The 230,179-nt window shown below is 33.5% G+C and overlaps 9 protein-coding genes across 13 annotated transcripts; 3 read left to right on the plus strand and 6 right to left on the minus strand.

Moving 5' to 3' along the window:
- Positions 1-8,498: 8,498 nt before the first annotated feature.
- LOC133205294 (large ribosomal subunit protein mL44-like) lies at positions 8,499-14,408 on the minus strand. Its single transcript, XM_061341069.1, has 10 exons — positions 14,308-14,408; positions 13,309-13,426; positions 13,038-13,124; positions 12,736-12,830; positions 11,481-11,556; positions 10,929-11,013; positions 10,178-10,249; positions 9,578-9,726; positions 9,105-9,187; positions 8,499-8,734 (listed from the first exon to the last, which is right to left on the minus strand). Exons 1-10 carry the CDS (start codon positions 14,402-14,404, stop codon positions 8,538-8,540), a joined length of 1,059 nt encoding a protein of 352 aa, XP_061197053.1. The 5' UTR covers positions 14,405-14,408; the 3' UTR covers positions 8,499-8,537.
- Positions 14,409-14,655: 247 nt separating this feature from the next.
- On the plus strand, positions 14,656-16,968 carry LOC133206005 (large ribosomal subunit protein mL63-like). The gene is made up of 3 exons (XM_061341910.1): positions 14,656-14,723; positions 16,125-16,236; positions 16,733-16,968. Exons 1-3 carry the CDS (start codon positions 14,656-14,658, stop codon positions 16,880-16,882), a joined length of 330 nt encoding a protein of 109 aa, XP_061197894.1. The 3' UTR covers positions 16,883-16,968.
- A 7,166-nt stretch (positions 16,969-24,134) lies between these two features.
- LOC133205137 (DNA repair protein RAD51 homolog 4-like) lies at positions 24,135-29,970 on the plus strand. Its single transcript, XM_061340880.1, has 9 exons — positions 24,135-24,293; positions 24,491-24,609; positions 25,503-25,584; positions 27,786-27,911; positions 28,113-28,214; positions 28,342-28,432; positions 29,108-29,178; positions 29,565-29,708; positions 29,846-29,970. The coding sequence occupies exons 1-9, from the start codon at positions 24,150-24,152 to the stop codon at positions 29,903-29,905; spliced, it is 939 nt and encodes a 312-aa protein (XP_061196864.1). The 5' UTR covers positions 24,135-24,149; the 3' UTR covers positions 29,906-29,970.
- A 6,422-nt stretch (positions 29,971-36,392) lies between these two features.
- Positions 36,393-38,551, minus strand: LOC133204600 (uncharacterized). The gene is made up of 2 exons (XM_061340353.1): positions 36,695-38,551; positions 36,393-36,574 (listed from the first exon to the last, which is right to left on the minus strand). The coding sequence occupies exons 1-2, from the start codon at positions 38,496-38,498 to the stop codon at positions 36,393-36,395; spliced, it is 1,986 nt and encodes a 661-aa protein (XP_061196337.1). The 5' UTR covers positions 38,499-38,551.
- A 5,845-nt stretch (positions 38,552-44,396) lies between these two features.
- On the minus strand, positions 44,397-47,279 carry LOC133204601 (uncharacterized). The gene is made up of 3 exons (XM_061340354.1): positions 47,247-47,279; positions 45,203-47,036; positions 44,397-45,043 (listed from the first exon to the last, which is right to left on the minus strand). Exons 1-3 carry the CDS (start codon positions 47,277-47,279, stop codon positions 44,934-44,936), a joined length of 1,977 nt encoding a protein of 658 aa, XP_061196338.1. The 3' UTR covers positions 44,397-44,933.
- A 4,525-nt stretch (positions 47,280-51,804) lies between these two features.
- On the minus strand, positions 51,805-86,015 carry LOC133171703 (retinoblastoma-like protein 1). 2 transcript variants are annotated; one of them, XM_061306491.1, is made up of 24 exons: positions 85,789-86,015; positions 85,258-85,391; positions 84,826-85,029; positions 83,359-83,423; positions 82,463-82,588; positions 82,183-82,343; positions 74,130-74,194; positions 68,130-68,177; positions 67,716-67,893; positions 65,254-65,420; positions 60,950-61,031; positions 60,151-60,297; positions 59,957-60,039; positions 59,543-59,663; positions 59,006-59,198; positions 57,451-57,668; positions 56,996-57,106; positions 56,707-56,886; positions 55,592-55,663; positions 55,360-55,477; positions 54,175-54,329; positions 54,026-54,085; positions 53,356-53,520; positions 51,805-53,245 (listed from the first exon to the last, which is right to left on the minus strand). In XM_061306491.1, exons 1-24 carry the CDS (start codon positions 85,924-85,926, stop codon positions 53,042-53,044), a joined length of 3,195 nt encoding a protein of 1,064 aa, XP_061162475.1. In that variant the 5' UTR covers positions 85,927-86,015; the 3' UTR covers positions 51,805-53,041. The 2 variants fall into 2 exon arrangements, with proteins under 2 accessions (XP_061162475.1, XP_061162476.1); XM_061306492.1 differs by lacking the exon at positions 68,130-68,177 and having other exon boundaries at positions 85,789-86,014.
- Positions 86,016-95,056: 9,041 nt separating this feature from the next.
- LOC133171709 (chromodomain-helicase-DNA-binding protein 8-like) lies at positions 95,057-118,883 on the minus strand. The gene is made up of 42 exons (XM_061306500.1): positions 116,727-118,883; positions 115,997-116,619; positions 115,779-115,896; positions 115,251-115,379; positions 115,074-115,148; positions 114,382-114,461; positions 114,156-114,276; positions 113,792-114,013; positions 113,283-113,599; positions 112,870-113,101; positions 112,249-112,410; positions 112,055-112,135; positions 111,542-111,701; positions 111,146-111,353; positions 110,698-110,893; positions 110,379-110,540; positions 109,690-109,869; positions 109,459-109,569; positions 109,045-109,313; positions 108,819-108,906; positions 108,607-108,709; positions 108,231-108,402; positions 108,016-108,108; positions 107,769-107,869; positions 107,501-107,609; positions 106,898-107,153; positions 106,520-106,629; positions 105,026-105,043; positions 104,271-104,482; positions 103,671-103,884; positions 103,314-103,429; positions 102,316-103,088; positions 102,014-102,118; positions 101,622-101,819; positions 101,096-101,159; positions 100,848-100,981; positions 99,800-99,865; positions 99,485-99,623; positions 99,238-99,395; positions 98,851-98,964; positions 97,769-97,873; positions 95,057-97,639 (listed from the first exon to the last, which is right to left on the minus strand). Exons 1-42 carry the CDS (start codon positions 118,785-118,787, stop codon positions 96,500-96,502), a joined length of 10,095 nt encoding a protein of 3,364 aa, XP_061162484.1. The 5' UTR covers positions 118,788-118,883; the 3' UTR covers positions 95,057-96,499.
- On the plus strand, positions 103,513-220,915 carry LOC133171704 (GTP-binding protein Rit2-like). 3 transcript variants are annotated; one of them, XM_061306494.1, is made up of 5 exons: positions 103,513-103,524; positions 218,716-219,174; positions 219,291-219,376; positions 220,030-220,213; positions 220,328-220,915. In XM_061306494.1, the coding sequence occupies exons 2-5, from the start codon at positions 218,733-218,735 to the stop codon at positions 220,582-220,584; spliced, it is 969 nt and encodes a 322-aa protein (XP_061162478.1). In that variant the 5' UTR covers positions 103,513-103,524; positions 218,716-218,732; the 3' UTR covers positions 220,585-220,915. The 3 variants fall into 3 exon arrangements, with proteins under 3 accessions (XP_061162478.1, XP_061162479.1, XP_061162477.1); XM_061306495.1 differs by lacking the exon at positions 103,513-103,524 and adding an exon at positions 188,269-188,274; XM_061306493.1 differs by lacking the exon at positions 103,513-103,524 and having other exon boundaries at positions 218,669-219,174.
- Positions 126,475-166,974, minus strand: LOC133172003 (pleckstrin homology domain-containing family G member 4B-like). Of its 2 annotated transcripts, XM_061306802.1 has the most exons (24): positions 166,836-166,974; positions 162,032-162,214; positions 153,184-153,634; positions 146,840-147,022; positions 141,368-141,491; positions 140,992-141,091; positions 140,698-140,802; positions 140,494-140,610; positions 140,080-140,330; positions 139,490-139,628; positions 135,906-136,028; positions 132,997-133,191; positions 131,844-132,727; positions 129,908-130,066; positions 129,455-129,704; positions 129,204-129,293; positions 128,843-128,986; positions 128,568-128,645; positions 128,198-128,371; positions 127,794-127,968; positions 127,564-127,683; positions 127,079-127,255; positions 126,704-126,843; positions 126,475-126,599 (listed from the first exon to the last, which is right to left on the minus strand). In XM_061306802.1, exons 1-24 carry the CDS (start codon positions 166,971-166,973, stop codon positions 126,594-126,596), a joined length of 4,506 nt encoding a protein of 1,501 aa, XP_061162786.1. In that variant the 5' UTR covers position 166,974; the 3' UTR covers positions 126,475-126,593. The 2 variants fall into 2 exon arrangements, with proteins under 2 accessions (XP_061162786.1, XP_061162785.1); XM_061306801.1 differs by lacking the exons at positions 153,184-153,634; positions 162,032-162,214; positions 166,836-166,974 and adding an exon at positions 148,434-150,304.
- Positions 220,916-230,179: the final 9,264 nt, after the last annotated feature.

Below are 230,179 nucleotides of genomic sequence, written 5' to 3' on the forward strand. Positions count from 1 at the left end.
GATTACGGGGGCATAAATATGCATTAATGTTTAATAAAATAGTGTTTAATATTTATACAAAATATTTGTAAAGCAATAAACACTAAAGGGTTTTGAACTATATAAAACATATATGTATGGCTAAAATGTGTTTCAAGTTTAAAGGGAAAAGAAAAAATTCTCGAACGGGTGACTTAATGTAAAAAGGTCTATGGGCATCAACAGTCACATTTACTTCCTGGGGCATTTCTGAAGGGTTTTTTTTACGAGGTCAAAAGCTAAAGATCAAGGTCATTGATTTCTATTGCATAAAATGATTTCTGGATGATAAATTATTCTCTTTGAGCTATTGAAATGAAACCTCGTTTGAAGATTCTTTCTAATTTAAGAATGACCATATGAATTTTTGTAGGTCAAAAGGACAAAAGTCAAAGTCACAAATCCATGCATAGCTTAGTACTTAACCTATTGTGTAAATTGTAATGAGGCAATTTGAAGGGTTTTAGCTTATCACAAAACCACAATCACTTGTTTCTGTAATATTTTTTTTACCTCATAGTATGATAATAACACAAGGTATCAAACTCCGAATTACAAAGAGTACCCCCTCCCCTGAATCGCAGTCATTTACACTTCAGAGAAAAATGCACTAGCAAACTGTTTATTACCATCCTCTTCTATACGATAATGTATCTATAAAACCATATACGGCATGCTTGGCTTTATTTTCTTTTATCTCCGTAAAAAAATGCACGCGCGAATCTAAAGGGGAGGGGGGCGGACCCCCTGGAATTTGCAGAGTTATTAAAAATGTATACTGAAGCAAATAAAAAATGACATTAGCCCCCCCCCCCCCCTCCCCCACCATGAAAAACGTGGCCCCACCACCACCACCACGAATTAGGTTTTTTTTACGTTTGGGAAATGGATTTTACATTTTTGTTTCTTTCTTTTTCTTCTTTTTTTTGTTTTGTTTGTTTTTTTTCTTGTCAAGAAATTTCTGGGTTAGAAATTTTTTGACTGGGGTGGACCCCCCCCCCCTTCACCCCCTGGCAAAAAAATTCTGGATCCGCGCCTGAATTGGTCTCAATCCACGAAATGCAATGTATTCATCTCTGGTGGAATATTTTCTTGGATTTTGACTCACTTAAAGACTGTTTTTAAAATTACATCAGAAAAATATTGTAATTTTTCATGAAAAATAAAAAGTTAAAAAAAAAAAGATATTCACTGCAATATTTAAACAGTGGATTTGAATTTTTAAACAAATGATTTTTAAAATTTACTTTCTGCCCAATTAGTACATATAGCACTTAATGATGTGAGACGAATTTTTCAGTGGGCGAGCAGAGTTTGGAGAAAATAAAGACAAGCGTGCCATCAGGGACCTATATACATATACTATATAGCATATTGAGTATATTTGTTAAATTTTTACTAATTTTGGTGATGTGGTTCAAAATCTCGGTATATCCATGATATAAACTATTGTACAAAATATTCTGTTGGCATTTCCTTCTTCAAAAGAACACTGGTGTAATATTCTTTTAAATTATCAACTTTTAATTATTTTTGTTTAATTAAAAATGATAGTATCAAAGTCTGAGCACGGCCGTTATCCCAAATAAAAGAAACCCCCAATTAAAATCTCGTAATTTTTTTTTACCACATTATGAGGAGAAAAATTGTCGACAGACTGTTCAATGTATGATCCATCTGTGTAAGCATGCTTGATATAATTCACATGGAAAGGTTGTATAAGTATTAAAAATGTCGCCGAAAGACCAGAATTACGGTGTATATTTGTAAAAATTGGTCTGAAATGATGTGGATGTCTGAAATTATGTTTAATGTGTATAAACAGACTGCTACACGGGGGTTAAGTTATCGATCGATTCTAGTGACAGGTGTGTAATATTATGTGGTATTACATAATCAGGTACACGACAATCAATGAAAACACGAGGCACTTGCACTATACAAACTCCGAGATGGAATCATGGATATACCGAGATTTTGAACCACATCACCAAAATTAGTAAAAATTTAACAAATATACTCAATAAATGACTTTTTTATATGGATGGATGGGTTGAATACACGTGCATGATTTTTTTTTAAACAATTGGTACACCGATTTACAGGAGATAAGCTATAAGATCTACAGGACCACATCTTTCTAAAATAAATATTTCTAAACTTATGAATAAATGACATTCTTAAAATTTTTCTGCGGGTTATAAATTCTAATTACTGCAGAAATACACATAAGTGTCCAAGTCTATTATATTCTATTCGTACAGCATAGTAGCTCTTTGTGATGAACCTGCTTACAAGCACTTTTAAATTAAAATTTAAAAAAAACCAACAAAATAACAAATTATGGTCCGGGTATAGGTACATGTACGTATGAATACGGAAAGAATTTCAGTAGGTTTTATAATAACTTCATATACTGCTAGTTTAAAATATTTGGGGCGTTCGTTTTTACGTAAAATTTGGTGCCTTCATCAGTTCATGATATATATATAATTTGGGGCGCTCGTGAATTGTTCATATCAATATTTTTGTAACATCGAAATGTAATTTTAAAAATTGCAATAAAAGCAATAATTTATTTCTTTACTAGTTAATAAGCCTTGGGGCGCTCGAAGTGCTAATTTGGGGCGCTCGTGAAATAAGATCGGGGCGCTCGTGATTTAGATTTGGGGCGCTCATATTTCTACTTGGGCGCCGGTGAAAAACTTTGGGGCGCTCGTGCATGGGGCGTTCTGGTTTTGGGGCGCAGTGACTAGCACCCCCACGGGTGGAGGAAACTATATTTAATACAGTGCCTAATTTGTAAAAGACTTAGCCCCATTCAAAAACATGCCCTAACATCCATACTTTCTTTCTGTAAGAAATCTATTTATATTTGTAAATTCAAGAAAATAAGTCCAAAATTATCACAAATCATGAAATGAAAGCAATAAATGAACGTTGATTGCTTTATGTCATTGACAATAAACACGAAGCGAAGAAGAAAAAGCTGCAAGACAGAACTCATCTGAAAAAACTTTCTTAGAGTGCTGTAGTATTAGGTCTGTTAAAAATCTTCGAATCTGAGACAGGGCTAAATAGTTTTCTTATATATGATGATATGTAGGTTCATACAAATCAGCATACAAGTTTTATTATTTTTTATAGATGGGAGAAGGGCGATTGAGTGGAACCAAATAAAGCTAGGGTATGGCACGCCGATTGCTTCAAAATTATTTTCTACACAACGATCTCGATTTTATACACGAGCTTGATGAAAAATATACACGAGTAAAATAAAAATGCACGTATCGGTAAAAATTGCACATAGTTTGAAAGATTTTAACACAAACATAACGAAAAATACACGAATCCGAAATTTTTTTACACGATTAATGGGTATAAAATGCACAAACGTAAAATCAAAAACTGCACGAGCAGAGGAAACTAAAAGTTACACAAACAATTTTACTGCGCATACAGCTGCGCATATCATTATTCAGTTATTATGCACATAGAATATTCATTGTGTTCTTGGTTTTCTGTACTCTTTATCTCTTCTTGAATGTTGGATGTAATCGAGAGAAAATGGCGTTGACGATGATATGCATGTTTGTTTGCTTCTTTATTTCTTTGCTAAAACTCGATCCGATTTCTAGCTAATGCCAATCAAACGAATGAAGTGTTTTCTTGTTGAACTGTGTAAAAAAAATTAAAAAGTTGTTCGGAGATATTATATTTTTCTTATATTGACCGAGATCCTGGCCAAAATATGGAGGTATAATATGATGCCGGACATAAATTGTGACAAGAAAGAAATCGCGTGTTTGTGTTATAATGCGGGGGAAAAAGTACCATTGCATATGATGCACTCGACTCTGAACTAAAAGTAATACACAGCAAACTCTGAATTCCTAACGATAAACAGATCTTGCTTTAAAAAATGATAGAATTATTAATTTATTATTTTAAATATACGCTCTCTGGCCTTTTAAAATTATCTAACTTCTAGATACAACTTTAACGGAAATTATTTGTATAAAATAAAAATTAACACATGCATAATAAAACGATTAATAAAGTGGATTCTTCATGAAAATGATGGCAGAATTATTGCCGATTATAATCATTAAATTGTAGAATTTATTTCGGTACTCCTCATTTGTACTAATTATGATTTCATTTGAGCAGATTTTTTTTTCATTTTGGAGTTAGCTGGATATATTTTTTTTATTTTTAAAAAGATTAAAAAGTGGGGATTACCTCACCTTAGATATACACAGTATGTTTTTAAAGCCAAACATAAAAAAAATATTTCTAATTATACATGTATCTTTACTTATAAAATATGAGGATATCAATTTTGGTTGGATATCTGTAGCCTACACTGTTATGAATTCCTTCCATGATATCGCATATTTTCAGTCAAAAACTACTCAATAAACAACAAGATATTCCTAAGGGAAAGCGTTACCCTCATTCGTAATGGCGATTACTTAATAAATGTTTTCAATTTTAATAAAAAGGACCAGATAAAGGAAAAATATATACTCTATGTGCTTTATATACATGCGGTTTTGTGTTTTGTTACTTAAAATATGTCCAAATGAAATAACAAAACTCTATTCAAATGATCCTGACACCGGTTAAACTAATGACATTAGTGGCGGATCTGGTTCGTGGATTGATTGAGTCGCAACATCTGAATCTATGTATTTATTAAAGTTTCAAATCGTTGGTCGATAATGACACGTCAGAATTTTTAAATCATGGTGAATTACTAAATACATCTACGTACAATGTTACAAATAAGAAAATGGGAATGGATATTATAATAAATAGAAAGAACATAGAACGTGTTTTATCGCTCTTGAAAAATGCAAATAACTCATGTTCTTTATGGAGCTCGAGGTTTGACAAAGATTTTCCAAGATAACAAATTTTCTTTACATTTCGAATTTGTATGCTTAAAATTTTAATTATTATCCGAACACTTGTTTTTTTGTAATAACACTTTTTTACCCAAAGATATAGTCATTATAAAAAGAACATGACTGTATAATTATAAAATGAAAATAATCTTCAATAACATTCAAGGAACATATTTGATACAAACTCCACTTCTTAAAAGATTATTCATGGGCATATCTAACATTTTTGAAAATTCAGATTATGAGTTAAATAGCCTAATCTATGCAATATGAATTTTGTATGTATATATGTACAAGTAATTAAAAGGTTTGCTTCATAGCAATATTGAACATGTGTATCGATGGCATCAACCAGGTCTTGTTTTTACTTCGAGCATGACGACGAATAAATATAAGAAAACATATGATGAATATAAACTTCAAGAAATTTTTGTTTTATTACCGTGTTCAAATTTATTATTGTCAAAATCTGCATTAAAAATAAATATGCATGTGTAGCCAAGTCCCAGCTAATTAAGTTCATCTTGTACATCTTCTTGAATTTGGTCTTACAATATCGTTACAAATCAGTTAAATTGCAATCCTGATTTCGATAGACTATTATATTAAATTCTTAGAAAATATTTCAGGCACATAGCATCAGTAGGGGCCTGCTCCCTTTTTTTCCAAACATAACCTACTTCTATTGTAAATGTCCACTGAAAAGCTGGTTGCCCCCCCCCCCCCCCTTGTTGTAGGATAGTTTAAATCAAAGTAATTTGGTATTATAATGTTTCGAAAACAAAGTGGAAGGTCCCCCCTCCCCCACGAAATAGGATTTTCGAGTTTGGACACTACCTTTTTTGTTGCTTGTCAAGGTTTTTTTCAGGTAGGTTGTCAAAAAAAAAAAAATCTGGCTGACCCCCCCCCCCCCCCCCATACTACGTGCCTGTATTTTGTAATTTTAAATTTTCTTCACTCCTTTATATGCATTTTAACTATTCAAAATAGACTACCGCCGGTACATCAAAAACAACATAAAATTAAGCTTTAATTCACATAAATAAAACGACTGTGTAATTTTTCTACAGTTTCATGGAGTTTTATGAAATCACCACACGTTGGTCAAAAGTTAAGACTACATGTACTACTCTGTTACATACATATATCAAAAAGTGAGATACGCGTTTCATTATTAAAATTTCAGTTGCGCAATTATTTGCTCGATTTTCTTTACTGTTGACTTCCAAAAAGTTTTCGGTCAAATTCCACAACCCAGATGATCGCAACATTGCTTCAAAATCTTTGTATGAATTGCCAGTAATCTTTAATCAAAAGGTATTATTGGTGTGTGAAATAGCTATAAATCGATTAGCGTACAGGTGTCTTTCGTTCCAGAATCAGCAGGGAGGGATCTCTGTATGAAAAGGTCACGCATGCACATCCCTGATTATTACCAAAAGTGAGTGGTGGAGGAGAAGAGTTTGATTTGTTGTTAACTCTCCTGTATTATATCACATGTTGTTATTATTTATTTTAATTTAGGCCTATATGTCATTGTTTTAAACTTTCAAAAGAAATTGCTATATAGAGGAATGACCTACTAAAAAAATCCAACAATTAAACACACAACTGTAATATGCACCCACCCTTTTTTTACGTTATCTATACAGTCATGTATTCTTTGCAGAATGTTTTTTATTCGGGAGTATTCATACATGTATACTACAAGTTTAAGATTGTGTGCCTGTCAATTTATCTACATGTATAATATATGTTGTACATATTCTTGAGAGTCTAGCGGAATTTTAAAAGAATCTTTTTTAAAAAGATTACTAACACGTTACTCCTCCTTTTGTATTTATAGTGTGTTTCAAGCATCCAAGCCACATTGACCTGTTTTCTACTGAATATTAATGAAATGTGCGCAATGAGGATGCGTTGCGTATTATGTCGATGTTGTATTCTCACTCGTGCAGTTTTCGTTTTTATGTTTGTGTAATTTTCTCACTATATCGTGTAAATATTTTGTTGATTGTGCAGTTTTTCAATAGTTTGTGTAAATTTCAATAACTTCGTGTATATTTTCCTCACTTTGTGTAAGTTTTTACTTACTCGTGTAATTTTTGTTTAAGGTCGTGCAGAAAATAATTTTGAAGCAATCGGCGTGCCATACTAGGGAATCCTTTTTTATTTAGCGATATACGGGAGAAGTATAGATCTCTATAATCAAGAAATCCATTATTGTTTCTTGTATTCATGTATTCGACTTGTATATCATTATATTGTTCATAATTCCCAGTTACTTTACTTATTTTTAATTCCCATAGAAACAATTATTATTCCCAATATCAATTGATACCAGTTTGCAGACATCTAAACCCAATCTTAACCCTACCAAAAATTCCTCATCGAAGATGCTGTTGTAAAAGAATTAAAATAAAATTTACATTATTTCATTACCAACTGCATTATCTTACTTTGAAGGCACTTAACCGTTTGTGATTTTCAGGATTATAGATATGCATGGGTGTCGAACCAACAGAGCTTCGCAGTGTTGCTTGATATACTATTGTACATAATTTCCAAAAAAAACTAATTTATAATATCCGCGTCGCATTTTTTGGTTAGTATCACCTTAACATTAAACTGTTTCTGGTGGCTGTACACTTACATACACATGTAGTTCTTCGACTGAAAACTGTCTCCCTTGCAGATATACATTTGTCGATTTTCTTGGAATTGGGGGGGGGGGGGGGGGGGAGTCGCTAAAATATTTGAAAGGAACAAAGGGAGATAAACGCTAAAATATTTTTATCCGATAGTGAACAAACTTTCAAGGTAAACGCTATTAGCTTATGTATAGAGTTAAGAATGCAGTGACTTACTTTTAAACCTTCCTCCCACTAAAACAAATTTACAGGTATTATTTTTATCATAGTTTGGTCATAATTCATTAATTATTATCGTTAGGCATTTTCAAACATATTAATTTAAGTTTAAAATGCCTAATTCAACAACTCAACCTTCTTCCTTTCTCAAAACATACGCATATAACTAAATGTCCCCCTAATGTTCTGCATTTGATTTTCAAAGAATCGACTTCATATCCATGTCTGAAAGTTTGAAACTTACTGTAGCCTAACCCTAGGGAACAATTTATGTTTCCCTTTACCCATACATGCTATGTACTAATTTCTACCTCATCTGGGCCTAAGGCACAAGGTTTGTTTGTTTGTTTAACACCCCTTTGAGAATTTTTCACTCATATTGAGACGCCACCACTTGTCGTTGGAGGACTGCAAATTTTAGACCTGTACTCAGCAGTACGACCTTTGAGCAGTGAGGGATCTTTTTCCTGCCAGAACCTATGTAACATGGGACCTCGGTTTATACGGTCTCATCCTTAAGGACCTGTAAGCGTCAATTCATTATAAGCGTGTTTCCTGTAAGTGTGTTTTACTGTATTTACTATTTTGTAATTATCTCTCCTTGAAAGGGACAAGCAGCTTTCATTTGAAAGGTTAGTCTTTATCATTGCTTGAGATACTGTGCAATTATTTCATTCATAACAAATAATTATTTCTTCTGTAATAAACATTTAATTACTAGTACACATTGCTTTGGCGCCTATGAACTAGCATCTGATTGTGAGTAGAGTTTCAGTAAGAGTTCTGCACTAGGATTTTTCTTTTCCAGGTCTAAGGATCCTAGGGGTACTTTTGAGCTTGGTAACAGTGGTGGCCGAGCATCATCTGTTTTCATGAAGTTTTTGAGGGCCTCTCTTGCAGCTTGTTCCTCTGCTATAGTAAGGGTCTCTCCAGGGGCTGAAATTATCAAAATTTGTGACTGTTTCAAGAACTTACTCCCAAAGAACCATGACCTTATAAAAATCTGTCCACAAGTACTGAAAAATCCAAAATTTGCACAGAATGTTCATATACTCAAAATCAATAACTTTATATTTAAATGTTTCTTAGATATAGACAAGTAACACATCAAAGACATAAGCACAGTTTTAGTGGTGTAATCTGCCAAGGGTTTGTGGGGAGTAAAGACTAAAGCAGACACTGAAAACCCTTGGCTTGTGAAGATGCATTTCATAACATGACCCATTGAAAAACATGAAAAGCATAAAAATTTTAGAAATCTGTTCAATGCTTTACACCAAATACTCAGTATAATAAATGTACTTACATCTTCCTATGAGTTCTTTATTTGAGTAGATTCCCACATGGTAGACAGACATAATAGATGAACAGCCTGTCTGCCACAATAACCTAGAAATAAGAACATAGTCAGGTGGAGAATTCTATTACAAGAGTTCTGTGAATTCGAATACACAAGTTTCTTGGGAGTGTATTTTCTTTCTACACCAGCTCTTCTACCCTTAAAAAGGATTCATATACATGTATATACAGTGCATGTGCAAAAAATTAAGATTTGATATTCTGATTGAGTTGATATGTACATAAACGTTTCTTTAACAAGCTGAAGAATTTAATTTTCTTTCCTTTCAAATTAAATCCAATTCCTTAATATCAAAGAAAAATTTTACTTCTTTCAGTGTCATACATTCAGGAACAAAATATATATCCAGCCACAAGACATTCTTTACACAATACATGTTTCAACTGTATGTTAAATTAATGACAGAAGTTCATATATACCTAGACTCTGGGGTTGCCATTCCCCTGGATTGAAGAACAGCACTCAGTAATCCCATAGGGTTATCTAATTTCCACATTTCATTGATGTCTTTCCCTACCAGACGAGGTATGATGAAGTCCACCACTAAAACACCAGCTCTCTCCTCATTCTAACATTGAAAAAAAAATCCATGTCAAACAACAAAATATAAAAGACTCAACAGGTGAAAAAATAGTGCACCTTTAAATATATTATACATGTATGTGTTTTTACTGATGAAAAAAAGCCTTGTCTAAGATATTCAAATTGGTATAAAGTCATTTATCAGATTTAAAAAATTAGAAAAAAGTTAAAATAATTCTTGATATACAGCTAGGATAAAGCATTTGTATCGGGTCATTAAAAATAAGCAAGTTTTCAAATTAAAATAACTACATGTACTTCTAATTATCTACAATAAGACAATTTAACACTTAATAATAGAAAGAAAACATTGACAAGAATGATTAGCCTCTTTCCATTAAAGAGAACAACTGTGTTCAATGTATAAAATCAAGGATGATACAACAAACTGAATTTTATAGCTTAAATTAAACATTGAATCACTATACAAACACTACCTGACTTCTTCCTAGTGCTGCAACAATAGCCAGGAATGTGGTACACATCTCTTCTTCTGTTGGGGGATAGTACTGAAAAATAATTCAAATACTGTTGATCACTTTTTATTTGTGAGAACTTTATCTTTTTTTTGTAATTACATGGGATGGTCTGCTTGCCAAAAAATTTATTCTTGGGTATTTTTTTTATTAGTACAGATTTAAACAATAACAAGAATTCGAGAAAAATTTGTCTCACTTATAAAAACCAAATACCTATCTCGTGAAAATTTGATCATCTACAGTATTCAGACTGTAAAAAAAGCTAAAATGGCTGGTATACAGCACTACATACATGTACTATAATATAATTCTACAGTATTACATACTGTAAAATAATCTACAGTATTACATACTGTAAAATAATCTACAGTATTACATACTGTAATATAATCTACACAATTATATTCTGTAATATAATCTACACTATTACATTCTGTAATAGATATATAATCTACACCACCACATGTATGATACATAGCAGTGGCAAGAGTGGAATGATTCAAAATTTTACAAGTTCAGCTTCATCCCCATGTGTAAAGTAGAACGTTTACAGTTTCACTCACTATTACAGTAATTACCTTATCTTTCCCTTGTATTTAGTTTTCATTCACATCTTTGATACTTTATTATGCTGAATTGTACATATTACTCTATTCTGAATTTGTCATTTTTGTATGAAAGTTAAATCATACCTGAAACACATAATTACCTTGGACTGAATTAAGTCTGTTATTCCTATTAACTTTCCAACATGGGCCAGCAGCTCTTGATTCATTAAGTAATCACAGATGCCACTAGAAATAAAATAAAACTCAATGGTTCAACATCCTATCACATTATCCAGATTATCCACTACCAACATGTAATTTTATATATTTGCAGCTATTTTATTCATTCGAGTAGTTATAAAGCTTTTTTTTTAACAATCCTATACTGTATCAAATTTTATTTTGTGATACTTAACATCAAAGGTAATATATCAAATTCAATTTGATCTCTGACTTCTAAGTATTACCTTGACCCTGAAATGACATGAAGCCTTGAACTTCACAACATACATATACAATATTGAATTTTCTATCATATAATATTGAGGGTCCAATAGTAATCTAAGCACTAATTGTATAATCTGAACAAGATTAGTTCAAAGTTTATACCATTGCAGAGAGCCAATTTTGACACATCATGACAACGTGTACTTTTATAATAATTTTTCTTTATCACCCCTCCTAAAATTCAAAAAATAATTGGACAAACATACCTTATACCTTCCTCAAACATGTATGGAAAATTACACCTCAGGTATGCCTTTAAATATTTCTCAACAATTTTCTTTCCTACAAAATACAGTTATTTAATTACATATACATGCACTTAAGTAAATTGAATTATTCTGATTAAGAAAGAAATCAGCTCTGTTCTCTATTAATTTAAACTAAAATAAATGAAAAATATTAATTTACAGCAAAAAAGACAACCATAATATACTTGTATACATGTAATACAATGTAACTATACACTGCCTAATTTTATTGTTCTGTCAATTTGATGATGTCCTTTAATTGCAATCCATATTTATCTTTAAGAATTTTCCTAAATTAACTGCACATTGCAAAAACATGTTCCGAGGGTGTCCAGTCAACTTGTATACAACCCGACTTGTACACAAACTGACTCATACACAAGGAGTCAACTCGTATACAAAACTGCAGTCAACTCATACACAAGGGTTTCCTGTGTATAAAATGAGGATTTTCAAACATAAGGTTTTCAAAATATTCAAACAATTGAAAGACATTGTAAAATTTTAATTGTATATATGTATTATTGTATAAAATTTCCATAAAACTTTTCAAATTAAGAAAGTAAACTTTAATTTAAAAAAACCTTTACAGTTCTGCTACAGAAAATACAAGACCCTCGCACCATGGTGAACTTTTAAAAAAGAAGAAATTTGGAGGTGTTTTCCAGGCATGGATTACCTCATAATTAGTGGGTACCATGCTTGTGTTGCTTTAACAACAATTGTTTGAATTCCTCAGAAGGAAAGTTAAAATGTTTAACTATAAGTTTATTTATTAACAATAAATATTTCTGTTCTTCAAAATCTGAGTGTCCTTAATTTTTTTCAAAATTCTACATTTACACAACCTTATAAGAGTCTTGTGTATGTGTACGAATTTGTAACATGTTCAAACTACACCTTGTGTACGAGTTGAGTTCAGTTCAGTTTGTACGAGTCCGTTTGTGTACCAGTTGGGTTGTGTACAAGTTGACTGTAAATACCGGGTATACTACACCAAGATATAATGAATGAAAGTATTAAGCATGGGGTAGTGTACAGTATAGCTTCCTGCTAGAATGAAACTACTAGTTAAATCATTCAACTCAATCCACAGAGTATTGGACTATCATCCAAGAGGTCCCTAGTTCAATCCCATGCAAAAGTTTTTACTTATTGTGCCCCTGTTGGGACCTAGGGGCTATGTGGTGGCTGAAAATGATTTAGACTGTACCTTCACTTGACAGCTCCTCATTACATCTGGCTCCCAAAACTTCTGTTGCTACTCCAACTTTTTCTCTCTCCTCTATTTCCTTCTCAATGGATGATCTGTAACATAATCATAATATCAATCAAATAACATGTATCTACATGTATATCGACACATAATATAATTAATTTTTCAAGTACTTCAGTACTTTTTGTACTAATAAACTCATATGGGAAACTCATTTTTTTTGGGGGGGGGGGGGGAGGGGTTACTTCTAATTTTTACCAAAAATTTTTGTCAAAAATGAAGGTTCTGCTTGAACTTACTTGACGGTGAAAGCTTCCTCCAGTATTTCACTATCAAACTCCTCCCCAATCCTTTTGCCAAATGCAAAAAGCTCAGCATCATAATTCCTAAAATCAGAGTTTCTGTATTTATAAATCAATTATGCTAAGGATTATCTTTATTGTGTGATTTTAAGTATATGACCATTCTTTAATTTGTGACAAAACCCTTCAAGTTTTAAGAAAATGAGAATAAAGCAAAAACTGTGAAAGTAAACATGAAAGAAAAATGGTTTATTTCCTGTTCCCTTACCAACAGCCATATTCTGATGGATGTCTGATAGGTTCTGGACCAATTCCCTCTCTTCTTTTGACTTGTTCTTTTAGAAAAGGAGGTAAACTCTTAGAATTCCTCAAGTAACGGCAAGGAGCTTAAGTAAAAAAACAACAAGAAAAGAAAATATGAATATCTTCTAGAATGCTTACTGTGAAATGCAAATGGCAGTATAGCAGGGCTTTAGTGTTTGAAGATTTACTCTACTGCAAGAAATGTAACCATTCCAGTCCTGGTATTTTTTAAGTGCAAGTGCTCTTATAGCAAGCGACGCAAAGCGCCACTTGCGTAACGAGCTCTATAGACAACTTGTATGAACAGAGGAAATTCGAGTTGAAATCTGCACATTGTTCAAAGAAATTTTTATCGGTCCACGTGAAAAATTTTAAATTCCCAATAATCCTTTGCAGTGCATAGCAACATGGTGGCTTAGACATAGCAACAAGAATTTAGTGCATTTTCCATGCAACAAAAGTATCGTTTGCATCCTGGCTTGTAGTTGTATGGGTCTAGGCGTAGAAAAGATTGTGCTGAATTATTACCAATCAATTATCTTGTTGACCAAAATTGACCTTTATAATTTCATTCAAAAGTAACTGTGTGGTCACAAATCAATTGCTTTATATACCCCAACACTTTTAGAACTTTGAGTACAAAGTCTCTAAAGGAGACGTAATTTGATGAGCAATTTTTACATGCATTGTTTTCAGAAGAGTTCAAGGTTGAATACTACCACTGCACCAAAGTGCTACTTTTTGTGCATGCTGAAAAAATAACACATTTTTTAAAAAAAAGTGTGGTAAAATAGCTAAATCAAGCTATTCTGAATAGCTTCATAAAGCTATATAGTTAAATCAAGAGATTGTGCCAGACCTGGTGATGTACAGTATGTGTAAAAATCAAACTGAGGAGCCGTGACACGTGAAAATTGTGTGTGATGTACTTTGGAAAAAATGTGGAAAACATTTTTATACACACCATCATTGTTAATTTTAAGAGATACCGCCAAAAAGGCATTTCTTGTAATGATATTCGGTCGTAAACTAGAAAACCACCGCAGCAAGGGCGCAGCCATCTTGTTTATGAACAAAGAAATTATTAACTCGTGCCATAATTAAAATTTTACTTTTATGTAAAATACATCTAATACATGATGAATTCGTTGTTAAAGTTACAGTTAAATTTAAATTTTACCTATTTGATCTAGCGATATTGCATAAGTAATCCTACGACATTCTATCATGGTCATAACACGGAGATTACGAATATACATAGAATGAGCTACTAAACTGTTTATACTTTCACTTTCAAAAACAAACTTGGAAAATGCACTTGACACGAGTGCTTCAGTATTTTAAAAAGAGACCCAAGTGGCCAGGATTAGTCAGAGCAGGGTAAAACAACTTATTTTTTAGATTACTATTACGATAAACCACTGATACAGGTAATCTGAATGCATGAAAGGGGTCGGGATGCCATACATGTGACAGAACTGAAAAATCACAACTGGAGAATGGAGATTTGAAATTTTTCAGCTGGAGTTTGGGTCTCAAAGCTGGAGATTTTTTATTTTTTCAAATCGAGAAAGACCATCCAACCCCCAAAATTCAGGAAAAATACCTTCTCCCAGTTTATTACTTTACAAATTTCATTTTATAAAGTTGTTGTCTAGTTTTAAGAAAAATAAGATAAAGTTTTTATTCAAATGAAGTGAAATTGAGTATTCAAAATAAAATCAATTCATTTCCTAGTAAATTAATTAAGAGTTAACAGCATCATTAAAACATTGGATAAAATTTTATTTTTGATTTAGTATTGATATATCAACTAGTAAGTGAAGTAAAACATAGCTAGGTTTTGTGTAACAAATTCTATGTCAGTAATTTGTTTTTCAATAGAAAATGTACAGATGAAAAAATTACCCTCTAAAAAAATAAACAAATTAGAGTCAGGTATATTTTAGCAACACCCTGTAGTGTGATCTATTTTTAACTAGAGTGTGACCTACATTATAACTGTATCTTTTAATGACCAAAGCAGCATTAGAAGATGGCTACTGGGTATTTTAGCAACTTTAATTACAATGTTTTGCATTCAGTAATAAACATCAATGGTCTTTTATCAAGTTGTAATTTTTACAACATAATTATACAACCTCATGTTGATTCCTACGAAGCCTACCGCTGTGAAAATTTATTGCATTGGCGTTGTTATCTCAATTTCTTTTCATTCTAAGCAATTATATGAAACATGATAAAAACAATTTTGCAAATAATATTTAATTTGAAGAATTTTAAAACACAGAAGATTTAAAAATTGATTGGGAGGGACGGAAGGGGGTGAAATATCGGGAGAGACGGAGACTTTGTCTCCCGCCAGAAGAATCACATGTATGGGATGCTTTTTGAACACTTTTAAGCAAAGATGTATTTCCATTGTTTAGGCCTAACTGTATACCACATTATGTGTGGTAAGGCATGGATAAGTACATGTATGATTACTTTACATTGTTCTGAATTCTTACCAATCGATTATCATGTTAACCAGAACTGGTCTTCTTTGTTATTTCATTCAAGAAGTAACTGTTTGGTCCCAAATAAAATGTTGTATGTAGCCCCATGTAAAACTTTTAGAACTTTGATTGCAACTGCACTGAAGTGAAAGAGACACATCTTCAAGATGTTCATAAATTGCTCTCAGATCAGTACATTGAATACTTGGTTCCATTTCATATCACACTTGATACTTATCTTATGAAACACATGAATTAAGCAGTGTGTAATATTTTCTTCCAGCAAAAAAAGACTTTTACCAGTAGTATCCCCAACACAGAAAGCTAATGCTATCAGAGCCTTCATTAGAGAAGAAACTAATGTAAAAATTCTACAGAATCCTTATTTAACAATGGTAAGTATTACTCAGAAAAAAATTATAGTCTCTGTTCTGTTGTTATTAATGATGACAGATAATCCAAATTGAATGAAGCTTGTCATTATTTTTCAGCACAAATCTAACATGATTCACTTCTCTTAAATTCTAAAGAATTAAATGAATATAACATAAATATTTTAAAGACATTTGATACATTAAATTTTTCCCATGTCCTCCTTTTTTGGGTGGGGGGAGGGGGATATTGCAGTTCTTACATTTTCTAGTCAACTGAGTTCATGGAAGCAACACATATTTCACAGTAATTTTTTTTTTTAAAGAAATTGATATATGAATTCAAAATTCATCTTCATTAGGTATAACATATTCATAGAATGATATAATTTTTCAAAAATTAGAGAAAATGGGATGTATACTGTATTTTAAAAACCAAGTTATATATCACTCTCTACCTTGATTTTTTTTTTTTTTTTTTTTTTTGAGAATTTATGATGTATTCATTTATAAATTGCAGGAGGAGGAACATGGTTACATGAAAGAATTAGGAAAACCCCATGAGAAGTTTCAAAAAATGATGGAGGAAAAGAAACAAAAGAAATGGCCAAAGGATGTTTCAATGAAAGACTATTTAGAACATTTAAATGTGACAAAGAGCTGGGAGTGATAATCTTTTATATTGTATTTAGTGTGTACAGTATTTGATTTTTATGAATACTGTATAAATTTGTAAATTAAAGATGTAACTGTAAATGTCCTTGTCTGTTTTTATTTGAAATTTTAACTTTTTTGTATGGGTACACATTCAATTTAAGCTGTTTATAATCATGTGCATCTTTGAAATACAAGTATTTTAAACTTCTTCATAGAGCTAATAAAAAAAAGTAATTGCTAGAGAAGAAGTTGTATTGTGACCTACCATGCATTTAATTGATCAAAAATTCGACAGATGAAATTGGTTTGGGGGAATTCAATGATAACTCGCAGACTCTTATAGACCTTTATAAGTATTTGATTTATCTGAGATGCCTATTTGTTTATGGTTTAAGACATGTAGACGAGAATATTTAATGCAAAATGCCTGGATCTTCAATTATTGTCTGTACTTCTTGTGTTACAGTAAATTATTTTGCAGTGAATGGATATAATTAAAAAAAATGATAAAATTTATATTAAATATTTGCTCTTAATTAATACAAGATGTATAAATTTATTTAAAATCAGCAATTAGTAATTTTTGTAAGCATAGCATCTCCACACAGAAAAATGATTTTGCTTCTGTATTGTATTTAACCTGTACATAATGCATGTTCTAAGTTATATTATGCGTGAACAATTTAATGTATGTATGTTTAAGTGGTAGAATACATTTCTACAGGGACAGACCCATGAATTTCAGTGGAAGGAGACGGATGCAAATTTTTTTAGAGACAGAGGGGCTGGGGTTGGATCCAAGTAGGTCCAGGGAAAATCCCCTGGCGGGGTTCAGGGGTGAAGCCCCCCGATGCTCCTGAATTAAAGAAATTTTAAGAATAAAATGAAACCTATATAAATATCCTCCGTAGTCATTGTTATAGAGGGCAGATGCTACTTTGAATTCCCTGATGTGTCTAGGAGGCGAAGCCCCCAGAAACTCCTAAATTGTAGAGAATTTAACTGTAAATGTAACCTAATAATTGGCCTCTACAGGCGAAAATGTAGACACAATGGGGCAGGTGCCCCCTTCCCCTTTTAAACATTTTAATATAAATATGAAGCTAAGCAAATTTTGTCATCAGAAATTTTTTAAGGGCCTTGTTAAGCACATTTTCTTGTAATTGGGCTATGATTTGACCCCCCCCCTTTTCCCATTCCTCACATCATGATTGCTTGGAAGGACACCTTTAACATTAATATCTGACATCTGGACCATTTAGTCAAGTGTTCTGGTCCTGGTCAGGGCTTTATTAATTTGTATTCTATGGAGCAAAATTATTCCCTTTTGTGATTAATCACCTTTGATAATTAATGACTGTAAGTAATAAAAACAATGTTGTTACCTGCTTTGTCAGTTGGGACCAGTACATGAACGTAATTTGCTTTCACATACACTATTGTGTCTTCTATTTCAAGCTGTCTTCTTGTTTTTATAAAAATCAGTTGCATACATATACATTTGTATTTTAAGGAAATTTTAGCTTAAAAAACAACAAACAAAAACAATGTACACCCTAAAAGATTTTAAGTCAAAAAGACTTTGCTGTGCAAATGATGAGGTATATATGAAAAAATAATTCAGTCATAATTCATTTTCAGTATTGAGCCGTGATTTGAAACACCCCCCCCCCCCCCATTTCCCGTTCCTCTCATCATGAATTCTTGGAAGGATGTCTTTAACATCAATATCTTATTCCTTTTTCTGTAAAAATCAGTAGATTTGTATATATTTTGAGGAAATTTTAGCCCAAAAAGAATTAATAAATGAATAACAATAAACAAGCAAACGAACAAAAACAGAAAATGAACAGGCAAAAAGATTTTAAGAGTCAAAAAGACTTTGCTGTGCAAATGATGTATGAAAAAATAATTCAGTCATAAATCATTTTCAGTACATGTATCTTTAAATCTCATAAAACTATGTGAAACTGTCGTCAAAAAAAGTTTAATTATATATATATAACGTGTCTCACTAGTATGAATAACATAATACAGGTTATAATAAAAACCTTTAACATGGCAGTTTCATATAAATATGAATTTTAAATATACTAAAAATAATTTATGAACTTACTGATTTATTTCTGTGGAGCAAATAATGACAACATCATTACTTAAATGTCTTGAAAATTTTTGGTACAGAATACTAATTTGATTGCCCATTTTAGAATATTAGAGAACTTTTTCAGAAGAGCCAGGGACTTACATACTTAGTACTATATACCTATATACTCAGTACTAGTATATAAACAAGCTGGTGGAAAGATGAAAATAAATATTAAATGTAGCACACTACATTTATAAATGTTCTCAAAGAACTATATATGGTTTCCTTCATATTTTGCCCCCGTTATTGTTAAAATTTAAACGCCAATGAACCTAAATGAAATTGATATTGTTTGAAAGAATAGAATTTATATTTTTCTTTTATCGTTATATTGATATATTAACTCAAGTAATATGCAGGGAATTATAGGTTCAAAGTACCTTAGTTTACAAGAAAACGTCAAAAAGTGGCATTTTTGACACCGTTAGTGGCGATTTTATATATGTGCGACGCCTTGAACAAGCAAGATATTTGCACATGTAAAAGATATTTTCAAAGAATGTCTATATGCAAAAAATTAATCTTGTTCAAAAAGTCGCACATACTCAACCAGTTAAAAAACCTTGATTTAAAATTTGCATTTCTGACTAGATATCGTATGACGTCACAACCATGCACGGATCGAAAGACGATGTTGGCATAATTTTTTATTCGAAGTAGCGTCGTCTATAATTGCTTCATCCATGTATACCAACATAAATATCCTGAACATTAATAACTATCTGTTCTTGAAAAATTTTTGTGAGGAAGAATATTTTTTTTTATCGCGATCTTTATTTCAAGATACATGTACAAAGATCTGTTGATGTGTATACGGGTGCGGATCACAAGGATCACGAGGATAGAGTCTGATCTTCGAATCGCTTAACCCTTTGGTCTGCTGTATAAGAATATACTTCAAAGGAGAGGTATGTACAGTATACATTTTAAAATTATTATATCATTTACAAATACGATCATTGTGTATGTTAGAATGTTGTCATTTTTTTTTTATTTACAAGCAACAAATGTACGGCCAAACATACGTGTAAAAATGTCCTATTTTTTCCTAAAAATTAAATATTAATCAAGGAAGTTGGGGGTATTATTAATTAAAAAATCACTAAAGTAATATTTCTTTAAATCTTGAATACAAATAGGCAACAAAAATAATATAAATATTTCAATAATTTAATTTTAATGCATAAATTCTTTTTTTTTTCTTTTTTTACAAAAAATAAAATATAATCATTATGTTCTTAGTCAAAATTTTATTTTATTATGTGCTACAAAACAATAAACATACATCACATTTGAAAGTTCCAATTATTCATTAATTTCTTTTTCTTTCCTTGTTAATTTATTTATTAACTAACTTATAACACATACAGGTCAGGCAAGTAGTATCAGGAAGGACCTGCCTCCCCTTTTCTCCAAACACAATTTTTATTTTTATTTTAACATGTAAATCTCAGGTCTTTCTGGAAGCGCTCAATAGAACACATCTAATGATTTACCTCACCCATTGTTAGTTTTTTTTTTTTTTTGTTTTTTGTTTTGTTTTGTTTTGTTTTTTTTTTTTTTTAGTCCATTTAAAAAAAAATCATTTATTTATTTATTTTTTATATAGTCGTATATACTGTTTATTAAAGAATAGTTGGATAGACAGAGATGATCGTTCCTTTTCCAGACTCTACTGATAGGAAGTCTCCCTACATTTATTTGAGTGTTAATGAAAAAGGGTGTGTGTCATGGACACCTTCGTAACACAGTCAAGATTGTTTCACCGCTTGCTGGAAAAGCCCGAAAAGTTGCGATTAGAAATCTTCATTGACCATCACCCCCCACCCCGCTCCCCCAATTATTTTGTCGCAGTTAAGTCAAATTTTTCCATGGTTACACATTCTAATTTTTATCAAAGAAGCCGGAACCTAGGAAGTTATTTTTTTTTTTGACTGTGTCGGCTTGGTACAGTGGTTAGAGCATTTGCTCTGAAGTCGCAGAGTAAAGGGATCTTTACGTCGCGGGTTCGAATCTTACTGCGGAATTGGAAACGGATGAGACCACAGAAACCGAGGACCCGTTTCGCAGTAGGTGCTTGCACAAAATAGAACCATCACTGCTAAAAGGCCGTAAGTGCCGAGTACTAAATTTTTAGCCCTCCAACGACAAGTAGTGGCATCGCAATATTCATGAATGAAAAATTATCGAAAGCGACAATAAACATACATTTATTGAATTTGTATATCTCTTATCTCTTTTTACAAAATATTGTACGAAATACTTACACGATCACCCGATACCTGGTGCAATCACACATTCAAAATTTCCTATAAAAATGGGTAGTTCAACAAAAGAAAGGCAAAATTATTATCTTTTATACCAGTTTTGTTGTATCAGATTCTTTATTATGTCTTCTTTTTTTCCAGATGGCAAAAAGGAGTTATGAGCTTATGCCATCGGCGATGCAAGCTGAACTCGAGGTACAATACGCCAGGCAAACATGTTGAACAAGAGATTGTTCAGGCACCGAAATATATTACATCTCCAGCACAACACGATTGGTCAACCATAGACAAAGTTTGGTTTTCTCGACCATTTAACTAGGATAACATTCAGTAGCCCAAAGTCTATTTCTCTGAAAAATCGTCCACTCCTACTGGTGCTCAAGAAGTGTCACACATGCCTGAGGGACACGCCAGTTGTTGATATCCAGCTCTGTTAGCCTCTGAGAACCAATTCACACTTACTGATATAACCAAAGAACAATTTAAAGATATTATGAATTCTTTGCTACCCTTCATTCGAAAGTGAGATCCGTAAGAACTCTACATGAAAATGCGCACAAGCCTTTAAAAAGTGTTCTATGTATTACTTAAAATAGAAGAGGTGAAATACATATTACAACAAATATATGTATTTTAAATGACTTTTGACTTCTTATTTCTGCACCTCAAATATGACCATACTATGCACAATATTAATGATGTTTGTATTGCAATATAATGCTGATTGATAGTCTTATTGAATTCCTCTTTTTAATGATAACGTAGAGAAACCAATAAATTGCATTTCTCATTTTTTTTTCTGCCAGTGACTTGAATTTTTTAGATGACCATGGGTTATGTTCAAGAGCCACCTTCACCTTTATTGAAGCATGGGAGTCCATCCAATTTTTTTATTAAAAAATTATGAATTCAACACAAATTAGTCAATGTTTTTGCCAGTGACATTGAATTTGACCTTGAATCAAAGTTAGAGCTTAATTCAGGTCATAAATCCTATGTATATATACATGTAGAATATAAGCTTCTAATGTTTCTAAGTTACACATGTACAAAGATATTGTCGGAAATGACTGCATTGACGGACAGACTAATGGCCAGACGGACAAGTTGATTGCTGTATTGAACCCCCTCCCCCCCTCAAAAAATAGTTTTCGTTAAAATATTTAAATAAGTTTTTCATTTTACTAAAAAAAATGTAAAGTTTAATAAAAAATCGAAACGAAGAGAATAGAGACTGTATCAAAATTAATGATTGTTTTTACGACAGTAAAAGTTTGGTTAATGACAATAATAGCTAGATATTCAATTCTGAAGGTAACGTTTTTAAAGATGGTTTCCATGGCAACGGAATGTATGATCAGTTTAAAATAATTATATTTTCTCAAAAGTACACTTACGTTAACATATCCCAAGGTATAAATATAGACATTTACTGAAGAAATTATAGATGCAACCACAATTAATTAAAGGTTTATTAAATGACAATAGAAGCTAGATTTTCGGGTCTGAAGGTATACGTTTTTAAAGATGATGTCTTTGGCAACGGAATGTCTTTTCAATCTAAGATATATTTCCTGAGTAATACAGTCACCTTAGCATATCCCAGAGTATAAATATAGACATTCACTGATATTATACATGCTACCAAAATTAAAGTTTTGTTAAATGTCAATAAAAGCCATATTTTAAGGTATGAAGAGATACGTTTTTGAAGATGGTTACCATGGCAACGGAATGCCTGATCAATTTAAAATATATTTTCTTGGTAAAACAGTCACTTTGACATATCCCAAAGTATAAATATAGACATTTACTGAAGACATTATGCTTGGTATCAAAATTAAAGATTGGTTAAATGACAATAGATGCCAGATTCTTAGGTCTGAAGGTATGTGTTTTTCACGACGGTTTCCATGGTAACGAAATGCCTGAACAAATTAAAATATATTTTTTAAGCAACACACTTGCCTTATCACTCCCCATAGTAAATATAAACATTTTCTGAATGGGGGCCTAAAATGGCCCAAACCATATATAGTTCTTTCCTAACATAGCCTATCGAAGTCTTCTTATAATACCAACTTACCAAGAAAATTTCAAGACAGTGATGTTATCACTTTACTCAGAGATGAAATCAATGATGTTTCACTTTACTTTCATCAGAGATGAGCAGTTCTGTCATATTGTAATTTTTGAATTTACCGGGTGGCAGTCGAGCCTATACAAATATTACAATATGACAGTTCCTCCACGGTTCATCATGCACTGAACAATCACTTATTCTCGCCTACATCCACGAAAGCCTGTCCACTTCTCTAACAGTCTAAAGAGAATAAACAATCGCTATTCAAATCAGGGACCTATATACTATTAGTATATAGGTCCCTGTTAATAATTCAAATTAAAAGAATTCAGTTATGCGTCAGGTATAAAGGGAAAACATTCAGTATAATGACTGAAGAGTATTTTGATATTGATCACTGAAGTAACCGATGGGTGATTTATGTTGACGTGAAAAAGGACGATTAAGGAACCTATTTCTCCCTCTCCCTCGATGCTGTGTATGTGGTGGTGGGTTCCACGTTTTCGGGGGGTGAGGATGGGTCCAATTATATACTGTACAGTACATTTGAAATACAGTGTAATTGCAAATTCCAGGGGAGGGGGGTGGACTCCCCGACCCCTCTAGATCCGCGCATGCGATCTTCTTTTTATTTAATATTAACCCTCTCTCTCTCTCTTTTTCCGTGCATGGGGCTCCAAAAAGGTCTTGGAGTGCGGTGACTATTCATCGCATACCGGAATTCTCTATTCCGACCGAATGTGACAAACTAATTTGGCGCCAAAAAACAAAAACAACAATCATGTCTGCCATTCGTAAGAATTTATGCTCACACATAACAGAAGACGTTGCCAGTAAACTTAAATCAGCCGGTATTAAAACAGTTGTGGATTATGTAAGAATGGACATGGAACATCTTGCTCAGGAGACTACAATTCCATACAAGGCATGTACCTCTCAGTCAGTATCAAAACCTACAATCTCAGATTTTCAGATATATTTAACTCTTCTGTCAAAACAGTGGATCAAATTGAGAACTTGTTTTTCACCTGACTGTCAAGTAGTATAACATTGATTTATACATTTTGTAGCTGTTGGCTTACTTTAAGTTGGTGCTTTTTCTTGTATTTTGTTTACGTACAGGATCTTGTACTTATAAGAAGACTTTTACTGGCCCAGTTTTCTACATTCCCAGTGAATTGTGCTGACTTCTACCAGACAACCATTGCCACATCATCCATCCTACCAACACCAGTTAATAAGTAAAGTGGTCATCAAACTATGACATATTGTATCAACATATGAAAAATAATAACACACTGGCGCATGTTAAAAGTGTTTGCGATAAGTTTTTAACAAGTTATATATAATTTCGTGGGAGTGGATCAAAGTCTCAAATTCTCCATAGCAAATGCCTGTTCAAGACAAATCTTATAGTATAAAGAATTTTAAAAAGTTAGTGTGCAGAAATAACATATTTTCTGTGTTGTGAAATTATTTAAATTATGCGCACAATAATAAAAGGATACATGCTATTTTGCAGTGCATGTATATCATTTTTCAAGTCAATTATGGTTTCATTTATAAAAATAAGAGAATGGAAAAAAAAAATATTGCCATTTCGGAAAATTGTCTGCACGTCAGCAGCGTCAGGTTTCCTGCAATATCTAAGGACATCTTTACCGCCAAATGTACAATTTGTCGTAAATTCAGCAAAATTCAAGACTTAAGATTTGCGACTTTTTGTAAAACACAGCCCTGCATTAGATTTAATGGAATCTTTGAGTGGCAGTCCTGTGCAATAAAGATTCTAGTTAAAAATATGGGATTTAATCATAAAGGTCATAACATATTTAAGAGCTCCAACAGCTTTGAAAAGCTAGATGTACAATGTCTCCAAGGGTTTAGGTAGATTTCTGACAGAGTAAAATTCTTTTTAATAAAATATTTTAAATTCTTGATTGAAATATGTGTAGACCTATTAATACTTTAGCAATGATAGGGATGTACTTAAAACCTGATAGTGATATATAGGTATTCAGATTGCTACTAAGAAAATTTTCTTTATACAGTTGAATTTCTTTGTATCTCTAGAAATTATATGGTCTAATAAAACATTTTTGATTTTGATTACTAATTGTCGATTTCATTTTAGGTTAAATGAATTGCTGGATGGTGGATTGTACTCATCAGAAGTTACAGAGGTAGCTGGAGAAATATCCTCAGGTAAAACACAGGTAAATATTATAGAGGGCACTGTAAACTGTATAATACACAAACTGGATTTTGTACCATGAAACCTCTACATTACCATACATATGTATATTTATTATCATTCACATGGACATTTTAAAAGAATAAAACATATTATTATACCTCATTATTATAATTCTATACAACGTGTTATCTGATTGGTTCTAGATTATTACGTGACAGGGCCATAAAACTTCATATTTCCCTGTCGTATTCATGCTTTTCATCATATTCAGCCCCTTTGGAGACCTAGTGTATTTTCCCACAATATATATCATTTGTTGAACGAAAACTCCTGAGAATAATAGTCACAATAGCCTAGTTCACGTCACAGAAATGCTGAAGTGTTTTCAGTAACTTTACGTTAAAATTGAAAGTGAATTTGAGAGCGATGCCAAATTTGAAAGTTTATGTTTATTTTTAAAGTTTTTGCTTGTTTTGGTATAATAAACAATTAATTGCATGAATGTATAATAATTTAAAAACCTGATATATATGGGTATTCAGCGTACCATTTATGCATGATACAGTTAACAGAACAATAAACATTCACATCAAAAAGTTATTAAATTTACATTAGAAAGAAGATGGGCGAACAAAGTGAGTGCCATGCCTATAGTGCAACAAACATGAAGGTGAAAAATTAAATCTCAATTACAACAAATTTTCTTTGATATTTCACCTAAAATTAAAGTATACTTTATGTAAATTCTTCACATTTTGCAAAAATCTCACAAAGATTGAAATTATTTGCCTATAAAATAGCATACGCACACTAAAGAGGACAAAAAGGATCATTTTCTCATACTAACACACAATTTTTCGATATGAGTGTGTCTTCTCTCCATATTTTTGAAAGTTTATCCTCAAAGTTTGCTTAAAAATACACAGTTTTTGGTTAACAAAAACATAAAGAAAGACCCACTATATCTTAGAAATATACTATGTCACTTTTATGACACAACATTCCCATCTTTCCGAGAATTACTTGAAGTCCTTTTAGTCAAGGGTCATATCACAAACATGATCTAAATGCCACCATTCATTAGGAGCTGTGTAGCATAGTGGTTAGAGTGTTAGTCTCATAGGAAAGGATATTCAGGATTTTTATTGCTAGGGTTCGAATAGTCCAAAATATCTGACGTTTTCCAGGCTTTATTTCACGATTTTGATATTTTACATGCCAGGAAAACGTCAGAATCGGCGCCATTACAAAAACTGGAAATTTCACCGTCTCCAACCGGAGCTGATTTTCGATACTTTTCGATACTTGCAAACTGAATTAAATGCCGAACTTACTATTTATCAGTACCACAATGCTAGTACTCACCAATATCAATGAAAAGAAAATATCACTCCACATTTAGATTTGGTCTTGCAAGATTTTAAAATGCACGAAATGAAAAGAAAACTCGACCGTCTGGTAAAATGTTTTCACCAGATTGTATATTTCATAAACAAACCCATATAAACGATGTTGGTGAGTACTAAAGGCATTGTACTATAAATAAGTTGTGAATTCAGCATTTAATTCGGTTTGCAAGTATCGAAAATCAACCCGAGAATGCCGCCTCCAGTTGGAGGCGGCGAATTTCCAGTTTTTATAATGGCGCCGGTTCTGACGTTTTCGTGGCACGTAAAATATCAAAATCGTGAAAAAAGCCTGGAAAACGTCAGATACTTCGGACTAGGGTTCGAACCCCATGAATACCACATTATTTTTTTAATACATGTAACAGAATAATTTTTTCCGAGAAAATTTTCCTCAGAAAAGTTTTGCTTATCACAATTTTATAAATTTCAATAATGAGAATTTTACTCTAAATACTTAATTCACAAATTGATCATGATTTTTATACATCTGAAGCTATAGGCATTCTGTGCACCTTGTTCACCCATCTCCTTAAAACTATATATTATAAACAATTAATTACGGATGAAAAGCTCAAATTATGGAGAGGAATCATTTAAATTATTGAAAACTGCAGAGCAGGGTAAACAGCTCTGATTTCCATATCACACTGGAAACAGTCAAGCCAAAATATGATTATAAAGATTATATTTTTTCCAATCTTCTATTCATGAATCAGAAAATCAAAATAATAAATTTGTGATCAACTGCACAGGTATCATAAGGATACCTTGTACATGTATGTTTATTTATAAAGACAAATTTGTCTCATAGTTTTGCCTAAGTTGCTGTGTTTCCGTGGTTAGTTCAGCAAAGCAGAACATTGTGTACATTGACACGTGTGGCGGGTTTTCTGCAGACAGACTGGCTGGTATCGCTGAATCTCAGTTAGCAGAGGAAGTAGGATAATTACCTTTTTAAAAAAATCACCAGCTTATATCATTGTTATCTGTTCTTAACTTTATTGAAAGTTATGCTTTAACACATTGAATGATTGTTCATGTGTAAGAAATATTCTGTTTACTAGTTCCCTCCATTGTACTTTAATGTATTGATTTAGGTTCATTTTCAGCTTGTAATATGATTTTTATGTTTCTGAAGCATTTAGAGCATATCCTGCAGTCAGTTAAAGTTGTGGCAGCGCATGATATATTCCAACTTATGTCAGCACTGGAAACAGTCAAGGAAAATATGATTAAAAAGGTTGGGTTTTTTTACCAATTTCCTATTCATGAACCAGAAAACCAAAATAATAAATTTTTGATCAATTGTAAAAGCTACTGTCAATTTAATAAATATTAAATAAATATTGCTATACTTTACTACACAGGAAGAGCCATTTTATGATCTGGTGAAGCTGGTCATTGTGGACAGTGTTACAGCAGTTATCTACCCCTCACTGGGTGGACAGCAGATGGATGGTAAGATGATTAACTAACACAAACTTATGTGTATGATTTCATGTACATATGTATTTTTACATACCTTTACATGTATATCTTTTAACCTGATAATTATACAAATGTGCTACTCAATGCACTTAATGACTTAAATATTAAAGGTAAATTTTTTCTATCAGCTTTTAGTCAATAGTGTCATGTGTATGAAATTTTACAAGTATAATTGACGGTCAAAATTTTCATCATGTTTCTTTCACTTAAGAACCCTTTCTACACTGCACACTAAAGAGTTTTAATTCTGTGGTATTTTTCTGCAGTTTTAGTGATCTGCCCTTAGATTTAAATTCAGATAAATTGAAACACTTTATTTGCATGTATTTTCTCCACTGAAGTGAGCAACAATGATTTCTATTCATTGATATTTTATTGTCTTTGAACATTTATCCTGGGGTAAATGCCACATACCATACATGTATATTGAAAATTAAAGAGAAAAGCCCAGTATTTACACCTTTATACAACACAATATTCTCAATGTCCAAAAAACATTTTGCACTGGTGTATAGAGGGCCGTTAAAAAAATCTTGGAGACAAAATTGACCGATTCATTTGTTTTTCCTTCAGCATTCTTCTTTTCTGATGTATGTACACTTCAAACACTAGTCCCAGTAAAAATTTTCTGATAATTCTTTTCAGGACATGGTCTCATGGTTCAGCTTTCTCTGAAAATCAAACGTCTGGCTGCAGACTTCAGTTTAGCTGTACTGGTATGCTTTTTTTTTCCAACAACAACAAAAAAAACCCCTGTTAAGTGACATTACCATGTTGGCATGCAGTCAACAAATCAAATGACAGACAACAGAATGAATTACATGTATAACATAATGGCATGTACAGGCATATACAGCATACAAGACAAAATTCACACAATTCTTTATATTATTAATATTATCAATCATTCTTTTATACTAGTACAACTTCAACATGCTTTTTGGGTGGGGTTGTTACATGCAAATTTGTAAAAGCAAAACAGATCCTTAAGATAGATTTTTATCACAGTTTAAGCTGATTGTCTTTCCATTCTTTTTGGACATGTATTTAATCATTATAAGATTAATGAAATCAATATTCTTTTTCCTGTTTATGGATGCAGATAATCAACAATGTCACAGGGGATGGAAATGTCAGTCTCGGTAAAACCTGGTCACATGTACCACACAACCGTCTGCTTATCTCACATGCCAGGGACCAGAAACCAAATGTTAGAGAGGTTGTGCTGGTGAAAAGTTCAAAGTCGGTAAGATACCTACTACGCATTGGTAAGCCGTTGATAAAGTTAGAAATATTTCACTGTTATATCATTTATTCACTTTTAAATGTTTTAAGCATGCATCTTGTACATGTATTTAACTGATTCTGAAAATTTGTTGACAGGCAGTGGGTAGTAAGATCATGTTAGAAATTACAGAAAAAGGGACTGAAGATATCAAATGAACCTCTTTTTTAACATGCTGCACCACTATGTACATCCAGCATGATAGTATGAGAAGCCAGGCTGCAAGAGAAGCCACTGTAAAATGGAGATTTCTACTAGAGGAGCAGAGGATAGGGAGACTCCCTAGCCTCCTTACATGGAGTGTACTGAATTAGTTACTTTGTGGAAAAATTTCCCTGGTTTACTTACATTTCAGTCGACTGCACTCTTCTGAATGAAAGTGCTTCATTAATCGACCAAGTCACTTTATGCTGTATTTACATTTACATTTACTTACTTTCTATGTTTTGGCATTCAAGATAATGTGCATTTTCTTCTAAATAATTGTTAGATCTTATTGACTTAATTTAAGTGCAGATATTTCTGCCATAGTAATGTCACAATGAATTTCATTTATAGGAATAAATCTTTCTCAAAAGCTAGAATAATACACTTGTTGAAACTATAATGAGCAAGGATTGCATTTCAAATGTGCGGAGTTTTTTAAGTGTACATGAGGCAAAGTGATAAAAAAAAATGGGTGTTAAAATGCAATACAGTCAAACCTCGTTATCTCGAACTCCATGGGACCTAGAAAAAACCTTGAGATATCCGGGGTAAAACACTTAAAGAATAAGGGGTTGGGACTTCAAAATCACTTCGACATATCCATGGTATTCGAGATATCCGTGTTCGAGATACCAAAGTTCAATTGTATATAGATATATCTCATTGTATACTAGTACCACTGTTTGCCCTGCAGTTTTGGATTGATTTTTAATAAAACTTGCACAAAAGTATGCCAAACCAAGGCTGTAATTCTTCTAATCTAATCGACAGACATGCAGCATTGTTCAAGTTGGGGAAGTGGGGGGGGGGGGGGGGGGGGGGGGGGTAGGAAAAAAATTTACAAGATGCACGAAATGTTTTGACAAGCCATAAATAAATATTAAAAAAGAGAGAAAAAATAACCCTAACTCGAATAACATAACTTGTAGAGATTACTCTTGGGGGAAAAAACGAGGCTCCTAACCACCTGCTACTCAGTACTTTAAAGAATATGTAAACTTTGAAAATATTTCAAAATGCTACTTTCCTTACAGTTCTGATTTGATTTCCACATAACTTAGTTTTGAAAACACCAGGGTACATAATTTTATAAAGTAAAATTTTTAGGTCACCTGAGTCACTCAGGTAATCTATTGCTATCTGTTTTTGTCCATCAACATGCTGGTGTGTGTAGAGCATCGTGTAAACTTTTCACATTTTATATTTATGATTTCTCAAGAACCACTGGGCTAATTTCAATCAAACTTGCCACAAAGTAACTTTGGGTAAAGGGGATTCAAGTTTGTTCAAAGGAAGGACAGTACCTCCTTCCAAAGGGAGATAATTAAGAAAAGGCATAAAAAGGTGGGGTCATTTAAATATCTTCTCAAGAACCACTGATCCAGAATAGTTGAAACTAAGATAGCTTCCTGACATAGTGTAGATTCAAGTTTTTGTTCAAATCATAGCCCCAGGAGGTAGGGAGGGACCACAGAAGCAGATCAAATTTTACATTGAAACATATAGGAAAAGCTCTTAAAATCTTCTCAAGAACAGCAGGGGCATAATTGGTCATATTAATATGGAAATATCCTCAGGTAGTGCTGATTCAAGTTTGTTCAAGTCATGGGCCTGGGGATAGGGTGGAGCCACCATACTGGATAAAAGTTTAGAATGGGAATATAGGAAAAATAAATCTTTAAGAGGGCTGGGTGGTTGTGGCCATTTTCAGACTATATTGATCTCCTTTAGAAGAAGAGCTCCATATAAAGATATACAAAAATGATCAAATTTTAAAACTTGAATGTATGAAATTTTTCTTTGCCAAATGATAGTTGATAGCTTAAGATATCTTATCTAAAAAATTAAGTTATATCTGATGGTTAATTTGTTGACCCCCCAGCCTCCTTAAAAATCTTTTCAAGAGCAGCATAACCATTATTAGTCATATTAATATATGCAAGCATGCTCAGGTAATGCAGAGTGGGGCTACAATTTAGGATCTCAGTTTTATACAGGAATATATAGGGGAAAAAATCTGTAGAAATTTTCCTCTGAAGAATAGCAGGGCCATGATAAGTCACTTTGATATGCAAGCATCTTCCGACAGCAGATTCATGTTTGTTCAAATCATGGTACGCAGGGGTTGGGTGGGGCCAGAACAGAGGGTCAGATTTTTATGTGCAAATAAATAGAAACTAGAGTGTTCCAAGGAATGTCGCCTGCTTTATAACATTAAAAGTGTGAAATAAATCTGAGAAAAGTATTTGTTACTGAACTATAGTTCATGCATTTGCCTGCAAAAAAAAAAAAAAAAAAACAAAACTTGTGCAGATAGTAGGGATGACAATCATATGAAAATAAGATTCCCTAACCATCAGAGCTGAAAGGAGTAATGAAATCGCTTGATAATTCATGCATTTGCACCCCCCCCCCCCCAAAAAAAAATACACAGTATGACTGATATAGATTCCGACAATCAAAGAAACATGATTCTCCAAGTCTCGAAGCTGAAATGAATGATAAAAAATACATGAAGGGCCACACTGTATACTAGGGTGGGGCCACTTTGGGGAATCGAAGTTTTACAAAGGAATACTTAGGAAAAATCTTTTAAAATTCTAAAGAAGAGCAAAGTCATGATTAGCCATATTTACGAGGAAGCATCCTCTGGAAGTGTAGATTCAATTTTGTCCAAATCATGACCGCTAAGGGTAGGGTGGGGACACTATGGACAATAAAGTTTTAAAGAGGAATACATAGATAAAAATCTTTAAAATTCTTTTCAAGAACAACAATGTCATGATTAGTCAAATTTACATGGAAACATCCTCAGATAGTGTAGATTCAGGTTTGTCCAAATCATGACCCGCAAAGGTAAGGTGAGGCCACTATGGGCAATCAAAGTTTTAAATAGGAATACATAGAAAAAATCTTTAAAATTTTTCTTCTCAAGAACAGCAATGTCATGATTAGTCAAATTCATATGGAAGCATCCTCAGGTAATGTAGATTCAGGTTTGTTCAAATCATGACCCCTTGGGGTAATGTGTGGCCACTATGGGCAATCAAAGTTTTACATAGGAAAACATATAAAAAAAAATCTTTAAAATTCTTCTTCTCAAGAAAAGCAAGGGTATGATTAGTCATATCCTCAAGGAGTGTAGATTCAAGTTTGTCCAAATCATGACCCCCAAGGTAATAATAATACATAAAAAATCTTTAAATTTTTCTTCTCAAGAAAGTGAAGTATTTGTTAGTTATATATATACTGAAGCATCTTCAGGCTGTGTAGATTCTAATTTGTTCAAATCATGTCCTCCAGGGGTAGGATTGGGCCAATGGCCAATGTAAGTTTTGCATAAGAATATATAGGAAAAATCTTTTAAAGTCTTCTTCAGAACAGCAACTGTGAAAATGAAAGCCCTAGCACCAACCATTTAAAAGTTATGAGAAAAGTTAAAGTTTTTGCGGACAAACAGACAGGCAGACAGACCAAAAACTATATGCCCCCGAATCTTCGATTACTAGGGGAGCATAAAAATATTTATCTTAAGGACACCTAGTGGGAAAACTGAATTTATGCAGGCCCGTAGGAAGCAATTTCAGATGGGGGGCATACATTTTTAGTTGGGGAGGGGGGGGCACTATCAACTACTAAAAATTCCTTGACAAGCAAAAAAAGGTCATCAGACGTTATTATGAGGGGGCACAAGCATTTAGTAGCTATGTTTTCTGTAGTATTCTATATATCGACGAGATTATTAGGGGGGCACCCTCCCCTCTGTTCCTACGGCCATATTATGATTACTGTGACTGCATTATAACCCTTTACCAAATTTGGAAAATTCATGTCCCCTGGGACCATCATTCTGGCTCCAGAGTGGGGCTAAGTTGGTCATTTATTGAAAAAGCATTAAAAAACAGAAAATCTGTGTGTTCACTCATGGACGTCTAGCAGACAAACTGTTTATAGGATTGTCTATATAAATTATTTTGTTCATTTAATCTAAAACAAAAACGAATCAAACACTTTTACCTCACCTGAGCCAAAGGCTTAAGTGAGCTTTTCTGATCAAAGAGTGTTCGACGTCCGTCATCTGTACACTTTTCACATTTTTGATTTCTTTTCCAGAACCACTGGGCCAATTTCAATCAAACTTGCCACAAAGCATCCTAGGGTGAAGGGGATTTAAGTTTGTTCACATGAATTGCCAGGCTCTCTTTCAAGGGGAGATAATTAAGAATGCATGAAAATTTGGTGGCATCTTTTAAAAATCTTCTCAAGAACCACTGGCAAGAAAAGATGAAACATATGTGAAAGCTTCATTGCATACTCTAGATTCAAGTTTGTTCCTATCATACCCCCAGGGGTAGGGCCGGGCCACAAGATGGGGTCAAAATTTACATAGAAATATATAGGAAATGTCTTTAAAAATCTTCTACTCAAAAACAGCAAAGCCATGATTAGTCATATTATTATAGAAGTATCTTCAGGTAGTGTAGATTCAAGTTTGTTCCAATTATGACCCCCTGGGGGTAGGGCAGGGTCTCAACAGGGGATCAAAGTTTCATCATTTTTTAGATTCATTCAAATTAATTTATAGATTCACTGCTTATAATTCAGTTTTTTTTTCAAATACGTACTCTATATTTAACAAACTAGATAAATTGTGCACGGAATTGACATGCCGACAGCTGCGTAGAAATATATCGATTGGAAATGTACACGATTTCTCGACAAGTATATAGTACACTACGCGGGTATAATTCTCTAAAAAAAAGTTTAAAAATAAGGAATCTCCATTTTAATATTGTCTCATTAATATCAATTGCGTAAGTTATGAAAATCTGCATGTGCTATTTTCAAAGCGATAGCAGAAAGACATTGCCAGTAACACGTCAAGAGGAGTGCCCAGGAAAATTAGAAAGAGATGTCTTCAGTTCAATTCAAATTCTTGAAGTAAAGTTACTTGATGGTACATATTAGTACATGTACGACTTGATTGTCAATAACCACCCCTCCCCTTTAAAGAAAAATAATATGAAATGATAGTTTTGCTATGAAAATATACGAAATTGTGGTTTTTTTGTTATTTGTGAGCTCATTACGCAAAAACACCTGTTTCTTTACAGAGTTATCCCCCCTTGAATTCCCGGAATTGTCCAAGGATGACAATTATACCACTTAACAATTTGCTTGATTATTTTTCTTTTTTTCAATGAAACTAGATTTATATTAAATTGTATTTCTTATATTAAGAGAATATGAATAAAATATTTCTTTAAAATTATACAAGGGAGGAAAAGAAACGATTTATAGAGACTTGATTTAAATCAGTCATGAGAAGAACTGAATCATTATTTCTGGGAGAGTGTTGGTATATATAATTATGTCTTTCTCTATATCATATTATATTTACATTTCTTTGTCCGAGATAAAACTTAAAATAATAAAAATACTTCATCTCTACATAAAGCTACTGGTTCATCGATAGGCGTGGTTAAAAAAATAACGTGTGGGGCGGGACAGAGACAGAAGTAGGTGGGGCTTGGAGCACGTACATTGTAAATTTACGGAATCAAGAGCATGTAAATATAAGGAATAACTATAAGATTTTTTTTTTGTTTTATGACGATGATCAAGCAATTGGCTCGTTTGCTTTTTTTTTTTTTTTTTTTGCTTGTCAGATTTTTTTGGGGGAAGTCCCCCCCCCCCCTTTTGAAATCGTTGCTACGGGCCTGCCCTAAAAGAATAGCCGAAAACACCGAAGTAACTGCAGACCTACAAATGTGGCTGTGAAAAGAAATTTGAAAATGTCTAATGTGAGCTGGAGAAGATCAAAAGTTTTTAGAAACCAATAAAAACATATGTGGTGTCATAAACAATATTTTTCTAAGTTTATCATTTATGTCGAAATCAAATTCTTTCTATTCATTGTCACATAGTTCACGTGTATAGCAACTTTCCAATTCTAATTCAACACCTTCGGTAATTGAATCGTTTATATTCTGGTCTTTCTCAAGTTGTTCAATTTAAAAAAAACCTTGGTCTTCGACTGAAAGGTGAAATCATTATCTTTAATCTATAAAATTGTTACTAGCTTGCACAATAGTGTGCACACCGAATCCCCTAAACCAGTATTATATTGAGTATAAATGCGTCATTTCAGATTATTACAGAGTTCGTCCGTCCGTCTATTTCGGTACGCCGGTATCTTGAAAGAAACTCTATAGCAAATAATTATAATGTCTTTATAAGAATATACACAATATTGAAAACAAACAACGTAATGATGCTGTAATAATCATTGTACATGTAGATTAACTACTAATAAATAAAATATAGAACACACTTGTCAGAATTGAAACAGTTTAACAAAATATGTGTCAAATAGTTCATATGCTTTCCACATAGGAATTGCTGCAAGATTTGTATATGCGTTATGGTCTTTTATAATTATATAAATGTTTCAGATTCCTTGGTTTCTTTAGATTTTTTCCCAAGTGACTCTCGATACTTGTCTTCTAATAGTTTCCGATTTATTTTACGTGTTTTCAAAAGAAACATACAGGTCAGAATGAGCGCCACAGAGAGGAATCCTATTATAATTCCCAAAACAGCTAAAGCAGCACCATCACCTAAAACACAAATCAAATGCACATTGTTTATAGCAGTTTTGATTCAAGCATCTCCATTACTAACTACTTCAAAAGATACTAGTATATGGATTGAAGAAATTCTTCAATGAAAACACTTACTATTTGATGGTACTGAAGGGATCCTGGCAGCTGTTTGTTGTGACACTTTGAAAGGACTATCATTACTGAAACTATGGCAGGTCGGTAGTCCGTTGGGTAAATTTTTTATATTTTCAAATGATTCATTCAGCATTAGAGCCATTCCTTTGATCATGTGCGGATCGATGTGACAATGCATAAACCAGACACCTGGGTTGGTGGCTCTTATTCGGATGACGGTGTATCCTCCTTGAGGAGTTATAACGGTGTCTTTGCGAACGGGGTCTAAATTGTTGATCCCTGGGATCGTTTTATAGTTATTCCAGGACGGATCTCTCCATCTAGCGTTATTACATTGACTCTCGTTGTTAGGTTTACTCTCACTACATTGGATATCTTCATTGGGAATCATATCCTTGCCATCCAAGGAAAAAGAAGGAAATCCCATTTTCAAAACCTCAAATGTATGACCATGCATAGGCACCGGATGTGTTCTGGACATTCCTGTACCAAAATTAGATAGAATCATGATGTTCTCGGATCCTGATTTGAGATTTAGTGAATGTGAGCATTCACAAGATGACTCATCATCACATCCCGAGCATGTTGTGTCCAGCTCAGAAGGCTGTGAAAGAGCGGAAACAGTGGGCCAAATAAATTTTCGACCATTAATAGATGATTGTTCAGGAAAACCAAAGTTCAAGAAATGAGTGTAAACTTCGTCTGTTCTTTCCACTAGAAGTGAATCAAATTCAAATCCGGAATTAGGATTCCTTGATTGAAGTTTAGAGACTGGAAGACAAAGAAAATCTGGGTGATGGGGATATTCTTTGAAAGGGCAGTTGAGAATTATTTCATATTGTCTATTTAATGTGTAATTTCGTAAGGACTGGCTATTACTTACGTTGATATAACCGAGACCCACAGGCGTATCGAGGATTTGGAGTGCCCTCCCCTGAAGGAGGTGCACTGTTATGTTGTAAGTTCCCTCACTTGCATACCGCAGATCTAGCTGGAAATCATATCTTTCTGCAGGGTATATGATAATTCTGTCGACTGTTGTTTCTACAATTTGATAGCCATCCGTCTCTTTCACAATAAGGCGTAAGCCAGGTACAGAAAAAAGAAGTGTTTCTTCTGATCCTACTCCTATCAGTCGGAATACATGATTGTCTCCCTTATCAACGCGAAAACTTTCGAGTGGTGCCATGTTGCTGCCGAACTCACTTCTTCCATTTATTAAAATTGAAATGCTATCTTTTTTCCTCCCCTTTGTGTTTGCCAAAAGCAATGTTATTGGGTCATACAAATGATTCCATTCCATTAGCTGAATAATGTGTTGCTGTTGAATCGGTATATTATTTTCCCTCTTTAAAACAATGAAGGCCCCATACAAACCCATATCTCTTTGGTTGCCCATGTGGGAATGATACCAATAAGTACCAGTAAAACGAGGCTGAAACGTGTAGTTAAAAGACTGTCCCGGTAAAATAGGACATTGGGTCACAAAAGCTACTCCATCCATGGCAGCCCAGCCAAGCTGGTCTATCCCATGCCAGTGAATGGTGACGCCTTCGTTTATCAAGTTGTTCTTTACTATGATGGTAATCGTCTGATTCTGGTAGAGAAAGATTGGGGGTCCTGGCATAGTTCCGTTCACAGTAATGAGCGGTCTTGTTGTATTCCAACCATCAGCAGTTATTACTTTTATTAGATCAACAGCCTTCTCTCCGTCTACTGGATACAATGATCTATTTTTGGCATAGACCAGTCCCTCAGACGGATCAATCATTGTAAAGGCGTTTTCAACTATTAGAGACGTCATACAGTAAGCGTTTTTATCACAGACGAATCCTTCTGTGGGAATAGGTATTACCAGAATGATGAATAGTGGATGTGGATTCTGTAAAGGAAAAAAAAAACATGATAGGGATAAATTGTAACTATATCATATTTGGACCAAGCAACGAATGAGATTCAGAGAAAGGAAAATAATGTATATTTTTAAAAACATATTTAAAATCTTGTCAGATTTCTTATGTAAATTTGGTATGAAACTGAACCAAGAAAAGAGAATGGACAAAAAATAAGAAAATTCGTTGGGCAAGGAATTAAAATGTACATTTAATCTTTGTTAAAAATCATTGCAAACCTTGCATTGTCAATGAGATGTGAGTAATATTGGAGGAAGACAAAGAACACTAGGACATTGCAAAGCAACGTGGCAAACCACGGTTTTGAGTCCACAAGCTCCCTCTGTGATAGAGAGAATTGATGTGAATCACCCGTGGATTACCGACGATGATTGCAAAGAGAAAACCCGGTTTCTAGAATGTTCCTTTATTGATTAAATTGATTAAGATTGTACCAGATTTCGTACGTATTTGGTGAGTGAAAATAGACATTAGTATCTAATTGATAGATATTTGATTTTTATGCCCCCGTATCGAAGATTCGGGGGTATATAGTTTTTGCCCTGTCCCTCCGTCTAGTTGTCTGTCTGTTTATCTGTTTGTCTGTTTGTCCGCAAAAACTTTAACATTGCTCATAACTTTTGGTTGGTTAGAGCTATGGCTTTCATATTTCTTGTGTATTCCTTGTGACAAGTCCTCTCTTTGGGTACCATCATATTTGAACTTTTGACCTTGACCTTGGAGTTTGACCCAGTTTTGCAAAATTTTACTTTAACCTTTGCCATAACTTTTGAACAGTTAGGGCTAGGGCTTTCATACTTCATATATGTAATCCTTGTGACAAGGCCTTCCTTTGGATACCAACAATTATAGCCCTTTGACCTTGACCTTGGTGTTTGACCTACTTTTGGAAAACTTTAACCTTGGCCATATCTTTTGAACGGTTTGTTTGTTTGTATGTTGTTTAACGTCCCTCTCGAGAATTTTTCACTCATATGGAGACGCCACCACTTGCCGGTGGAGAGCTGCAAATTTTGTCCTATACTCGGCACTAACGGCCATTGAGCAGTGATCTTTTTCGTGCCAGCACCTACTGCGACACGGGACCTCGGTTTATACGGTCTCATCCGTAGGACCGGTCTCCACGTCCCACAGTGGGATTCGAACCCGCGACGTAAGGATCAACTCCTTACGCCGCGACTCTAGAGCAGACGATCTAACCACTGCGCCACGCGGGCGACCCTTGAACGGTTTGTGTTAGGGCTTTCATATTTTACATGTGTATTTCTTGTGAGAAGGCCTTTCTTTGGTCACCATTAATTTTGACCATTTGACCTTGACCTTGATGTTTGACTTTCTTTTGAAAAACTTTAACATTTTTCATATCTTTTCAATGGTTCCTGCTAGGGCTTTCATATTTCACAGGTATATTCCTCGGGACAAGACCTTACTTTGGGTACCAACATATTTGATTTGCAATTGAGAAAGTTTAACCTTCGCTTTAAGTTGCCATACGAGGGCATCAGTGTTTCACAAACACATCTTATTCTAAGTGACTTTAGGTTAGGCTGTGATCTATTCTTCTAAGAAACGTATATATATATATATACACACACACACACATATTCCAAATGTGATCCAGAAATAGGGTTATAGTATCTGTGAGGTAAATATATAAGAAATTTGACTTTTTTATGTATGAAAATTGTGGTTATAACGTTATACACACCTAATACTAGACATGTAATTCTTCCTTTAATAATTCAAAACTCTTAGGTGTTGGGGAAACTTTTTTTCGAAAAAAAATAAATAAATACACGTACGTTTAATGCTTTTCAGACAAAGAGGGTGTTGCAGAAACTCGTGATTATTCCCTAAATCGAGAAGGACATTTAAATACCCACGACGCATGAAGAATTATCTCTAAATATAGATAATGCGTAGATGACTATTTATACGACGGGTATGTCCAGCTTGTTATAACAAAACATTTCACATTTTTACGTTTATTTCATGCATAGTTTTTTTTTAAACATAGACTAGCGATCTGTAAGTAAACTTTTTTCACATCTATAGTCACTGACAAGTGCATCTCGCACATTTTGAAAGATGTACTGTAGACAGCGTGCGTTAATATTTTTCTGTTTGTTTTTTTTTTTTTTCAATATATAAAAATGTGTCCAATAATCACGCTGTTGATGCAATATCCAAGAAATTCCATTACATGAGTCATTTCAATTTAGTTGCTTCAAGTCAAATCTGAGTCACTAATTAACAAAAAAATATTGGAACGAAATGCATATGAAAAAATCAAATTATTTAAAATGATAGTACTTTATTTTTTAAGACATCGCCACTAAATAATAACATTAAATATATGTCTTATTAGTTTTAGATCACAATATCAAGGAAAACAATTTAATTCTGCATGCATTTAAAATATTACCCATTAACTTTCTGACATTCTCTCCCTCTCTCTCTCAAGAGAGATGTTACATTGTACTTCCATTTTATAAGAAAAAAAATATGTATATATTAATACCAGCCATTCCAGGATTCGAACCCATTCTCAGGTAAAAGAATCTTTGCATAGAGTCCACACGCTTTACCTCTAGACAAGCTCCGACGATGAAGCATCATGTTCTATTTTATGTGCACATTTTGCATTTCGGATGGATAATTTTTCTTCGATTTTTGTGATTTTCAAAAATATGCGTCTTTGAAACAAAAATCGGAAATAGCAGTTTTGAAGAAAAATCCGGTCTCTTTATGCTTATATCAAATTCATTCTGTTTCAAGGAGGCAGTTTTTCAGAGCAATGGGGATTCCCTATTTGAAAAACAGAAAACTTGACTTATTTTGCTATGTGACTAATTACACTTCATCTAATGGCAAATTGGAAGTCGATATGCAGTTTCTAAATATTGTTCTACATTGTGCTGTATATACCGTTGTATCTGAAAAAAATTTAAGACCGTTTTCTGTTACTTAATTTTTTTTCTTTTAAACTGCTACAACTTTAGGGAAAATAACAAAAGAACTGCAACACCCTCTTTTATTTGAAGTGTTAAAAAATTGACATGTATGATTAAAAAGTTATTTAATGACACATACCATGCTCAGGAAAATTATCCGAAACAAAAGAGTTACAAACTTTTTTATGCGCACTGGTCACGTAACAAGATTTAATTTAAATGAATGTGACTGAAGTTCAAATAATCATTATTTTATATATCCTAGTTTCTTGGAAAATAAAAGTAAAATACTAATACCCGCCACATTCCGCCCCATCACTCATGAACTCCATTACTAGATAATGATCAATATTCCAAGAAAATATTTCAGATTAACACGTGTTTCTCTTCTGCATTACAATTCCATATTTAAAAGAAATTCCGGTTGCAGATAGTGCATTTCAATACCCGAAGTTTAAACATGTACGTTGAGCAAGAATTTTTTTGTATATTTTTATGAACAGATTCTCATAAAACATGGGAGTTTTTATTCAATAAAGAAGGTATTAGCATACTTACCGGACATAGAAAGTAGGGGGGGGGGGGTCTTCAAGTCCCAAATATTCAATATCTGCTATTATTGAAAAAAAAGATCTAGGAGAAATGCAATATATTCATGTGAAATTATATTCAATAGCACAAAATACAGACTTAACACTTAACTTAATTTCTCCTTTTATTTATTTATTTATTTATTTTTTGTAGGGAAAATGCGTTAAAAATGATAGATTGTAATAACACCCTGCACTCTACGATGTTTAATTTGGAGTTGCATACAATAAAATCATATTTCCCGGTAAGGCAAATATTGCACCAACAATTTTATTGCAGATACACAAAAGAAAATTAAAAAGGTGATTCATCTAATGATTTTTTTTTGTTATCTTTAATATATTCTGATTAATCTTAATTTGAAAATTAATATGCAAAATAAGAAATATAATACTATTCACATATCATATACTATTCACATTTTTAAAAGTCATTTGTTTCGTGTATTTGTGAAAGAGTTGTATTGCCTTTATGGCATTATTGATGATAAACATTAATCCACAAATACATGAATATCCTGTTCAAAACCAGGTCACATCGACAAGTTATCTGTTAATCAACAAGTTAGATCCTTCTTCACACAAAACGCACCAATGATTACAATTATATATATTAAGGTAGACTTTACAGAAATGACAGCATTTGCATTATCATTTTTATGACCACTTTTTAACGTGCGTCTGAACCTAGTTAAAAATTGCATTAATCCTAGAATTCAACAAATTTTAGAATGAATGGTGCATAAATTGGAGGAATCTGTCAAATCTAAATTTTTAGGTCTTTTTTGAAAAAAAAAAAAAAAAAACAGAAATGAAGGGCCCAAGAACTGAGAGCCTGGCCTATATGTATTTATGGCATTGCCTCACGGTTATTGCAGAAGATTTTTTTCTGTATTATTGCCTAAAGACGTTTTAATTGGATTTTTTTTAGTTTCATAGAGGGAAAAATCCCACAGAAGTAAAATCATGTTTTTTTATTCATAATAATGTTTATCTACGTAAACATTCATTTTAAACATAATCTAGGATATGCTGTTTATGTCCCCAACTGATTCGGTACAAAAACATTCTGAGAACGATGTGTTTAAACCGAGGCAGGCTGCTAACAAAACAGTTAACGTTACAGGGCTTTAATAGTCTCGTTTAAACTCAGCAGCTCGCAAATTCTAAGGTCGTTATAATGACCTTGTTTGCAAATACATGTACTACCCATTGCTGGGTCGAATTTAGACTGAAATGTTCTTACCAATTGTTTGGCCAATATTTTCACGCGAAGCTTTACTATAGATTACTCAGTTTACCTGATCAGTATTGAGGGTTCACGATTGTGTGACCGGTCGATAGGGCATGCTTACTCCTCCAAGGCACTTCATCCGCCTCTCGATTTACTAGAGGTCCGTGTTCTTGCCCTATTCACAATTTGTATTGTTTTCTTCACCTTTTTCACTCCAACCAATTACTTTTATCCAACTAGTAAATTGACCTGACCAAGATGCTTCGATAACGGACAAATAAATAAACTCTGACAGCCAAAAACAAGAAACAAAGTATGCCTTGGAATTTGGATATCATTTCACTTTTATTATCATGATCTACGGCTAAAATACTTATGTTTAATCATAAAACGCTCCAAGCTACGGCATTCAGTTTGTCTAGTCATTTCAGTATGGATAACACATGAAGAAAAGCAAATATGCAATCGTATGGCAAAGAGAGTAATGACATATTTGATGGAGAACCTTACCTGTTTTTCCGGTATGACTTCGAATTATGCTTCTTTAAAAGTTCGAAGAATTATTCAAATGGTGGCATGATAAAGCCTCCATATCGTAGAAAGTACTACTAACGTATTAGGTCAATTTATCTTGAGACTGAACACCTTTGGTAATTGCTAATTGGGCACTATCTGGCTTGTGCAGTTTACATGTAGTTTGCATATCTTCATGTTTGCTTTGTTGACACAATATATGATAGTGTCTTTTGAGGATAACTTTGATAAGTGGTTAGATCTTGAAATTCTTTAATTTTTTATTGCCATCTACTGCCACAAATATTAAAATGAACGTGTTTAAAGCAAATCCAAATTAGATACAAAATGTGACTACTGTGTACAGTAAAGCTATTGGACATTTTATTTTTGAATTCTTGATAAGTGTTACACAATTTGCACACTCGAATGAACAATATATATATATATATATTGCTGTACAGCATATCTGAACTACATGTTATCATTGAAAACGCAAATATGATCTGCAGGTGTTAAAACGTTCACTTATAGTTTATGGAACACAAATAATGAACAACATAAGACTACATAAAAATATAAATTGAAAATTAGAAATTAAAGGACTTTATTCTGTTAAGACCAATATCTGCCCCCAAAATCAAACTTTGATGGAGAAATCTATATTTCTAAACCAGGGGGAAACATGCTTGCACTCAGCAAATTCTACACTCAAAATTGAACGAATTCTGTCCATTCCGTCGTCTTTGTTGAAAATAACGGAAAATCCAAATAGTTTGTGACGTCACAAAAACAGGAATTACCGATAGTCTAGTTCCAAACTATAATATTTTTTGTCAATTAAGATTTTCCATACAATATAAACAATTGTACACATTTCTAGAGGTTTTCAAAATTTGTGTTTTTTTATGGGGGCAAAATTATGCTTTTACCGTATATAGTTCTTTAAAATAAATGTTTGTAATGTAGCGATTCCTTGCATTTTTACCATATGAAGTAGCTCTTGGTACAATTTGTCTTAACTTATGAAAAACTTCAAAGAAAAGGTTCCAATTCATGAATCTTTTTTCTTGGACAGGTCGTACTTATCGCACAAAACAGAACTCCCATGATTGCACCCAACAAAAGAATCGTGATGATGTCATCTAAAACATTTTAAAAACATTCTTAGTTCATACAAGATAATATTATTGCGAAATTCTGTTTTTATTTCTTGTTCTCTTTGTTATAATCTATATTTCGAGCAGATAAGGTACTTTACCATTTACTGGTGCAAAAGGATACATGTGTGCAGGAATACCTACCTGGTAAAAGTGATCCTTTAGGGGCGTCTTTACTGATGAAGCTATGGCAAGTCGTCAGTCTCCCTGGCAGACCTTTTCTGAGATATTTAAAGGATTCATTCAGTATCAGTACCACTTCCTTCATCATGTGCGGATCCATGTAAAAGTGCATAAACCAGACACCTGGGTTTGTAGCTCGTATTCGAATGATGGTGTATCCTCCTTCAGGGGCTATAATGGTGTCTTTGCGGATGGGATGAAACCAGTTGATCCCTGGGATCGATTTATAGTTATTCCAGGATGGGTCTCTCCATCTAACTCTATCACACTGACTTTCGTTGTTAGACTTACTCTCACTACATTGGATATCTTTATTTGGAATCAAATCCTTGCCATCCAAGGAAAAAGTAGGAAATCCTATTTTCAAAACCTCAAATGCATGACCATGCATATGCACCGTATGTGTTCTGGACAATCCTGTTCCCAAATTAAATAGAATCATGATGTTCACGGATCCGGGTCTGAGATTAAATGAAAGTGAACATTCACAAGATGTCTCTTCATTACATCCTGAGCATGTTGTGTCCAGCCCAGAGAGCTGTGAATTCGCGGTAGGCAAAATAAATTTTCGACCATTGATAGTTGAATACTCAGGGAACCCAAAGAAATGAGTGTATAGCTCACCAGTTCTTCCCATTAGAGAGGAATCAAATTCATATCCGGTGCCAGGGTTCCTTGATTTTAGTTCAGAGACTGGAAGACAAATAAAATCTGGATGAAGGGGATATGCCTTGAAAGGGCAGTTGAGAATTACTTCATATTGTTTATTTAAAGTGTAATTTGGTAAAGAGTGCCTATTGCTTACGTGGATGTAACCGAGACCCACAGGCGTATCGAGAATTTGGGGTGCTTTTCCCTGAAGGAGATGCACTGTTATGTTGTAAGTTCCCTCACTTGCATTCCGCAGATCTAGCTGGAAATCATATCTTTCTGCAGGATATATGATAATTCTGTCGACTGTTGTTTCTACAATTTGATAACCATCCGTCTCTTTCACAATAAGGCGTAAGCCAGGTACAGAAAAAAGAAATGTTTCATCAGACCCTATTCCTATCAATCGGAATACATGATTATCTCCCTTATCAACGCTGAAATTTTCATATTGTGTCATGTTATTGATGAATTCACCTTTTCCATTTATTAAAATTGAAATGCTTTCTTTGTCTCTCTCCTTTGTGTTTGCCTGGAGCATTGTACTTGGATCATACAAGTGATTCCATTTCATTAACTGAATAATGTGTTGCTGTTCAATCGGTATATTATTGTCCCTCTTTAAAACAATCAAGACACCATACAAAGCCATATCTCTTTGATTGCCCATGTAAGAATGATACCAATAAGTCCCACTAAAACGAGGCTGAAACGTGTAGTTAAAAAACTGTCCCGGTAAAATAGGACATTGGGTCACAAAAGCTACTCCATCCATGGCAGCCCAGCCAAGCTGGTCTATCCCGTGCCAGTGAATGGTGACGCCTTCGTTTATCAAGTTGTTCTTTACTATGATGGTAATCGTCTGATTCTGGTAGAGAAAGATTGTAGGTCCTGGCATAGTTCCGTTTACAGTAATGAGGCGTCTTGTATTCCATCCTTCAGCAGATGTTACTTTTGTTAGATTAACAGTTTTTAAATGTTCTGGGAACAATGTTCTATCTTTGGAAAATACTAGTCGTTCAGACAGAGCGTCTCTTGTTGTGTTCTCAACGATTAGAGTGGTAATGCAATAGGCGTTATTCTCACAGACGAATCCTTCTATAGGGATAGGTATCACCAGAATGATAAATAATGGATGTGGATACTGCAAAGAAAGTAAGGAATAAATTCTAGTTTATGCCAAGCATCATAATATGCCTATCAGGGAACAACGATAAAAAAATCTTATATTTAAAATCTTATCATTGATCACTCCCTATTTGATTTCAACGGTAATTTCTTCTTAACAAATTGGATAGTTTAGGAAAATGCAGTAAGCATTGGACAGTGAATTGGCACAAAGATGCGCACTGACTTTATTTGAGCTAGAATTCTTGTTATATGTCATCGCAAATCTTTGAATCAGATTTTTCAATGAAGTATGAGTAATATTAGATTAAAGAAAACAACATATGAACAAGAGCGGAAACCGTCGCAAAATGACTTCATTAAGATTCAATCAGATTCTAGAATGTTCTTTTTAAAAATGGATTAAGATTGTACACCGAGATTTTCAGATCTTTTTTGTGATCGAGTGCATAAAAAATAGTAATAGCTAGATAAATATGTAAAAGGTGAAGATAACAAATTGTGATCAATCTTACTAATGCTAGCTGTAAACAATAAATATTATAAACAGGGCAAAATCACAGACCACATAGAAATATACCAGGGGTGGGATCAGGTGCCTAGGAGGAGTAAGCATCCCCTATCGATCGGTCACACCCGCTGTGAACACTTGGCATGTATTGATTAGTTTAACAGAGTAATCTGTAGCCAAAATTAGTATGAAAACATGGCCTAACAAAAAGTAGGAAACATATCAGTCAGTCAACATTCGACCCAACGATAGGTTGTGTTTGCAAATAATGTCATTATTACGACCAAATAATTTATTAAATGCTGACCTAAAACAAGACTTAAAGCCCTTAAATATCAACTTGTCTGTCAGTAGCCACTCTCGGTTTAAAAATTAAGTATACTCCTATCAAATGAATCAAACGAATCAAATGGGAGATAGAAACACCTTATAATTGTAATGGAATATTACTTCATAAATAGGGGACAGAAAAGATGAAGGTAGCTTAGTTGTTAGTTTGTCATTAACTTCCATATTCAGTAAGTAGTATGCAGTTATACCCAAAATTTGTTATTAATTCCAATCTATGAAATGATGAGGACACTTTTCCAAAAAGGAATAATATACTCTTATATATTAAATGCTTTACAAACAAAATAAAAGTAAACAGATTAAAGTATTTCGATGATGATATTATTTCAAAAAAGAATTAAATTTACATACCATGCTTATGATTATCCAAAATAAAAAGAACAACCAAAGTTTCCAATAAGAACTGGTAACTTAGCAATATTTAATTTCATTGATTTGGCGCTGAAACTCAAATCTTACATCCTATTTATTTGGAAAATAAATAGGAAAATACCAACCAATTCCCAACCCATTTAACATGTACTTTATCAATCATGACTAAAATTCCAAGAAATGATTTCAGATTTACACATATTCCTCATCCGTATCACAATGACATATTCAAGAGAAATTCAGGTTAAGTATAAATATTTTTTTTACGGGTGAAACATCTTAAAGTATAAATTCTTAGCAGAGACTACGGATATTCTACCTCATTATCTATATATGTATATGTCTAGTCAGACTTATCAGGTCAGTTATCTCTTGATCAACGAGATCCTTCTTCACACAAAATGCACCAATGATTGCAATTACACGCATATTACGCGCATATTAAGACAGACTTTAGACAGAATTCTTCCAATTGTGTATTTATATTTAATCCAGGAGAGCGCATCTGAATCCAGTAAAATTTGCATTTATTCAAAATTCAACAAATTTTGGAATCAATGGTACATAAAAATTGAGAAAAATATCTAAAATTTTAATGTCCAGGTGTTGTAGAAAAATAATTACAGAAATAGGGTTGAGAGAGAGAGAGAGAGAGAGAACCCATGACACTGCCTCCCGGTAATTCCAACTGAAATGTTTCCGTATTATTACCTTAAGACTTTTGGGACATAAAAAGTATACATTTTTTCTTCATAAAGAGAATTCAAGAACACATAAGGTGAAGCATGCTATTTTGTTAGTGAAATTGTTTATATTTGACCAAAAATATCATTTAACCTCAAACGGCATAAATGTTGAATCTTTTCTCTGTACAGCTTAAATATTAAAGAAATCTCTCATCCGAAGAGTTTATTGTCTGGAGAAAAGTGTGATGAACATATAGGAAGACATGACTTCCTCTGCAATAAAAATTTCTTTGCAGAAATTGTCCATCCTCACAACATCACGGGTCCTGAGTCAACAAGTTGCCGTTGGACCCAGACAAATTCCATTCGTTTTATTTGGGCTTGCTTCTCTCATTGAGAAGCACCAATGAAATTGATTGATTATTTTTGTTTTACGCCGAGTCGGCAATATTTCAGCCATATTTCGGCGGTCCAATGAAATTGAAGTAGGCAGATAATGTAAACAGAATGCACGTGCTATATGCACTATTTATCTCCGAACGGCTTAATGTGATTGGTTGATAAGAAAAACAATCAAGACGTTGCTACACTCAGCCCGCAAGATATCGAATGAAATTTGTCAGGGGTCCAATGGAAACGTGTTGACTCAGGATCCCAATCTCCTATGCAGAGTTGTCGTTCGTTCCTCTCTCAGACACGTGAATGTATGAGCCGATGGTAGAGAGTGTCAGGATCCCTGATGTTGTGAGGATGAAAATTGTCATGATGCTTCGACAATAAATAAACAAGAACAAATAACTCTGATAGGAAGAAACGAGATAAAAATTTGCCCTAAGACCACTTTCTTGCGCCACAAGAAACTTGTGTTTAGTATTTCTAGAATCCATCACACTGGCAAAAATACGGTAAAAATTCGTTAAATTTTAAATTTTCGACTCTAGAATTCAACATTCCTCTGACTACATTGAGCTTGTTTTTTGCCATATAAAGCATAATATAAGGAAAAACACGGGGAGACTCAGGTTCAATGAAAGTTTATTGCTTAAAGTTGTCCGAAGCAAGGTATGTGTCCGATGCATGGTTAACTCACCCTAATAATAATAAATACTGGGAGACAATATGACATTACAATTCTTGAGAACATTTATTAATTAATTAATTATTAAGATTAAAAAAAAGAATCCTAGTATGTGACTATAAAATATTGCATTATATATATATATATATATATATATATATATATATATATATATATATATATATATATATATATATATATATATATATATATATATATATAAATTGGCAAAATAGATGGCCTACAAAATATGGCCAAAAGTATCCAATATTTTAGACGTAAGAATACATGAAATGCCAGCCAAAAAAAATTTTATTATTATTATTATCATTATTACGTCACCACAAATGAACCCAATCGAATCTTAAAAGCTGAACAAGACTCGTAAACAGGCATACGCCATATTACATTTCCTATCCCCGATATCAGCACTGGGGTATACCCTTCCCATTCGTTACACCTGACTGCTTTATTGTCAAGGGTACCGGCGTGGAATGGACGACACGTGTTCGTGCTGGTTATCTTGCATTACCTTTGTTTACATTTTATTGCAGTTTACGTGTAGTTGTGTTTGTATACTACACTGACCTACGCAACTGTTTTAAGTTTCTTCGATATCTTTCTCTCTTGCCGTGGAAGAAGTACAGAGTTATTTTTGTCGCTACCTACTAGTGTTTTACAAATGCTATGTAGCATACCTCCGTCTACACAGGTGACAACTGATTACACTGAACAGTGACTAAGTGAACGGCTTATATAGTGGTCCTCAGATATAGCGACTGAATAAAGAATATGACGGACAAATTCTTTTACGAATCGTGTTCAGCTTTAACGAAACGTTATAATAATCACTAAGTGTGTAGCTGTTTCTACACCATTCAAAAGGGTCGGCGTTGCCATGGAAACAACGAAAGGTAAGATGGAGGTGACATACACTAGAACTTGCAATAACACAGATTCTAGTTTTAATTTTCATTCGTGAACACCATATTTTATTTTTCTTGAAATATCCAATCCTTCTCTACTCGTACATATACCAAAATGCATTTTTTACACGACTGATTTATGGATTGGCTCTCTGTCTGCAAGTAGAAAGGAAACTTGAACTGACCAAAAACGTGACAGGCACGTAGCATCGGGGGGAGTCTTTTCAAATGTAGTAGTGTTGTAGAGGTTGGAACCTAACTCCCCCCCCCCCCCCCCTTCCGACGAAATGGGATTTTCGAGTTTGGACCATTTTCTTTCTTCTTCTTTTTTTTCCTTCCAGGTAAGTCTCTGGCTGCACCCCCCCCCCCTCTTTTCAAAAACGTTGCTACATCCCTGCCTGATGGACGAAATATTTTCTTCGGTATAACCCTTTTTCATTAAAAATAATGTAATTTTGCTATACATGCATGTAATTTGGAACTTAGACCCTTTGTTGTTGCAATAGCCGAGTTTCCACCCAGGATTGTATCTCTACCAAGATATTTATCATTCAGAAACTGTGTGTCAAGTTACTTTCAAACTGGTTCAGCAAGTGTATGCATAACGTTACTACATTCACTGGACACACTTCAATTAAATATTTAAAAGTGATTTATAACAATGCTGGTTGAAATACTGAGAATCTAAGAGTATTGCATAATCAATCCTAGTCCCCTGCCTGTATGGACACATACCAAAAATTGGCTCAATATAGAAGAAAGCTTCGGAAAAACTGACAAACCAGTAGTAGAATTAAATAACAAATCACTGAAGACAACAAATCTTTGTATATTTTAATTACTATGACATTTTCAATACTGTGATTCCATTCATAACAAATTATTTCACATAGTTAAAGAAAAGATCGCACTTCATTTAACAATTTATTGACCATAAATTAATATGCAAAGACTTACTTTTAAAAATTTTATGCAATATTAATCTGACAATATATTCAACAAAGAGCACCATATAAATATTATATCAAAACAAGATGTGTTGACAAAACACAATTCCCCAGCTACCTATCTAGATTTTGATTCCCATAGATTTTGCTGAAGTTTTATCACCTATAAAATTAATACAAACAGAAAGATGGGAGACAATTCAGTGGTTATATATTCTCAGTATATAAAGATAGGGTACAGAAATTTTACTCCTTTTAAACCATTTTTTTTTATTCCCAGAAAACAAAAAAAAAAAATCTGTAACTGCATCATAGAAAAAAAATCATAGTTTTTCATAAGATTCATATTTGAATTCACACAACTAGCACCCTACAATGAAATGAATGACAAAAAAAGATGTATGAAAAATAATCCAATACAGGAGATTCATCACCTAACTTATGACATACCACACAAGTACATGTCCTGTCTGTTAACAAAGACATGAATCAAGCCATCCTTAAAAAACAAAGTATATCAGTAAGAATCACAAAACCATTATCTGACAAAGTTGTTTCACAAATTCTCAAAATTAAAATGACATTTATGCATTTTATAAAATGCTAAAAATTGGATAAATATGAAGTTTACAAATAAAATACTTCCAAAGGAATTTCATTATTACATTATTTATTTAAAAAATCCCTGACTATACAAATGGATACTGTACATATATTTACATACTGTACAAAAATACAGCAAAAAATGATTTGCATTATTCCAAACAGAATTCCATTCCTATGTAAACTGTTCTTAGATGTACTATACATATCTGTGCATTGTGCAATGTGATTTACAATTCATTGTAAACATATGGACAATTGATCAAAGAAACATACAGTAAAGATGAGTTAACAATCTAAATGATTTTTAAGTGAAGATTGCACACTGATAATTACCAAACAAGGACTAAATTTACATTTTGTATGCATATTCCTGGGACTACCATTTGTAGGATATTGCATTTAAAATTAAAAATAATACATGAGTCTTCCTTGTTTTTCTATTGATTTATTTTTCTAAAATGTACAAAATAATTTCTTGAGATCAGTAAGACAGACATATACGTGTATATTGCAATGAACAGAAGAGAGGAGATATGGAGGTTATTTAGTCCAGTTTCAGGACGCTGGCTTCCTGTCTGTCACTGCTAACATTCTGTAGCCGTTTTAGGAAGGAGAAGCCTGTACACAGCTGTTTAGTCTGTGGACCATCCTCCTCTTCCATGTGGACATCCAGCTGACGTTTACCCAGAATCTTCTTACCCTCCCTAAAGTCTTTCATTTTAATCATGTTGTTTATCGCCCTCAAATCCTATCAAAACAGGAATTGAATGGGTTATGTACTTTAAACATGTTTCTCAGTTTCCATACTTTTTCCTCTTATATACAGTATTTGAATCAAAAACTAAATCTATAATTTACCTTTGCAGGACTCTTTTGAAATGAGTATGACAATCCAGTTGCCATGGGTGTTGCATGTAAGGTTGGTTTGTGTGGAGATAAATAGATAGGGTGTTTACTAGACACTCTTCTAGGGGAGGCTGATTGACTCTTGACCACTGGTAAAGGAGACAAAGGTGGACAATCCTATAAAAAAAGACAAATATTTATTGCAGCTGTACAGCTTTCAAAATACATGAAACCTTTAATGTGAACATAATTTAAAGCAACTTCTCTTGATATTCTAGCAGTGTTTAACCTAGCCCTTATTTTATGATTGCAACAAGAACATTTTTCTGTATCTTCTACTTCCTTTAGCATATTATCCCTTTTCATGATCATTTGCATTATATGACAGAAATGATTATTTATTTGTTCTTCCTACTCAAGCTCCTAAGTGCATCATAATCAATGATTACTGAATTTACAAAATCTTTAAATAATTTGATACATTTTCAATTATTTTACTTTGTTTTAATTTGGCACTCCATAAATACCACCTTTACAGGAATGTCAAAATACACTACATGTATTTTCTGTTCGAAATTTTGTTCCTAAATCATAGCCCGTCCTTGCCCCATGGACATTGTTTCTACATAGTACCATAGCGAACTTTCTATTCTTTAATTAGTAAGTTCCAAATATTACTTACCTTAGAATTCTTTTGAGCAGAAAACTTTTGTGCAAACTTTTTAACTTTCTCTACAAAAACCTACAATAAATAATGTAATGCAAAATAATTCAAAACACCTGCTTCAAACATTTTCTCAAAATGATTGACTTGCTTGACAAATTAGTTACCCTATTGTAGAACATGATGAGATCACCCCTCTCCTCTCCTTCTTCACCACCACTAGCAGACTGAATCAGTATAGTTGGGGTAGGAGGGTGGCTCCCAGGGTGAGGTGTAGGGAGAGTACTTGATGATCTCATAGTTGACAGTTTTTCTGACCTCTCTGAGGAAAGAAAGTGAATATATGACCTCTGCAATTTACGGTGCAATAAAACATGCCACACGTTTAATCATCCATGCTATTTAACATAAGTTTATGTGAAGACTGTAGCTCTACTGGCATCAGGGACATATATAGGCTAGCTGCTCTAGGGTCTAATCCAGACTTTGGGGATATGAATTTCACAATTTTGGTAAAATGATAACAGTTAACCTGCAAGAAGTCCATGAGTAAGATTTTGTAAGATATGATGCGATTTTCTCATCTCTACTCTAAAATATGAACCATAAATGTAAGGGCCATAAATTTCACAATTTAGGTAAAGGGCTTTGGCTATTATTATCACAACAACAGTATCACTGCTTGATATCCAGGAGTAAAAAGGATTTTTCAAGATTGCATTAGTTTTAAATAGTTTCAATAGTTTTGGCTTAACCCCTCGGGACCTTTTTGTCCCCTTTGCCCTTATATGCTATATCATTAAATTGGTTTAGTCTTTTTCAGAGAGTTCAGATCTTATTGGGCAACAGATGTTGCACAATGACAAATAAAAGCAGATAGGTAAATGTCATCTTTGTGACTCGTATGGCCTAAAAATTCCATGAAGACAGACAAACAACTAACATTTTACCAATGCATTAGCTCTTTTGGTCATGACCCGTGAACTAAAAAAATCAAAGTTCAAAAATAGCTCAAAAATACAAATGTGAATGTAACCTAATAAGACAAAATCTTAAATCAACGGCATCTCAAGGAAAAGAAGGAGAACTATGCTAAGCAGACCTAAATATACTATAGATCACTTATTTTTAACGATACCTTATTTTCCCAAGATTGTTGTTGGTATTTATTGGCAAATCAAAAATTTCACGAATTTTGGTTACTGCGCTATATAATCTTTAATAGTTAACTTTAAGACCAGAATAAAAATTATTGTGAGCAGATGCTCTTGCATAATTATGCAAAAATAAAGTTCTCACAAATAAAACGTGATTATCTAATATATGCAGTTTCTGGACATCCTAAGCCTTACTTTTATCTGTATTCTCTACATTGACTGGAGAAGACTGCCCACTTGTGCCATTCTTACTGCTGTCACTCTCTCCTGATTTTCGTCTAGAGCGACACTTAAGTAGTACACTTCTGTAAACCTGCAAAAATGTGGACCAGAAGAATGAAATCAACTTGGTATCAAGAACATACAGAGTAAAAATTTCCCATTCCTCAATTTTCATATAAGGAATACTGCCTTCGATAAAACTTACATGACTCTCAGCTTGTGGCTGTAGTCTGTAACATCGCATGATGTCTGTGAAAGACTGTGGATGGTCTGATACCTACAAAAGTTAAACATTCATTAATAACAATGTAAATTTGACTTCTTCAGTCAGTTTTTAAAAAATATTCTCTGCTGTGTTTAACAAATTACAGAATTTAAAACTAAAACCAAATGTCATCTTCTTTCAAGCCAGTTACAATCAATTCTTGATAAACCGCCACATTTTGTAATTTTGAGATCATGGCAGTAAGTTGCCCTGCATTTTCGGGGAAATGCAACATTTTCTTCACATTATAAAAACATAAAAGAAAAGTTTTGAAGTATTTCAAATGGATTTTGTTGAAAATTTATAATCATTTTGATTTTAAAATATAATACCCAATCAGGAAATAAGTCCATGTAAATGCAAGTAAAACAAACAACTACATGTATTATTTCAATAAAAATAACATAGTTGATCAGCTGCTGTGATCTACATGGGGTAGTATTTAAAATGAATTTCTGTATACATGTATATACAACATTTGTCTATCACATCCTTGTTGCCAATACTTTCACAATAATTCATCACTATTTCTAAAGCAGACTTTGCATTGTTTGAAGGAAACAAAAACAACTACTTCTGTGATGAAAACATGACTATACCAAAATAATTTTAATTTAATAGAAACATCTTGTTTATTCAATTTTTAAATTACTTTCCCTGACTTTACAATATTGCTAGATAATAACCATTTACCTTCTTCACTGACATAGATCTATGACTGATTAACATGATTGACACTTTGGAATGGATGTTTGTTATGAAAACAGGTGGCAGATGGTGGAATATCAATTTGGCGTTAGAGAATTTTATGTACATGTAGCAGGAAAAATGTTCCTGAAGAAATATGATGATATTACAAGGATGGCAATGAATCAAATGGTGAAATTCAAAAAATTGACTGTACATATACATGGAATCACAAAAAATTCAACTTAAAAAATTCTAGCACCACTGTCTAAGATTACATTGTAAAAAAGTTATATTATACAGTAGTGCTCATCCTTTGATTTACTCTTGCATTTATATACTCCGCTCACATGTAACTGATTCCTTACCTTGGCCATAACATAAATTGCACACATAATAATTTGGTCGATGTGTCTGTCCATCATCAACTCCACATGATTAACAAGGACATACTCAAAACAAGTCCACATTTTCCTCCTAAGATCAATGTCATCAATGTATAATTGTTCACACAAATCTCGTAATCTCACACTTGCAAGATGGTAGAGCTGAAAAGGATATACATCAAATTTATAAACAAGCACAAGAATCAAAGTAATACCCACATTCTATATTTTTAACTGTTAGTACTTCAAATGTATTCATTCAATACAAAACCTTTCTGAAGAAGAGAGCCAATGAGCCTGTTTTCTTGGGTCTGTTTTTAGCAGGGTCTTTCTTGTCATCCTTTGTCCCTGAATGAATTATGGTATGGACTGGAATGAGAATCTGCAAAAAAATGTCAGAATAAATTTTCACATTGACTTAAATTGCTCCTTAATTCACTGGACTTCTCTCTGAACATTCTGAAAGTAAGGCTCATTTTGCAATACACTTTAAATACTATGAGTATTGAACAATACGAAAAAAGCAAGGTAGGTTTCAGGTGGTATTAAAATATTTTGATGATGAAGTAAGTATTGAACAATACGAAAAAAGCAAGGTAGGTTTCAGGTGGTATTAAAATATATTGATGATGAAGTACATATATTTTTACGATGAAATGAGATTTTTCAAAGCTGTAAAGTAAATTTCTTTGGGAGTACCAGTGGAATGTGACTTTTCCCCCCTACCTGTCTGCCATCATTTGTCTGAGCCTGCTGGAAGGCTATAATCTGTGTGGTCTTGGCCACTGAAGTAGTACTATTTTCTGTAGGAGTATTCTCTGAGGACACTGGTGTTTCAGGTGGCTGAGTTAGGACACTGAAGAGTCGTCTTTTGGCACTTCCTGGTGACGGAGAGCTGAAGCGGTCAGCCGCTGAGACACCTGCTGGTGGAGACATCAACGGATCTGTAAATATTCCAAATAAAAAAATGTAGATTACAGTATAGGTAAGGGTTGGTAAACATTCAAATGATAAGTACTATTACAATGGGAAAGTATTTCTAGTAGATTAATTCGAGATTGGCATAACAAGAAGTCTGTGAGCCAATGCTCACTAATAATACCCCCGCTCTGATGTGAATACACAAGTTCAGTTATAGACAAACACAGTGATAATCAGGAAATTGACATTGGATTAGTAAAAAATGAATCCCAACATATGGCATGCCTAAACAAACATTGTGTTAAAATTTCAAGCATCTGCAATGAGTAGTTGCTGAGAAAACTACGACCAAAATTTGTTATGTATGGTACGGACAGACGCACGGATAAACAGAAAGTTGACATCGAATTCGTACAAAAATGAATCCACCATATGGCATGCCTAAACAGAGATTGTGCTAAAATTTCAAGCATCTGTGATGAGTAGTTGCTGAGAAAACTACGACCAAAATTTGTTATGTATGGTACGGACAGACGCACGGATAAACAGGAAGTTGACATCGAATTCGTACAAAAATGAATCCACCATATGGCATGCCTAAACAAAGATTGTGCTAAAATTTCAAGCATTTGCGATGAGTAGTTGCTGAGAAAACTACGACCAAAATTTGTTATGTATGGTATGGACAGACGCACGGATAAACAGGAAGTTGACATCGAATTCGTACAAAAATGAATCCCACCATATGGCATGCCTAAACAAAGATTGTGCTAAAATTTCAAGCATTTGCGATGAGTAGTTGCTGAGAAAACTACGACCAAAATTTGTTATGTATGGTACGGACAGACGCACGGATAAACAGGAAGTTGACATCGAATTCGTACAAAAATGAATCCACCATATGGCATGCCTAAACAAAGACTGTGCTAAAATTTCAAGCATTTGCGATCAGTAGTTGCTGAGAAACCTACGACCAAAATTTGATATGTATGGTACGGACAGACGCACGGATAAACAGGAAGTTGACATCGAATCCGTACAAAAATGAATCCCACCATATGGCATGCCTAAACAAAGATTGTGCTAAAATTTCAAGCTTCTGCAATGAGTAGTTGCTGAGAAAACTGCGACCAAAATTTGTTACGGACAGACAGACAGACAGACAGACACACAAGGGTAAAACAGTATACCCCCCTCTCCTTCGGAGCGGGGGTATAATAACCACAAATTACAGCATAAAACAATCTGTACCCCAGAGAAAGCACTGACAATAATTTGAATACTATGTACATGTAATATGTTGTAAAAAAAAACAAGAATTTTTCTCACAAAGAAAAGGTTTCACTTGTGACAATGTTACCTTTCCTTGGTTGCTGTGGCTGTGTTTCCGTTACCCTGATGACCGCCGGATGTTTGACGGGTGAGGTTTTCATCCCATCATGGTCGTTGGGCAGCACAACATCCTCACAACCCGGAACACTGCTTTCCTTGATGGCATCCCACAATGGAGAACCACTCCGCCAAGCCAGGCTCTCTAGTATACTTTCTTCAATCTAAATGAACACAACAAGCATTATACATTGGGACCTATTGTGAATATTAGGTAGCTTTATTGTTCTTAGTCATAAAACTAAATTGAGTAAAACAATGCAGAAGGGTTTTAAAGTTTACTTGCTTTAATGATATTCAATAAACTTTGATTTTTCAATGAACAGAATATACAAATTTGCAACCAAATGTTTCACTTGGGTCTTGCAGAATACAAATATCCAGATGAAATAACTAGTTTGAAATCATATTTGACAATGATAATCACTGCAGTACGGAGTCATAATGTATCTGCTCAAACTATTCTCTTTACTTCCACTCTGTTCAAGATCTATCTCAAGAGACTTACATGGTTGAGATGTTTGACAACATCTCGAGATAACCCTTCTTCTGTCCTGATAATTATCTCTATCACTTTGTAAAAATGGTAGGGACTAAGGTTGAAGATTTCCACTATCCAAGGAAATGACCTTAAAAAAAAACATTATTTTCCATTTATATGCCCTTAGAACTTTTATAGTATTTCATACAATAATCACTGCATTTTGGCAACTTGGGACATTTTCATAACCTCACTGCAAAACTTAATGTGTTTGACATAAATTCAAATATTTTAATAAAACAATATAATTTATCACTGTATGCACATTTACAATACAATACAACTTGATAAGACATATGTTCAACTGTACAATTAAATCCGACACAGCATTTTGAGATTTTTGAAACATATATTTGGAGATTTTCAATCCATGTAACTCACCTTTGAGAGTTGTAGGAAAAGATAACAATTTCTAAACAGCAAGCAAACAATGTTCTATGGAATATATCTTGTTCCATCAGCGTCTAGAAATCAAATACAAAGTCATTATCAGCATAGCATAACCCATTTGATACCCCAATCATCTAAAAAATCTTGAGACAAAGTCAAGTGTAATCTGAATAGTAATATCTTACCGCTAGGGCTGCCTTGCCTTCTTTGTTATCCATTCGCTTCCTCTCATTAAATAATATACTTTCTACCATTTTGTAGTACAGACATTCACCTAACTGTAGCCGTTTCTGGGCAAATTCAATTTGTGACCCTGCATGGTCCTCAGTTTCCTTAAATGTACAATTAATATTCACTCATATTAATTTAGTTGGGTTTTTCAAAATGACATATTTTTTCAAAAATGTTTTTTTTTAAATTTTTTTTTTGGCTGTTTTAAGCCTTAAAGGTTTCTTTATTGGACTTAAGGGGTAAATATACCCTCTTGAACTCAACATAACTTTGTCAATTTTGATTTTCAAAAAGTAACCATAATTTCTGTATTCAACAGTAATAGTTTCAGAATCAATTTGACTGTTTTTTACTTTCCAGTAAAAGTTAACAGAAAATTCAAACTTTTGTGACTTTCCAGGTAAGAAAATTATAGAAAACTAAACAGAATTCTGAGGATAAACTTTGCAATTATACCATGGTCCAAAAATGATTGACAATTCGTATTACATGTATATGCGTTTGAATTTGATTTTTTTTTTTTTTTTTTTTTGCATTGATGTTTTACTGGAAAGATTTCCTTTAAAGAAATTTTCCTTTATACATTGTAAATATGTAAAAACAATGAAACTAATTGCCCTATTTACCCCTTGAATAAATTTGAATCTCTGGTATAGGTCACCAAAAAACTTTTGTTTGTAGGAAATGTTTTTAATTCATAAGGAATGGATGTCAGGCCTATCTGAATCTGTTAGACCTTCATTTATAACTTACCTGTACATAATGGTTGCAGAAAATTTCACCCATTTCATCAACTCTTTCCATTATTCTTGTCTTTGGATCAGTGCCAATTTCACTACAACAGTAATTTACACATTGGTCAAATTAAGCACATTGAATATAAATATAAATTTACTTTAATAATAAAACACTAGGTGCATTCAACTTCTATCAATTTAGGCTGATGTGACACTATCTAAACTATAAATATGTCCATAAGAAACTGATCTAAATATAAATTGAGGAATAATGAGGTCAAGGTCATAAAGTAAGTCAAGGTCAGAAAATTTTGATACAATTAAATAATTTTTAGCAATTTATGTCATTGTATGAGCTTCGATAAAAATTTCTTCAATAGTTTTTTTGAAACTGGTGAAGAAAAGTATAGTCAAGTTCACAGGAAAGGTCAAGGTAAAAAAAAAATTGATACAGTTGGATAGCACACACCAACATGTATCAGTGTAGAGAGTTTGAAAAAAATATCTTGAACAGTTTCTCTGACAATGAGGCTAAACTCAAAGTGTAACAGACAAACAGCTGGAAGATGAACATGACAAACATTATATCTCTAGGTAACAAACCCCGTATTAATTCTCGTCACTAAATTTTCTGCTTTGCATCTGCAATTAAATACAGCATTTTTATTACCAAGAGTCCAACCTAGCAAATATTACCAAGATGTTGGGCCAAATTACACTTATTCATTTCATATGATTCTTTGCCAATATTTTATTGAAAAAATTATTGAAGTTCCCCCACAGTTTATGTGTTCTGTAGCATCGGCACAAGGAAAATAAATGCAGAACTTTGGTACACAAATATACTGCATTTACTTGACGATCTTGTTTCAGATCCATCAGAAAATTACACAACAAAGAGAATTATTCTCAAATAAATCTAATATTCATGCCAAGGTCACGGTCTGTCAATACTGGTTGTAAGTACAGTTACACAAAAATGAATAAAAAAAAATCATATGTATCTTTTAAACAGTTAATTCTGTTTTAATCAGTTTTTGGAGATCAAACATAGAGAAAGCCAATTTAAACAAACCAATTCAATTTCACTGAATAAAAAATTGGCCTTATTATTTCTTTTTATTTAGAGTTGAGATGAGGAGGTGTACAGTGGACTGAGAGATCATTTAAAAATTCCTGTTCTTCTTATGTTCATTTAACTGATACTTGAATTGTGTGCACTAAATTTCCTGTGTCAAATTTATTTCTAAAGAAGAAGCATGTCAGGTTTAATACCTCCACACTTCATTGGAAATTTCAAGTGTTTACTCAAATAATTACAATCAATTTAACAATTTCTTTTTTCTCAATTTATCTCAAAACTTCAAAGAATGAACTATGCTTTCATACAAATCACTATACTCTATCAAATTCTGTATTTATTAGCAATTAAAAGTGCTTCTTTTTTAATTGAGTTTTAGCATTATTCAAATGAATGAACAAGTTTTTATCATCATGGGTGAGTCATAATTGCCATTCTAACCTGCCCAAATAACTTACAGAAATTGGACAGTGACCAGAAACATATTGAATTTCCTTATTTTCATTTTCACCCTAGTGTTCGCGTTCTTAAAAAAAAACTTTTTGTCTCTAAAAGGCATACTATAGAAAGTGACTACTGATCAAAAACTGCAAATCAGCAAGTTCTTTTAGATTTAAATCTATGTAAAACTCAATTGTTTCTTAAATGTTTCCTTAGAAAACAAAAGACTACATCAAAATTTAAAAAAAAAAAAAAAAAGCTTTAGAGAAAAAAAATCTTCCCCGTTGTGACAAACTCAATTTTTTTCCAGATTCTTTGGCTGCACAAACAATAAACACATCTGCATGTTACCTCTGTTTTTTTTTTTATTATTGAAAAAGATTTCCTTTTTTTCCCTTACTTACAGAATTTTGACTGATTTAAGAAAAGTTGCACTTGGCACTACTTGGGAGTAGGGGTGGTGGTGTTACAGCACCATTAAGCCATTCCAAATTTTTTCTAAGCTTATTGTCTGTGTGCACCTTGGATTTTGACACCCAATATCAGAAAAAAACAAACAAAATCAGGAGTCCTGAAATTGATTATTCTGGTTGAAATCTTTAATTCTGTCAATTTCTCTATATATCTGTCTTCAATATGTCATATTAGATATATTTTGAGCATTTGAAACCTTGATTTTGAATAGATCTTTCTACAAGAAAACTAGATCGATGACTGTAAAGTCTGTTGTTTAGTTTTACGCTTGTGAGTGTTTTTTTTTTTTTTGGAATAGGTAGGTAGTTTTTGAAAGACGGGTGGATGCTAAATATTCAGTATAAAAGGAAATCAAAGGCTTTTATATTTTTCCCTTCAAATTCATTTTTACAGAATAAAGTACCTTAATATTCTCTAGGCTTTGTAAACACCAACTAGAATTGTAGGAATTGCATTTTGAAACTTCATCAAGAAGATTACTTTATTTCAGTAGCCATGGCAACAATATTCATTGAAAACATCGAAAAACAAGAGGTTCATAGGTCACAATGTTTATCTGATTCACCTTGATTTTCTTGTTCTTCATCAAAAGATTTTTTTGTTTATTCCTATGGAAAATTTTGACCCCATACTCTGGCCCCAAGATAGTGAAGATACTAGTAGCCCAAAGGGGTTATGATTTTAATGTTCACAAAAAGGGATGGTTCAACATCAATATGACAAACATGGTCTTACTTTTTGGGAGAATATCTTTTATAATTTTATACACATTTTTCCTGTATACTTGCAATATTAAACTTTGATCCCAAATATTAACCAAACCATAGCTCAAAGGCCCATGTCTTAAAAAAAAACAAACTAAAACTATAATTTTAAGTGGCCCTGCTATTTCCCACATAATCCTAAATAATCCATATCTATATCTTTCAATGTGCCCATGCTACCCTTTTTTTTTTGATAATAAATTTCCAATGTATTCCTAAATAAGACTCTGGACCCCTATTGTGGCCCCACCCTACACTTGGGGACTATGCATTGAACAAACTTGAATATGCACTACCTGGGGATACTTGCCTATAAATATGACTTAATATGGCCCTGCTGTCCTTGAGCCAAGTTTATTAAGATTTTTTCCTTATATATCCCAATGTAAAACTATGATCTCCTACTGTCGTCTCAACCTACCCCCGATGAAAAAACATGAATCTGGACTATCTGGGACCACTTGCATGTGTGGCTAATAATGGACTCACTGTTTGTTTGTTTGTTTTTTTTTTCTTTTTCTTGAAAGGAGGATTTTCCTGTACACTATCATTTAAAATTTTGATTGTCTTTTGTGGCCCCATCATAACACCTGGATCAATGATTTGAACAAACTTGAATCTACATTATGTCAGAAAGCTTTCAAACAAGTTTCATCTTTTCTGGCCCAATGGTTCTTGAGAAGATTTTTTTAAAGAAATTCACTCTATGTTTAGCCTTTATTTTTAGCCTTTTCTTGATCATCTCCCCTTTCAGAGGTCATGGTATGTTATTGAACAAATCTGAATCCCCTTCACTCAAAAAGTTGCTTTGTACTATAGGTGATCAGACCTTTGGTTTAGATGAGCTAAAAATAAATTTAGGATCTAGCATCTTCATATAGTCAAATTGTGTTCCAAGTTTCACTGAAATCATACATGAACTGTAAAATGAATGGGAACTTAAAACAGATTTTCTATATATTTAATAAACACAGCAACATTGTTTATAACCTCAATATCCAATCAAAGATTTATCTTCAATGTTATCTACTTTTATAATAACCAACTTTTATTGGAAATCAGATCATTGTAGGAGGAGCAGCTTTTAAGTAAGTTAACAGAGAAATGGCTGGATGACAGACAAATAACTAACACATAAGCTGTCCTGGTCTTCTACCAGCAGGACTAATGTAACCATTCTGTATGTATAACTAGTAGATAATTTATGTACACTGTAAATTTGAGCTCTCTTAAAAGAATCGTAAGTTTATTATACCTTATAACTTTTTAAAAGCTCCATCAGGGATAAGTAAAGAATAACATGTACTTTATCACCTACAACTCTCTTACAAGATAGTCTAACAAGTAACAATCACCTACAACGCTCTTACATGATAGACTATAACAAGTTACAATCTCCAAAATGCCTTTTAGTTACTCAGCAAAATATACTTTATTTGTCCACAGTATCAATCTGATAGCTCTTGAAAACACTAAATCAAACTGTATGGACAACGACATAGGTATTAGTATACCTTAAATACTGACCACTATGAATTTAAAATTTAACATTATACCTACCTAAATATATCCAGCAGGTCATCACTAGGTAGTGCTTTGCGTCCCACTAACAGACTCTGTAGTTTGCCGACACTCTGTGTGGCGGTGGAGACTGGTGTGGTACTCACATCCTTCTCCTTCAGGTACCGCCGGCCCGTCAGAGGTGTGGAGGGGGCTAACGACCTTGTCTGTTCAAATGAAAGAGAGTAACAAGGACTATCAGTAAATGGCCAGACACTGTGATTCAGACAAACACAGCGGACAGCTTTTTTGTGCCTGGATGTATTTTTCCTGCACTGATTTTGAAAACGCAGCTGTGGTCTCACAAAGTTGTAGCCCCCTGGGTTCTGTCCTTCATAGATGACCATCATATTAGATTTATTTCCTGCATATTCAAGAGAACATTCACTGCATAGTCTGTTTCATAAAGATAGCAATGATACAGTTCAGTGTCAGCTCATAAGGAAACTGATCATTCTACACTAACAAAGCCTATATAAGTTTTATTGCTGCTGGAAGTTGTCCAAATTTATCCATGAAATTTTTTTTTTTGGTTTTGTTTTCTCTGTGCTAAAAACACATGATCCTATCTTTCAATCACAGGGTCTCCATCATTGTTTGTAATTTAAACATCTGCTAATTTCTTTATAATCACTTTGTTTTGAAACCAATGAGTTTTAAATCCTGCTTTTCACAATTTGATGGGTGATCCACAACTGTCAAATGAACTTTTGAGGACTAAATGACTAATTAACAGTGGGTGATAGTCCTTCCTTTAGGAAATAAATCCTGTCTGATCAGCACAATCAGCTGATTTCCTTTGTTAGCACAGCGAGAGGGAAAACCTGCCTAAACCTGTTGTCTACCTGTAGATGTTGCAGGAATCAATAGTCATTTAATAATAATATTTGTATCACCAAGCTCTCCAAATTACTCAGTCTCTAGTATTCTAATCAGATTCATTAGTTATTATGATGATTATAAAGTTTAAATATTAAAATGCAATCAAACTTTCATACATTTTTTTCTCAATCTAATGAAAGTTAAACAATACAATTATTAATGGTTTTCTCCCTAGATAAGATTACTTTTTTCCCTAGAATTCAAAAGATACTAGATTTTTTTTTTTTTTGGAAATGTCTCTTCTATAAAATCTATTTCAATTATTTTGGATACATTTCCTTTTAACATGTTTAAGATTCAAATTGATTCTCTCTTTTGTTAAATGTAATAACCAAAGCATATAATAATAATAATAATCAATGCATCCCACTAAATATTTTCTTTGATTTGCTAAATGTCAACATAATTTTTCATTCACACCAGCAAACCAACTAAATCGATTTTACCAAGGGATAATTGATGAAGCCCAAAGTTCTTGGAAAATGCTGTATATTCCTGATTTTTGTAGCCTTTATAATACTTTGACACACAGAAGGTGAAACTACATTGAAACTTGATAAAAAGCATTAGATCCCATGTAACATGGCTTCACTGAGAATAGTAATTACCAGTAAAGTGTGCCTGTTTTAAAGACATAAATATAAGGTAACAATAGGGAGTTATCAATCCCGGACCACATTAAAGTTTGTGTCCTGCAGAGTCCCACCACTTTTAAATGCTGGGACACCAAATCCAGGCATAACACTGCCCAACTGGACAGCGGCCAATGCTTTTTGCCTCTTCTTCCAGTACTAGCTAAAACCTGCCTCAATCGAGCATTTCACACACACAAAGGAAACGTGAACAAAGCTGACTGATTTTTGTTTTAAACAACCTTTGCAGAAAACTAGCAGTGTTCAGAAATATTTCATGCTTTTGTTGTAATGATTAGGCAGAAGAAAGTGAATCTAATATGTACTAATATCTTATACCTGTGACCCCCTTGTGTACTTTGTTAGGTATACAATTATAGAATTTAGACAAGGACAGCTGATCAAATGTAAATGGTTTTACGATGGGTTAGTGATATCTCAGCCAAAGTTCAACAGAACATCCATATCCATCTCCAAGTATACAATAAGTTAAGAACCAAAGTACATATTACATCATTTATATCAACCACATATTAATCACATTGTTTCTCTGAGGAACAGATGTGGTTTTATTTTCAGAAATTTGAACAAATGCAGTATGTGTATCAGACGACAGAAATTGAATAAAGATCATCAGATCAATACACATAAGTTTATTTCTGACAAGTCAATGGGTCAGCAAGATCTTTTAAGTTAAAAAAAAAAAACAACTTTAGTTTGACTTGCTCTTGCTAGTGCATTTTTTTAGTTTCTTACATATCAATCAAGGTCATAAAACATTGGATAGCAAACCAAAGTTTCATCTTTTTCTGTAACTTGACAATTCTAATGCTATCAAGAGTTTCTTATAATAATTTATTTATATGTAAATTTACTTCAACTAACTTTAAATAGCATATTTATGACAAACAGAATTAATTGGAACTTATGTAATGACCCTATACTGACCTCATCAAAATGTTGCTGTAGATTGGCCTGAAGTCTTTCTGCCAGTTCCCCTGTGCCTTCCTCTCTATATTTAGTGGGGGTTCCTATTTCCTCATCAGCTTCGCTGCCCAAAAACACTCTTTCATCAAAATCACCAACACTTAACACATAGGCTTCGTATTCATTATTAATGCATTTGCTGAAATAAAAGGAGAGAAAAAAATCAGGATTTAAAAAAAAAAAATTTAAGATTTTTCTTTTTTCCGGAAATGAGAAAGAAATCTCTAAATTCTGGAAAAGGAATATATTGTACCATAGATTTTTTTCTTCAAATTCAGTACTAGTCAGGTACCCCCACTACTTTCATATTGTAATCACATATAAATCAGAAAGACATATTCGCATCTATATATTTTGTTTGTCAAATCAACTAACCTGCTATAATTTAAGGGGTATTCTTCATATGCTTCACTTATAGATTTTCTGAAAATTATTCAAAATATACTATTACTGTAGTTGCATTTTTCCAGATTTCAAGTTAGTTAAAACAGTGCTCGACAAGTTAATTTTTTTTTTTAGGGAGAAAAAATGTATGCCAATTTATACCAATTTCACAGACCTATTTCAATCAGTCAAGAGCATGGAATTTGTTTCAAGTTAATGCTTTAAATTTTAAATCAATTTCAATTACCAACAATCTAAAAAGGTCTGCATGAAAAAAAAACTAAACCATAATAGAAAAAATTTGCCACAGTAATCAAACAAATTCCTTTCAATGTCACCATGATGAAGCAAATGTGTGATTAATATATCTAAAACAGCAAGGCTTAGGGGTAAACAGATGCATAAAATGTGTTAAAAGGGGTTAGTAGCAGTGAGGAGATATAATTACCAGTACAAATCAATGTCTAGCTAAATGTTCCTAAAAAGCATATATGTAAAATTAAAATCAAGTATCAATAATTCAGATATATATTTTTAAAAAATATTCTTTTCCTCTTTTTTATAATTGAATGTTGAAACCCATCCACCCACCCTTTCCAAATAAAAATGGAAATTTAAAATAATGTGTAGTACATGTTTTAACTATGTTATTAAGTCACTTATTCTAGAAGAGGTGGAGAGGCTGGAATCACTTAAATATCAATGCATGAAACTTTCTCATCTTGAAAATTTGGAATCCACTTCAATTATTTTACAGATAAGGGGTCTCTTGTGAAATTAGAAGTATTGCATACATGTACCGGTATCTTTATTGCAGTGTTTGGCATGCATATATAAGTTAACAATCATTTGGAAATTCTCTGAAATCTTAAAAAGTTATTGTAATTGTTTCTTCATGAAAGAAAATAAACATGAATTTGCTTACAGAGCAGTTAAATAAAGCTATAAACCATCACACGGACAAAAGAGGGACCTGAATTAAAGGGACAGATAAGTATCTTCTGGAACAGAGCAGAAATTAAACAGCGACTGTTTTATAGTTTTCAATCACAAAGCCTGGCTTTTAAAGAGGGTTTTATTCTTTGTAGATTATTCAATCACTTTATGATTTTAGTCTCTCTCTCTCTCTCTGATACTAATCTAAAACCTCACCATCTAAAGCCTCACATTTTGTTGTTAATTATTCCTGCAGGTCAAGATAGAAATTCCTGAGTGTTATTGAACTGAAATTCTGTATTTCAAATTCCATTTGAATTCAAGCAATTCATGTTTTATCAAATATATTAAGTTACTGGGAAAATCTTTTATAAAAAAGGAGAATTGTTAAAGCATAAAAAGATTACATCATGTCCAAATAACAATCTAATTAAAATTAGACTTGTAATTTTCACTCCTCTACGATACGCTTTGAAGCGTATCGTAGAGGAGCGAAAATTACAAGTCTAATTTTAATTAGATTGGTCCAAATAACATTTTGACAGGTTTAATTTCTCTTTTTATTTCTTAAAGTAAAGAACTCTCTCATTTTAGTACGACTGTATTTTCTTCAGTGTAAGAACAATTTTTATCAGTTGACCATATTATCTCAGTAGTTATCACGACAAAAAAAAAATGTAATCCTATGTGAAATTTTTTTTGTACCTAAAGCAATTGGATGAGAAATATTTCTTTATTTTGTACCCTTACACCAGTGTGTCAATCTAAGATATATCAAAGCTCAAAATTGTATCAAACATGAAATTAAACACACTATACAGGTTAATGTTATAGAGAAAATATTCCTTGCATGTTGTATAAATGGGTACAATATATATATATATATATATATATATATATATATATATATATATATATATATATATATATAGATAGATAGATAGATAGATAGATAGATAGATATACAGTCAAGTTTGGACTCAATTTACAGCTGTGAACTTTTTTTTCTCCTTAGAGCCCTACTAATACTTGCTGCTGCTTGAAAAACAATTTTTGGCTTCTTTTGTTGATAATGATTTTGAAATTGGACATTTCTGGCAAACAACGAGATATACATAATGTTAATATTTTGTATGAAGTTGTATTTCTTAAATACCCTCAAATGGATAAAAAGAAACTTGTGTCTGTAGTTTACACATAAGTTTGATCTGTTAGAGTCAAGGAACTACAACAAATGTAAACATAGTTAATGACCTTTCTTGGTAAATTGTCGACCAGCCAAAAAGCATGCAACAATGAAGGTATTTTTCCCTCTTTCAGATCCTACATGAACACACTAGTTCTGGTTTTAAATTTGGCTTAAAAGTTTTGCTCTATTAAAGTTATCATGCTATCATTGTGACAATTTTAAAAACTTAATGACAATGAAAGAGAGAGATAATTTAGTACAAGCACATCAAGAGAGAGATCAGTTTGAGTCAAGAAATGAAGGGTTTTTCAAAAGAATAAACTATGGTTATACATAGTTTAAACACCTTTTACTTTGGTAAATAACATCATTGCTCCTTCATGATAATGTCATCACCTTAAAATTTCAACTTATGTATAAAACATCTTGGCCCCAGGGGCAATGGTTTGAAGAACTCAAGGAGCTTTCTCATAGGTGTCAATTTTGATTCAATGGGTCTTGAAAATATTTTGAAATTACCGATCCTATTGTCATTATTTCTTAAATACCCCCTCTTTGGAATGAGCAACGTCCTTTTTTGGGAAAAAAAATGAGCTCACTAAACTAAAAGTTATTGTCTGAAAATAGCTTTTTGCAACACATGCATTTCTGATCTTCGCCTTTGCCCTCAAGATCAATAAAGGTCATCTTTAGGTCAATGGGAGTCATGATATAAATTTTACAGCAAAAGCTCAAAGAGGAACTAGTTAACATCTGGAAACCATTTTATGCAAAACATAAATTTCTGACCTTGACCTTTGACCTTCAGATCTCAAATTACTAGTACCAGGTAATCTCTAAGTTACAGGGAGTTAAAAAACAATCATTGCAAAAGCTAAATGAATTTTTGAGATATCGTCTGGAGACCAAAGTGCAACACACCAAATGACAGCTTTTAGCAAATGAGGGAGACAAAACTGAATATTTTGGTGAGTTCAGAATTACAATACATCTTCAGTCAGATGCATTATTATAGTAGGCTGAAGATGTATTTGTGAACTTGAAAGCTTTTCTGTTTTTCTAAAATTTAAAAACCACACAGTCAAAATGAACAGCCTAGCAAACAAATTCAAAGAATTGTGGTCCCCCGATTTCAGTGCCTCAGTGGTTGGGATGCAGTTATTATGGCACATTGTAACTGTCTTGTTTGTGTGTCCTTCAAACTTCTAGACCAAGGTCATGAAGTCAAAAATGATAATCTTTGATTTTCATAAACACCTCTCCCCTCTCTTCATGTCTTTTATGAATGTTTGGGATGCTAAACGTATGGCTTTTCAATTTCCCCCCAATTACAAGTTACCCTGCCATTTTCCTTCAACAACATTATTTTGCACGCTTGTTCAATATTAGGCCAAGATATATAAATAGTGTGTTTCCTATTCCAACCTGAGAAAAAATAGGGTAGGTAGGTAGGGAAAACATTTTATTTTATTTTAATATTTTATTGGCAAGCAAGCTACCATTTTCCCTGGGGAAATCGCTGTCAAAACATTTCTGATTAATGTGTATAGGATATGCATTTTCTGAAACACGGAAGTGAGCAAGATTAGGATTTCTAATAGTGAAACTGGAATAGTTTACTCCTGAAAAGATATCTGCAGATAATTTTTATAGGGTCGGCCCATATATTTTAGGGTCGGTCGGGGGACCGGAAACACACAATTTATTTATCTAGACCTTAGTTATTACTACAATTTTCCCCAGAATTACATTTATTTCAGAGTTGTCGAAATTTTTAAATCACTGTCAGACATTCTGACAAAGTCAAATGTATCTGACGAAGTTTTGTCAGACTAGTTACATAATTATACCTTATTTTGTACACTGAGAAAGGAAAATAAACAACTGCACCAAAATGCCCTTTATCATTTTCAACAGCCTTCGATTTAACAAGTTTCTTTTCTAAAGTCCTAAATCAAAGACACAATAACGATTGATGTCTCTGCTTTTTTTTTTTTTTTTCTTTTTTTTTTTGAGTTTGATCTACCATTGTCACCATGCTTTAACTGGCATTGCAAACAGGACTGATGGTTTTTGCCAACTCTGTTATTCACATTTAACTTATGAAAATCTACAGCAGTGTCCCATTTACTATTTTCTGGCCATACAATTTACACACAATTGTTGACAGATAATTTTTAAATGACGTATATTAAACAATTGCTTTTACATCATATTTTACCAAAATATATCATTTTGCCCTGCAAAAGAGCAGTACCTCAGATATCGTGAAACAGTCTATTGTGACCCCACTCTCCCAAGGGAAGCATGATTGGAACATATTTTAATCTGCATTATTTGATGATGCTTGCATATATTTATATGACTAATCATGGCCCTGCGAAGATTTTTAAAGAATTTTCTTTTATATTCCATATAAAACTTTTGATCCCTTATTGTGGCCCCACCCTATCCCCAGGGGCCATGATATGAACAAACTTGAATCTGCACAAGCTGAGGATGTTTCCATATTAATGACCAATCGTGGCCCTGCTGTTCTTAAGATTATAAAAAAATTGTTCTTAGTTATATATTAACATGAAAATTTTATCCTCTTCTTTGGCTCAACCCTATCCCAGGGGGTCATGATTTGAGCAAACTTGAACCTACACTACTCTAGAATGCATCCATATAAATATGACTAATCATGGCTTTGCTGTTCTTGAGAAGAACATTTTAAAAGATTTTTCTTACATATTCCTATGTAAATCTTTGATAGCTCATTGTGGCCTCAACCTACCCCTGGGTGTCATGATTTGAACAAACTTAAATCTGCACTACCTGAGGATGCCTCCATATTAATATGACCAATCAGGCAATGCTGATTTTTGAAAAGAAGACTTTAAAAGATTTCTTCCTATATATTTACATGTAAACTTTGATTCTCTTTTGTGGCCCCACCCTATCTCTGGGAGCATGATTTGAATAAACTTGAATCGACACGACATCAGGAAGCTTTCATATATTAGTTTCACACGAGTAACTAAGACCCAAGAATTACTTTCGTTCAATGTCATGACACACGCAAGTCATAAGTAATCTTTGTGTGATGTATTAACTTCCAATTTTTTTAATTTAGAATGTTATGAGCCGGATATTTCACTTTTTCTGCCAGTGACCTTACCCAATTGACCTTAGGTCAAGATTTTGACAGTGACCTTGAACTTACCCGAATAACTTTAGGTCAGGGTCTACACACATCCTTAGGTTATTAGCAAATTTGTCTAAAGTGTTATCTTCAGATGTTTTTCCATTAAAAAATTCAGACCCAGATACGCTCATACAGACATGACAGAGATGGACAAGCTGATTCCTATATACCCCACAAAGATTGTTTATTTGTTAAGGGTGGGGATGTTGTAAAATCGTATTTTGAGCATGACTACCTCGAACTAAACAATGTCATCTTTTTTAACATCATTTTTTGCTCTTTGAAAATCTAATGTCACTTTTTCCAAAGCCTGACTTTGTATTGAGTGTCACTTAGCAGACAGTAATTTGACATTTTCCTTCGTAAGTACACTCCTTCCTTAAAATTCAACCCTCTGCTTGGCTGATATATGAAGTTTCTTACTTTAGGTCACACAATACATGGAACAATTTGTTTACCCTACACCTAAGTCCTCTCTATACATAAAGCACTATGTCAATATCATGCAATACTTACATGAACAGTCAAGAATTAAGCAGCAAATACATGTAGAAATCTTTGAAATTGGTTTAGGCTTTGGTTATATATTAGACTATCTACAAAGCAACTACCATCTAAGATTTGACAGCACAATCAAAACAACTACACCACACACAAAATACATGTATCTACTCACTTGTTGGCATCAAAGTTGCCAACTTCCAAGACTGCTGACAGTGTCTCTGGCTTTCCTTTTAATATCTGTGCAAGAAAATAAATTATATACTTTATAGAACAACAGAGTCCATTATGACATTTACATTCTAAAATTTCCTTGAATTCAATCAAACTGTTTTTCTTGCTTACAGAAGTTTTCTGTAAAACAGAATACAGAGGAAATATAGCTACAAACTTGTTATATATTTTTGACCCTTACTTCTGGCAAAGAAAATCTAAGTTGATCTGCTCACATATCTAACTATGGGTTTCTTATCTAAGCAGTTTGCTTGCTCAATGGTATGCCAAAATTTTGGCGAAACTTTTTTTTTGCAGACACAGAGTTCAATGAAGTTGCAAACCAGTACCAAAATTTTGCACCACTTAAAGGCAGAGATTTTAAGCACCGCCTTCAAAAATACCTGATCTGCGTATCCCTGTCAATCAAGTGCATTAAGGTACATCATTGGATGCTAGAACTTGACATTTACTTACTAGTCCCTGTGTATACCTTGTACACCTTGTCTGGCACTCGTGGTGACATTCAAATTAACTTTTGATCCTTTGATATTTACCACACATGGTATAAACAATAGAGAAGCTCTATTACTATGGAATTTTTAGCTTGATAATATATATACATACATACACACCTTTAGTATTTGAAATAATTATGACATTCTTTATGATAATATATATTTAAAATTTGGTATAACTTTTTTTCAAAGTTCAACAAATATGTTGACTATAATAGTATTTTTTTAATGGGTGAGGATGCTTTGACACACATTCAATTACAAAATAATAAAAAGATTATTGAGATTAAACTTTATTTACAACTTTTTACTTGTAATTTAAAATCATCTCAAAATCCCAACACAGGTAAAGTTTGACTTCTTGGGTACTGTACTGTGTATTAAATCACTTCCTGTGTATAGGGATTAGGAGATAAACAACCACTGCTAGCCCTCAAGGCATTCACCCCTGTACAAAATAAGCCCCTCCCTCACCTGGAATTTACCACCCGGTAAAAAATCTCTGCCTTTAAAGACCCAATTTTTTTAAGATACGGTTACCTGAGGAGGGGGAATGGTCTTGTTAGTACTGGTGTTATTTACCTGGAGAGCCCCAATACTCAAGATGTCAAAAATCCCTATACACGCTGCATTACATTTTGGTAATCAGGGTCAACATAACATTACGCGTTTTGTGCATAATTTTGAGTGAAAAAATGTACTGAAATAAAAAATTTTTGAAGAAAAAAAGTAAAAAAAAAAAAAAAAAAAGACGTATCTTTTTTAAAAATCTTTAAATTAAAAAAAAAAAGGTGAAAACTACAAAGCAATCATATCAATATTTTAATCGCCAATAAAAGAAATTATTATAAAATATAAAGTGTAAATATTGAAATAAAAACATTTCACTTATTGTGTGGACATTTACCGCGATCGGAATATTTTTTACTTTTCTGGCGAACAATGGTGTCCAAATATACACTATTTCGGAGGGTCCGTGTTCTTAAGCCCTGTTTACAGATTTGGATATAAAAAGAATCTTTAGTAATTCATGGCGTTAGATACAACATACTTTATTTATATTAGTATAAATATCATTTCCTATTTAATCCATTGCATTTTTTATTATAATTTTCAAATGGTGGGGGAGGGGGTCGATTGTTTCCAATTACGGTGAATTGAGTTTCTATGTACCCAAGTGCAACATCGACAAGGGCATGACGTACATTCTTAAAATCAAGGCACAGGTTGAATAAGGGGCTCGGAAGAATTATCAGTCTGTGCTGCTACAGAAACTTCTTCTCTCTCCGGATCTCAGTTATTGAAGGAAGAGAGGGTTTGAATATCCGCCAATTTTTCTTTGAAAAGTTCTACAGTTATCAAGGACATCATATCGCTAACAAGTATAAAACAGCAGTGGAGATTGAAAAATAAAATCACAAAGTCACTGTTTAATTATCTACTCTCAGTTATTTTTTAAAAATAAAATTATCAACCAATATAACAGCGACATGATTTTTTTTTAACCAGAGTGTATACAAAGCGACCATTCACGCGGTACATGAAAGCGTTTGATGTGTGACCAAGTAATTGTTTTCAAAACATCCAAACTCGGATTATCAGGTAGCCCAAGTAGCTGGCCCGTCAATCAAATCAGAAGCTATTGTTTTTTTAATGATTGACATATATATTATTGATCTTGAATTAGGTAGATTATGGGGGCGTTATATAAAATTGGGTGTTTAATGGAAACTTTCTTCATGTCAAGTAACACAAGGAACAAATTTTTTTTAATATCAAATAAAGTGCCCCGCCACAGCATGATATGCCCGTCAAATATTGTTCAATTATCACGAACAGTTTAGAGTGCAAGAAAATCAAGTCAACCTTGATACAAGGATTTCCAAGATTTTTCCATTTCTTATAATTTTTGTTTATACATTTCATGTGGTGTAGGCATTATAACAAATATTACATTATAGATCCTCAACTGGTAGTGTTAGAGCTTGACAAATGCCCATCTGCAGCCCCCCCCCCCCCCCCCCCCCCCCCCCCCCGGTAATCTCCTTCATCTAATACAATTAGCAGTACTATACCACTTATTTATTCCTAAAAATGATGGTCTTTTTTCTTAATCCGAATTTCCTCAATACCTCTGTTCATATGAAATACATGAAGATATGCAATTACATTATTTTCATTTACTCAATTAACTAAAGAGTAAGTGTTATATGAGTTATTTCAGATACAAAAATATATTTACACTTGCATTTAAAATATTTAATATAAAAAGAAAATGAAAACAAGAGGCCCAAGGGCCTTAACGGTCACCTGAGTATGATAAAACAATTTCAAGGATGCATAGAGTATAAAATGAACTGAAAGGTGAAGCTTTGTTGCCCAAAAGCAAGAAAAATAGGGTGATCATGATCAACAAAATAATTGGTCTTAATATTCATTAACAGTTCATAAATTAGGTTCTAATCTGTTCCCCATTTATCACTATCACTATACAGTATATTAACAAATTATCAATGCTTCTGTACTATTTTAATCCTTTGTTGAAATCTCTTACATTGGCATCTCTTGGTCTTTGATGAATATTTAATAAGACAAGTTATTTTTGTCTCATTTTTATTTATCTACTACTTACAAGTCTATCTGATCATTAAAACTATGAAAGTACTTTTGTATTATACAATAAAAGTTTTTGCATAATTCTCTATTTACCTTTCAAGTACATTATTTACAGTGATAAATTATCAAAAGTAAATGGCAAAGGGGAATAACTCTTCTCAGTAGAATACAAGCTAATAGATCCCTGGGCAGGACCAGAACACTTGACCAAATGGTCCAGATGTTCAAAAATCTGGTAAAAATTCCCTTCCTTATAAAAATATTTACTCTGTTTGCCTCAGATATGCCCAGGTGCGGAGAAGATTTTTAAATAAATAATGCATTTTTACTACAGATTCACTATATTATCAATAGAGCCCCCCCCCCAACCCCCCAACCCCCCAAAACACCAGAGCTTCTGACCCTGGGACCATATGTTTGCTCATCATCACTTTGTTTATCTGCTTAACACTAAGGAGCAAACAGGATTATTTAATAGAATTAATGCATTTTCACTAAATTATCAAGAGCCCCACCCTCACACCAGCACATCTGACCCAGGGGTCATGAAATTCACTACTCTGGAAGAAGCACACTTGCTCATCATAACTATACACTTAGCTTCTTTGCTTTTTTAACCAGAAGAAGAAAAGAATATTTTCAAAGAAATTTTGCTTTTTCACTTTATAATCAATAGAACCCCCCCCCCCCTCCCCTCACCAGAACCCTTAAACCTGGGGTCATAAAATTCACAATTTTGGAAGAGGCATCCTTGTGTATCATAACAATGTACTTTAGCCTGTTTAAGCAATACCCAGGGGCAGAGAAGAAGATTTTCAAAGAAATAATTCACCTTCACTATAGGATCTATATAGCCCCGCCCTAGCACCAGAACTCCTGTCTCCGGGGCCATGAATTTCACAATTTTGGAAGAGGCATCCTTGCTTATCATAACAATGTACTTAGTTTGTTTAAATAATACCCAGGTGCAGAGAAAAACATTTTTAAAGAATTAAAACATTTTCACTTTATAATCAATAGAGCCCCGCCCTAACACCAGAACCCCTGATCCAGGGGCCACGAATTTCACAATTTTGAAAGAGGCATCCTTGATTATCATAACAATGTATTTAATGTGTTTCAATAATACCCAGGAGTAGAGAAGAAGATTTTCAAAGGATTAATGCATTTTCACTATATAATCAATAGAGCCCCACCCTAACACCAGAACCAGGGGCCATGAATTTCACAATTTTGGAAGAGGCACTCTTGCTCATCCTAACTATGTACTTAGTTAGTTTATTTAATACCCAGGAGCAGAGAAGAAGATTTTCAATGAATTAATGCATTTTCACTATATAATCAATAGAGCCCCGCCCTAACACCTGCCCCTGGGGCCATGAATTTCACAATTTTGAAAGAGGCACTCTTACTCGTTATAACTATATACTTAGTTAGTTTATTTAATACCCAGGAGCAGAGAAGAAGATTTCCGAAGAACTAATGCATTTTCACTATATAATCAATAGAGCCCCGCCCTAACACCAGAACCCCTGCCCCTGGGGCCATGAATTTCACAATTTTGGAAGAGTCACTCTTACTCATCATAACTATATACTTAGTTAGTTTATTTAATACCCAGGAGCAGAGAAAAAGATTTTCAAAGAAATAATGCACTTTCACTATATGATCTATATAGCCCCGCCCTAGCACCAGAACCCCTGACCCTGGGGCCATGAATTTCACAATTTTGGTAGAGGACTCAATGCTTATCCCAATGATGCCAACAGTTTGACTGCTTGATGTCCAGGAGTAAAGAAGAAGATTTTTAAAGATTGCATTAATTTTGGTGGTTTTAGCCCAACCCCTCAGGCCCCAGGGGGGCAGGGACCATGAAATTCACAATTTTTGTTCCCCTTCACCCATAGATGCTATATGCCAAATTTAGTTGAAATTGGTTGAGCGGTTTCAGAGAAGAAGCTAAAAATGTTCAAATGTTAACGCACATCGCACGACGACGGACAAAAACGGATAGCAATAGGTCACCTGAGTGACTCAGGTGACCTAAAAAACAAACAAACAAGAAAGTGTGTCACTCCACTTCGGACTCAGTCAGAGGAGCTAGACTCCAGCAGATTTCTTTTCATAAAACAGCACTTTAAATGGAAGATAATGATTGAACTACATGTATTTGAGGGGGCCTTCTTATTTCTCCGGGGGCCTGTATATTTTTCATTGAATGACAGGTCCTACAGGCCCACGACAGAAATAAAGACTGCTTTAGATTGAGAACTAGTTTAATTTGTTTCTGTCTCCAAAGCGTTTGAAACTTTAACTTATGCTTTCATTTTGCTTAAAAAATTTGTCGGGCTAGTTAAATTGATGTTTGGGCTAGTAATTTTTTTACTGATCAGTAGCCCCTGGGCTAGTGGGTTTTCCAGGAAAATTTCAACCCCTGGAGAGAGGGGAAGTTCATCTTCCAGATGTAATATCAAAAGAAAGATACAATGCTTAGACAGATCGTAGTTACCTTTCTTGTGTACAGTACTTACATATGCAATGGTGCAAATTTAGCAATTAAAATTTTAATGGTGTACTTTCAAACCATTTAAAATGAGCCAAATTTAGCATCCCACTAAATAATCTTGCTATACAGATTTCAGCTCACTGAATCGTTTATAATGCAGATCGATGTCACCTACAGAAGTGGGTCAAATGTTGAGGAAATATTCATTCCCTATTTGCCTATGAATTTAAGATAGAAATGTCACAATAACAGTTTTACAGAGCAATATAAAGAAAATTGAGATCACACACACACTTCTCTATCTATAAAGGTAATTTCAACAACATTGTCTTATTTATTCACAGATTCAGGAATTCCTATTCTGCAATTTCATTACTAAAATACCATAAGCAAGACTTTGATTGGTCATATTATATAGATCATTCAATGTGAATCCGCTGATGCATCGGTTGACAAGGTTTTCCTTGGGGTGTCAATTTCAACTGTTACCCTCAAAAACATGCACTATTTATATAGTTTGATGCCTGAGATTGAAATATGCTTATTTTACTGTTAAAGTGAAGACAGGTGCATGGATAGATGGACACAGTGATGACCTAAGTGCAACTCCATAAATGACCTTAACTAGCTTAACAAGAGGCCCATGGGCCACAGCGCTCACCTGAGTAACTTTGGCCTTGCTGTTTTTCACCTGATTTCTCTCCCCCCCCCCCTTTCATAGTACTTATTGTGCCCCCCCTACCCCCGAGGGTCATGATTTGAACAATTTAGAATCTACACTACCCAAGAATGTTTCCACATTAGTTTCAGCTTTTCTGGCCTAGTGGTTCTTGAGAAGAAGATTTTTACTACATATTTCAATGTAAAACTTGGATTCCCTATTGTGGCTCCACCCTACCCCCGGGGGTCATGATTTGAACAATTTAGAATCTACACTACCCCAGGATGCTTCCACATAAGTTTCAGCTTTTCTGGCCCAGTGGTTCTTGAGAAGAAGATTTTTAAAGATTTTTACTATATATTTCAATGTAAAACTTGGATTCCTTATTGTGGCCCCACCCTACCCCCGGGGATCATGACTTGAACAATTTAGAATCTACACTACCCAAGGATGCTTCCAAATAAGTTTCAGTGAAGAAGATTTTTACTACGTATTTCAATGTAAAACTTGGATTCCCTATTGTGGCTCCACCCTACCCCCGGGGGTCACGATTTGAACAATTTAAAATCTACACTACCCCAGGATGCTTCCACATAAGTTTCAGCTTCTCTGGCCCAGTGGTTCTTGAGAAGAAGATTTTTTTAATATTTTTACTATATATTTCAATGTAAAACTTGGATTCCTTATTGTGGCCCCACCCTACCCCCGGGGGTCAAGATTTGAACAATTAAGATTCTACACTACCCAAGAATGCTTCCAAATAAGTTTCAGCCTTTCTGGCCTAGTTGTTCTTGAGAAGAAGATTTTTACTACATATTTCTATGTAAAACTTGGATTCCCTATTGTGGCTCCACCCTACTCCCGGGGGTCATGATTTGAACAATTTAGAATCTACACTACCTCAGGATGCTTCCACATAAGTTTCAGCTTCTCTGGCCCAGTGGTTCTTGAGAAGAAGATTTTTAAAGATTTTTACTATATATTTCAATGTAAAACTTGGATTCCTTATTGTGGCCCCACCCTACCCCCGGGGGTCATGATTTGAACAATTTAGAATCTACACTACCCAAGAATGCTTCCACATAAGTTTCAGCTTCTCTGGCCCAGTGGTTCTTGAGAAGAAGATTTTTAAAGATTTTTACTACATTTTTCTATGTAAAACTTGGATTCCCTATTGTGGCCCCGCCCTACCCCCGGGGCTCATGATTTGAACAATTTAGAATCTACACTACCCCAGGATGCTTCCACATAAGTTTCAGCTTTTTTGGCCCAGTGGTTCTTGAGAAGAAGATTTTTTAATGACCCCACCCTATTTTTGTATTTTCTTGATTATCTCCCCTTTGAACGGGACTTGGCCCTTCATTTTAACAATTTAAACTCCCTATACCCAAGGATGCTTTGTACCAAGTTTGGTTAAAATTGGCCCAGTGGTTCTTGAGAAGAAGTCGAAAATGTGAAAAGTTTACAGACGGACGGACAGCTAGACGGACGGACGACGGACAACGGGTGATCAGAAAAGCTCACTTGAGCTTTCAGCTCAGGTGAGCTAAAAATATTAAGATTTATTTTTAAAATTCAGAAAACAGCTTAATAGCTTCTACAAAATTATACTGCCTTCATTTAATACTAATTCTTCAACTGTGCTGATGTTAACCACTCTCGGTAAGAAAATAACTCGGCATGCTCTATAAAATGCAACATATCAACACCATACCTTCTTGTCAAAGAGTTTCTTGATGTGTGGTTTCCACCAGTGTTCCTTTATTACTCTGGCTTCTATTTCTAGTCCTTCATGCTTATCACACAAAAGTTTGATGATGCATGGACATTCAAATGGTGGTTTCCAATCTTTATTTGCAAAGTCTTCTGGCAACCCTAAATTAAATAACTACTTAAGCACAAAGTACATATAAAAATCAAAAACAGAATTTCCATTTATGATGCATTTTTTAATTTTGGTTTCATTTTTTTTAAGAAGAAGATAGAAAACTTACCTTCAAAAGAAGGATTTAATAGGTCTTTTCTACCGCCCATTAATGCATTTGCATAGAACCAGTCTAGGCAGCATAGTAAAAGGTGGTACGAATTGACAAGATCATCGCTAATGGCAGGAAAATGTCCTGATAAGAAAATCTGATAATTAATAATAATACACATTATACTGCAAAACATACTCAAAGATAATTAAGAAAGCAGTAAAAGTAAATGGTAGAACATTTTCATTACTTGCTTTATGTATGGGCATGTTGATTTTGTAAGAAGTGCCAGCCATAAAACTCAAGGAATTTGAGGATTATGATAACAAAATTAATCTTATATTCATTAAGGAAGAAATTTAATAGCTACCCAAGTTATACTGTAAAACCTTGGTTGAGGTAGTTTACGCTTTATAAACCGTGAAGCAGTTTTTAAAAAAATTGTAAAATGTTCCAACCCAGGTTATACTGTATAATTTGGGTTGCTATTAAATTCACTCCTTATAATTTAATTTTCTATTATTAAGTGTAGAAAATAAGACAATTTTTCCTTCAAAAATACCTTCGACTTGTACATATTTTAAATGTAATGTCAAGCAGATTGATACTTTTTGACGGAAGTCATTGTGAAGTAGGCAGCACAGGTTAAACGACATAAGCTAATGTTTTATCCAATCAAATGATGTGTTACAACCAAAATTAAATTATTATTAACTGTTGCCAAGAACAAAATCTAAAAAATTTTGGTTCCCTTATTACAAAACTCCGACAAAGACTTCAAGGAATCTGAACCTTAAACTTAATTTTTCTTTATGTCTTTAATTTTTTATGTACTTAGTAAAACACATTACTGTATTACACCAGAAGACACAGTTTGGAAACTTAATTCTACAAGTGCACAGTTTTTTTTATACCTTTAACTTGAACATACATGGTCCAGCAGAAATTGAATACTTCATTTGAGGTGCAGGGCATTCTCCTACAACAACAAAAAAAAAAAACAATGCAAAATTTAAGCTGCCTTTTGTTGAGACACATATTGTATTTGTAATCCTTGGACAGTTCTAATACACCCCCTTCCCTACACACATAAACAAATGCACACACTTTTTCTATCCACTACTGAAATTTTCAGTAAATTCATTGGTAGCTTGCAGCAATCAATGATATTTGAAAATATCCTTTTTGCATTTCCTTTCTATTAAAGCTTATATTTATTGTAATTCCTTTCACAATTTACATTGATAACCATTTATATGCAAAGTAGGTTGGTTAGGGTCAAACTGGCTCCCCAGCCTGGTTTTATGCTAAAAAAAAAATCATCCGTGCTAAAATTAATTGATAATTAATTTTTTGCAAATTTGCACAGACAATAAAAATACTGTTCAAGTTTGTCAACTACATAGCAGTGTGATGAATTTCACAGGAGTCAATGGAACATTACTAATCTTATCAGTTAGCTGCAGGTAATTCATATAATCATGCTTTAAAGTGTTTACCTGCAAGCATTACTTAGGTTATCTTTAGCCTCTAAGATTTGTGTAAAGAGTGTGAAAAACTTGCAGGTTGTGAATTATGGCTATGTAGCATTAGTTTGGAGTTGCTAACACTGGTGAATGTACCACTCTTTACAAGAACTATTATCAAGACTGTGTAAAACACCATAACTTGGGAACAAATAACTTCTTCAATGATTTACATCACATCAAATTTCCACACCTATTAGTATCATCAGTGATTGACGAATGAAATTAATCTTTCTTAGCAAAACTTTTACCATTGTGCTGGAACTTCACCTCCAGTATTTATCTGACCAATCCTGATTCTTAAATTTTATGTTTTTAATTAAAAGACCACAGTCATATCTCTTTTGATTTCATCACTGAGCTTGTCATTTGAAAATATGGGTGTGTCCTGGTTAATTTTGGTTTCACCAACATAGATAATTAAATGTGAGATATACAGTAAAACCTTGTTATCTCAAACTCAATGGGACTGAGAAAAAAGTTTGAGATATCTGAGGATTCGAGATATCAAGGGTAAAATACATATAGAATAAGTGTTTTGGACTTCCAAATCACTTCAACATATCCATGGTATTCTAGATATCAGTGTTTGATATACCAAAGTTCAACTGTATGTATATATTCCATTTTTAAAAGTAAATACCAAGGGAAATTAATTTTCACCTTTGAGTCATGATAACACCATTAACAGTTTGGAAGTTACCACACAAGAGATGAAACCTTCATTAAATCTTGCGCTGTTTATAATTCAATTACTTTCATGGCAGGTGACAAAAATAACTTAAACGTCAAACATTATTAATACAGTTAGCAACTTGCATACGAACAATACTTAAAAAATGATGCTGATTATACCTTTGTTTTTTGTTTCGATTTTGTTTGTTGTGCTGACTCTCTACCGGGTGTTGAAATATGTCTCGAAATATTGGTTCAAACTTCTTAAAAATTACTGTGGATACTGCAAAATTCCTTTCCAGTTTGTTGACTTTGTCAATGAATTCCTGAGGAAGGCCAGCCATGTCAGACCATTTCTTCATTTTGTTGAAAAACTGAATGAGGCTGTAAGTACATAAGGAATTGTACCACAAACTTGTACTAAATGTCAATGATCACAATAGAGAATTTCTATATATTCCATACAGCATAAACCAAACTCCCAGAAGTAGAACATACACTTGTGCTAGTAACATAAAATGTATATCTTTCTTCTGTGAAAATACCATGAAGTTGCCATCATTAGCTTTAAAATCACTCTTTAAATGGTACTCATTTTTCACAGTCTATTACCTGAATTTTGCTGAACGTAGAAGTCTAGTCAGTGACACTCCATTCCCCTCCATTGTACCTCTACCAACTGTAGGAGTTACACTTCTTCTGCAGGCTTCATACAATGCACAAGCAAGCCAGTGCATTTGATCTCCCTGTAGAGGAATGAATGGGATGGAAAAGATATAGAGAAAAACCTTTGAAATTTTAATGGCTTCATTCATCTAACTTGCATTTATCCATTACAGTTTCAAATGATCAACCGGACTCAACAATGACAACTTATGAAACTGAATTATCATAGTCCAGAATCTTTTTAAGGTGTTACTTTCATACATCTGCACACAGAATAAAACCTTTCGAGGTATAGAGGAATTTCGGATGATACATAACCAGTCCGTAAACTTTAATTTATTCATTCCTCCATCCTCATAAGATCCCTTAACACACACAACAAACAAACAAAAAATTTCACTCGTTTACAGACTTTATACTTTACTTTCATCAAGTAAAACTGCAATCAAAACAAACACACATACACACAAAACATACCTCTAATGTATACTTTGTTTTTATATTCTGGTAGTTTTCCCACGACTCTTCCTTTGTTCTTTTGTCCATGTTTAAGTCCAAACACAGTTCATTATATTTTCTTTCCACGGCATCTTCAGTATCTTCCGTGGGCTCCATTTTCTCCTTATTTACAACTGGTTCCGGAAATCAACAACAAATACCCATTACAAAAAATATCATGCGCTCTGTGGCGGGAAAATTGGGACAAGTTAGAACCACAGATGCCTTATGCATCCGCATAAAATAGTTCTCTGCGTTTACAGTATAACAACCAGTAAAATCTTGTTTTCCTTTATTCCACGACTTGCAAGAAGTAAAATTATGTGTTAGCTTTTGACCACTACTGTATGTTTTATTACTTTACCCTTTTATAACGATTTTCACGATTTGGATCGTGTCCAATAGCGTGGCGGATCTATCCATTATAAGGTGGAATCATCAATGCATCTCATGAGTTTTCAGGGACCTATTGTAACTTAGCATATACGTCTCTGGTGTTATACACTTCAAAGGCGGATCATATAATAAATAAATATTTTTATCCCATATTGATAGTATAATTATTTAGTCTATATGGGTTGACTAATTCATTACAGGAACAACTGATTAAGCTGTTAATATAATCAAGAGCCTGTGAGCCACCCTACCCCAATTAAGGAACTCCTTAAAAATTATGTTAAAAAATTAAATTCATATTAACTACAAGTATTGTAAGTTTCTATCCTCATTATTTAACTTTTCTAGCAATTTGTTTAGTTTTTTTTTTCTTTCTTGTCTTCTTGTGTGTGCCGGTGTGTGTGTAGGGGGGGGGGGGGGGGGTTGCCAGCGTGTTTAACTCCATTTGAAGTTTTTTTTTGTCATATATTAAATTTCTGTTCTTTCGCGTATTTCGTTATACGAACAAATGTTCTTAACTGCAGTTATGGTGTAAATCTTATTAAGGAAGCCGCCCTGATTTCATGCTAATTTTATGCAGTTAGAGTGGTCTGCCCTTTGATGTAAAAAGGAATAAACGGAACTTTATGGTAAATGAAAATTTCTGTGGTGGCATATTTCTGCCCCCTACATGCAAGATAAATTATGCTAGCATGCAAGAAAAGTAAGTCAACATGCAAGAAAAGTATGTCAACATGCAAGATAGTTATGTCAACATGCAAAATAATTATGTTGACATGCAAGTTACTAATTTTTTTGAGAATCTAATTTTAATGCTGGTAAAATTACCTACGAACGCCAGTATACGACATCATACAAGCAAGCTGCGACAGATTTATGTTGACATGCGACTTATTTATGTTAACATGCAAGGTAATAATGTTAACATGCCAGATATTTATGTCACCATGCGACTTATTTATGTTAACATGCAAGATAATAATGTTAACATGCAACTTATTTATGTTAAAATGCGACTTATTTATGTCAACATGAAACTTCTTTATGTCAACATGCGACTTATTTAATATGTCAACATGCGAGTTATATTTTAACATGCAAGGTATTTATTTAAACATGCAAGAGAATAAGTTACATGTTAGCATACAGATCTCGCATGTTGACATAATTAACTCGCATGTTAACATTATTATTTTGCATTTTGACATAAATAAGTTGAATGTCTAAATAATTATCTAGCATGTTAGCATAAATAAGTCGCATGTCAACATAATCCTGTTGTATCGTGCTTGTATGATGTCATATAATGGCGTTAGTAAGTAAGTTTACCAATATTAAAATTAGATTCTCTAAAGATATTGGTAACTTGCATGTCAACATCATTTTTTTGCATGTCAGGCGCGTAGCTGCCTATACGCAAATACGCAAGTGCGTACACATCATTTTCAGAAAAAAAGAAAAGAACAAAAGAATTATTCGGAGAACAAAAAAAAACTCAGTACCTTCCAACAAATTATCCTTTGTCATGCTGTGTCGATTAAAATTTTAAATTATCATGGCTGTATGATAAATTTGAAATCTTTTATTTAATAACTGCCAAATCCAAATAAATCATTCATTATTTTGTCATTGTTCTATTATACATAGATATTTTTTTTTTTTAAAGATCTTTGAAAAATTAAATTTCAGCCAAATCGTTGCAATAAATGCTATGATCTGCTAGTCTGATTTACAATACGATATTTTTTGTTCATAATTAAAATTTTGTGTACGTGTTTTGACGTTAAGAGTGATTATATGATACCAATTAATATATCGGTTAAATTTTTAGCCTCAATTTTATGTACAATAAGTTTCCATGGAATATTAATTTTCGTTAAAACAATAAATATTACTATGTATTTTATTTCCTAAACAAAAACTAAATGGCATAATTTTTATATTTCAAGAAAATGAATGAAAAATTTAGTAGAACTCCGGAGCTTCTGGGCCCTCGCCAGCTGGCACGTAGTATCAGGGGAGCCTCCCCCTACTTATTCCCAAAACCTAACCTTTTACTATATTGAAAATGTACATTGAAAGGTTGGGCCCCAACTGTTTGTTACACCATTGTTAAATTGTTTAATCATATTAATTTGGTAATGTATTAATAAAAATTTGGTTTGTGAAAGATGGACACCCCCTCCCCCCCTCAACAAACAAACACACGCACACACACACAAGAAATAGGACTTCGAATTTTGACAATCTTCGTTTTTCGTCCTTGCTTGACAAAATTTTTAAAGTTGTAATTTTTTTTCTGGCTGGCAAAAACTATATTACGTGCTTGACCAGAGCCCTTAAACACCTGGGGGGGGGGGGCTCAAGACCCCCCACCCACCCACCCACCCTGCCGTTCTCTGCGTACACATCATTTCTATTCTGGCTACGCGCCTGCATGTTGACATAAATAAGTCGCATGTCTAAATAATTATATTGCATGTTAACATAATTTATCTTGCATGTAGGGGGCAGACATATGCCACCATAAATTTCAGATAAATTTTCCTGTATTTTCCCAATGTAAGTTAACAACAGTAATTAATTTCTGTTCACTCATACTTCATTGTCTTTGAACATTTAAATGTGGCAATCTGGAACCTGGAACCCCTGCGCTAATAATGGACTTCACAGATGATATAGTTTTCTCTGAGTCCAAAAAATACTTTTTATTAGTATTTAGAACTTTAAAATAATAGTGCTAGAGGAGTTTACAAAAATATTTTGAGACAAAACATACATGTGACAGAAAGGCGTGGTACGTCGTCCAGTAACTTTTTTCTTATTCGTCAAAACGGTGTCTTAATTTACATTGTCGACATCGTTTTTCGGCAGTGATATGTATCCACGAATTTTTTTAAATCCATTACTAAATTGTAAACATTAGATAGTGATACTCCTATGTAAATTTCCAAGAGAAGTCTACAAAATTGTTTGATCGTTATTTCTTTATATATTTTTTATAGCATTGACTGCGACTCAATCCGAATTGACGGCTATGAAAGTGTATCTTTTCTTTTAATCCCTCCAATTTATGACGAAATCAATTCATGGATCAATTTATGCATTCAAAAACTCTTTCCTTAATTAACAGAATACATAGTTGCATGCATATAATGGTGGTAAGTTAATGTCAACTTTATGGTTTTGCACCCACTCTACCCCTTCCTCACATGCAATGTCATTACTGATATAATTTCTAGACCGGGGTTGCAGCTACAATGTATATCAAAATATTGATATTGGCCAATGAAATAAATACGGATCACTCCTCCTCCCTCTTTTACTGTGCAACCTTTTTTTTTTTTTTAATCGGCGAGTTTTCTTCGTTGTTAACGCAGCAACGCTCTTCTGGACAAAAGGTGTTACTTCGATCAAACGAAGGCCTGAAGAGTTGTCGTTCTTTAAATTACTATAAGGTTCGTTGACCTTCTGATAAGAGAGATAACTCTCACTGGGATAACTTTTATAAAATTTTCAATTTAAATTTTGCCCCGCAAGGTATGCTGAAAGTTTGTTGCAATTTAGTCATAAATTAGCATTAAAGTAAAGTTTTACATGGGCCATCAGAGAGGCAATGTACATTAAGGTAACTTAGTCTATTCTCAGGTTCTGAGAAACCAGCAGTCAAGTAATTGAAAATGCTCGCAAAAAATGTCATTGAATTATCAAAATATACCAAAACTATTTCTTCAAAATTCATCGTTATAGTTAATCTTATTACATGTATATATAGACAAGATGTGTTTGTGAAACACTGATGCCCCCGTATGGCAACTTATAAGCAAAGGTTAAACTTTCTCAAATGCAAATCAAATATGTTGGTATCCAAAGTAGGGTCTAGTCTCGAGGAATAAACTTGTCAAATATGAAAGCCCTAGCAGCAATAATTGAATAGATATGGAAAAGGTTAAAGTTTTTTCAAAAGTATGTCAAACATCAAGGTCAAGGTCAAATGGTCAATATTAATGGTGCCCAAGGAAAGGCCTTCTCCCAAGAAATACACAGGTGAAATATGAAAGCCGAAGCACCAATCTTTCAAAAGTTCTGACCAAGGTTAAAGTTTTCCAAAAGTAGGCCAAACTCCAAGGTCAAGGTCAAAGGGTCAAAGTTGTTGGTATCCAAAGGAAGATCTTGTCACAGTGATTACACATGTGAAATATGAAAGCCCTAGAACCAATTGTTCAAAAGTTATGGCCAAGGTTAAAGTTTTTCAAAAGTAGGTCAAACTCCTAGGTCAAGGTCAAAAGGTCAAATATGGTGGTACCCAAAGAAAGGTCTTGTCACAAGGAATACACTTGTGAAATATGAAAGCCATAGCTAGGGCTTTCATACTCCACATGTGTAATTCTTGTGACAAGACCTTCCCTTGGATACCAACAACTTTGACCCTTTGACCTTGACCTTGGAGTTCGACCTACTTTTGAAAAACTTTAACCTTGGCCATAACTTTTGAACGGTTGGTGCTAGTGCTTTCATCCTTCACAATCGTAATCCTTGTGACAAGATCTTCCTTTGATACCAACAACTTTGACCCTTTGACCTTGGCCTTGAGTTTGACCTATTTTTGAAAAACTTTAACCTTGGCCATAACTTTTACACCATTGGTGCTAGGGCTCTCATACTTCACATATATAATCCTTGTGACAAGACCTTCCTTTGGATACCAATGACTTTGACCCTTTGACCTTGACCTTGGGGTTTGACCTACTTTTGAAAAACTTTAACATTGGCCATAACTTTTGAACCATTGGTGCTAGGGCTCTCATACTTCACATATGTAATCCTTGTGACAAGACATTCCTTTGGATACCAACAACTTTGACCTTGACCTTGGAGTGTGACCTACTTTTGGAAAACTTTGAAGTTGGACAGAACTTTTGAACAGTTGGTGCTAGGGCTTTCATATTTAACCTATTTCTTGTGACAAGTCCTTCTTTTGGATACCAACAATTATAATCCATTGACATTGACCTTGGAGTTTGACCTATTTTTGAAAAACTTTAACCTTGGTCATAACTTTTAAACGATTGGTGCTTCGGCCTTCATATTTCACCTGTGTATTTCTTGGGAGAAGGCCTTTCCTTGGGCACCATTAATTTTGACCATTTGACCTTGACCTTGATGTTTGACATACTTTTGAAAAAACTTTTTCCGTATCTACTCAATGGTTGCTGCTAGGGCTTTCATATTTCACAGGTATATTCCTCGAGACAAGACCTTACTTTGGGTACCAACATATTTAATTTGCATTTGAGAAAGTTTAACCTTTGCTATAAGTTGCCATACGGGGGGATCAGTGTTTCACAAACACTTCTTGTTTTGTTTAAGTACAAATGATGTATTCTAGTTCTTGCATTAGCTTCAATTGCTTTATAATACATATTGTAAAAGCATTGTAGGACTTAAATCATTTGTCAAACTGGCGTACGTCGATTGTACCGCTTTGCCTTTGGTACACAGGCACTTGAGACGAATTTTCCCGTTTGCGAGCAGAGTTTTGACGCTAGCTGTTTATGGAGATAAAAGAAAATAAAGACGAGCATGTCATATATGGTTGTGTAGATAAATTATCATAGAAGACAATGGTAATAAACAGTTTGCCAATGCATAAAAATTCTCTGAAAGTGTATATGACTGCGATTATGGGGAGGGGGTACTCCATTTAATTCGGAGCTGAATACCTGTGCTTTGGTAACACGGGTTGTTACTTCATTTGACCGCTACAGGTTCGCTGGTTTAAAAAGACCGGCGAATAATTTGCCGGTTTAGAGATAAGGCGGGAAGATATAAAGAGTTGTTAAAATGCAGATACTTTTTAACAAATCGGCATGTTCTTTGATTGTTTGCATGTATTAAACAAATGTTCATTCATACTTTAAAATATATACTTATTTGAAAAAAATCTTCCAGGGGTCCACGATTTCTTTTTTTAACATCGAATTCCGAATAATCCAGTCAACTTTTTTTCCCCGCTAAGACGCAATGCAAAAAGTGATAGCTCTGCATTAATTATTATTGAGAATAATTAATTTTTGTTTTTCGCCCTTTTTACTTCATTTGTCGTGTAAATAAGCCTTTAACAATTTTACACTGGTCATATGACCGGTGTACGACAGATCTCGGACAAAGGAGTCGGCTCAAAGTGAGATAATTGCAAGACATCACGGATCACTTCAATTTCATTGCATGCTGATAATCAATGGTATTTTATGAGAAATTAAAAAGGAAATTAAATTTCTATAAAAATGTAATATTTTGTACTTTTATGGGGATGGAAATGTCTACTTTTTACAAGCCCATTTCCAAGACTCCCAATTTTTCACTATTTCTTTATTATCCTCGATCGTTTAGAAGAGGATGCGGCCCTTCATTTGAAAAAAAAAAAAGATCCCTTTCACCCAAATATATTCTGTGCCAAGTTTGGTTGAAATTGGCCCAGTGGTTCAGGAGAAGACGAAAATGTGAAAAGTTTACGACGACGACAACGGACAAATTTTAAACAGAAAAGCTCCCGTGAGCCTTCGGCTCAGGTGAGCTACACAAAAAATTTCAAGTTTCATTTTGAGATTTATTAAATAATTGAAGTTATTGTTCTTGAATGAGGAACAGATATCCCTATATTTAGTACATAAAAGCATCTCAGAACCTGTACTTTCTACAGATTATTTTTCAGGTAATACAATATTCAGTATTGTTAATTACCGCTGCTGGTAAGACTGCATTTTCGTATATGGGTCAATCAGGCATCTAGTATCGGGGGGGGGGGGGTGTCCGCAAAAAAGAAGCTCATGGGGAACAATGCTCACCTGAGTAACTACGGCCCTACTGTTCTTTATCAGCAGATTTTTCCCCCCAGTATATATTTTTATTACAATAATATATATAGTTTATGTTTATTCACCAATCAAGGGCCCTCAGGGGGCATATACAATTATTTCAGAATGATTACTCATAAATAATATTAAAGTATATTGAAATATGAAAGAATATAAATCATATCTATCATGAAGGTACAAATGAAAGATGTACAATACCACAAGTAAGATACTCATGGAAGTGCCAGATTTGCAACATAATCACAATAGTCTGAAACTGGATCAAAAATAATATATGATTAATCATTGCTTTGCTTTTCTGAAGAAGACTTTAAAAGATTTTGTATATATTGTTATGTAAAACTTTGGTCATTGTGGCCCCATACTACCCCAAGGGGTCATGCTTTGAGCAAATTTGAATCTACACTGCCTGAGGATGCTTCCAACATGACTAATGATGACTTTGTTGTTCTTGAGAAGTAGAATTTCAAAGATTTCCCCTATGTATTCCTATGTAAAACTTTGATCGCCCAGTGGCCCCTAGGAGTCTTGATTTGGACAAAATTCAATCTACACTACCTGTTGATGCTTCCATATAAACATGACTAATTATAACACTGCTGTTCTCGAGAAGAATTTTAAAGATTTTTCCTATGTATTACTATGTAAAGTTTTGATCACCCATTGTATCCCCACTCTACCAATGGGGGTCATGATTTTGACAAACTTGAATCGACACTACCTGAGGATGCTTCCATATAAATATGACTAATCATGACTTTGCTGTTCTTCTTCAGAATTTTGAAGATTTTTCTTATTGTTCCTATATGTATTCTATGTACAACTTTGATCGCCCCTAGTGGCCCCTCCTACCCCGGGGTCATGATTTGAACAAACTTGAATCTACACAACCTAAGAAAGCTTTCACATAAGTTTCAACTTTTCTGGTCCAGTGGTTTTTGACAAGATTTTTAAATTACCCCACCAAAATTTCAATACTTCTTAATTATCTCCTCTTGAAAGAGGGTGTGGCCCTTCATTTGAACAAATTTGAATCCCCTCTACCCAAGGACACTCTGTACCAAGTTTGATGGAAATTGGCCCATTGGTTCTGGAGATGAAAATGTGAAAAATTTACGACGACAACGCCGACTGAAGACGGACAAATTTCGATCAGAAAAGCTCACTTGGAGCCTTCGGCTCAGCTGAGCTAAAAATACCTTTTCATTAAAGCTGTATGGTCCACAAGTTTTGAGTATTTTAAACAAAGAATACTAGAGTCTAGCTGTTTACCACTTGCGACAGAAAAATTCTTTTCCTTGTATCGTGAATACTTTTTGAGAATGCCACTCAGTGAATAGTTAGAATACGAGTTTGTTTACTAGATACAATTTCATACCTTAAAAATCATGCCGTTTTAGCATTTTGATTGTACCAAAGTACATGTACACTGTTGGACGAATACTCTTCTCATCTTGTGCCCTGACTGTCAATGTCACCAGCTTGTCAATTTTTCAAATTAACTCGCGAAAGATCTTTTAATATTATTGTAGAACCACAATAATGTATACTTTTTAGCCTTCTAATTTCCCCCTCAGCGGAACTGAGGTGATTTTATGAAAGTGATGAACTTCTATATTGTAAATGCACCATGGGGATAATACAAAAATGTCTGCATTTTTACCAATTCCAATGCATGTGCATATGTTTCACTCTCGAATACATGAACCTAATGCTAATGTCAAATAACTTTGTCTACCCCAGGAATACCAGTATTTACATCATACAATGTCATAATATACCAAGTATCCACATGGGAGTAGTATACTTTTGATTGGGTATCTCCCACTCTGCATTACAGGTATTTTCATCAAAGTTCAAAGTAAAGTTTGCTAGATGTGTGTAAAAAACTAAAAACACAAAATTAGTCCATTGCTATCAGAGGACCTTTTTCGTCATCACAAGATATATTTAAAAGATAACCAAAACTGCAATTACTGAATTCATGTTTAATAAAAATAGTTTACATACAAAATTTCCTCAACAAATAAATACATACAATTCGTTATTTCACTAAACATCCACCCAACAAAATTATTCCGGGCAAGAAATCACCTGCAATTTCTTCTCTCTAGAGAAAATGCCCCTACATTAAAGTGTAAAGAGCAATCTTAATATTGGTGTAGACACCATCTGCACCTAAATACTTGCCTGCCTTGCAGGAAAACTATTGATATGATAGAATAAATGACCTTCTATCAATGTCATGGACAAAGAAAAATCATCTAATTTCATTATTTTATCACCTCCAATTTTGATGAGATGAATTTTGCACTACTAATACATAAATTATTTCAAATGGAGGCAATATTAATATAACAGAACAAAGTGAACATAAATTCAGATGAAAACCTTTGAGGAATGTGCACTTTTTTCCCCACCCAGTTTAACATAATTTTTGTTAGATGAAGACAATGTACATGTAGATAAGAACTTTGACAAAATCTCACCTTACAGACCAATGGACCTGAGATACATGTAAAGACATAGTAAAGCAGTATTTTCATCACAAATCACGAAAGGTCATAATCAATGAACCAAAGCATAGGAAAGACAATATTCTGGTGCGTTTTGGAAACAGTCAATACTGTCAGAAAGTCATTATTGCAGGTAAGTTATTTGATCTAACCTGGCTTTTTTTTCCTTTTTCTTTGAAAATGTGACTCTTAAATTAAATTGCATATACACAACAGCAATGATAGCCTATGAAACTAATATCATGTGTAAAAATGACAAGGAAATTCAAATCTACCATCCAATGTACAATTCTATCACAACCGTACTTGTCTCAACAAAGTTTAGCTTTGCTTGTTTGTGGCCTTATCACACATAAAAAAAAGTTATGTATTTCAGTGGTTTAGCCTGGTACATTTGAACTTCCGACAATGAATAAATTATATACAACATGAGCGAGATGAATTGATTGTTACTATGCAAAAAAAAAAAATTGTTCCAACACATGTAATACTTGTTTTTAACATTATTGCCCTGAGAACGAAAATGATGAGGTGTCTGCAGTGACTGTGCCCACCCCTCAACATCCTCAGCAATCTGCCAAGGGGTGAGCAAACGGGGGAGATCTTTGTGAAACCATGGAAACCACACTTATCACTATTTGGCAGACAAACATGACCTGGAATCTGTCAACACATGTACAGTATACATATCATGAAGGCTATCCACTCACTCACAATGAATAAATTAAATCCACTAGTAACAAACAAGTCACATTTTTTCTGGAACACATTCAACACAGTATTCCACTGTACAGTTTTAAGTGGCCCTTCCAAATATGGACAGATGACCCTTGATATGGTTTCACTCACTCATGCACAGCAAGTCTTGAAATGAACAGTGGTCACTCCAAAATCTGATTATCATGACTGGTCCTCACTTTCTTTTGTCAACATTTCAGTTTCCTCTGACGACATCTCTCCTTCTTTCTTTCCCGTTAATAGATCTGACCCTTCTGAACACTTGGTGTGGGATGTGTCTGAAACTGCCATAGAGTTCAATGTATTCACATCCACATCTTTCTCTTTGGCTATTTTCATTAAAATGCTATTTAGTTTTGACTCTTTGTCTTTATCCTTTTCCTTTTTAACAGGTTTGTCTTCCATTTTGTTCACTTTGTCCTTAAGAGTGTCCAAAATTTTATCCAATTTAAATGAACCCTGTATTTTGTTTTTGGTTTTTGAACTATCTTTTGGTGATTCTGAAGTAGAATGTGATCTACTCGACATATCACTGGCTTTTGGTGAATCTTTTGGTTTTGATTTGATAGACAAGTCTAAACATGCTGCTTGGTCTTGATCGTCCCTAACACTTGCTGCTTCAGCAGGTCGAGACACTTCGTAACTTTTCCGTTTCCTATGGTGAGAATGGGCCTCTTTACGTCTCACTGACAGATCTTGAGCCATTTCCTGTTCACGGTGTTCTGCCTGGCTGTATCGTTTGATTTCTCCTTCCTCCAGATCAGAATCACCCTGTCCATTAACAAGACCTGATTGGGCCAGGGAGGCGAAAGACGAGGGCAGTGATGTGGGCAGCGAGAAGTTCAAGCCCTGAGCAGCCTGGGCTGCTAGGAGGGGATTGAATAGAAGTGGATTATACAACATGGGGAATGAAGGGTGTGGAGTCTGAGAGCTGCTTGGGGATTTGGATTTGCTTGACTCCTTGCTACTGCTGGGTGATTTTTCTTTTCTGGTCTCACTTTCCATCGACTTTGCCATTGTAGATGGTGAAAGTCCAGGCATCAAGCCAGCAAAACCTGCCAGCATGGGATTTGTCAGTCCTAAATTAGGCAATGTTCCAAAGGGCATTCCCAGAGGCATTTTGCCAAAGCCTGACATGAGACCAAGGCCTGGAAATGCAGACATACTGGCAGCTAGAGACGCAGCACTGTAGGGATTGTCTGATAGCAAAGACGCTGACAGATCCCTTTCCCTTGGTCTGCCACGTCGACGTTCCGATGATGGTGTGCTCACACGTGACAACAGATTCTTTGGTAAATTGGCCTGCAAATAATAACATTTACGTGAGATCTCAAAAAAAGTTGATGAAGACTAAATATGTGTAACAATAGATCACAAAGTACACTGTGTTACTCTGTAACTTGTGTCACCCAAAAAAGAGTAAAGTCCTACCTTGGATTTAACAATATCAATCCATTTGGGGTCTACATCATAGAGAGGATTCTGTTCTAACCATTCACCTAGATACCTCATAGGGGGAGCTTTAGCACCAGTTATCTGTAAAGGCAATTATATACAAATATTCCACTTTTAAAGGTGCTTAGACACAGATTTGAAGTTAATATTTCCTCAAATTTTCAGTATAATTTCATGACTTATATGTTGCTATAGCAATTCATACGAAAATTTGATAAAAATCTTATTTTATCTGGAAGTTATTGAAACTTCGAATTTCTGGACGTGTTTGATAGACACATCCTTGCACTTTCACAAATTTTAACTTTATCCTTATTACTTTAGAAAAGTAGCAATTTTGTTGTTTATTAATGAAAAATATTAAAACTATAATGCAGAAATTTCAGAGTAGAAATATAGAAAGCAGAATCCTCTCACCAGTATTGTCAGTCCGTGCTCAATGGTGTGTGCAGAATTTAACAATTGAACACACCCGGTGAAACGTAAAGAGCTCGTGCCCTGTTTACAAAAACAGTTTACGTTTCACAGGTGTATTCAATTGGTTAAACTCTGTACACAACTACACAACACTGAGCACGGGCTGACAATACTTAAGTGAGTGGGTTTTGCTTTCGCACATTTTTACTCTAAATTTTCTGGATTATAGATGTAATATTATTCATTAATACACAACAAAATTGCTACTTTTCTTAAGTATTAAGGATAAAGTTAAAAATTGTGAAAGTGCAAGGATGTGTTAATCAAACGTCTCCCGAAATTCGCAGTTTCAATAATTTCCAGATTAAATAAGTTTTTAATTTTATTTTCGTGTGAAATGCTACAGCAACATACAAGTTGTGATATTATACAGAAAATTTGAGAAAATATAAACTTCAAATCTGTGTCTATGCACCTTTAATTCATGTTGAAACAGTATTAAATGCAAAACTTGATTTAACAATATCAATCCATTTGGGGTCTACATCATAGAGAGGATTCTGTTTGTTACCAAGACAATTACACACAGTATGTTTACTACTCTGCTTGATAGAGAGATTGACAAGTGATCATGATCTTACCCTTTTGCCAGTGATTCTATTGACCACGGCTACATTTTCCTCTCCTGTCAGTTTCATGGGGTCTAACATAGCTGGGTCTACCTTGGGCCTTCTTCCTCTTCTTCTATCACCATGCTGACATATAGAAATTAACTTTATATAAACATACAATAGAACACACTAAAAATTTCAATTAAATTATTCAATCTGCAATGATCAATATACATCTTTTTCATCCTCTACTTTCTTCTTTGTAGAATACATTTATGCTGTAAATTGACCCTAAAAAAAGCTTAAAGGAATGTCAGGTATTTCCAAAAAAAAAAAAAAAAAAAAAAAAAAAAAGAACCTTTTCTTTTCAGCCTAGAGTCATTTTTGAATAGTATGCAATCATAACACATTTTATACCTCTAGCATATCTTCTTCCTCCATATACATTTCTGGAGGTCTGTCTACCATGTAACCTGGATGCTCATCCAACCATTTGTCAAGGTCACGCTTCAGTGGAGCTTCATCACCTGACAGACGACTACCATCCTCCAAGTTAACGACAGGAACACGGGACTCTGCAAATGTTTTAGAAATTATTCTTATGACCTTCCAAACTCACATAATCTTACATTAAAAAAAACTCCATGAAAAACCCACTACATACCTGGTTCAAAGCTGGCAGCTGCTCTAGCTGTGTTTCTCTTGGATAGCGCTTCAGCCATTGCAATTTCTGCCATTTTTTCTGCTTTCCTTTTGCGACCTCTTCTGCCCCTTCGGTCTCCAAAATAGAGCGCATGCTCCATCTACATTACATATAAAAACATTTGTCAAAAATTCTCTCATTACACTAAACAATGCTTCATTAGTCAAACGAAATCATATAGATTATTACTGTTCATGATGTCTTCTTGAGACCAGAGAAACATTACACTGTATTAAGAAGATTTCAAGTTCAAATGATGAACTGCTTGTTATTTACCATGCTTCTCCTTAGGAGCTCTGGATCTAATTCTGGGCCAGCGCCATTCAGCAACTCGGCAGGAGTCTGAAATATTGCAGTTATGTTATTACTGGGTGTAAAAGGATATTTAGTTCAACTGCAGGAAGCTGTTCCAATTCAAACAATTTTTTAGTAGTTAAAGTTACAAATACATGTAGATGTATATGTTTACTAGGGAAAAAAAATTCTGCAAGTAGCTACACAGAAGGCTTTTTATTTGTTGATAGATATATTGACAAATATTCCCCTATTTCCTCCACAATATTTTATTAAACTGATATGATTTATTTCTATTCCTATTAAATATATAATACTGTACTTTCATCCTTAAAACCTGAACCCTTTTTAAAACATACTGAAAGAAATTATATACGGTAGTTCATGCACACTCACACATGGAGTAGGTTTTGGTTAATAAATGTATCAACAACCTTTAACCTTTTAACATCAGAAATTACCATAAAATCACGCAAGCAGAGAACCCATTACCATTAAAAAGCAATTTGCAAAGGTCAAAATAATGTTATCACAGTTAAATTCATGCTTAGAGAATCATTCAGGGGCTTGAATTCATGTTACAATGGAGAGATAGTATTTTACTTTAGAACAAGTTAGATAATTGATTCTCCACCCATGAAATAAGTCATTGCCAATGGTACCTACACAACTAGGCTACAACAGCAAGATTTTCAAAAAGTTTAATCAAATATCAAATAGTTGATATGTCCAAACAGTGAGATTGATAAGGAATATGAAATTTTGAACAAACATGTACAACAAAATACAGTATGTGTACAAAATTTTGAAATGTGTTTTTTTAAGAAGACGTTTTTACAACAAACACATACAAAATATAAATATACAGTATAGTTTTCAGTTCTTCAAAACAATAGTTTTCAGTTTTTCAACACCTCTGAATTATATTTTAAATCTAACTTTATATTTTTATATTAATTTTCTCTTGCTTTAGGGAGGGGAGGTGGGGGTGATGGAGGTGTAGGTGCCATGGCATGTGGGGGCCACAAACCTGTGAGAAGAGGTAGTGATGAGGGGAGTGTCTAGGAGACAGGTGACCAGGTACCTGAGATCGGGGGGTTTCAGACAGACTCTCATTGTCACTGGAGGCTGCACTGCGGTTCATCAGCTGCTGCATGCGACTGCCTGGAGAAGCCAATGCGACATTGATAACAGCTTTCTGCTTGATCACTAACTTATATTTTTACAAGTGATCACAAAATTTTAATGTACAATTATTTCTTGTGGCAGTTAACAAACCTTCAAATTCATATTTACGACCTTGTCCTCTTCTCTTGTGGAAGGTCATCTTCAATCCATCACCCTGGAAAAAAAAGATGGTTTTGTTTACAACTTGCACAATGGGAAAATGTCTAATAAGTCCTAAAAAAAATCTCACAGGACAGGATTCCACTGAACACTACACTCCAAATGCTATATCCCAGACAATATGTAATTCACAAACAACTCTTCAATACAGAACACTTCATTGCATTTGTTGCTTACCACCACCATCACCCTATAGGAAAGTGAAAAACTTATGAATCTCCTCTATTTATCAAGCGCAATCTCTCAATGAAAACTTGAAAAAAAAAAAAACCCTCTCCCTGACATTTTACCACATTGTAAAACAAAACCCTTGCCATCACTATTCAAACTGTTTGTCTGGAAATGACCAAATTCTTCACCAAGCAATCAGCAGAAAACACAACAGCCCATTACAAATCAATGGGTGTCCTACCTCAGATATCATAACTTCAAAGTCCTTATCTAAATCTGACATCACCTTGACACCATCATAAACCGAATCCCCGGCATCTGATTGGCTGAGATCGGGGTCGTCCTTAGGAGTCATGGATCCTACTGGTGTTCCACTCCGCGAGTCATAGTTCATGGGGATGTAGGACATTCTTTTCGGGAATGGCCATTCGTTGTGTTCTACACAGTAGCAAATATGCTCCAGTCGATGAAATAATACTCGGTCCTAAAATATAAGCATGTGGCATAATATAAATACCTTTTTATAAATCAAATCGATATAAAAACAAATTATTCTATTCAAAGGAATTACTTTCAAATTGAATATGCAATAAAATTAATTATATCAAAGCAGAAACAAACAGTTAAATCATTCATTTTTTAGTTCAGTGTAATTCCTTTTGTTCTGATGCACTATACCTTTGGCCAGCTGATGGCAGCACTTAGTTGACTTTCAGGTAAGTAATCTGCTACCATCCCCTCTGCCTCCATCTCTTCTCTTCTTGCCAAAAATTTCTGCAGCTCCTGCAAAAACCAAACTCTTTAGCATTTAAACAATTATGACTTATACATGTCATAAGAAGAAAAACAAACCTTTAGAAATGAAGTAAAAATTATTGAAGTACAATTTTCTCAGAAATTCAATTTTTTGAAAATATTTTTTTCCATTCTATTCCTTACTTTCATTAATGATATTGAACATAAATTTGAAATAATCATACCTCCTCCTCATATGAACATTTGGTATCTTTTTCCCTCCGTCTTTCTAACTTGGCCATTTCCTCTGTTGTCTGTCTTTTGATGTCCTTCACAATATCCCTAACCTTCTGTTCTGTTTCGTCCACATTTTTGATTCTTTCTTCTTCTTTCACCACTTTATCACATTTTTCACCTTTGACCTTTTCTTTTATAGAGGTCAAGTCTTGGGGAACATCTTCCTTCACTAACTCAGATAACTCCTTCTTCACAATAGCTTCCTCCTCTTCCTTCTTCACCTGTTCACCATCCTTCCTTTCAGATGAATCCTCCACCTCCTTCTTGACCGGTGAGTCAGGAGTTTCTTTCTTTACTGAGAAATCTTCCACTTCCATTTTAATAGCTGTCTCTCCATCCTCTGTCTTTACAGGTGATTTATCACTTGTTTTACTTGGTGACATTTCACTAGATTTACTTGGGGATTTTTCACTAGACTTATTTGGTGAATGTTCAGATGTTACAATGGAAACATCCATCTCAGTCTCCCCATTTACTTCTTTAATTCTCTCACTTGATTTTTCTTCCTCATTTCCCAGAGACTTGTCTCCCTCTGTTGTTAGGTCTTTATCCTCACTCAAAGTAACATTTTCTTTCTTTGGTGACTGTTCAGATTTAATTATGTCATTCTCAGATTTTGAAGCACCTGTTTCTTCCTTGATTTCTTCTTTTACTTTCTCTTTTACTTCCTTTTCTTTCTTAACAGATTTCTCTTCTCCATCTTCATGTTTAACATCTTTATCTAAAAGATACAAGTCATCAATTGTTTTACAAATTAATATGAAAATATTTTTTAAAGTTTATTTTTGCTTTAAAGTACATAAATATATAACATGTCATTCTGCAATGCAAGTTTTAAACTTTCATGTACCGAGAACCAATTAAGACATCTATACTGTATGAAAATTAAATCCAACAATCGTTACACATTTTCCAAAATCCTTCAGCAAGGGGACATCACTCTTACCTTTGGTTGGCAAGGGAGAGCTGGAATGACTAGCTGTTTGTTTATTCTTAAGGACATCAATAAACGACAAAGTTGGATCAAACAAGATATGATAGTCTGTCCTAACAACACCATGTCTGAAAGGAAGTGCAAAACATTTACTCTACATTGTAAAATGTAACACATAATTCATATACCATTAAGAGACGTTTCTCAAGCTGTTTTTTTTAAAGTTGCTTAAAGAAAAGGGGTTTCATACATAAAATTTACGTTACTTTGCAATTGCAGAAATCCTACTCCTCCCTCTTCTGAATATATTATTCCTTCTTTAATAATACCACAGAATCTGATACAGAATATGTATAATACAATGTATACCTTGCTGCTCCAATTAGGAGATCTTTGTCATGCTGACCACAAATCCACCAGGGTGGCAAGTCATATGATGGCTGACAAAGTTTCACTCTCTCATCCAACTTTGGATGGTTCAAAGTCTCTGTGCGGATTTTGTTCAGCATGTCGATCCGAGCCAAACAGCGACTGGCTCTTTCTTCAGTGATGGGATCAACGTAGATATTATTTGGTGGAAGAGCTGAAATACAGTTCAAGAATTATGCCGGGTACAATACAGGTATCTATTTTAGCACAATTATATAACAATTGAATGGACTACTGGTATTTGGTATAATTAGCAATTAACATTACTCAGGACTCATGTATTACATGTATATCAATATATTTTCTTTCACATATCTGTGCCAAAATTGTAAATCAAAACCAGTTTTTAAATGTCAAGTGAGGCTGAAAAAATATGCATTTCCAATTCATCTACAGAACTTTTAAACTACTCAAATAAACTATATTAGCAATCTTTTTAGTACAAATTTTTATCAGCTTTTGTTTACACGAGTTTCTCTCCATATCAATTTCCAAGAAAAAAATCAATTAACTTCCAAAATTGTTTATCTTCCTACTTACCATCGTCATCATTTTTAAACTTCTTGCACACCCTCATACACATGTGGTAAAATGCTTGGAAATACTCTGTTAGAGTGTCATCAAACTTCTTTTCTAGGTGTGCCAGCTGTCGGAATCGATCCCATTTATAGCGTCCAGTAACAAGGTCAAACTCCACGCCAAAGCTGGAAATGACCCTGTAGAAATCCTGTTCCTCGCGTCTGGACCAGCGGCTGTATATTCAGAGAGAAAAAAGTTTCATTAGCATGCAAAAGCAACTGCACCCAAAGCAGATTCCCTTCAAGTTAATACAGCCTTTTCCAATCCAAACAAATTCAAAGCAGATAAAAATTCTGAGACAGATGAATCAAATGCAAGAAAGTTTTATATCTTAGTGTAGAGAAAGAAATACAGTATACAGTGAATTTTGTTTTAGTGCTTATATTTTACTTTTCTCTCTAAAGCAATCTATTAAATCATTTATCTTCTAATAACACAGAGTTGAAACAAGACATCACACTTGTAAACAAGCTTCATGCCATCCTATTACTGAAAGATAGGCAGAAGATGTAAAAAAAAAAAAAAAAAGTCTGACATTTAGCAGAAAAAATAAAATTACAAAAAAAAGGAAATCATTCACCCTCTACAGCAAGCCCACTAACATGCACAAGCTAGATGTTGTCATCATCACCAATGCTGAGACATTCAGCGCAGCAAAATTTCACATTTACATGTGTTTATTTAAGAAAAGAATTTTTTTTTGTAGAAAATCTTACCTTGTACTCTCTGACAAGCTAAACAACAGACAGGTTTACACTTGAACAGCAATTCAATACACAACAATAGGCCCAAGGGCCACAACGCTCTCCTGACAATTAATTAAACTCTGAAAATGTGCATAAAGTCCATGGTCTAAAAAATTTCAAGGTACAGAATATTTAAACACTTCATATCAAATTTACAAATTAAAAACATTTGATATTTTGATGTATTTATATCTGATTGTAGGCACACCCTGTATGAAAATACTAATTTTAATGCTTGCTTTTTCAAGGAAAAAAAAATTCTACAGGTGGTACCCCCTGATATTTTCTGGATTCCTTGGGAAAGGTAGATTGGCTTCAACAGTTTGTATAACCCTGATCATTAAGTTTTGTTGGTCAGGTCAACTCTTTAACCACTAAGCTATGCAACTCATGAGAAATTGCATTCACTTTTGTTTTTGATATGACGCTCCAATAACTGGTCGTGAAATACTTCATGAAAGATACAAAAATCTTTTCATAAAATTGTATTTTTAAAGTATTGTGTGTCCCCTCTATGATTTAGTTAACAAAAAATTTTTAATTTTAATTCATATTTAGAATGAAGTAGAATGAAATGGAGAGGACCCACTCATATAGAAAAATTGTGTAAAATTATATCAAAATAGTCCATAGTTAGAACTCTCACAATGGAACCTTATGACCTTGTCTAAATAACCTTGTCCAAAGAGTCAAGACATACCCAATAATCATAATAAACCCCACTGTTCTTGAGAATTTAAATGACTCTATCAAATTTCATCACTTTCTCCTTATCTACTTTTCCAGTTAGAAGAAAGCATGGTATCTGACCTTCACCTAAGGTTGCCTTCTATCAAATTTGAAATTGGCTCAAAAAATAAGTTGAAAATGTTAAGTGTACAGACAACACACAACAGAGGCCAAACAGCCACTCTTTGATCATAAGGGCTCACCTGAGTTGTGTCTTTCAATCAGATAAGCTAAATATCCATTCAAACTGATGTACATGTATAATATTCATGCAATTACTGACACTATAATGAAAGCAATATCAATATTCTGATTAAATTAAGCAGGTCTAGATCTATAAAAATTACCAGGTACATTGTATATACATGTAAATGTATGACAACAAATACGCAAACCTTCACCATGCCTAGGTTTATATATTTATGCATGCAATCTCCTCTGGTTTACATGTAAATTGAATACAAATATTTCATCCTTCTACAAATGAGAGGTTGAATTCTCACATATATTTAATAGGTATCATAGCCTGCATATTCAATGTTAGTTGCTCATGATCTGAACTTTCCCCCCACATAAACCCCAAACCCTGATAGACTTCAGTATTCAATCTGCACATCATTCATCAGATGCATTGACAGTAGCACAAGACTTTCTAATACATGTGCATCACTACAGGGAGGGGATGACAACACAGGCAACACATGAAGCTGTAGCCTAGTGAAATAATGGGCTTACTGTTGGAGGGATAGACCATAGGGGTCTGGTACAGACCATTGTTGATACTGCATTCTCTGGCTCTCACGCTCCTTAAGCACTGCTTCAAACCTTTCACGGCGCTCCATTCTCTGAAAAGACACAGAAAGACAAGTTATTCAACTGCATCCGAATTTAAGCACAATGGAAAGTTGCATAGGTATTAAAATGTGTTGTACACATGTAGACTATGCTACAAAATAAAATGGAACACTTTTTACCGATTCTTAAAATCATCAACAATCATCAATTATACTGTACAATAAAACATTCTTTTATTTCAGCTGACACAAGTCAAAAAGTACACTTAGTGTTATAAGTAATTCCTCTTAAATATTTTACACCACTGCTTATGATTACCTTGACTTTCTGGGCATTTTTAATCAGCATCCTCTTGTGGTTGCGTTGGAATCCAGTGATGATTCTTCGTAGTCTTGTGTTAAGATCTGAGGATGATGGGAAGGGCAGCTTGTCTTCCTCCATACCCTCTCCACCTTCCAACTTTTCAGTGGGTGGGGCATTAGTTGGAGTAGCTTTTTTGCTGGACTCGGGTATCGAGCTCATTGACACATCTTCATCATCATCCTGCTTGATTTTGGACTCATCTAAATCGTCACTGTAAAACAAGTCAAACTTCCTCTACAGTTTAACTTCTTTCTACTAAAACCACTCCAGAACACAATGGAGACCTGATTTTTATACAAGAACTCTGTCAGTTTGTGCTATTTTCCACTCACAGCAACATACAACCAGCACATCTGGTCAATGTATGCCCTCTGTATTAGCATGGCAAGTCATCATCAGTTCAACTTCAGATTCATCATCAAATAGTAAAACTCATTCAATAATACATTGTACATGTACATATGTAGTAATTTATTACAATTTCAATAGGAAATAATATACACGTACATGTAGTACAATTCATCAGTTCTTGACACAACCTAAGAACAAATCACTTACTCGTCATCATCATTTTGTTCAGCTGCTAATGCGGCTCCATCTGGTGGTCCACATTTGCCCAAGAATATCAATGCAGGATCCTGTCTCATCATGTTGTATTTCTCATAGCCTGAAAGTTATACATAAAACTGTATAATCAAATGGTATGCTAATCTAAAAAGTATCAAAATTTTGGTTTCAGTTTCAGGAGGAAAGCTAGCAATGCTTAAAGGACTAATACATCATCAAGTCTTTATGTCTGCATTAAATTTCTGAAGCTTATCCTTACCATGTTTATAAACTCCTATAAGGAGGGACTTGTCTGCCTCCTCATCCCACCAGGCAGTGGGAGGGTCTCCATCAGGCTCGGCCTGGGGAATTTCAATATCACTGAAACAAACATGCGCCATAGTATAAACATTGAGTAAGCATGTGCATCTGCATTGTAATTTTCATGTAATTTACTTAAAATTATTATTTTTAAAAGCATTAACTTCTGAATTCTTTCACTACTTTTCAACTACACTGCACATTACCTTGCATTTAATCCCTGAGTAACTTTTTCAGCTGCTTCAGGTCCAATGATTTCTTCTTTCAGATAGTACAATAACCTAACCCTTAGTAGCACTCTGAAAAGAAGAGAGTAAAATTGAATTGTTTGTAGTGTGAAATCTTACTTGTTAGCATGTCTGTGTATATGTTTATGGTATGAAATCTTGCCTGTGTAGATGTCTGTGGTGTGAAATCTTACTTGTTAGCATGTCTGTGTAGATGCTTGCGGTAGCCTGGGTCTCGTAGCACTATTTCTGGATCACAGTTTTTCATTTTGTTGTACTTGAAAAGTTCACTACCACCACTCTCTACTTTCCCCTCTTTCTTTTTGTTTTTGCCTTTCCTTCCTCGGGGAACAGGAGCAGACAAGCCTGTCATTAACAAGAAATACCATTAATAGCTGAAATCATAATCCTTTGTGCATACTTCTTAAACCCATATCAAAGTTTGTCAAAGTCCACTAGTATCTGCCATTACCATATCTACAGTCAAAATACCACAGAATGTTTTATTCAAGATGTATGTAACATGATTATATGTTAAGATATCTTCAGCAAGTCCACCAGGGAACTCACCTGAGTGGTTTTTCAGGGATCCATCACTTGAAGGTGAGATCAGGTCCCATATAAATTCCTTAATCTTCTCATCTCCCTTGTACTGTTGCAGGGAATAAATAAGCTGCAAAAGGAATAATTTTTCAATTATTGATCTCTTTCTAAACAATTAAAACTCACTTTTTTTAACTATCAGTGTAAGCAGATTTCCATTTCTTTTTAATCCTTTTTACCAGTGCTCTAGAAATATTCTCCACATCCTTCTCCACCAACATTTTCTTAAACTTTCCATGGGACAGGATGTCCTTCCATCTACCCCACCTTTAAACAGAAAATTCTTCCATGTTAACCAAGAGCCATTGATTGATTCAGAGTCATATGAGAATAATGCCTGTGATAACTTTTAAGAACACTTCACTCATCACTATATTTCTTTTTTGATAACTTAACATGGCTCACCCATAGACAAGAAGGTTTTTCTCCACTTTGAAGCAATCAGACCTCCCATAGCCCTCAGCATCATCAGCATCATAATCATCATCGGAGCCCCGTCTTTTTCTGCCTGGTCGTCCTCGCTTCTTCATCCCACTTCTGGTTTTTCTTGACTCATCGTCATCATCATCACTGTTACTAGACGAGTCTAGGTCAGACATTTCCATCATATTGTCGTCATTCCCATATCTAGTTGTTTGCTTTCTCTGTCTTGGCTCTTGTATAATCAACTCATTCTGCAGAAAAGATTTTCATTTATATTGTATATTAGAAATTTCATATATCTCCATTTTCGTTATAACACATTTTGTTTTGTCTGCAATAAAGTGACAAGTGACAATTGTATAGGAGTACATGTAAACGAGTGAAACATCTACGTACCTTATGTTTCATTCCCTCCACATCTACATCTGCTTTTTTGGCCCACTTCTGCCAGAAATTTGGATCATTGATGTCAATATCCGTTCTGGTGCCAGACATTGAGAAACTTGCCTGTATGATAAAAAGATATTCAACTGCATTGATGCCCTGCCAAACTATGTAAATGTGTTTCATGAAATTTTCATGAATATAAGCATAGTTATCCATGATTCATTATTCTGAAATGAATACCTTGGCAAAAGTTGATCCCTTTCCTTCAGATTCGATCTGGATAACCTGAGTACGACGCTGGAGGATTTGGTCAATGTCCTCTTCGCAGAATTCATCCCCAGCCTTATCATCATCCATCAGAGCTCCATAAGCTCCTTTACGTAACAGCTCCTCAATTTCCTTCTTAGACATCTGAGCTTGCTATAAAATAGGACAAGATGTGTTCATGAAACTTTTCAGCTCATACTCCAACTAATCTTACTTAACGCCCTTTGGGTACCTAATTGATTTGAATCTCCATTATCCATGAATGGTATCTATAAAGTGTAGTATTGTTAATTATATTTGACTATCAAATTTAATAATTCTAATGAATTTTGAAATTTCAAATAAATCTGTATCCAGAATTAGTTTTAAAGAATCGGCATCAATAGGTTAAATTAATTTGATACAAGAAACTCAAGTATTAAGAAATCAACTGAAATAAAAGGCTTTTATTTTATCAAAATCCAAATACTTGTACATGTACTTTAGAGCCTAAGTACATGAATTCAACTTTAAAATAAGGGATTTTAAAAGCATGTTTGCCATCAGTTTCACCAAAGTCAACACCCATTTAGCTTTTGAGCTAATGTCTGAGTTGGCTTGAGATTTCATCATTTGTTTGAAAATTTCCATCTCCCCCCAACTTCCTTTGTCCCCCAACTTACAGGTGCTGCTTTATCTGAACCCATGGACTGCAAGACAGCTTTGTCCAGACCCAGCTTCAGAGAAGCCTTGTCAAACATTTCTCGCTCATATGAGTTTCTTGTCACAAGACGGTAAACTTTGACCTCTTTTGTTTGTCCTATTCTGTGACAACGGGCTTGAGCCTATGAAAAACAATATGTAAATCAATAAAATCATTTACATAATCTAAATGCTGAAGGTTTCAGATTTACAAGAATTGCAAGTCCTGAACCACAGGTACATGTACATCTTCATATATTATTTTGTAAGGTTTGTGACTTTGGACATTCCAAAGCTTACCTGGAGATCATTCTGAGGATTCCAGTCCGAGTCGTATATAATGACTGTGTCAGCAGCTGTAAGATTTATTCCCAAACCACCAGCTCTGGTACACAATAGGAAGACAAACCGATCCGACTCAGGCTTAGAGAACCTGTCTATGGCCTCTTGTCGCAGCTTTCCACAAATCCTTCCATCAAGACGCTCAAACAAGTACCTGATGACAAGCAAATACACAATCAACATTCTGCTATTTTATTTTGATAGAGAAATCCTTCATACAAGTATACCAGTAGACTTACATGAAGCATAGGTAACAAATGTTACTAAAGACATAAATTGTAGAATCTGCATCAGTTTCACCATGATCATCAAACATGCAACAAATTCAATGCATGTATGAGTTGGCTTGAAATTGTCATCATCTACAGAGATATTCAATTAAGTAAAGCTGGAAGAAAAGACATACTGCTTATGTATGAGATAATCCTCCAAGATGTCTAAAACTCGAATCATCTGAGAGAAGATCAAGACTTTGTGTCCTCCCTGCTTCAGTTTGGGGAGAAGTTTGTCAAGTAGCACCATTTTACCACATGACTGCACCATGGTATGGAACACAGATTCAGCATCATTTCCTTTGGTTTCTTTGCTCTCACTCAAAATCTTGTCTTCAGCACCTAGTCAATAAGGAAAAAAAAAACCCATAACAATGTTTAATCTATGTCATGTAAGTGCACATTTACTTGGAGATGAACTACAAGCATCCAAACTTATACACACCCTTGTACATATACACATATGTACTTATAAAATCTAACTGTCATATCGATATCCTCTGACAATAAATCACACTGCCTTTGCTTACCTTTGATAAGATAGGGGTGATTGCAACATTTTCGCAACTCCATCATGGTATTAAGCAGATTTGGTACATTAGCCGATGAACCTGTGCCTTTAGACAAAAATGTGAAGTTGCGTTCCAAAATGGCTCGATAATATTTCTTCTGAATGTTCGTCAATTCAACCTATATAAATCAAACAGCTTTCATTATAATTTATGTACATTATATATTTCTTTCAAAGAAAAAACTTTTTCCGAAACACAATGCCCACCTGACCTCTAAACTTTTTATCTGACTTGACCTAAATAATGTCTGTATCTTTTATACCTTAACACTTTAAAAGCTAACAGACAGGGAGGAACAATAAAATCCATCACAGAGTGAGAAGTGTCTTTCATACTTTAAACCATAAGTTGTTTACTCTAAATCTGTCATACATGTATTTGTCATGAATCAGAAAAATTTTAATTTTCAGCAAAGATGTATTTGAAATGAAAAGAAAATGTCTACTTTTACTGTATGAATGAATTCTTTACCTCCACTATGGTTTCTTCTTTGGCAGCTAGATTCTTTTCCACATCTTCTTTCAATCTTCTCAACATCATTGGCTTTAAGATCTGTAAATTTCCCCATATTTATTTTCTAAAACTTTTAATATTTACATGTACATAATTGGTATGATATAAAGATTACAATATTTATGATACAGTATTTTGTTGGATAGACTTACAGCTTTTAACTTCTCCACTTGAGCATCTGTCTTAAGATCCCCAAATTCTGCCATGAAGGCTTGGGTTGACTTGAATCTCTCTGGTTCCAGAAAGCTGAGTAAACTGTGCAGCTCCTCAGTGTTATTCTGTAAAGGTGTTCCTGACAGAAGGACATGGTGTTCCTGCAATCAATAAAGAGGATAATTAACAAGAAGATAATGCTGAAGATACCTATAATAGACAAGTACTTGTACTTCAGGATAGCCTGTGTGAGAATAATACACTGTGATTAGTCATTAGTAACAATAGGGCGACATCTAGCAAAATCAGCAGTACCATCTACTGTACTAATCTAGAACATCTCTCAAAGGTATCATCGAATAAATATTCAGCAAGTAGGAATTTACTGCAGTACACACATTCAAAATATTGGGAACATGACTTTCATTGTGAATTCATATTTTCTTCCTTAAAAAGACATGGAACAAACAGGGCCTGAGAAGAATAGTAGCCAATGAATGATATCTCATTTTTTAAAAAAAACTGTCCTCTCAAAAAATTTATTTAATGCAAAAAAGAGAGAAAAGAAACATTGACTCATTACAGAGTTACAGTATTTTGAAACGAATGACAGTACTTACACAATCAAACATTTTTAATCCCTCCATTAGTTTACATTTGGCATTTTTCAATCTATGAGCTTCATCAATAATGAGGACTCTCCATTCAATGTCACTCAGCAACTCACAATCAGAAATAATCACTTCGTAAGTAGTAATCAGAGCATGGAATTTAAAAATGTTCGGAATTCGTTGTCCTTTCTCATCTTTGTAAAACATTTCATAGGCCTGTAGCATGTTTCGACTTGTAGAACTGCACAAAAGATATTGAAGAGTGTGTAAAAGAAAATATACTCAATCTGACTTACAATATATGTAGTATTGTTCCCAAATCTTTTCAGCTCAAAAATAATAGAAGTCTGATTTTCAAAGAAGTTTTCCTTTGTACAATGACTTTATACATCAACATAAAATTCAAAGTCATTACCACATACCTTCCATGATACACAATGGCATTAATATCTGTCCAGGTTTCAAACTCTCTTTCCCAGTTTCCAAGGGTGGAAAGAGGGACAACCACAAGGAATGGCCCCTTAATTCCATACAACATGATTTCATTGAGGAAGGTGATACTCTGAATGGTTTTCCCCAGACCCATTTCATCAGCAAGAATACAATTCTGGTGGTTGTGCCAACTGAACATCAGCCAATTCACTCCTTCTAACTGGTAGTCTCTCAACGAGTTCCCATTTTTATACTCTCTTGAGGCTTCCAGTTTCACCCATTCCTCCGGTGTTCCACGGGGTTTTACCTACGAATTAATCATAAAATGTTGATAGTATATATGCAGTAAAAGCATGGGTTACATTCATCATAATGATGAAAAACTAATTCAAACAATGCGTTCACTCTTCATACTCCAACGTTTCATATATTTCATCTTTCAATATCATTCTCAATCATGTTTTACATTTACTGATGTATAAACCAATTTGATCACAACCTCATCATCTTCTGGTGGTTCCCTGAACTTGTAGAACTGCTCCACTTTAAGAGGGTCAACATCCTGTTGTAATTCCCATGTTGCATCTTCATATGGCAGTCCCCGCCATTTGACCAGGAAGTGAGTAATGTCGTCCCCACCATTGGGATCACTTATGGTGGACACATCCAAGACTCGGTGTACCTCAGTATAGTCAGGATTAAAGAGTTCATCCTCATCCAACTAAAACAGAGAAGATTAATATATTTCATTGTATTCATCAGAATCTTGACTACAAGACAGTACCTTGTGAATCTTGTCTGATATAGACTAAATTATTGCAAATTTTATTTTTATGCTCTGGCAAGATAAGTTGTGACATTACCTCTGAGAACATATTCTGGTTCTGAGATTTCTTCATAAAGAAACGCTTGATTTTCTGATGGATGCGTTTATCTCCCTTCTCTAATTCCTCTGCAGTTTTCCACTCACAATGCAAATAAGAGCTGGAAAACATTTTTTTGCTTGGTAAGCACAAATTCATCAGCATGCACATGACAAAAAATGCAGTGTTAAGCATATTCAACAAATGATTGTTAGCTTCAACTTACAAGTTTTTGTATTTAACGAAGAACTCCTCCACCTCCTCCTCACTTGTAGCAGCTTGGTCGTTTTCCCCGTCCACGTCAATCTGGAAAGCAATATTAACATGCAGTCAGAGTTAAATAATGATTTCAACAGTGGAATGAGATACTTAGGTCAATATAACCATCGTCCTATTTAGTAAGTTATGTTACAGTAGCATTAAGGTCAAGATCTAGTAAATGAAAGGTGCCTTCATATTTCTCAAATATGAGAAATAAATTCCTTTAATGATGCTTTATAACTTTAGCTTGGTCAAATAAGGTGTTTCAGGGTATAATTTGTAGCTAAACAAGACAAAAAGTCATATTTTAAACTGTCATTTTCAATGAAAAATTAAGAAAACCAGTCATGAAAATGGGAGTTTTTTTCCATATCAGACAAAGAAAATATATCCAGATTGCCTACAGTCTCTCAGAAAATGGTAATTTGTATGTTCTTGGCCTCTACTTTAAGATAATATGAAATTGAGTACAGGTATCGGGATTATTTTTCACATGATTTCAAACTGAATTCCATGAAAATACTTTATTTTCTACATAATTCTATCAGAGCCGCAAAGTACGGGAAAAAGAAAGTTGAAATTGATTTTGACGTCATAATGGAGATAACACCAAAAAGTTGGTCTAAAGTCATTTACTAGATCTTGACCTTAACTTACATCTTTGTCCATTTTCCTTGTTCTACTTCCCAAGATTTTGTCCACAATTAGGCTGTTATCCTCCTCAACATTGTCCTAAAACAAAAATATCTCAAATGCTTAACAGTATTCCACAAAAATATATTAATGTATTTCACAGATTCTACAATATAACTTTCACCAATATGCATAACCTACAATTTTGACTGCTGCTGGTGTGTCAGCTAATGCTTCAGGTTCCACATCTCGAGTATCATCATCTGACAGATTCAAATCCACATCATCCAAGTACTTCTTTCTTTTTGTATTACGAGCAGAGCGACGTTTCTGGAAAATTAAAAAAAAATACAATTCTGATATGTCAAATGAAAGTTGATGTTAGGACGTTTTCAACAGAAAGTTTTATTTATTAGGTTACACCAGCAAGACTGTTTAACTGGTAATTTCTGCAGTTTTTCACTTGTTGAAGTTCTTTGACATTAAAAGTAAATATCATAGATAAAAATCTGATAATATTCCATCTCTTTGGCATTAGAATTCAAAAGGAATTCCAAAAATTGCAATTATGAAAATTTGATTTGATGAAATCATATCAATAGAAAATCTTCCATCACAGATACTACTAAGAATGCAACATATTTCTGTTATTCATAAAAAAAAACAACATTCGCATGTACCTTACCTCAAAATAAATACTGTAGACAAAAGACTGAAACAATTACTTACCTGAATAAGGTCATCATCTATTTCCTCTGTTTCTGCCACAGCATGCTTCAATTCAGAATCTGATTCAGATGACTCATGACGTTTCCTCTTCTTCTTTTTCAAAAATGTAGCAGGTGGTCTTAAATAAGGAAATAACATTAATTAATTCAGTTCCACTGTCCACAGAAAATTTTCTTTTTACGAAACTTTCAAAATTAATTTCCTCATGTGACACTTACTTTTTCTTCTTTTTAACAGGAGGTTTTGCTTTTGGTTTCTTTTTCTTCTCAACCTTTTCACCATCCATGGTGGATTCTCCTTGACTTTCCAACTCTTGAGTCATTTCACCACTACTTAAATCTCCCTCTTTCTTCTCTTTTTTGGGAGTCTTTGGTTTTCGAACACGTTTTTTCTTTTTCTTAGAATCTTCCTCATCCGCGTTTTGGACATCGTTAACAGTTGCCGGAATATCTCCAGACATCAGCTTGGGTACCTCCCTACCCTCTGCCTGAGCTCGAGCCACAGCTTCTGCTACAATCTTGTCTGCTTTTTCTTGTTGTTTTTTGGCTTTCTTGGCCTTCTTTGGTTTTTCAGTACTTCCAATCTTATTTTCACTACCAAAGTCTTGTAATGGAGGAAAAGTTGTGCCTGGTGGTGGTTGGATAAGCTGGGGTGCAGGCTGAGTAACACCACCCATCTGAAGTTGCACAACACTTGATGGAATGTTTCCCTGCTGTGCCCCTACAGCTGGCATAGGGGCCATGACTTGAGCCACGTTGGAAGGTATAGCATGAGGTAGATTGTTCACTGACTGAGGCACTTGAGGACTGATCATCTGAGGAGCAGCCTGGTTTCCCTGTGGCTAAAAGAGGAAAAATAATCAAATAAGTGCTCTTTCATTTGTTTCAATAAATTTTTTTTTTCTAATTTAAAAAAAAATATTTTAAGAAACTTCAAACTTAAACAAACCTGTAGAATGACTTGAATCTTCTGTGGGGAATTCATCACAGCATTTGGCATCTGTTGCTGCATCTGTGGTTGCAACAACCGCTGTTGATTTGAAGTCACTAAAAGGACATTTTGTGGGGGTTGAGGCTGATTGACATACATTGGCTGTCCCATCTGAAACACTTGTTGGGGGTTTGAGGAAGGTTGCTGACTAGCAGGTTGCTGCTGCTGAACATTGGGCTGTGGTTGTTGCATGACAGGCTGTGTCTGTTGGATTTGGGGTTGTTGCTGTTGCAATGTGGGCTGTTGCATTGAAGCTTGGGGCTGCATTGTGGGTTGTGGTTGCACTGACGTTTGTGCTTGTTGGATGGTTTGCTGTTGTTGCACAGAAACCTGAGGTTTTGCCTGCATGCCATCATGGCTACCTGAAGCAACACTGGTTGGGATTTGAGATGGTTGCTGTCTCTGTGGTTGAATTGGCCCATTTGTTGAATACCCACTCTGCTGACTCGTATGGGCTTTCTGTCTCTGTATTTCTTGAGAAGCACGGAGAGAACGGATTTTTTCCTGCACTTCTAGCATTTTCTGTTGAGTTTGCTGTGTCTGTCCAGCTGCTTGCAGCTGACTTAGCTGCTGCTGTAGGTATTGTATCTCTCGTTCAGTATTAGTCATGGTCACTCTAACATTCCCTGCATTCTTGACATTTGGACTAATGGGCCCTATGCCATTGGAATTTGGGTGAGAAGTTGCTACTTGAATATCATTTGAGGGTTGGAAGTTTGGCCCATTATTTCCTACAGGTGGTTGATGGAATGGACTAGACACTGGTGTGGAGGCATTTGAACGTGGTCCAGGTGGAGATACAAGTTGCTCCATCTGCTGAATAGGAGCTGGTGTCCTGGGGTTGACTTGAGGGGTGGAAGGATGCTCAGGGGTAGTTGGAGGATGGGGTGAGGGGGTTGTTGCCCTTTGTGAAGGCATGCCTGGGTAAGGGCGATAGTTCTGGTTGGGACTAGTATTGAACTGTGCTCCTGTTTCTCCCTGTTTATTGGGTGTATTGCTTGGCATCTGAGCATATGTAAACCTTTGATAACTACTTGTTGGAACATTATTCATAGATTGTTGTTGTTGTGGAAAACTGCCCTGATATGGTATACCATGTTGCTGAGGTACTGATTGAGAAGGGTTATTAAATCTTTGCATTCCCATGTTCTGCATTTGGAATGTTGGTTGATTTTGCATGGGTAGCTGTGACTGCTGAGGACCCATGGACTGCATGGTACTCTGCATGTGTCCCATGGTGTTATTAGGGCTTGATATTGGCACGGAGGGCATTTGATTTCTTTGTCCCACATTCTGAATGTACACGTTTTGCTGATTAGAAGATGAGTTACCTTGAAACTGTTGAAAAGGAGTTGAAGTAACAGGGCTGCTCTGAAAGAAATCTGAAGCATTGGAGGATGGCATTTGTGGAAAGTCACGATGAGAGAGATACTTAGTCTGCATGCTTTGTGATGTGGGCATCATTTGGGACTGCATCATATTTTGAGACTGGGGTATGTAATGAGGGCGACTAGGACTAGACTGACCAGGATTCCACTGGGGCATATTCTGTTGAACTGGCATGTGCTGCTGAGGGTTTGGTAAACGAGGTCCAGCTTGCTGTGCCCCATAACTCCCATACCCACCCATGTTTGGACCTGGTCGGCCCATGTTGGGTTGAGTAGGTCTGAACTGCTGTTGTCTATATGGGCTCATCATCGGCTGAGAAGAAGGCATGCCACTGTGAGATGTGTTCATATTCATTTGCTGTAACTTCTGACTGGCATTAAATTGGTTGAAGCTGTCATTTGTATACTGTTCAGGAGCAGGACTGGCCTGTTGGTAAGGATTGAACTGATTCCCTGACATGTCGGACATCTGAACACCATACCCCTGTGATTGTTGAAGCATTTGGTCACCTGTCATTCCTTGTCCCATGAAATTACTGTCCATACTCTGTCCTCCTCCAGGACCAGTCAGGTCATCCAGAAAGCTCCCACCATCTGTGTCAAACAAACTCAGCATGGGGTCATCGGCCATGGCCTGTCTTTTTTATGTTAAACTTTGGTACAAACTACCTTATGGAGAGGCATGCGGTCCATTTTTGATTCATCTAATGGATGTCATTTTCGTAAGCATGATGAATGTCTACAAAATAAAAACATGTTTAAATTAAATGTTTTATAGCATACCCATGGTTACGGCAGGTGCATAACGTGATGTTGATGTCTGTAACAGTGATGCTTTGAACATTATATACTGTCATGAAAAATCCACAAATATGGTAACCAGAAATGTTAATCACATTAACACTAATAAGGGTGTAATAATGATATTATTAATAATAATCAGTCCACCAAAGTCTGTGTATTACTTACATAACAATGCTAATGCATGCTGATACAAAGATCTTGTGGAAAGATATAAAAAAATATCCTTATTTTCTGTAAGTTCAGTCAATTAACCTGAATGTAAAATTTACATGAAAGGAAAATGCATAATAATCTACCCTAACAAACCACAACTTGATTTATTCACTGTTTTTGTCAATTTGTAGACTCTCCTGAACCTGAAAATTAATACCGATTTTCACTGCATGCTTCTCACATTGGATTATTTAAGGAATCATTGTCTTGTTTATTGGGTATGCTGGGGCATTAACAACAGTTCGAAACATAGGATATGTATGCAAAGCCCATTACGCATAAATTATCCCACTTTACCAACTGTCGATAATGTCCTTGGCATACCCAACAAATTAGATGATTCCTTATGTTCACATTTATATGTGAAATAAAAATGTAAATATAAATAAAAAGAAATACACAAAGCCTTGCATGTTAATTTCAAAAGTGCCTGCCCACTGACGTTCAGACACAATGACATCCAGGAAAATTGACATGCATATTAGGCACTTGATCCTTCACTTGGTGAAGTTACATTCAGTTGTAAATATCTAGAAATTAACACACTTAACTTTCAAAGAGTTATCAAAGAAAAAAACAGATGGAAATGTACATAAATCAGAGGTTGAAATATATGGTAGCCAGACACCCAGGGCTAGTCATTTTAAGACTCGGGCTAGCTAATTTTAATGTAATGATAGTCCGTCGGACTAGCAGTACAGAAAAAAAAGTTCTCATAACTTTACTTTCGCTTTTCTATGTAGACTGGTTTCTTTTGAATGAGAACTACATTGTAGTTAAATTTGTTTCTGTCATCACAGCGTTTGAAACTTTCATTTAAATTGTTATGTTTTCATTTTACATGAAAAAAATTTGGGCAAGTTATTCTGAGGTTTGAGCAACTAATTTTTTACTGATCAGTAGCCCCTGGGCTCGTGGGTTTTCCAGGAAAGTTTCAACCCCTGATACATTTATCTAACAACTGAATATTTCACTCAAGACATGGAGAACTCCCACTCCAAAAGAACATATATCTGCTCCTTATGTATAATATTGATAATCATAAAATACAACTAAATGAAAACTTTTATTTAAATAAATTTCTAGAAATTATGTAAGTATAAGTATTTCAAGGTTTACATACTTCATTTCTCCAGAATTTGAAGACAGCATTGTTATATTTTGTCAGTTGAATTAATAAATCACAGTGTTTGCTGCCAAAAATATATTTGATTCTGTGTAAAATTTACATCACCGTGAAGATGTTAAACTCAAAGGTAGAATCAATATTTGCTGGCATTAATGTATCATGTAACATAAAAATAATCAATATGTCATGGTTTATACATATATAATTAAAAATTTTCAATCTGAAGTTCTCTACACAATAACATTTTGAAAATAGGCTGTACAGGTTAATGAAGTTGTAAGTCAAGTAAACATTATAATCACATTGAATGTACAAATCACATCCAGCACAAAAATATTGTCAGTTTAGTGGGAAACAATATAGAAGGAATAACATTCAATTCGACGACAAAATATTGAAATTGTGCTTTTTCTCAAAAAAAATTCCAAATCTACTGGGGATTTCTATTTTTGTCAGAAGGGTTTTTCCTCGTTCAAGTATTTTACAATTTCCTTTCCCCGTTGGTGCCCCTTGCATAAATCACTCAGGCATGAAATATATCTCAAAAATGACAAAAATATCAACCTCTGTGATGCTTTTCAACAACATACTCTTAAAAGTCTATAAACAAGTATAATCATTCAAGCTCCTCTTCCATCGAAAAGAATGTTTGATTAGTATGTTTCGGTCATGTACAAAGCATAAGGGCCCAAGGGAGGGGAATTCGAGAGGCAGAAATTTTTGTGATGGCACGTGCAACTCTTTTCTAGATAAAAACAAACGTACATTGGGCTTTAATGTTACTTACCATTGTCATATTTTAACATAGCAAACACATATCAAAGGCACTATAAGTCCAAAATTACAAACTTGTCATGGAAAGTTTTGTTTGAACGCCATTTCTGTTCGTAGTTTTTGTGAAATGAACTGCCGAAGTAATAACAGTGGACGAGATCAGTCACTTGGGACAAATACAAAAAAATATACTCAAAATAATACACAAGTGACTGAGGAAACAAAATAACATAAAATTAATTAATATATAAGGCACATTACCTGTCTTTTTTTGAAAAAATTCAACAAAAAATCTTGCGGATAGTTTTGTTCAGTTAGACCGCTTATAACCTCAACATCATGCATCGTATGAATAGCGTTGTGGTTTTTCAAAGCGTGAATTTGATTGGCTAATCGTATCAAGGTGTATTAGAAAGAATTCAACTTTAGACACAAATTACTGAATATGTTTTAATCCAGAAAACGCCATAAAGTAAAACAAAACACATCGCAGCTAATCTTTCTATTTAGAAACACAAAATGTGTGTGTTTATGTGATTGTGTTTCGTTCTTTCGCTATCCACCTTGAAAGATTTCTGACCAATGAAAATAGCCCTATCTTTGTTCTTTGGAACAATAGATTATAACCTCGAAATTGAGAAGCCAATCAAATCCATTTCTCATGCACCAACTGCCCGGATGTCTGGATCAATCTCTATTGATTAATAATTAGGTTTTGAGTTGCAACGCATTGGGGGTGGGGGGGGGGGGGGCTGAGGAAAAATAAATAAATGGATAATATGATTTTGGGGGGTAAAAAAAAGTCGATGATATGAGGCACATAGAGTCGGAGAGAGAGAGAATTTTTGTATGAATGACCAGTGGAACATACAACTTTTAATTTTGTTAGATTTACTCTCTAATGCAACAATTTGTATATTAATAGAAATATCAAAACCCTGAATTCAGTTGAAAATCAAATCTAATTTCTTTGCCTGGGTATTTGTTTAATTTAACAAAATAGTCATTTAAATAGACAAAAAATGGAGGAGCTCTAAAAACTTTCACTGTACAGGAATAAAATAAGATTTTGGTGTGCTGACCGTCATTTTATTTACACATAGTTTATAACCCCCAACCCCCGCCCGTTTTGCAACTGATTGGCGTTGCTCTGTTGTGTTCGGTTTGTCTGGAAAATTTTGCTTATTTGAAATACAGATAAACATCTATTTTATTTCAACGAACGAAAATTAAACGTGAGGATGCAACAAAGAAATTCACCGAACCATCATATTTCAGTTGGATGTATTGAATAAATAATAGCGGATTTAGAGATCGACCCCCTGTTTCGTGACCAAAAATATTATCTGACAATATTATCATGTTGTGAATTTTGAATTTACTAGGTGGAGGTAAATGCAAAATAACTAGTTTTTCATGTTGTAAATTTTGCATTTACTTCCACCTAGTAAATTCAAAATTTACAACATTATAATTTACGTAAATGTTTACATAAAAAAATGAATAAATCAGTTTTTGTTTTTGTTGTAAAATATTGCTTTTATCATACAAGAAAAGCAAATTTGCTTTAGATCTATGCTTTTATTAAACATATTAGTACTGCTAAAATAACTCATAGAATGGAGGAACCCCCCCCCCCCCTCTGAATTGATAGCCTATTTTACCTGTATCAATAGCGTTCGATGTATCAATTGCGCCCGTTTTAACGTACCCTATGCTAAACGCTTGAAACAATTAGTAATCTTCTAATCATTAATGGTTTGAGCAATATTTGTGCTTTCCATTAAGAGAGAGAGAGAGAGAGAGAGATTCGAAGTGTTTCTGACTGCTTCAGAAAAGGAGACGGAGGGGGTGTTCAGGACATTTAAATCAAAACACGAAGCTGCAGAAAATAACACGCAAATATAAGGAAAGGATATTTTAAATTATGTAGAACAGATGCTGCTAATCAAAGCCATTAGTGGGAAGAAGGGGGGAGGGGGGGGGACTTTCAAAAAAGGACGTATCAGTGAACTAGTAAGTATTTCTCGAGTTACGTCTCTTTTCAAACAAAAAGTGGCGATTCTCTAGCTGCAGCGGTACTTTTAGAAAAGAGTACATAATTCGTAAGCAATGTATACTATACAGGGGACATGGATCGTTGAGCCATTTTTACAAAAAATATTGAACTCCGTGGCATATTTAAATTTCTTCCAAAATTTTTTGTGATTCTCCAATAATTTTACATCTTCAGCAGCAGATCCAGCGGAGGCTCCGAAACCCAGGGAATACGGACCCTTCGTAAGTTCGTACCCAACATAGAAAAGCGTGGAGGTTCAGATACCTGGCGAAAAGAAGTGGCGGATCCAGAAGTTCATGGGGGAGAGAGGTTGAGACCCAAAAGGCCTAGGGGTGAGGGAATGAGAGGGGGTGTCCCCCTCCCATAGGAAAATCTGCTATTTAGGCCCTTTCCACCATGACACAAAAACATCGATCCTTGACCCCAAAATCAATGGTTTTTCTGCAAGAGAACCTTTCCAAATATTTTTTTTTTTAAAAATCTAGGCTGATAATACTTGGCACCTGGGAAAGGTGTTCCCAATGAATCTAATAATTTAAGAGCAAAGTGGGCAACCTAACAAAAGTTCTATTCTTGACAAAGGGACAAAACAAAAGACCTTAATTGTTTTTTTTTTGTTTTTTTTTGGGGGGGGGGGGGGCAATCATTACAGTTATTTTCTTATGTATAGATAAACTGGCAAATATAGTGGGCATACCTATAAATTAACATTATTTTTTTTAATAGAAAAATATAAACTAGATATCCAGGAAATTGATTTTTAAATGCGTAATATATTTTCAACGTTAAACCAACGTAGTCCTTCTCTGATGCCAGAAGCCTCTACCAAGGGTCATAGATTTCACAAATTTGGTTGAAGGCTATTAGCTTATTATACCCATGCAAATAGTTTGCCTGTTTTTTTTTTTCCAAGTGGAGAGAAAACATTTTCAAGGCTAATTGCTCATTACACCCATGCTAATAGTTTGTCTGCTTCTTCCAAGAGGAAAGAAATAGATTTTCAAATTTGAAATTTGAATTTTTGATACACGACCAGCAAAGCCCCAAGCTGCATGTGCTTGAATCCTGGATTTTCACAAGTACGAGTACAAGTATAGAGTGTTGACTTTTTTAAAACTCATGCAAACAGTTGTCTGCGATGTGCAAGAGTAAAGAAAGTATTTTTAAATATTGCAAGAATATAGATGACTTTGATTCAATCATTCATATAATTACGGCTTTCCATTTTTCGCTATAACACCTTTTCAAACAGGCCGGTAGTACGAGGGGGGGGGTCCAATTCTCCCCCCTTTTTTTGGGGGGGGAGAATAGTCTTGCTGTAGTTTAAATATAAAAAAATCATTTATTGGCTGCTTGGTCAGTGCACATTTTGTTGCAGTATGGTCGAACTCTGGAAAATTATTGCATTAACTAGAAATATGTCCATAGGACATGAATGCCCCGCCGAGTGCATATTAGTAATGCAACATGAAAATTTGTATTAGTGTATGAAGTTTGATGAGAATATCTTGAAAAGTTTCTTTGGAGCTGAAATTGAAATTTTAAAAAAATGGATATAGATGATAAATTCTCACCAAATTATGTATATGTGCATAAGCTTTCATAAAAATATCTTAAACGGTTTATTTAAAACTAAACAAAATGCAAATGAAAATTGGACAAGGTCACAGGAAAGTGTAAGGTCAAAAGTTCGTGATATAATTGAATGGTTCTCACTAATTATGTATCAGCATATTAAGTTTGATAAAAATATCTTGAATTGTATATTTAAAACTGAGCTAAACACTAATTTAAGAAAAGTGAGGTCAAAGTCAAAGGAAAGGTAAAAAAAAATGTTGATGCAGTTGAATAGCTTACATCAGTATCTATCTGTATTTTTCAGCATAGGAAGTTTGAATAGTTTCTTTAAAACTAAGCTTTGAACTGAGCTAAGCGCAGGGGGAATGAAGGACAGACGGAAGGTGGACATGACAAACTCTACATGCCCCAGCCATTTTCATGACGGGGCATAAAAAAGTTTACTGAAAAGTTATAAAAAGCCCCCCCCCCCCTTCACAAAATAGGATTATCGAGTTTAGGCATTTTTTGGTCAATTTTTCAAAAACATGGGCCTGTCAAAAGGCTTAATAACGGCTATTATAATAATAATTATGCCTTTTGATAAGGCATAATAACGCCGTTTGGAAAAGCGTAACAACGCCTTTTTGAAAAGGCACAATAACGCTTTTTTGAAAAGGCGTAATAAATAATTTTTGTAAAGGTGCAATAACGCCTTTTGGAAAGGCATATATACGCCTTTATTGGCGTTAAAACGCCTTTTCACTTCGCATTACGCCTTTTTTTCACGTTAGTACCCCTTTTCAAAAGGCGTTATTGCACCTTTCAATTTTTTTCTTACACCCATAGATTGATCCTATTAGGCTTTCGTACAAACCAAGTGTAAGTGTATTTAATTAACTGTACTTACCGTCTGAATTATTTTATTTCTGGTCAGTATTAACACATTTGATAGCAGAACATAAGCCATCCAACCATCAATGTGAAATAAAGTTATAACTACATTGTACAAGTTTTTACATATTTATTTGATATAATTTGTACAATTATTATTTTGGCAAATGCATAACTATTGATTAAATATTCTTAATCTTGAAATATAAAATATTACAATTATAATAAATAACAACAACACTGTACAACTGCCACAATAAAGTAATACATAAACAAGCAGTCATTATGGCAATACAAAATAAATGACAAAAAATTGATTCCTTCATTGTTTGTAAGTTCTGTCTATAAAATGAATGAGGTAGAAAAATATGAGTGAAATTCTTTTGAACTTGGAGTGAAATTTGTTCAAACAAGCAAATAAAACACTAAAACAGATCTGTTATTCTTTTTTTTTTTTAAATAATACAACCTAACCATATAACAAAGATGACAAAAACAATGACATTTAGCACCATGTCCAGCAGTATCACTGTTCTTTTGTAGAGAATGGACTCGATTGAGTTATAAATCTCTGTATTTTCTAATGCTTTCATGCAAGCTCCGAGGAAATGTACCCCTAGCTTATAGAAGCCACCAATGACTTATGATTCTATGCATGTTCATATTTGGATCACCTTTAGCCACCATGAAAATTCGAAACTGACAAAGGAAAAACCTTTCTGGTCATGCGTCAAGTCCAAAAACTGCAGCAGTTCAAACTGATAATAGCCACAACTGTATCAGTTTATACTAGTAAAAGCCTCAACTGTATCAGTTCATACTAGAACCAATAATAGCCACAACAGTATCACTTAGTGATAATTAAAGCTATGAACTGTATCTATTGGCACTGGTTTACATGCAATTATCCATGGCTCTGTTTTTTTTTGAATTGCACAATATATGCAATTAGGATTAAAAAAAATCTTCTTTCCTTTTGACAAAAACTAGGAAATAGCCAGATTTCCTCATACCTGAAATGATAATGTTGAGAGCAAGTTTTAAATTAATTAAATCTACATTTTTGATTTTCAAGTTGTTACTTTTCACAATTGATGCTTTAAAAGTAAATTCTTACATCTGTGCTAATTGTGTCACTAAATAGCTCTGACTTATTGATCATTGGTTCTCTTGTATGCATTGTGCCTCTATCTGATTGGTCGTAATATCTAGCTCCATGGTCCTCTCCTGAAGAAATATCTGTTCCTATTCCACTCTCTGAAATTAAAAAATTAGATAAAAATCAATCTTGAAACATATATATATACATATATACACTTATACAAAAAAATCATATTAGTATGAGCTTAAATATTAAATCCACAATAAAACATCCATTTTTATCACCAGTAAAGTGTATTACAAGAATATTACATCTATAAGCATGTCATAAACATCCATGATTATCTCCCTTATCATGAGAATTTTTTGTTAAAAATTCATCTGTGTTTACCATTAGAGAGATAGTTGGTTCTGGAGCTGTCCTGGGTGAGGTGTTGGGGGTAGAAGGCCCCCGAGTGACTACTACTAGAAGAGGAGGTACTGCTGACAGAGATGATGGAGTGAGGACGTTTGTTGTTCTGATACATATGATCAAATGAGGAAACGGCTATGGAGTTCCTTGTACGTGCTGTAATATGTAAGTACAAAATGACTATATCTGTGGATAGGGTACCACATCAGATGTATTCGATGAGATATGCCACATTCATAAATACAATGTATATTTATGCATATATTTCACATTCAGGATTATTGAATCATTTAATATACACTTTATATGTACATGTAAGTGATGGCAAAAATTACATTGTATATCTCTCTTCATAACTTTAGAAACAGATGATCAGACATGCTTTATACAGAAAAAAAATATATTCAAATATATATAATAATTGAATGATAATGGTACATGTATATGTTATGTAAGAAACTTACACTGGAAGTTGCCAGATGCCACATTGATAAATCGATCATTAATCTGGTTTGCACTCGGTTTGATTTCTAAACACGGTTTATTTCCTATTCCCATTGTAGCCATCTCAGACATGTGCTTTTCTGCAAAAAAAAAAAAAAAAAAAAGTATTTTTAACCATTTTCAAAAGTGTTTGAATTTAATATTTCTCTGTAACTTAAATTCAAAACTCCATTGATCCAGAGCTACCCACCCCTGTTTTTGATGGCTTGATTCCAAAGTACTCGGGAGATTTCTTTCACCCAGTGATGCCTGATGTCCGAGCTCTGGGCCTGTAGGATGTAGCTTCCCCTCGATCTCTTACGGAACCAGATCTCAAACTTGTATCCTGTGTCCCCGTAATTCTCTGTGAGGCCCACTTCTGCCATCTGTTGAACAAAAACAAAAAAATATCACCTTTAATCAGTCAACATATATGTTATAAGTACTACCATTAATAAAAGACTTCAAAAAAAAAGCCACCAAGTTGCAATAGCTTTCAAAAATTGGTAAGTGTTTTTGCTTTTCATAAATGCAGTATATTTACATGTACTATATTAGTTCACAAGTACTGATCATTACATTGCATAAAACATAGATATACAAACAGTTCTCTACCTTTAAGGAAAATTTGTACAGATAACTGTCTGGTCCCCCATTTCTACCCCTCCTTGTTTTACTGAACAGAATAAGATCTTCAAACAGGAAAACATGACGTAGGGATTTCTTCCTGCCCTGCCATACAATAAACTCATCTTGTCGTAGTAATCTCCCTTGCTCTTGCAGATTTACCTAACGATTCAATAAGATACACACATTAATTTAAATGACACGTTAACTTTTCAATATTATCTTAACGTTAAATCTAAGAATTTGATGAGCCTCTAGTCCTTATATCATTCTTTAAAATGACTGAAGAAAAAGAATGAAAAAAGAAAAAAAACTGTATTTTAAAAGAAAAAAAAAACTGTATTCAAAAAGTTCTTACATCGCAATCTCTCAGGGAGTCCATTGCAAGGAGATCGTTTCCATGGCGTAATTGAAACTTGACCATTTGTTCAGCTGCCTGTAATACAAATAGATAAGGTCTTCAATTTTGATTCATTAAATCTTATTGTATACGATGTTCATAGAGAAACTTAGGCAGTATTTGCTTTCAAAATATGTTATTCAATTGATATAGAAAAAAAAGATATTTCTGTTCATGTTATTTAACAAAAGAAATGTTTAGTTCTTCTAGTAAATGCTTTAGTGAAAACTGACCCTGAGATCCTGGAATTCTTGGTCTGATGGGGGGCATTCCTTCATGATCTGTTTCAAAAGGAGAGCATACTTTCCCATCCTCTGTACTGGCTTCAGCAGATAACTTCCTAGGTCCATTCTGTCCCCCAGCTTTGCTTGTTTATCCTGTAGTTAGAAACCACAGATCTATGTACCACAAGCACATAAACATTAGTAATAAACTAATTTACATAAGTAAAAAAGATTCAATGACTAGAACTTTTACAAGAGCTACACATAACTGTACTCAGTGGTACTTAAATTTTCAATCTTTCATGAATGAATTTATCTACAGGGATTTTTTTTTCGTAAAGTCCCTTATAGAAAGACAAGAATATCCTACCTTAAAGAAGTGTTTCCCATACTCTGCCATCAACATATCAGACTTTGGTTTGTTTTTGTTGTATAGAGCATAAAGGTAAAACTGTGCCTCCTATACAGATAAAAAAAAACTTTTATGTAAATCAAACAAGGATATATACAGGTATTTCAAAATCATTAGATTATTCAATTTTGAGGTTTGAAATGTACTGAAAAGAAACATACAATGAAAAAAAATCCTCCTTGAATGAAACACTTTATATTCTTACTCACATGCATGAGGAAGTAATGTGAAATTTGGAATGGGTTTCTCTCGCATCGCTCCACCTCCCGCAAGAAGTACTGACGGTGGAACTGATAAATCTTCTCAATGTTCCCAAAGATGATGCTGCCCTTCCCCCTCAAAGCCTGTGGTACATCAGGCCGCTGAAGTTCAGGGATGTAGTTTTCAATGACATACTGCAGGGAAAGAACGTAATCTCTCTCGGTTTGTACCATCTCTCTCATGATGTGGCACAAAGTCCTGTGTGAACAAAAAAAATTTTGCACTTCTGGAATTGAAATGATATTTTGAGTGTACAGCCTTCTTCCATAATTCTTCTACATCTGTAGTCAGATCAAGAAAACTAAATTGCAACATGCAATACCAACATGTTTGTGAACATACCAGAAAAAAAATAAATTTGACAATTTACTTATATTCTAGGGATGTTCATTTTTCCATACCTTTTACTTTTCTCTGTACCGGACAGTTTAAGTTCTGAAACAGCTGGCATGGATGTTAGATGTGTATTGACGGGGACTGGGGCCCAGTGCTGAGGAAGAGGGGGGACAGGGGGTGGGTTGTCTCCATCAGGGGCTTGGTTCTCTTCCTCTTCAGGGAGGCTAAAAATAGACATGTAACAGCCTTGAAGAAAAAATCATACAGAAATGTTTCTATCAACAAAAAAAGGCTTTTAAAAATTCCATTGATGTGCAGAACAGACAAATTGTTTTTTGCTGCTTTTCCATCAAAAACCTTGTATCAGGCAATAAAACGAAACCATCGACGACTCTGGAGAAAATTGAACACTAATCACTGAATGAAGAGAATGTTCTTCCCATTGGTTAGCCCAATTCAAGATAACATACACTTCCTCAAAATATTTGGCTTTGGTATACAGATTAATAGAGTAAGAAAGAAAATGCCTCTACTCCAATATTGATGGGGTTGTTGTTATTATTTTACAGAGGAGCAGCTCTGCAAGTATGCTATTGGATTTCAGTTAGATTTTAGCTGTTATGATTTCCTGTGATATTATCAGATGATTGGCTATAGTTTATAAAAATGTCAATAGATAAACCTGTTCGTTGATTTCATAACATTTAATGTTTTTCTTTTTATTATCTTTTAATTACATAATGTTTACTGAACACGGTCACAACACTATAATCATGATCAATTTATGCTTCCACATCACAAGACTACCTCTTGCCAAGAACTAATGTGTTATAAGCAGGTACTTTCCCAAAGATGCAAGTTTCCTCAAAAAAGAAATTCAGTGAGTCAAGAAATATAGAAAAATAAAACATTGTTCCATCATAAGAATTCTCATCTTCCTTACCCAAGGGTTTTTGATTTGCTACTCTTCTCACAAACCCTTGGCCTATCGTGCTACCAAAGTTGGGATTGTTTACATCACGTGATCTCAAATTGTATCTTATAAGCACAGCTTGTATCATAGACAGAAATAAGGAGTATTTTTAAATTTGAAATATTAAAAAAATATTAACAATATTAGCAATATACATTCCAGATAACATTATTTATAGAATGGCATGTTAACTTACGAATCATTGTTTACCTGTGTTTTTCATTCCTGAGACTCACTGAATGGTCAAACAATATCAACAAACTCTAATCATAACCCGAGAAAAAAAATCCCAACTTTTGATAGCATGATAGGCCAAGTATTTGTGAGGAGAGTAACTGGATCAGAAACCTTTGGCTAGCGAAGATGAAGACAACACAGTATATTGCCATGATACAGTAGGAATCCACGATTTCATCGATATATTGTGATTTTTTTAATTGCATGATACCTATCGTGATATTGAGACTAAAATACAGGTATTTAGTACATGATTTAAAATATCAGAAATAATTCATTTATTTGTTCAAACTTTTGAATTACAATTACATGTACTAGAAGTGTAAGCAATGTTGTAAAATAAAAAACAACAGCATTCTAACATCCAAACATGCTTTAATATATTTAAATTAAGCTGAAAAAAATGAAGCTATGTTTACACAATATTTGTTTAAAAAATTATGGAGATTTATTTAAAATCATAGGTAAAATTGCATGTAAACATATCATGATATCATTGTGATATTTTGGGGAAAATTGTGATATATTTCGATTCAAAATTTTTGGCAAAACCCATCCCTATGATATAGCAAAACATTTTTCACCAACATATCATGAAGTAATACAGATGACAAATTTCACAGGAAGTTAGTTTGGAAAAAGAACCATAACAAAATAAAATGGCTAGAGTGCTCAGCTAGTCGTTCAGTGAATGTATTCAAATTGTTCAATAAAATTTGCAACAGTTTAATTATAGCAGAATTGTTAATAAAACATGCCCTACTGGTGGGATTAACTTTTAGACTTCTCACCTTGATAAGCTGTCAGAACTGGCAGTGATCATACTGATGGGGCGTGGATCCTGGCTTTTACTCCACAAGGGATGATTGCGGTCCATTATGAGGTCTTCCTCCTCCATGATAACATTGCCAGGTAAGGGAACGGTCGGGGCGCGTTTGATGATCTTCTTCTGAGGTCTATTATGTAAAGGCAGAGATGAGGTAGAATTTGCTAAGATGGGAGACAATGAATGAATGGGGGATGATTTGTAGATATGACTTGGGGAGGCATTAGCCATGTCACTCCCAGACTCACTGAGATCTTCCCTGGAGGATCCCAAGCGAGAATCAATCAGGGACTTTGGTAAGGCTGTCACAATACGGTCTGACATGTCCTGTGTGTAAAAATCTTCCCGGGGTAACTGAGACCTGAGGAATCGATCGGACACACTTTTGCGTAGTTCAGGATGGGGTTTCACTACTCTAACTGGGGTACTAGAGGACTGAGGTTCCCACACTGACTCCTGGGGTACAGGAAATTTCCCAGAATTCACAGCACTAGCTGCAGGAGATTGTTCCCTCACTAAGGGTTTCCTGCTTTCAGAGGGAGTGTTCTCCCTTTCTTCCATTACAAGTTTCTCTCTTGCACGTTTTAATGTACACTGTCTTAATGTTAATAATTTTTGTGTTTCATCACAGCGCTCCTTGGCCACACGACACTGTTCCAGCATTTTTTCACTTTGTAGTTTCTCTGCTAGATCAAACATAAATGTGAATGTTTCTGGTTTCATAACAGGATGATCCCTAAGATACAAATCCAAGCTCCGTAATAACTTATCTAGTCCGCTTAATGTTTCACAGTGTTCCATTTTCATACTTGCTACATACTTCATAGCATCTAAAGCCCACTCATATGTCTGAAAAATCAAACATGATAATAAAATTAACACTTTGGAACATCAATCACAGTCAATATCTGAGATTTATTAACATTATGAAAAAGCCTGCATTTGTCAATTTTATTATTCTCCTTCTTTCTTTCCCAATAATTACTACGTTAAAATAAGAAGGGCATATCAGTGATGAACCTTTCCCTTCTTTTTCACCCTCCCCATCATGACCCGCCTTTTCATCTTTCCTACAGCAATCTATGAATTGCAGCTTCATATGTTTTGACTTGACTTACCCTATCTAATAGTTGGTAACATTTAGAAGTACGCTCAATCTGTTCCCTAGTGTCCTCCAGCCTTGACGTAAAGGACTGAAGATGTTTTTTGAGAGTGCGGGCTAGCTCCTTATAACCTGTGGCTTCATCGAAGTTTCCCGACTGAGCCAGCATGCTGGCCTCGTCCAGAAGATCGTTGCCCTTTTCTATGTGGGTCTGAAATCAATAAAAAAGCTCCTCAGAATCTTGCAAAGACTGTCCACAAATGGATAAGAACTGTACATTTTGTTTAGGCTAAACTGAACAAAGGAACACAACAGATTAAAATCTCTAATTTTTTGGCAAATGAAGGCATACATGTATGTATATGTAAAGGGTATTTAAGTTCATTAATACAATAAGCTAATAATAATATCATCATTACAAAATATTTTTAGACTGGTATTTTGAAGGGTTGAAATTTTGACAACTTCAGTATTTGAAATATGTTTTCTAGAGTTGAAATATTAATGGTTCACCAGCTCTTTAACAAGAATGAGAACATTAACTAGTGGAAACTTTGAGCATGTTGATGATTATTAATCATTTGTCAATTTCATCAAAGTTCCCACAGTCTCAGTTTCCACTATTTTTCTGACAAGAACATTTTTTTCTTATAACTGAGAAATATTGGAGCATTGTTAATTTAAGTGTGGTTCACCCCTGTTAGCAAGAAAATGGATACACTGGATTATAAAAATGTATTTTCAATTAGCTGATGACCTTATTACAAAAAGATGAATTTCTCAATATTTTTTGGATTTTATGATAATTAACAAGAAAATATACAGTTTTAAAACAATACAATAAGTTTGTGGTACTATTGTCTGAACATCCCTTTATTCATTTCCTTATTTATGCTGGTATCAACATGCCTATTGAACATTGCTCTTTTTTATGCTTATAAAAACAGTCCTTTAAAGTTATAAATGATTCTCTTTTTAATTCTCATTAAAAAGAGAGAGAAAAAAATCAAAAAAAAATTCAAAACATTGATACTAAAAAAAAATTATAATTTGAAAAGCAGTATCGGAAATCATATCAGACATAACATTCTGTTTGAGGATAGAATTAGATTTTTTTTACTCAACAAAAAATATCTTACCATCCCCAGGAATAAAATCCTAACTTTACATAATAAAAGAGGGAAAAAAGAAAAAGACTTTTTAAACTTCTTTGTTATCCAATGTACAGGAAATTTTCCCATGACTCTTTAATTAAATTTCCACAAGAACCGAATATTTCACAACAGAGAAACAATGAAATCCAATGTAATGACACAACACCAAACACTTTAAAGAAGAAAGCTCATCAACTCTAATCCAAAGTGAGTTTCTCCAGCAATGCACCTCTCACTGCAAGCTTCCCGGTGACTAATGCTAAACATGCCCACAGCTCAGCGTATTAAAAAAAACTTATGAAAGTCTTCAGAACTCCTGTGTTTATCTGAGAGATAATCAAGAACAGATGGAATCAAGATCAAACATTAAACATCAGATGTCCCCACCCAAAGAAATTAGTAAAACAACAAAAATCATATTCCAACACCAGAGGGCAGTTTTGTCAGGGGGAGGGACGTGATGCCAGCATCATAAGGCAACCTCATGCTGAGGATCTAAAAACCTAAGTAGCTCAGGAGATAAGTCCAATAAAAACAGAGGTTCAAGATGTGGCAGCTTCTTTACAAGATTAGTTTTCACTCACTGATTTGTGCCATAACTGTTTATTTTTCTCATGTAAACTCAACTTAATTTCTGATGCAACAGCGCACAGATAATTCAGATGCTTTCGGTCTTTGTGTTAATGCGAGATGCAGAGCAAGACAAGAGATTGTAAACAAACAAAATGGTTCTTAATTTTTGTTAATTGCATGACCCTCATAAAGGAATTGTGTTTGTAGCACAATTTTCTTCTTAAAAAAAAAAAATCAAAAATGCCCCCTACTGTGAATAATTTACATGCACATTAATTACACAACAGGGAATATAGTGAGAATAAAAACCAGTATTTATTGTATTTTTAGATAATCATCAATGTAATTACAATAGCTTGTTGTTTCCTGTAATGAGTTATGTTGGACCCCACACTGTTATGATACTGCAAGCTGTTTTCTTTGATCAGCAGAATTTGATAGACAAAATAGGAAACCTCTAATCTTTGTATAAATCAAAATAAAAAGAAACACAGAAAACATATGTTTCTAAATGTTTTATGATTATAAAGCTGTAGAGTCTTGCAAATAACATCTGCTAGGTAAATCAAAGAAATAAATGTATTTAAAACATATGATTCATTGCAACTTTCAATCTTGTGTGAGGATGATGAAATGATTAAAAAAAAAGAGAGAGAAAAATGGGATGCTCTGTTGTCAGCAAAAACCAAAAGTTTGCAGTAAAGAATAAAGATAACACAGATCAAAAATTTGTAAAAATCTTGCCAAAATTAATTTCAATTTACCTACAGAGGGTACAAAAAGTAACACAAATCAGATTTCAATATGCATGTTGCCCCGATTGTATAATACAGTACATAGAGCCAGTGTAACCATAAAAAAACAAAAAACAAAAACAAAACACCTATACTGGTGCCACAGAAAACAAAATAAAAGTAAAATACAGGTATTGTGAAAAGGAGGTTGAACAAAAAAGTGATTATTATAAAGTTTTCATATTCGATCCATTTTAGAATATGGTGCAAAGAAACATAAAGCAGTTCTTTGTGATCGAGATCAAGCCAAGCTGAACAAATGAGGAATAATGAGCTTAAAGCAAAAGATTGTCATTTTTAATATTTTTCACTGGATTTCTTTGATATGACAAGTTTATAGAAAGAGTCATCCATTTTAGTTCAAGCATGAAATGAGATCATTGACAACATATAGGGGGTCTTACCATTGCAGAGAAGTAGAATTTCTCGAACTCTTTCTGCTGACTGCGGATGGCCTTGAGGTTGTCCCCTAGCTGGGCGTGTCTTTGGAGGCACTCCTCACCTGTCCTCTCCGTCCATGTTATAATCTAAAAATAGAAATGAGCCACCCTGATAAACCTCATTCTCATCAACAAGCAGTAAATAAACCATGCTACTAACAAAATGGAAAGCAATTAACTTTGTTCTGCCTGCTATTCGGAGTATTTATAACATTTGTTTCTTATGAGAATATATAATACAGAGTTACATATTATCCATATCTTACAGAAAGATCTGAGCTGCTTGAATTCCTATCCAAAGTATTAAATATTTCTTACCAAGCTCAACACAAGCAATAAAATACCTAACCAACATTAATAGCAATACACAGGTGGTTGTGTTCTTGGCCATTAGCTATAAACATACTGAGAGGTTTCATGGGGTTTTCAACATCCTCTTTAGAACACCACTGGTACGAAGAAAAGTGCAAGGTTTCATAATCCACAACCTATCTGCTACACAGAAATGAGCAGATTTCTCATTTTCTTCACCCTTCTAGACGGTTCACCCTCTGGACCCCTGATAATACATTTTCACAGCTAGCCAATAATTCTACATACCCATAATAAACTTCAATGTCCCTCTTCATGAGTAAACACATTTCTACGTCTCTTTTCCCATCAAAACACAGAAAAGTGTCTCCCTTCTTGCATCATAACCAGACCTCATAACATATATACCTTCTCACACATAAATTCACGAGCACTCTTTCTTCTGTCCACATTTCTGAGTGACACCTGTACCTGATGGATACATGATACAGGTGTTTCACTTCAAAGAAAATGGTTTCTGTTAACACACAGACTGGTACATATTGGAGAATATAAGCTGTAAGTGGCCAGCAAGATGTGTAACCTTTTTGTTTTATTATTTTGACCTTTGACCAAACAGATAGTTTAGACTAATACACCCATTATTTTCTACATCAAAAAAATATTTCATCAGCATCAAGACAAGTTTATGTAAACATTGTTTGAAATCTTAACATGCTCTCATAATTGTCAATCAGACTGGTAATTATTAATAGCAACTCAACAAAATTTGGACATGCCAATGTACAAGCTTCTGCAATTCTTTCCGCCACATAAAAAAAATTCTGTTTGAGAAATCTTTAAAGGTCTCTCATCCTTCACCCATGTTATCAATAAATCGCAGATGGATTCTCTCAGACAGGTACATGCAGTATGTGCATGTGAAATTAACTATCTGTTACAGACCATCAGAACATTTCTTGGCTTTTCATCAGAATGATTGGCTGTATCAATGGCCATGTGTCCGAGCATCCTCATTGTGTGATAAATCACCAGGTTCATTAACGCATTCCTCAGCTTCTTACCTCAGATAAGATTAACCTAATGAGGTCAGATAACTACTTAACCTCTCTCATCTAATTCACATCATATTTTAAAAATTTAAATTTTCACATGGCATTAAAGAGGTCACAGAAAGAGCAAATGGTACATTTACTGATTGTCTGCATGTACCTATACTGTAATTTTAATTTTTTTTTGGTAATGCATGTAACGGTACTTATTCATATAAATCATTCACTGTGTTTTAATTAGTAATGCTTAAAATGTAATTCAAATTTTTATCTTCTTTTATAATCACTCTTGGGAATTTCAAAAAAAAAAAAAAATCCATTGAAAAATAACATATAAAAAGATGTGTAATTCCCATCCCATAAAAATACACTGAACTTTGATACACTTCCATCCAGAAGAAAAAATGTTCAGCTCAATACTGATGTGACCTATATTTAATGAATGAAGTCTATCAATTCATTCATAAAACCTTAAAAATAATGAAAATAAAAGTAAGACATTAATTACCGCCTATAGGGATAGATTAATTCTACATTGAAATTTACTGGACAAATTAAGAAAATGCTCCTGGAGAGTCTGTTCAAAACACTCCTTTTTCATGCTTTTTTTAAGAATGTAAATTTTATTTTGTTTACTGAAATGGACCCACTCAAGATATGCAAATGCACAGGTCATGTTCCTTCATCAAAATTTTTAATGTTTAAGTTTCTATCTGGGACTAAAACATTGCTAAAGTGAAATGGGAACATGCGTTCTGTACTTTAATCAAATTTACGCACAATTATCTAAGGAAAAACCACAAAGATTGATTAAATGGAAATATAATTTAACCTTGCTTTTTTTAGGCAAGGTGATAATGAGGATAAATTTATTAAAGCATTAAATATTTTTATAGATATATAAATTTAATATTGATAACAAATTACACAGCAATATGAAAATAAGTTTGTTTTAGAAAAACATCATCTAAAAAGAATGCAACATGAAATATCCAAAATTTAAGAAATTTTTCCCTCTTATCTACTACAATGAAAAAGTTTTACCGTAATTATTGTTTTATCAACAAAGAATTAATAATTGCTACCTTTAATTAACCTACTTCCAAATTCACCTAACTCACAATCTGAAATTCCACTTTGGAAAAATAGGAATTAACTTTCTACCTAGATTTTTTTCAGGTAAGTAAACTGTTTAAACATCCCTTTGAGCTATCAATTTCCATTTCTTTTGAACTCCAAATGTTCATAATCACTGTGAAATAATAAACAACAATTATCACTTGGTGGGATATCTATCTATTGTTTGAGGTATCACATCATTGTTTACAACTCCATGCTGCAGGTGCTTTTAACAGGTGCTTGTTACACCTATACCCCATTATTTTCATCACAATCTGCCTCCTTCTTCACTTCCCAACAATGAGCCTGTATAAAATTCATTAACTCCTTTCCAACAGCCTACAGGTATTGGTAAAATTCGCAACTTGTCCCATGATGTGCTTCCTTTTATACAGAACCTTAGTTTTTAGCAACAATCAATATTTCTCATTTTTCTGCTTTGTCACTTGATTAGCTAAATTTCCCCTGCACAGTCAACAAGGGCAGTTATTTCTTTGTGCAGAATCTTCAGAGTGACCTTATTTGTTTGATTGAAAATGACAAAATAATGCAATCCTAAAAATATAATGATAATTTCATTTGTCAAATTTAATTTTCTATCATCATTGACCCTACTCTGTCCCCCTAATTCAAACTGGCAAAAATATAAATTTTTCAAAAGGCCTTCAAAGCTAGGAATAATATCAAACTTTCCTTTTTACGAGTTCAGTGTATTAAAAGAGTGGAGCATCTTAGTACACTAATCTTCATCAAAGTCAGACAGGTAGTTTGTTATAAGGCAAGAGAATCATTTAATTCAGGCTACCTTTGTAATCTATTAATAAGCATACAAAATGCTTTATTTCTGCTGCTTTGAACTGTGGAAGAAGGAAATCATTTCTTCTCAGCCCACAAATTACATTAATACTGCATATAGAAGATATTTAACAAACATAAACTTGAGTCATCATTAAAGTACACTAAATCAAATGCACTCTGTATATACGTGTATATAACAGTTTTTTTTTCTAAGGTAGAGTGTTGCACATCAAATATCCATGTTTAACCTCAATAATATGTACTAACCTTTGTGCACTCTTCCTCAAACTCTCTGAGCTGCTGGCATTGTTCAAGCTTGGAGAGCCGGTTATCAGCAATGTGAACCAGCTTAACCATGGTGCTGTTCAGGTTATCATATAACCTGTTCACAGACTCCATCAGATCTCTGAAAGAGGAAGGCATAGTCCTGATTTCTGACATACAGGTAACAGTGACCTAACCTGCAGCTGGGTTAATTAATTAGCTGTAGATTTTTAGTGTGTCCCCAATACCCTATAATTAATTAATCCTTAGAGGCATGATTTTATCATGTTCATACAAGTTCTATAAAAGGTTGAAATAAGTGTTAAATATTCCTTATTGATAAAATAAGAACACATTAAATCATGTTTCTCCCAGTTAATACTACAACTCTAACACAAATTAGACAATAGTCACATATAAATTTTTGTTTTCAATGGGTAGTATGAATAAATTTATTAATTTGATTCAGATCAGACAAGGTGTAAATAAGTGCTTCTGAGTGTCATTACAATGCTATAGAATTCTGCTATAAATAAAAAAGTCTCTGCTATTTTGCTCATGGTTGAAAAATGTGTTTCTGATATTAAGCTCACCTGTAGTCTTCAGAATGTCCCATGTGAGCATCCATCCTCCTGAGGCAGTTGATGACAGACTCTCCCTCATTCTGGAGGGAAATCAGTCGTGGATCATTGAACGCTGTCCTCATGGTCTGCTCATGGTGCTCGATGAGTTGCCGAGCTTCCTGCATTGAGACTGGCATGACCTGAGGCTCACTGAGTTCTTGCATGGTGACCATGAGATATTTAGCTACATTTCTTATTTTGCTCATAAATGGATCCAATTCCTGTATAAATAGTTTTGAGCTTTGTTTTTACTTTGTAATATTTTTGACATGCTGATAAAATAATGATCCAATTTGTTGCACCCTGTTTGTAAAATTTTCCCTCATTTACAAATATGAAAACATGACATACATGTATCTTTTTCTATATCATGAGACATCATACCACATGAAATCGGATCCACTCCTCATGATTATACATGTAAAGACCATCTAAATCTAATGGAAGTTGGTCCAAGGGAATGAACTCTCGTAATAACTCTGGGGCTAGAAGAACATCCAGCTTAAAGAAACAAAATATTATTGAATCACAAAAAAATTTCACACAATGCTTACATGAATTATCTTTCTTGATAAAGTTAAGCCTTACCTTAAATGGTGTCTGGGAGTCAAATACTGGTGACATTTGAAGTAACGGCTGGGTGTAGGTATCGGCTAGGAAATGTAGCACAGCTATACCACCGGGACAGTTCCCCTGCAATATTCAACAAAATACAAACTATCACATTACATAACAATTGTTAACTTTCTTTGGAAGGAATAAGGTAGGAAATGTAAAAAAGAAATTCAAAACTATCTTAATACATAATTAATCCAGTTTCAAAGTAAACAGAATAACATAAGTTCTTTTAGCTTTTGATCCACATTTTTATTAATATATTACCTCAAATAGGTATAGACTCTCCAGTAAAGTATTGATAATAGATGTAGTAGCACCCTGTATCACTGCTACAATTGTTACCCCTCTAATACGAACTTCCTCCCTGTAAACACAAACAATAATTTCGTAAACAAAAGTAATTCTTAACTTTCAATAGCATTTCTCCTCACTGATGTAGAATTGTATCATGAAATAATCTTACTATGGAAAATTTTGTTACAAAAATGATTTAAATTTTCAAAATTTATTTTAGATAAACATTCAAACTTGTTTTGCTTCCTATTATTTTCAAACGTTACTATTTTATTAGACTTTCACACTGGTTTTGCTCCCTATTTAGATACATTGACCTGACAGAGCTAACTATTTCTTGACCTACCTGGGTACACTCCTGTAATACATGAGAAGCCTGGCTAGCTCTGTACTAGGTACCTGCTGGTTCTGCCACAAAGAACTATTGGTAAAGATGAACACTACTGGACGTTCCTCCGAATCTCGACTCCCTGAACAAATAAAAACCCAACTTAAAAACTAACTAAATCATAATACAAGCATTTTAATTTATACATTTACAATAAATATTAATATTTTCATTCTCACTGGTCAGATGTAGATAGAATACAGGGCTTCACAAAACAAATGTTAGTTTTAATGGCTAGTGAATAGTCTTGAAATACCATAAGAAAGAGTCTTTGCAGTAAACCCAAAATATTCTCTTTATTTATTTATTAATACCTGAATTACAATTATGATATATCATATGCAAATGATATGACAAATGTTTACTCATTTAAAATACATGTATAGTTTTCACAAAACAAACCCAGGTGAAGTGCTATCCATTCTAGGTTAGCTTTCCTGACAAAATCATGCTTTACTGTATATAGTCTGACAGTAAAACATCAAATTGTTGACATGATTCATAGAACTATTATCAAATTGCTATCATTCACTGAGACTAAACTTCCTAAATTTGGACTGACTCATAAACTATCATGAACACAAGCATTAGCAATGTAAAATCTTGCTCACTGGATCAAAACAAAATGTATCAATGGAAAAAAAAACCCCAAAACATTCTTTCCTGTGAAAGGGACTGCAAAATTTCTCTCTCTCTCTCTCTTTCTCTTTATTATGGTCCTATGTAAGGTTGTTAAATAGCCCTTCTAGGTCACTAGTAATAAAAATCAACAGGACTGTTTTAAATAAAATACACTTAGTTGTTTATCTTATCTTGTGTACACAACTCAAAAGACAACTTATTCTAAATATCAACAAAGAACAAGATCAAAGGACAATAATTCGGTAAATATCTGTTCTCGCTGTCCAAGGGACAACTAGTTATGTTAAGCTTTAACTACATTGACCCCTTCATGGACAAGTCCTTATATATTGCTATCAGTATGTGTTGCTGTTTTTATCCCCTCTCTTTTGAAAGCGAGCAAAAGCACAAGACATTCTGGCATTATGTGAGACATGTTGACTAAAGGGTTTCTGATCCCAAAATGTCTTAACGTTGCCAAAAATTTTAATCTAAATAAATCAATTAAATTGATATCGATGGATTACTTGATTTGAAAAGATAATCTTAAGCATAGACTTTATGGCTGATAGCAGTGAAACAATGCATACAGGTTTCTAAAGATAGAAGCCTGTACTATACAAGGTCAATTCATTGACAAGGAGATGCAGTGCATTTGTAGGACATTACGTAACTGGGGATCCACTTACAAATGTTTTCTTGACTAAACCCAGGCAATCCACTCTGTAATCTTGAATATTAAGCCAAAATTTAATTCAAGAAAAAATTGTGAAATTCTAAATATACAAGATCTGACATTATGCTCTTTCTTGATTTAACGTTTTTCCTGCATATCTATAATAATTTGAAAATTTTTTATAGGTTAATGTCCAAGTATTTTTACATAGCAATTCTGAATCCCAGCATTTTTGGACATCGTAATAAACGTTCCTACTTTGTATAGATCTGTGAGGAAATGGTTTTGTGCTTTGGATTTACAATGCAATGTGTTCTATCTTATAACCGTAATAATGAGACCCCATATATGGTATAGCAAATAGAGTGTTATGATGTCAGGGCCCTCAAATGTCTATGATTGGGGCCATTGAAAGGCCCAATTCCCAATTCAAAAAAGGTACCTTTCTTTTTTCTCAAGTGAATGCATTAATTTTCTCAATAATCATTTCCCCCAATATTTAAGAACAAATAGTTAAACTTTAAATACTTAAATTTGCATTCATATTTATCTATATTGCAAAACACAAATTTAAATTATAACACACATCAGAAATCCAATATGTAAAGATTTTTTAATGTATAATGATTTTCCAAAAATTACAATTTTACAGGCCCTGGCCCCAGTCCCAAAAAATGGTGCAAGAGCCCTGGAAGTTTATTAAATGACATGGGTTTTGGTTAATGTGAAGAGTACTAGATTTATATGGTCGATGGTGCCTGGTTTGATTCCCAGCTTTGCCACACCTTTTGTAATTTTTTCTATATCATAACAAGCTTACACCAAGAGGTATGGAGAGAGAATTTCTACATAATATTAAAATTGTGTTCCCCATATGATTTGAAATTCTCCATTCCTGACAATGGAGCACTCCAGCAAAAGAATGATGTCACCAGTGGATTTTCATTGTTTTTATCTATTTTTCCATTGATATGACTTGGTTTAATGTTTTCTTTCCAAAGAGGAAGAAACATGCCTGCTGTGAACTACAGCAAGCAATTTAGTTGTTACAACTTTCCATTAATAGGAAGAATTCTCTGACACAGCTCCTATAATCTTGTCAATGTCTGCCAGACTTCCCTTAAAATTAATCAAAACCTAGTGCTTCATCCAGGGAAAAAGGAGACACAATTTTCTGCCTCATCTGCCTCAATCAGCTGGAGAGAGAGAAACCTCAGTGTGACCCCCCCTGTATCCTCGAATGACCCTCAGCAATCATGTGACCTATGGGGGAGTCAAGCAGACCTCTGGCTTTATCCCAGACCACCTTGTGCTATGACACAGCTGACATGCCCTGATTTCTGAGTGCACACAACCTGTTGCTGCTGATAACCTTGGCTTATTGTATAACAGAGTTTACACTAATGGGTGTGTATTTAGAGTCCTGCTGTGTTATTAACTCCACCTTCATTCTATTAAATGATGAACAGGCTGTAACTAATTTTGATACACTGCATAATATGAGTTCGACCATGAATTGATTTTTGTATTCTTCTTGTATTTGAAAAAGAAGAAAAAAACTATTACCCCCCCCCCCCCCCCCCCCACCACCATCCCAACACACACACACACAAAATAAAGACAATCATGAATTCATTAGGAGCATACACTCCAGTAAAATTACCAATAAAGAAAAATCTTTGTATGTAACTTTTAACTAAAATAATGACAAAACAGACTCTAACAGGGAAAATAAAGATTTCAGAAACGATATATTTATAGGCATATGATCTAAATAAAGTATTCAATTTAAACAGAAACAGAACCACAATCATCAAATGAAGTGTCATAAATCCCCCTCAATTCCCTAATAATTTTGTCCAATTTAGAGTTCTCCAATAGTTTACACCTAGAGTTGGATAATATTTGACATCTGGATAATACAAAGTGCCAATATCAGCAGGTCAAAAGCTCTACTGTCAATACCCAGGCCGCAAGAGCCAACAGGGCTTTGTTTACTCTCTACATTGTTCTGATCATTGTAACAAATATTTGTGATACTGAGAAATTCTTTACAATTATTAGCTATCATTACTAGGATAATTTTATGGAGTACATCATATTTATACAACTTGTGGCAAAGTATTTATCTTCTCAAATTTACTTCTCTCTTTAAGTAGCCTGAAATCATTTTGTTGTCAATATATATTTACTTTTTTCAAGAAATGAACATTGCCTCAACACTTCTTAAATTCTTTTAGTACATATTCTATTCTAATATTTTTGACCAAAGAGTGAACTCTGAACCAATGAACCTTAGCCATGAAGTTCACCAAACAGCCAACAAAGTCAAGTCACATTTTTATGTAAAATTCTGTCATTTGTGTAGCTTGGAACAAATTGAAAATCCTTTTGATAGAATGCTTTAGAAATTCAAATTGAGTAGACTATGAAATCACTGTTTAATGTTTGCAAAGTTGTCCTCAAGGGAATTAACTTAAATTCAATTATTCTGCTTAGTAAAGCCAATGTTAACAAATGACACCAAAGCAGTCTACAATGGAATTGCCCGTTAGATAAATAATGTCAGGCAGAAGTTTGGGTGGAGTATGGAGTGTTTTTAAGGGTACATTTTTTCACATGAATCTGAAGTCTATGAAAAGAATAACCATAATGTACTACTGGAACCCAAACAGTTAATGACTTTAGATCCCCATCACTGGAATCCCAAACAGTTAATTACTTATAGATCCATATCACTACTTATTGATCCCCATCACTGGAATCCCAAACAGTTAATTACTTATATATCCCCATCACTGGAATCCCAAACAGTAAATTATTTGTGGATCCCATCACTAGAATCCCAAACACTTAACTATTACTGGAATCCCACTTCTTAAAGAGTCCCATTACTGAAACCTGTACAATTTATTGCTTTAGATCCCAACCATTGTATCCAAAACAGTTAATTAATTATAGATCCCCATTACTGGAATCAAAACAGTTAATTACTTAATAGATCCCTATCACTGGAATCCCAAACAGTTGATTGCATTGGAATCCCACACTTTGTCTTTTCGGGAATGCAGGAACTTCATCAAAAGTGGGTTTCTAGAAATGCTACCACACCCTTATATCTTGAAGGAAATTAATAACAATGTATCTCTGTTGTGAGAGAAAATGAAAAAAATTTATCTTTGCAAATAAAATAATTTTCTAGGATCAGAATAAGTGTCAACAGTGTCTTACACCAGTCTCAATTAATTGACAGCCAATACTGCCACAGCTAAATGAATTGAGATTTGGCCAAAAATTATACATCTGTATCTTCAATCAATCAAATCTGTCAATAAAATGATCAACACATTATTTTTCTCACACCTCTCATTCATATAACCAGCAGTTTTATCCTTCTAATTCATAACCAGCCATCTGTTTTGCTATATTGGCTCTGATTTGAACAACTATAATCTTTTTTTTTCTTTGCATCTGGACCAATGATAGGGTTAATACCAGAAGCCATAACAAAACACAACATAACAAAATCAGAACATGTATTGTTTAGTAACACAAGTATCAAATGAAAAATTGTTTATGAACTTTCATAATTTACATTTTAATGATTTCTATATTTAAGTAAATTAGCATTTCCCTCTTCAAAATTACAAAAGGATTTAACGAATAACCACAGACTTAATTCCCATGGACATTTGTCCTTATATAGTGTGTTTATACATGTATCAATGGGTTGTAAAAGTGCAGCATCCTGATTAGTAGAGTAATGACGCATTGTCAAAGTCCTGAATATATTCTAAAGATGGTTGTGCATGTATATGAAAGTGTTGATTAAGGAATGTGTCATGAAATATTAAGGAAAAGGTTCATTTGGTGTAATGCAAGAAAGACTCCAGAAATGTATACAGCTTGTCATATCAAATCATCCACAGGCTTACTAGATTGTGAATATAAGCTTAAAAATGTGGACACAGCATTTCCCAATGTCATTTACAAAACATTAAAAAGGTTAACTACAGAATCACTTAATTTTAATTAATTGTACAACTGACACCGGAATAACACTCAGATGTCAAAATTAATAATATCATCATCAACATTATACCACTTCCGTAAACATTAGTCTTTTACTTTACCTGGAAGAACTGCTATTCCTGAATTAAGAAGTTTATAATCAACATCCATTATAGTTTTGGGGGCATCCAAATTTCGATGTTTGTAGAATCCTGGACTCCTAGGACTATTGGGCCTTTGCCCTCCACCTGGCCCTGGGCCTGATGTGGCCCCACCACCATTCGAATTCATTGCTGATAAGCCCTCTGAAATAACATGGAAAACTTGATGAAAAAGGAACATTGCAAAAAAGCATATGTTTCATATGTACAACCTCTCTTTGGCTAAGAAAAGATCAAGTTAGATTCAGTAACAAGGTGGTATGTGAAAAAAATGCCTAAATGACAACAGCATGAGATGTTTGGAGATGTATGTGAATGTTTTCCACGTTTGATACATTGGAAAGGCTCCACACAATTGTAAATTGTCGGGGTTCCTCAATATAAAACACCAGTTTGAAATACCTGACACCTATAATCAAATGCCTCCATCAAGACAGCTTCTCAGGATAAAATTTTTAAGAAAAAGAAGAAAATTAGGATAATATATCAAATCTATAGATTAGACTGACCATTGGAGGAAATAGAATTTGTTACCTGTAAATTATGTGTACAATTATGATACACATATCTTACTAGGTAGAAAACATACCTGTTGTGTCAATTTATCCTATATGTCCAATGACACAAGCTTACAACCACACAGTGAAAACCATCTTATCTAATCAATCTATCCTGTTCAACTGCACACTACATGCATCAGTGTTGTCATTCACAAACCTTGTTCAATGTTTGGTATATTATGTGTCTACATAAGCAAAGTTTTTCACCAATGTCACATAGCTCAAAGACCGGGATGTAATATGTAAATTCAAGTCCCTTGTGTATAAACACTGATATCGCACTGCTCTGCCAAACTGCAGGTATATTGTGACCAAAGTTTAAGTCTTTAGTTAAATAAAGACGTGACTCATCATAACAAAGAATACCGCCAAATTTCGATTTTTTCCCACCTTACCTGTGAAACCAGCTAAGAAAATGTTCCCATTTAGTCACCCCAAGTCTCATTCAATAATTCTAATCTATACTATAGATTTATTGTATAGGTCGTACTTTAAAAGGTTAAAATGTTTAACATGAGTAAATTGTTTTAAATCTTTGTTAACATTCATCGATTTCTTTCCAATATAAATTCTCTTAAGAAAATCTTTTTCCTTGGTCTCTTCTCCCTCTGTCTATAAAACCACATTAGGAACATGTACATTTTCATTATTTTATGAAGTGTGTTTGCAGGTAAATGTTAGATGAATTATTTTCTAACCTCTCTCACCTTTATTTGGCCAGGGGTAAAAAAAGAAAACATTCTCCTGTTGTCAAGGTTATTCACACCTTAGTTTTTGTAGGATAGACATATTTTTTCTGAATGAAAGATGACATTCAAGGAAAGAAAAGCACTTTATTTGCACAGAATTGCTTGCCATTCATGATATTCTAAAAACATATTAATACATACTACGAAATTGTAACTATTTACTAATAGATTGTTGAATTAGATATAGAAACCACAACTGATCTTCGTATCTATTCAACATTAGCTAACTTTTTACTAATTGCTTACCATTGAGGGCATCTGTCTCTTGGTGATGAATTTCTAAAGCATTAAACAAATCCAATTTTAAACTACAGAACTGTTCATATTTTGTTAGTATATCCACAAATCTGAGATGGTTTTTAATGATATCCTGAACTATTGATGGGTATTCATCTATGTTCCCTTTGTTCACAATAGCATTAGAGAGCAGCTCATTCTTACTGGTTGGAGAATTTTGAATAGGTTCCATTAAACCTTCTTTCTCCAATTCTTGGTCACTTTGCGCACTGACTAACTTTCCCTGGTCCACATTTTTATCCTGTCCTAATTTGCTAAATACAGACGATTCTGACCTTTCAGATTCGTAGTCATTTTCTGGATAAATGTCATTGTTAATGTCTCCAAGTTCAGAATTAGATTCATCTTTATTTAAGTTCCCTTTGTCACATTGTGATTCAATCACAGAAGTTCTGGAGGGTAATGATCCTGTATTTTCATATAAAGGGGACCCCTTTTCCTCCATGATCACATTCCTGTCCCTCTGTGTGTCACCGCCACTGGAACAGTCACGAGACAACACATCCTCAGTACTTGCTCTGACACCCATTGACTGTGCCTCAGTGCTGCTAAAGTTGTCATCAGCAACTCTACAATTAGCAGTCACAGCTGTACCCTCTATCTTGTTAGTACTACTTCCCTGGCTTTGATCAGTCAGAGCATTGTTCTCATTACCACTCTCATTTCTTCTCTGTGATTTTTCTGCTGACTCGCAATAACCGCCACATGCATCTTTCAGAGTGGAGTTACCTCCCATGATGAACTCTTCGGCAGGTTTTGCCCCTGATACTAATACTGAGGGTGAGTCCTGTTTATTTGGAGTATTGTCTGCATCTGAGACACTCTGGCTAGAAATATTTTCTATCGTAGGATCTGAGTCAGAACTAGCAGATGTTTTTGCATGCCCTTGTGTTTTATTCTCAGCAGATGTAATGTCAAAGTCAAAATCACTGTCAAAATCACTGACCTCTGACCCTGTGTTTGAAAGGTCATCAGGGTTCAAGTAATCATACATGTCCTCATGATAAACTTGACAATTCTCAAGAACCTCCCCACTTGTCTCAGATCCAGTACTGAACAGGTTTGCATTTTTTTCGGCAGACTTATCCTCTACACCATGTGACATCACTAGTTCCTCTGACTCAATGTCGCTCACATCCGAGTCGGTGAAAGGAAAATGCTCAGAATTTCTAGCGCTGTGATATTCAGTTGGAGATGACAAGTTAGATTCTATATAATCCTTGGTGTCCACATAATTTTCCAGCGAGGAGCTCGGACTCACCCTTCTTGTTGCCTTGTCTATATCAGTTCCTTTGATAGCTGTTAGTTCACTTTCAACCTGTTGTATATCCCTTTCTTCAACCTCGTTGATTTCAAAGTCAGCTATGATATTTCCCATGCTGAATTTATATCTATTTTGCAGAAAATTGCCAAATGATGAATGGTATATAACTATAATTGAGACATAAGTCAATACTCTGGTAATTTATTTTTTGCACAAATAACAGCTTCTCCTATTTCCTGCACAACAAATACATAGGCATGATTTTTTCATATGGCACAGGATCAAAATATACTGAGAACCATACACATTATCTGTTACAACAAAAGATGATGTTCATACAGGACAGAAAGTATTTCTGTCATAACCCAGCAAGCAATAATATATCTCTCCTCTTTTGACATCAAGGCACTACAAGTTGCTGAATAATTCAGTGTGATATAATCCCTTTCCAATTGTAAGATGGCAATTGCATGCACAATTAAGAAACAATCTAATTGACTTTTTCTTGGAACAAGTGCAGTACCTCTGCCTCACAATGATGTAACACATGGGAAATATGAAACACAGGAGCCATATTCTTTATTCCATCACGCTATATCATGTAGAGTTATTACATGTAAAGTCCTTTCCTTTAGTATTCGCCTGTGTTTTTACATGCACACAACTGTCAAGTCAGAGTATCATATTCTCAGCCCCTGTTTACACTGTCTCCCCTGAGCTGAAATCTACGACCACAACCCCTACACGTGAAATGTCAGCCAGGTAGTTTTTTTCCCCTGTCCATTACTCTCAATTCAGTGGTCAGATGACATCCCATTTGACCTGAGTTAAAAATCTTCTGTCTCTATTAAAAATGAGATTGTATACTCCTGATGTGGGAATGATAGGCAAGCTAGGGTAATGACCAACCTTCACAGCACCTCTCCTAAATAAACACTCTATCTATCATACATAATGGTGTAGCTAGTCCTCTTATGTAATACGAAATTGATGTCATTTAGAAATGATTCAGAACAATAGAATCATCATAACGGCAGGGGAATATTCCACCATTAAAAGCTGTCCTCAGGGAAAAATGGCCACATGAACAAAACTACTACACATATTTTCTATGTTTCCCTTTTTTTAAATGAGTTTTCTGGCATTAAAATCAAAGCTGCTGCAAATTGCAGAAATCTGCACAATTATTGGATCTGCAAATGATTCCTCAGCAGTTCTCTGCTCTTCTGAATGCATTAATTAATATTGCATGAAATCCATTATGGTCACTCACAGGGATGTATTATATTCCTGATTAAGATAATCCCTGATTAACTACTGGGCATCTCTCTTGTCTGTATGGACAGTTGAAGGGAACACCCCTTGATTTTCTCCTTACAAAGTCTATATATAACCTATAGGAGACAGGCAGGAATCAATATGAGACTGCAGAATCAATAGTCACATTGTGTTGCTTCAGGGGTGGTAACTCAATGCAGTACACCAGCATTGACGGAAACCATGCTCTAAATAATCTCTGTGACCAGGATAAGGGGATAAAATACTAATGGGATTATCTTGTGTGTTAATTGGCAATGTCCTGATGTTATATGGAACAGTACCAGTATTTCTTCTCGTTTTGGTTTAAAGTTTATAAATACATTAAAAAAGAACAATGAAATTTTTGTAACTAAAGCTGTAATTTAATCTGACCTTAAGGGCAATTGAGGTGCCACTAATTCACATTTTTCTAATAGTTTAAATAATTACATTTCAAGTGCATAGATTTAGAGTAAAACTTTCAAGGGCTAGATGTCAAAAAAACTATATACCTCATGCTGATTTTCTTTTAAAATAGCTTGCAATAGAGGCATCCATCAAGGATTATACATACAAGTAATCCCTTCAGAAATGCAGACTTGGTGCATATGTAAACTTTAATTCCATACCTGCCAACAAATTTTTCACAAGGTACATTTTTTGTTGAACAGACAATATTTGACAGAGCAATCCTCAAACCATTTGACAAGCTAAGTCCAGTGCATTGTCCAAAGACAGGAACAACGTTCTTGTCCTGACAGTATGAAACAATTTGTAATTCTGATACTTCAGGGGACAATGCTTTTGCTTAATCCAAGATTTGCCATCTTGATAAGACTAGATAATGGCCTGATGGTATAACAAAGGAAAAACCTTTGTTGGGATATTAAAACAGTTTTGGTAACAGTGAATCAACTTGAATTTCACAAGAGCAGTCTTTATTTTCTTTTATCTCTCTACCTGATCAAAATATGGCATTGCGATTGAAAAGACAGATTATAAATGAAATACCTGTGTTTCCTGAAGGATAATTAATTTCATAACAAACTATTTGACTTCCTCCAGTCTCAATTTCAACATGCTGTTTCTTCAATGAATATATCTTTGAAGAATAAGAAACCCAATTTTTTAAATAAAAAATTGTTCATTTTAGACTAAACTGAGACTCATAAAAGCACCTGTTCTTAAAATCTATAGGGATGATCAATTTTTAGCTGTGGTCAACAACCCACACTAGCATTAAATCCCAATGATTTTAATTACAGTCCATCCCTTCCTGGTGCAGACAATATAACTGTCTCTTCTTGACATAGCAGACATAAACCAACAGTGTGACCTTTAACCTTTCACATTCTACACAGGGGGTGTCCAATCAAACAGAACTATGACCATAAGCCATTGTCATCATGTACCTCTAATTGAAAGTTGATGAGATTCTTATTGATTTTATACAGATATTTTATGTACCTGAAGATTGACACCATTGGGTCAAAAAGTAAACACACCTGTTGACCTACTCTTCCTGTACCATGTGTAAATTGCAATTAATACTGGTATTTATATAGATGATGCAGTAGTTATATGTCAAAAACTGGAGTCAGCCAGACAAAGCAACAAAAAGAAGGTGATAATACTATTTTTTATGAATACAATGGATACTCTTCGCTTTGGCAGGTCTATCATTCCTCAGTCTCCTGCTGTGGTCACTGCAAAAAATTGTCCTCAACAGACTCATATGATGTAATGTACACAATCAGCTGGTGTGTCTGGGTGTTTTAACACTAAAATCAACAACTACCACACAGAGGTACCTAGATACTGGGTCAGAAGGTCCTATAGAAACTGACAGTTTCACAAGGCAGGGGGTAACGTTTTCCAAAGTAAAGACAGCACTTACCACCTACTATCACATACCAACCACAAAACTGCAATTGTTAAGAAATATTTCTCCCCTAGTCATACATATGCTTTCTTCCAATTATTGACAGTTAAGACATGCTTTTAACCTCTTCATAATCCTAAAGTAACTGAACATTTTGTATATCTTATTCTTTTATTATTCAGATTACTGACATTCAACTTACCTAATTCTCAAGCTGCAAATGATAAAAAGAAATCCTAGAATTATATACATACCTGTGAGACAGAGGTAATTTGGGCGGCTACCATTCCATATCCCTGCCTGGTTTTTCAGTAAGTCCTCAATCATGCGATTTCTCTTACAGTCTTGGCAACCTTGAGTTGTCTCATCCCACTTCAGGTGTTGCACACTGCCTTCAAACAGTACTAAACACCTTTGCAACATATGCCCCAGTTCTTCATCTGAACATGAACTAGTTCTACTTAAAATTTCCATTGCAAAAAATCTGTCAATATCCTTGTTACAGATTACTTGTTCTTTAATTCCCGATGGTGTGCTGTAACAAACGTTGAGGCAAGGCTCATTCGAATTCAACACAGAAACATACACGTAGAAATCACCTACATTTAGAGAGTGTTCGGATAGCTTTCTTAGATGGATCACAATGTTTTCATTAAAACAAACTGGCCATAAGTCATGACTTCCACAATTACACCATTCTTCATCCTGAAAAATTAAATTGGTATCTCAATATTAAAATGTCATTGTAATCTTTGATATAACAAGTTTTACTTCAAAGCTATACATCACTGATATGAAAACATGACATTATCAATGCACAAAGCTTTTGACTTAAACCACCCAATAATTTTAGAAAGTACAAAATCCATTTCTGCTTAAGTCAACATTTGTACTCAATTTTCCACTGTTTATCCTAGACTTACTGAAATTCAAAAGATCTGAGAAAATATTACGGAACACTTAAATGAATGCTGCAACAGCCAAGAGCATACTTAGGGCCAGATATCCTTTTAAATTCCTGATGAATGAGTTTTGTATCATAATGTCAACAGCAAGGAAAATTGATGCATCTGTTATAGCACCAGATAACATTCTGACAACTTGAGGTAAACAATTAGCTTTGCTGGACAGGTGAAACATTGGAATGGAGAAGTAATCTTTTAGGTATACATATCAATATCAGGAATGCATCATAAAATTCCAAACCCATCCATATAGTCCAACAAAATTGTATCGAACCTCTGGAAAGAACTAAATATTTTGCTAAGTACTTGCATTATGCTACATGTATATCCCATTGAAATCACACCATTTTCATTAAAAACAAAATATGACTGTTATAGGCAGATATGCACTATAAGTGAATCTGATATATAAACATGCTTTACTCTATTTTCAAAAATATTCATCAGGTTTAAATTTTTTACTGCTTTAAAGTACATAAAAACAGCAAATCGCTTTACAAGGAAAGCAATCTAAAAAGTATGTTAGTTCTTGAAGATTATCATCAAAAGAACAGTGATATAACAATAATCCAAAAGTTTACAAATGATTATGTTAAAATAAAGTTACTACTTATATCTAGATTTAGGCTTCCATATACCACAAATTCTCATGCGAAAACAAGTTTTTCTTCAATACACTTGGTCAATAATCAAATCTCCTTTAAGGATAACTACAATCAAGGTACTTAATTATGATTAAACCAGGATAATCTAAGATCCAATTTGTGAAAAGCTGCAAAATGTTTATGTCATCTAATATGAATAATAAAAAAAACACCGTATAACATACATGTGTTTAAATACAATTTTTTATCTATCAAAATTCTTGAACACTAGCCATGAAAAAGATCACAATATATTAATTCCAAAATCATTAAGCATATCCATTCTTTATCCATCAATTTCAAAAGATACCTTTTCACTAGGAGCTCCATAAAGAACTTATTTCAATAAAGATGTGCTTTATTATGCTGTCTACCTACCAAATGTACATATCTATTCACTGAGTAAATTCAAAAGGACTCTGACAAAAACTATACATTGCAAGTCCATCTGAAGAATATCAAAAAATGTTCACAAAACCACCCAGTCAATAGAGGCACTCCTATTAATAATCCCTCTGACCTTGTCCAGAATGTACTGGGAATAGAAATTTCAAACTTCTTACCTAATCTTACAAGTTAACCCACTGGTCCAAACAACACACACATGGTTTTTCTTCTTTTTCTTTACTTATATGTTCTAATCTTAACCTTGCAAACACCGAGTAAGAAAATCTTCTTTCTTGGACCACCTATGTGTACAAATTTCCTAATCCTATGAAAGATCTTTACACAAGAGAGAAAGTAAACCGTTCGGTCACCAAACACGTACATAAGAGCAAGCTAATTATGTGTGACGGGTTAAAAACAAAGAGATGAGATGTCAATGATAGATGGGTGTGGCCAATTGTTCTCAGGGTCTTTTGTGTGTCCAAATATTGCTTGTAATCAGAAAGTAAAAGTTGGGTGTTTCTGAAAAAGGACTTTACTCTAGATATGATGATAACATACACTAATCATTAAAGCCTAAAAAAAAATTGCAAAGCAATAACAAAAACCAGACTGTGACATGCAACACTATCTGCTTCAATGCCATATCCCATTTTTTTTGTTTAATTTGAGGTTAAACATTATTCATAGGCATACCCGGTATTTAAGTTTCCTTTTTCTTATGCAGATAAAAGATGAGTAAAGGTCTCTAACCTTTAAGTTAAAATATAAGCAAATAGACAATATGTGCCAAATTTATTTCAAAATTAGGTTTTTTTTTTGCTTTAGTTAATTTCTGAGGAAAACAACTTACTTAACATTCCGCGAATTCTGTGAAAAACTATATTAGAAACAAAACATGTCAAATGGATAACTGTGTTACTCTGCTGGTTAATTTTAAGCCACATTTATCATGATACCTGTTGAACCAGATAAAAAGTCATTTCCAAATGTTTATGTACACTACATACGGGTCATAACCTTTACCCAAAATTAAACAATTTCTTTTACTTCAGATAATTGTTACAATTCAGGACGATTAGAATGCACAAAGGTTTTTAAAAGCTCCAAAACTTACTTACAAAGTTAGAATGCAGTTACAAGTGCTAATAATATTGCCAAAGAACAAGAAAGATCCATTCAAGCTATTGACAAAAGCAGTTTTTCTGTAATGGTGTAATGGGGTGACCCTATTAAAACCTGAGAAAAGAGGTTTGCCCTCGAAAATACCTTTGAAGTCATATATAAACTTGGCGTACCTGTGCAGGTATGACAGACCCCTTTCATATCTCTAACAACATTTACAGAGGTAGCCTGAGTAAAACAAGACAGGGAAAGTGAACATTTATAGACATTCCCATATACAATATTCCCAAGGCAGAAAGTGAAATAAACCATGCAGTTATACCAGTATATACCCAGTAATGATAATATTAAATTGTATTGGTCTCCATCATGCTCATATATAAGCAAGATGTTTTTAATTATTCTTTACAGCACCTTAGTAAAGCCTATTAATTAGAGAGTCGTACATGATCAATTTGTAGAACTAGTAATTAATACAGCACCTTGTAACAGTAATGTAAGGAGATAGATTGATAATGTCAATCTTAATGTATGCCTGCAGCTACTAGACAAGTTCACAGGACATGCTTTTTAACCCCCCCCCCCCCAAGTGCAAAATCTGAGGGAAAAAACATCAAAACATCAAAAAGAAAATATTTTTTAGTGAAATTCAAATAAGGAAAGGTAAAAAATATATTGGAGAAAAAAAGCTGCTTAGTTAAGAAATCACTAGAGTGTATAACATAAACAACTCGCAAACTCTAGGCCCAATCAATTCAAACAAATTCATTTAACAAAATAGGTTTTTTAAAATAATTATACAGAAAGGTAAACATATAATTACCCTTGCATAAAAAGCACAAGAAAAATCTACTCCAAAATATCAATGAATGCCTTATGGTATACTTGTCTGCTCTGTTCAATACCCTGGGTAACTGCGACGAATTAAATCTCCAAGACGGAGAGTTCAGTCTTAGAATGAACACACCTGTCGTTGTCACTGACCACCCTCCAATAGTCATTCACTAATTCCACCTAGATCATTTACAGGAGTCCCCCGTTTTTACTCACTGAACAATTTCAGCAGTGACTGTTTTTGGGGGTCCATACACTACCAAGTTTACAACAGATCCATTCAATGGAAATGGGTCACACTGTCAAAAACCTGTTCAAGCAGACAGCTTGACAAAGCAGGTCTGTCAATCATGTATCAATGGCTGTATCTTATCATTAGGAGCAGAGGAGAATACCTGCCTTTATATTTCTTTCAAGAAACCATTCTACAAACTATTCAGGTTTATGACCTATGTGCAAGAAAGCTTGCACAAAATGCTATGTATATACATTAAAATGAACTCAACCATCACTCAGTAATATATAGTTTTGTGTGTATGAACAAATTTTAAGAAAGGTAGTAAAAATTCTCCTACATAATTATAAAAAATATTCAATTCAGCTATTCTTAAAAGCCTGTTTTGTATGTACAGCAAACTTACTTAAATTTGGATGTTTTGCATTCCAGCAAGAAATTTTTATTATGGTCCCCAAATATTTCTGTGTTCTCCGATTTGGATGTTGTCTATTTCGGGGAAATACAGTAATACGGAACCAATGATGGAAGGTTAGGAAGGTTTTACTGAATAAATCCCTCATTAATTAGTAACTCACTGAACTCTTATCTTTGCCCTCTTATGCAAATGTAAGATAGTTTTATGGAATGCCAAGTAGTTTACCTGTTGTATAGAATACATGTAAATAAATGCTATACAGTAAATTCTGAGTACAGCTGCATACCCAACAGACAATCACTATAAGAGCATAATAAGTCAATGAAAAATGTAAGCTTGAACCTTAATTGCATCAAATTTAAAAAAGAAAAAAAAATCAAGCCATAAGAAAATTTCAAAGTTGAATGCATATTTTTTAAAAAAAAATATATGAATTTTGTGTTAGCCATCAAGAAATTTTCAAACAAGAAAAAAGTTTGAAAGGTAAAACAAATAAACTTCAAAGCAAAAAAAAAAAACAAAACAAAACAAAACAAAAAACCCCACAAAATATACCAAAATTAGCCTTAAAATCAAAGTGGACTCTGGATCCGAAATCTTTCTCCAGACGGGCACCATATAACATGCGCAGTTCCAAAATCAGCTGCCAAAATGACATCATGACAAAAGTATGTCTCTGGTGTAACAATAACAATGGTAAATATTTGACAACATTAGAACATAATCACTTTGAATTCCTGTGTCAACATGCCTCTTTGACCTTCCTATAATAGATTAACTGAAAGAGACAGTGTATTCCAACGAACAAGGAAAGAGTGAAAGCATGTTTTCAGAATTACATAACACCTTGAAAAGAAAACTAACATGACAATTAAACCATTTCCGAAATCGTTTATCCAAGACTGCATGTTTAAGCCTCTTTGTAGCTGGTCAATATAAGCTTATCAAAGGAATTTTGTCGTTTGACACCTTTAAATAAAACAATCCATATTGCATAGATCTCCTTATTCAACATTTCAATAAACACAATTACACAAGTAAAATATCAAAATACACACATACATATATAGAGGTAATTTCCGAGTTGAAACTTATCAAAAACAGAATGTACAACAGGTACAAAGAAATTAATGAATTACTCTTAATTAATGACTTAATTACTTTGATGTGTCACTTACTTACATATCTCAACTTTCAATTGTCAGTAGGCCACTAAATTTTAAATTTTGACAAAAACAAGACACGTATCTTTATCAAAGGTGAGGATCAAACCTGTCAACAGACATATCAACATGATAATGAAAATTAAAAACCTATAAAACTGTCACGAGAAATTAACCCTCCCCAAAAGAACCAAGCAATACACATTACCTATAGCCTACACCAGGAAACATCTCCATGTAACATCTACAAAAAATAAACCATTTAAATTTTTTACCGTTTCATTAACGTCTCAGCTTGGAAAGTGGAATGAGTATCTTGTTTACTGGTCATCTTGGTAAACGACCACAACTGTTTACCTGTATATAGAGTAACAATAGGAGTTCCTGAGTGGACAAGGTGCCGGCTCTTTGTTACCTTAGAGTGTGTACCTAGTAGTGAAGAGATACAGACCAGGGACAATCCAACCAACCCCAATCTTATCAGAGATACCTAGCCAACCACTTCTGTTTATCAACACCTATAAATGTCCCTACTTATAACTTTATCTGTCTGAAGAATGGGGTGGGGGAGGGGGTGGTGAATTAGCTTTCTAATTATATCGTGGGGAAAGGATGAGAGGACCAAGCATGGATCAATGCTGTAAATGAAGGGAAATTTTTTAAAATTTAAAATCAAATGAAATTCTTTTATTTTTTGTTACTTTAAATAGAAATTATTTGATACTGTAATTCATTTCAATTTTCGCCCCTTTCGCCCTACTTACAGATGGGCGAATTTAAAACTGGCCAAAATTGTTTGCAATTGTGAAAGGGCGAAAATAACACGGGGCGAAAATAACCCTGTATACAGTATATATGTGTATACATCTTGTGTTTCAGAAAATTATTAAAAAATCTCTTACATTATTCCTTTCATCTTCTCTAAGGTTTCAGCAATCCATGTTGCATGCCCATGTTGCTAATGCAAATGGCAACAATCTCTTTTGCAATTCGTCAGATTTTACCTTTAGCTACATACAGTAAATCATTGTAAAAGCTGAAAATGCTTCATTATACCTGTAATTACTTATATCCAGTTATTATTCATTATTTTCTTGTATTGGCTGAAAAATATGAATTTGTTGGTTTTACTGTACACTATAAATCTATATATATCTACACAATAATGTACATGTGTAGATGAAAAGGCTCAGTTGATACTAGTCTACATAATTAAATTGTCAGAAAAATTACTAGATTTACTGAGAATTGATATTGGTGCTAGTCTTTAAGCTCAAACACCACTCCCTCATAGATATCTAGAAGATTTAATAATGATAAAAGGCTGAGTTCTAATTGCTAAACACAAAACGGGTCACAAAAGAATACTCTCTTAATTGATAGTGTCTTTCCTCATCGATAAAAAATCTCAGTATCTCTATAGATGTACATAGTTTATCTAACATACTGATGAGAGAATTGTCTTGAATTGACGGGGTATAAAGAAATTTAGAAGGGGTTATTTTTATTCAATGGAATTAATGATTATCCACTGGGATCTTTTCTTAGCCTATAGAGAAGGAAATTTCATTTGTTCTGAGATGAATTTCCTGATGTAGGATAATAACGTATATGTGTGAAGAGAAAAAAATATTGTACAGCAAAACCTAATACATATATAAGGAACAAAAGAAGCAGGGTTTATCAATACATGTATATAGTATATAAAATTTTAAAATTAAAAATTATAAATTTTAGTGGAAAATGTATTAAATATCAATTAGACCCACACAACTACTTACATGTATCAATTAAAAATAAATAAATTTGTTTTTCGTGCAAATATCCATAAAATAAAAATAATGAATGTCTATTTTATGAATTTTAAATTTCTTGTACATTAGCTTTCCCATGATTTGAATAGAGCACAACCTCCAATACAAAGATTACAAATATTTACTAGTTAGAACATAGAATAAAGTATATTATACATTATGTTCTTTTTTGGATCATGCAAAGATTATTTTCATGTTTATTCAAATAAGTTCTCCAATATATAGATTCTCATAGAGAACTTTTTTCATACGAGTAAGGAAACCTTAAGACTAGTTTGTATTATTGTGTAAAACTGAACATTGGACAATGATGATAGGGCCATTTTAAGCATAAAGTGAACCTAGCTCTTTGGGTTTTGATATGAGACTGGCATAGCTTATAATCAAATTGTTGAATCCTTTTTTTAATTTCATTTTCACAAACTGAGTACTTAATATGGAGAAATGAGTTGATAACTGCTTGTAAAACATGATCCAATGCTCTTATTGCTCAAAGAAAGTCATAAAACAGAATCCGTTTGCTCAAAATCTCGCAAGTTTACTTTTTATAGAAAAAAAGATAAAGTCATCTACAAACTAAGCTAATTTTATATCTCACTCCAAACATCAAACATGTCTTATCGAATGCAGTAAAACTTCCCTCAATTATAATAGCTATTTACTCACTTTCAATTTATTACCCGAACACATACTTCTTGCCTGTTACATGACAAGTGAAAACTCTAGCCCACAAAAAAAGACTTCAGTCAGTTAAGATATCTGTATTGAAGATGTTATCATTCGAGCTAAGAATGCAAAAGGTGAATCCTTGTGCAATATGAAACCAAACAATACGACCCAAAATTATATTTTTAGCTGACAAGAATGATTCAAAATACAATGCTACTGAATAGAGCAGTGACACAGTCACGGAAAGGGATATCTAATACATACCTACTTAAAGAAACAAAGTTCTTCCATGTAAATGCCCGCATATCAATGTCAGCTGAAACTTATTTCACTGGGTCAAATATTTCTGTTTGCTCCATTTAATGCACCTTTCATATATTAATGTTGGAGATGTGATATACAATATGGGGTGCCATGACAAAGCTGAAGTGTGTCGGAGATATATGGACAGAAGAGTTATCTTTCTTTGCACTATGATGTTAAAACATTGCAAAGTTTAAGTCCAATTTATGAAAATTAATACAATATCTCTAAAAATTCCTTAAATTATTGTTTTCTCCTCTTTAAATTTACTTTAGTAGTTCGTGCTATGAAACTAGTTCAAATCTGTAAAAAATTTTAATCAAATTTAAAATGAAATTGAAAATCTGCTATCATTCTTCTGATAATACCAAAGCATAGAAACTCTTTTTATGCCTTTAAAACCTGATACTACTAAACCATTCAATCAGTCTCCTCACTTGATACTATTTTGGGGGGGTTGGGGTGGCAGTGGGGGGTTAATAATTCCTTTTATAACTATAGTTCAAGATTTTACTTTAATTGATTTTCCACAAATTACTTTATACCTTTTTAAGTGTTTGAAACATATTGCACACTGGTGATATAAATGAAGATAGAAACTGTGTGTTGTTGTCATGGTATTCTTCTTTACACACTGTTTTAGCTTCATTGATGGCTGCTGCAGTGCAGGTTTGATAAAAGACCTCCAGATGTCCTTGCAGAATATTGTCAAGGTCAACCACTTCATCCTACAAAAAAAAAAACACAAATACATCAGATAACAGGGGAATTACTTTAAGATAAGATCATAAGATAAATTTCTTCTCTTTTCATTAGCATTAAAAAAAACATGTTTGCATAAAAAAGACAGGTCAATACATACAAGCATTAGAAAAAAAATCAAATACATTTTCTTTTTTTTTCTTTAAAAAAGACTGATCTAAATATTAATCTTTTTTCACTTTTCTTATGTTCTCTCTTATGAGCCTGTTGATACTATCAATAGCCGCTAGATTGAAAACTTTCAGAACTTGAAACATGAAAATCTTGTTTTCAAAACAACAATGTTGTTTACCTGACATAATGGTCTTTATTCAGCTTTAGCTGACATTATCATACATCATCATTAACAAAGTTTACACTGTGTGCATGCAACCATGTTAAATTCCATTAGTGTTAAAGCCACCAGCATTACAGAAATATCTAATGTTTAAAATCCGTTCAGTTGATTCATTTCAATTAAACCTACATATTAATTTTCACTTCACTTACAACATTATTTTATGATTAACATGAACAATCTTACAGCTTACAAAAAGTATAAATCTTTTATTGGTAGATTAGGAAAATGATTTATATTGTACTGCAAAATTGTATTATTCCTAAAACATTTAAATAACTGCATCCTGTTAAATGTACCCGGTACTTCATTTTGCACTGATCATGTTTTAGCACCTTTTTGCATGCTATGACTGGAACAAGTGAACAACCAAGCTTGGCTCTAAATGCACTAATTCTTATTGTGCTAAATTTTGAGCATCAATTTATGTATACATGTTTATAGTATAAAACATACATAGCTTCTTCATGATATCCTGATAATCATATTCATATTGTCTGACATAGAAATTGTCTCAATAATTTGAATTTGAAGAATTTGAAGTTGTAAATATCCTAGCTTGGAAGATAATGATTAGGATGGTTTTGCAATGCTCTAGCATGCAAGGGATGTAAATAGATATTGTGACAGCTTTCATCCTGAGGACTTCTTAGTACTCAAGTCAAATATTTCAAGACATCTTTGCTCAGAGAACTTGAAATCAGATAAAAGCAAACTTGTAATCAAAACATAAGGGTTTTTGTTATATATTCTGAATTACAATCAATATATCAATCTTATTGAATCTCTGCATTTTCATTTGTTTCTAAATGGATAAACTGTATTAATTTCTTTCTTTTTATACCCCCCCCCCCCCACCACCACTTGAAAAGCAGGGATTATAAACTGATGGAAGTGTCAGTCCATATGTCCATCCATTACACTTTGGACACCCATCTCTCATCTACAACTCCTCCTGCAACACTGAATAAAATTTAATGAGACTTTCATAGGATCTTTTTAATGGATCTTAATAATAATGCCAATGTGCTCCTTCTATTTTACGTTCTGATTGTACAGATATTTGTGGTTTCCCATTACAAAACATGGATTTTGCCAATATACTCATATGAGAGCATGCAGGGGTATCATTTTGTGAGCTCTGCAGTGCTAACAGTACCTTTCTTTTTTTTTTTAAATTTGTTCACAATTACATTAATATTATAGGATATTGTCTTAGTAAGAGAGGGGGGGGGGGGGGGGATTTGGAAGAAATGTATGTGGAATAAAATGTTCCACATTCATTCATTTCTTTACTTCCATGTTAATTAATGTATCATTTCAGCCATTAGTAAATAATATAGTTGATATAGAAACTACTATCCAATTTCAGAAACAGCAAAATATAATACATGTATTGTATACAATGAACAGGTCAGGCATAATCTCTTGATTTAAATGTATATAGCCTAATTAGCTATACAGCTTTATTAAGCTATTCAAAATAGCTCGATAAAGCTCTTTTGATTTAGTTTTTCACAAATATTTTTGATATAAGAAAAAGACAAATAAATTGCAAGTATGTGACTACTTATATTTGTTAATGTAATATGGACTATTCAAAAAGCGATACAAATCAAACATCATTTAAACATTGCTGCTTTTCAAACACTTTTATGCAAAAGATGTACAGTTGAACTTTAGTATCTCGAACACCAATTATCTCAAATACCACTGACAAGTTAAAGTGATTTGGAAGTCCCAACCACTTATTCTTTAAGTAGTTTACCCTCGATATTTCGAATCCTCAGATATCTCCAGGTTTTTTCTTGGTCCCATCAAGTTCAAGATAATGACGTTCGACTGTATTTCCATTGTTAGGGTAAGGCCTAACTGTATACCTCCTTGTGTGGAGTGACAAATGGGTAAGTAAGATTACTTTGATTGTGCTGAATATATTACCAAACAATTACTATCAATAAGCTATCTTCTTGACTATAATTTACTTCCTTTATAAATTCATTCAAGAAGTAGCTGTGCAATCACAACTCAATAGCCACAAAACTTTAAGAACATTGAGTACAAATTAAGTCTCTCAAGAAGATGCAATTTGATAAGTGATTTTTTTCATGCATTGTTTTCAGAGTTCAAAGTTAAAAACTTTCACTGCACTAAAGTATGGCTTTTGTACATGCTGAGAAAATTAGACATTTACGAAAGAAAAGTATGACAAAATTGCTAAATCAAACTACATGTATTTTGAATAGCTAAATAAACATGATAAAAGTTATATTATACATGATATAGGCTAACCAAATCAAGACATTTTGCCTGTCCTGATGAAAAGCTGGAGTGTGAAAAAAAAAATCATGAAAAAAAAAACCACTTTGAATCAGAAATTTATATTAAGCTGCGACAAAGTGCAATATTTACAACAATCATTTTCAACCCCTTCCACCAGTGGTAATATGCAACCGACAGTGACCAGCAACTGGTAAAAACTGATGTGCGACTTCGGGTTCATGCAGTTGACATCGGTCCGCTGGTAGCTTTACAATTGTTTGGTACAGACTTATTGAGTACATTTTGGATGCTTTAACTCTACTACATACTTGAGGTGTACTTTCAATCCTACCAACCCACTTTGTTTCATTTTTCCATTTTCGAACTTCGCAGACTTGCATCCATAAACAAGCGTATCCCGAGCCCGATAATTATTTTCATGCAGGAAGAACTGTATGAAGATAGTCATACACACGTTTAATATTTTTATTTCATGTACAAAAAATACTTTTTCATTTCCGTATTATATCAAGAAGTCGACAGCCCAAGAAATGCGTGATCAATGTCTATCAATACTCCCAAACAATTTTGTTCGTCATTTTTTTAATACCGTGCTGTGTTACTTGTTTCCACGATTGAAAATTTACCTTGGATTCCAATTTAATGAAAAACATCGGCGATGCTTTTGTCATTGAGAGGGCGAGGTATCCTAACCTTTCTTGGTAAACGTGTAAATATGAGGGTTAATCTGCATCAACACAAAAGCTAATTTGCATCAGCACAATTTGTCAATTTAAAATTGAATACCTTTAACACATTCTATGCGATGCCACGCTATAATGGCTATAGCCTTGTGATATTACTTACAGACAACAAAACCGAGAATAACTTTATGTGAACAGAGAGTTTATACATTTGTCTCTTAAAATTGAAGTGGTCAATACCAATCAGTCTGAATGAAATTATTTACGAAAGTATATGACAATCCCAGCATTACATGGCATAATGACTATTTATTCAGTTATTGGTTGTGTATTTCGACCATAAGTTACTAGTATTTAAACTCATATCATTTTCATTATACATTGGTGTATAATTTGTAAAGTTTTGAAACTATATAGTGATTATTAGGAGCAAACTAGGCAAATTAAAAGATGGTTGAGAGTTGGAGAAATCTCGGCGATAGCTATATAGCCAACCACGAGCCATCAGTTTCTATTTCAGATGTATTAAATAAAGAAACTTGCGTTATTTATCATGTTTATGTCTCTGGTATCAAACATCCGATTTGTTCGTCCTTTATTGTCAAATGCATCAAATGTAATATTTTGCAAGATATTAAATTTGTAATTGTTTGAAGAACCAGAAAGCGCTTACGGTTAACTGGTTAAAGATGTATTCGAGTCTTGTAAATCTATCATGTGTGTGTGTGCGCGCGCGTGTATATATATATATATATATATATAGAGAGAGAGAGAGAGAGAGAGAGTCTCAATTAGTTATGTGGCTTTTAAAATGTCATATCTAGAACGTCACGACTTAGAAATATCAATCATGTTCAAGTTCACATTTCCTAAAAATAAATTTTATAAGATTGATAAATAGGTAAGTAGGGGGTCGGTTGGACAAACTCATATTTATTATCTGAGAACTTTTTTTTCCTAGCAAAGACAGCGGAGGTGGGGGTTTACCATTAATGTCAATACCCTCGGTAAACCAGCTCAAATTTTATATCATTATCAGGAAGGCTAATATCAAGAATCTATGCACATGAAATAAAAATGACAAACATTGGAGGGAAACCCATTGGAAGAGGGGTTGAACCCTTCTCTCTTCCTACGATCATACATGATTAACAGGACGGCATGTAAAACCCTCATATCACTACATTTTTCTATATTTTTTCTAAAATTTCACAAAATTATAGGTCCCTGGTAAATCAGAATCACCAAGCACCTAAAAAATCAACCAGATATTTTCTAAATTACCTGCAGCTGTTGTGGAATAGGTCTCCCGAAAAGACGATTAACAGTGTTTGATACTCCATTTGAAAAATTTTGAATAATTCCATTGGAACCGAAAATTTTCGATCGCATTGTTGCCATTGTTTTTCGACCCCCAGGCATCTCAGATCAACTTTTCCGTCTTACTCCCTTCTTTCTCCCACACCTTCAAATGTTTTTATTGCATCCCCATGTTATGTCGGTTACGAGAACATCCTTTGATCAAGCACAGTCGAGTTGTTGCAACGCATTTTAATTTCCCCTTTTCCGGTCTGCGAAGTTTAAGGTGACAGGGTAATGGTCCCAGATAATAATACTGTACACTCAGAAACGAGTTCATATATATCATGCAATTTTAAAGAGCCTCACCGTCTCTCTCACCTGTCGAATCTGTGTTACCTTGATGCAACCTTAACATTTGTTAATATCGTTCAGGATAAAGTTGTTAGAAAAAAAGATAAATTTTTCACTTGCTTAGTTCTTATATGGAATTCAAACCACGAATTCCAGATAAGAAGTCATTGTGAAATAATTCAATGAATGGTCAGACGGATTATGTCCCTAAATTGCTTGAAATAACTCATTAAAAACGCATAGCATGAAAGAACGAAAAAAAGGAATATACTTGTGTTGAATACCTGCCCCCAGGCTTATATATGTATTGCCACACCATTTACAAAAATCTTAATCTACTATAGTTTAAAAAAGAGGATGTACGTTAGGAACACGGGAAGAAAATAGTCGTATGGAAAATTATGTACTTTAGTAAGAAATATAAATTTCTCACGGTACTCCTGTCTGTTCATCCAAAACTTCGTATAGAATTTCATTGCTAACTCTGCATGTAGCGTGTCAAATTCATCTCAGTTAGGAATTGCTCGATGACAAACGAGGATATGTTTTCCCCCATATAATTATACAATGATTACAATCTTTAAAAAGACTTAAATTACTCTAAACACCATATAAGATATATGATTTTCATGCATTTTTATAAATTTATTTGTCCAAAAATGCAGATGTCGGCATCAACCACTACTTTACGCTGTGATGAATGTTATTCACGAAAGAATGAAACAGCTGATCAGTCAATGGAAGAATGGAGAGTGTCAAATTAATCTATCTTTAGAATGTTTACGTACATTTTCTTATTTATAAGCTAAAATTAATAAGACATAGAATAATAAATGTTGAGTGTCTACTAACTGAAATATGTACACCATTTCTCAAGATATGGACATTGTCCACTTTGTGGAAAAAAAAAACAACTTAAGGATATCCGTTCCTCAGCTAGGAAGAATAACTCTTAAATTTATTATTTTATTTAAAAAGTCTCAAAATGAAGCTTGAAATTGAGATCTTTTCGTGCATAAAACAATAACCAAAAAAAAAAAAAAAAAAAAAAAAAAAAAAAAAAAATCATTTTCAGAGAAATCGAATTTCCTGTAGTCTAGCATTAGATACCACAGCTTATTAGCATGATATGAAATTGGATGTGATATGTGATGCCTAGCAATTATAGCACAAGCTTTTTACACTATGTATTATATGACAATTTAAGTAAAAAGAAGAACTAAAATACTGTATAAGCATAAAAAAGATGCAATTGTCTCCAATTGCCTGGATACCTATATATTTTTTATCCTAAATTATATTTGTTGATCAATTTTCAATAAGAAAATGCATAGCTGGTGTTTTTATTCGCAGTTCCTGAAAATATATTTGAGATATGATAATTTTCTTTATATAATATGATTAACTATAATGATGAACTTTGAAGAAATTTCATGGGTAAATTCACGTTACTATGTGAAATCAGAGACATTTTTGTGAGCATCTTCAAATACTTAAAAGCTGATTTTCAGAACCTGAGGATCGGGGTACCTTAAATTCTTCAAGAATATCCTGTGGCCTCACTAAAAGGCAAAATCTTTTTTCATCCTTAGCGATTTGATTTCTGCTACAAAGTCTCTGTGTCTGTTGGGTGTTTAATCAAGAAGACCTTTCAGAAGCATTAAGAGACTAATTATTGTGCTAAAATTTTCGTGCTTTATGTACTCACCCCTGAATCCTGCAAAGGAAATATCTCCGCAAAGGGAGGGTGGGAGGGAGGGGACATTATTTTATTTTGCCTAAATTGTACACGTAGTCAACCAGTTGGATGATAATTGATGTACAATTTGAATACGTCGGACTGTAAACAATGTTCAGCAATTTTCATTATAGAAAGAAGATTCGCACATGTACAAAAACGAGCTTATTTTAAATAACTGAAAAATGGTGAAATAAAACTCAGATTAAAAATTCAATAAAGAAAAATAGTAAAATATTTTAACCCAGATTTTTACAAGAAAATAGACGCGTACGAATTGTTTCTTATATGTTTTAATATTAATACATGTCAATCTTTGTTCAAAATGTTTTAATTCTACCACATTATCCGTTATTTTTAAGCTCATTTTTTTCAAATTTTAAGGGCGAAGGACGAAGAGGCGCCGTCTGATGATCTTTTAAATATACCAATTTAAGAAAGTTTAATTCGCACTGTTGCAGTGAAATGATTTTAAAAAATGTTAAAGGATTAATCCCAAAGTACTGAGAGAGAGAGAGAGATAGAGAGAGAGAGAATGTTTTCGCATCACTGTACAGGTGTGACCAATAACCTTTTCTTTACAAAAAAACCTTACCATTAAATCCTGCGTTGTTACGATTAAACCTCTGTAACAATGGCAACTATAGTGGACTCCCTTCCTCAGTACAAATAACTGACAGAGACCGGAAGATAGCCCACATATCACGCATTCAATGGTTGTCCAGCGGAGGTGTTTCAGATTTTTCTGAACCCATCAAGTTAATAACAACAATTTGGACTGAAATTCTTTCAGATTTACAAAGGCTTGAGAAAGCTCATCTTCATTACTCGGACAGTTTGGAGTATTTAAAACATTATCCCCAAGGCAACGTTGGGCATCTTTTCTTTTAAGTTTACAACAAATACTAAGTCATATCTCTGAAGAAAAACATTAAAAGTACATTTTAAGAAAACTTTATTGCTATTCACAAATTAACAATACTTTTGTTATTGTAATAAAAAATCATGAATTGGTGAATACCAGCCACTGTACCCAAAAGCAATTACTTACAACCAAACTTCATTCCTAATAAACCCTCGAAATATCAACGCATTTAAAATTTTCAAGTATTATCAAAATATAATTTCCCGTTTGGGAGTCGAGCACTATAATAGAATTCTTATGCAATGTTCAGGATTGGGACAGCGTGCCTACCCTATTTGGAAAAAAGAAATCTACAACATTCAGTTGTCCTCTACCGAATTCACCTTTTTATTCAATTTATTTAATTTGTATATGACAATTCAAATTTAAAAAAAAATAATCAAAATTTGGTATAGAGGACACTATCTTTATCAGTGTATCAATGCTATTAATGACTAAATAATGTTGTTGTAACTGAAATCGTTGTGAGATCCCCTTGTGTATTGTCAACAGATTATTGTTTAGACAATATCCTGTATGTTTATCTATGTTATGATGAGAAGGAAGCAAACATTGACATTTGATACATATTTACCATAAAAGAACCAATCCTTTAAGTAGATTATTATATAACACATAACACAACGGCCGCTTTTAAATCATTGACTTTTCTTAAAATATGATCTTGGTCTGACACAAAGTGTACTCACTTATACTGTCTTGGAAAGCCCACCTGCTTCGGGGGATTTTATAAGCAAAACCTGAGCACCCACATCACCTGATACATGAGGCATTGTATATACATAATTCTATAATTCTGTAAACGTTAATTTTTGACCGATGATAATCACGCACCTTGTTTATGAATGGAATTCTGAAAATAGTTCATTAATATCTATGTTGACATTTGTGGTCTGTTTATATAAACTGTATAAATCCGTGTTTCTGATAGACTGTATGATGTTTATCAATTTATAATGACCGAACCATTCATAAATATTGCGTCTACTGTGTCTCATCTTATCACAGTGAATAACCTTTAAGTACTGACCTTAACAATGGGCAGGATTGAAAAATTACTGACGCTTAAGGTGAATCGACCCTTTCCAAGTAGGGATAACTCTGAAATTGATAATTTGAAAAGTCTATGTTTCCTATATAAAAATTTCCTCTTTAATGATTTGTCTCAAATTTTATCTTGTATGATACACTTAAGTTAAACATTTTAAAATCTCTTTCATGTTGGAAAATTGACAACTTTACTGAAAAAAATCTGTTGAAGTAAGCGAAGGGCATTCAGTATTTGTTCTTCCTTAAACATCATTATCATGCAAAATTTTTTAACTTTCATTTGCAAAGCAAATTTAGTTATTCAGAAAAAAAATATTTTGGTGAAAGGATGATTGCTGAGCACATTTTGGGCGTACTATCATGATGTAAATTTTGAATTTACTAGGAGGAGGTAAATGCAAAATTTACAACATTGTAAATTTTGCATTTACCTCCCCCTAGTAAATTCAAAATTTACAACATGATAGTACTGTCAAAAGGTTCACCTTTGCGCAAGAAGGCCATGGAATTTTTCTGCTATAAAATCGTACACAGCTACCAAACTAATCTTTACTTCCAGTCTGTATCCATAAACGACTGAACATAGGTTTTTTTAGTGTTTGGCGAAAAAGATTATGATAAGGTACAAATTAGACAACATTTAATTAAGATTTCTCACTCTCCCGAGTGTTACCAAACCATTTTGATAGTCTATAACTAGTTGAAAAAGCAAACTTTAAGGTTGGTATTCCAACTTTAAAGTTGGAAAAGCCAAGATTAAAGTACATGTATAAATAAAATTTATACTCCACTTAGGTCACTTTTTTTTTTTTCGATGAATGCTTACTTTTAAAGAATTAAATTAAATCAAATAATGTGTTGAATTCTTTCAAAACGCTACTGCTCCTATATTTTGTTTGTCTGATTTTAATACTGGTAAAACCTGGTACATTAGTAGACTAAACCAGGAATCATTATTCTTTTTGTTGGTGTTGCTATAGCTACTAAATAAGGAATATGTGAAAATCATTCAAAATGCTGCTCGTCTTACAGTTTTCTACTCGTCTTACAGATTTCAACAAAACCTGTTACTAATTTAGAAAACTCGGAAACTTTTTTTTCCTGAATTAAAAAAAAGTCCAGGTGCTACATTTCTCTTCCTTTTATTAAATATAAGTAGAAACCAGTAGAGATAGCCTAATGAGATAGTTCTGGGTTTTTTTGTTTTGTTTTTCTAATAAAGTGGAGCGATATTCTTGCAATTTAAGAAAAGTATGTATTAGCGTAACAAGATGCAGATTGGGAGGCAAACATAATTTATGCCAAAAGGAGTTACCTTTCCTTGTTAACAAATACATGACTGCCTACAAATGGAACTCAAACCCAATATAATTTCATTTAATGATCACGGGGAAATAATAAGAAAAAAAATGTCATAACGTTGTTTTGTCAAGTGTTAAAATTAATGTAGGTCAACAAAATGCCATGTTTATGATGTAAACCTCGTTCAACTAATTGTTCATAAGATATTAAATATTAGACTCTCAGTATTTTCTGAGTCCCCAGATGTTTAATTGCATAAACACAAGGAATAAATATGTTTATACACATTTGAAAGTCTATTGACCGGTAGATTTTGTTTCGAAAAGTTTGTGAAGAAAGCAGAACTGATGTACCAGTATCTATGTTTTTATTGCTCGAGAGATCTTTCACTTCTTAAATCGGATTATTAATATATATATATATATATATATATATATATATATATATATATATATATATATATATATATATATATATATATATATATATATATATATATATATATATAAATATATAAATATATATAAATATATAAAATAGAAAGCACAAAGAAATTCACTTTTATAAGGATACCCACTTCCGCCCCGGCCCAACCCGTGGTTGAACTCTCGACCTATGGAATCTGTCTCCTAGCAGTACAGGAACAGCTTGCTAGACCGCTCGGTCATTTAGACAAGTCAAAAAACTTGAATTCGATGCCGATGGAATTCTCGCGGCGCTGTCCTACTCTATACACGGTCATTGAGAATGAAAGTGAGATAAAGTTATTTGGACATTAATTTATTTTTATTAGAGGATTGTTACTGATACACGTTGTAATGAATTAATTTTATTTAGAAAGCACATTTTACAACAACTCTTAAACTAACATAACTGTCCTGATAGTGGGTATCCTTATAAAATTGAATTTCTTTGTGCTTTCTATATTAAATTATTTCTTCACTTATAGGACAGTTATGTTAGTTTAAGAGTTGTTGTAAAATGTGCTTTATAAAAAAAAGGGTTACTGCCTTTGTCGTGATTAGCATTATTTGTGCCAGCTAAAGCTGGTGACGTCTCTACATGAGTGAAAAAGAAATCTCGAATGGGAATAAACAAAATAAAAACGTCCCAAAGATATGACCCAGGCACAGTTTCATAATTTCTTATTCAGTGAACTTGATCTTTAAGATAATCTTGAATCCAATTTATGACAAATCTTTCTGTCATCAACAACAGCATACCGACGTTAATATTTCAACAAGGGTTCCAAACTTATGGACTTTGTACAAAGACCCTGATTATGGAGACATAACCACTGATCTAAGATCATGACATACCTAATGGTCACTGACAACAACAAAGTATTACTCTTTAAATCCAACACAAAGCCAAATTCAAGATCCACACATAAAATTATCAGTAAGACAGACTGCTAGGTAAAACAGGGCAGAAACCCATGTCTAAACCAAAAAGATAGATAAAACAGGACAGAATACCCATGTCTAAACCAAAAAGATTGGTAAAACAGAGCAGATATCCATGTCTAAACCGAAAAGGTAAAACAGGGCAGACACCCAACCAAAATGATAGCTAGGTAAAACACGGTAGACACCCATGCCTTAACCAAATGTTTTCCCTCTTGTTTTGGATGATATTAAAAATACAGAAAAAAAATATACTGAAATTGTAATTGTAATTAAAATTTTAGGCTAATCTTCAGTTACACTGGCCGTTCCGAAAGCTCAGTCGGTAGAGCGCTCGCTCCGTGATCGGAGGTCGTGTGTTCGAATAACGGCTGCGACTGACCTAAGTCGATAAAAAATAGGTAGCAACTGTTCCTTCGCCAAGCTCTCGGCACTTTGAAGTGAAAGTTGCGGTCCTTCGGATGAGACCTTAAAAACCGAGGCCCCGTGTCACGGTGAGCGTTGGCACGATAAAGAACCCTCACTGCTCAGAGGCCCTGAGTGCCGAGTAAAGTTCTAGATTTGAAGCCCTTCGCCGGTATATGGTGACGTCTCTATATGAGTGAAAAATTCTCGAACGGGACATGAAACAACATACAATCAATCAAGTTACACTGAGCATTATGATATCACGATTTGATCACTATGAGGGAGCAGAGGGCATTATTGTCTTTAAGAAGTGTTCGTCTCTGCTGAACTTAATATCTTCCATGTAATGCCTTGTAAACCAACTTTTTGAAAACCAGTAGACAAATGAGACATGATTCTCACATCGAGAAATGAATCTCAAATGGAAGTCCTACCTAATGTTTAAGGTTCATAAACCCTCTGCTCACTCAAATATATTAAAATATTGCATTAACTCTTATGATTTTCCAAAAGAAATGTATTTTACAAGTAAAAAAAAACAAACAATTGTATCATGGCTCCGGGGCAAAATTGGACAAAAAGATATTTCAACTTGACAAATTTATAAAGGAATAATATCATTCAGAGTTATCTCTCTTATCAGAGTTTCAATGAACCTTAATACAATAAAATTAGAAATTAATTCTTTTGTGTAGGCCAAGCTGATAAAGTTGATTTATATCACAACAATGACAGTGATAAAAAACTTTTAATTTACTGAATGAAAGAATGTATGATGTTTAATAAAAAAACTTTACAGGTAATGTCTTATTACTGACAAGTATTTCACAATATTAGAAATTTCTAAATTGTAGGGCCGTTTGAGGGATAATGCATGCCACATGTACTTATGAAAGCCTACTGATAAAAGAATATGTACTTTCCAAAGAAAAAAGGAAATATTTGTAATTATTTTCTGATATAATATTGATTAACATGTTTACTTAAGACAGTAAATTACTATTTTGGATCTGTTAATGTATCAGAATTATGCTTTTAAATAAAATGTTATTGTATTTTGCCGAGAACCACAGCTGTATTCCAATAAAGAATATTGAAGAAGTTCATATGTACTGTCCGAAGAATGAAAATAAGTAATTGGTTTCTAATTATGTTCTCGTATAATATTAATAAACATGTTTACTTATAAGAGTACTTGAACATTTGCTCGTACCAGATTTCTTGAACATTTTCAAGACTACTTAAACTTTAACGTGCACCTTTACACTTGAGTTTTTACTTGAACAAGAATACTCAGTGCTTGAGCTTTTACTTTTGCTAGATTACTTAAACTTGTCTTAGTCTTCTTGGACCTTGACTTGTGCTAGACTGCTGGAGATCTGTACTAGCATTACTGAACTTTTTACTGTAGAAGATTAGTTGAAGGTTTCTTGTGGTGGACTTCTTTGAAATTTTACTAATTCTAAACTTTTTTTATTTTAAACAATCCCTTTCCTCAATATTTCTTAATTGCATAGGATTAAACGAGGTTGTGGTGTATCATTTGAATCTCCATTCTCAGATTTTGCTTTCAGCTTCTTTTCCTTTTTTTTTTTTTTTTTTTTTTTCGAAATTCTTATAGTACTTGAATATATAGTAATTAGAAAAGCCTCAAACACAGCACGAAGTATTTTGAGTTCAAACGAATCCCTAGGAAATAGAAACCGAAAAAAACGAGATGCGTTCAATAAATAATGCAACATACGGTTTATAATAATAAATGTAGACGAAGTTAATTTTATTTTTTCACATTAGAAAGTTCTATGAAATATATGGAGATAACGAATAGTATTCAAGTTCAAAAGTCCATTAAACAATACAAATTTTGGAGCAGAGAAAACACAGACCTCTAAAACATCAGAGGGGGATCAGGTGCCATGGAGGAATGAGCATCCCCTGCCGACCGGTCACACCCTCCATGTGTTCTTTGTCATGATCGGGAAATAACGGAAAAATCTGTCGACAATTCAGTTTGTAAATAATGGTCTAACAATAAGTATGAAAAACGTCAGTCATCATTTGAACAAATAATAAATTGTTTTTGCTGACAAGGTCATTGTATCGACCATAGTAGTTAAGAAATGACGACTTTAATCGAAATTGCTGATATTCTTGTTTCATCAACTTGTTTGTCAATAACTTACTTCGTTTTAGAAATTGTTCATACGTAGAGCATACTCTTGCGTATCAAATCAACTGAGAGATATAAATCCCGTATGCAGGTGATGAAGGTATATTGCCACATAAGTAAGGGAAGTTGACGATTGAAAAGTTAAAGTCATCACGTTTAAGACCTCATTATAACCTCATCACGTTTAAGACCTCCTTATAACCGAAAACTACATTTTTTTCCTATTGTCTTCGCAAAGAAATTCACTTTTAAAATACTTAAAATCAATTAACTGAGCTTAAAACTGTTTTAAAAAGGTCTCTGCCAGGAAGATGAAATTGAGGGTTTATGTGAAATCTACGATTTATTACAAAATCGCTGAAGACCTCCCCCCCCCCCCCAAAAAAAAGGGTTGTGATATCTGGAAAGACTAGTCTTTCACACAGTCCTGTGTTTAGGTGGATTAGAAACTTCATAAGTGGAAAGAGGGACTTTAAAGTTCGCAGCCGTACTGGTCGATCGAGATTTGTAGGGACACAAAAATATCGATGCTGTGAGCAACATGATATCTGAATATGACAGATTAATTGTGAGAAACGTTGCTAAGACACTTAACACTTCATCGTCACAACGGTAGATTAAGTTCTGATGAGGGAAATGAATTTTTAAAAACATTCCTGTCAAATGAGTGCATTTTTCTTTACAGATGCCTACAAGAAAAGACGCGTCAAATATGCCAATGATCTATTAAAATATAAATATTTTAAGAAAAGAGGGTATGATAAACCTGCATGATCGGTGACGAGACATGGGTGCAATGCTTTTGGCCAAAATGGAAGGTCAATAATAAAATGTGGAAACAGAGAGGAAGCTGTCGTCCTATTGTTGCAAAGAGAAGCCATAGCTCCAAACAGGTCTTATACTGGTTTTCCTTTAATTCAGGAGATCCAGTAATAAATATACCTACACCCAAAGGAAGGACCATAAATGATAGCTTTTATGTTAAAATTGTATTGAGGAAAGATAAGCAGATTTTTTGTAAGAGAAGTTCAAATACCTGTACCCACGGTGATTTTCTTGTCGGTGACAACGCTGCTGTGATTAGGCACAGTGATGTAAAGGAAATTTTGAAGAAAGGAACGTTTACAGAGCTTAGACATCCTCCGTATTTGCTAGATTCCTTAGGTACGTGTAATATATAGTGCGAAGCATTGTAAGAGGTGTTATATCAACGGGTTAAATGTTTTACAATTTCTTAATCTAGAAATTTAGCGAATGGAAAGAATAAAATTCTTCAGGTATTTGATTTTCCTCTTTTACGATGATAAGGAACTTGACAAGTATAAACATTTTAAGTCATCCGTCAATTTTGTCAATGTTTTCCCATCGTTAACCTTTCCATGTTTACAGTTAACTGGTATATGATATGGAAAACAAAAAGAATCTTGATACATTTCTCAAAATATTCTTAATTATTAATCAACTGTTTAATACGGGATGTGGGAAATCATACTCAAAGTGCGAGTGACATGGAGTAAAGTATTTTTAATAGTATAATTGAATAATTTTCGGAGCGATAATTGTGACCATTTATTTAAGAGAAACATCTCTTAATTTATCGCATTTGAATTACCATACCTGTACTTGATTCCTAAACTTCATAAAAATCCCTACAAACAAAGATATATAGCGGGTTACCAAGCATCTCTCTTTACTCCTCACTAAAATATTAACAGAAGTGAAGAAGGAACTTCAGGAGTACAGTACAACAGTATATTCATGAAAGGGTGTAAATCAGATGTGGATGCTCAAAAATTCCAAGGAGATTTTAGAAAATTTAATCACAAAATTTTACCAAAATCAATAACATCAATAACACTTTGTACAACCAATTCCAACGATAAATTAAAGTCCAGGCTTTTGACATCTTTGACATCTGCTTTTTCAATAAGAATGAACACTTACCTTGTCTTTGGTCATTTGCAAAATTATTGTGTTGTAAAAAAGCACTCTGATTGTTCACACAAGTTGATATTAAAATATGCTTGGGTTTCTGATTGACAACATCTATGTAGTTTTTGGAGAACAGGTCTTCCAACAATCTATTGGAATTCCCATGAGTTCCAAATGCACCCGTTATTAGCAGACCTATTTTTGTATTCATATGAAGCAGAATTTATTCAAAATCTTATACATGAGAAGAAGAAAACACTTGCCGTGGCCTTCAACTCGGCATTTAGATACTTCGACGACGTATTATCAATTAACAATGGTTTTCTTCCATTTATATGTCGACTCGATATATCCCAGTGAGCTTGAAATAAAAGATACCACAGAGTCTGATACATCTGTTTCATATTTGGATATTTTTACTAGAAGAAGACTTAAATAGTAACCTAACAATAAAGCTTTATGATAAACGTGATGACTTCAACTTTCAATCGTTAACATCCCTTACTTATGTAGCAATATACCCTGATCACCTGCATATAGAGTTTTTGTCTCTCAGTTGATTCGATACGCAAGAGCATGTTCTAAATGTGGTAAGCTATTTATTGACAAACAATTTAATGAAACAAGAATATCAAGAGTCTCGTTCAAATTCATCATTTTGCAAGTTCTATGGTAGATACAATGTTAAGGACCCTCTATACATCAGTGCAAAATGTATTTTGGACATTTAGAAAATTATATTGTATATAGGTGTAAATTTTGAGCTTATCTATGTAATTTTCAATATATGGTACGTGGCATTTACCCCCAGGAAAAATGTTCAAAGACAACAAAATATCAATGAACAGAAATCACTGTTGTTTACTTCAGTGGATAAAATATATGCAAATGAAGTGTTCAGTTAATTTATCTTGGCCTTCTAAAATGTTAAGAATGCTTGAATTGATTACAAATTGAGAAATACACTGTAGATTTCAATTTATTTGAATTTAGATCTAAGGGCAGATCACTCTAACTGCAGAAAAATACCACAGAATCAGAACTGTTTATTGTGCAGTGTAGAGAGGGTTCTTAACAAAAACCATCTAGCATTACGTCAAGTGCTGCATGAGTGATGTTTTTCATATCAATTTTTAGACCATTTTTTACACACTAAATTGTTGTTGAGATGTGGGTTATACACCTTTAGAACCCGAATAAATCAAGGAAACCAGAAACTGAAATTTTAACAAAATTTAATAAACAAAACAAAAAATAACTTTTTACAACAAAATAATTAAAAATAATAGAAATGAAATGTCTATCTGCAGACCGTCCTAGGAAGTGTCCTGGAAAGTAGAGTTAACTAATCACAGCACCTCTGCTTAACATTTTCAGAATTTTGGTGTTGAATTTCCTCACACGTAATTTTCACAAATGAAACATTGAATATAAATTCACAAATAACACATAAATCACTGTTTCCTAAACTTTCATAATGCTGTGTGGATTTTCTTTTGGTTTAATCAATATAAGTTTCAAAGAGTGGAATTCTTTTGAACACATAACTTTATAAATGCTGGTCCCGAGTTGTCCGTCAGGGCTGCCGTATCCGACTCTCTCTCACATGTGCTGTTGTAAATGTATAACCAAGACTCTCCCTCTCGCCCTGGACTGGCTATTGTATCAATGGAATTTAAGTACCCCGCCCAAGACCTGTGTCATTTTAGAAACGGGACGAAAGCCCAAGGAAATAGGACCCTGGGGAAAAATATTAAAAAAAAACAACCATACTTAATGTATAGATTCTAACTATATAAACATATTTTACAAATTACATTTTCAATCCCGTAAATACCTGATGTACTTTTGAGCACCCGCCCCGGCTACTTCAGAACAAGCCAAACAGGTCTAATTCTGGCTGTAACTTCCCGGGTACTACCCGAACACGAGCTCTCAGGTAGTAAAAATGCTAACCGAGGGGCTCCCAGCAGGATAAAGACCAATATCTATTATCACACGATAGGGGTATCTTAAGGGCAAAATTTAGTTTGTTACAATTGTATACGGATTTGTGACCGATCGACCGGGTATACCCATTCCTCCATGGCACATGATCCCACCTCTGATGTTTTAGAGGTAAGTGTTTGCTCTTCTCCTGATTTGTATTGTTTGAATGGATTAATGATCTTGAATAGTGATTGTTTTCTTCATATTTCATTCAATTCAATTCTTTATTGCCCTGGGTTGTACAACTCATCGAGATATGAAAATATTGTTACAAAAGGTTTCTTACATGACGTAGGTAAAACAAAGATACAGCGAATTTGCTTTTGAGAGAATGTATTAAAATAATTAAGAAATGTAACTGAGGGAAAAAGAAAACTACTAGGATCACCAAGATGTACTAGTAATAATATGTTCTAGTAATAAAAAAAGATGGAGCGAAAATGCCTATGGTTCGACAATAAAAAAAACTGACAAATCAAATCTTAATTTAAAAAATCTTCGATATATCTATTCTGTATGTAAAATCTCAACATTTTGAATAGTTTGAACAATCTCAGAAATATTGAATTTATTCTCATCTCTGAAGAAGCATGAGTACACCAAAATGGCAGACATTATTTCTTTATACTATGACACAATTTTCAGTATAAGTGGGTCTTTGCCTTTTTTTAACGTGCATCTTCAAAGTATGCATAAAATGTACAGATTTAGGACTCACTTTATTCATTTGTATCTTTCCGAGAAATATTTAGGCCCAGTTATTCAAGGGTCGTATCACAAACTAGATTTAAATGCCCGTATATGTTATGAGGTTAAAAAACATAATTTTACTCTAGAGAATTTTCCACAGAGAAGTTCTGTTTATCATAATTTCCTACCTTTCAATAAAAAGAACTTTGATTTTAATACCATTAATTATAGTTCACAAATTGATTTTGATTTCAATATATATTTGAAGCAATAGGCATTCCCCAAGCTTAAATCGCCCATTGTTCTTTTCCATTTGTCAGATTTATTGATTGATTGTTTGTTGTTTTACGTCTCGTTCGAGAATTTTTCACTCATATAGAGACGTAACCTTATACCGGTGAAGAGCTTCAAATTTAGACCTTTACTCGGCACTCAGGGCCACTGAGCAGTGTGAGTTCTTTATCGTGCCAACGCCTACCGTGACACGGGTCCTCGGTTTTTAAGGTTTCATCCGAAGGACCCGCAGCTTTCACTTCAAGGTGCCGAGCGCTTGGCGAAGGAACAGTTGCTACCTTTTTTTTTATCGACTTAGGTCAGTCGTGGCCATGATTCGAACACACGACCTTCCGATCACGGAGCGAGCGCTCTACCGACTGAGCTACCGTGACAGTCCCCATTTGTCAGATAATCATCACACATACAAATAAAAAAGAATACTGAACTGTGTATTAATTCCAACAAAGGGCGTCAAACTTTTGTCCTGAGAACCACTGCACTAATAATCCAAGCCACTGACTTAAGGTTATGACATACTTGTAGCTCATGGGCACAATGCATCACTTTTAGTTCAACACAAAGAGAATTCGAGAGGTATGGCACAAAAAACAAGATTCCCAGAGACAGACACCGAGAAAATTAACTGAACAGACAGACATTCAGCTAGACAGACAGACACCTTTGTCTAAACAAATGTCTCGAAGATATTTCATTAAAAATGCAGAAAAAAATGTTGTCTCTGCAGACAAATATTCAATTTACATTGAGCTGGAAGGATGTCTGGATTTGGTCACTAGGAGGGAACAAAGAAGGTGAAATGGTTGAAGTATATTGTCTTTAAGGAGCCTAATCCACAGTTGAACTTAACATCGGCAACAAATGCAAGGCATTCATAAACCTGATTTAAAACAGGAGATACATGAGGCACACCCCTCACATCATGAATTGAATTTCAAATGAAACTAAGTATAATTTGAGAATATCATAGAGAAAATGAATTCTGTAGTTTACATTTAGGGTGGCAGAGGACAGTTTTTTAATGCCAAACATATGCCGAGGGGTAGGCATATATATGAGGTCAATAATAAAAGATATTTTAGGACAGTTTTGGGGGTTGATTAACTGCACTTCATATGTCCATAGCTAAAAATGTATGTCAACATAAAGCATGTAATCTACATATTACAGTGCATGTGTACCGAAAATGCACTTTGGAGCATTCCCAGATTTTGGCTTGTTTTTCCAAGATTTGGGCCTCATCTGCACCCATACAGCTCATCCCAGTCCCAAGCGAGGGAGGTGAAATCCAGCATTATGTAGATCAATGCATACCCTAATGAAAATTCAACAATTGATTTGGGCCCATTTACCTTCCCTCTGAGATACAGACCTTTTTCTTAGCCCTACTCACTCCAGCTGAATTTTCTTGGCAACTGGCAGCATGTCTAAGTTTCGATTTACAGCTCTGAATAATTATGCTAAGTATCATAGTGACACGTGTATGTTCCATATTATTCTGCATCATTGCACATATATACCATAATTATTCTATTCATTTTTCTACATAAAATATCACATCAAACATGGAATATCTCATCTTTTTAGATTGTAAGTACTATATATACTTCTGAAAACGTATCTATAATATATTTGTACGTTTTTTAAAAAGAGAAATAAGCAATTGGGTTTGGATGAAATTCTTCAAAACCACACTTCAGTCTTTATCACTTTTAACAATCCAGTCAACCAAGGTGAGTTCGATCTACCCCACCTACACTGGATCACTAAACTTAATAAAAATCCTTAAAAGAAAAAGCAAAGAAACGTTGCCGGGTCCAGAAATGCTCTACCAAGCCCCTATACTTACTCCGAACAAACATACTAACTTCTGTAAAGGAGAAACGCCAGGAGTCGTGTGTAACAGTATAATCTAGAAGTGGTGTAAATCAGATGTGGATTTTCAAAAACTCCCAAAAAACTTTTCAAAAAAATTTGAAATCATTGAATTTTTCAAAAGTCAGTAACAGCAAAAAGAATGATTTTTCTACACTTTATACAATCATTCCTCACTATAAATTAAAAACTAGGCTATTTGATATCATAGAAAATTGCTTCTTCAATAAAAATGGAACTCGGAAATTTTCATATCTTGTGATTGGTCATCAACTAAATTACTTAGTTGAAAAGGATGCTGGAGTTCATCATTGACAACATGTTTTTAGTCCCATGTTGAAATTACGATGGGCATTAATTGTGCTCCTATATTAGCCGACTTGTTTTTATATTCCTATGAAAGCAGAATTTCTCCAAAAACTTCTACATGAGAAGAAAAAACTTGTGGCCTTCATCTCGACATTCAGGTATATCGACGACGTTTTATCAATGAACAGTAGTTACTTCCATTCATATGTCGACTTGATATATCGCAGTAAACTCGAAATAACAGACACTAAAGAATCTACCACATCTGTTTCATATTTGGATGTTTTACTGAATAAAAGACGATTAGGGCCAACTAACAACTTAATTGTACGACAAACGAGATGACTCCAAATTTTCGACCGTCAACTTTCCTCATTGAAAAAATAGTATTCCGTTATCGGCTGCATATGGTGCTTACGTCTCCCAACTTATTCGATACTCAAGAGCATGCTGTGCGTACGATAAGCAATTTTCAAACTGAGGCAGGCTACTGAGAAATAAGTTGATGCTACAGGGATTTCAATAACCTCGTTTAAAGGCAACATTTCGTAGACTCTATGATCGTTAGAATGACGTTTGTTAGCAAATATAACATATCATTGGGTTCATGGTGGGTGTGACCGATCGACAGGGGATGCTTATTCCTCCTAGGCACCTGGTCCCACCTCTGGCATTTCTGGGGATCCGTGTTTATGTCTATTCACGGATTTGTAATGTTTGTAGATTTTTTTTTTAGATCGATCACTGTTCGTTATCTTCAGCTTTTTTTTCATTTATCTGCATGATATTAACAAACATATTTACTTCGGAGAGTTAACTACTCCTAATGCATCAGTACCATGTAATTTAGGTATGTTTTTGTTTTTGTTTAATAAAGAAGCAAAGGCGTATATTCATACAAAAGTGCAGAATATATGTACATGTACTTTTTAAAGAAAGAAGTAAATAGTAATGCTCTTATGTTTTTGTATAATACTAATTTACATGTTTACTTATGAGAGTATTTGAACTTTTATTTGTAGAAAACTATCTGAACTTTAACAAGATTACATGAACTTTCAAGGACAATATGATGTATTAATTAAGAAAAACCCATTGCAGACATCTTTATAACTGAAAATAATAAATTTCCAAAACTTTGAATGAAACCGGTCGGATAAGTCGAGCCATATGCCTACATAACGACATATTAAAAACCAATAGATTTGTTTTTCACAAATTCCACTTTCTGTTACATTAAGGTAATGTTTTTTTAACATATGCATACAAAATTGACGATATATTAATACAGTAAATACGTACATTTGCACAAAAACTGACAAAAATCGGATGTTTAACTACATTTTTTTAATAGAGTGGGTAATTAGTCCATTTTTGAAACCGAATAACGAAAGGCAATGGAAAGATATGTTTCTTTTTACACTTGCAAAAATTTGGTACGAAGACCCATTCCATATAAAAAAGGATTAGTTTACTTAACTTAATTTTTCAGTGTGATATGAAATAGTTCCAAGTCCAGATATGCTTGCTAAATTCGGAAAAGAACTAATTGCTATTTAAATTGCAAAAAAAAATGTGAATGTAGTGGTCAGCGAGGAGCTGTTTAAACGGACATTTATTGAGGAAAGTGTTCGAAACATACTCTGATGTTTTGATATTTTTATATTCTGATGGTTTTACTTTACATTTAGTTGAAATGTTGCTATAGAATTAAAAAAGAAATTCAAAATAAATATTAAATAAATGTATGTTATAACGAACCCATTTACAGTAAATTAATAAATATATATTGAAATAGGTGTCTTCCCGATTTAGTTTATTTTTTTTACTCGCCACTAACATTAGATACAAGTATACATAATAATATCGACACAATGCATGTTAACACACAGAATACACTCGGAAAGGAAGTCACTACCCGTGTTGGACATTCTGTGGCAGAAAATGCAAGGTCAAGTGTTTAGCTTCTTAAGAACCTAGATAATTATCATTTGGACAGTACTGTACATTTTAAATGCCTGGGTTAATTCGTACAACTGAGATATTTCCGATATACGTACTTGCATAGCGGCAAAAAAGGCATGGACATTTGGCTTTGCTAATTCCCCAAGATTCTTTCTAAAAATCCAATAATTAAAGCCCCTGGTCTTGAAAACTTTCAAAGAAAGATATAAGCAAGTGGTTTGTAATTTAATAAATATTTTTATTTACGAGTAAAATTCTAATATTTTGATCTACAGATGCATTAGGACTATGCTATTTACTATGTTATGTTGATTGTTTTTTGTTTTTTTTTAATTTAGAAGCAAATGTATATATTGCTATTTATTCAGAATATTTAATATGATTATGTACTTTTTAAAGAAATAATATTTGTGAATGATTCTGTTTTCACATGCTTGTTCTATATAATATTCATAAACATGTTTACTTAATAAGAGTACTTTAACTTTTATTTTACACGACTACTTCAAGTTTTACCAGACTGCTTGAACTTGTAGGAGACTACCTTAACTGTATCAAGACTACCCGAACATTTGCTTATACCAAACAAAATAAAGGACAAGATAGGCTAAGACTCCTTTTTGGCCCCTGGTTTGGGGTGTCTTTTAGAATGCTGCAACAGCTAATCAATAAAAACCTGTTTTCACCCCTGCCAAAAAAATAGTATTGGTTCTAAGTTATGGGATACACAGAGGTCAAAGGAACGTCAGAAAATATGTCATTTTCCGAGTTTTCACATTTTTATGCAAATTTTCATCGATTTTACAGCACATTTTGTTTCAGATAACATAGAGCACAAGCTTCCCTATCTACCAAATTTATATATTTTATACACTAGCATCAGATGCATCTTGTGTATGAAAATCTTAGATAGGCAAGCGTGTGCTATATTGTTTTCCGAAGTGAAAAGTATCTCAAATTTGATGAAATTCCACCAGAATCGAGGAAATTCGGGAAAATGTCCCACCTCTGCACCCATTTGTGGCCTCTGTGTAACTTTGAATCAAAATTAGTGTTTGTTTTAAAACAAGCATCATTTTAAGTTCTATACTACAAACTATCACGGTTTTACCTGTGTTTTGATTTTTACATTAAATAAGGGGCCAGATTCGGCCATTACCATACTTGTCCTTTCTACTTTGCTTATATTAGACAACTTTAAATTATAGTTTATGACTTGAATCTTTATTTGTACAAGACAACTACTTTAGCTTACAGTTTTTTTTTAAATTATAGGCGAACCCTCTCCTCCTAAATAATTCTTCATAATAAAAGATTCAAAGAGAATGCTGTTCATCATTTAAACAAACCTTAACATCCAAATCAAATTCTTTTGCCATCTTCGTTTGAATTTGTTACTATTCAAAGAAACCTCAAAGAAAAATCAGTAGATATTCGAACTTGAATGACGCATTAAATTGATACTATTAAAATTAGAATCTTAAACTTTGACTTGTAGTACACTATTGAGTATGTAATTAATCCTTATTTGTACTTAACAACTACTTTACCTTTATCATATAGCAGACTTAAAAAATATTTCTATACATGTATATATAAATATTTCTGAAGTCGCTGAATATTCAGAGATTCATAATACAGCAATCTACTCCCAAATTTCGCAAATAATACATAATGGAACGCATTGCAACAGTGGTTATTTTGTCGAGTTGAATATTTGATGATTTTCTAAATTTAGGAAGCAATCGAAGGGAAACGATGATGGTCTTCCAGCTTAAATTAATACCACGCGGAAAAAATACTTCTACATTATTTGAATAATTTACAGACCGATATTACTATAGCCATTTATCTAAGAAAAATATCTTATTCATCGTATTTCAATTCAATTCTGTATTGCCTTGAGTTGTACAATTGATCGAGATATCAAAAATAAGGGGGGAGGGTGCAACAGGTTTATTATATGATGTAGGTATAATATAAAGGTACAATGAACTTGTTTTTGTGAGTATGTATCATAAAATATTTTCAAAAAATGTAACCGAGAGGAAAAAATTACAAAGACCATCAAGGTACATATGTTCTACTAATAAGAAAGATTGATTGAATGATTGTACGTTTTTTAGCATCCCAATCCAGAATTTTTCGCTCATATAGAAACGTCAACGTATGCCGGTAAAGGACATCAACTTTCGACCTGTCCTCGGTACTCAGGGTCAGTGAGGAGTGAGGGTTCTTTATCGTGTCAATGCTTGCCATGACACGGGACCTCGGTTTTTATGGTATCCGACCAATATTAGAACCTATTTTTCTAACCTTAAAAATCCAACATGCATAAAATACCCTGATATAATTTCAAGGCATTTTACAGTAGAACAGAATTTACCAAGAGAAATTTTCAAAAAGCAATTACGTAAGTAGTAATTAATCAATGAAGTTTGCTTTAAGGTCTATGGTGACAAGCAAATTTTTGAAAATAAAAATTTAAATACTAAGAATATCAATAAATGCTTTGATGGAAAGATGTTTATTTATTAGAAATTGAAAAACGATTGAATTTTTTTTAACCAGAAAGAATTTTTAGAATTGATTATTTAGGGCCACGTTCCACTCTTCCATACAAAAACATGAAAATTATATCTAAATATACTAATTATTCAGCCCATACATATCTGTTATGCATTCAATTTCATTGAATCTGAGGCTATTATGGGTCGGATACCTTAAGGTCTCATCCAAAAGGCCAGTTACTTTTATTTCTAATACCGGACGCTTGGCGAAGGAACAGCCTCTACCTATGTTTACGTCTGAGGTTTGACGCGGCGCGGCGAACGAGAATTGAGCCCGGGCCTCCCGATCAAGAAGTTTAACCATTAAGCTGACGGGTTAGAAATACATTGAAGTTATTCGTCTCTGGAGTAGCATGAACCTACCAAAATGGTAGAAATGATCATTTCTTTATTCAATAACATAATTTTTTTTAGTATGAGTGGGTCTTTACTTCATTTTTTTTAAAAGTATATCTTTAAAGTATTCGTAAAAATATACATTTTTGGCTAACAAAAACATACAGCTACGACCCACCGTTCTTTAAAAATACACATTTATGTCCAAATATTTGTATCTTTCCGAGAAATATAATTTTAGTTATTCAAGGGTTGTATCACAAACTAGATTTAAACGCCACTAGTGTGGTGTAGTGATCGACGTATATGTTTCTACGAACCCCCCCCCCCCCCCCCCGATACATTAGATTTTTATTGTTTGGATTCAAACTGCAGGAAAATCGCATTTTTCTCAGGGCCATAGAATAATTTTTGCCTAGAGAATTTTCCGCACAGTTTTAGTTGTCATTATTTCATATCTTTCAATAAAAGAACTTTATTTTAAATAGTTAGTTCAGAAATTGATTTTGATTTTGATGTATACTTGAAGCTATACATGTAGGTATTCCCCATGCCTAAATTGCCCATGGTTCTTTTTTCATTTGTCAGATAATCATCAAATTAAAATATAATGAACTTTGTATTAATTCAAATAAAGGGATTCGAACTCTTGTGCTGAGTACCACTGCACTAAGGATCCTGACCTTCGAGACAGACCGTTGACTTAAGGAAGTCATGACATACCTAAAGGTCATTGACAACAAATTTGTATACCACTTTTAATTCAATACAAGAGAATTCGAGTGGTATGGTTGAAAAACAAAATGCAAGAGACATACTGCCAGGACAAAAAGGGTAACAGACAGACAGCTAGACGGAAAGATAAACAGGCAGACAGACAGACAGACACCTATGTTAAAACAAATATGTCTCAAAGATATTAATACAGAAAAATGTTCATTCTGCAGGCTAATTTCTAATTTACAGTGAACAGTAAGCGATCTCAGGATTTGGTCACTAGGATGGAACAAGGAAGGTAGGTGGTTGTCGTATATTGTGTTCAATTGTCTTTAAGTAGCCTACTCCAATGTTGAACTTAACATCAGCAACAAATGAAAGGCATACATAAACCCAACTTAGAAACAAGAGACACATGAGTCACACCCCTCACATCACGAAATGAATCTCAGATGAAACTCCTACGTATAATTTGACAAGAACATGATAATGAATTCTATAGTCTAGTTGAAGCTGTTTATATCACACAACACAGTCATAAAAGTAGGAGCAAAATTTTTAATTTAATTTATTGAGAAATGGAATGATTAATGTAATAAAAAAATACAGGTATATGCTCATATTTGAAAGCTATAATTTCCTAATATTTTGAAATTTCTAAAAATTTAGGGCCATGGCGAAGGTGTATTAAAGTGTATTAAGGAGGCTGGGTGGTCAACAAATTAACCATCAGATATAACTTAATTTTTTAGATATGATATCTTAAGCTGTGAACTATCATTTGGCAAAGAAAAATTTCATAGATTTTCGTTTTAAAATTTGATCATTTTTGTATATCTTCATATGGAGCTCTTCTTCTAAAGGAGATCAATATAGTCTGAAAATGGCCACAACCACCCAGCCCTCTTAAGTACTACATATACTTATGAAAACATATATATCAACAGCAATTGATATAAAAAAATCAACAAACAATACAAATCCACGTGCTGAGTTGAACGAGGTCGCTGAAATCCCTGCAACATCAGCATATATCTCAGTAGCCTGCCTATTCAGAGCATGCTCTTGAGTATCGAATAAGTTGGGAGGAGGCTTAGAGGCAGAGATTTTAAGCACCGCCTTCAAAAATACCTGGTCTATGTACCCCTGTCAATCAAGTGCATTAAGGTACATCATTGGATGCTAGAACTTGATTGCCATTTACTTACTAGTCCCTGTGTATACCCTGTACACCTTGTTTGGCACTTGTGGTGACCTTCAAATTAACCTTTTGATCCTTTGATATTTACCACACATGGTATACTGAGTATACCATAGAGAAGCTGTAATACTATGGAATTTTTAGCTTGATAATATATATACATACACACCTTTAGTATTTAAAATGATTCTGATATTCTTTATGATACTAGTAATATATATCAAAATTTGGTATAACTTTTTTTAAAGCTCAACAAATATTTTGAATAATATTTTTTTAGTTGGTGGGGATGTTTTGACACACATTCAACCACAAATTAATGAAAATTATTGAGATTAAAGTTTATTTACAACTTTTTATTTCTAACTTCATCTCAAAATCCCAACACAGGTAAAGTTTGACTTCTTGGATACTCTACTGTGTATTAAATCACTTCCTGTGTATAGGGATTAGGAGACAAATGACCACAGATAGACTGCTAGCCCTCAATACATTCACACCTGTACAAAATAAGCCCCTGTCTCACCTGGAATTTTCCACCCAGTAAAAAATCTCTGCCTTTAAGAACCATATGCAGGTGATAGGGGAATACTACTAGATCAGTAAAGAAAGTTGACGATTGAAAAGTTGAAGTCATCTCGTTTGTCATACAATTTAGTTGTTAGTTGGCCCTTATCGTCTGTAGTAAGAAAAACATCCAGTTATGAAACAGATGTGGCAGACTCTGTGGTGTCTTTTATTTCGAGTTTACCGAGATATATCGAGTCGACATATGAACGGAAGTAACTACTGTCAACCGATAAGACGTCGTCGATATATCCGAGTGCCGAGTTGAAGTGTTTTCTTCTTCTCATGTAGAAGTTTTTGAATAAATTATGCTTCTTAGGAATATAAAAACAGTCGGCTAATAAAAGAGCGAAATAAGTGCCCATTGGAATTCCTACGGTTTGCTGGAAGACCTGGTCTCCAAAGACTACATAGTTGTGTCAATGAGGGCCTCCAGCATCCTTTTAATATCAACTTCAGGGTACTTGTGTGTAGAATCAGAGTTATTTTTAACACACTTTGTTGATGACAAATTAAAAGATACGAAAATTTCCGAGTTGCAATTTTATTGAAGAAGCAGTTGTGTATGATATTAAAAAGCCTCGTTTTTATTGTGAGGAATGGTCGTATAAAGTGTAAAAAAAAAAAGTCGTACGTTTTGATGTTATTGACTTTTGAAAACATTGATGATTTTAAATTTTCTTGTAGTTCTTTGGAGTTTTTGAGAATCCACATCTGAAAGAAGCAAATGGTTTTTGATTATTTTCTTGTATAATATTAACAAACAAATGCTCTTTTGAGAGTGAACTACATGTACTTCTAATGTGCAGTACCATCTTCTTTAGGTATTTTGTTTTTTGTTTTTGTTTTTTAGGTGTTTGATAAAAGAGGTTTGAATAAAGAAAAAAAAATAAGTGAATAGCTTTGCTATTATGTTCTTGTATAATACTAATTTAAACGTTTTCTTACAAGAGTACTTGAACTTTTATTTTTACAAAACTATTTCAACTTTCACAAGATTATGTGGACTTTTAAGGAATGTATGATGATAATTATAAAAAAAACATGGGAACATCATTCAAAACTGAAAATAATAATTATCAAATTTAAGGCCAAAGACTTGAAGACTTTCTTAGAAAGAAATAAGCAAATGGAATGAATTTCAATACACATGTTTATAAATGAGAGTAAAGTTCTTGTATTTTGATCTGCAGATGCATTAGGACTATGTTATATAGGGCTGTTTTTGTGTTTAATTTAAATTGAGAAGCAAAGGTGAATATTGCTATTGCTAAAGAATATTGAAAGTGTTTATGTACTTTTTAAGCAAAAGATTAATTAAATGAATCTTTTATTAAGTTCTTGTATAATATTAATAAACATGTTTTCTTATTACTTTCCCTTTTATTTGTATAAGACTTCTTCAACTTTTGTAAGATGTGTGAACTTTGATTTATATATAAAAATCACTTGAACTTTGACATGATTTATAGAACTTTTGCTTATACAAGACAACTTAAAGTTTAGTTACGACTTGAACCTTTATTTGTATCCTAGACAATTACTTGAATTTTATTTGACAGATTTTTTTTAAAATCATAGGCGAACCTTCTCAGATAATTCTTCATGATAAAAGATTCAAAGAAAATGTCGTTCATCATTTAAACAAACTTGAACATCCATATCAAATTCCTTTCCATCTTCGTTTAAATTTGATGCTATATAAACCACAAAGAAAAAAGCGGTAAATATTGGAACTTAAATAACGCATTAAAGACTCTCTTTACACTAACCGAAAATGTTTTTTGGACATTGAGAAAATTATATTGTATAAAGGTGTAAATATTGAGCTTATTTATATCATTTTCAAAATAGGGTGCCTGGCTTTTTACACCCAGGAAAAATGTTTAAAGTCAACAAAATTTGATGAACAGAAATCACTGTTGTTTACCTAAGTGAGGAATAAGCATGCAGATGAGGTGTTTAATTAATTGATCTTGGCCTATCAAAATGTAAATAATGTTTGAATTGATTAGAAATTGATTGATAAACTGTAGATTTCAATTTATTTAAGTTTAGATCTAAGGGCAGATTACTCTAACTACATAAAAATACCACAAAATCAGAACTCTTTAGTGTGGAGTGTATAGAGGGTTCTTAAATCGAAATTTAATGAAAAATTTTAAACTTTAACTAGTAGTACTGTAGACTATGTACTTGAATCCTTACTTGTACTAGACTTCTACTTAAACTTCATCGTATAGTAGATTTAAAAATTGTATATACCTATATAAAAAGTATTTATGAAGTCTCTGAACCTTACAAAGATTCATAATACAGCAATCTATTCCAAAATTTCGCTTATTTTTTTGGAGAGTATTGTAAGAGTAGTTGCTTGACGGGTGGCATTTTTGATGAGTAACATATTTGATGACTTTCTAAATTTAGAGGCTGGCGAAAACAATGACGGTCTTCCAGTATTTGATACTCTTGTTTAACGATGATTAGAAACTTAATGAATTGATATATTGACGATTTTAAGTCAAATGTCAATTTTGTCAAAGTTTCCAAGTTTACAGTATGTATGAAGAGGAAAACAAATGAAAGTTTTTAGGGTTTTAGGGTTTACCAATCGTTTGATACAGTATGATCTATGTATGCATTACAATAACTAAGTATCTTTTACACATTGTATTAAAAAAAAGTCCCTATATTCATGGTATTGCAAAAAAGTGTTATACGGCTTAACTATATAAGTTTTATCTTACAGTAAACTTGTCTGTGAGAGTTTACTTTCTGTTTATGTAATGATATGTGAAGATAACGAAGAGTAATCATACTCAAAATACAATTAAACAAGATGTGTTTGTGAAACACTGATGCCCCCGTATGGCACCTTATGACGAAGGTTAAATTTTCTCAAATGCAAGTCAAACTCCAAGGTCAAGGTCGAGAGATCAAAAATGTTGTTACCAAAACAACGGACTTGTGTCAATAGATATACGTGATAAATATGACAGCCCAGGCACCAATCATTCAAAAATCATGGTCAAGGTTAATGTTTTCTAAAGGTTGGTCAAACTCCAAGGTCAAGGTCAAAGGCTCAAGAATAATGGTACGCAGGGGAGGACATTGTCATAAGAAATACACATGCAAAATATAAAAGCCCTGACACCAACTGTTCAAAAGTTATGGCGAAGGTTGAAGTTTGACTTTCAAAAGTAGGTCAAACTCAAAGGTCAAGGACAAAAGGTCAAACTTGTTGATATCCAGGGGAATGATGTCTTGTCACGAGGAATATACCTGTGAAGTTTGAAAGCCCTAGTACTAACTGTTCAAGTGTTATGGCCAAGGATAAAGTTTTTTAGAGTGAGTCAAACTCTAAGGTCAAGGTCAAAAGGTAAAAAAAAATTATATCCATGGAAAGACCTTCTCACGATAAATATACATGTAATATATAAAAGCCTTAGCATCAACTGTTCAAAAGTTAGGGCCAATGTTAAAGCTAGGTAAATTTTTGCAAAAGTGGATCAAACTCCAAGGTCAAGAGGTCAAATATAATGGTACCCAAAGTAAGGTCTTGTCAGAAGGAAAAGACAAGTGAAATTAGAAAGTCATAGCTTTACCCAATCAAAAGTTATGGGCAATGTTAAATTCTTTTAGGACAAACAGACATAAAGAAGGACGGACAGAGCAAAAACTATATACCCCCGAATCTCCGATTACGGGGGCATAAAAATAAAGCTTATCAAGGTCTCGTCAAGTACAAGTACTAGTCATTCAATTTGTCAGATATTCATCACATGTTTAAAAAGCTGCTGCATTCATGATTGCAAACTGTTAATGTAATAACTCTGATCTTGTTCACAAGTATAGAATGTCTCTTACAGCGATATTTAAGTCATGTGATCAATACAATTAATTAATGACACTTTTACGTATGCAACCTTAACATCAAATTAAAGGCTTAATGTACTTCAGATTTATGCCTCTTTTTCATAAGTGAAAGGCACATCCAGTGTTTTCTCTCGACTTGTTCCACATTATAACTCGTACGAACATGTTGGAAAAGATCTGAAATCAATTGTACTTATATACGTATTTTTATTACATTGTCTTCACAGTGTAACAAGCAAATTCAAAGAATTGTGGTCGCCCGCTTTCGGTGTTATAGTAGATGGGATTTTTGAAAAGTATTTCAAACTTCAAGGTCAAGGTACGGGGTCAAAAATCATAGTATATTTGGAAAGGTTTTGTCACAGGTAATGCACATCGGCTTGGCCAAGATCAGGTGCCCATTTCCAACTAAATGGTGTTATATAGATGTAACTCTTTATAGTTACATCTAATCTAAATGTCTTTTGTTGCATTGCAAAGATCAGAATGAGAGCTTTCCATTGGTATATAATATCATATATATGGTATCTGCATTTTTGAAAAAACAACAGAATAAAGTCAAAGATTCATAATTTTTGAAGCGTTATGCTGTTGCACTTGTTTTTTTACATTTTAAATAAGGGTTAATAAAAAATATTTTGAATGAAACATTCCAAAGTAAATGCACTTTATTAAAGAGAAATCATTCTGGTTAAGTTTATTTTTTACAGAAAAGAAAAAGGATAAAAATTGTGGAAATTATGAATAAATGTGTGCAGATATACCTTTGTTATATAATTTAAGATTTATCAATGTTTGAATAGATGCATAATTTCTATCAAAAAAGAGCAAATAAAATTTTTTAAAATTTTTTTTATTTAACTTAAGAAAACAAGTACTATGAGAAAAATATAGTGGTTATATTGTAAAATGTGTGTGCATTTTGTATTTTATTTTCAATACTTGTCTAATATTTTGTATAGTCCGTAGCCCCATATTTCATTGCAGTCTGTGTTCAACAAAAGAATGTAGAATTAATCATGCTCTTGTTTAATATTTTCTCAGTTACCAGTAAAGTAAAAAACAGTAATGAATAGCTTTTGCGCTAACACCAAAAGAAGTTATAGAAGAATGACTGGTGTCCGTAGCCCTGTATAGTCCGTAGCCCCAATATGATAAGTTCCAGAAAAAATTATATACATTATTGATACAATAACTACAATACAAAAATATATTTATTCGAACAATTGCAATGTTTTTAAATACAAATGCCACTGTAATTAAAAATAAAATATCTGAAAATTAACATTTTTCAACTAAAGGCTTGCTTCTGTAGTCTGTCCTGTTATGTTTTGGTCACAACATATTTCTAAATATAAATGATAAAATTTTCCTTCTTGTGATACATACTATCAATCCATTTACAATGATAAGCATTGGAATATTTTTAAAAGAATATTTAGCCATACAAATCCTACTTACAAAAGGGCTATGGACTCTACAAATAAATCTAGCAAATTTACAGACCATACAACAGCACTTCTGTATAAGCAAGAGAATTTTTTCCTACTTGTATCTACTGCAAAATGGGGATCCAATGGTTTATTAGTTCTCATCGACCAGTCTTAACATCCCATTGTGGGATTTGTGGAATTTGATCCCAAAACATAAGGATCAACTCCTTACTTTACAATTTAGTACAAAGTGAGGCCTTCACTCTTATAATTGCACCACCCAATCTACTTGTCACTGAATTGTTAGTTTTAAAAAAAGCATTGATTTTTTATGGGTAAATATTGTACTATTATGTTTGTTTTTTTTTTTACTTCAAATGGTCAATCATGTTTTGCAATTTATTTTTTTTTAATTACACCATATGGTTATGATAAATTATATACTGATCCACCTCTTGAATGACCATCTTGAGTTATATGCATTACATTAAATCGAAAAAAATATAAGGCAATATAGTCCGTACCCCCTTCCCCCACAAATCATGCCTTGATTTATTTTCAGCTCCTGTTGTTTTTATTCATTATAGTTTGAACACCAATTATGCTTTAATTAATTGAACTGGAATTTCATTTGGCATTGAAAGTACATAGTACATTAGACAATTGATTTTTAAGTATGGTATTATAAATACTCAAACTAAGTAGTGTGAACTGTTATGGAAAACCAATTAATAAAAAAAATGCCCAAAATTTAATTAAACAGTTATATTTTCTTTAAGTTGATTGTCCACAATAGAGATGTTTAAAGGTATTGTCCGTAGCCCCAGTGCTCACATGAAATTCATCCTTCTTAGATGCTAAATTAAAGTGAACTCCAAGATGATAATTTCAACAAATATTTACTGAAAAAAGCTACTATTTTTCTATGGTCTTTCATTAAATGAAAATACTATATGTATAGTCCGTAGCCCGAGGTCTTAAAATAGTCAATCAAAAAATATCTGACACAGTTTTTCTCTGAGTATTACCTAATAAGTTTGAAATTTTCATACCCATATACAGTATCTTTAGAAAAATTGAAAGTACATTAATGTATTTTTATTTCAAATGTCCAAATATTAAGAGTAGAAAAACGCTCAAAGATCAACAAATTTACCCATGTCCTTTATATACTGTAACATTTAAATGGAAATGAATTATGTGATTTTTTTTGCTCAGACAATATTTTGTGAAGAGTTTTTATTTGACTTATACTTTTTTATTCAGTTGAATATGATAGAAATGAATGTTATGCCTGAATATGTATAGTCCGTAGCCCACTTGGGTCCCTGCTATATAAGACTAAAATCTTTTTAACCGCTTGACAGAAATGGACAGAAATTTCAGACAATCTGCCAAAAGGATGTAGTGTTACATAGAACATACTCGTAATACATTTCATTTGACTTCATTTTTTTGTTAATCTGCAACCAACATGGACACCTGATCTTGGCCAAGCCGACTAGCAAATTTGATATCCCTATTTTTTTCTCAATCAAAAGCTATAAGCGAAGAATTTTTTTTCGAAAAATAGGTCAAACTTCAAGGTCAATGTCATGGGGTAAAAAATTATAGTACATTTGAAAAGGTTTTGACACAGGTAATGCACATGTTTAATATTAAAGCCCCATCTTTTCTTCCCTGCAAAAGCGGGGAACAACAAGGCAGTACATAAATATGTTAAAAAACGTTCCATATTTATATAATAAACTGGATAGAATGGGGATGCTTACTTCTCCTAGGTACCTGATCCACCTTTGGTGTTTCCAGTTTTGCCCTGTTTATGATTCGTTTTGTTTACTGGATTTATGAGATTGATCACTGTTCGTTATCTTCACCTTTTTCATTGTCAGCGAGTCAACGGAAAACACGCATACGCCCACATATTTGCCATAATTGATTTTTAAAAAAAACCTGTATCACAATTAAGGACATACGCAACGTACGTTACCTACTGATAATTTTTTGAGATATTCTTAATTAAAGATTAAAGTGCCATCAAATGTTCGTAGAAAAAAATCAGTATGTATTACAATGTACCAGGGGTTTTGAAAAAATATCAATTGATGAAAATTCTTGTATAATTCAAAGAAAAATCTAAAAAAAAAAAAATACTAAACATATATTCTAGATGTTTTGTTTATCCAAATTTGTTTTAGAAGAAGTGTACAATAGCATATATAGACATTAAAATGTAGCACACAGTTCTTTTAAGTATTAAAACTCTTCAACTCCAGGGAAAAAGACAATAAAGTTAAAACTACGTTGCGTATGTTCACAAATATAATATTTGTTTTTGACAAATAAGAAACAGACGAACCAATTATAGTATAGTTAATTTGACATTCGCCTTGAATGTCTTAGAAAAACATATTTTTGGATTTTCCCAAATCTTTTTTTTTTTAGTATCTCATGTCTATATTGGAAAAAAATATATAATAAAGCATTTAATGAAACAAAAAAAATTCAGATTTATTGAATTACACGGTAAAATAATTAATTTATATTGCCAACGAGTACTTGATAAAAATAACTAGCAATTTAAAATTGTTTTTGGTGGAGAAAAAAACTCACATGGAAGGAAAAAAATATTGTAAAAGAAATTTCGGTGTGATTCGGATTAAAGATTGCAATGTATTGTAACTTGAGTTCTTAGTATGAGATGTAAACTTCATGTTAAAAGGTAAAAAATGTGCTTAGAAACTGCAAGTTTCACCGCCTTGACTTTTTGTCCTCACTACTAACTGGAAAATTTGTGTGCATTGGAAGAAAGTGAAATGCACATGCAAGCCTGTTTAACTTATTCTTAAATAAAAAAAAAATCACTGAATTTATCACCGTGTAACAATGCATCTTCGACAGAATTGACTAATAAATATTCATTTTTGAAATTTATTGCATTGATCGAGGATTTAAAATATCTTTCTTAGGTGAAAGAGACGAATGTGAATACATGAGGTTCTTCTTCTACACCAAGAAGTTTAAATTACTATGACGTCATTATGACAAAAAGGTACTTAGCTTAATGAATGACCTAATTTCTCCTGATGTTTCCTACAGCAGGGTGAGCGAAAGTGAGTAAATGAAAGAGACAGTAAATGTCGATCGTGCATTTTGATGAAAAACTGCAGAACTGTAGGTTTATGGTTTTATATATTAGTCTTTGACCATAACGCTACAGATCCCGTAATGAAAATATGGTGCAATTTACGGAGCAAGATTTTATGCGCACGTTTGTGGAGAATTTCTCCACTATCCAGCAATGGTCAATCAACTACCTTTCACTCCCTAATTCAAGACCTCTTTCTAACCAACCTGTATATTTTATCCACATCCTAACCCTTTACAATCGTCTCTACAGACCAGTTAACACGCTTAGTTTGAATTTTTGTCGGATAGCAGACAATTCAAAACAAGCGAGTTAACCTTAAAATGGGACTTTAAGAGATTTAAGGCTTTGATACAACTATTGTGTGTTGTCAAGTTAATTATCAAAATTCTTCTCTTTTACGAACCCAAGTAATACATGACCTCAAATCAAGAGAAAAACCGCATCATACATGTATAGATAAAAACAGAGACTGGTTCAAATACCTTTACAAGGCTCCTAGAAACTATTCCACTGAAATACCCTATAACTAGGATCAAGGTCAAGAAACATCATCCTTGTAAGGACAATAAGTATAATTATAAAAGTAGGAATTCATTTTCTCTTCTGAAATCAGTAATATGGACTGTTCACAATATCTAGACAGATACAATTACTTAACTAATGATTTATAAACATATCGATGAAAGTCTAGAAAAATAGAGCAGAAATTCAACTTTTTGTCTCCTTTAGACATATAGAACGATTCAAGGTTCATCACAGGGTGAAATAAACCATTCCATTGTAATATAACCAGAGTCAAGACTAAGAAACATCATCTCTGTAAGAAGATCTCACGATCATTTTCTTCACAAGCCTCAGAAAGTTTAGTCATTTCAAACAGTTACCCTGATTGGTGACAAATGATACTGACTAGGTTCATAGTATGGGAGAGGGAAAGGGATGTGAATAAATTACAGATCTAACGAACACACTGAAAAGTGGTCAGAATGGATACTATATCCTCATCATAATACGAAGAATTATTATGTAGAGAGTCAACTCACTCTCCTTTGATTCCAAACTCTCCCATCTTTAACACGTAGGTAAAATTTCTTGCATAACAAGCATAATATATACATAGAGTCAATCCATAGCATCGACTTCATTGATATTGACCGATTTACCACCGGGCTACATTTATTATGATATTTTCTTTTGGACAAATTAAAGACAAACAAACCCACTAAAGTATAATACCTTTAGTTAAATTTGATACTAGTATTCGCCTTGAATGTCAAAGCAAAACAAATCTTTGGATTTTCCCAGATCTTTTTTTTAGTATCTCATGTCTATATCGGGAAATAAATAATTTAGCATTATATGAAACATATGAATCAGATTTATTGAATTACACAATATACCAATTATTTTATTTAACAATACTGAAATGTCAATTAGTACTTTATAGGAATAACTAGCAATTTAAAATTGTTTTTGGTGGAAGAAAAGAAAAACCTTTAAGGGAAGAAAAAATATTGTAAAAGAAATTTCGGTGTGAATCTGATTAAATGAGATGTAAAACTCATGTTAAAAGGTATAAAACGTGCTTAGAAACTGCATGTTTCATTCCCATACATTTTTGTTTTCACTACTAACTAGAAAATTTGATTGAAGAAAGTCAAATGCACATGCAATCTTGTTTTAATTATTCTACAGGGATTCTTAAATGACAAATCACTGAATTTATTATCGTGTAACTATGTATTTTCGACAGAATTGACTATTAAATATTCATTTTTGAAATTTATTACCTTGATGGAGGAGTTAAATATCTTTCTGAGGTGAATCTGACAAATGTGAATACATGAGAAGGTTCCTTTTTTGCACCAAGAAGTTTAAACACTCAAGCTCAATAAAATGGTGCAAATGATGTCCCTGGGGGTTAAGCGTAAAAAAATAATAAAATGTCAAAGAAAATACTTTTTGAATGAATGCATGAATATGTAACCTTTAAGGCAAAAATACAAAAATGAAGTGAACAAATCATATTGAGATATTTTATTTGGCATATAGTGATTTTTTGGAACGTACGTTATTGTCGCCAACATCGAATAATTACACTTAAATGGCTATTTTTTGTACAAATAACAGTTGAATCTTAAATTAGATAGCATATGTCTTCAAAACATTTATTTGTAAAATGCTTTTAATAAATTATTGAGCATAATCACAAATATATTACCAAACTTTGATTTGATATCCCCTTGTCGCCAGAAACAAAATAAAAACGGACTGTGACATTAAATATAGTATGAGTATTCGGTATTGTATGCCTGTAAGATTGGAATACGTTTTATTTTGAAGGAAACTTCTTGAAAATTAAAAATAAATGGTACAAAGCCTTGTATATGTTACCAATACTTTGAAATTACATTCTATCTTCCTGTTTTACATGCGTATGGATAGGCATGAAACATTCGTTGTATTAGTTTAATAGATGACATAGAATGATATCATAGTTAAACATGTGATACTTTTTCTTCTATCCAACAACTGTATTCCATGCTCCAACCGTGATTTAACAATGTCTTATTGTTAGCTTACTATTTCAGAGAAAATGATTAAATGAAACAACCGTTACCGAAACATTCGTTACCAAACCTCTTAAAAAAGAATGATTTATGAGTTCAAACATCTTCTGCACATATACGTGGTCAAATATTTTGCGCCAGTATTCAAATTTTGACATCCGGAGTACGGTACTGCCTTTTTATGATTTTTTCTAAAGTCTAGACAGTGTTGGTGAGTTTTTTTTTCTAGAATGCAATAACAATGAATCAAAAGGAATGAATTAGTATGTAACTGTTAATATTTATATAACGACCGACAACAACTACGCAACCAGTATCAATCTACACCTGAATGTCCTCTATTAGTCTTGAAAGGTGTTGAAACATTAGTTACCGAAGGTAACGAATGTTACAAAATTTTAACAAAGTATATATCAACATTGCAACAATATTTACAGAATTTCTTTTATGACTAATTGTTCGAATGTAAACTTTATTGATTGATTTGTATCATTTTAAGCTTAAGTTGCATAAATTTTAATATAAATTGATTCTAGAGACTTATTGAACACACACATTAATTCTGAAGAAAAACATTAATTGAAATTATTTTGAAAGACATTTTTAGATTGAATCATAGGATATTGATTAAACAAAGGCTTGAGTTTCTATTCTGAATCTACATCAGGGTTTTTTGTTTCTCTCTTATAATTTTGATACTGTTAAACTCGCATTTTATGTTAAGTAACGTACGTTTCAGCATTTTATTTTAGTTGAACTATGGCATTGACCCAAGCAAAAATACGAAGGAAGTTTCCATTGATGGTTAAATGATTTCAAGCTAAAAGTCATCAGAAAAATTGTTATTTACATTATTTTAGGTTCTGTTAAAACGTCTATACAGACAATTTTACATATATCTCTTATCCGTTTGTACATATAGTACAGTTCAAGGAAAATATGACACGATGATATATATGATGCAGTTCAAATTATGATTTCTTTTGACATTTTCAATACCATGGCACAAGTAGAGCAGAAATTACATCTCATGAATTGGTCAATTTTGTTGGAATTAATCTTAAAAACAGTAAATATTACTTCTCATGAAACATTCGTTACATACGAACGTTGTTGCATTTGAAAGTGTAAATAAGAACAAGACCACAATTCATGAACATTTTATTTAACGTTTCTATAAATGGATCCTCTATTCATTTAGAACCCCCATTTGCGCCGGGCAGATTTGATTTTTCTTGAGGCATATTTTAAATATAAAATTTTAGAGATATGTCAAATTCATTTGAAGAGAAAAATATAATACGACAATTTGACTGCATCAATTCATAAAATACATTATGACAGTTGACCTTTTTGTCTTATCACGAAAGTAAATAGACTGATTTGCTTTTGACATTGAGGATTTATTACAATTTATATTATTTCATCCTAAAATCTTAAAGGAAAACTATTATATGATACGTAACGCTTGTTTCTCAGCAAATAATGATCAACAATACACCTTTATTTCAACTTGACGTAATTTCTTAACCAATGAACTTAACTTGAAAAATCTTTGGGAATACAAACTTGATATGTTGATCTATCCGAAAATCTTATTAGCAGATGGATAATCAAAAGTCGATTTTAGAAAAAATATCTTGAATTACACCAATTTATTGAGTTTGGGTGTAAATTACTATGACGTCATTATGACAGAAAGGTTCTTAGCTAAATGAATGACATATAATTTCTCCTGTTTCTTGCAACAGGGTGAGCGAAAGTGAGTAAATGAAGGAGAGAGTAAATGTGATCGTGCACGTTGATAAATAGCTGCAGAATTGTAGCATTATTGTTTTATATATTATTCTCTGATTAAAACGCACAGATCCCGTAATGCAAATATGGTGCAATTTACGGAACAAGATTTTCTTCACACGTTTGGGGAGAATTTCTCCACTATCCAGCATTGGTCAATCAACGACCTTTCACTCCCCAATTCAAGACATATTTTTTAACCAAACTGTATATTTTATCCATCTCCTAACTCTTTACAATCGTCTCTACAGACCAATAACTCAATTGTTTTGAATATTTGTCGGATAGCAGAAAATTCAAAACAAGCCAGTTAACCTTAGAATGGGACGTCAAGAGATTTAAAGCTTTGATACAATCCCTGTGTGCTGTTAACTTAATTAACAAAATTCTTCTCTTTTACGAACCCAAGTAATACATGACCTCAAATCAAGAAAAAACCGCATCATATATGTATAGATAAAAACAGAGACTGGTTCAAATTCCTTCACAAGGCTCCTAGAAACTATTCCATTGAAATATAACTAGGATCAAGGTCAAGAAACATCCTTGTAAGGACAGTAAGTATAATTATAAAAGTAGGAATTCATTTTTATGCCCTGGATCGAAAGATACCGGGGTATATTGTTTTTGTCCTGTCTGTCTGTTTGTCTGTCTGTCTGTTGTCAACTTTAACCTTGCCCATAACTTTTGATTGGTTGGAGCTATGGCTTTCAGTCTTCACATATGTAATCCTTGTGACAAGACCTTCCTTAGGATACCAACCACTTTGACCCTTTGACCTTGACATAGGAGTTTGACCTACTTTCGAAAAACTTTAACCTTGGTCATAACTTTTGAATGGTTGGTGCTAAGGCTTTCATACTTCACGTATGTAATCCTTGTGACAAGACCTTCCTTTCGATACCAACAACCTTGACCTTGACCTTGACGATTTACTTACTTTTAAAAACTTTAACCTTCGCCATAACTTTTGAACAGTCGCAGCTAGGTCTTTCAAATTTCACAGGTATATTTCTCGAGACAAGACCTTTCTTTGGGTACCAACATTTTTTATCTTTTGGCCTGGATTTTGACTTAAATTTGAGAAACTTTGACCTTCGCCATAAGCTGCCATACGGGGGCATCACTGTTTCACAAACACATCTTGTCTTTTCTGAAATCAGTAATATGGACTGTTCACAATATCTAGACAGATACAATAACTTGACTTATGATTTATAAACACATCGATGAAAGTCTAGAAAAATAGAGCAGAAATTCAACTTTTTGTCTCCTTTAGACATATAGAACGATTCAAGGTTCATCAAAGGGGTGAAATAAACCATTCCATTGTAATATAACCAGAGTCAAGACTAAGAAACATCATCTCTGTAAGAAGATCTTACGATCATTTCCTTCACAGGCTTCAGAAAGTTTAGTCATTTCCAACAGTTTACCCTGATTTGTGACAAATGATACTGACTAGGTTCATAGTATGGGGGAGGAAAAGGGATGTGGATAAATTACAGATCTAACAAACACACTGAAAAGTGGTCAGAATGGATACTATATCCTCATCATAATACGAAGAATTATTATGTAGAGAGTCAACTCACTCTCATTTGATTCCAAACTCTCCCATCTTTAACACGTAGGTAAATTTCTTGCATAACAAGCATAATATATAAATAAATTCAATCCATAGTATCGACTTCATTGAAAATTGAGCGATTTACCACGGAACTACATATATTATGATATTGTCTTTTGGACAAATTAAAGACAAACCAACCCACTAAAGTATAATGCCTGTAGTTAAATTTGATACTAGTATTCGCCTTGAATGTCAAAGCAAAACAAATCTTTGGATTTTCCAAAATTTTTGTTTTTTAGTATCTCATGTCTATATCGGAAAAAATATAATTTAGCATTATATGAAACAAATAAATCAGATTTATTGAATTACACAATATACAGTGTACCAATTATTTTATTTAACAATATTGAATTGCCAATAAGTACTTTATAAGAATAACTAGCAATTTAAAATTGTTTTTGGTGGAGGAAAAAAAAACTCACAGGGAAGAAAAAATATAATTGTTAAAAAAATTTCGGAGTGATTCGGATTAAAAATTGCAATGTATTGTAACCTGAGTTCTTAGTGTGAGATGTTAAACTCATGTTAAAAGGTACAAAACGTGCTTAGAAACTGCATGTGTCATTGCCATACATTTTTGTCTTCACTACCAAGTAGAAAATTTGATTGTGTGCATTGGAAGAAATTGAAATGCCCATGCAAGCCTGTTTAACTTATTCTACAGGGAATTTTTAAATGACAAATCACTGAATTTATCATCGTGTTATAATGCATCTTCGACAGAATTGACTAATATTCATTTTTGAAATTCATTGCACTGATCGAGGAGTTAAATATCTTTCTGAGGTGAATCTGACAAATGTGAATACATGAGAAGGTTCCTTTTTTGCACTTAGAAGTTTAAATTACTATGACGTCATTATGACAAAAAGGTTCTTAGCTCAATGAATGACCTTATTTCTCCTGATGTTTCTTGCAGCAGGGTGAGCGAAAGTGAGTAAATGAAGGAGAGAGTAAATGTCGATCGTACACGTTGATAAATAGCTGCAGAATTGTAGCGTTATTGTTTTATATATTATTCTTTGATTAAAACGCTGCAGAGATCCCGTAATGCAAATATGGTGCAATTTACGGCACAAAATTTTCTGCGCACGTTTGGCGAGAATTTCTCCACTATCCAGCACTGGTCATTCAACTACCTTTCACTCCCCAATTCAAGACATTTTTTAACCAAACTGTATATTTTATCCACCTCCTAACTCTTTACAATCGTCTCTACAGACCAATTAACTCGGTTGTTTTGAATTTTTGTCGGATAGCAGAAAATTCAAAACAAGCCAGTTAACCTTAAAATGGAACTTTAAAAGATTTAAAATTTTGATACAACCCCTGTGTGCTGTCAATTTAACTAACAAAATTCTTCTCTTTTACGAACCCAAGTAATACATGACCTCAAATCAAGAAAAAAAAACCCGCTTCATACATGTATAGATAAAACAGACTGGTTCAAATTCCTTCACAAGGCTCCTAGAAACTATTCCATTGAAATATAACTACGATCAAGGTAAAGAAACATCATCCTTGTAAGGACAATAAGTATAATTATAAAAGTAGGAATTTATTTTCTCTTCTGAAATCAGTAATATGGACTGTACAAAATATCTAGACAGATACAATTACTTAACTTATGATTTATAAACACATTGATGAAAGTCTAGAAAAATAGAGCAGAAATTCACCTTTTTGTCTCCTTTAGACATATAGAACGACTCAAGGTTCATCACAGGGTGAAATAAACCATTCCATTGTAATATAACCAGAGTCAAGACTAAGAAACATCATCTCTGTAAGAAGATCTTACGATCATTTTCTTCACAAGCCTCAGAAAGTTTAGTCATTTCCAACAGTTACCCTGATTGGTGACAGATGATACTGACTAGGTTCATAGTATGAGGGAGGAAAAGGGATGTAGATAAATTACAGATCTAACGAACACACTGAAAAGTGGTCAGAATGGATACTATATCCTCATCATAATACGAAGAATTATTATGTAGAGAGTCAACTCACTCTCCTTTGATTCCAAACTCTCCCATCTTTAACACGTAGGTAAAATTTCTTGCACAACAGGCATAATATATACATAAATTCAATCCATAGTATCGACTTCATTGAAAATTGAGCGATTTACCACGGAACTACATATATTATGATATTGTCTTTTGGACAAATTAAAGACAAACCAATCCACTAAAGTATAATGCCTGTAGTTAAATTTGATACTAGTATTCGCCTTGAATGTCAAATCAAAACAAATCTCTGGATTTTCCAAAGCTTTTTTTTAGTATCTCATGTCTATATCGGAAAATATATAATTTAGCATAATATGAAACAAATAAATCAGATTTTATTGAATTACACAATATACCAATTATTTTATTTAACAATATTAAATTGCCAACAAGTATTTAATAAGAATAACTAGCAATTTAAAATTGTTTTTAGTGGAGAAAAACAGCTCACAGGGGAAAAAAAATATAATTGTTAAAGAAATTTCGGTGTGATTCGGATTAAAAATTGCAATGTATTGTAACCTGAGTTCTCAGCTAGTGTGAGATGTTAAACTCATGTTAAAAGGTACAAAACGTGCTTAGAAACTGCATGTTTCATTGCCATACATTTTTGTCTTCACTACTAACTAGTACATTGGAAGAAAGTCAAATGCACATGCAATCTTGTTTTAATTATTCTACAGGGATTCTTAAATGACAAATCACTGAATTTATTATTGTGTCACAATGCATCTTCGACAGAATTGACTAAAAAATATTCATTTTTGAAATTTATTGCATTGATCGAGAAGTCAAATATCTCTCTGATGTGAATAAGATGAATGTGAATACATGAGGTTCTTCTTTTGCACCAAGAAGTTTAATTTACTATGACGTCATTATGACAAAAGGTACTTAGCTGAATGAATGGACCTAATTTCTCATGATGTTTCTTGCAATAGGGTGAGCAAAAGTGAGTAAATGAAAGAGACAGTAAATGTCGATCGTGCCCATTGATAATGAGTCAGATAGCATTAAGTTATCGCTGAACATTATGACGCAAAATGACAAGAAAGAATCCAGTGTGGAAGTCAATGAAGTACGGACAAAATAGAAAAAAAAAACTCATGGAGAATTCCGTACGAAACAGTCCGGGCTGCTTATTATAAACAAAACATCATGGCTAGTAAAAGACTGGTAGGCCTGCTACCTTGACAAAGTCGAACCAGGAAAAGACTCAAAACTGAATGTGACCATGCCTATTTCCTGACCAAAGAATGGGTGGACTTAACGCCCTATTTTGGATCTTTTTGCGACTACTCTACCAAGCTGTAAATGAAGTGAATCTAAAATATATTACAAGCAATAGAAAGAGTTACGTATACATGGTTATATTAGGTAGAATATTTGTACAAAAGCAATGTCCTGTTGCTATAAATCAAAATTGAAGCAAGGATACATTAGTGTCGTCTTCCAGAATTTGGCATGTACCCGGAGTTGTTTTTAGGTCACGTAATCAATATTAATAAGAGGCGGGCCTATCGATCGGCGTCATTGTTGACATCTCTCTCTCTCTCTCTCTCTCTCTCTCTCTCTCTCTCTCTCTCTCTAGAAATTCGAATATGTGTATGGCATATTACAGCGATGTCAATATGAAATTTAAAAAAAAAATGTGTGGACACGCAAAATTAAAACAACATTTAATTTCCTAAATTTTGAAAACGGCAACCAAACACGCTCAAAGACGTGATTTAGATCGAGGTCAGGTTGAAGAATACAATGTAAATGTTTTCACGAGTACACTCGCAGGTGGACATTACGTGATGAATTGTAATATTTAACAGGTCAATCGAAGTCAAATCAAGGTTAACTCAGTCATAACAATGGAAGCGAGAAGTTTGTTTTGAACATGTTTTTTGTTAAATTAAGTGTGAGCGCACGTTTGTCGGCTCTTCTCCTTTTAATATGACATTATTTTGTTCAATATACAACTACAGTTTTCTTAAGAACAGCCGACAAACATGCGCTGACTATGTATTCAGACGATGAAAAACGCGTGACCCTGATTATCTATTGATATTCAAGAAATCTTCAGGCACCATACCTTCGATATTTATTTAGTTTACCTCGAAAAGAGCGTTTTAAATTCACATCTGTACCATGAATTCACGGTTAAGATATCGGGGATTTATATGATGGAAAGAAATAAACATTTTATGAAACTTTAATTTACGGCAGTTTTTCTGGCCAGTTAAGTCCACCCATTCTTTTTATATTTTTAATATGATAGTTTGATGAGAGAGAAAAAGGAGCTTGGCGAGACTCATGCAAGACTCGCAAAGATTCTCTTTGACAGGTTCGTTGATACCTATTATAATTTCCAATATCTCCAAGGCTTTCAAAGAAAAAATCAGTCCAAAATCAATATTAAGAAACACCTATGTTCTATGAATATCATTTAAAGAAAAGTTTTAATGGAACTGCCCTGAAAATATTTGACGATTTGCCACGATAACGTATGATACATGGTGATTTTTCCTTCTCGGGCCCCAATACAATAAACGTCAACATTTGTACTTTTAATTTTGTAAAATTCGTTTGAAAGCAGATTTATAAAGTACACGATTAATAATTTATCGGAAACGTAAGGATGTTTTGCTTTTGAGAATTGCTCTTACCTCGTATTCTATTACACATGTAATTGTAATTTCTGCAATTTAGGCACGTGTCGTTCAGAATTCACGTGGTACAAATATACAGATCTAAGTATGACCCTTGAATTTCTTGAATATTTTAATTACGTTAATTAAATAATCATATTTCTAAAACTGTCCACATCAATTTTATACATGCACTGTATTAACGATATATTGTGTGAATTTGAATTACAGCTGTATTGTCTCTTTAATCGTATCATCGTAGCAAACCTAGGTTTTACACCCTTGTCTACAAAACCAATGATTTTCTCATCGAATGATGACTTGAATCACTTTTTATTAATTTAAAGGAAAAGTCACAGCGGAAGCTAAATTTAACTTTAGCACACGAGCTCCTTTTCGAACGCAATCTTTTCATTACGCACTAGTGCATCCCACAATGCATGTCTTGAGAGATCTTTAGTGTAAAAACAAAACAATACTCTCATTGTATGAATTTTTTTTATATAAAGGATTGCAACACTCTTTATTTTTGCTTTTATTTTGCCTTAAGGTAGTTTGATCATTAAAATGAAGAGTGGAAGGGGAGTTTCTTTCTCCATCCTCCCACATCTTCATTTTTCCATTTTACTTCACTCTTTCCCATGCATTCATTATATCTCCTTGTCTAACCTTTACCCAATTCCTAAATCGTCTTCTCCCCCCCCCCCCTTCCCTGGAAATGAAGAAAAGGGAACTTTTTAAGGAAATAGTTCAAGGTCAAGTTATTTTTTTGTTAAACAGAAATCGATTTCAATGATGATTTAGGAATAAAACAAATAAGCCTAATCTGCCCTCTTGTAGGTGGAAAGGAGCCATGACGTCTAGACATTTTAGTTGTCTTATAGACATTAAGCATTCGTTGCTGTTCAAAATTTTCTGCAAAGATACAATTTTGTGATATTTTAAGGAAAATATTATATAACTATATTGTTATAGATATTAAACTTTACATTGCTGATGATTCATGTCATTAGATAAATCTGCATCGAAGCAGTTATTATTACTGATTATAATACATGTTGTTGACATTTTAAATCAGCTCAAGGATTTGACATATTTATATAATTGAATTGATGTTTCGTGGGTTTTCCAATAGATCTTTATTATGACCTTTCTGAAAATCATCTGAAAAAAATAATATACACACAAAAATAATACATGTACATACCTACGATCCTTTAGTGTCAGTTTTATAAGAGCAAAAATTGTTTGAATACAAAAGTGCTTGGGAGGAAATATCTTCTCTTCTAATACATAAAATCATAGTAAAAATGATTTGTACTTCAAACATAAATTGCTGTGCCATAGGTAGCGTGTCTTGGCCTTGATCTGTCTTTCAATAAATGGGCGAAATTATGTTTACTTCACGTCTTTGAAAACTGAGGAAAAAATAGATACTTGACTTTTTATTTCTTTCCTTGATTTGGACTCAGTGTTGCATCTCAGGGGTTAGGTTTGTTCCCCAATAGCAACAAGATGATGACTCAACGCAAACTTATTATGCTGTAGATATAACAAACATGTATTTTAAGTGCTTTACCTATCTTTCATCTACTGACTTTACTCAAGGTCGGATGGAGACAGAGGTATTCTTCGACATGTCCTCGATGACGATCTTTCAGTTCTGTTATAAATATTAGAATGCATGCAGCTATAAATAGCTACTCTCAAAACCCTCAAGTGTAACCCAAGGACAGAAAATGAGCAGCTACTGGTTGGTGGACATAAATTCAGATAATGATCAGTTTACATGAAGAAGGTGGGGGATTTTTGATATATTCGATCAGTGCATATTATCTATTCAAGATATATTACTAAAGTCAGGTACTCTTCACACAATTGCTCCGAAGAAAATAGTTCCATTCATGATCAGTAGATAAAACATTACAACAAATATTAAGAATAATCATGTATATTTAATACGTTAAAGAAAACAAAATTAACGTTAAAAGATTTTAAGAAAATCACTTTTTCCCCAGAAAAGCAAATAAAAAGTTTTCATATTCCTACGCTCGCTGCCTCCTCAGTCTTTTTCACGAAAATATATAGGTCACACTTCGATTGATAATGATAAATCTTTTCACCAGTTATATTACTGTCATGATTATTGTTCGTTAATTGCCGTATATTTTCTTTTGAGTTAGAATGTTAATCATTAACTGTGTGTGTGTTTTTTTCTCTCTTTTTTTAAATAACGTAATGGTTATTATGGCTAAACACTTCTCGGCAAAGCAACGTGATTTTCCGAGCTCAGAAAGATCTTCGCACGTGTGTAGACCTAGGCTATTTTGTCTTGCAAGAACAGGTGTGTGCACCGTTCCCTAGTGACGCTTAGATCAGTAGACTGGGTATCAGTACTTGCTACGGACATAAAGAAGTTTAGAACTATACACCAGTTTCATAACAAGTGCAGGTTTTTTACTCAAGGTGAAGCCCTAGACTGGGCTAGAGGGGCTGAGTTATGGTCATCGATCTAACACGAAAATGTACTATTTTTGTAAATAAAAAAACATTTCTAGAAACAAAAATGAAGTTTATCTTCAAAACGTCTGTATATTCAAAATCAGTATATGGTGGAGGAATATTCAGTGATGCTCCATAGCCGCAACCAATCTCGCGCTTTCCTTTGCGTTTAACAACGGCCGTCAATGCATCACTGGACGAGTTCATTGATTACTCTAAAAGGTGACAGGTTAGAACATCTTTAACATCTACCTATACTTTGAGTGATAGTACTTTTTAATAGCACAAAATTAAAAAGTAAATTAAAATCTATCCTTGATAGATCTAAAGTTTTGCTATTTGTGAAAATGGGCTATCTTTGATAATCCATAACGGCTTGAACTTGATTTGATTTTTTTTTTACAGAAGATTCTATCATTGGAAAGTTAGATGGTACACATGTAGCACAGGCCCATAGTACGCGGGATTTTTTGGGAGTCCCCCCCCCCCCTTTCACTTTGAAAACGTTGCTATAGGCCTGTAACATGCTATTTGGATTAAATATTCCTGAAAATGAGTGAGGTGTTAAATACATTTTTAAAATTATACGATTAATTATATTTAGTTTATGTTCAATGTGAAATTAAAACTATTTTTATGCATGTGCAACTTTGTGATAAAGTCACTACATGCATGTAACGTTATATATGTACATGCAGTTTGTTTCCTACTATATGCATATTTTATTCAACAAAAGATGTTGAAACTCAGTAGCCTAAATATTATGTCATTTTAGGATATTTATGTATATGGCACTTTTATAGTTGACTTTCTACAGCTTGAGTATCTCTGACGTTTTGTCAGTAAATACTTGTTTTTTTTTATTAGAAATCATCTGAACACAATGAAAATTCGAATAAATTAAAAGTCGAATATCTTGGATATGGGGTAACCCATATCTATTCTTGTTATTGTTGATCGTTGACATACAAAACTAATAAACGTAATAAGCTGCTAAACAGGTGAGTATCGGATATGTAGGTTTCTGTTACTTGCTTTTCCTACATGATGATGTTTTTTAGAATATAAATTTCAACACAATTTCACATTTTAGGGGAAATTAACGTGAATAAACTTGTAAACAGGATAGAAAAATTGGAAAACAAATCAACGCTTCCTGTGTTAATAACATACTCTTTGCACGGTTATCAAACGACTAATTACCCTTTGTAGGAGGACAAAAACAATTCCAATATTTCGCTGTCAAGCGAGCATTCCCCGATACCAAAGTAATCTTCTGCTGCAGGAATAGGTCAATATCATTATCAGCTTCAAGAGATGACAGTTATAATGCCTTGTTTATACAAAATCTCGTCTTGAAATCTCCTTATTAACTGATCGATGTGAAAACTTGTAAAACAGTATACTAAACATTCGAAAATATGTTCACTTAAGAAACGTACCCAATGGAATTGAACAATTGATTTATATCTGCATGATTTTACATGTCAAATTCTGAATTAATTTTAATACCGGTGTTGTAGAATAAATCCACAGCAAAGAATCCCCCAGATATATTGCTATATAGCAAATTCTCCCCAAAGTTCTTATATATAGCAAAGATCTTCCTCCATTTAAGTGTAATTAAAGGGGCATAGGTAGATTTGCTTGCCCTACGATTTTAAAAGATTTTTTTAAAAAATAGATTTTCAATTTCCATTTTTAATGCTAAAAATGCATTATATTTGATATTTCCAACAGTCCCAAATTTTAATGTAAGTTGTCAATTAAAGTGCATCTCACAAATCTTACAATTCTTTGTCATGTCACATTAAAACAAAGGTTTGTTTACTAGTAAAAGGCTGTAAGCACTAAAATAGCTGAGTAGAATTCGATTGTAGATCGAACGCAATTTAAAGACGGAATAATAATAATCCGGATACAGTTATAATTGGAGGAACTTCTACAGTATAAAAAACATTGGGGTATGTTATAAAGAGGGGAAAATTTGCTATATTACAATATGATTCCTAGGGATAAAATTTGCAATATAACATTTCTTCTGTATGGGGGAGGGGATTTGCAATATTGCAAATTTTCTGGGGGAAGTTTTGCTATATAGCAAATCTTACTCGGGGAATTTTTGTAAGGAGTTCTTTGCTATAAAACACCCGTTTGGAGCAACTACAAATTTTACAATATGACAGTGAACCAGTTATCATATCTTTAAATGGTTTACACGAGTTAAATCCTCTGAATCAACACTTGTAGTGTTTTGTTATATTAAAGTTTTGCAATTCAAGAAATTCAAAACTATCAATAAATTGTAAAACTTTCATGTAACATTTTTTCAAACATTTGAACTAAATTTTATGGGACAGTTGGTCTAATTGTAGTAACAAGAATAGATATGGGTTACCCCATATCCAAGATATTCGACTTTTAATTTATTCGAATTTTCACTGTGTTCAGATGATTTCTAATAAAAAAAACAAACAAACAGGTATTTACTGACAAAACGTCAGAGATACTCAAGCTGTAGAAAGTCAACTATAAAAGTGCCATATACATAAATATCCTAAAATGACATAATATTTAGGCTACTGAGTTTCAACATCTTTTGTTGAATAAAATATGCATATAGTAGGAAACAAACTGCATGTACATATATAACGTTACATGCATGTAGTGACTTTATCACAAAGTTGCACATGCATAAAAATAGTTTTAATTTCACATTGAACATAAACTAAATATAATTAATCGTATAATTTTAAAAATGTATTTAACACCTCACTCATTTTCAGGAATATTTAATCCAAATAGCATGTTACAGGCCTATAGCAACGTTTTCAAAGTGAAAGGGGGGGGACTCCCAAAAAATCCCGCGTACTATGGGCCTGTGCTACATGTGTAGCATCTAACTTTCCAATGATAGAATCTTCTGTAAAAAAAAATCAAATCAAGTTCAAGCCGTTATGGATTATCAAAGATAGCCCATTTTCACAAATAGCAAAACTTTAGATCTATCAAGGATAGATTTTAATTTATTTTTTAATTTTGTGCTATTAAAAAGTACTATCACTCAAAGTAAAGGCAGATGTTAAAGATGGTCCAACCTGTCACCTTTTAGAGTAATCAATGAACTCGTCCAGTGATGCATTGACGGCCGTTGTTAAACGCAAAGGAAAGCGCGAGATCGGTTGCGGCTATGGAGCATCACTGAATATTCCTCCACCATATACTGATTTTGAATATACAGACGTTTTGAAGATAAACTTCATTTTTGTTTCTAGAAATGTTTTTTATTTACAAAAATAGTACATTTTCGTGTTAGATCGATGACCATAACTCAGCCCCTCTAGCCCAGTCTAGGGCTTCACCTTGAGTAAAAAACCTGCACTTGTTATGAAACTGGTGTATAGTTCTAAACTTCTTTATGTCCGTAGCAAGTACTGATACCCAGTCTACTGATCTAAGCGTCACTAGGGAACGGTGCACACACCTGTTCTTGCAAGACAAAATAGCCTAGGTCTACACACGTGCGAAGATCTTTCTGAGCTCGGAAAATCACGTTGCTTTGCCGAGAAGTGTTTAGCCATAATAACCATTCCGTTATTTAAAAAAAGAGAGAAAAAACACACACACAGTTAATGATTAACATTCTAACTCAAAAGAAAATATACGGCAATTAACGAACAATAATCATGACAGTAATATAACTGGTGAAAAGATTTATCATTATCAATCGAAGTGTGACCTATATATTTTCGTGAAAAAGACTGAGGAGGCAGCGAGCGTAGGAATATGAAAACTTTTTATTTGCTTTTCTGGGGAAAAAGTGATTTTCTTAAAATCTTTTAACGTTAATTTTGTTTTCTTTAACGTATTAAATATACATGATTATTCTTAATATTTGTTGTAATGTTTTATCTACTGATCATGAATGGAACTATTTTCTTCGGAGCAATTGTGTGAAGAGTACCTGACTTTAGTAATATATCTTGAATAGATAATATGCACTGATCGAATACATTAAAAATGTTCAACACACCTTTAATTTGGCCAAATCGCGAAAAAAGTAATTAAAACTTTAAAAAAAAAAGTTTTGTAGGCACAAAAGTTGATCTTGATGGGTGTAAACAAAACAAATGCTACAATATCTCTTTTGAAAGTAATTTCAAATTCTTACTTTATATTAAAGAAATACAAGTTTCACATCTGAAACATAATGATTTAACGAAGTATTGTGATTCGTGTTCCTTATTAGTAAAATTCTATCTTTTGATTTCATCAATCAAATCTTATTCATTCGCTAAGATTCAAGGTTCCTCTGCAAGAGAATAAAAGACCCAATCACGTGACGCTAGATAGGGGTCAGTGGCCAGTTAACATACGGTTTGAACATCTCTTTCGTCAGAGTGGTTATTTATAAGCATCTTTTCTTGACAGGTTATTTCTGTGCCGAGAATTCTAATTTAGAACATTTTACTTTGAGCAAACAGAGCATAAGAAATCAAATAACGGATAATCCGATGTAAAATTTATTTTTTGAATAAAAGATATAACACACGTAGATCTACAACAACACTGGTGTCTAACATGTCACTTCAACCTTGTTCTTATTGTTGCACTTCTTTCTTTTTGTTTTGATTTGTTTTTGTTTGTTTGTTTGTTTTAAATTTACCATTACTGTAGGAATGCGACGGTTAAAAAGGAAAATCAAGTCATCTAAAGCTGTAAGTATATATTTTTTGCATACATAACGCTTAAAATTCTCAGACCATACAGTATGTAAACAGGAAAGATAGATTCTCCAATATCCGAGAAATTACGTATTTCGAACAGTAAGCGTGAAAAAAATTCGATTAAGGGTAGTAGTAAACAAGATACAAAATTTATGTCCTTTTTTATGGAGCAACCAACGATTGTAAAAGCGTTGACTGCTTGACTGTGACCGCAGTGTTATCTTCCGCCATTGTTGCCTTGCGCGATTACTTCCGATTACAGCACTTCCTTCCGGCAACACGTTAACATCAAAGTCGGCTTTTCCTGATATGAAAAATTTCATATTGATATTATCTATACCATTGCAATAAAAAATCGTTCAATTCTGTTGAGAAGTTTAATACTACTTGTGTGTCAGAATAATGAATACTATGAAATCACTAATCACTAATAAGGGGGGGGGTCTAAATTTCGTTGTTTTCGTGGTATGAAGAGATCAACGAATTTATATCATCCACGAAATGTGAAAATTTCGTAGTACATTACAGTAGTTCTCCTTTAATCACGAATTCAAATCCCCTCGAACCAGTTATTTTTCCTTTAACCCGCACGAAAATTTGACCCCACGAAAATAAGTGATTTTACAGTATTTGGAATAATTTTAAAAAAAAACTGAAAGAAGCATTTTCTGTGTGTTCACGGTGAATGTATTAAAGGTTATATGAAATAATCTAAACAATCTGAAAGCACCAATGTTTTCACTTACTTTCGCTATGAATTTAAATGTAGAACGAAAGGTTATCATACAAAAGTTAGAATTTCAAACTTTGGCAATATTTGATAGTTCCAAAAATACAAAGTGCAGTATTTGATAGTCCCAAAATACTTCTCTGACACTCAAACACAAAGTGGAATTCAATAATTTATATAAAAAAAAATGATTAAAACTTGCTAGTATTTGTTCAATTAGAAGCCATGATAAGAGCCATGAAAAGGTGCAATTGCGGAAAGCTCAAATTAATAACAACCATGCATGCAACTGTAGTTTGCAGTTTATCACCTGAGCTTAAAATTCAGATGTTTACGTTTGTGTATTTGGTATATAAATTAAAAGAATAAACGATAATTACATGTATATGAGATTCATTAACATTTAACAGAAGAAAACAACACACAGGAGAAAAAACCTATATCAGGTCGAGTTTTGTTCATAACAATCTGCTTATACATCGACATATTATTTAAAAGGACAACATGTGTTTTGTTGTTTTGTTACCAGTTAGTACAAAGGAAATATTTTAATGGTCTATGAAATGCTGCGGCTTAAATGTTTACGTTGAAAAATAAACAATAAACTTGAAAGCATTCACATCACTTATTTTCGAGCGATTTCTAATATTTTGCAGGTGTTGCATAAGGACTCTGATTCTGACGCGCTTCACACGGAGCGCTATAGTACTGATTAGAAATCTGAGATAACGCGCCTTCTGTCACCAGTTACACTGTCCTTGGAGAGGCAATATTGATAGCCGTTGCTACGATAAGCTGTCAATGAGGTACAGATTCTGCATCAAAGAAAGGGGTGGAAACCTTTAATCTGATTGGTTGTCTATAAAAAGATCCAATGTTTACGTTATCATTGCTTGATGACTCACCGCAAACGTGTATATAGGTTCTAGAGCATAGCGTGAGTGGCATACAACGAACTTAGTCGTAGAGGACAGTAGTAGATATAAAAAAAGAGTTAAAAAAACTTACAATATGGAAGCAAACTTTCTAACTGTGAACAGAGGAAATGGTGTTGAACGGGCATCTTCATTTAGCATGGAGAAGCCAAGCATTTTGCAAGTACCCATTGAAGTTAGAAGAAGAAACAGTGTCCCAACTTCTGCGTTTATGACTGACTTTTCAGACGCTCCACTGGAACGTGTACGGTCTTTTAGCATTACACCAAAAGGACTACGTAATCGTGGAGACAAAATAAGAAGAAAAAGCACTTTAAGTATTGAGACAAATTCAAGTTACCAAAGCAATACTAGTCTGCAAGAGATAGAATCCAGAAACACGGGGTGCAACAATTCCAATGACAGTCTTCACCCCATGGAGCGATTCACGGTGGCGGTCATTGGATCAGATGGCGTGGGAATGAATACCCTGAAAAGACAGTTCACAACGTCTGAGGAACTGTGCATTAATAACTGTGGTAAGTTTTCATTCATATATCCAAATAAAGAACAAAATTTTTCTGATTAGTAGAAGCGTATGAATCAATTTTTGAAATGATTGAAAACTAATTCATGGCATTTCTGGAATTTTTAGACTCGGTGGATAACGAGGAGGAAGTATGCGTTTGTTTGGATGGAGAAGAATGTTTGTTGTCCTTCGTCAAAGAGGAAGATTTCATGGTACGTATGGACTGATGATTAGATTTTAAAAAAGTGACATAATTTATTAGAAATAACATTAAAAAATATAAGATGTAATCTTGCTTTAAGTTGAAGCTGAACGTCATTAATATCCGTTGTAATCTTAATGCAACGTTATCAAGATTTCTGCTGATTCGCAGTGTAGTAGCTGCCGAATTTTCAATTATTTTCCCATGAATTTATTTTTAATATGCGATAGTAGCTCTTACGTCATTTTTCTTGAGTCACATGTGTGACTCAGAGTTTCCCTTAAAAAATCGAATGACATGAGCAACAAGTTAATAAGCATCTGTGTCACTAATCAATAGAGGGAAAATCAATTTTTCTAAAATTATTAATGAATATTGTCTTGATTCATTGACGTGTCGCCAGTGAGACGGCATTGTCGTCTGCAATGCTTTGGAAAGCGGTTTACACACATTAGAAAGACAAAAGGCAGATCGATCCAGTAATTGAAAAGATATGATTTAGTTTAGGTAGCTAGCGAGTTTCTAAAGGTCAATGAATTGCAGCATTTTACTCTTTATATTGATAATTCATTGTAAGCGAATGCTAAGATAACACTTTTGTCGCGTAGTCATTGATAAAAGTTCAAAGACACGTATTATAAGGCTTGTCCTCTTCTTTTATAGATCCCAGGGTTCCAGTCTGCTGTTGACACAGTTCTGGTAATATTCTCGGTCATTGACGCCCAGTCCTATAAAACCGCCTCCAGAAAGCTTCAGTCCATTCGTCAGGAACTTCATTTTGATAGGCCAGTTTTCTTAGTAGCAAACAAAGTCGACTTGGCAAGAACAAGAGTCGTGTCAGAAAAAGGTGGGTGTCAGTCGCGGTTAAAAGTGTATTGAAAATCGATTCTTATTATTGCTAAACAGATTCCGTTCTTATTATTAACTCAGCTTTTCACTAACCTTTTAATCCATTTTACAGAGGCCAGAAAACTTGCAGACAAATATAAATGCAAATATGTGGAGACATCTGTGGTATTAAACCACAACATTGACGAACTTCTGGTCGGTATTGTTCGACAAGTTCGATATCAACAACAAGGGTGTTCGATTTCCAGCTCAACCGAAAGCATATCGAAGAATCGAAACAAAGTGGCCAAGTTCACCAACATTCTTATAGACAAGATCATGAACATCGGGCATAAGGAAATCCCATGTACAAATCTGTTCGATGTTTGAACTTCAATAAACAATGATATATGTTGTGGACTGCCAAAGTCGACGAATTTTGACATTGCTCAAAAGTTTGCTAGATGGAAGCCGGTAGTGTCCGCGTTTGAAATGTTACCGTAAGAAGGGTTATACTTGGTTCCTGCCAAATCAAAGAGAAAGCCAAATGTGATGGTGCTATTGACCAATATTGTGCCTAAATAAATGATAAAGGGTTTGTTGAGTATATTTCATAGAACCCTGAACAATGAACTTACAGACTGCTGTGATATATCATAATGTATTATATTTTCATACATATTTAATATTCATTTTATAAATAAATGAAAAATAATCTTAACCAGTGTTCATTTTTTGGTGAGAAATTATCAATGATTGGAAATTGACAGTTTTTCAAACGGAAGAATTTGAATATGTTGTAATGTTTTAAAGGTTATGGGGATAATTTTAAACAGTTATGAGAAGCGTGGATGATCTTCAAGAATTCAAGAGTATGTAGTTGTCTATAGAGATTTTGTTGAAGTTAAGATGAAGAAAGGATATCTTCAGTAAAAATAACTAAATAAATGATGATTATCTCAGTTATATATTTCGTAAATCAATCATCGATACACAAGAGATGACTAGCATATTGTCGGTTACTTATTTTCTGTTGCTCTTGAAATCAAAATACGTACAAATACATAACTTAAATTTGATATAATTATAGATTTTTAAGAAAAAATATGCAAGAACAGCAACAGGAAAATGACATTCCAATAAAAATTCTTTCAGCTATTTGGCCAGAAGTAATATACTAACGCTTCCCTAACTTCAATCTCTAACAGTCCAATAGCAAAGCTTATTCCAGAATAAATAACGAACAAATTAACTTGAAAATGTCATAATTTCTGAAGAATTCAAAGAAAATATAATTAGCACTCTCATATTAAAAGAAAAAAGGTAGTAATGAATTTTTGCCAAGAATTTTCCATCAATAATTTCTTATTTTTAAACAAATTACAACCTTGTACTTTACTACGGGTTAAATGGTTCAACATTAAACTTTTTTAGATGAAAGAATGTACGGACTGCGCTCAAACTGAACAAACGGGTTTACATGTAGTTCTCAATGACTCTAAAATAAAACTTATTGTATGAAATGTAACCCTACCAAATAGAAGGAATTCAAAATGAACTGTGAAGAATGTTTGAAGAATGAGCTGTATTTTAATTAAAGAGTACGTCGAAGAAGTTTACTGTAGTCTTTTACAGATGAGAAATAAATTTGTACTTTATGTATCCTCTTACTAAATCTTTCTTACGTATATGTGTCATTCTCTTTAAAACAATGTACATGTATTTAATCCTTTTTTCTGTGAAAATAACACACCACTCACCGAAATTAATATGTACTTTAAGGACATACGCAACGTACCTTACCTACTGATAATTTTTCGAGATATTCTTAATTTAAGATAACAGTACCATCAGATGTTCGTAGACAAAAAATTAGCATGTGTTACCAGGGGTTTTGAAAAGATATCAATTGATGAAAATTCTTGTATAATTCAAAGAAAAATATACAAAAATTACTAAACATATATTCTAAATGTTTTGTTTATCCAAACTTGTTTTAGAAGAAGTGAACAATAGCATATATTGACAATAAAATGTAGGACACAGTTCCTTTAAGTATTGGAACTCTTCAACTCCAGGGAAAAATACAATAAAGTTCAAACTACGTTGCGTATGTCCTTAATTCTATGTCTGTGATTTGTGATACAATGTGGTAAAGAAATTTAATTGTCGAGGCGTTACGGTCTTTGCATACGGAAACAGCTGGATATAATTTGCAATTTTTCCCTTGCATCAGATAAAAGATAACTTATATATATTTACAGCTCATATCTTACGTAAAAAGCGCTCTAATATAAACTTCTGTATAATCTTAGCGTAAAGGTAAATATATATAATAAACCTTTTTACTACTGCTTATTCTGAAAACAAACATTCAAGAAAGACACCACTGCGAAAAGCAACAGATGTATATTTCACAGATGTGTATTAAAGGCAACCACCAAAAAGATGAACAGAATAAAAACAAGGAATATTACGTGTACACCATGCCTGGAAATCAATGGTTTAATGCAACATATGCTTTATTCAATAAAAGTGTAGGATGTACAAGGGATAGTTTCCACCTTAAATGTTTTCAATAAGATAAGAACAAAGCTTTTGGCAACATATGACAAGTAACTAGTTAAAAACTACGATAAAATGGAAATAAAGTTCTTTCAAGGATTTCAGAAAAAATGTATATGCTGAGAAATGATTTTATTTCAATTTATATTAGTTCTCCAAGACACCATACACCCTCTATGAGTCACTGGACAACCCTTAATTAATCATACTCGCGTTTTGCATCAAATCAGCACCGAAATACAAATGTACAATAGAGCACACCAATTGTAATCTTATATCTCGTTCAAATCAATTACATTTTTGTTGTTTTCATTTAAAAACTTGCTAATTAATAAATATATTCAATATTTTACATCCTCTAGTACCTTTGATATCAATTCTGTTGACCACACCGCTTGTCATTGTGCATGGTTTGGAAGAATTCGTTCAATTGTATGACTTTATATTGAACAAAATTCTGAATTTTCCACCAAGATCACAACAAAAGAAATTATGAAACATTGTCTGGTGATTTTTCGTTTCTAAAGAAACATCTAATTATTGTGTAGAACAAATAACCTTTACATTGTTTATAAAATGCTTATATATTATAGATCAATCCGCATAAAGTTAAACGGAACGCTTATATATTAATATAGATTAAACAAAAATTAGGTGTATGTAAAGTAAATCAGGTAATCTAGTAAAAATAATCATGTAAAAGGTGAATATAACGAGCAGTGATCAATCTCAAATCCAGGAAACAAAATGAACCAAAAACATGGATCCCTACAATTTTTTAGCAGTATTGTAGAGAATTCTGAAATCCCAACGAAGTCCCTACGAAGTCAGACATACTAAAACTCAATAACCAAAGAACAATTTTTACTTTCAATTGGCATTAATTAAAATAAAGGTTGGTGCATCGCTGTATTAAAAGTATTAATGTTTTATCTACCTATGTTACCCATGTTACCTATGTATACGGTACTGACCTGTAATTGGATAAAATATCAAAGTATCATGCAGGCGCAACATAGGATTTGTCAATATTTACTATTTTTTAATTTCTAGATTGTCAGATTAAAATCAGACCGGTAATATACAATATTACGCATACCGTCTTTAATTTCTTTAAAACATTTCAATACATTTACACGAACAAGAGACATTTTCTTTGTTCAAAATTATTAGAAGTCACCATGAACATATAACAATGCCACAAATACGATTTTTGTTGATACATTGTACATGATAGCGGTCGTCATCTATTCTCCCTGAATTTTATAGGACCAAGAAATCGCATCAGATAGACAGTCACACTGTGACCAGCGTGCATCCATGAGACATTAATGTGTTTGATTTGTAAAAAAAACCAGATACGCAAATTGTTTGCCCACATTTTAACATTAATATTTCTTGAGTTTCAGCAAAAGACGTAAGTAGGATACGAAGGAAGGAGCTCTTTCTTATAAATATCGATAACAGTATCAAATATGGGAATTTACATTTGAAAAACCATTTTTGTAGCATTTTGCAAAGATCGAAGTATAATAAGACGTGAATGGCGCTGGAGATGTCCAATTGCTCTGCTGCTCTGTCAAATGTCATTGTTAATTCAATCCGAAGACATTATTTAAAGCGGATGTCTAAGGTTTACATGTCGATAAAAGATCTAATTTTTTTTTTTCTAAATCACGTTTTCGTCTGAAGGAGAAAATTACGTGATATTTTATTGGATAACAGCTACGCCATACATGGATACTGGTAAAGTTTGATGGCATTCATTAGACGAATAGCCCATCTAAAAGAGGAAGTATCATAGCCAAATTTTGGACACAGGATTTAACCACGAATCGTTCACTTTTGCAAAACAAAAGAGTTGCATAAAAAATCTTTTGTTTACTCTATGTGATGAAAAAGGTTAATATAAGAAGTTTATAAAGTTATAAACATTTTATTCATTTAGAATTTCCACCCAATAAACAGTATTATGTGTTACAAGTGTGAATGTTATCTTACAATGTAATTAGCATGTTATTTTTTAAATACAAAATAACATTATTCAAATAATAGATATTTGATCTCGTTGCTCGTAATGAACTGAAAGCATCGTTGCATATACTCACACTTATTCAAAAAACAAGACACTGAAAAAATAGTAGTAAACTCTTATTTTCATCATATATAAGACAACACTCTGACGGAAATATCGAAATATTGATTGAATTCATGAAACTAAAGACATTTCAAAATATGGCTATAACGAGCGACAGATTTCAAGATATATGGCGAGCAAAAATAGAAATAGAAGATGGTTAAAGGTTCAGTCTCCAGGAGCAATATGGCATTACTGATAATGCAAAGGTTAAGACTGGAGCAATTCCATATAATTTGTATACATGTGGTTAGTTGTTTTCGCAGTAAAACAGCAATTTTTACAACAGAAGATTCATAAATACATAAACACACGCTGTGAGAAAAAAAAAAAGTTGTAATTTTTATTCTTCGACAAACAAGATAAGAATATAAGATATAAAAACTGCATGGTTTAAGTGCCGGACATTTAATAATTTATGTGAATAATAACTCAAAAAGATTGGTCGTTCACCTTTAGATCGAGATGTATAATCCAAACTTTTTAAAATCAACCTCGATTTGATATTCATGTGAATTAAACATGAAGTTCCAAAGTTAAAATAAATATCATCAAACAGAAATAAATAACATGAAAAAAGAAGGAAAATATTAGAGGTTTGTTACGAAATCGTTCTATGTAAAATAAAACCCCTTTTTATTACGTGCATGTCCCAGGAACATCAAAGTACTACATCATATGAAAACATGTTTCGAAGGAGGAAAACATTGCACTGCTTGCTGGAGCATAGTGCAAGTCATAGCAAAATAACGAAAATACATTGTTAAGTGATCCCAGCTACAGCTACAACAAAAATCTGAAACAGACAATGATGTATCCAATTATTTTCTTTCTAGATTCGTTATAATAGAAAATTAAGTATTTTGTATCTGAATATAAAATGCAGTGAACCCTCTTGGCAAAGGTATTGTGCAAGTCCAAGGCTTTTGTTATCTTAATGAAAATCACAGTGCAGATGCCTAAATAACTGCAAGATAGAGTATGCTATAATAAACTGTATTGTTTAATTCGCAGACAGTACATAAGAAAAGGTCCATTTGTTCAGTTAATAATTGTGTTGGAGCAGCTTTTTTGCAGTTTAATTGCAAGAACGTTAAGATAAAATAATGATTTCACTAAAAGAAAAAAAATAACATAACACCCAAGGTTTTTCCTCCTTTCTGCATAGCACATTTCTTTGTGTGAAATTTACGGAGATAACGAACAGTATTCAAGCTCAGAAGTCCATTAAACAATACAAATTTTGGAGCAGAGCAAACACAGACCTCTCAAACATCAGAGATGGGATTAGGTGCCATGGAGGAGTAAGCATCCCCTGCCGACCGGTCACACCCGCCGTGTACTCCTTGCCATGATCGGGAAATAACGGAAAATTCCGTCTACAATTCACTGTGTAAATAATGGCCTAACAATTACTATGAAAAACGTCAGTCAGGATTTGACTTAATGATAAATTGTATTTGCTGACAAGGTCATTGTATCGACCATAGAACTTAACGAAATGACGACTTTAAACGAGACTAGCTGCTGATATTCTGTGTTCTTTTGCCTGAAATTATTTTTTACTAAAATGAAGAATATAAATAACAACAATAAAAATCTTAACACAATTGATTCAAAATATGTGCACAATGCCAATTATGAGGCATATCAACATAGAGTTAATTACTTTATCTTCTTGAACATCTCTTCTTTGATATGATTTACTTGCACGAGTTCTTATAGATTTCTACACCACGTATTTTCATTTTGTACCTAAAGATGAGATTCACACCAGCTGATCATCATTTAGTCTCTTAATAAATGCATATTTTTATTGTCCATCAAAGCCTTTGTTCATCCCTGGAACAACTTTGATGTATTTTGCGATAAAAAGATAACCGCTTTAGATTAATTACATCTATATAGTGAATGAATCAGCACATTGGTAAAGGTTAAATAGCACTTGCACTGAATCACATAAAATATATACTAGAGTAACAAATAATCAATATTTAATGTGTTTTAATTAATCAACATGGTTAAAATGAGAGTGTGTCATACTTTCACAATGAGCAAAAATGATATCACATTGAGACCGATATTTGTATATATATTGACCATATGTTGTTTTCTAAATTTAAAAGGTGGTCCACCTATTCATAAAAATGACTAATTTTTAATCAATTTGACAAAGTTGTGTCTGTCATTAGGTGCACATATTGCATCATTTTGTGACTAAACTTTTATTACCATATATTTTATGAAGATTTAGAAATTAAAAAACTGAAAATTTTATGAGATTTTATTTCCTCTTAGAAATCGTTAATTTGTCAACAACATCATAACATTACATAGTTATTTCGCAATCAAGAATTTGCATCTGATTAACCACAGAAACGAATCAAGTTATTAACTTATTCACCTCAGAGGGAACAATGTAGTTTACAGAAAAATAAAGGATCAATTTCATTTTCAAAACTTGCTTTTAGGTTGACCTTTTTTAAGTTAAACTTTATATTCATGCAGTTTTAATTCCTGTTATAAACATTTTTTTTTCAATTCTAATGTTCAATTTCAGATGTTAGTCAAGTGCTATCGCACTACTGTTATCGATCATTGAACTTAATGAAACAATGGTTCATATGCTTATCATGTAAATTTTGAATCAACTGGGTGGAGGTGATTTCAAATTTACAACATGTTGCAAATTATGCATATGCTTCCATCCAAAAAATTCAAATATACACTATGATGTGGTGCAGCCTGTCTGGTATTTCAATCATCAAAATCTACATGGAAAATCAATGGACTTCAATGATCTGGATCTTATAACACTAAGGTGAAGATAAAAAGAAGGGGTTTGTACGGAAACCAAGAAGCCTATGACACTTACCGGTACATGTACATAATTTAAAGATTAACCGTATACTCAAGACACACTTATTTGAATATAAATGTCAAAAATTTCGAACATTGCTTAGAAAATGTCATCTCATTACTTCTTTTTCTGCTTACAGAAAATACACTTACATGAAATTAAAGATCAGAGACCGTACAACTGAAACACCTACAGTTTGATTAATTCTGTTTCAAGGACATGCTGCTTTCTTTCTTTGTCTCCCCAGCCTTTGCTCTTTGTCATCTGTGTAATGTAGTATCTTGTTTTTGTTTCGCCACAGATGACAAGCATTTTAAACATAGTGCTTCTTTTCGTCCTGTTTACTTCTTGGAATCCAAAAATAACCCTAATTGTTATCAGTGTACGCGTTATCTCGTTAATGGATTGAAATTTTAGCGCCGATAATTCAAAACACAACATACGGTAATCACTCTTCACGGTGGTTTACAAGTCCTTCAACCTTGCCGTCGGCTGGAGGCAAACGCAGATCCCTAGGAGATCCACAAGATCTCATTAGCGGTAACATCAAGGCAATTAATACAACCAACCTGTTCCAATGTCTCAAGCATTGCACTTCGCTATTCCAGGAGCATTTTAGTAGGGCTTGATTAACTCTGGAGTTGGCACATCTCTTGCGGTATTGACAACAGGTTTGTTAATAGAAATCTAAGCAACCTAATTTGTCTGCGAATTTTAAAGATCAAAGAGGGTCATGGTTAAATGGAAATTCAAAACAGATCAAGAATGTAACTTGAAATGTCTTTTTGTATTCAATCAATGTAAAAATAGAAAATGACCCAGATTCAAAAAAAGTTTTGAGCTGAAAATAAAAAGTAAAAAAAAAAAATATATTTTCATTTATAAACAATATTTTAAAGGTGTGTACGCAATCATTAAGTATCGTTCCGTTGTTCAACCCAAGACCAGGTTTATGTAAATTGTTAAAAAAAAAAAAAGAAAAAAAAAGATTGTTGGAGAAGTCTGACACTGGAAAACCTCGATACACTGTTCTAGTTTTCTAAAGAGTTTCAGAAATTAAAGGACAAAATGTGACCTATCAATACTACCGTTTTCAGTCGACCCGGAAATGACAAAAGAATATGAAAGACTACAGATAAATATTTTATGGTGTCAGTTGTTAAGGATTGTAACAATATAGTCTTTGTTTGTAAGCTCATTACTACAGTGCATTTTAGAATAACTCGATTTTAATTCCACATCTGGTATTCCACTTCCAATCACAGTCTCCTTTCAAAGGATGAAATTTTTCAAAATTACGATTCAGTTTTTAAGTGTTTTAACATTATAGCCAATGGAAGTAAATTTGGTCTACACTGGATTCCAAAACTTCATAAAGATCCTTATACATATAGATTTATTGCAGCCTCAAGCAAGCCCCTATCCTTACTCCTTATCAAAATATTAAGTGCTAGGAAAGAGAAACTTCAGAAACACCGTTCTACACATAGTCGAGAAGTGATGTACATGTATATCAAATGTGGATTCTCAAAAACTGCAAAGAACTTTTGGAAAATTGAAGATCACAAAGAATAACATTAATATAAACGACTTTTTATAAAAACACTTTATATGATTATTCTTACAATGTGCTAAAGAGGAAGGAAGTTTTTTGACATCATTGATAATGCTTCTTTAATAAAATTGAACTCGTAAATTTTCATATCTTTAGATTGGCCATTTACAAAATTATTTTTTTAAGTCATTCTGATACTACAAACAAATACACGTGAAGTTGAAATGAAATAGATGCTGGAGTTCCTCGTTGACAATATCTACTAGTATTTTTTCTTTGGAGACCAGGTCTTTCAACATGCCTTCTGTTTGAATTCGGAGCAGCATTAATTGTGCGCTTTAAAAGCCGATTCGTTTTTAAATTCTTATGAAACAGAATTTATCAAATAAAAATCTACCCGAGAAGAAGAAAACTCTTGCTGTTGCTTTAAATTTAACACTTCCATATATCGACTAAGTTTTATCAAATAGCAGCAGTTATTTTTATTCATAATATCAACTCGATATATCCTAGTTAATTCGAAATAAAAGACACCACGTAGTCTGCCGCATTTGCTTCATACTTGAAATGTTTTCTTACTATATAAACGTTAATGACCAACTAACAACTAAAATATTTGACTAACCAAATGACTTCAGCTTTTCCATCCTCAACTTTCCTTATTTGTGCTTGTAAATACAACCTATCGTTGGGTTGTATTTTGTCTGACCATTTGTTAGATCATTACTTTTGTACTAGATTTGTATTCAGAGTATACCTGATCAATACAAAGGGCTCTTGGAGGGTATAACCGGTTAACTGGAGATGCTTACTCCTCTTAGACACCTGATCCCATCTTTGGAGTTTCCAGTTTTCCGTGTTTTTTCCC

The sequence above is a fragment of the Saccostrea echinata genome, unplaced genomic scaffold (assembly GCF_033153115.1).
Source record: "Saccostrea echinata isolate AGI-Se365-2 ecotype Australia unplaced genomic scaffold, CSIRO_AGI_Sech_v1 ptg000054l, whole genome shotgun sequence".
Classification (NCBI taxonomy): domain Eukaryota; kingdom Metazoa; phylum Mollusca; class Bivalvia; order Ostreida; family Ostreidae; genus Saccostrea; species Saccostrea echinata.

Excerpts from the sequence above, each read along its gene's own strand:
- LOC133171704 (XM_061306494.1), top strand. The coding sequence starts at position 218,733 with ATGGAAGCAAACTTTCTAACTGTGAACAGAGGAAATGGTGTTGAACGG. Across the intron at positions 219,377-220,029 it reads TCAAAGAGGAAGATTTCATG|ATCCCAGGGTTCCAGTCTGC; the intron begins GTACGTATGGAC and ends CTTCTTTTATAG. Across the intron at positions 220,214-220,327 it reads AAGAGTCGTGTCAGAAAAAG|AGGCCAGAAAACTTGCAGAC; the intron begins GTGGGTGTCAGT and ends TCCATTTTACAG.
- LOC133171703 (XM_061306491.1), bottom strand. The coding sequence starts at position 85,926 with ATGGAGCCCACGGAAGATACTGAAGATGCCGTGGAAAGAAAATATAAT. Across the intron at positions 65,421-67,715 it reads TACAGCAACATTTTGATGAG|ACAAGGTCGTTAGCCCCCTC; the intron begins GTCAGTATAGGG and ends TCATTTGAACAG. Across the intron at positions 55,478-55,591 it reads AGCCACAAGCTGAGAGTCAT|GTTTACAGAAGTGTACTACT; the intron begins GTAAGTTTTATC and ends ACATTTTTGCAG.
- LOC133171709 (XM_061306500.1), bottom strand. The coding sequence starts at position 118,787 with ATGGCCGATGACCCCATGCTGAGTTTGTTTGACACAGATGGTGGGAGC. Across the intron at positions 103,885-104,270 it reads GTTTAAAAATGATGACGATG|CTCTTCCACCAAATAATATC; the intron begins GTAAGTAGGAAG and ends ACTGTATTTCAG. Across the intron at positions 103,089-103,313 it reads CTCTCCCTTGCCAACCAAAG|ATAAAGATGTTAAACATGAA; the intron begins GTAAGAGTGATG and ends TGTATCTTTTAG.
- LOC133204601 (XM_061340354.1), bottom strand. The coding sequence starts at position 47,279 with ATGACATATAACAAGAATTCTAGCTCAAATAAA. Across the intron at positions 47,037-47,246 it reads AGAATTCTAGCTCAAATAAA|TATCCACATCCATTATTTAT; the intron begins GTCAGTGCGCAT and ends CTTTCTTTGCAG. Across the intron at positions 45,044-45,202 it reads TAAAGGATCACTTTTACCAG|ATGACATCATCACGATTCTT; the intron begins GTAGGTATTCCT and ends AAAATGTTTTAG.
- LOC133172003 (XM_061306801.1), bottom strand. The coding sequence starts at position 149,862 with ATGGGAAATATCATAGCTGACTTTGAAATCAACGAGGTTGAAGAAAGG. Across the intron at positions 130,067-131,843 it reads AGTTCTGACAGCTTATCAAG|CCTCCCTGAAGAGGAAGAGA; the intron begins GTGAGAAGTCTA and ends GTCTATTTTTAG. Across the intron at positions 128,646-128,842 it reads AAGAATTCCAGGATCTCAGG|GCAGCTGAACAAATGGTCAA; the intron begins GTCAGTTTTCAC and ends TTTGTATTACAG.
- LOC133205294 (XM_061341069.1), bottom strand. The coding sequence starts at position 14,404 with ATGGCTGCGCCCTTGCTGCGGTGGTTTTCTAGTTTACGACCGAATATC. Across the intron at positions 13,125-13,308 it reads CCATCAGAATATGGCTGTTG|GAATTATGATGCTGAGCTTT; the intron begins GTAAGGGAACAG and ends CTCTGATTTTAG. Across the intron at positions 8,735-9,104 it reads TAAAGAACTCATAGGAAGAT|CCCCTGGAGAGACCCTTACT; the intron begins GTAAGTACATTT and ends TGATAATTTCAG.
- LOC133204600 (XM_061340353.1), bottom strand. The coding sequence starts at position 38,498 with ATGACGTCTCTAATAGTTGAAAACGCCTTTACAATGATTGATCCGTCT. Across the intron at positions 36,575-36,694 it reads CCCTTCAGTACCATCAAATA|GTGATGGTGCTGCTTTAGCT; the intron begins GTAAGTGTTTTC and ends TTTGTGTTTTAG.
- LOC133206005 (XM_061341910.1), top strand. The coding sequence starts at position 14,656 with ATGCACTTGACACGAGTGCTTCAGTATTTTAAAAAGAGACCCAAGTGG. Across the intron at positions 14,724-16,124 it reads CCAGGATTAGTCAGAGCAGG|CAAAAAAAGACTTTTACCAG; the intron begins GTAAAACAACTT and ends ATTTTCTTCCAG. Across the intron at positions 16,237-16,732 it reads AGAATCCTTATTTAACAATG|GAGGAGGAACATGGTTACAT; the intron begins GTAAGTATTACT and ends TATAAATTGCAG.
- LOC133205137 (XM_061340880.1), top strand. The coding sequence starts at position 24,150 with ATGTCTGCCATTCGTAAGAATTTATGCTCACACATAACAGAAGACGTT. Across the intron at positions 25,585-27,785 it reads TATCCTCAGGTAAAACACAG|TTTTGCCTAAGTTGCTGTGT; the intron begins GTAAATATTATA and ends TTTGTCTCATAG. Across the intron at positions 29,179-29,564 it reads ACTTCAGTTTAGCTGTACTG|ATAATCAACAATGTCACAGG; the intron begins GTATGCTTTTTT and ends TTATGGATGCAG.